Source organism: Haliotis rubra, unplaced genomic scaffold (genome assembly GCF_003918875.1).
Source record: "Haliotis rubra isolate DU_JTF1 unplaced genomic scaffold, ASM391887v1 Scf219, whole genome shotgun sequence".
Classification (NCBI taxonomy): domain Eukaryota; kingdom Metazoa; phylum Mollusca; class Gastropoda; order Lepetellida; family Haliotidae; genus Haliotis; species Haliotis rubra.
In genome coordinates this window covers 46,865-335,054 of record NW_025766214.1, presented here as the reverse complement: position 1 = coordinate 335,054, position 288,190 = coordinate 46,865, and the positions used below count along the sequence as shown (strand labels likewise).

At 41.1% G+C, this 288,190-nt stretch overlaps 6 protein-coding genes and 2 long non-coding RNA genes across 9 annotated transcripts; 6 read left to right on the top strand and 2 right to left on the bottom strand.

Moving 5' to 3' along the window:
* Positions 1-1,439: 1,439 nt before the first annotated feature.
* Positions 1,440-21,862, bottom strand: LOC124277144. The gene is made up of 8 exons (XM_046712799.1): positions 21,730-21,862; positions 18,712-18,787; positions 13,159-13,428; positions 10,737-11,253; positions 10,212-10,530; positions 5,542-5,717; positions 2,903-3,053; positions 1,440-2,359 (listed from the first exon to the last, which is right to left on the bottom strand). Exons 1-8 carry the CDS (start codon positions 21,737-21,739, stop codon positions 2,124-2,126), a joined length of 1,755 nt encoding a protein of 584 aa, XP_046568755.1. The 5' UTR covers positions 21,740-21,862; the 3' UTR covers positions 1,440-2,123.
* A 3,168-nt stretch (positions 21,863-25,030) lies between these two features.
* On the top strand, positions 25,031-43,740 carry LOC124277154 (caspase-7-like). The gene is made up of 7 exons (XM_046712808.1): positions 25,031-25,178; positions 25,515-25,554; positions 27,270-27,318; positions 28,273-28,518; positions 35,643-35,863; positions 37,609-37,753; positions 38,553-43,740. Exons 4-7 carry the CDS (start codon positions 28,482-28,484, stop codon positions 38,810-38,812), a joined length of 663 nt encoding a protein of 220 aa, XP_046568764.1. The 5' UTR covers positions 25,031-25,178; positions 25,515-25,554; positions 27,270-27,318; positions 28,273-28,481; the 3' UTR covers positions 38,813-43,740.
* Positions 43,741-48,892: 5,152 nt separating this feature from the next.
* Positions 48,893-54,351, top strand: LOC124277155 (caspase-7-like). Its single transcript, XM_046712809.1, has 5 exons — positions 48,893-49,881; positions 50,823-51,055; positions 51,690-51,909; positions 53,462-53,609; positions 53,883-54,351. Exons 3-5 carry the CDS (start codon positions 51,850-51,852, stop codon positions 54,128-54,130), a joined length of 456 nt encoding a protein of 151 aa, XP_046568765.1. The 5' UTR covers positions 48,893-49,881; positions 50,823-51,055; positions 51,690-51,849; the 3' UTR covers positions 54,131-54,351.
* Positions 54,352-56,207: 1,856 nt separating this feature from the next.
* On the top strand, positions 56,208-64,480 carry LOC124277152 (caspase-3-like). The gene is made up of 6 exons (XM_046712807.1): positions 56,208-56,768; positions 58,476-58,539; positions 58,890-59,134; positions 60,210-60,430; positions 61,445-61,586; positions 63,226-64,480. The coding sequence occupies exons 1-6, from the start codon at positions 56,741-56,743 to the stop codon at positions 63,480-63,482; spliced, it is 957 nt and encodes a 318-aa protein (XP_046568763.1). The 5' UTR covers positions 56,208-56,740; the 3' UTR covers positions 63,483-64,480.
* A 5,522-nt stretch (positions 64,481-70,002) lies between these two features.
* LOC124277151 (ras association domain-containing protein 2-like) lies at positions 70,003-166,435 on the top strand. Of its 2 annotated transcripts, none has more exons than XM_046712805.1 (9): positions 70,003-70,361; positions 96,308-96,402; positions 132,009-132,280; positions 159,699-159,777; positions 161,094-161,321; positions 162,294-162,476; positions 163,319-163,421; positions 165,762-165,813; positions 166,302-166,435. In XM_046712805.1, exons 1-8 carry the CDS (start codon positions 70,316-70,318, stop codon positions 165,779-165,781), a joined length of 1,026 nt encoding a protein of 341 aa, XP_046568761.1. In that variant the 5' UTR covers positions 70,003-70,315; the 3' UTR covers positions 165,782-165,813; positions 166,302-166,435. The 2 variants fall into 2 exon arrangements, with proteins under 2 accessions (XP_046568761.1, XP_046568762.1); XM_046712806.1 differs by lacking the exon at positions 70,003-70,361 and adding an exon at positions 71,421-71,463.
* Positions 166,436-181,208: 14,773 nt separating this feature from the next.
* On the bottom strand, positions 181,209-198,821 carry LOC124277143. Its single transcript, XM_046712798.1, has 14 exons — positions 198,686-198,821; positions 197,586-197,626; positions 197,328-197,408; positions 196,991-197,036; positions 196,442-196,716; positions 195,774-196,006; positions 194,279-194,606; positions 192,849-193,094; positions 189,606-189,686; positions 188,785-188,830; positions 187,653-187,849; positions 186,650-186,885; positions 186,053-186,338; positions 181,209-183,932 (listed from the first exon to the last, which is right to left on the bottom strand). The coding sequence occupies exons 1-14, from the start codon at positions 198,745-198,747 to the stop codon at positions 183,796-183,798; spliced, it is 2,295 nt and encodes a 764-aa protein (XP_046568754.1). The 5' UTR covers positions 198,748-198,821; the 3' UTR covers positions 181,209-183,795.
* Positions 184,624-185,156, top strand: LOC124277149. Its single transcript, XR_006898754.1, has 4 exons — positions 184,624-184,679; positions 184,812-184,837; positions 184,965-185,048; positions 185,134-185,156. It is a non-coding gene; the product is annotated as an uncharacterized LOC124277149 (long non-coding RNA).
* On the top strand, positions 185,247-185,578 carry LOC124277150. Its single transcript, XR_006898755.1, has 3 exons — positions 185,247-185,259; positions 185,345-185,470; positions 185,514-185,578. It is a non-coding gene; the product is annotated as an uncharacterized LOC124277150 (long non-coding RNA).
* Positions 198,822-288,190: the final 89,369 nt, after the last annotated feature.

Here is a 288,190-nt window from a genome sequence, read left to right as displayed (position 1 = left end):
TAACAAAATATTAATGCTTACATAGAAGGGTGCTCACATTAGGACAATGCTAGCTGTGAAGTCATTATCATCCTCCAACCTTTCAGCCATCTCTGCATTAAGATCATTCTACTTTAAACTTAAGACATTTTACGAGTGTACAATGGACAATGCAGGTCCTATGTCTCTCATCTCTTAACTACATTGATTCATTAATTTTTTTATCAGGTTTCTGATACCAATCTCAGCAAAGTTTCATTTAATTGAAGACTCATGTTGATGTTCAGCCTCGAGGGTTCAGTAGTGCCCCTACTTGTCTCCCTTGGTGCAATGCTATCAGCAACGTTAGGGCAAGTCACGTGATATTCTGGTCACAGTCAAGTGATGTGAAGGGTACAGTCACGTCACTACAGTCATCTGCTTTTAAAGGCCTTTTTATGCTGGTGACAACCATGTAATATGCAAGCTACTGAGTGCAATACTGGTCAAAGTCACATGCTGTGAAAGCTACAATAACGTGCTTATGCTGCCACTAACACATGCTCTACTGGCTACTGTCAGGTGTTAAGCTGGCCAAAGTCATGTGTTATGTCTAACACTGCTATGTGCCCACAAAGGGACAGCACCAAGAGCCACAATGTTCCATGGCAAAAGTGCCACAGTTAGTGCCATGTGTTAAACTTACACCTGTCTCTGTGTAATAAGGATACTGTTTAACTGTTACACTGTTGTATCTACTTCAATGTAACAAATTAAAGAATATTTTTTAATCTGAAAAATATTGTATTATTAGACATACAAAGTGTTTTGGAAGAGTTCAAGCAATCTTGATATGACTGCAAACTAACTCAAAGCTAGCCCTCTCAAGTCTAGACCTCTCTTTAAAAACAAAATGGATTCAAACAGTATTACTTTGGTTATCTTCCATTCCACAACTTGTCATGATGGCTAAAAGGTCCTTCAAGACAAGTGTCCATCATCCTTAGTTTTAAATCAAACCAAAATCTTCCTAGCTTCATGCCATAAACTCGAGGAACTTACAAAGCATCGAGGTCATGGTATGATCGTGAAAACAAAGAAATGCTTTTGACATATATTGAAGTTTATATAAAATATTATAGGAAGTATAGACTTTATATCTACCAATCATAACACAAACAGGCCAGGTCAAACTGTTAGCCTTTAGTCCATTGCTAATAGTGCAATGTGAACAGATGGTAGCCTCTGCTTGGTTCTACAGATGGACTGGTGGTGGTGACTTCAGACTTCAAAGACTACTAACAAAAGAGCTCATCAATGGTGAAAACCTCATTGAACATGTTGACTCATGTCGGGAAAGGGACATGTAAATATGCAATAGACGTAGCAGGATGAGACTGAGGTGTCACTCAACACAGAAGCGAACCTTTCACAATCCTGTTTCTTGTCATGCTTCTCTTAAAAAGAACAAAAATCTTTCATGTTCATGAAATATTTTATTGTCCGACCTGGGACATTACTAGCCTGAATAGTGTCAACACATAGGAATACCCCTGAAATGTTCGCAAGTCCATTGTTCTCTACTCACAATAAAGACACTTTTAACATTAACAAAGTTGGTCTGGGGCAGTGGGCATAATTCCACCATGGCCAACGTGAAATGGGTCGTGAAATACACAAATTATATTTCGCCTTATCACATATTAGGGACCATTCATAATTTATGGCAGGGGAGGGGTGGGTTGATGATGATGATTTATGCAGAAGCATGTACAATATGAATGACCCCCACTAAAATTTCATTACAAAGTGACACCCCCCACCCCCTGCATCTCATGTACAAAATCAATGACCCCACCCGCCCCCTTCCCAAAAGTTTTAAGCATAATTTCTTTATATTTTTATGTACAAAATTGCTGAGCCCCCCGCAGTACATGTGGGCAAAATTGCTGACCCCCCTACCTCCGCAGAATAAAAATGGGTGACCTCCCCTTAAAATCATCATCATCCCCCTCCCCCAACAGTCCCTATGTCAACATGTTCAATGACATCAAAAATATACTTTAACACCTGCAAACGTTTCCTTATTTTCTTTATCCACCATCAGCTTGACAGGCATTGAACTGTTTTGGATTCAATCAGAAAGACAACTTCCATTTCCATATTCAATTACATGGTGGGAAATATAAATCTTTCGTCAACATCGAGGTTATACAAGGTATCTGTTTTTTCCTATTCATGAATTCCTTGCTTGCATTTGACTCGAAGTCATACGCTACAAGTTTGTTCACTCGAGTCATCATTGTCATGACGTCCATTTTTTCCGCATACTTTTCCAGAACAACACACAAGGCCTGGATGAACCAGGAACCCCGGGATGAGTTCCGCCACGAGAAATACCCTGCAAGTGAAATGGAAAAATATATATGTATTTTACAAGAGATATCATTGGTTGGTTTGGGGTGATGCTGGGAATGGGTACTTAACTAAATAGGGGCGTTGGGGTAGCCTAGTGGTTAAAGCATAGGCTCATAATGCTGAAGACCTGGGTTTGATTCCCCACAAGGGTACAATGTGTGTAGTCCATTTCTGGTGTCCACCACTGTGATATTGTTGGATGCTGAACGTGGTGTAAAACCATACTCCCTCACTTAACTAAATAGAATGAGTGAGTGAATATGCTTTTACGCCGCTTTTAGCAATATTCCAGCAATATCACGGCAGGGAACACCAGAAATGGGCTTCACACTCCAGCCCTGAAATGGGCTCCATACATTGTACCCCATAGAAAGGTGATACACTGGAAAATGAAAATTATGAGCCCCAAATACTTCAGTATTTATAATTAGGGTAGGGACTCCTTCGGGATATTGATTAGTTTTGACCAAAGCTGTTTCAGGAGTGTAAGATGTGGTTCAAAGCTGCACCACTACCAGCTACCCACCTGGGACGACAGAGTACGCCATGAGGAAGTCTGCCTCTGTGGGGATCCTGTAGGTGACGGGGGCCATCTCAACATCATCGTCTCCATCTCCCTTTGTTCCTAGAGCATCGCTGACATCAACACCTTCATCTAGGCCTTGTCCTCTACATGCCTGAAATCATGATCAAAGTAGAAGCTGATATCAACACCTTCATCTAGGCCTTGTCCTCTACATGCCTGAAATCATGATCAAAGTTGAAGCTGACATCAACACCTTCATCTAGGCCTTGTCCTCTACATGCCTGAAATCATGATCAAAGTGGAAGCTGACATCAACACCTTCATCTAGGCCTTGTCCTCTACATGAAATCAAATGACATCAACCCCTTCATCTAGGCCTTGTCCTCTACATGCCTGAAATCATGATCAATCAGTGGAAGCTGACATCAACACCTTCAGCTAGGCCTTGTCCTCTACATGCCTGAAATCATGATCAAAGTAGAAGCTGAAATCAAATCACCCCAGGTCAAACTGAAGTTATGTGAACTCGGCTGATATGGAAATTACACCATCCTGTTGAAGCTGAAAATTATGCAAACTCAGCTGAAGAGGAAAACACACCACCACACTTGAAGCTGAATCGATATCACTGCAGCTCAACAGGGCTGCAACAATTCACCCAACACCGATTCGATTCTCGATATTGGACCCTCCATTCGATCATTATATTTTTGATTTTCCATACAAGTAAAAATATCAGATTTCATATAGTCAGTAAATAAACAAGTTTTTTTTTCCGTGAAATCCACCACACGTCAACTTGGCTATGTCTACGAACAACAATTCTCACTGGATAATTAGCCCGGCATCAAATCACGGTTCGCCTTATTTCAACTCGCGAAACTGCTCAGTTTGAGTTGGAATCAAAACTACGTTCTGGCTGTGTGGAAATAATTTAAATAGGTATTCAAATATCGAATCGAAATAGTGATAATGGTTATCGAAAATCAAAACTAAGGTGTCAGATCCGATTTTTGATAAATCAAACCGAATCGTTGCAGCCCTACAGTTCAATAGAAAACAATTTCATCATTTCTGGAGCGGAAGTCTGTTCACTACAGCAGGTAATAACCTTGCTGCACCAGACATAACTAGGCTGCACCAGACATAATGCTTAGGCTGCACCACACATAACTAGGTCTGCACCACACATGAAAACCGCTCGGGCTGCACCAGACATAACTCAAGGCTGCACCACATACAATAATAGGTTGCACCAGCATACGCGGTAGGCTTTGGTTTATTTATTTTCTGATATCTGCTCAACATATGACAGTAAATAAACTGTTTATATACATTTGTCATGCTTAACATACATACTAACATTGATATCAGTTGCGCCGATATCCAGCTCAGCTGCTCAAAGGCGCTTTGTTTTTCCCTCGATCACTGGATGTCAATCTCAACGGCATGTCGTATTATCAATCTCAACTCCCTGGGGATCATACAACTCTTGCAGCCACTAGGCGCACCGAGATAGTGTGGCTTTCCCATCTTTATGAAGTACCCATTAACAGCTGGGTGGACTGGGACACATGGTCTCAGTACTTTGTCCAAGTTTACTGCACGTTGCTGTACCTGCAACTAGGTGTTTGCACGTATTCATGTGGCCACCATCTGGTCATATACCAATGGATTTGTGGGATCTTTTAAGTGCACAGGGTTGTGGACTGTACTGTGACAACACTGAAAGAGTCTGCAAACAAAGTTGATTCCAAGGTTTTTACACCCGGTCACAGGTGGGCTTGATCCTGTCACCTCAAGCTTGCTGGATCACTAGCCTGGCGCTTTAGCCAGTTTGCCCACCACGCTTAAGTTTGGGTGTTGATGATTTAGAATATCATCATAACAATAATATTCTTGGTCTGGTAAGATCATTATATCATATTTCATAACATTTCATTAACAGTAACAGTCATTCAGTCACTGTGTAGTCATCAGAATCACTGCTCCATGCAGTTCCCTTATATGTTTTCAAGCTGAAGTCTGTGTTCTTTGAACAGTATAATATTAACACGCACTGGGTGCAACTTGGTATAAACAAGGGGCTGTATTTTGCAAAAATCGAGCTCTGCTGAGAGATATAGGTCTTCAACAGTTGGCTGAAACCACAAGCGCAGGTATGGTACTGATATTCTAGAAACATTATCAGTCCGAACCAGTATTCAAACTCAAGTAGGGTGGTGGGGTAGCCCAGTGGTTAAAGTGTTTGGTCGCGACGCCAAAGGCCTGGGTTCGATTCCCCACATGGGTACAATGTGTGAAGCCCATTTCTGGATGTACCCCACTGTGATATTGCTTGAATATTGCTAAAAGCGGCATAAACCAAACTCACTCACTCACTCAAACTCAAGCACATGTTGATATCGTGAGTGAGTATGGTTGTACGCTTTTAGCAGTATTTCAGCAATATCATGGCAGGGTAACAAGAAATGGGCTTCACACATTGCACCCACGTCTTCGGCATGACACTTCAACCATCAGGCTTCCCCACCGCCCCCATGTTGATCATGTTACTCTGGCTGACTAGGCTACCTGTGCATGTATCAAATTTGGATTCACTGTAATGCTAAAAATTCATATTGAAATAGTTGATTTACCTGTATGAAGAACAGTTTAGGTTTGCCTGCAAGTGACAGGCATCTATGTCCCTTGAATGGGTCTACAAGGTCCTTGATTTCAATGGGTCCATTTGTACCATAGACAGCCCCCTCCTCTCCATGAGACAGGATGACACAGGCGAAGCAGTCGCTGTTAGAGTAGTCTTGACTGGCGGCTGTCACAGTAAATACACTTTGTTTAACAACACCTGACAGGTTTGATCCCAGGACGATCAGCAGATGAACAGAGCTGTATCTATATTCAGGCTGTACACATTCGATCAGGCGACAAGAAAAATAGTACCACATACAGGACATAAACATGAATACATGACACCTGTTATAGATAACTTCTTTTTATCCTTCATGTTCTCCATAAAAGGTGTCATGTACTTGTGAAGTGAGTGAGTGAGTTTAGTTTTATGCCGCACTCAGCAATATTCCAGCTATATGGCAGCGGTCTGTAAATAATTGAGTCTGAACAAACACTCCTGTGATCAACAGCAAGATCGTCAATCTACGCAATAGGATATGATGACACGTGTCAACCAAGTCAGCAAGTCTGACCACCCAATCCCGTTTGACGCCTCTTACGACAAGCATGGGTTACTGAAGACCAATTTTAACCCAGATCTTCATGGGTTCCAAATACCTTTCAAGAACTCCATAGGACTTTTAACTCACAGGTCTGTCACCCTCATCCAAAGCTGTTTGTTTAGTAAAGATCTGTTTGGCCTAGTAAGTCCAATTAAATTAGTTCAAATATTAACAGAAAACTGTAAATAATGCTTACAAACTACTGTATTTGGGGCTAGGACTCAACATTAATTTGGGCAGACTCAATAATGTAATTTTCTGAATAAAATTGATATTTTATACTTATCCTGACTCATGCTTATTTGCTTGTCTTCTTCCTCTTGTGAACATAGTGGAACACTTGTATCTCCTTATTGAAGCTCCCTTCAATAAAACGTACATAAAATCACTACTCACCAAAGTTATCCCTGTTTCCGGTTTTGACGGGAAAAGTGGCGCCACTGTTTTCCCACACTTCACTCTCTCCTGATAATGAGCCCGACACTTGAATTTGCAGGGAAATCCAAAGTGTCTAGTGGGGAGGTTGGGAGGGCTTACCTCATGAGTCAGGATAAGTATAAAATATCAATTTTATTCAGAAAATTACATATTTTTCCTTATCCTGACTCATGCTTATTTGCTTGTAGAATCCGAAGGATTTGGAGGCGGAAAAAACTTTAGGATTTCGTCGTAGTAGTGATTTACGTCAATATATACCCCTATGGGAACCATTATTGGCACTGTGCTAATCTCTGCTGCTGTTTATGACCCTGTCCTTTCAGCTGCTTTTTGATTGTTAACTTTTGGTCCTTTCTTCTGTTAACATTTTTATGTGGATTTTGCGACTCCATTTCTTGATGCAAGCATCAAGTGTAGAAGCGACCCTTTCCTATACGAGTATTCTTACAAGTACTGGTTCATATCACTTATGCTAGTCGTTAGACGTGCATTTCGACTTAAGCAGAACTCTGCTGAGTGTAGGCTTGGTAAGTCATGTGATAAAAGAGCGAGAGTTCGTCTCAGCGTCTTTGAGGAACTGTCAATTGTTGTGCGACAACCAGTGGGCCGAAATGGTGAATGCCTGAGACGTCCTCGGTGGCGATATCTCTCAAGTAGTGGTTTGCAAACACCATGTCTGATTTCCAGAAGCAGCCCTCCATTATCGTCTGTAACGAGCAATTCCCATGTAGAGCGAGTGTTGACGCCAGAGCTCTAACTTTGTGTGGGTTGGAGGCTCTTGGAGGATCAAGTCCTGCTGCCTTGTAGGCCCAGAGTATGACAGTTCTGATCCAGATTGATATCAGAGTGCGGGAGACCTCCGTCTGTGTCGCTGTCGATATTGGGACGAAAAGTCGCTTGGACTTGCGTCTCCTAGTTCTGGATCGTTGTAGATATATTTTCAATGCTCTCACTGGGCACAAAGATAAGTCATGCGTATCTTGTGGTCCGAGGACGGAGGATAATGCTGGGACGTGGAACTGTCTGTCCGGTTGACTTGGCAGTTGATTCTTTGCGATGAAATCCCATCGTAGTCCCATATGCACTGTGTTTTGATTTTCATCAAAACGTGTTCTCTCGTAGTCTAGAGCATGTATTTCCGACATCCTGGCTGCTGTTGCTAGGGATAGCAGGAACAGTGTCTTTTGTGTCAAGAATTCGAAGGATGTCGTCTCTAATGGTTCGTAGACGTCACTGGTGAGATGTCGTAGAACAACGTTGAGGTCCCACGCCGGAGCTTTGAATCTCTGTTGTTGGTCCTCCAATTTATAAGAGCGTAGTAAGGCCAGTAACTCTGCTACTTTCGTTAGCTTGGCACCTGTCCTCATAGTAATGACTGAGCTCAATGCCGCTAGGTATGTTGAGAGTGTAGACCCTTTTAACCGCTTTGTTTGCCGTAGGTGACAAAGGTAGTCCGCCACTTGAGGTTGTGTTGCTTTTCTGGCTGAAAAACCTTTTCTTGCCGCGTATGTCTCGAAGCTTCGCCACTTGTCGTCGTACAAGTTGCGTGTAGACTTGCGTAAAGCTAGTGTCACTGCTTTCGCTGCTCTGGCGGAGTACCCTCTCTTGTTCAAGCACCCCTTGATACAGTCCACACGTGTAGTTGGAATGTCCCTGGGTTGCCGTGCGCCTGCTTTGTGTGAGGATGTACGAGTAGATTCGACCACTCTGGTAGTCCTAGTTCTTGTATGAGAATGGGGAACCACATTCTCGCTGGCCAGTAGGGCGCGACCAAAATCAGTTGGAGGTTCCTGGTCTGGCTGATTTTCTGCAATACCCTCGGTAGTAGCGCTGGCGGTGGAAACGCGTATGCGTTTAGTCCTTCCCAGGATATGCTGAGAGCGTCCGTTGCCCACGCTCGTGGATCTGGTACTGGAGAGACGAATGTTGTCAGCTGATTGTTGAAACGTGTGGCGAAGAGGTCTATCAGTGGGGCTCCTATCTCCTTGATGATCTGTTTGAAGATCTCGGGATGTAGCATCCATTCCGTCGGACATGGTTGAGTTGGACGGGAGAGTGCGTCTGCTATGACATTCTTGGCTCCTGGAATGTGGCATGCTCTTATGTGGATGTTCAGATCGTCGATTAGGTCGAACAGTTGAAAGCAGAGGTCCAGCAGGTTCAATGATCGTGTTGATCCTTGCTTGTTTATGTAGAACGCCACTGTGGAGTTGTCCGTGTGTACCATGAGATGAGCATTCTGTAGAATGTTGCTCCAATGGAGTATGGCGTTGACGACTGCTTGCATTTCCAGCATGTTGATGTGCAGACTTTTCTCTTCCTTGGTCCATTTCCCGGCTGCCACATCGTTGTCGAGATGTGCTCCCCAACCTTGGAGTGACGCGTCCACATACAGATGAGTCTTGCACTCCGGCTCTGCTAGATAGATGCCTTCGCAGACATTCACTCTCTGGGTCCACCATAGTAGATGAGGTCTGAGGTAGTCCGGGAGACCGAAGGGGTCTGGGTCGTCGAGATGAGCATTGATGAGGACCTGTAGCGGGCGTAGCTGTAATCTCCCTCTGGCTGTCATGTCTTGTGCAGACGTGAGGAGACCCAACAGACTCTGCCACTGTCGTAGTGGCCACGGAGAGAGTAGGGCTTGTGGGATTGTCTGTTGAATCTTGAGCCATCGGTCCTCTGGTACGACGACGCGGTTCTGCGGTTCTGAAATCTGATGCCTAAGAACTGCAGGTCCTGCGTAGGTTCTATGTCCAAATGAGTAGATTCACTAACCACCCCAGCTGTGTAAGCAGTTTGATGGTAAAGTTCAACTGTAGTCTGAGATGCTTGGGATCTTGATGTACTTGAATCCTGTCGTCGAGGTAAAAGGCACTGTGTAGACCTCGATGATGTAGATATATGACTATGGGTTTCATCACCCTTGTAAACAACCAGGGGCCGATGATATTCCAAATGGCAGGACCTTCCATTGGTAATGTAGCCCGTCCAGTGTAAACCTGAGGTACTTCCTCGTGTCTGGATGTACAGGAATATGCAGGTAGGCGTCCTGTAGATCTATGCTGGCCATGTAGTCCATCGGACGGACGAGGTGGATTAGTTGAGGTAGATGTATCATGCGGAACTTGGGAGGTCTGCTCAGATAGTCTCTGTTGAACGTGCTCATATTGTAGATGAGTCGGAACTTTCTTTGGAGTTTTTCTTGGGCACTAAGAAAACTGGGGATTAGAAACCTGGCGTGATGTTGGTTTGATCTACGACATCTATGGCTCGCTTTACTAGTAGAGATGAGACCGCCTCTCGTAACTTCTCTATCTGATGAGTCTTGAAGTCGAACTTGTGAGGGTCGACTGTAAGCGGTGGAGCGGCCTGTAGTTGTATGCGATATCCGTCTCTTAGGATGTTGGATACAAACGGATCTGAAGTATTCCCCAGTTTTCCCAGTGTAGCTGAAGGCATCCACCCACTTGTGAAGGTTGTACAGGAACGGCTGGGGGTGGAAGACTCCAGTCGTTCCGAACCCTTCTTTCATCGTTGATAATCCTTGGCCCCTCTGGGTGCCCTGCCTCGTCCGGACCTTGCTCTGTAGTTGCCGGCTGGGCGACGAAAGGAACTTTTTCCGCCTCTGGAGCTACCCATTTTCTTGTCCCGTGCTCTCTGTATCCCAGGAAACTTGGACTTGCTCGAGTAGCGCTGGGATGTCTGCCTGATGACGCTGGCCAGAGTATCTATGGACTTGATCATTAGGACCTCCCTCGAGTCTTTGGTAACTTCCTTGGCAACCTCGTCGATTCCTCCAGCGAAGATCGAAGGAGTTGACCACGGGGCTGTGTAGAGTGACTTGGTAAAGTGCTCACTCCAACTGCAGGAGGCGAGGAGACCTTGTCGACGTGCCAGTGTCAGCGCTGCGGAGATGGATGAGAGATGGTCTGTCATAAACTGTTGGTCCTTCTTCTGCATAAGGAGGGCAGAATATATCATCCTATCTTCTTCCGCAGTAGAGTCTCAGAATTTAGCGATGAGCGTTTCGTTGACTGTCCTTGATCTGTTGAGGCCGAAGAACATGCGCCTGGTCATAGTTTCAACTTTTTGTCTTCAATGTTGTAAGACTTGGCCTTGGCATCACTGATGACTTTGAAGTTCTCATCGATGTCCTGTGCCTTCAGGAATGGATCCATGTTGTGGAAGGAGAACTTTTTGGCGTTGAACTGTGGTAGATGCGGCGCCTGGGCTTTTGTGGCTGACTTGAAGGCTGCGTCCAGGTTCTCTGGGACCGCTGCGATGGGATCCATCGGAGGGAGAGTGATCGTGTCGACATCATCATCCTGCATGAGATAGGTATGAGCCGGATTATCATCCTTAGATGGTGATGCCAAGTCTAGACCGTTGGCCATCCAGTAGCGTATTTCAGCGTCCGAAAAGATGATCCCACCGTCATCCTCAATGACAGGAGTGTTAAGTAAGGGACGTTGATCCTCCTCCGATGGTGATGGAGGTGGAGTCCTTTGTGACTGTGGTGACCTGTGTGGAGACCTGCGCGGAGACCTGCACGGAGACTTGTGTGGCAACCTTCGTGGAGACTTGCGCGGAGACCTGCGTGGAGATCTGTGTGGCGAGTGGCCCGGCGAACTGCGTCTGTAGGGTGACCTGCGCGGAGACCTGCGCGGAGATGAGCGACTGTGGGTTCGCGAATGTCTCAGCGAATCCCTCGACGATCTGCGTGATGCGGAAGATGTCTTGGATACTGTATCTGAAGCCCTTCACGAATGCCTTCGCGAACGCTGATCATCTGATTCCGCATCTGGGGATAGGCGCTGGTCTGGGGATAACGCTAGCGCTGGCGACTGGTCCTTCGCGAACGCCTTCGCGAATGCTGATCGTCCGAGTCCGCCGCAGGGGATGGTTGAGTCGAACTTCGCGCAGGCTGGTCCTGACGTGTAGATCTGCTGGCAGATGTCACGTTGATGGAGGGCCCCTCATGCACGACGTCTGCGTTGGAGACTTCACGAAGGCTCGGGACCTCTTTGTGGGCTGGCTGTGACTTCTTCTCCAGGCCATAACGCTGCTCCATCATCTCCATGATTTGTTGGGAGAACTGCTGCATAAAGTCCCCCGGGTTGAAGGTCTGCGGTGGTAGTAGCGCTGCCCTTTCTGCGGTGATAGCGACGTGGCCCACAGGACGCTCATCTGTTGTCAGCGTAGATACCTCGGGTTGCGTGGAGATCTGCGCTGAAGTCTCCGTAGCTGAGACTGGTCTTTTCTTGGGATGAACCTCTGGGATAATGATCGGTTGATCATCGTAGAGTCCCTGTTCCGTCAACGGGACAATCTCGGCTGAGAAAGTCCGTGTTGTCTGCGCTGACTTCCCCGTGGTGGTGGACGCGCTCTGAAGTGCGGAGGCTGCGCTGGGTGGTTGACGATTTCGAAGTCTTAGGCTGAGACGGCGGGATGTCGGAGTAGCAGGTCTCTTCTTGGAGGTGGCGGACTTCATCCCACGCCTCTCCTCGAGGGAAACTCCAGCGGAACACCAGGCGGAAGGGGGGTCGCCAGACAGCAGTTGACTGGTGAGGGACTCGCTGATTTATCCATGACTGGACTAACCTGTCTAGACCTATCTGCAGCACATCTAAGGACGCTTAAAGAAGGTATTTATTAAATGCACAAGTAGTTAAATGCTTGCAATTAATGCAGCGGGAGCTGAAAGAACATGGTACCGTGCAGCTAGGGCACAATTGATGAGGGTCAGCAGCAGAGAAAGCGTAATCTACAATTGGAACAGTTTTTCATGAACGTAAACAACTGAACAAACACGGACTAACCCGTGAATAAACAGTGCTAAATGCGATTAAATATGAAACCATATTGTTGAAGGATACTAGCTAAACCTCTATAAAGTATAATAGAGGTGACTAACTTAGTAATAAAAGGATATAGTGCCGTATAGGAGACACAGGCGCTCTCACAACCTGCTCACAGGGCGAAGAAGGAGAGAGTGAAGCGTGGGAAAACAGTGGCACCACTTTTCCCGCCAAAACCGGAAACAGGGATAACTCTGGTGAGTAGTGATTTTATGTACGTTTTATTGAAGGGAGCTTCAATAAGGAGATACAAGTGTTCCACTATGTTCGCAAGAGGAAGAAGACAAGCAAATAAGCATGAGTCAGGATAAGGAAAAATTAAATTTGTAACCTGATAAGGACAAAACTGGTCCACATGCAATTATTTACAGGCTGCCATCCCATAACATTCCTGAGTGTGGAAATAGCAAGATCGATTGATTGACAAATTATTTGATCAATCACTCCAGCACTACCAACTAGTAGTTATCAAGCCTAGATGTCACACTTCATGCGTGGATCCAGAGGGGGGTGCGGGGGTGCGCGCACACCCCCCCTCTCCCCCCCCACACACAAAGAGTGTTCCAAATGTACTACATGTTTTATGCCCAGGGTTCCGAGGATTGGGGTGCACCCCCCCCAAACGAAAATCCTGTATCCGCCCCTGCACTTAAACCAATGAATGATGATGAAATCAACCAGATAGGATAGAAGAGGTGCTAAATAAACATCTGCCAATCACCTTTATCCATAATGGTTTTCATCTCTCCTGTTGTCTTGTTTGTATGCATCTGCACTGTGAAACCGAGAGCTTTGAGGCCGCTGATATATACTTGAGGCATCTACGTCAGTTCCTGTCCTTATTCCCATGCCTGTGTGGCGGTCAAAATCGCGGTTGTTGAGAATAACAGCCAGGCCCCGATTCGCGTGGTTCATCTTGTATTTTTCAGCAAGGAACTCTGCCTCTGTGTAAACAGGTGCTTGTCCACCTGCTTGTCCACCTGCTTGTCCACCTCTGGAAGTCGAAGGAAAATTGTTATGTTGACTATTACAAGGATAACATTAGTGTAAGCCAAAAACCCAGCAAGACATCAGGGCTGGTAACTTAAATATTTAACCAGACCAGACCAGAGAATCCAAAGCAAATTACTCAGATGTATAGAATATACATATAATATATATACTGTAAATTTAGACTGCATGTCAGAAATCTAGCCTGTCTCGGACAGTTGGACAAGCCTTATTTCATACACTGTGATATTCACAAACACTGCAAAGCTTCTGTTGTATGTTGTATTGATCACAATGAGCCTTCCTAATGCATTGTTGTATATATTTAGAGAAGTAGGACTGGTTATAATAGTTTTATTCCACTTCCATTCTAAAATGAATTAATTAAGAACTTATCAGCCTTGCTTTTCATGGTACTCTACCTGGACATTATAGCATGTTTTTAGCCCATCAAATGTCAGCTTTCTAAGACTCTTTAGGGGCAATGGGATGACTTAGAGGTAAAAGTGTTTGACCAAAGACGAAACTTCGATTCCCCACATGGGTACAATATGTCTGCTGTCCCCTGCCATGACATTGCTAAAATATTGCTAAAAGCGGCGTGAAACTAAACTCACTCACTTTAACCCTTCCCTTGTGGTTTTAACTGTGTAACTGTCACTTAATGCTTAACAGAAGATATTTTTAACCCTGGTATGAATTCTTTTATACTATTTCACATATTTCAAACATTTACTTTAATCAAAAGTTGATTCAAAGTAATGATATGAAACAACATAACTCAAATTCCCAGTTGGGCATGACAGGTGAGCAAGTCTATTGATTCTTCCCAGCTGGTGCAGCCAGTACTGACTTGAGCATCATACTGCATAGCATACTGTATGTCAGCTGTATGTACAGTCACAGCGTCATGTGTGTTAGTCATTCAGACATTAGTACCATGGCAGGTTTGTTGTTGAACTTGCCTTGCCAACAAATATTCTAATTTCCTATCTGGCATCTCTAGCTCAAGAGATTGCTGTTACCATGGTTACAGTATAAAATTCTCACAGATTTCCCCTTGCTCATGTTGGCTTGGAATAGAATCATAAGAATGTACTTCTTTTTGGAATATCTGGTACACTTTAAGTATAAACATAAACTTCCAGCTATCAATCTGAACAGTAGGGACATGCTGACTAGAAAATATTTACCAATGATGCTACTGGAATGTTAAACATTGAATCGAGCATCCGCTTGGAGACTGTTATGGCAGAGTTCCGATCTCCAAAAGACGTTCATCAAGTTAATAGATGGTAGTTATTGTTCCCCTGCCTGTCATTAGTGGACATTAAGGACTGATCAGCTCGGAGTCAGTATCCATGTTATACAGCAGTATGGTACCTCAAAAGGCTAGCTCCATAAAACTGGTACTATCCCATACTAATACAAGCAGCCACACACATAGGTGTGGAGGCAGTGGGGTTGCCTAGTTGATAAAGCATTCACTCGTCACGCCAAAGACCCAGGTTTGATTCCCCACATGGGTACAATGTGTGAACCCCATTTCTGGTGTCCCCTGCCTTGATATTGCAGGAATATTGCTAAAACTGTGTAGTAAAAAGCGGCGTCATACTAAATTCACTCACTCACTTAAGTGTGCCTGCTTGGGGCTGTGTAAGGGCAATAATCTTAACTGCGCTTTTAACCACATGATTCTTTGCTTGAAAACAATATACATGAAGTTTATCAGCCTACTTAATCACTTAACTGTACTTTGGACTGTAAGCCACTTGTACTGGGTGGCATTTCATTCGATGTGTTTCAGCCTTGTTATGGTGGGATCACCTCCGTGGTGTAGTGGTTAGAGCATCCGCCCAGAGAGCGGAAAGTCGCGGGTCGATCCCCGACCGCGTCATACCAAAAGACGTTAAAATATGGTACTTGTTGGTCCCTGCCTGGCGTTCGGCATTAATGGGTACAACAAGGACTGGTCAGTTCGGGGTCAGTATAATGTGTCTGAGTGGGGTATTCATGCTTCACTGCGGCATGGTATCTCAGTGGGCTAGCACTATAAAACCAGCTTAAGTCTGCGCTAGTACAAGCAGACGCACATACACATACACACGCATGCACATCGTCATATGAGCGAAATATTCTCAAGCACGACGTTAACCCAATTTCACCTCACCTTGTTATGGTGGTGAGGGTATACCTGGTTTAGAGTATATATCATACATCAGGGACATTGGATACTACAGGACACTGGATAAACTAGTAAGCAAATATCAATGACATGGATGGACATTTTCTGTGTTAAGCATCATCAGGGTAGAGAAACCAAATGGCATTTCTCACACTGCACTGACTGTGGGAACTGAAACCATGCCATCAGCATCAGAGCTCCAGATAAGATTTAGCTCATGTGGGTACTGTACCCACTGTATTTTTTGGAGTGGGTATTATGAATTTTGAGTGGGTATGTCATTTTCCGTTACCCACTGCTTTCAAATATGTGAGTATTTCAGTCATTTTACAAAGCAGGTATGTTCTGCCTTATGTCATACCTAATCAAAACCAACTTAAATATAATGGAAATGATTTCATAAAAAATCACTCATCCTATACTGACAGTACAACACTAGTCCTATATTAACAGACCTCACTAGTCCTATACTAACAGTACAACTTCATAGCAATCGATGTCTTTGTCATTACGCAAGCGATTTTTATAAATATATTCCGTACGCATTTGTTTTAAACTTTTTGCGTATCTAACATTTTAAATGCGTAATTTGTACGCAACAATTATTTTTCAATGCGTAATTGGAAATTTTCTATGCGTATTTTACCCGGATACGCAGCTTATCTGGGCCTCTGCAGCATGACGAGTGAATACTTTAACCACTAAGTTACCTCATTGACCCTAGTTCTGATGAAAGAGTTTGTATGTAACTGTGCATAGTGAATGCTTAAACAATAAAAGTAAAGACTTGGTATGAAACAGGTGTTCTTTTCTTTGTTCAACAGCCAATTCAGATGGCAACTAAGCAGCAATTTGTATAACAGTGAGAGAGTGAGTTACATCGCTTTTAGCAATATTCCACCAATATCACGGCGGGGAACACCAGAAATGAGCTTCACACATTGTACCCATGTGGGGAATCGAACCCGGGTCTTCCCCATGACAAGCGAACACTTTAACCACTTGGCTACCCCACTGCTCCATTTGTATGACATGTACAAGGTAATTAGATCAATCAGAGGCCCAGATAACCTGCGTATCTGGGTAAAATACGGATAGATAATTTCCAATTAGGCTTTGAAAAAATAATTGTTGCGTACCAATTACACATTTAAAATGTTAGATACGCAAAAAGTTTAAAACAAATGCGTACAGAATATATTTATAAAAATCGCTTGCATAATGAAAAAAGACATCAATGCTATGAAGTTGTATTGTTAGTATAGGACAAGTGTTGCACTGTCAGTATAGGATGAGTGACTTTTTATGAAATCATTTCCATTATATTTAAGTTGGTTTTGATTAGGTATGACATGAGGCAGAACATACCTGCTTAGTAAACTTACTCAATGACGTAATACTTAGGTGAGTAAAATGACTGAAATACGCACATATTTGAAAGCAGTGGGTAACGGAAAATGAAATACCCACTCAACATTCATAATACCCACTCCAAAAAAATACAGTGGGTACAGTACCCACATGAGCTAAATCTTATCTGGGGCTCTGTAATTAGATCAAGCATCAGTCATAATGTCTTGTCAAACAGCATGATTCAAATCAGTGTACAAGGTGTTTTCTACAGCCACTGTACTAGTTACCACAGAACCTTAATTGCCACAACTACGGTGTCACCATGATTACCCTGTGGCCATAGAAAGATAAAAACAAGCCAACGAACAAAAAAAAAAAAAGCAACAGGATCCTGACAGTCAAATCAATAAGTCTAAACTTCTGAAAGGTAACACAGCTCTTGTTGAGCCTAGCAACCACTGCCTTCTGTACAGTGTTGTTAGATGGCTGCATGTGAGGTAACACTAGCTTTCATCCCTGAGGTCACGGTAAGGACACTGTGTGTCTAAGGGAAAGTAATTACAAGCCTTGGCCAGTCAGCAGCCACACCTCAGCAGTCTGACCAGTGTGTAATCAGCATGCTGTAATCAGTGTTAATGTTACCATGGTTACAGCATCACATGCTTGTAGCAAATGTGGTATTAAGGGCATCAATACCAACTGTCTGACAAGACTAAAATCATAAAACACTACTTGGAAAATGGTGTTCAGAATGCAGGACAAAAACACCACACACTGGATAAAAATTTATGATAAGGAAAATGATATACTTATTCTTGTCAAACTATCTCAGAGAAAAATAATTTTATTTTTTCCTTGCTTACACAGTACACTACAGTTAAATATATAATGAATTCTAAAGGACCACTAGTTTGTTATACCATAGTTCGTAAATCATATTTTGACCCAAAAATATCCAGGAAGTGGCTGATAATAAGACGATCGCAGTTCATTATAGCTGTCAGTTCTTCAGAAGTGAGTTCATTATACACACAGTTTACTGTAAATCTAGAAATGTTATCTTCATTGTTATGTACCCAATGACCCCTTCTGGCAATGTCCGCAGTGGCTAGAGGTAAGCCTCAGTTACAGATGACCCCTACATATCTGATGCACTATGAACGGCATGAAATGTAAAAAAAAAATGTTCTCTGGTCTGGCAATACTTCCAAACATTTCCTAAATTGTATGACATGAATGACAGTCATGAAAATTCAGTCTTATGGACCACTCAGTCGTTCTTCCGTTCGTTCGTTAGTGAGTGAGTGTTTTGCGCCACTTTTAGCAATTTTTAAACATTGTCCGGCAGGGGTTCACACATTGTACCCATGTGGGGAATCGGACCCAGGTCTTCAGTGTGACGAGTGGACACTTTAACCATTCGGCTACCCCACCTCCCTTTTCAGTCCCGAGGAAAGTACTTTCCACATCACACGATGCAGGATCAGCTATTGTGGCCACACTGTTCCCATACATGAACAGCATTTGTGTGAAAAACTTGTTCATTAACATGTTTAGCAATACTAAAAAATAAGGTGTTTTTTTTAATACTCTGAGGGCCAGTTTTGTGGAATATGGATGTCAGTCTCAAAAACAATTGTTGCCATAATCCAGTATGTGGGATCAGCAATTATCATGATTTCTGTAAGATGTTAGTGGAGTCTGGCCATTCACAATGATATAAGTGAAGGCATCATGCATTTTTCTTACCCTCCTTGTCCTCCTCTTGCATCAACTTCATCTGCCCCAGGAGGTGCTCCCAAAGCATCTACATGGTCATTGTTATCTGGAATACAAAGAACATGTGCACACTGTCATTCAATTAGATTTATTGAAAAGTAGAAATAAACACTGTCATGTATGAATATTGCTTATTACATAGGTTCTCAGTACACCTATATCACATATCTGCCTGTATCATGATACATAAGACATGATGTACATTATGATACTGACGTGATAACAAGGTAACAAAGTTTAACACAGGTATGACAAATGACAGGTCTCCAATAACATACATGTTTAACTAAACATGCTTAAAGAGCATGAAGGTTCGTCTGAAAATCATTCTGATTTGACCATTACCGGCTGATGACCAGTTATCACCAGCAAGAGTGCAGCTTACCATGTTAGCTGTAGCAGCTTGCTGGAGGATTACTGGCTCGACTGCCAACTCAAGTTTTCACTTCACATATCTTGTGTGTTTATTCAATCCTTAGGATTAGTTGTGCTAGGGTTAGGATAGGTTAGACCCAACTCTAACCCTTTCCCTTGGATCCCCGTTCTCATCAAACATCCCTTTATGATCATCAAGGTTAATCATGCCTTTACTCCTTATATTAGTGTATGTTGTTAGGTAAGATGTGTGTCTGTTACCTCTTTTAACAAACAGACAAAATATGAGAACACTGTGTATAGGTCCGTCTCGCATTCTTGCGGGTTTCCCATTCTCACGGTAAACACGTTTTCTGCCGAAATCACCGATGCGCGACACTTATCGGTTGTTTACATCACCGACTGGTAACTAGGAAGTGGCCCAAGTCTGTGAGTGATCAAAATCTTGCAGTGTCACAAATATTGGGGTGTTTATACCAACTTGGACATATCATTACTTTTGCCCGCCCTTTCTGGCAGGATTGCTCTTACATACACTCAATAACGTTAATTCCTGGTAATACCGCGAGAATGGGAGAAGCATCGTTTCGTCAATGGCGGATCGTATTATCACCGGGCTCACGAGTGGTAATTCACCTGATGGATCTAGCAGCTGATAGATGTAGATGTTAGAGGAGAAGGCCCTTCATTTAAAAACAACAAGCATTCATATGATAAGAATTGTCTGTGTTATTTTTTCATCTGATATCCGTAAGTACCGAAAGAATAGGAAATGCCTTCCTACATCTTCACCAAGGTTTGTTAAAGGTCACATGCAACGTAAAACACAACTTTGCAGATTTTGATACCTTTTGGTATGGACTTACCGAAACAAAGCATCAAAAATGCAAATTCAACTTATAAAGTTGAAAAATAACGCGATGAAAAAATACGCACGAAATCGGAGTTCAAACGATTCACTAATTTTCCCCCAGCGCTTGGGGGAAAAGTGGTTTCAACAGCTGGGCTGCACTGCGCTGGGCTGCGCTCATAGCACATGCGCAGTGAAATAGGTCCCCGAAGCTTGGAAGCGGGTTGTCCGGTGTATACTTGGTGAAGGCTTTGGTGTGAGCTATTTTTCTAATGTTTTGTTGCTATTTCACAGGCGAGAGCTTTTTATACGTTATGACAGTAGATTACCGATTTAACTGTTTATATAATTTAATTTGTCTATTTCACCACACGTCCTTCTTACTTTCTCAGTTCGATACTTAAAAGCAATGTTGACAGAATTTCTAACTGTGATATACATATGTTGTTGTCACAGACAAAACTCAATTTCTGTTTTATTGACACCTATGTGTCTGCCTGCCTGTCTGCTAATGACCATATTCAATACACAACTTCGATCACTGACCACATGCAATTTGAACTTAACACCTATCAGGCTATACACCATAAACAAAACGCATTGATTTATGGCCCGAGTTCGGCCTCTGTCACATGATATAATTACACAGACAGGCAGGTGTGGTACTTGTACACAAGACATGTTATGATGTCTGTTGATTGCAAAATGTTATACACAAAAAATTAGCATGTACATACAAAAGCTAACATCTCTATATATACACACACACAATGAGCCGTGAGGGCATCTGCAAATGAACCAGCCGTTATGAAGTGCACACCCATTAGCTCTGACTGAGTTCACATCCCTGCTTCGTTTCTTGGGAAGTAAACCCAAGTACAAAATATTGCACTTTTGTTTTGCGATTGTACGCTTATAATTTTGTTTATATGTTTTTTCATAATCAGCAATGTATATTATATGTCATGAATGAGTGATAATTGTGTTTTAATTATGTTTGATTTTTTGGTTGCAGGTGACCTTTAACAAAATTGCTTTTACGCTGGCTTAGAAAGGTAATCAGCCAGGTGCTGATGACTTACTAAATGAGAAGTAATTACTTATGATAGTGCCTGTGATTACGGGTTAGGTGTTGGCTAATTATATGTATATTCATGCAAGCTGTCAAAATGAGTTCAATCCTCGATACGGCAGTAACTAAAGTGTGAAAAGGTGTGCCTGGTAAAGTGCACTATAGTCCCCCAACGTCATATTACTTCGGCTTATATTTTCATCAGATCATTTTAATGGAGGCATGTATATCCAAATGTGAGCAGTGTCATTATCGAACATGATGAAACATCAACATTATTACCACAAATTTTAAACCTAAATGATAAAACAAAAATGTAACCTATGATTAGAGTACATAAAGTTCTGTGGTTAGGTTGCTTGAACTTGAGGATTATCATGACAATTAGGGAAATTTTAACAACTCATAACACGCTTGTCGAAATCGATACCGACCCATCACAATTATTTCAAGGTTGTCACTCCTATTTTAGTCATAATGATTCATAAAAGAAACCATGGACGTTGATTTGTTGAACATGTTAGGCTGATTTCGGGATACAGGAATTATCTACACTGCCACAGAGTTGGTTAATTACGACATTTTCTGACTTAATGCAATGCCCTCCTGACGGACAACAGGCAGTCATCTTTCCATATTATGATTTAAGAAAATAAACAGAAGCTGTAACACAAAAAAAAGTTCAACTCACTGTCAGTCATAGTTCACGATGACGTAAAGAAACGAATAGGTATGCCCGATACGATTTCCTCTTGGGCACAAACAATCCAAATGTTTGCAAACTCGCCTCTACGGTTCCGTCGACATTCGGCTCTTTCCGTAACGCACCTGCTTGTAGTATTCGTCCACAGAGATTTTCACGACCATTAAAGGAATATGTCAGAGTTCGTACTTTTCTTTGCTATATACATGTATATGACAAATTTTGATTATCGAAGAAGATAAAAAAGGACAATTGACGAATATATAAAAATAATATTGTATGATTTTTCTTTACATGATATTTTCCCTCCCACATTGACCTACTGTATAAATCATTCAGTTTATCTTTATTTTTCACAGCAAGAGCGACTAAGAGACACCAGAGGGTACAATAAAATAAATACAGTATGCCTGGCTTCATTTTTAATTATTTTTATTTATTTATGTTTCACAGATTATGATGAAAATGCAGCAGAGAGGGTACGTTTCGGGCGATCCTGGCACAGTCAGGCTGGTAAGGCTCATCGATCGTGACATCAGGGCCCCGGTCCCCTCTACACGCAGCCCAGACAGCGAATGGGACGTCTCCAGGAAACGCTGCCTAGTCGAACCCACCAAGACCTTTCCGGAGAATATGATGTAGACTCCCCAACACTGCAGCCTTCTGCATTACCCAGAGCGTCAGAAGGGCTGTACGCCCGGTGGAGAACCCGGGCACTCTCCTGATCTGCGCCAAGAGATCAGGAGGTGCCAAACCAAGGGCAAATATTATAGGATTTATTTATATAGCGCACTATCCAGGCAACTAGTGCTTGCTCAAGGAGCTATCCAGGGCGTCATGGAAAATGATGCTTCCAAACTTCTGTGGAATAGGCCCATATACAGCCTCAGAAAAATTTCTGCCAACAAACCTGATCTTGTCCTTTTTGATAAAGCCAATGAATTTATTTATATCATTGAATTTTCTGTCCCTTTTGACACCAATGTGATTGGCAAGATTCAGGAAAAGCATGATAAATATGCGGACCTCGCCTTTGAAATGTCTCGCTTGCATCCCAGGTACACTGTCGTCAGACTCCCATTGTTCTCGGTGCCCTTGGTTTGGTACCTCCTGAACTCTTGGCGCAGATCAGGAGAGTGCCCGGGTTCTCCACCGGGAGTACAGCCCTTCTGACACTCTGGGTAATGTAGAAGGCTACAGTGTTGGGGAGCCTTCATATTCTCCGGAAAGTTCTTGGTGGGTTCGACTAGGCAGTGTTTCCTGGGAGAAGTCCCATTCGCTGTCTGGGCTGCGTGTAGAGGGGGCAAGGGCCCTGAGCTGATGATGAGCCTTACCAGCCTGACTGTGCCAGGATCACCCGAACCCTCTCTGCTGCATACTATCTTTAATCTGTAATCTTTAATCTGAGGTCCATCCATGGTACGACCCTGAACATAATAATAATAATGTTCAGGGTCGTACCATAGATGGACCTCAGAGTCAAAGCCACAGGCATGGGAGAGACGATAGTAAAAAGCAACGAGCCATGCCATCATGTTTGTGCCAAGGAAGGGCGTCCACTGACAAGGTGTTGGACAGTCTCTGTAAATTCATTGCAAAGTCGACATTTCATATTGATATTTTGTTTAAGAATCACATTTTGGCGATTGCGAGTGGGAAGTGACTGGTCCTGAGCAGCAAAAAGGAAGCCCTCAGTTTCACATTTGACACCAGCCGACTTCATCCAGGCGAAGGAGTCGGTGGGATTGCTATTCTGTTCCACACACTGCATGTACACACGATGCAATGGCCTCTCAGAAAGCTTCTCCACAAATGACCGACTCTGGGCAGACTTGGTGAAGGACTTCACCTGGTTTACTCCCATCGCTGAACCGTCCAGTAGTACATCGCCATAAACAAAATCAACCTCAAATTTCAGATTCTGTCCAACAACCTTGGCACGCTTAAAATAGCTGCGGAATTCCTTGCTTTCATCATGAGTCTTGACATGCATCACGAGAGGATCATCCGATAAATAATATGTAAAAAGTACACAATAAATTTTTATCATGAAGAGCCTCCACATTAATCAAACCCCGACGCATTTATCTATTATTATTATTTTATCTATTTTTATTATATATGGGGGTAAAATTTGGTGTGATGTAGCTTCGCTAAATGTGGAGAGACAATATCTTTAGTCAGTGAAAAGTGAAAGTCCATTATAAAAAGTTACAGTAAGTTTGAAATGTGGGAGTATATGTAACTTTTCCCCACAGCACCTAACATGAATTTCGCAAACACTAGATCTATAATATCAAATCAAAACGTTTTATTTTTAGCAATAACCTGTGTATATTTGACTTTAATACTGCATTTGTTTTTATTAGTCAGTCACTGCATTTGCAGTCTGGATAATCTGTCACATATCACTCGTGTACTGCAGGGGATGTAGGTAGTAAAGATGATGCCATCTTGTCAGAGGGATACCCAAAGTACGTGACCTTGACTTTCAATTGTGAGACTTCCAATTTTGTGAAGGCCGGGGTAGTGAGAGGGTTAGATCGCGGACTTAGAGTTTAACCGTTTTTAATGTTGCCATTAACTAATGATGCATTAAGGATTTAATGTATCATTAGGTTTAATGTTGAGATTAGTTAATGAAGAAATGATACAACCGGATCCTGGCGATTAGGAGTCTTACGCCGAGACTGTGGGTTCGAATCCCCGATGGGACTCGGCCCCTAAAAGTAACAGAATCTGTACTTTACTGAGAAAGTGTAATCCCGCATATAGCATATGCTGCATCTGTTAAGTATGGTTTAAATACGTACACGTATGATTGTGAAATCGAAGACATTTCACCAAAGACGCTATTTAAGACATTAGGGTATCAGATGGTCATACATGTGCGCTGTTCCTTGTGTGGTGTAAGGGCCAGGAATGTTATATCTTGCGTGTTTGTAGAATGCTTCCTACTGAGGCCGTTCCGTTTGACTATGTGCATGACTCCCCGATAACACACAGTATATATATACCAATTTGTGATCCCAAGTCTTCGGTGTAGTCTTGTTCGTCTGACAATCATAGAAGTAAAGTACATTTCTCACGACGAGTATCCTCAATCTTCAATTACCAATCTCACTTTACAAAAGAGTGTGAGGTGCGTGAGCACCAGAAATAGTAACGGCATTTGTTTACTAAATAATCGAACGACAGTGACCACCTGACTGCAATCGTCTTTAGCCTATAAAGGCATGTATTATATCTATATCGCATCTGAATAAACGTTCGTTTAGGGCATAGGTATTCTCTTACCGTTGCTTACTCTTCATACCATAGACGATTTGCTTGCAAACAAGGGGATTCCCCTATTGTATTTCCTGTGGTCATGAGACGGATGGTGACTGTTTTGATTTGTAATATACTGACTCCGTCGTCACTGTAGAGAAATGCAGGTTGGGTTATTTAGTCACAAAATACCATAGTAAATGAGTTAAACAACGACACGATTAACCCAGCACACCATAAATGCCTGTTTAGAAGCCCTTGCACAAATATGACAAATTCCTTATAAATCACTACTCTTTCTTACACTTAGCACTGTTACTGTAAACAAGTCACTAAGTCTGTTTGAATGCTGTGTACAAGCAGGGATACTCTACAACATATAGTCTCCCTGGTACAAGCACTCCATGACCCTTGGATTCACCTGAATATTATACAGGTAACAGACCAATAATGAAAATGTGGAGCATTTCACTTCTAAAATGAGATTTTTATTTGTCCAATAGAGGCTGTTGCGAGATATAGCTGTGGGGACCAGTGCTGATGGTGAGTGTATGCATTATTTCGTTATCAATATGTTTGTATAAGGCAGAAGAACAAGTTTTATATATTTACAAGTTCTTTCTTGCAATAGATGTGACATTTTGGTGTAGATGCTAACACTACTATCAATATCAAGTGATACACAACGTGCACAAGGAGAACTTATTCATGAAGGATGATTATTTATACAGCTGAGGAGGTTGATGTACAATATGATTATATTGCTGATAGATGTAGAGTAGTATTGATAACAGGCTATGAACAAGGTCCCTAGGGAAAGGGCTCATTATTGCCTGGCCTTAATCCCATGGTGTAGATACTGGTGGAAGCTGTAGAAATTTCATGAAAATCACTGGAATAGTTTGGAGATATTGACTTTGAGTTGAGCATGGAGTTCTGTCAAAAGGCTAAATGTCTCTGAGAATTAAGTCTTAATTAACCTAATGAAGTCATCGAGAGTGTCCTAATCCCATTCTCTGGAGTAACAAATATGGTTAGAATGACTGTCTCTCTCTCGCTATCGCTATGTGTACAGCTTGTATAGATAAGTAGCTCTCACTCGCTCAACACTAGCGGTGGGCCTCATGGTGTGAAGGTAACAGAGCTGGGTTAACAATACTGAGGTCCCGAGTTTGAAACCTAGAGTCAGTCGAAACTTTTGCGACTTGGATATGATAGTGACAGGAGAATTATAGAAGCCAGACGTTCATACAAGATCGTTTGACACACTTAGATGCCCTAATTCAGACTATATATAGACACCACAGTTCTGATGTTCATACTTTGTGTTTACAGTCACAGGAACATACCATACCACAACTGTGGGCGAGTCGCAGTGTGTGTGTGTGTCTCTCTCTCTGCTCGGCTATTCACCTACAGCTCGCTGAGCTGGCTGGTCAGCTGGCTACGTTATGTTGATGCCCGCAAAACAATTTATTGTGAATCTCCTATGATTTGTTTGGTTTTCGTAATGAAGGCTTGTTGGGCCTGTTGCTTCCCTTGTTCTATGACATTTTTTTTCTCGTCTTCGCTGATGACAGCGTTTTTACGAGACTTGGTCGGAATCTCTTGCTTCATTCTGTGATATTTTGCGATTTCTGATGAAACTCTTCCTCGGAGATTTTAGAGTCAGTGAGGACGCGGTGGAAATATGATCGCCTATCTTGTTTAACCTCGCTTCAGCTAGAATTCTAATTTAAATAGTAAGTGTTTTAATGCTTTACGTTGCAGTCTGCGAGATATGAACTTAAGGGTCAATCCCATCAACCCTATCACATCGGCTGTTATATCGATGCCTAGCAACGATGATGGATAATAACCCGATACCTGCCATGCCTAATCCAATGCTGACTGAAATCCCGTCAATACCGCCCACGGAATTAATCCCATGATATTTTTCTGTAATGTAAACCAGCATCGCTGCGTCACGCGTTCTAGTTGTTGTTTGATCTCCGATATGTGTCGAAAATGCTCACGGTTTAGTCCATTTCTACTTCATGGTACAGTTCCATCCTGTGTGTATATATATATATATTTTTATAACATAATATTTAATTGGTTTTCCATCAATCTTTGATGAATATATTTTAAACTGATGAAATACAAGTGCTCGGATAAAAAATGGTCCGGAGTAAAATGAGAGGCTCCTGAAAACCATCACCCCTCGAGGGTTGTGGTGGGGACTCTTCCTTGTCATGTAGAATGATGTTTGTTTTCAGCTCAGTCCTTTGCTGGGAGAGTGCTGACAAATACCTGGAACAGTGTGAAGTAAGACAAGTTTAAAGTTTGTGAAACAATTACTCATTGTGTGTCCTGAGACTAGGAAGATACTCACATGTAACTGAATCAGAGTTGATAAGGTTTAATACTAATAATAGTACAGTGATTTTATTGTAGCAAAGACATTAAAAATATAAATGAAAACTTTCCCATTAAGCTACAGTAAGTCCATTGTTTTTCTTAAATATTTTAAATTCTACCAAGTACTGATAACATACCTTAGTCATGTAATGACGGTTTTGTTTTAATCTTTTTCATTCTTTTATATGCAAGAAGGCATATTGCCTCAGCATTTAAACTAGACTTTTTTTCCTTTTTAGTTGCAAGTAATAAACTAAATCTGGAAATGTTAAAAAAGAAATTCTAAGTTGGAAACAATTAATTTGACAGGACTGCGACAAGTAATAGGCACAGGACATACTTATTTATTTGCTACTATTATTATGACGCTTGTGCAAGGGCAATATTGCTCTAACCTGTGCATGCTCTGGCTCTAATTAGATCTGGCACTGAACCAGCTGAAACTATAAAACTATGAAAACAGTGAGTGATAGTCTGTAAGACAGAAACAGAGGAATAGGCTTCGTAATATCTGTTACTTATGATAATTTATGTAATGCTGGGCTACAGGTGGGTTTAAGTAATTTCTTCCAGAGAGTTCTTACAATTTCTTCCTGAATAATGTCTTCCAAGGATGCAATTTGGTACATGTACTCACCTGTCATTTGGTTTAATATTAAAAACACAATAAGGGCCAGTAGAATTTCAGGCTGTTTAGCGGAGTCCCAAATATCCTGTGTTCAGAGAAGTTCATGTTTCAGGTACAGTTGTATCCTTGCTCTTCAGTCTCAATCTCTGCAATGTCTGATATGATGTCAGTTGAAAGATGAGGCTTGGGAGGTCCATCACTTGTTGAACACTAATGTCTGTTTTCTACTCCAGGTCTTCATTGTTTGGAGAGCCAGCTGCCCTTGGTGACATGGACCAGTACAAGTTTGACCACAAGCGTCGTGGTGTGGCCCTTATTGTCTGTAATAGTAAGTTCCAGGGTCACCCTTTTCGCAAGGGATCGGGAACATGATGTCAAACATTTCGAAAAGACGTTTCTCAAGTTTGGTTTCAGTCCTCGAGACATCAGAATTCGGTACAACATGAATTCTGGAGACATGTTGGACTGGTTTTTGGGAGGTAAGTTGATAAGTGAGTGAGTATAGTTTTATGCCGCATTTAGCAATATTTCAGCAATATCACTCAAGGGGACCAGAAATGTGCTTCACATGTTGTAACCATTTTTAACAACGAACTCGGCCCTCGATGTCATGAGTGAACACTTCATCTGCTGGGTTACCCCATCATCTTGTAAGATGAAGAACAGTTGAATTTTAGACATTTTTCCTTATCCTGACTCATGCTCTTTTGCTTGTCTTCTTCTTCTTGCGAACATAGTGGAACACTTGTATCTCCCTAATTGAAGCTCCCTTCAATGTAAAATCACTAATTAATACTCACCAAGAGTTGCCTCCCTCTTCCAAATGCGCGCGGGAAAGGAGGCGCCACCTCTTCCCTCATGCTTCACTCTCTCCTTCTTCGCCCAGTGAGCAGGATGTGAGAGCGCCTGTGTCTCCCTACACACTATATCCTTTGATTATTCTTAGTTAGTTACCTCTTGTAGTCATCTATGGAGGTTTAGCTAGTATCCTTCAACAATTATGTATTGATATTTATTCGTATTTCTGCTGTTTATTCGCGGGATGCCGTGATTGTTCAGCAGTTTGCGTTGATGAAAATCTGTACTGTTTGTAGGTTACGTTTTTCTGCTGCTGATCCGCATTTAATAAGCCCTAGCTGTACTGCACCATGTGCATTTTCTTCACGTTGCAGTTACTGTAATAATTTGTCTAACTCTGCATTTAACAAATATTATCTTTGCGTCTTGAGATGCGCAGCAGATAGGCCACGTAAACAGAGCCTAGCCATGGCTGATACTTCGGAACCCCTAGCCAGTCAACTGCTGTCGGACGACCCCCTCCCGTCTGGTGTTCCGCTAGAGTTACCTTCGGAGGAGAGGCGTGGGACGCAGTCCGCCATCTCCAAGAAGCATCCTGCATCCCCAGACATCCCGTCGTCGGGACTAAGAGGGCTTCCACTTCGTCACAACGCAGACTCTGTACCCCCAGGGCAGCGTCTACCTCCAAGGGGAAACCAACGAAGTCTACTAGGACTTTCTCAGCTGAGATTGTTCCTGCCGCAGAACTGGGCCTGTAGACGTCACCCCAGAGGGACCCCTCGTCAACGAAGCGGACACTATCAAGTCATCGCTGGGGAACCCACCTGCGCGAAGGACGTCACAGCCCACCTCTGCGAAGGACCCAGATGTCCAGCCTTCGCGAAGGCCTTCGCGAAGGACAGCTAGATCGTCACCTGCCTCGGACTCCGATGATCAACTCTCCGCGACTGACCCCCCCCAGCCCAGCGAAGGTCAAGTCTTCACTCCCCAGGACCGGACTCAGATGAAGCTTCGCGAAGGGCACCAATTACAGGCTCCAAGTCATCTTCGTCTACAAGGTCATCGAGGGATTCCCCAAGAGCTTCGCGAAGCTATCAACGTTCACCACATAGATCTCCGTGAAGGTCACCATATAGACGCAGCTCACCAGGCCGTTCTCCACGACAATCTCCTCGCCGGTCTCCACGTCGATCACCTAGTCGTTCACCTCGCCGATCTCCTCACAGGTCACCACGTCGATCTCCTCGCAGGTCATCACACCGTTCGCCTCACAAGTCTTCACGGAAGTCCCCAGACAGGTCTCCGTTGACGTCACCCTGCACAGCTGTAGAAGTATACAGGTCTCCACCTCAGTCACCATCGGAAGAGCATCAACCTCTTATTAGCGATCCTGTTACAGAAGATGATGGAGGCATCATATTCTCCGACGCAGAAATACACTACTGGATGGTTAACAACCTGGACCTATCTTCACCTTCCAAGAACGGTAACCCGGCCCACACTTATCTCATGAGGGAGGACGATGCAGACACCATCACCCTACCTCCGATCGACCCGATAGCAACAGTCTCCCAGAATCTGGACACAGCCTTCCATAAAGCCACTAAAGCCCAGGCGCCGCACTTACCACAGTTCAACGCCAAAAAGTTCTCAACCCATAATATGGACCCATTTTTCAAGGCACAAGATATCGACGATAACCTCAAAGTAATCAACGATGCGAAGAATAAGATGTACAAGATAGGCGACCAGTAAGCTGGTTCAGATCGAAACCATGACAAGGAGAATGTTCTTCGGCCATAACAGATCAAGAACGATTAATGAAACTCTCATCACCAGATTTCGAGATTCTACATCAGAAGATGACAGAATGATTTACTCGGACCTCCTTATGCAGAAGAAGGACCAGCAGTTCTTAACGGATCATCTTACATCAGTCTCCGCAGCGCTAACTCTGGCTTGTCGTCAAGGTCTCCTCGCTTCCTGTAGTTGGGGTGAACAGTTTACATCTCCACTCTACACAGCCCCGTGGTCTTCGCCATCTATCTTCGATGGAGGAATAGATAAAGTCTCTAAAGAAGTCACCAAGGATTCAAGGGAAGTCCTTATGATAAAGTCGATGGACACGCTAGCCAGCGTCATCAGGCAGACATCACAGAGATATTCAGGAAGATCAAAGTTTACTGGCTTACAGAAAGCACGGGACAGGAAGATGGCCACCTCAAGAGGAAAAGATTCTTTTAAATTAAGCCCATCGCGGCAACTACAGAGGAGGATCTGGAAGAGGCAGGGCACCCAGAGGTTCCCGCAACTATAAACGATGAAAGGCGGGTTCGGAACGACTGGAGCCTTCCACCCCCAGCCGTTCCAGTACAACCATCACAAGTGGGTGGACGCCTTCAACTGCACTGGGAGAACTGGGGAATTCTACAAGACCCATATGTCTCCAACATCCTACATCACGGATATCGTATCCAACTACAGGCCACGCCTCCGCTTACAGTCAACCCTCACAAGTTTGACTTTCAGGCGCAACAACTACCAAAGTTACGAGAAGCTGTTGCATCTCTACTAACCAAGCAGGCCATAGAAGTACTGGATCAAGTAAACATCGAACCAGGCTTCTACTCCCCAGTTTTCCTAGTGCCCAAGAAAAACTCTAAGGAAAAGTTCCGACTCATCTACAACATGAGCACGTTCAACAGAGATTATCTACGCAAACCGCCAACGTTTCGCATGATACATCTACCGCAACTACGGCACCTAGTTCATCCCATGGACTACATGGCCAGTATAGATCTGCAGGATGCATTATCTACATATCCCGATACATCCCGAATCCAGGAAATACCTACGGTTTACACTAGGCGGGCTGCATTATCAATGGAGAGTACTCCCATTTGGAATATCATCGGCCCCCTGGTTATTCACAAGAGTAACGAAACCCATCGTCACTTACCTACATCGTCTAGGGCTACGCAGTGCGTTCTACCTCGACGACGGGATTCAAGTAGATCAAGATCCACAGCGTCTCAAACTACAGTTAAACTTCATCATCAAGCTACTAACACAGCTAGGATGGTTAGTAAATCTACTCAAGTCGGACCTAGAACCTCACGCAAGATCTGCAATTTCTAGGCATTCGATTTATCCACGACACAGAACCGTATCGTGCGGTACCAGAGGACCGATGGCTCAAGATCCAACAGACCATCCCACAAGCCTTACTCTCTCCGCTACCACTACGACAATGGCAGAGTCTGTTGGGTCTCCCCACGTCAGCCCAAGACATGACAGTCAGAGGCAGACTACAGTTACGTCCGTTACAGGTCCTCATCAACGCTCATCTTGACGACCTACAACCATTCAGTCTACCGAAGCACATCAGACCTCATCTACTATGGTGGACCAAGAGGTCGAATGTCTGCAAAGGCATCTATTTAACAGAGCCGGAATTCAAAACCCATCTCTATGTAGACGCGTCGCTCCAAGGTTGGGGAGCTCATCTCGCCAACCGGACGGCATCAGGGTTATGGAGCCAGCAAGAGAGCAAGCTGCACATAAACATGCTAGAAATGAAAGCAGTAATCAACGCCCTACCTACTACATTGGAGCACCATTCTACAGAATGCGCATCTGATGATTCACACCGACAATTCAACAGTGGCGTTTTATATAAACAAACAAGGCTCAACGAGATCATTGAACCTATTGACTCTATGCTTTCAACTGTTCGATCTAATCGACGATCTCAGCTTACATATCAGATCATGTCACATTCCGGGCGCCAAGAATGTTCTAGCAGACGCACCCTCTCGGCCACATCTACCGGCGCCGACAGAATGGATGCTCCATACAGAAATCTTTGCACAGACCATCAAGGAAATAGGAGCTCCGCTAGTAGACCTATTCGCCACTCGCTTCAACAATCAGCTAACGACATTCGTTTCACCAGTCCCGGATCCACAAGCATGGGCAACGGACGCACTAAGCATATCCTGGGAAGGCCTCAACGCGTACGCGTTTCCGCCGCCAGCGCTAATTCCACAGGTGTTACAGAAAATCAGACAAACTCAGAGCCTCCAACTGATTTTGGTCGTGCCCTACTGGCCAGCGAGAACGTGGTTTCCCATTCTAATTCAAGAAATCGGACAACCAACACTATAACTTCCAAAGCGCTCAAATCTACTAGTACATCCTCACACCAAACAAGCGCACGGAAACCCAGGAGCATTCCAACTTCACGTATGGACTTTATTAAAGTGTGTCTAAACAAGAGAGGTTATTCAGCCAGAGCGGCGAAAGCAGTCACGCTTGGTTTACGCAATTCTACGCGCAACTTGTATGACGACAAGTGGCACAGTTTTGAAACATACACTGCTAAAAAGGGATTTACAGCTAGAAATGCTACACATCCACAAGTGGCTGACTACCTGCGTTACCTAAGACAAACTTAAAGGCTAAAAGGCTCGACATTGTCAACATATCTCGCAGCTCTAAGTTCTGTGATAACTATGAGAACGGGTGTCAAGTTAACGAAAACGCCAGAGTTACTGGCCTTGCTACGTTCATTCCGATTGGAGGATCAGAAACAGAGATTTCGCGCTCCAGCATGGGATCTAAATATAGTGCTCCAACACCTCACAAGTGAGGCCTATGAACCACTGGAATCAACATCCTTTGAATTTCTGTCACAGAAAACATTGTTCCTGTTATCCCTAGCAACGGCAGCCAGGATGTCAGAAATTCACGCACTAGATTATGAGAGAATACGTTTCGACGACAATCAAAACATAGTGCATATGGGACTGCGATGGGACTTTATCGCCAAGAATCAATTGCCAGGTCAACCAGACAGATTATTCCATGTCCCTGCACTTTCCTCAATTCTCGGACCTCAAGATACACTTGACCTATCTTTATGCCCAGTGAGAGCACTCAAAATCTATCTACAACGATCCAAAACGAGGCGACGACAACTCAAGCGGTTATTCAACCCTCTATTGACAGCGACTCAGACCGAAGTCTCTCGTACCACCATATCGATATGGATCAGAACTGTCATACTTCGTGCCTACAAGGCTGCAGAGCCCTCCAAGAGCATCTAATCCCCATGAAATCAGAGCACTGGCTTCCACACTCGCTCTACACGGAAATTGCTCGTTGAATACCATTATGGAGGGCTGCTTTTGGAAATCCAACATGGTGTTTGCTAACCACTAGCTGAGAGATATCACCACCAAGGACGTCTCAGGTATTCACCATTTCGGTCCCATGGTCCTCGCACAGCAGTTGACAGTCCCTCGTAGACGATGAGACATAGTCTCATGAGATTATTATGTATATATCATACCAGTATCATCTAGCTTATAACTCTACGGAGTTTTGTGCTATTATATACATATCTTAAGTCTATATTAGTCTTAAGCCCAGTACTGATGCTATATGTACTTTGGGTCGCTTCTCCACTTTGGAGTCGCTTTTATACCATTATTACTATTATCATAGTATCTATATATTGTAGTACCCCCATCTATGGCAGCTGGTAGAACTTATGTTTTATAGCAGCAGGAATTAGCTTAATTACAGTGCCATTATGAAGTTCCCGTAGGGGGTTATTACTTATACAGAAATCACTAATTATTTAAATCCAAAGTATTCTGTTTCCCACCTCCGTTTCTGTAGGATTCTACAAGCCAAAGAGCATGAGTCAGGATAAGGAAAAATATGTAATTTTCTGAATAAAATTGATATTTTATACTTATCCTGACTCATGAGGTAAGCCCTCCCATCCTCCCCACATAACACTTTGGATTTCCCTGTAAATTCAAGTGTTGGGCTCGCTATATCAGGAGAGAGTGAAGCATGAGGGAAGAGGTGGCGCCTCCTTTCCCGCGCATTTGGAAGAGGGAGGCAACTCTTGGTGAGTACTAATTAGTGATTTTACATTGAAGGGAGCTTCAATTAGGGAGATACAAGTGTTCCACTATGTTCGCAAGAAGGAGAAGACAAGCGAAAGAGCATGAGTCAGGATAAGTATAAAATATCAATTTTATTCAGAAAATTACATATTTGTTCAATTGTAAAACAATGTCAGCTCAGTAGGTGTAATGTTGGAGGAAATATGGAAGTAATGTATTCTTTATATCCTTTACTTCTAAGGGAAGCAACTCTGCACATGGAATTAGTTGGTAAAATTTATAAAAAATGGAGATTTCAAGTCCTGTTTATATTCTTTTGGCATTTTATGAAATGTTGGAATTTACTCCTAGTAACCAACCAAACAAAACTCTTCTTTAATTGCCAGTTGCCTATGAATATTACATATTGTGTCCACTTTTCATGCTTTCAGTAAATATGTTCTTTTGCATTGTTTTGATCAGACAAAGAAACAAAATTGTGATTTTTGTTGGTGTAAATGTCATGTTGTTGTAGGGGTAATTAATAGAAATAGATTAACTAGAGATACTTGGCCTTGATTCCGCAGGTGTCTCATATTGCGGAGGGTCATCCATGGACCCCAAGACCCTCGTTATGGCGAGGGATGTTTGTATATCTTTCATCATTCCAGTTTTTATTATTAGTGGGTCCTGAAAAGTCAATCAAAACAACTCCTCTCATCGGAGGAAGAGAAAGCACTGTATAAAAATTGTCAGTTACAAGTCCATACAAACTTGGGACAAGAACTGATGAAAGTGTTGTTAAATTCAGCATGAAATCAGACATTAACCATGGTTGTAAATGAAAACATACAATGTCTGCTATTTCCCTGTCATGGCTGTTCAGAGTTATCTGCTGCTTCCAGTGTCGATGGAGGACCACAGTGATGCTGACTGCCTCATGGTGGCCATCTCGTCACATGGGGATGAGTACCAGTATGTAGATCCTGAACGATCGAACGTCACCAAGCGGGAAGACCTCATCCTCACGACTGACAAAGCCATATTCACTCGAGACCTGGTGGACATTTTCAGGGATGAACATTGTCATTCACTTAAAGGCAAACCAAAGATATTCTTACTTCAGGTATGCTTTCTAACAGTAGAAATATACAACTCTAACACATTTCATACACTTTCTCAGTAAAGTACAGATTCTAGTACTTTTTATTTGGTTGAGTCCCATCCGGGATTTGAAAACCACACTCTCAGAATCAGGCACATAATTGCCAGCAAGCAAAGTCAGCCGTCTACCCCGCTCAGCTACCTGACTTTGTGTGCTGGCGATGAGGTGTTTGACTCTGAGGGTGTGGGTTCGAATCCTGGATGGGACTCAACCCAACAAAACACACTGGAATCTGTACTTTACTGACAAAGTGTAATCCCAACTATAACATGTGTCACATTTGATCACTTTCTAAACGGCCTGGTGTATTCAAATATACAACTCAAAGGAAAGTTAAAGTTTCCAATGTTTATCCTATGGGAATGAGAGAAGGACAATGATTTTGGTGTATTCAGTCATACAGCCTGAAACTTAATAATGTTTTTGAAGTTGCATAAGTAGGAAACAGATTCTAAGTGTCACTCCCCGATCTGGTAAGTGATTCTGTGGTGGTAGGGATGAAAGGTGAGGTGAGGTGAAATTGGATTAAACATTGTGCTTGAGAATATTTCGCTCATATGACGACGTGCATGTTTATGTGTATGTGCGGCTGCTTGTACTAGCCCAGACTGAAGTTGGTTTTATAGTGCTAGCCCACTGAGATACCATGCCGCAGTGAAGCATGAATACCCCACTCAGACACATTATACTGACTCCGAGCCGACCAGTCCTTGTTGTACCCATTAATGCCGAGCGCCAGGCAGGGACCAACAAGTACCATATTTTAACGTCTTTTGGTATGACGCGGTCGGGGATCGAGCCCGCGACCTTCCGCTCTCCCGACGGACGCTCTAACCACTACACCACGGAGGCGGTCAGGGATGAAAGGCCATTAGGAAGTGATCTGTAGTGTGATGTTCTCAGTGTGGCACCATCAAGAGCTAGGATCCCATTTTACCGAGATTACTTTAACGGTAGTTAGGTCAAGGGGAATTACTGTAAGCTTCTCATGGCTTGCCATTCATTCACTCAGAACAGATGGTCTTGTCATTTCATCAGTGCAGTTTGATCTACTCCCATCAGTAGTGTAATAAAGTAAAGTCTTGCCCTGAACTGTTATAGTTAAAGCATGGTGATTTTGGCTGACTGAAGCAGCTGCAAACCATGCAACGGGCTGCTGACTGAGTTAGTTACACTGTAGGAGACTGTCCAAGGCAATGACTACTGACGTGTATCTTGACGTTGATTACCAAGGGTATGTTTGCTTACAAGAGCGCAGACTAGAATGGTGTAGTGACTTCAGTTCCGTAAATGTGACGTCATGTAAAGAGTGTACTTTATCACCTGATAAGGTACTGTTGGTGTCTTTGAGCTTTCAGCTAAACATCTGAGAATCTTTCACTGTTGTTGAAATTTGATTTGAGGCAATGTAACGATTTACAAATATCAACAGTTGCTCAATACTGGTATGTCCAGCACTTCAACAGGTGACTATCAGGGGAGATAACTCTTAGTGATGACCTGGCTTATAGTGTAGAAACCATGATCATTTTGAGAGTTGGTCAGTTAAGTCTAGAATGCAGATCCATGAAGATTCAGGTTAGAAGTGGTCTTCAGCAATCCATGCTTGTCGTAAGAGGTGACTAACGGGATCGGGTGGTCAGGCTGAATATTGCTGTGTGTGGCGTTAAACAACAACTAACCAATCAAAGTCTGATATTCTGCAGGCATGTCGAGGCACCAAGTTAGACGACGGGGTTGAGATCCTGGAGGAAGATATGGACGTGGTAGATGCATTGGACGAACCAGAGTATACAGTAACACCCCCTCCCTGCTTCAAGGACTTCTGTATTGTGTATGCCACTCCCCCAGGTATGTCAGTATTTCACCTGTATCTCTAACTGAACCCAAGATGATATCTGGATCCATGCTTGGGTATTGAATCTGTTTGTCAAAAGCCAAAATCATCAATAAACTGAAAAGGACAATTTGTCTGGTCAACATTCAACAATGGACAGTTGGATATGACAGCAAGTTTAGAAGTGTGTAGCTCATCTGGCTGAAACATGAGCTTATGTTAGTTATAATCTTGTTTATACATACATTGGTCAGTTAGGTTTATCTCCTTGCCTACGATAGAAAACGCATGACATGCATGAGAAATGAATTATCTTGTCTACAGGTAGGCTCAATGATATTAACATCTTGTATGTATGCAAATATTTCACTATTATCCAATCGAAACCCAATATGCCAGGTTACGGACTTTCGTTTCAAAGACATTCATGTTTGAATAAAATGACACCATATCAACATTATCAAAGCATAGCATTACTGTTCTAATATTCTTTTTTCTTTATCTTATTGGAACTTGATCTGATAGCACCATTTGGTTGCCACAATGTGAAAGCCCACACTCGATAGCTAGGATTCAGTTGGAGCAGGTTTTCCTTTTTCCCCGATAATTCACGCCACGATGATTTTACGGGAGCTTTAATCACTCTCGCTTTCTTGTCGAAGGACAGCAGGCCTGTCACGGTGATTGATTTAATTAGGGTCAAGTGCCTCACTTTGTACCTCAGAGCGCACCCGTCTCACATACAACTCACTCACTCACTCACTCACATAGGTGCTCTATTTTTCTGTTATTGGTAATGTGATTATTTTCCAGGTCATTTTGCATTTCGGCGGCCATCAGAAGGGTCCTGGTTTGTAAAAGCTTTCTGGGATGTTGTGGAAAAAGTGGACCTGTCTCGTGTGGATTTTTTACGTTTGGTGACGCAGGTTATACACCAGGTGGCGTTCTCCTTCCAGTCGTCAGCCGATGATCCAAGAATAGATGCCAAGAAACAGTCAGGGTGTATCTATTCAATGTTGACCAAGGATGTTTACTTCACACCCAAACAAGAAGCTTATGAGTTGATGTTATGAGTGCTGGTGAAAATTCTTCCACTACATCCGGTTATGCAGTTATGTAGTAGACTGTCGGTATTTGACATATGACATCTGTGTCTCTATGAGCTGCCATACACAAATGTGAATCTGTGAACGGCTGATCACAGATATTGGCTCTTACATACGAAATCCCATCAGATTTTAGCTGCCATATTGAAAGCAGCGTATTTTGCCTTTTAATGAGTTATTTGTAACTGTATCATTGTGATATATTTTAGATCACAAACATACATACTTTGTTGGTATGAGCTGCCAAAGTAGTACTGTGTGGGCCATACTTGTTTTCATCAATTGTTGAATTTTGGCTTGATCCCTAAACAGAATATCTTTTATATTTTATAACTGGCTGAGAAAGATCCTTTGACTTTTCAGAATTTGTGCATATGTGATCCAGACAATGGCAGTGTTCATTCAAGCGTTTCTAAAAGTGAGCCCATGGCCCACCAGCCCTCAGTTATGTGGGTATTTTCGAAAATATTGTGGGTCATGTCAAATTGCTGTGACTTTTTAGCCATCCACTACTAGTTAATAGTATGAGTTCACTTCCTTTTATAAACTTTCAGTCCAGGTGAGGTCAACACGAGAAACCAAAGACGCACTTGAGTTTTGCTTGAGTTGCTAAGTGAAAACAAACTTGTGATGTGTTTCAGACATACATTTAAGGATGCGCCGACACGACCTAATCATACCTGTACAGTATGCCAAGTTAAACATTGGTGTACGAATGGCGCACGGGCTCGGTCTAGAATGAACACTGAATGGTGTTCCTAATATGAATTCACAGAATTCTGATCCCACCTCGAACATGACCGCCATGGAATCATGCTGGTCAGAAGCACCAATGTCAGAGTTTGAGAGGTACCATGACAACAAACTGTTAAGTACCTGTAGTTCTGAGACCATCTTTAAGTGGCAGGTGGTCCTAACACTACATGACAAGCCTACAATCAACAGTAGGTCAATTGGAAGTTTACAGGATGTTCATTTGGATGAGTGCCAAATCATATCAGTGACAAATTAGTGCTCATAAGGAAATCAGTGATGTATTTTGAAATGTATCACTGGACTATATTCTAGAAATGAAGTCAACACTGACAGACTACTTTCACATTCCTGAGGAATCCCCTGGGAATTCTCCAGTGTCTATGAATACCAAACCATTGTTAAGTTCTTAACGAGACTTTCATTTCCTTCTCAGGGTTTTGACACATATTAGAAAAAGTCAGTGTTTTGAATACATCCATGACAGAATATCTTTGATATGATCCATACTAGTGGACATGACAATAGAAGCATACTAAAACTGAGAGCCCTCTGTAGTTATCCAAAATCTTATTTCAGCACTTGGAACTTCACCAAAAATGCTATGGAATGCCTTGTTCTTTCATAATACCATAGTTAATTTGTCATAGATTATATATAGTGATATGAAAGAATCGGTGATCCTTCTTTTTGTTTAATAATATGTATTATATTTGTATATAACACAACTTTCTAACCATGCTATTGGTCAATTATCCTGTGAACTCTCATTCAACGAAGGGTCATATGTCAAAGGAATCAAACTGAAACTCTGAAGATCAGTTCTTGTTTTGCTCATATCGTTGTCAGAATTGTCAGATATTTCTCCCTTTTAACTTTTCAAAATGTTTATCAATAAGTCAAAATACACAAATGAGCAGATTTTTATACTTTGCAACAATGATATCAATTCAGGAGAAACAATTCAAGGGAGACAATCCAAACTCTGGTCCCTGAATGGCATTTAGAAGAGATATACATAAAGATGAGAGTTTTATGGATGTCAGCTGCTTTATTCACCTCATGAAGGAGTAAGGATATATTCCGAAATGTTATGTTCCATATAATAAAGAAGTTGACATCCATAAAACTCTCTTCCTTAATCCAAAATCTGATCGCCTTTCTGTTGTGTTGAAGTATTCTGGAATCAGTTTGATCAAAAGTTTTATGGCCATTGTCTGTGTGGACAAAAGTCACATGCCAGTATATATGGAACCCCCGCTTGCCTTAGGTTTGGTGCTCAGTGCTGCTTCTTGTATTTACATAAGTTATTCCAATTACCGTTATGTATTTTTGAAAATACAATAAGATGTTGTTGATAAACATAACTGTGTTTACAGTGTCAAGTTTGGTGCACAGAAATAGATTCTATTACTTATATTTTCTCTGATTTATCATATTCTATGCAACTTTATACTTTTTATGAAGATTTGTGTATGTTTTGTTATTTATTTCATGTGTACTGAAAAGTGTTGCATTTTCACTTGCCAATTCTTATGGGTTTTTTTTCAATCATTCTCAGGCAGCTGAATCATTTGATATTATCATGAAATGCTGTTGTGGAGGGAACATATCCTGGCTAGAAATCTTAACTTTTCTTTCATTTCAAGCTGAATGGTACAGATAGGTAAGTGGTACCTACAGGTTTGGGGCAGATAGGTCCTGTAATTTGTTTCTCAGTGACTTTTTATCCTGTTGCTTGTCTTACCAGACACAAAATACTGTATATCCTATTCTCATAAAAAGTTTGAATGGGTGAGTGAGTGAGTTTAGTTTTACACCGCTTTTAGCAATATTCCAGCAATATCACAGTGGGCGACACCAGAAATGGGCTTCAGACATTGTACCCATGTGAGGAATCGAACATGGGTCTTCAGCGTGACGAGCGAACGCTTTAACCACTTGGCTACCCCACCGCCCCAGTTTGAATGGATGCAAATAATATACAATATAAGTCTCAAAAAGGCCACAAGAATCATATTACTCAAAAGAAGTTAAGGAACACCACATATTTTTCATATGACTGTCATTCCAGATTAACTGTAGCCTTTCAAAAAATATGGTTTCTTTAAATTTGTTTTGGGTGCTATATGTCCTTTTCAGTCATGATAGTGAGTGAGTGGGTTTAGTTTTAAGCCGCTCTTAGCAATATTCCAGCAATATCACAGCAGGGGACACCAGAAATGGGCTTCACTTTGAATCAGAATAAGTACCGGTAATTATAAATTTGATTGATATTATTGTTGACAAAAGGTACAAAGAAAGTTAGTTCATTTCTAATATTTTACAATCAGTCACCAGATGAAGTACACCTTTTAGGTTGTTTCAATAGTCAGCAGTCCAGTCATATGTGCCACTCTTAGCATGAGACCCCAGTTTATGTGCCCAAACTCTCTGAAAATATTTTCAATCTGGAAAATATTTTCCTGGTCAGGTATGGGCACCTTGTCATTTCTGTGATATTTTTCATTTTATTTTAACATATATATACTACTCAAATTTGCTAAGGATAAAAATACCTTTAGTCAAAGGTGTGGTTGTCAGCAAATGATAATTAATATATTATTGTGTAATCCTGTATTGCTGCACTGTCATTAGTTATATTTCAAAGGATATTGTAGGATTCAGTACTATTTCCTAGGTGATACATTCATACTGTCTGCACCATTCCATTTTGTAGGATCAGATTAGAGATTGGGAGATCCGAACCTCCTTTTGAGATTTGAGGTAATCTCACTGCAGAATTCATGCCTCTTCTTTCTGTTTTGGAACCAAACTCTTTAGCATGTATATTGTACGAAAAAGTTTGATATAGGGGTATCCATTGGAAATCATATACCTCATTGTAACCAATCAAAATCTAGTATTCTTCAGAGTCTTGGAAGAATTATCATTATTCAACACATTGTATGTCATAATTCCCCAGGTGACCTTGTCAGTATGGAGCATGTTGTTCGGCCCTGATAAATGATCTGTTTAGTTTGTTTGTTTTCACAGTGCCTCTTTAAACCAGTGATTGTTGATTTGATGTTAGTAGATTGTATGCGTAAATGTTTCACTGAATGAAAAACGTTTGTATGTATTTGGGAGTGAGTATGATTTTATGCCGCTTTTAGCAACTTTTCAGCAATATCACATGGGGAACACCAGAAATGGGCTTCACACATTGTGCCCATGTGGGGAATCAAACCCGGGTCTTCCGCGTGTTGAGCGGGCGCTTTAACCATTAGGCTACCCCACCGCCCGCTGTATTTGGGATGTCATCATATTCTTATGTTTTCTTATACATGTATATATGTATTTATTTTATATATCTGTGGTATAGTTAGGTATTTCTTTGTGGTTCCAGTGAATCTGTATTTGTTTCAGTTGTTTTACTTTTATGTGATTTAGTGCCATTGTTTTCTGTTGAATAACAATATTGAGTTTGTCCCTGTTGATGTATTACTATAGTCATTATAGATACTGGTTGTTATCATGATTATACGGATTACACAAACCCTGTGTACAAATTCATGTATTACAAGGAATGGGAAAAACAAGATTTGTGACAGTTGATTGTGTGGTCCAGACACGATTATTGACAGACTGCCATCATACAGCTGGAATATTGCTGAGTGTGAGTGAGTGAGTATAATTTTACGCCGCTTTTAGCAATATTCCAGCAATATCACGGCCGGAGACACCAGAAATGGGCTTCACACATTGTGCCCATGTGGGGATTCGAACCCGGGTCTAGGCTACCACTAGGCTACCCCACGGCCCCTGCTGAGTGTGGCTTTAAGCAACATACACACAAAACCTTCAAACAATCCAGGCTCACCTTTCACCTTTCAACATTTTAGGCTGTAGTCTCGTCACAGACTTGTGATCAACTCTTCAAAGCCAGATACTTACGCACGTGTCATTTGATTGGACCAAGTTTATTGTGAATTGATATGCTCATATTTGTTATGCAATTTTAAATTATTTAATTTTAGTCACAGCCATGTACATTTACTTTTTTAAAAACACCATTTGTTATTGTTTCTGTGTATGTTGTATCTACTATATGTACTTTTTGTCCTCAATAATCACAAATTAATAAATTATCTATTCTCATATACAACTTGTCTGTTATAATTGAAGTCAGTATGTGACAATGTTTGTTTATTTGTTGTTGAATGCCACATTTGGCAATATTCCATCTGTATGCCAGGAGTATTTACATGCAAAGACTTTTGAGAAGTGAGACAGTATTCCTGTTTCTAACATTACTTCAACCTTAATCTTACTTCCGGGTTGAAATTTGGCCCCAGGGGCCCTATCCACAAAATGTTCATAGCAGTAAGCCATTTGTAAGATGATGATAAAGTATGTCGTAACATTACGAACCCTTTGTGGACCAGGACCCAGGATCCTATGCTGACTGTAAGAGACCACTTTGTGGATTGGATGGTCAGTGCCGGTAACTTGGTTCATTTTGTGTCATTGTTCACATGCAGCTTTAATTGCCTGGCTGCAGTCTTATTCTCATTTGTGTGGGTTCCGTGTTGAAATTAGGCACCAGGACCCTATGCTGACTGTAAGAGATAATATTGTTGATGCTTTTATTGCCTGGGCCTTAATTCTCGAAACGTTCGTAGCCCTAAGAATTCTTAACTTTGATTGTAGCCAATGTGTTAAGAATGGGCTTAAGAAGTTCGTAGGGCTACGGACGTTTGAGTATAGCTAGCTTGGTCTAGACACAATTATTTACAGGCGGCAGAATGCCATTTAGAAAGTGGTCATATGTAACATATGCTATATTGGGGATTACACTTTCCCAGTAAGGCCATCACACAATATCAGCGATCTAACCCACTCAGCCACCACAGTTAGATGGCTGACTTTGTGTACTGGTGATAAGGTCCTGACTGAGAGTGTGGGTTCGAATCTCAACTCAACCTAACAAAAATACTAGAATCTGTACTCTTTACTGAGAAAGTGTAATCCCAAATATAACATGTTGCAGTCTTATAGCTGGAATAATACTAAACATGACATTAAACAACAAACTACAAACATTTTCTGAATATAATTATACATACTGGATTATTTTTGTTTACCTTTAGTCAGTTACCATGAAGAATAATTAAACAAAGTCTCCATGTTATGATTCACGGGGAGAGAAATAACTGTATTACTTGTTCCCATCTGTCTTATGTAGTTTGTTTTTGACAGGTGTTCACACAGATTAGTCTGGTGGCTGAGTGTAATGTCGACACACCAATAAAACAACCTAGGCTTAGATTTGAAACTGAAAATACTCAGATATATACATCAATGGTTTGCAGTTTTAACACCAAATCAAGGAGTTAAAAAGACTTAATTTTGAACATTTATCAAAAGTTTCTAGACAGCTATTCATTCTCAGTATTATCCTTGTGCTATTTCTTGTGGTTGTTACGTCTAAGCTATTATCAGAAGTTCTTTCTTTTAGAATATTCTTGTGACAAATTTGTTTTCATTGAAACACCAAGTTTGTTCCTTTTCATAGCAAGATAACATACTAATGAATGTGTTATTTTATAGAAACATATTTCCTTGCCTACAGTGTAAACTTTAATAGTATTCAGCTGTGTAGAGTGGGCACAATACATGAAGGCAATAAATAGAATGTGTTTTGAGGTTTTCCTCAGACAGTACTACATACATCACTGGAAACTGAATGTCAACCAAACCATACTGCAAATTGTAATGCTATATCTGTGGTTACAAAACATGTTCTTTGTATATCTAGACTATATTAATAATTATGCATGTTTATAAATATATTAATACAAAAATATCTCACCTGTACATCGGTACATTATCTATTTAATGAATTATGCATGTTTATAAATATATTAATACAAAAATATCTCACCTGTACATCGGTACATTATCTATTTAATGAATTATGCATGTTTATAAATATATTAATACAAAAATATCTCACCTGTACATCGGTACATTATCTATTTAATGAATTATGCACGTTTATAAATATATTAATACAAAAATATCTCACCTGTACATCATGTAGCCGTATTACTTTAAGCTGTACGTATCACGGCTTGGTATATCTGCAATATTGTAATCTTGGTAACCAATAAAAAAATATATATATATACAAAAAATATTAATAATTAGTAATAGTAATAGTCCGCTCATATCCAGGCACATTACCTGCTACGTACATTATTTAATTGTATTTAAAGTTTCTTATTATTGTATGTATTAATATAGCACAATCATGATTGGCAGATTGTAAAAAAAGCTTATTTACAGCAGCCACAATCAGATTACGACTATTGATTGGCCTTTCAGGTTGGGTGAGATACGATGATCCCACACACTACATACAGTGGGCTAGGAGAGGCAGGCTGTGTGGTTACAATGAACTCTATATAAGGTCCTTCAACAGTACTTCAGTTGCAAGACAACACTGAACTACTTGGGACCTGGAGAAGAAAATGCAATCACAGGTGTTATACATTACAATATGACCATACCTGACTTCCTACTGGGGTATACTGTACAACACTGTCAGACAAAATGTTTATAAGTACATTTTAGAAGTACATGTCGCAGATTTCCTTCTGGATATTAAAAGATAAAATTGTAGTGTGTTTAAACATTAACATAGTGCCAAGCCAATCAATGTCCAATGAGAGACAGTACATATTTTCTCTACAGGATTAATGCTGGTAATTTACCCAAAGGTTAAGACTAACTATGATATAATATAGTGTAATGTGAAATACAGATCTGTTTATCAACACATGTACTGCTATCACTTATAGACTAATACTTAACACTGTTTTTCAGGGGTATGTAGAAGCTGTAGGTGCCACAGATGATCCAGTTGTCAGAGGCGTTGCTGTGACTGCTGAATCGTATCTCTCAAACACTTGTAATCATGGGTTCAAACCCTGTTATATGTTTCTAGTCTTGTTATCACCTCACCTTTTTCTAGTCTTGGGTCACCTTTGAAGCTGTAGGTGACCCACAGATGTTTCCAGTCTTGTTAGACCTCACCTTGTTTCTAGTCTGTTATGACCTCACCTTATCACCTTATCCTCACCAACACTTGTTAATCATGTTTCTAGTCTTGTTATCACACCTTGTTTCATCACTAGTCTTGTTATCACCTCACCTTGTCTTGTTTCTAGTCTTGTTATCACCTCACCTTGTTTCTAGTCTTGTTATCACCTCACCTTGTTTCTAGTCTTGTTATCACCTCACCTTTCTTGTTATCACCCTCACCTCACTCACCTTGTTTCTAGTCTTGTTATCACCTCACCTTGTTTCTAGTCTTGTTATCACCTCACCTTGTTTCTAGTCTTGTTATCACCCTCACCTTGTTTCTAGTTATCACCTCACCTTGTTTCTAGTCTTGTTATCACCCTCACCTCACCTTGTTTCTAGTCTTGTTATCACCCTCACCTTGTTTCTAGTCTTGTTATCACACCTCACCTTGTTTCTAGTCTTGTTATCACCTCACCTTGTTTCTAGTCTTGTTATCACCTCACCATGTTTTTTCTAGTCTTGTTTCTAGTCTTGTTATCACCTCACCATGTTTCTAGTCTTGTTATCACCTTGTTTCTAGTCTTGTTATCACCCTTTGTTTCCCTTCACCTTGTTTAGTCTTGTTATCACTAAACTCAGTCAGTTCTAGTCATCCTCACCTTGTTTCTAGTCTTGTTCTTGTTATCACCTCACTAGTCTTGTTATCACCTCACCATGTTTCTAGTCTTGTTATCACCTCACCTTGTTTCCTCACCTTGTTTCTAGTCTTGTTATCACCTCACCTTGTTTCTAGTCTTGTTATCACCTCACCTTGTTTCTAGTCTTGTTATCACCTCACCTTGTTTCTAGTCTTGTTATCACCTCACCTTGTTTCTAGTCTTGTCTTGTTTTATCTTGTTATCACCTCACCTTGTTTCTAGTCTTGTTATCACCTCACCTTGTTTCTAGTCTTGTTATCACCTCACCTTGTTTCTAGTCTTGTTATCACCTCACCTTGTTTCTAGTCTTGTTATCACCTCACCATGTTTCTAGTCTTGTATATCACTAGTCTTGTTATCACCTCACCTTGTTTCTAGTCTTGTTATCACCTCACCTTGTTTCTAGTCTTGTTATCACCTCACCTTGTTTCTAGTCTTGTTATCACCTCACCTTGTTTCTAGTCTTGTTTCTAGTCTTGTTATCACCTCACCTTGTTTCTAGTCTTGTTATCACCTCACCTTGTTTCTAGTCTTGTTATCACCTCACCATGTTTCTAGTCTTGTTATCACCTCACCTTGTTTCTAGTCTTGTTATCACCTCACCTTGTTTCTAGTCTTGTTATCACCTCACCATGTTTCTAGTCTTGTTATCACCTCACCTTGTTTCTAGTCTTGTTATCACCTCACCTAGTCTTGTTTCACCTAGTTTCTTGTTATCACCTCACCTTGTTTCTAGTCTTGTTATCACCTCACCTTGTTTCTAGTCTTGTTATCACCTCACCTTGTTTCTAGTCTTGTTATCACCTCACCTTGTTTCTAGTCTTGTTATCACCTCACCTTGTTTCTAGTCTTGTTATCACCTCACCTTGTTTCTAGTCTTGTTATCACCTCACCTTGTTTCTAGTCTTGTTTCATCAGTCTTCAGTCTTGTTATCATTGTTTCCTCACCCTTGTTTTATCACCTCACCTTGTTTCTAGTCTTGTTATCACCTCACCTTGTCTCAAGGGTTCATCAAGTGGTAAACATCTAACATGTTCATTACTTTTGACATTCCTCCAATGTAATTTGACAAGGTGTGTAATGCAGGGGCGGATACAGGATTTTCGTTTGGGGGTGCACCCCAATCCTCGGAACCCTGGGCATAAAACATGTAAAACACCCCCGCACCCCCCCTCTGGATCCGCGCATGTAATGTATCATTAATACTTTTCAGAGCGGTGTAAAACCTCACTCACTCACTCACTTTATCTTCAGAACAGTTGTCACCATACGGCTGAATTATTGCTGATGTGACGTAAACTATTAACTCACTCACTCTTTCAGTATAATGTTTCAGTACAGATGCTTCACTATTTAATAACAGTTGTTCACACAGATTTCATGCAATTATTATGATACGGGTCTTGGGTCCAAGTGATGTATTCTATATTTATATTTTCCTAATATCTGAATCCTAATATATTGCTTGTAGTGGTAATAATGAATAATGAATTTTGTATGAATTATTATTCCATGATACAATCATTGTCTTAATGGCTTCATCTCTAGGCTTCATACTTCATCATCGCTAAGTTGGTTTTCCAATCTGTGTGTACTAGTAAACTTTGATGTAAAACCATTTCCTACATATTTGTTGATCAGTTGCTTGATAAAAATAGCATCTGCAGTGAAAAGACAACATAAATATAAAGAAGATGAAATTCATGTCAACATTACATGAAATACATTAAATGAAGCAATTGGTTATTAAATAAATAATCATCAAACTTTTTCTTCTTGTTTGAAACTTTAATAATGTCAATATAAGGGGAACTGTACAGTAATCAATTAAATTCAGTTGTCACGAGTTGATAGGTTTATAAAAATGCTGTAACTGTAAACTATAAACTACCTACCCTTTGAACCATACCAGTTTGAACATTATCTACTCCTCTAAAGAAATAAATTATGATGTATGGCTTGTCCCTAAAGAAATATATTATTATGAATGGCTTGTCCTCTAAAGAAATATATTATGAGGCCTGTGAATGGCTTGTCTGCATTCAGAACTTTAATTGAAAGGATCTCTGTTTGATAGTTGCTACTATATTCGGTTCTATGTCAAAGATCTTGAACGTCGTCATATGAGCGAAATATTCTCAAGCACGATGTTAAACCCAATTTCACGTCACCTCACCTCAAAGATCTTGACATTTCCATGACTGAAATAGAAATACCCAGTACATTTGTTCAAACTTGTTTGACCCATTAATCATTACCAGGTCCTGGAGTAAGATAAAGGGGTGCTGATTGTAATTCTTATAGAGTTGTTGTGTCCTGGTAGTTTACTGAGTGTTGTTAGATACCTTGTGAAACAACAGGATGTAGACTTGTCTTGCACAACGCTGTTTCACCAGGTGTACATTCCTCCACTGATATCCTGACGCAGGTATACATGTGAGCTATTTCAATCTTGTGAACAGGACCTGGTTTAAAGATGACTGATGATTCGGAAGATGCAAGGTTTTATAGCTGTGAGTAGTATCCTAGGATGTTTATAAAGAAACGTTTATCTTTAACCTAAACCTGAATTGTTGTTATACTGAAATAATGGTCAAAAGTATTTTATTAAACCGTAACTCCAAATATATATATATGTATCTATGTGTGAGGTATTTTATGTGGCTATACATCAGATTCTGGTGGAACGTTGCAGAGGTTTTACAGAGAAGCAGTGTATATGCTCTTGTTGTGAACCTTTACAACACAGGGGAAGTTACAATGGACACAATGGAAGCCATATTTGAAAATATTAATTTTAATTTAGGTAACTGAATTATGAAGGTATCACAGTGTGATCATTATACACCAGAGATGGACTGACTGACTGAGTATGGTTTTAAGCTGCTTTTTGCAATATTCCAGCAATATCACGGTTTGGGACACCAGAAATGGGCTTCACACATTGTACCCATGTGGGGATTCGAACCCGGGCCTTCGGCGTGACGAGCGAACGCTTTAACCATTAGGCTACCCAGGTTTTACAGGGAAAGCAGTACTTATGTTCTTGTTCTCAACCAATACAAGATGGGGGAAGTGTCTTTTGACCTTACTTCTGGCTTACAATAGCATTTAATAGTGTCAAGTATAAACTTTAATATCAGGATCATTGGGTTTTTTTACTTTATTTTCTTGTTTATTTATTTTCTTTGTTGATGTGCATGAGGAAAAATGAATTTATTGTTTTGAACTTTCCCAAAAAAATTGAATTTGCCAAAAAAATAGAAAAAAAATAAATCACAATAAAAAACATAGTGAAGGTAATCACCTTTCAATCTAGCAAATCTTATGAAAATACTTTTTTATGAAATGTTTGGCATGTTCATCCATCAAACAATAAAAACATGAACTGGTGTAAATAATGTTCACAAAAAGTAACCTGTATTGTCTTATTGTCCCCCTATTTTATCAATAGATGAAGAAGAAGAGAAAGAGGTGAAGCCGGAGTCTGACCGGTATGATCTGGGACATCCGGATCGGGCGTGGCTCTGATTGTGTGCAATGAGTCTTTCTCAAACAGCATGCCTCGAGCAGGAGCACATCATGATGTGGAATACTTTAAGAAGATTTTCCAGAAACTTGGCTTCAAGGATATACGTGACAAGTATAATCTGACAGCTGATGATATGCTTGATTGGTTCACTGCAGGTAATTTGAATATGACGTACCGTATTCACTGTAGTTAGCACTCTGGGCACTAGTATAACTGACAAAAGGGGTGCTTAAAACAAAAGTTGTTTTCAGAGATCAAGAGGTAATGAACCCACCTCATGTTTTTATCCAACTTTCAGTATAGGTGCTTACAATGATTTATCATGGTTCGGTCGTTTGGACAGGAGGTGCTGACTGACTGACTGAGTTTGGTTTTACGCCTCTTTTAGCAATATTCCAGCAACATCACGGCGAGGGACACCACAAATGGGCTTCACACAATGTACCCATGTGGGGATTCGAACCCGGGTCTTCGGCGTGATGAGCCAACGCTTTAACCACTAGGCTACCCCACCGCCCCGGACAGGATGTGCTTATTGAGACAAGCCATCTATTCTGCTGAATACGATATATGAGATGGATTTGCTCTGTGTAGTCTTCACCAAGTTGATACTGGTACAGTTGGGCTTATAACAAGAAGTCATTATAAGTGACCTGCCGTGATATGACTAAAGTACTGGTAACAGTGATGTTTTATCTCACATCACACCTACAGATTATTCTGAGATTATCACATGCCACTTTAAAATTGATGAACAGAACTGTAGTGAGAATTAAATATCTGTTACAGTATCTCAAGAAGATCACAGTCAGCGTGACTGTCTGGCTGTTGCTATTACCTCCACGGAGAGAAGTATACTCAAGTTGATCCTAAGAGGTACAATGTCTCCATTGATCGAGATATCATCCTCGGCTCACAGGGGGCAGTTTACACAGAAGAGCTGGTGGACATGTTCTCTGATAGGAATTGTCCCTCCCTGGCCCGCAAACCAAGACTGTTCCTGCTGCAGGTATGTTCTGGAGTGAGAGAAATAATATTGCTTAATGCACTATCATCAGAGTGAGAGAGTGAGTGAATACTGCTAAATGCACTCTTATCTTACCGTATCTTGCAGATATTCTTGGCGAGGTATATCCAAAAGCTGAGAGGTACAAATGAAAACGAATCATCCTAAACTGTCTTTCACAAGAAATACCACTTACCTGGTAGGTGAGAGAGAGATCAAGTGATACTTCCCTGGAGATAGCGCTACAGTGAAATTGCATCACAATACTCTTGAGACCATTATGACATCATCAGTTACCATGACATCAGAATGACATGATGTCACTAGTAACTAATAAGCTGGTTTTCTGTACACTAATTATTTCTGATTACAAGCTGAAAAACTGAGAAGAATGATTTTGGATGATAAATAGAATTGCACCCAAGGGTCAAATATGTCAATATTCATCAAGAGTAGGACTTTTTAACTTTTTTACGACCCTTGTTGTGTATCAAGGGAGGGCACTTGCTAAGCTGTCTCTCAGACCTTAGTTCTTGAATGATTAGCCAGTTCTTGAGCTGAAAATTAACATTGTTCTGAGTTCTATAAGGATTTTATTTTGAAGATATATATTTTTAAAAAAGTAAAATTCTCTATATAACTGTGATAACAAATTGGCAGTCATCCAGGTGTCTAGATGTTCAATGAACTCTAGCCTTCATGTTTGCTTGACTCCATTCATCACAAGACTGAGAGAAAAGCTCGAGAGAAAATTAAACAGGACATATAGACAGTTGCATGATAACATCTTAAAATCACACTGCATCAAGGATTTATATTTTTAAAAGTTAGTTAGTTAAGATAGTGTCACAATGTTTATTGTTTTGACAGGTTGTTATTCTAGCTGTGTTTCGAACCTATACATGCTGTTTACTGAGAATAGATCATTCAGATTGGATGAGAACAGAGTGAGCCTTTGTTCAAGGTTTTAATTGTCATACAAAGTGCAGCATGACGGTAGAATCTATTGCCACACTGACTGACTGACTGACTGAGTTTGTTTTTTACGCCGCTTTTAGCAATATTCCAGCAACATCACGGCGGGGGACACCAGAAATGGGCTTCACACATTGTGCCCATATTGCCACACTGTCAGGTGATACAGACTTCAGCACTATTGGCCACAGCCTCCTTGAGAAGGGTGATAACTATTCATAGCCTCATCGAATGTAATAGTCCAGTGGTTAAAGCCATGGCATATCACACCAACAACTGGGTTTGATTCCCCATATGCTTAGGATATGTAAAGCCTATGTATTCTGTACATGGTGCTTGAAGCAGTAGTGCCGTGGGGTAACCTTGCAGTTAAAGCATTCGCTCATCATGCCTAAGACTCGGGTTCGATTCCCGCATGGGTTTCTGGTGTGCCCTGCTGTACTTATTTATTCTTCATTCTTGAGTAGTGTAAATTATGCTGTAGCTGACACTATAACAGCATTATCTTCATGCATGATTGTCTAACGACATATGTGAAGGAATGGTTGTTTGAAACTGCTTGCACACGGATGTTTTCCAGGCCTGTCGAGGGATAAATCTGGATGATGGTGTTGAATTAATGAGGGACTTTGATGAGGTTGACGCCTTACCAATACTTGTACCTGAATATACAGTGTCCCCAGTGCCATGCTTCAAGGACTTCTGTATTGTGTATGCCACCCCTCCAGGTATGTCAGTATTACACCTGTGTCTCTAACTGAACCCAATGAGTGAGTGAGTGAGTGAGTGAGTGAATGAATGAATGAAACTTTATTTCCTCCACTGTAGGCGAACAATATGCCACTTCTCCAGGTATGTCAGTATTACACCTGTGTCTCTAACTGAACTCATCGAATGAATGAATGAATGAATGAATGAATGAATGAATGAATGAAACTTTTATTTCCTCCACTGTCTATGAAAATTTGTCAGTGTGAATTTTGTTATTTGATTCATTCTAGGATGTTTTGCATTTCGGCGGCCATCAGAAGGGTCCTGGTTTGTAAAAGCTTTCTGGGATGTTGTGGAAAAAGTGGACCTGTCTCGTGTGGATTTTTTACGTTTGGCGACGCAGGTTATACACCAGGTGGCGTTCTCCTTCCAGTCGTCAGCCGATGATCCAAGAATAGATGCCAAGAAACAGTCAGGGTGTATCTATTCAATGTTGACCAAGGATGTTTACTTCACACCCAAACAAGACGCTAATTAGGTAATATTAAATCCTGCTGTTTAATATTTGGAACAGTATCTTTTTGTCTAGAACAACTACCAACTTCCATTTTCCCATTTTTGTTAAGTGTATTAGATTTATGTGAACACTTCTGATATCTTGTCAATTCATATATTTGTCATAGGCTTGGTTTGCTAAATGTTTTTGTGAACAACTCTCACCTTCATCCAAGGAAAGAATAATAAACTTAATTAACTATTTTCTTTTCTCTATTAATTTTCCTGAAAAAGAAGTCAACTTGTCAAGACATTCGTGCTTGTCTTACAGTTTAAGTATTATATTATTGTATTAACTATTCTGTTTGTCAATGTGGAAGTTTTCATTCACAAGGCCTAAGGTGCTGAATTTGATGCATAGAGTTGCATCCCTTAGTCCAGCCAGGTTCTGCTGATCTTGGTTTGAATCCCAGATTTTCACTGATTTAGATCCTTTGTCTGTCGGTACCATGTTGGAGTAAAATGGTAACCATTTCTCCTCCAACATTAAGCTTGCTTGTATTAATATCCCTGAGGTATTGTTAACGTGACACAGGTGATTCAATGTTTTAAGTTTACATTAACTCGGTGCGCCTAGTGGTTGCAAGAGTTGTATGATCCCCAGGGAGTTGAGATTGATAATACGATGTGCCGTTTGAGACTGACATCCAATGATCGAGGGGAAAACAAAGCGCCTTTGAGCAGCTGAGCTGGATATTGGTGCTATACAAATATACATAAATAAATTAGTGTAGACACATCTTGAATGCAAGTAAGGTTTTGTCAGATAGTAGGGAGAAAACATTTCTGTGATGGAACCTAATGGCAGACCCATGTAGATCCAGGTTAGAATCGATCTTCAGTAACCCATGCTTGTCATAAGAGGTGACCAACGAGACCGGGTGGTCAGGCTCACTGACCTGGTTGACATGACAGTGCATCCCAATTGTGTAGACATGCCATGCTGTTGGTGACTGGACTGGTATTTAGTGGAATACTGTGCAGTTTGTTCTAGTTTCAGTGTCAAGTACAGTGCATCAGAGACAGCCATTGTTGACATATTTGTGGTGGTTTGTTCTTTGTGTATTGGGCGGTGGGGTAGCCTAATGGTTAAAGCGTTGGCTCGTCACACCGAAGACCCGGGTTCGAATCCCCACATGGGCACAATTTTTGAAGCCCATTTCTGGTGTCCCCTGCCGTGATGTTGCTGGAATATTGTTAAAAGTGGCGTAAAACCAAACTCAGTCAGCCAGTCTTTGTGTCAAACTGTCTTATTCAATTCTTATTACTGTGTATGCAAACATGCTTATGTAAAATATGGTAGTCTATTCCATGTTAATGGATGTACTTGTTTATTTAAATAAACAGAGCACTAGTGTTTGTTTATCTGTATTTAGCTGTATGTTTGTTTTGGTTATTCTTTATTTCTGCTGAAACCTAAGGTCAAGGGAAGGTCCCTATACACGTATTGTAAACAGTCATAAGAAAGTTGTATATTTTTACAAATATGATTATAAATAGTAATAAAAAACAACAGTTTCTCACTGCATGTTCAGTGTTAAAACCAATCAATAATCAGATGGGTACTGTAAGTAAATTATTGATACTTCACAGTACCGTAGCTACTTCTCGTTCTCTAGGGAAGTATTGGCACAACCATGGGTCACACCTCAATCTGTCTGTAATCTTAGAAGTGGTTGATAACACAGTAGTACATAGCACACCATAAACTGTGCAAGCATTCAAAAGACAAAACCTAGCTTGATAAATAGAATTTTGTAACTGTTTCTCTTCCCTATGGTCAAACAATGACAAACCAAATTAGGAAATTATTTATTGATTTTAAATGTCATCAAAATAAAGCTGAAAGTAGTGTGTAGTCATGACCTGCATAGGCGGATCCAGAAATTTTCACCTTTGCTCTGCCATTGCAAAACATTAACTTCAGTGTGGTCTTTAGTCATTTCATTTTCAAGGGGTGGGGTGGGGTGGGGTGGGGTGGGGTGGGGTTGTTTTGGTGTTTTTTTCCCGAACCCCTGAACACACAAACACCCGCCCAACCCCCAAAACACGCACGCACGCACGCACGCACGCACACACACACACACACACACCTCTCTATCTCTCTCTCTCTGGATCCGCCACTGACCTGTGTAACCTGTGCTGACTTAACCCTGAAGCAACTACTGAATAAGAAGCTATATAAAGCTACCAGAGCAATGGGGATTGACACATATTTCTTTGTAAAGACACAAACATTGTCAGTCGATACTCTTCAGGTACACATTTCTAGGTCAGTCGTCATGGGCATTTCCTAGACGGGCCAAAAATAAATCTGTGTCACTGTTTAGTTTGACAAACTTGTTTTGACTTGCTTTGTTACACTGGTATTTAATTTAAACATTGAATGATGTACCAGATATTTTAGTATCACTTTTGTTATGTCATGACATGTCAATTTTATTGGTGTGTGATATAAAATGTATAATAAAATATGTAATAACAGCAATAATGACCTTTGTTTATGCAACGTTGCACGGTCTGTTTCCACTTCCTTGAAGTTGTAAAGTAGGTGAGGTGGAGAGAGGGTCGTATACCATACCTTGAGTGAAACATGGCTGACGATTCTAGGGATCCTGATGGTAAGTAGCACAGTGAGTGAGTGAGTGAAGGGTACAGTGAGTGAGTCAGTCAGTGTGGGAGGAACTGAAGGAGAGATTGTAAGACGAACTGGCATAATGTCAGCTATGATCACTGTCCTCGGGATCAGACAACCCATGTCTCCCTACCTCAGTTCACACTGCACCATGTTGTTCAGCTCTACCCTACAGAGATTTGTTACATCAAATAGGTGGCTGCTTCGCTTGTCCAGCTGACTCCTATTTCAGTAGTCTGTTTAGAACTAGTTGTCTAATAAACTAGTTGTGCATGTCTGGAGCTGACATTGTCTAAAAGATAAATCAAGAATCGGTGAGTAGTGTACAGTTATCTCAGCCGTGAACAATAGTCTTAACTGCATCACAGTTGAGTAAATATATTCAAAGGCAGCAGTAAGTCAGTATTCTCATTAGTGATATTGAGATTTTTTCCAGGATATTACTCCAACCTAAATGCTGTGACAGGTGTTAGAGACTTCATACCTGATTAACAGCCAATATACTTTGGAAATATTACCTATTGATATTGAAGGTCAAGGTCACTCAGTAGGAAGTAGGCATGTAAATGAATGTGAACAGGATGGGTATTTGTCATTGGAATTTGACAAAACTTACAAACTTGATCTCTTGGGCAGTGTCTTGATTTCATCGATTTGGGGGTAAGGTCAAGACTACTACAGATCACATTATCAGTTTTGTTTACATATTTTAGATAAATTTTCATTGGATTATAATTACTTAATTTATTATATTGATAGTGACATTAATGAGGTTTATTGCTGACAACAACATCTACCAACATTTACACATTATACAGAATACAAAACCCCACTGTTTTTCATTTATCGATAATACAATGTATTACATTTCAATTTCCAGTGTATGTGTAAACACTGATTTGATAACAGTTAGGAGTGACTTGTTACAACATTCTTATCAGTGAAGCTTAAGAGGGATCATCTTGTTTCCAGCCTGTGTTACATCAGACATGTGTGAGATCACCTGATGTCAGAATGGTCCCTGACACATGTTTCTGATGGGCATGGTATTGCCTGGTTCTCAGGAAATGTCTGCTTCAGAATTTTCATTTGATGCAAACAGTTTTCTAGGTACATGTATAAGATATTTATATCCATCTACCTCATTACCAAACACCCCAACTCATATCATCCTATTGTCCCCAAGTACTAACACTGGAGTGTGAAGCCCATTTCTGGTGTTCCCTGTCGTGATGTTGTTGGAATATTGCTATAAAGGCGGCGTAAAACTAAACTCACTCGCTACTAACACAGGAATAACATGTCTGTGTGTTTTTTTTTCCCTTTCATCAGAGGCCATACAAAATTATTTCATGGTCTGTGTTTCTGTACTTGAAATATACCACAAAAACACATAATTGCTTCAGGTATAAAAAAAAATTGTGAATATTTTGTAAAATAAATCAGAAAATGTAAAGTCTTCTGACCTTAAATTGTAAAATAGAATTGAATGTAAATCTAGATATAGTCCACCAACCTTAAACTGTTAAAAAGAATTGGATGCAAATATAAAAGGTTATTATTTTGGCCTGTGGGGTCTTTTCTTTCCTACTGTCACTGATGTGTGAAAAACATGTTATCTGTATATATGTTATACATGAAATGTCATTATTGTCATGAATTTGTAATTATTTATTTATTTATATTTTTTCAGAAAAGGATTTTGGTCTCAGCAGCATTAAAAGAATAAATGAGTTCTTGAAGAGCTGTGTATCAGAGTAAGCATATATTAGTCCATACTTAGAATAGCTCAAGTCACAATTTATTTCAGCATATTTGCTTTAGTTGATGGTACAGATGATGTAAGGGTCATTCATCTCTTGATCCTTTATTTGTTTGTTGTTAAACACCACAACAGCAATGTGCAATGTATGTGAATGTGGTTTTTAAGTAACTTAGTTTGGACCACACAAACCAGTGATTAACATAATAATAAGTATTATTATGTGGGAAATTGAACCTTTGCCTTCAGCGTGCCAAGTGATCACTTTAACCACTGGGCTACCCAATCGCCCCTCTATGTATATGAAGATATAGTTTACACATTGGTTTTGTAACATTTATTCAGCACCTTGACGTCCGGAGTGGAAGATGAGAAGGAAATGGACAGTAGAGACCAGTACAACTTTGGACACTCACAGCGAGGCGTGGCTCTGATTGTGTGCAATGAGAAGTTTCATCATATGCAATCCAGGGCTGGAGCAGATCTCGATGCAGAAAGTTTTTATAAAACCTTTCGGAAACTTGGATTCGAGGACATTCGCACCCGATACAATATGACCGATATGGAAATGAGAGACTGGTTCACTGCAGGTAAGCGTTCTTTCAGAAAACCTACGATCTGTTTTAATGGGTACACCTTTACTCATGTGACACACACAAGAGGTACTGAACTACTGTCTTGTACAACAGCTTACCAACATGGGAGGAAATGGCTTCGACTTGTTTGACATTACATTATCTCACTGCTCATATGAGAGGAACAGCTTATGAAAGAAAAAACACAGATATTTGCAATGGATCATATGTCCATAGCACAGCTATTGTGAAACAAACAGGATGCTATTTATTTTATTGATCCATAATTGTTAATTTTGACCTGTTGTTTTATAATTGTTAATTTGACTTATTGGGTGGTTATTTTTTATTTTTATTTACTGTTTGATAATTATAATCTTTGCTTCATTATTTGGTAACTGTCACTTATGGTAGTTAGATATTTTGTAAACACTGCGTTATTGCTTTCTAATTGTTCATTTGATTTATTGTTTTCTAATTGTTTACTTAGTTTATTGTTTTTTTTATTTTTAAATTGGTTTATTGTTTAGTAATTGTTAATGTTAAAATGCTTTTTGGCAGTTGTTGATAATGTTTGGGTGTCTGGGAGAGACTTTTATCCATTGCTATTAGTTTTGGAAAATACTTTAAGATATACCCGCCACAATACCAATACAAACAAAAATATAATTACAACTAAAATTATTTACAGTAAATATTTAACCAACATGGAATAAGGACACAAATTATGCTGAATGCTAATATTTTCCTTCTTTATATTTATATTGAACACAATACACACACAAATAAATGACCTATTTTCAATCAACTGTATTGTAGTGTTCATCAAGGATCATAGCCAGCAGGTATTGGTACAGAGCATTTATTACCGGTATGTCAAATATGGTACACCAGATTTGATTTGGACTTAAACAACTTGAAATTGGTGCCATTTGGTTTAAGACAAGCTCACATTCAGCTGATGTGATATGTATGTTACACATTCTGGTAAAAGTGCTGCTTAATCCAACATCATACTTGTACATACTTAGAGATTATCACTTGCCAGTTTATGATCAGAATTGCAGTGAGAATTAAATATCTGTTACAGTATCTCAAGAAGATCACAGTCAGCGTGACTGTCTGGCTGTTGCTATTACCTCCCATGGAGAGAAGTACACACAAGTTGATCCCAGGAGGTACAATGTCGCCATTGATCGAGATACCATCCTCGGCTCACAGGGGTCAGTTTACACAGAAGAGCTGGTGGAGAAGTTCTCTGATCGAAACTGTCGATCTTTAAAAGGGAAACCAAGAATATTTCTTTTACAAGTATGCAGTGTTTCTTCTGTGAAATTCAGCAATTCCAGAACCGTATTGTAGCATGAGTTTTAACTCCTCTCTCCTCAGTTTGAAAGTTTAGCTGTTTTGAAACTTAACAAATTTAACAATGTAACAAATGAATTTGATAGCTGATGTATAGGCAATAATATCCGCGGAATTTACAAGCAGATTCAGGGCGGTGGGGTAACCTAGTGGTTAAAGCATGCGCTTGTCACGCAGAAGGCCCGGGTTCAATTCCCCACATGGGTACAGTGTCATACATACAGACAGACATACATACAGACAGACAGACAGACAGACATACAGACAGACAGACATACATACATACATACATACATACATACATACATACATACATACATACATACATACATACATACATACATACATACATACATACATACATACATACACACAGCTGGGTGGACTGGGACTGGGTGGGTGGACTGGGACACATAGTCACAGTCCTTTGTCCAAGTTTACTGCACCCGCAACTAGGTGTTTGCACGTATTCATGTGGCCACCATCTGGTCATATACCAACGGATTCGTGGGTTCTTTAAGTGGGTACTGTACACTAGGGGTTGTGACAACACTGACAGAGAGTCTGCACACAAAGTTGACTCCAAGGTTTTTACACTAGGTCACAGTTGGGCTCGATCCCATCACCTCAAGCTAGCTGGATCACTTAGCCTGGTGCTTTTTAAGACAGTTTGCCCACCGCGCCCCCAAAGGTTGATTCACTGAACACAGGCATCTTAGCTGTCCTGACATGATTTGTTATGAGAATTCATCTGCACATACTTTGAAAACTGGGTTTGTTGTTCATTATTACGTCATCAAAATTTCCTAATATTCAATCACAAAGTGTCCTTCAATGTAAGTGATTTATACAGTCGTGTGATGTTCTGATAATGTACAGGGTAGTTAACACTGTGCAATGCCTGATGATTATGGAATGGTGATTGTCACTGGTATTTATAAAGATGTCTTCCTTGTCTAGGCCTGCAGAGGTGAGATGCTGGACCAAGGTGTAACTGTAACAGAAGACATGGATGTGGTCGATGCATTGACTGAACCAGAGTACACCATCTCCCCCACTCCCTGCTTCAAGGACTTCTGTATTGTGTATGCCACCCCTCCAGGTATGTCAGTAAACAACCAAACCTTTTAACCCTGACCAACACATACAACCCAATGTTTTCAACAACCAAACCTTTTAACCCTGACCAACACATACAGCCCAATGTTTTCAACAACCAAATCATTTAACTCTCCTACACATACAACCCAATGTTTTCAACAACCAAACCATTTAACTCTCCTACACATACAACCCAATGTTTTCAACAACCAAACCATTTAACTCTGAACAACACATACAACCCAATGTTTTCAACAACCAAACCATTTAACTCTCCTACACATACAACCCAATGTTTTCAACAACCAAACCATACAATTTAACAAACCTGACTCTCCAACACATACAACCCAATGTTTTCAACAACCAAACCATTTAACTCTCCTACACATACAACCCAATGTTTTCAACCAAACCATTTAACTCTCCTACACATACAACCCAATGTTTTCAACAACCAAACCATTTAACTCTCCTACACATACAACCCAATGTTTTCAACAACCAAACCATTTAACTCTCCTACACATACAACCCAATGTTTTCAACAACCAAACCATTTAACTCTCCTACACATACAACCCAATGTTTTCAACAACCAAACCATTTAACTCTCCTACACACATACAACCCAATGTTTTCAACAACCAAACCATTTAACTCTCCTACACATACAACCCAATGTTTTCAACAACCAAAACCATTTAACTCTCCTACACATACAACCCAATGTTTTCAACAACCAAACCATTTAACTCTCCTACACATACAACCCAATGTTTTCAACAACCAAACCATTTAACTCTCCTACACATACAACCCAATGTTTTCAACAACCAAACCTTTTAACTCTCCTACACATACAACCCAATGTTTTCAACAACCAAACCTTTTAACTCTCCTACACATACAACCCAATGTTTTCAACAACCAAACCTTTTAACTCTCCTACACATACAACCCAATGTTTTCAACAACCAAACCTTTTAACTCTCCTACACATACAACCCAATGTTTTTCAACAACCAAACCTTTTTAACTCTCCTACACATACAACCCAATGTTTTCAACAACCAAACCATTTAACTCTCCTACACATACAACCCAATGTTTTCAACAACCAAACCATTTAACTCTCCTACACATACAACCCAATGTTTTCAACAACCAAACCATTTAACTCTCCTACACATACAACCCAATGTTTTCAACAACCAAACCATTTAACTCTGCCCTACACATACAACCCAATGTTTTCAACAACCAAACCATTTAACTCTCCTACAGATACAACCCAATGTTTTCAACAACCAAACCTTTTAACTCTGACCAACACATACAACCCAATGTTTTCAACAACCAAACCATTTAACTCTCCTACACATACAACCCAATGTTTTCAACAACCAAACCATTTAACTCTCCTACACATACAACCCAATGTTTTCAACAACCAAACCATTTAACTCTCCTACACATACAACCCAATGTTTTCAACAACCAAACCATTTAACTCTCCTACACATACAACCCAATGTTTTCAACAACCAAACCATTTAACTCTCCTACACATACAACCCAATGTTTTCAACAACCAAACCATTTAACTCTGAACAACACATACAACCTAATGTTTTCAGGTTTCTACGCATTTCGCCGTCCGACCTCAGGTTCCTGGTTTGTGACAGGTTTGCGAGATGTCATTGAGAACTCTGATCTGACAAAATGCAACTTTCTCCAGCTGATGACCAAGGTCATCAACCGGGTGGCTCGAGAGTTTGAATCTCACTCACCACAACAGGCCATTGACGGCAAGAAACAGTCAGGTTGCATCTACTCCATGCTCACAAAAGACGTGTATTTTTCTCCCAAACCTTCAGGAGAGGAGCCGCTGTAGGCAACATGAATCACCACTACCATGGTAACAGCTGTAACAGCTTATATATATAGATATGTGCTACATATCTATTAATGTAATTATTTTAATTAATTTTTCATATTGTTCCCTCCATTGTTATATTGTTTGTTTATTGCTAACATCAACAAACATGCTAATGCTTACTACTGTATTTCAACGTAGTTGAGGCTGGCCAAGGATTAGGGATTCCCTGTAGTGGGTATTCATGACTCAAGCTTGATTTACACCATCCCTTCAAATGGGCGATTATGACAAACTGAACCAAGCATTAAAAGGACACATATTCTACAATAAAAAAATGTAAGATTAAATATACTTTGAATGTTAACATAGGCTTCTCAGGACAGCAATGATTTAACAGTACTTTAACCCCCTTTGAAAATACAACCATGTACAATATCAGTTACTTATTTTAATCTACCAATATTAAAAAATGATAGGTCTATTTACAAAACATATTGATGTAATATTTTTCGAATAAACCATTTCTTTTACAAAATACAATTATGAAGTAATAATTAACATTAATTAAAAGATCCTTCACTGGTTTTACACTGAAATCTTGATCCCTTGTGTTGGGAAAATCAATATCAAGTGGTTAGGTTACATGACTAGGTAGATTGCTTGTGACTGTTCAATGCTCATGATGTCAATCAGTGGATTATCTGGTCAAGACTTGATTATTTACAGATTTATGTAACATAACTGGAATATTGCTGAGAACAACATTAAAAAACAAAACAAACGAGTTAAGAGTGGTAGCAAGATTTATGACTCAGTTGGGACAAAACTGGCCCAGTGGTCTAAGGTGTTGTACTTTGAAACATTGTTGTTTTCATTGATATATTGATATATTATATAATGTATGGGTATTGTTATTGATGCATTTTTGTGAAGCTGCTGCAGCCGATGATATAATATTTTTCAAGATTTTATATTATCATGAGATGGACTATGAATAAATCAGTGTGCGTGTGTATATGTTGTTTGTATTTTGTTTATGTAATACATGTTATATTTGGGATTGCACTTTCTAAGTAAAGAAGAAGAAACACACTTTTTAGGGGTTCAGAACCAACTAGGATTCAAACCAAACTGTCACAGAGAGACCCAAAGTCAAGTATCTAACCCACTCAGACATAGAGGCTTCCGAAGAAGGAAGTCTGACAACCAGTAATCTCGATCAGGTACTGAACTAAGATTTGGTTTGATTTGGTTGTTGTTTAATGCCATGCTCAGCACAACTGCAGATAATAATCCAGTGATCAACAGCATGAGCAGCGATCTCAGCAACTGGGATAGGATGACATGTGTCAACAAAGTGAGACTGGACTAAGAAAGAGTAATCCCAAACATAACTGTAGTTGTCTTTTTCAGTGTATGCTTCAAACTGCAGCATGATTACAGGTATCTGTTGATTACCACAAAAAAACACCATTTACATATTTATATGCATGTGTTCTAGCAATTGATCAAAGCCATCTAATAAGGAGAATAGAAGACTTGTCTAAATTTTCTTTTCTTGAATGGCTCTTACTTTATTTGTCTGAGATGAATGAGTAGACTCTGTATTGGAAGAACAAGTACTATTTGCAAGTACATAATAATTCGTCAATATTTCATTTTCATCAAACCTTATCCTAGGAAGAACTTAATCAGGTATACTCAACTGATCAGCCATTGATTTTGTATTGATGACGTTGGGGGATTTTATGTTACATCACAGAACTTCAACTGTCAACTAGTAGGGGAAGTAACTCTTACATGACTAACATTTCTTCAAAATCGGTTCTTGCACAGGGGCAATTCTGAGTAATAACAGAAGGAATTTGCTTAAATCACAGGTTATCATCATCATCATTATCATTAACATTTAGAACACATAAGATGTTCGTTTGGATTGTATTTAGAAAAGGAGCGAGTACATCACCAATCTTTAGAAAAGTTGGATATTAAGACTCTGTGATTAACTAGTTTTGAAGTGAATAAACAGTACGCAGTTTTCAAATCACTTCTATAAAGAACGAAAATAAATACGAGTTTACAGTCCAAGATATGGCAGTTTTAAACAAGAAACCGCTGAATACTATCCAACGTGTTTCATTCGTATCTCCATGGAAAAACACATTTTTGAGAACCTTAATATAAGTGTGTGAGTGGAGTTTTACGCCGCTTTTAGCAGTATTCCAGCAATATCACGGCGGGGGACACCCGAAATGGGCTTCTCACATTGTGCCCATGTCGGGAATCGAACCCGGATCTTCGGCGTGACGAGCGAACGCTTTAACCACTAGGCTATCCCACTACCCCTTTTCCAGTCTAAGTAAACTTAGGCGGTAAATTCCACACGTGGTTCCATGGTGTAAAGCCTAGTTCTGGCGTCATGCAGGAAGAGAGCTGCGTAAAACCATACTCACTCATACACTCGACCTACACTGGAGATGGGTACCAGGTTGACTTGTGTATTCCAATATAGCTGTGCAGGGGGAATGTTCGGTCAATTTAAACCTATACAACTGTACCTCAATGTAGGGTATGGAAGAGACGTGAGTCAGTGAGTACGCAATACTATTACAGTTATTTGAGCAGGTCTGTCAGTAATTACTGCAATAATGTAAAAAGGAGTGATCCCATCTCAAAGTAAAGTAACAATAATATAAGAAATCAAATAAATATACCTTTGTACCAACTTTGCGGTTTACAATAGGCTTTACCTCCAAATTCTGTGACATCATTAACACCTTTACATCTTACAACCATGTCTCGTCACGCCGAAGGCCCGGGTTCGATTCCCGACATGGGCACAATGTGTTAAGCCCATTTCTGGTGTCCCCCGCCGTGATATTGCTGGAATATTGCTAAAAGCGGCGTTAAACTAAACTCAGTCAGTACAACCATGTCATGTGCCTATAATCCAATTAAACAGTTCAAAGAAATACGTTTACTTTATAGAAAAATACGTCAGGTCTTAGAGACGGAACGAAACAAATACAACACGTTTTTTCAACAAAAAATCAACATACTATCCAAGCAAACGGCACGCTCAGATCGGAGCTTTATTTACAGGTCCACTGCAACCGCTCGCACCACTGACAATTGAATTACCTCTAACCATGCAAGCATTGGTTTTAGTCGCATGCAGAACCCACGTAGTATAATTGCTTGTTCGCGGGTGAGAGATGGGGGCACCTCATCATACAAACACCTCAATGTGATTCTATAGTCCACGTAAAACCGAGGAAGATTCCAGGGATCGATATATATCGAATTTGCACTGTCCCTCGCTGTAGGTAGGGCACCTGTTAACAATACCCCTCGCTATACCACTGTGATCGGTAATTGTTTTCATGTGAAGGAATGTCTGAGAAAGGCGAGTCACTGTCAGGATCCGTTATACACGAGATAAAAGCATTCGCGCAACCCGTGGTGTATATTTGGTTTAGTAAACTAAATCGATGGTCGCATTGCATGGTAAAGTACCTTTAGAGGGTTTCTTGTCTGTTTGAATAAATCGAAATGTGGTACTTAAATATTCAGATTGTGTAAACTCGTCCCATGGGAGTTTCGAAATAATGGATAGTTGTTAACACCTGCAAAAAAATCCATTTTCTTCCAAGAGTAGCTCTGTTACAAATCAAATAGAGCAAACCACCATCAATATACGCAGTGCAGTAAATGTTCTAAAATTCTGGTTGCTATACATGAACAGAAATACTACCAATACTAAACCAGGGGGACGGTAGGGTAGAGTGTCCAGTCATGTCAATTTGCTGAGGCAGAAATTCATCCCCTCAGTATGCCAGGTAACCGTGATCATAGGTTCGAATCCAGGTTTGCCTTCTCAGCGCCATAGGGGCGGTGGGGTAGCCTAGTGGTTAAAGCTTTCGCTCGTCACACCGAGGACCGGGTTCGATTCCCCACATGGGTACAATGTATGAAAACCATTTCTGGTGTCCCCTGTCGTGATATTGCTGAACTATTGCTAAACGCGGTGTAAAACTAAACTCACTCACGCACTTAACAGTGACATTGCTATACCATTCAGCCACAGGATAATTCATGGTATTTGATTCACACTGGCAAATAATTGGCCATTTGTCATGTACCTATACCTACTTGTGTGTTATTATGGCTGCGTGTTGTATTCGTCTTATTATTCACCATAGCGACGGTGGGGTAGCCCAGTGGTTAAAGCGATCACTCGTCACGCAAAAGACCCGGGTTCGATTCTCCACATAGGTACAATGTGTGAAGTCCATTTCTGGTGATATTGCTGGAGTATTGCTAAAAGCGGCGTGAAAACATACTCACTCACTCACTATTCACCATAGAATAACGTGCGTTTTTCTCGTGATTCATGACACTATCAGACTTCGACTATGCAGCCCAACTCCCGTCTAATTGAACTCAGTGCGAACAGTATTGTGTTCCGTGGTATAGAATTGACCTTCATGTTAAAATAGTATTTAATGTTTGTAATAAAAGTGTCAGGAGTTCCATAATTTTATTTCATATGCTGGGTATACATTTCTGTGGCGAAGGCCAAGGTGCATGGCGAGCGTGACTCTGTACATGTGTTCAGCATAAGTCATTGATGTTAATGTACAGGTCCATGGCAGGTTTATAGATCTACGCAGGACTGTAACAGGTTAACACGCGGAGATATTTTCACAGTTGAAGTGACAAGGATTTCAATTTACAAGGATGCGCATCGAGCTACATGTAACCCTTCACATAGAACCTTCTCCCAACATAGTCGTTGCCGATTGCCCACTCCCACCTGTTACAAGTGTAGGTCTATATAGACCGGCGCGATGTCTGTGAGTGAGTGGGTATGGTTTCACGCCGCTTACAGCAATATTTCAGCGGGGACACATATTCACACATTGTACCCATGTGAGGAATCGAACCCGGGCTTTCAGCGTGACGAGCGAACGCTTAGACCACCAGGCTACCCCACCGCCCTCAGCGCAATATCAATTTGCAGACACAGAGGGAAAAAGACGGGCGTTAATATCATGTAACACCTGTTACACATGCAACCACCCAAGACCGTGAACTGAGCATTCCTCGAGAATCAGCGCTGTACTTGAAGAATGTTGTCAAGGGGATTGCCTCAAAGCATGGCCGGGCCGGGCCGGCCGGGCCAAGACGGGCCAACGATTTTGCTGGCTAAATTTAATTACTCCATTGTGGGCATCCCTGTTAAGGCTAACTGAGTGGCACTTTGTCCCAATGGCGCTGTTGTTTGATCATGCTGTCCATCACTGGTTTGTCTGGTCCATACTCGACTGTAATATCTATGTGTTGTAATATTGCTGACTGCGGCATCAAACACGATTAAAATATTAACTCAAATGTGATATCACAAAACAACGGTATACTTAGAAGATTGATAAGATTACACATTCAACTTGATCATGGCCGGTGGGACAACGGTAGCCTATTTTACAAGCGCTCGCTCCCAGAAATATTGCTGGAATATCGCTAAAAGCGGCGTAAAACCATACTCACTCACTCACTCACTCACCAACGCGACCATGACTTATAGTGTTGCGTTTAGTAGCTGCATTCAATGGGTTCTAACACACTCAGATGTAGTGACGAGTCGCTATACTAAACCTGTGTAATACTCATTATACATGTACTAGCAAAACAGTTTCTGTTTCAAAATAGGTTTCAATTAAATGGCAACTGACACTTGTGCTTCCTTGAGGTGTGCATTTCATGTAATAGTCACATGGAGTGAGTGAGTGAGTGGGTTTGGCTTTTAGCAATGTTCCAGCAATATCACTTGGGGGGACAGCACAAATGGGCTTCACACATTGTACCCATGTGGAGAATCGAACCCGGGTCTTCGGCGTGACGAGCGAACGCTTTAACTACTTGGCTACCCACCGCCCCAATGGTCACATGGAAATAATTCATTTAAGTTAGATGCATTCTGGGATGGCAACAGTTACAAATGACACATTTACACGGTAAACAGCTGCTTGGATGGCTGCATCATCTGCATGTTCAATATCGGACAAAAAATACGTATCATTGATATACACGGGGGGATAATTTTCGCATGTGACATTTCATTCATTAAATGGCGATTACGCCTCGAACTCACATTAACCTTTCCTGAAGACCTTTATGGAAGGAAATAAAAGTTCGTGTATTGAGATCTGTCATGTGTTTAACCTGGGAATGTTCACAGTGCGCGAGGCATGTCCTACGGGGGTCACGCCTCCAAATAGCCAGTGTCCAGTTGACGCGCTGGTGACATGTTTACACCGACAAGTCCATACTTGGACAGGAAATTGAGGAATGTGAAAGTGTGCAGAAAATAGCATTTCAAACGCCTGGCTCTCAATCACATATATTGAGCGTTTATCGATCTTGCCTATGTCTGTTCGCAGAAGATTCCTGTAGTGAATGGACTCGTCCGTTGCTGTCCTGTGTGAACTTGCCTTACCTATTGTCTTTTGTAGATGGATCACCCCGATAACCCTATGCCATCGTGGGTTTAGTTTTTCTGTGAGATGACATGGAAATGTAGAGGGTCTACGACTCAGTTTCGTGTGAAAAACGTCAAGGCGTAAATGCATTAATAATTGAACGCATTTTCAGCAGGAATCGCTCAGTGGATGTACGCGGTGTTATAACCTTCGGAAATATGCCGTAGCGGTGTCATGGTCCAAGAGTAACTACACACACCTTCAACGCTTCACTGAATTGCTTGTGGTATATTATCAACCGGGCCGAGTTTCGGCTCGGCTTTAACAGTCAATCTGGGGGCAGGGCGCAGTTCACCAACCCCAGACATGCAAAGCAACGTATGCGGGAATTGCGGGCGACCCGTATACTTTGGTAAGTGTTTTACGTTTGTTTATGTACATATATTTATACCTGTACACATATATGACAGTTAATTATCGTAGAATCGTGGTGTGTGTGTGTGTTTGAAGTGTAATAAACCCAGTTATTGATATACCCGTGTGTCAACTTCTCTACGCGAACGCCGGGTACAGGTTTCGAACAACTGTTGAATGGGCTGTTAGTGTTACTGCTGTCTGTTTTACCCGTGCGAACATCTGTCACACGTGCGTACTCACCTGTAATTAAGATCAATATCTACCTGCGCAGTTAATGTAATGACCGAGTTGAGGTGGTGATGATTATGTGGTGTATGGTATCATGAGGTGTTACATGTTTACTGTCCGAGGTGGTCGTTCCGCATGGTGTGACCAGCTGGTGACCTACGAGCAATAAACACGTGATAAATCAACCATACATAAACAGTTGGCGTTGATCGGTGCAATACCGTGCAATCGACATGCTGTCGTTATTTTCAGTTCATATATTTCTGTCATACCATGATCATCCTGGCAACATATGCTTCGACTCAGAAGTACAGCAGTATATGGGTATATTGTTTCAGATAATGTTTCAGTGGAATCATTACTGCATATTGATTATATGTCAAATCTTCCAGGAATAGCAATGAAATGGGGACGGACATCTTTTACGGGGATGAAAAGAAACTGGTTCTTCGTGTTTGTTTTGTAACTGTGGTAATTGTTGTCATGTGAAATGCTAGGTCTGACCTATATTCAGTAGTCCATAACTGCAAATCCTAAATACCTACTGTAGTACCTGTCACTCAAACTGTTTAAACAAGCTAGTCAATCAAACACATAGCAGTATGCGTCAGCTTATTAACAGTTCATCACAGCTCAGATAGGGAGGGTTTTGTTTCAATGCTATCAGGTCAACTTCGGACTCTTGGTATGTGATAATATATCACAACATAAGTATCACTTTCCAGTGTAAGATAGGACAATATAATATGTTATCACATGTTGTAAATGTCTGCCCAGTACACCCTCATACATCCTGTGTACTTAAGGATGTACTCATGGCTACAAACAGTGTGTTAACCCAATGGGGAGGTCGTTTTCAAAGAGGCAAGGTATGTGTTTGAAAACATGTGTACACAATGCGAGGCTGGTTTCAATGCTAGTCGTGACAGTTGGGTCACCACCCCTGAATAGGTTCCCTTGACATGTTTTCATTCAATATTCCTTGCATCCATATAGGGGCTGCCATTAAAAAAATGAATCGGAAGATCAGCTAACATTAAGAGATTCACGCCTCTTTCCTGCATTGTACTGCATCAAACCTTATGTAAAATTCATGAGATTATTTTTAGTAATGCGCCTCATGGCAATAAATATAAATGCCACTAAAAACAGAAATCATGCTTCCATCCACAGTCACTAGGAGTAGTATTTCCATGGCAGTATTTCCTGTTTAATGACAGCAGTTTACAATTTTTTTATGAGTACCGATATACGGCAATACCTCTGTTTACCCAGCATTGAATGGGTACCTGGTAGGATGAGATGGTCATATGACTGTTAACCCTCTAGCTCCTCACTTTCAGTATGGGTTGTGTATTTCCAAGGTGGCTGAGAATAAAAGCAAGTGCACACTTATCATGGTGATAATTTAGTAGAGCTTTGATCATACCTATGTGTGATGTGGAAATATAACACAATTTGAATGAGTGAGTGGGTGAGAGTGAGTGAATGAGCATGGTTTTTCGCTGCTTTTAGCAATATTCCAGCAATATCACGATGGGAGGACACCAGAAATGGGTTTCACACATTGTACCTATGTGGGGAATCGAACCCAGGCCTTCTGTATGATGAGTGAATGCTTTGACCACTTGGCTATTCCACTGCCCCTAGAGTGAGAGAGTAAATGAACTTGGCCTGGTTGGTGTAGAAATTCTGCCAACTTTATATTTAAAGAGTAAAAACTTCAACTTTTGGCAAAAGAACATTCTCCTACACTGCAGCATCAAAATGGAACATTCTCCTAGAATATCATAAATCTGTTTCCACTCTTTCTTCCTTTAAATCTCAACTTAAGACCCACTTATTCAGACACTACTACCTTTAAAATTATTGCCCGTTTTCTTTTAGCGCAAAGAGCACATTGATGTTGTGAATTTATGTACTCGATAAATGAATGTATTATTATAATTATTATTATTTACTGGGTAGTGAATAGACACAGAAGCAGATTCATTCTTTGCCCCATAGAAATAGTACTTTGTGCAAAGAATAGTTAGTGTTTTAAATTTCTCTCCAAACATGACTTCTGTCACGACTTTGAAGAATATTTCAACAACAGCTGTCTGGCATAGTCAAACATTTTCAGTGGAACCTAACACAGTTAATCATGCAGACTGCAGCACTTGGTTAACATGTGGCAGATGTGTTCCATACACTGCACACTTTATGGCCATTATGTATTTTTGTCATTTGTATGGCTGTGTTACACTCTGTACATGTTCCACAGTTTGGCTGCTCTCTGCCTGTTTTCATTGGTAGACCAGCTGTGCAGACAGAGGAGGAAAGGGGAAAAATTAAGCCAAACATAATATTTTCTTACCGTTGTTGTACATGTCTGATGAGAGATATAAATATCCAGACATTTCACAAAATGAGCACTGTACATCCTAGGCCAGATTTAAATTTGTTAAAATTTTATTAATTTTTTTTCTGCAAAATACATCAAACTGCAACAAATTGAATCTATTGATAAACTATTGATAGTACTGTAATGGTCATACAAACAAGGGCGGTGGGGTAGCCCAGTGGTTAAAGCGTTCGCTCGTCACGTCGAAGACCAGGGTTCGATTCCCCACATGGGTACAATGTGTGAAGCCCATTTACGGTATCCCCTGCCGTGATATTGCTGGAATATTGCTAAAAGCGGCATAAAAGCAAACTCACTCACTCACTCATACAAACAAGGTGCAAGTCTTGAAAAACAAGAAAATAGGTTTATGGTTGATGCTCCAGAGTAGGGTTGTCATGCCAACCAAAAACATGTGTACCATATTTTTTTGGAATCCTTTCAGCCAGATGAAACACCAGCTTAGATTGATAGTTTGTCCTTGAAAGAGGTAGAGACAAGTGTTGAGAATGTGTTTCAGCACAGACAAACTGTAGCGCAAATAGGGCTGCGCAACAGAGACAATGACCAGTCTTTCTATATGTGAGCGAAGAGAGCAAAGGTTGACACCGTGCTTCCCTTGCTTCGGTTCGAAAAATATTTTTCAATGTCAAAATAAAATATCGCCACCATCAAAGGTAGACACCCATTTCCTCACAGGGTTGTGCTCTCAGAATGGGGGAAATGGGTGTCTACCTGATTGTGGTGATATTTTATTTTGATATTAAAAATATTTTTCAAACTGAAGGGGGAGAAGTACGTTGCTAACCTTTGATCGCTTTGCTCGCATATAGGAAGACTGGTCATTTTTACTTTGTTGTGCAACCCTATTTACGCTACAATTTGCCTTGTGGTTTCAGTAATATTAGAGAGAGTCGGATGGCCCAGTGGTTAAAGATTCACTTATCAGGCCTTCAATTTCCATGATGGGTAGAGTGTGTGAAGTCCTTTTCTAGTGTCGCCTAGCATAATGTTACTGCAAAATTACTAAAAGCATTGAAAAATCATACTCACTCACTCTAAAAAATAAAGAAAATAAGTACATTTGAGTTACTTTTTGCCTTTGAATTTCAGTAATTGATAGGCTAATCCCATTTGATCAGTCAGGTTGTCAAAACATTTTCCCCAGTAACACCTGAGACTATCTGTAAGATCTGGTAGTACTGCTTGTTACATGTGACTATCCCTGTCAATACCACCACTGAAGTGGCACAGTGTCAACATAATGATCGATGACCTTTATCTGAGTGAGAGAGTCCCCATCCTTGTCATCACGTCATATCTAGAGGGGTAAAGTCCCAGCCAGAGAGGCTCTATCAGTCAGCAGGTTATCATGGTGGCAGGAAGTGGATGCTTCTCATGACTGTCAGGCTGATGCTGCACGGTAGTTATCTTGCTGATGGGAACATGGTGGACAGTGCAGACATATAATCATGGCAACCAGGCTTGGGTTGGGATAATGTCTTACAGCATTAAGTAGAATGAGTAAGTGAGTTTAGTTTTACGCCGCACTCAGCAATATTCCAGCTATATGACGGTGGTCTGTAAATAATCAAGTCTGGACCATACAATCCAGTGATCAACAGCATGAGCATCGATATACGCAATTGGGAACCGAAGACAGCGAGCCTGACCAACCGATCGCATTAGTCGCCTCTTACGACAAGCATGGGTTACTGAATATCAATATTCTAACCCTGACCTTCACGGGTACATTAAGTAGAAAGTTTTTCTGTGTGAAAACAGTTTTTAAAGGAGTGATGCATTCTTTTGAAGCCGAACTGTCATGTATCATGTATGCTGTTTGAAGAAAATACTCATTAGTCGATCAGGTAGATTGATGCTCATGATGTCAGTCACTGGTTTGTCCAGACTTGATTGTTTACATACAGCCACCATATAGCTGGTGAAACAACAAACAGACAAACAAGTACTCAACTGTCACAAAAGATAATCAGGAAGAAGGCACCGAAATGACTTTCTGTTCTCATGAGATGGTTTGCATGCGGGTTAAGTGATGATGTTTAGGTCAGTACCATGTATCTCATACAGGTAGTGTGTATTCATAAACCTATTGGATATCCTGATAATGTCATTGTAACCCAAATGCATAGATTGATGCTCATAATGTCTATCACTGGATTGTCTGGTTCAGACTCCTTTATCGGGGCAGTGGGGTAGCCTGGTGGTTAAAGCGTTTGCTTGTCACGCCGAAGACCTGGGTTCGATTCCCTACATGGGTACAATGTGTGCAGCCCATTTCTGGTATCCCCCACCGTGACATTGCTGGAATGTTGCTAAAAGCGGGGTAAACCGTACTTGCTGACTCACTTGGACTCCTTTTTCAGCTTAAATATTGCCAGAATAAACTGATCATTGGATTTTCATTCAAATGAATAAGAAATATGAGGCTGAAGACATTAATTTTTTATGTTCTGTGTATGACAATCTCTGCAACATGTCCAGGGCATCTCTGTTCACTGTTGATTTACTTGAATCCTGAATGTGTGCTAGAACAAAAGTGTGTTTCAAAAAGGAAGGAACAAGGCAAAACACACTGATTGTCTTCTTAAGGTGTTAGTTTTGTTAGTTTGTTGTTTAATGCCGCACTCAGCTATATGGCAGCGGTCTGTAAATAATCAAATCTGGACCAGACAATCCAGTGATCAATGCCATAAACATTGATTTCACAATTGGGTTATGAAGACGTGTCAAGTCGGTAAGACTGACCACCCGATCCTGTTAGTTGTTTCTTACAGTAAGCTTGGGTTGCTGAACACCATGAGCTGGACTAAATATTTGAATCAAAATGTTATTATATTGGCTGTTTGACAACTTCACCACATTGTTTCAACGTAAATTTTGCACACTGCATACATGGATTTAATTTTGATAAATGTTTTTTATTTTCTGGAACAGCGGTACACAAGTCAGTATGTCAAAGAAGCTTTTCATATAAAAGGCATTGCTGAACATTTCCCCTAGTAAATAGATTAACATTGTGGAGTTGCTATGGCATGGTCCAAGTTGCTATGCAACATAGAGAACCTTCTATATCTCCAGGTTTGTCTGCTCCATTGACAACCATGGGATACAGGAGGGGGTTATGTTTAGAATTATGGGAGGGAAGGGGATGGGGGTCTTGTACATGGCGTGCAGGGAGATTAAGGGTCGGGACACTTACTTTTGTATATAAATTTCAAGGGGGCTCGTTTTCATTTTACATATTTCTCCATAAAAATCATCATCAACCCCGGGTAGCCATAAATTATGAAGGGTCCCTAAGAAGTTTCCACATAGGTCACGGAATTGACAGGGAATCAATCTAGTTGCAATCAGTTTTCTTTTTGCAAGTGAATTATCTTATAACCAGTGAAGACTGAACTCAATTTATTCTCATTGAATTACTCGTCTTCATCAGTACAGAAATTTGATTTGTTTATTCATCTGACAATATGTATTTAAGCTATCCAACAAACGTTCATTCTGTTGAGAAAGTACAAGTCAACCCGTCAGATTTCACAGACAAACTTTACCGATTAAGAAACACAGCATGCAAAACGGATCAACAGACAATATGCCCAGACATACTCCCTCCTTGTAGACGTCCACTGACGAACTGATTCTACAGCACTAAACATGTACAGGTTAGAGGCATGCCTAGTTATTCAACCCTAGCTGGTAAACAAGAGTAATCTCTAACAAACTAGGGTAGGTCAGCTGTTGTACATACAACATTGTGCATATTGTCAGTTTCCTTTCTGTTGGGAAATTTGGCTGCTTGAGTAGAAAGTAGGGATGTTGTGTCTTTGCTGGAGTGGATTGCTCCATGTTGAATCTTCAGATTGAGGCCCAATAGCTGGTTTTGAGTAATGTGTCGGTGAAATAAAAAGATAATTTGTCTTAGCTTCATTTGGTTGATTTTAACTTTGTTGTTCTTACCTGAAAACAATAGTACTACATAGATTGACTTCTATTGAAAAGTTGACATCATGCAGCCATATTGCTATACATGTCTTAAAATTCTATCATATTATTTATTGATATTTTATATTGATGAAATATACCTAATATGTTAATAATTAATGACACATAATTGTACTTAAATCAGTAAACATGTAAGTTTTAGTAAACCAACACCTTGCTCTCAATTCACACTAAACAGTTACATGGACTTTCAGTGGAAGTTAATATTTAGAACATTTTAGTGTTTACTGAGTTATTGACGTATCCGGGGCTTTGGGGTAGCCTAGTGGTTACAGCGTTTGCTCGTTACGCCGAAGACCCGGGTTCAAAGTGTGAAGCCCATTTCTGGTGTCCTCCTTCATGATATTGCTGGAATATTGCAAAAAGCGACGTAAAACCAAACCTACTCACTATTGACATACCCCAAGAAGACGCTGCAATAGTGAACACCTTGTTATGCAAAACTGATTATTTTTACACACAGCAAAAGCATTCAATGAAACTTGACATTGAAACATTAAAAATTTCAAAAGGAATTTCACCATCCTTCATTTGCATATCTTTCTTTGTGGTGATATGGCTGATGTCGACATCAGCCTGATGAATAACACATAAAATGTTCTTCATGCGGTTGGTGATCTGAGAGAAACTTTTACTGAAGATAAAGGCGAGGCAGGTAGACTGAATGTAAAGACATCACGCGAAACCTATCCTGGAGTGACTTTAATGATGTATGCATCTGGTGCAGTTTTATGATGAAATATATTTCATGGATGAGGGATTTTTTCGGGTGCTCACACAGAATGCTATTGCTGCGATCCTGCCTAGTAGGATTATTAAAATCTTGCTTCACAGTGTTTGTTTGAAGGATCATGTGGTATGAAAATCACACTAGCATACTATGCATACATTAACATTTTAAAGTGAATATAATAACTTGGGAATACAAACAGTACATATGGGACTGTATGATATCAAACACTATGTAGTATATGAATGTTCCTTATAATAACTATGAAAGAATATAACCTGTCACGAGCCACTATTGTCCCTTTGGTTAACTTGTGTGGCAGTTTTTGTGTTTAATCACATCCAGTCTACTCCTTCACACAATTGTAAGTCCCATGAGGAACCAGGTTTGAATTGGTCCTCATCAACACATGCTTGTCTTATGGAAAGGAGAGGTCAGGCTCGCCAACTCAATGGTTGACACGTAATTAGGGGTGGGTATTGCAGAGAATTTCCATATTGCAATATATTGCGATGCGAAAGCATGTATTGCGATATGTATTGCAATATATTGCATGAAGTTTTTTAAACAAAAAACTACTTATAATTGAGTTAATGCTTGGTTTATAGAGCAAAAACACAACAAAACCACTATGCTTGATTAAGCTTTAATAACAACTTTTAATCATGATAAAATAAAAATGTGAATAATATTTGGCACAAATGAAACAAGGACATATCCGAAGATTTCCAAGTGTTACGAAGTTTTCCGAATGCAAGTCAAAATACCGGTTTTCGATCAGCGTATCGTTTTAATGTCTGAACCGGTAAATACCGGTAAACCGGTTATATTGCGCAGCCCTACACGTTATCATATCCAATTTAACATTGATGCTCATTCTGTTGATAATTTGGATTGCCTGGTCCAGATTTGATTATTTACAGACCACAGCCATACAGCTGGAATAGTGCTGAGTGCAGTGTTAAACAACAAACAAACAAACAAACAAAAATCAGAAAATTGTAAAGATTAAAGCAGTCTTACTGTTTCTAGCCAAGTCTATTAGCTATTTTTGATACAGAAATATGTTTCAGTATTGGTCAGGATGGGAACTTACTTACCTTGAACGTTTCATTTCATTTTCTATATTTTTATGATTGATATAACTTCCCAAAAGCATTTTGTTTTTTAAAACTTGTCCATATGGTTTGAGAATCACAATATCTGTAAGTAATTAGAATGAGGGCCTACTGAAAAAATAGAAAGGTGATGGATATTGATTATTAGGACGTATAGATGTATGTATTGACTCATCAGAATGTGAGTAACTTGAGTAAAAGTTCACCTGTGTTACTTAGACCTCCAGGAATTAATAATGACATGTAAGAGCCAAAACATGCATGTACACTCTGTATGCAAGGACTGTCACATTAACACTTTGTGTAGACCTCATCCGACTCGTACATTGCAATTTCAAAGACGAAATCAATACTTTATGGGAAGGGTATTGGGTGTAATGACATAAAATGTACTGACATTGGGTGTGACGCAAGGTGTGACCTTGAAACCTATTGTTAATGTTTATGATATTGTACTTCTGGTTATTACGGATTCATAAAATTCTAAAATTACGAATGTGATATTGTAAATTGGAAAACATTTGACACTTTGAGATTGTTTGATAAGAAATAGGTATTCCCTTTGATCACTTGTGAGTCAGCACTTTGCAGTGCGCAGCTGATCGTTTTCACTCATGTGCAATATATGCTGATATGCATTGATCGCAGTGACACTGTAAATGGACAAATGTTTCGAGGATATGTCACAGCATATCCTGTCAACAGTGAGTGAGTTTAGTTTTACGCCGCTTTTAGCAATATTCCAGCAGTATCATCTCGTGGCACACCAGAAATGAGCTTCACACATTGTGCCCATGTGGGGAATCAAACCTGGATCTTCGGCGTGACAAGCGAAGGCCTTAACCACTAGGCTACCCCACCGCCTCTCCTGTCAACCGAGTATGGTTAGCTCATAATCACGGTTGTTGGTCTTGGCTTCATCACTGATCATTTATGGCTGAATCAGCATCATCCAGCATTATGTGGGGCGGTGGGGTATTCTATTGGTACAAGCTTTCGCTCGTCATGAAGAAGACCCAGGTTCGATTCCCCACATGGGTACAATGTGTGAAGCCCTTTTCTGGTGTCCCTGCCGTGATGTTGCTGGAATATTTCTTCAACCTTCTTGCTCACTCACAAAGATACAAACCCAAGATGCTCCTCACTACCCCACCATCTGCGATGTCCTCCACTATGATAGTTTACGGACACAGTTAGGTTGATTTAATTGATTTGTCGGATTGCATCCATTTTCTATCATTTTTACACATTTTCCAATCATATTTTTGAAAGTTTAGTTTGTTGGTTTGTGGTTAAAATGTCTCGCACAGCAATAAGCCAGATATTTGACAGTCTGGAAATAAAGAAGCTTGGACCTGACAGACCAGTGTTTGACTGGAGAGTAAATTCTTGAGTTAACAGCTCTCTACATCCAATGTATATATCCATTAAGGGACACAATAAATATGGTATCAAATGTTTTGAGCTTTACTAACTTTACTAAGATGACATACAGCATCCAACATCAGTTTATGAATTTGGGAGATAATGTCATATGTCAACAATGTTGGCAAACCTCACCACCCATTCCTGTTAATTGACGTTACAAGAAGCATTGGTTGCTGAAGAGGGAATTCTAATTTGAATCTGAGGGTTTTAGAAGCAACATTACAAGCATTACATATTCCTTTAGCACCTGGGGTAGCTTAGTGGTTAAAGCGTTGGCTCGTCACGCCGAAGACCCGGGTTCGAATCCCCACATGGGTACAATGTGTGAAGCCCTTTTCTGGTGTCCCCCGCCGTGATGTTGCTGGAATATTGCTTAAAGCGGCGTAAAACCAAACTCAGTCAGTCAGTCAGTCCTTAATAGCACCTTGATCCTGAACAGTATGTGTATCCACAGCTCCCTGTACTTCTCTGCAGTGCATCAGAATTATCCATATGATATTGATTATGTGTTCCATTGTTGTCAGCGCAAGGAGCTCTGTATATCGTCAGCAGGTGAGAGAAATGTCAACACCAGCCTTTTAACCTGTCACTGAAACAGGCTAATGCTGATGATTGTGAGAGAGGAAGTAATCTCTGCCACTGTTCAACTCGCTGTGGTGTTGTACATGGGTTAGAGTCCTCCATGTCTCTAGATAGATCTGGAATGAAAGAAAATGTCAAGTAGAAAGATTTAATGTGATTTGGAGCTAAGTGGAGAGTATATGCTATTTCCCTTGGGACATTTGCAGTTCTGTATTAAATGACCGAGTCATGGTGCAGAATTTGCTATTAAAGTACAAGTTTCATTCTTGGTCCTTATGCTGTCTGATCAAAATGAAATTTCCAGACATCGAAATCTCAATAATTCGTGCATATGGAAACGCATGACTGTTATTGACATTGTAAAATACAGTTATTCATTTACTGAAGAAGTCTCGCAGTTGTGAGACAGACGTGATGTTATTAGGAATGGTATGATGTCTGGATACAATGGGGGATTGCGACATGGTCCCATGTTTACTGAATTTGCCTGTGAGCAGATTCTGGGAAAAAACAACTAAATAGAAAATATTCTGATAAATATTGATCCGTTTCCACATTTGATTAACATAGTATCATTTTTACAAAGCTGAAGAGCCCACTTTTTAAATCTGCAATCAAGAAAAATGTTCATGAATAGTCGTGGAGATGTTGAAGGTTTGAATCCCATTTTGTCATGTGTTTTAACCAATAATACTGCAGTACACAGTCACAAATAACTCCAATGTCCCAAAAATAGATCAAATCCATTTGTGTTGGTTATTGATAAGTTGCTGAGAACTAATTGAAGTCCTTTCATCTTGCTGCATAGTAGCTATTGTCATCCGTATATGTGTTCCTTCTATCGACCAATGGTTGACTGATCCAGATTAAAAAAACTTGACAGTTCACTATGGCTGTCTCTTTGTGCCATCCCCTTAGTCACTCACCACTTGGAGGTCTAGAAAATATCAACTAAGTCACAAACCTTTGAAAATGACGTGTGAATGTTATTACAGTCTTGAAAGCAAAATGAGGTAATGTCTTGAACTGCAGCTAGAATGTATACACTTAATACACTGTACTCCTTCTGTATGTTATGTACATCAAGAATTTGTAGGGGTTGTGGGGTAGCCTCGTGGTTAAAGCCTTCGCTTGTCATGCCGGGTTCGATTCCCCACATGGGTACAATGTGTGAAGTTCATTTCTGGTGTCAACCCCCCCCCCCTGTGATATTGCTGGAATATTGCTAAAAGCGGTGTAAATCTAAACTCGCTTGCTCGCTTGCTGCTCACTCACTCACTCACTCACTCACACTCCACTCACTCACTCGCTTGCTCGCTCACTCACTCACTCACTCACTCACTCACTCACTCACTCACTCATGAATTTGTATAGCAATGGTGGGATGCTAGGGTCTCCTGTGTGTATGTGTTACCAGTCTCCTGGCTGTGTGTCATCACACTACAATGTATTTATTGGTGCTCATGCTGTCAATCAGTGGTGATCATGGACTAGACATTGTTTAGAGGCTGCAGTCTATTAACAGGTCTTACCAAGTGACATGCTTAGCAATGTTGTATTTGTGATGGAATGAATTTATGCCTGCAAATATGCTTGATGATGAGTGGTTTGATTGATAGAATAAAATTAGTGGTAAGCAAAAAAACATTGCTACTAGACTAAATAGTGACCAATATTATTTTAGTCCTTAATAACATAGCTAGCCTTGATCGAATTATACTGTCACATACTGTTTATAATTTCTCTGATGATAGGATATTTTACCACATGGTATTAGGTTCAGAAGACGTCTGTTGTGGACATTCAATCTTCAGTTTTCCAAATTCTTGTATCAATTCACTGTTGCATTGGTTACAAGTGAAATATAATCCTTGGCTCAATAATGAACCAGCTTCCGAAATGTGTTTATAAATAGTTCATATTCTTTGAGTTTATTACCACAAATAGAGGTATTTCTTCAGGCCACCCAATGCTTGCTACTCAATGATATTGACATGTCCAGTGGTGACCAGAATGTGCACAAACTGGCAGCCATTGTTGCTGTTGACGAGCCCTTGTGCCTTGAGGCCGCTGCTGTTTGTGAAGAAAGCTGTTATGTTTGTGCTAGGCAGTACACGACAAACTGATTGTGTGATTGTTCAAATTATATGTGATCATGTGACAACATGACGAATACACCTCATGTTTGGCATATTGGAAATGTTCCCATGAGCACATTGTTTAGATAAATATTTAGAAATTAGTGGTTATTGTTTGTAAACATAGTTTTCTGAATGTTCTAATTTTCCACTTTTTTAACGACTTGACATTTTAATAAGACACTTGATGATTACTTTGTTGCTGTTGTGTAGCTATAGCACACAACAGGAAGGAAACAAGAAATATTCCGGATAAATTATGTTAAGGATAGTTCAGTTTGAAATAAGAGTTCTATAACCTTGAAATTGAATGTTTGATCAAAAATGAGATGATTCAGTACTTTCATGAATGATTTGTTTTGGAAAAGTAAATGAATGCTTTAACTTTAATGTTGAAAGTTCATTGAAATAAGGAGGTTGTCTCAACAAATGAAATCAATGATAGATTATTTGCAAGTTAGCATCTAATGACACAAACTCCAATATATTAATTTGTATTATGAAAAGGTAGGCGGGACAAGTTGTTTTATCAGTGCTAATTTGATGGCTGATTTGAGGCTGATGTTGTGGTGCTGATTGCAAGTGAGTGAGTGAGTGAGTGAGTTGGGTTTTACCCAGTTTTTAGCAATATTGCAGCAATATCAAGACAGGGGGCATTGCTGGAATATTGCTAAAAGCGGTGTAAAACCCTACTCTCTCACTTGCAATCAGGGCCCCGTTCCTCAAAGCGATCGTAGCGCTACGACAGTCGTAAGTCTATGTTAAAAGTATGGGAGTTACGATCATCTTAGCGCTACACTCACTTTGTGGAACGGGGCCCAGGACCACAACATTAGCCTGACTGCAAGGGGAAGATTGTTCCACTGTACATGATTTGCTGTTTGTTAGTGTTGTATGATTGGTCCAGTAAGTCAGCAAGGTAGAGTTTGTATGACATCAAACACTGCCCCAATGAAGATCCAGGTTACAATTGATCTTCAGCAACCCATGCCTGTCACAAGAGGTAACTGGTGATCTCAGGTGGCCCGACTCGTTGACATTTGAGTAAATATATGTTCATGATGTCAATCACCGGATTGTCAGCCCGGACTGGATTATTTACAGACTGCCGTCAAACATTGCTGGGTGCACTGTTGCACAAACAAACACCCAAAACATCCATCAGTGGCCTAGATCGCCATTTTGAATGATCCTAGTCTTTTGATTAGGTAAGTGAGTGAGTATGGTTTTGCACTGCTTTTAAGCAATATTCCAGCATTGTCATTGCAGGAGACGCCAGAAAATGGGCTTCACACATTGTACCCATAGGGATTCAAACCTGGGCCTTTGGTGTGACGAGCAAATGCTTTAACAACTATGCTACCCCAGCCCCCCCTTATGATCAGGTCTTGATGTGGAACATTGTATTGATATGTGAAAATACTATAATCATGTTTCATGTTTCATGTAGAAATGTGATCCTACATCATTCTGTGTGAAGCCATCATGGACTGTTTCATGTTTCATGTTTCATGTAGAAATGTGATCCTTCATCATTCTGTATGAAGCCATCATGGACTGTGTCATCGATTGATCTCCATGTTGGAACAAATAATGATCAGGAAATAGAAGAGTTAACACAAATTATTGGTCATGAATATAATATCCCTGAAAATTAGGGTTATAAATCCATGCTATCTCCCATCAATACCTAACTCCGTGCTACAGACGACAGCATGGCAATAGCAATCTAAGTTCAGGCCTGATTGACCAAGTGAATAATTGATACAAAAAATATTGCATGCTGTATTGGAACCAACGCTTGTTTTGTTGCTGTGCAGTCATTAAAGATGGATGCAAGATTGTATCGGTTTGGATTCTCTTGAAGCAGCATCATTGTGGTTTCCTAACAACTATGCATGCATGCTGATTTGTTCAATGTCCTGTTGAACATGATGGAGATAGAATTAGTGCAAAGAAAATATTTTGCTGAACAAGTTGTTTTGAACTCAGTATTATTGAGAGAAGTCTGAGATTTCAGAATCAGAAATGTTAGATAAAATTTGCTTTTATTAAGTTGTTTATTAATAAATGCAACTTTTAGTGTGTCAAAATTCATTTTATGATTTTTTCAAATTTATCCGTAATAATTTTGATGGTCAGTAGGAACCTTTCAGATTTTTACATTATTAAAGCTTTTTTAAAATTTTCAAAATGGTTACAGTCAAATGTAAGTTTCCAGACAGTGAGCAATGTCAGTAAAGATTTAAAAGAAATACATTTCTTATGTTTACTATGCACATGTATACAGATGTGAGGGTTTGAGCAGCAGCTTGTCAGTTCAGTGCCAACAGAGATGGCTTGGCACTGCTGTGTGACCAGTGATGTCTCTCAGGAGATGTGATCTCAAGGCCCCTCCTACATGGTCACTGGTTTAAGACGTTAGGTTATAATTGGTTTTCAGCTCCTACTGTCTGTCATAAGAGGTACTTTGCGGTACGGTGAGGTGGTCATTATAAAGCACACCTAGGGAGAGTTTTACTTGGGAGAGAGGCTTGCTAGAAGATTTTGTACTTGGCCAAGTTGTGATTGTGTGACATCACAGCATGCTCCAATTCAGAGCTGGTTTGTGGACTGCAGCTACCAAGAAAACTTGTAATCATAACTGGCAAGTTCATTTATGTAAATCGCTGTGTACTTGATTCGTAACTTTACATTAGGCATATTACTGAAAATACATTTTACCTCAAATCTCTGTACTTGAGTGAGCTTTTTTTTCTGTTACTACAAATGGGTCTGTTTAGAAATCCTCTGATATAAATATTATTTCAGATGTATGCTAACTCTGAGATATAACTCTGATCCCATATATGCTTACAGGAAAAAAGTGACCGCCTCTGTGGTGTAGTGGTTAGAGCGTCCGCCCGGAGAGTGGAAGGTCGCGGGTTCGATCCCCGACTGCGTCATACCAAAAGACGTTTAAATATGGTACTTGTTGGTCCCTGTCTGGCGCTCGGCATTAATGGGTACAACAAGGACTGGTCGGCTCGGAGTCAGTATAATGTGTCTGAGTGGGGTATTCATGCTTCACTGCGGCATGGTATCTCAGTGGGCTAGCACTATAAAACCAGCTTCAGTCTGGGCTAGTACAAGCAGCCTCACATACACATACACACGCATGCACGTCGTCATATGAGCGAAATATTCTCAAGCACGACGTAAAACCCAATTTCACCTCACCTCACCTTACAGGAAAAACTAACTGTACATCTTAAAATGTTTATCAAACACCAAATCCTTGCCAATGTTTATAGCAATGGACACATTCACTGACAAACCTTCCTGAGTCAATGTTACAAGGTTCATAGTTGCCTCAAGATATACAACTTCTCTTATTCAAAACTTTTGTAGGGTATAATTCATTCCATTTGAATATACGCTTGACATATTATGAGTTTGACATATGAATCAGTTTTGTTTGTCATGGCAAGATAAAGAACATATCACCCCAAGTGGAGTAGTAAGTATTTCAAATGAGATTTATATTCATTTGTACTTCATACATTTAAAAGTTTATACCAAGGAGAAACAATATAATTTTTTTAAACAGTTAAAAGTAGAAGTCCTTCATCTCTAACATACACAATACATGGTTCTACTCACTGAGTTATCAGTTACTGACAATTGTGAAGTTGCATATAGAATATCCAGTACAATGAACCAGTAGACAAAGACAGTTTATTGAGGCTTATCTGGTGTCATCCTGCCTACACTGTGGAATGTATCAATATATAGACTCAATCCCTATATAAACTGTTAGTCCTGACAGGCAAGACCATCTCCCAGTAAGTGGCTGTTATTTCACCACCAAATAATGTATTTCCCTTGTCAACCCATGAAGACCCAGGTTAGAATTGGCCTTCAGTAACCATGCTTGTCGTAAGAGGCAACTAACAGGATAGGGTGGTCAAACTAGCTGACTTGGTTGACACATGTCGTATTCCAATTATATAGATTTATGCTTAAGCTGTTGATCACTGGATTGTCTGGTCCAGACTTGATTACTTACAGAATGCTGCTATGTAGTTGAAATATTGCTGAGTGCGGCATTAAACAACAAACAAACATGTCACATTATATATCAATGCAACAATAAATGTTTACAAGCTCACTCACTCACTCACTCACGCTACATGAAATACTGACTGTGATAGAAAAGGAGTAAAAACTTTCACATTTAGTAACATATATTAGGTTAGTGTACAAATTTGACAAGAGAATCTGTGAAGCATGTAGTGTCAAGGATTCTTTATGAGTATACACTGCGAGGTCACACAAGTCCACAGTGATACTAAAGAATTCTGAGCGTGTGTTGTGCACTTCATGCTTCAATGGTTGACATACTTTGACAAAAGTGAAACATTTCGTGATGCTTCTACACACATAAGTCAATGGTTTTGACAACAGCAATTATGTCAACAGTGAAACATGTTGGCACAGTGTATGGTTCGGATGGGCTGACATATAGTCAGACCACAATAGTCACAGATTATGGCTTAGTGACCTGTTTCTACCTTAATGGTGACATAACAAGGATTTTAGTAATCCTTTACTCTTAAGTATGGCAAGTTTCTACATGTGCTTTGATGAAAACTCTGTGCTCTGTCAAGACAGACTGTGATCAAACAACTGTCACTAATTGACCACAGTATTTTAATTGTATATCTTTAATGGAAATCATGAAGTGGAAGGAATCTTGTTTTATAGCTTGATTTTTTGACATAGTTACTTTGTTGTTTCTGTTTATTACATATATAGCAAGCTCCTGTGGATATTTAATTTTAAGCATTTATATCTTTAAAAACAAACTGTCAAGTGCATCTGAGTACATCAGCGTTTGATGGTTGTGATACAAGTGAAGTGTGGATGTTTGTTGAATGTGCATGTCAGCAGAGTCACACATGAAGGGAATGCCTGATTACAGGACAATGTGCTAGTCAACACAGGAAGACGTAAGGGAATGCATGCATGTGACTTCATCTGTCGCCGCAGTTCAGTGATGTGAGGATAAAGGAGATGGAAATCTAATAACTGATTCCTTGTGATGTAAACTACATTCATCAGCAGATACTACATCTTACTCACCTAGCTGCCAACCCCGAAATGATTCAGTTAATGAGATATTCATTCCCCTAACTTGGGTATTCAGACCCCTTGTCCAGATTATACTGAGGAGGATGTTCTTTTTCGGGGTCCCCTTGTCAAAATGGTTTTAACCTTTCAGATCAGTTTCTGGTGCCCCTTTGTTGGCAAATCTTGATAAATAGACAACCAAGAAGTTAAAGAACAGCTGAGCCTTTGATATTACTTAATATGGCCTGACAGATTAAATAGTAACTGAAAGGAATCAGGAGTTCCTTCACTACTTTTGAGTAGTATAAATATACAAATGAGTGAGCCAAAAGTCAAACAGATATTGTTCTTGCTTGCTCTGTGTAACAAGGAAAAGAATATAATTTCAATATTTCTTAATATGAATGTATTAATTTCCCGTAGAGTGATAGTGTTATTTGTGATGAAACGGCAAGAGTCCGACACAAGATTCATGCGATTCACATCCATGGAAACTGTAGACTGTGACATGAGAACGCTGCAGACCATGATGGAAACGACCATGTCCATGAGTAACGTCAGTGTTGCATTTTCTGATATAAAAAGTGTAAAAAATCCACAAAAGAAGCTGCAGATGAAAGAGTGTTGCAATATATCATCATGAATCTGCAGTAGGTCATTGTCATCACATATATTGCTACAGGGATATTGTTTCCCTAGACTTTAGGCAGATAGTTCCACAGCACTTGTGACAATGATGTGGAATTGTGTGGTGGCTTTGCTTGTCTGCCTATTGCATTGAGTCTCTATTGATCCAGAAGAGGCCTCAGTGTGGATGGCCCTGTATTATGCCGACTGCAGGAATGCTAGATGCTGAATGTGTGCAAGCAAAAAAATGATACACTTGTGGCTTGTTGCTTTGAGATGGATTTCAGTTTAAACATATGTTTGTTACATGGATGGTTGTGTATGTAATGGAAGCAGCTGTAGGAGACTAGTACCAGGCCACTATTGTCCTGACAGTTTTGTTTGTTGTTTCTGTCCTGTTCAACAGTTTTGTCCTGGTATTTTGGTTTAATTGACATTATCCTATGAGGCAGAACAGTGTCTGGTACCCAGTGTGTGTGTTCTTGTAGGGTTTTATTGGCAGAAAGTGCTCTACGTTTGTCACCACAAAGGGTATCTAAGGAAGATTAGACCTTCTGTGCACTCATAATGCTTGTCACCCTTTTGTCATCCAAGGCCAGACAAGGCCCCTACGACTCCATGCTTGTCTCATTGTGATCATTCTGTGAGTGAGTTAGTTTTGTTTTACGCCACACTCAACAATGTTCCAGTTATATGGCAGCGGTTTGTAATTAATCAAGTCTGGACCAGACAGTGCAGTGATCAACAGCATGAGCATCGATCTACGCAATTGGGATACGATGACATGCGTCTACCAAGTCAGCAAGCCTGACCACCCGATCCTGTTATTCGCCTCTTACGACAAGCATGGGTTACTGAAGATCAATTCTAATCCGGATCTTCACGGGTGATCATTCTAAAGCAGAATAGTCCCCCATTATCTTATATATGGCTCCTTGTGAGGTGTTCAAGAAAGAAGTCAAAGAAAAAGTTGTCAGCTGTAGCCATCTTTTAGACCAGACCACACCGATTTTCCTTGTTTTTCAGAAGAGCTTATCTGATATTTTGCACAAGGTAACCGATTTGAAAAAGAAGTGATTCCTGTTGTGTTTGATGATACCAGAGTGTTTCAGAAAGATTAATATGTGTTATAGAAAGCGTCTAATCACCAGCTTATTCATTAAGTGGTTGCTTTCTGTGTCTGTTATGCTGTATCCCATCATCACTCCTGCATCGTCAGATAATACTTACTGGCTACTGGTTTCTGCTATTTCTGATGAAACAACAGATCTTGTATGTTTGGATAAACAACACCATACATGCCTAAAGGCTAGGGAACATGACTCAGATCTCAGATAACAAGCTGTAAATATATACATGTTAATGTTTGATGTGTTGCCTTTTTCAATGTGGCTAAAATACACTAGAAAATTTAGGATTACTCATTATAAAATAAACATTCTCAGTTATATATTTAAAATGTTAGATATGCAAAAAGTTTAAAACAAATGCACGGAATATATTTATAAAAATCGTTTTGTAATGAAAAAGACATGGATTGCTATGAATTGTACTGTTAGTATAGGAAAAGTGTTGTAATGTCAGTATAGGATGAGGGATTTTTTATGAAATCATTTCCATTATATTTAAGTTGGTTTTGATTAGGTATGACTTAGGAGGCAGAACATACCTGCTTAGTAAACTGCGCTATTATCAATGACATAATACTTAGGTGAGTAAAATGACTGAAACATTAAATGAAAGCAGTGGGTAATGGAAAGTAGATACCCACTCAACAGTTAATACCATCACAAAAACTACAGTGCATTTGTACACTGTTCCATCTTATCTGGAGCTCTGTACATGTTAATACAAACATGTGTTTCCTTTTTCAATGTAGATCGTTTGATAAACTCTCTTTAGGATAATAATATAAAATAAACATTCTCAGTTACATATCCTGGCCCCATGTAAGTGTAAATGTAAGTTACTTTTTGCCCAGATCAGAATTAAAGCCTTCCACATTCATGACGATATAGGAAGACATATTGTTATGGCATTGTAGAGACCAAACAACTTGTTAAGGAAGAGTCTATGGCTTAGTAATAGTTTATTATATAAATAAAAGAAAGATTTATTTTTCCAATTTACCTGCCAGGTTCACTTATTTTGGAATGCAAGGTAGTACACCAGCAGGAGGATTTCCCCTATCCTTTGGTCTTCATGATGTATGTGCACCTCCCTTCTCCTGTATTCACCCCAGTAGTATATGTGGCTTGATGCAGAACCCACCTGCTCTCATCCATAGGACACTAACTGTGACACCACACACCACACACAATTGTCTTATCTTACCAAGAAAGGAAGTAATCTGTCATGAAGACAAGACTGTTTTCCGGATGTATGAGCAGAGCCTCAACTTTATCATATGTAGATTCAGATCCTTGCCATTGTCTTTTTAGATATCTGTTTTTAGCAAAATAGGTGATGTAATTTTTGTTTTCTTCAGCTTTCAGCATCTTTTTATTAATGCAGAATAGTATATGTGATACATTTTGTGATTTGTTTTGTTATGTGTAATATAATCAATGTAAGAACGACAAGGAGCGTCCAGTCATGCCGATATGCTGAGCAGAAATTCATCCCTTGAGCATGTCAGAAAACTGTGCTCATGAGTTCGATTCCAGGTTTGGCTTCTCAGTAGTGGTGGTTATTGCAGAAAATTTTCATATTGCGATATATCGCGATGTGAAAGCATATATTGCGATATGTACTACAATATATTGCAAGAAGTATTTTTAAACAAAAAACTTCTTATAATCAAGTTAATACTTGATATATAAGGCAAAAATACAACACCATCAATATGCTTGATTAAGCTTTAATAACAACTTTTAATCATGACAAAATGAAAATGTAAATAATATTTGGCACAAATGAAACAAGGAAATATCCAAAGATTTCCGAGTGTTACAAAGTTTTCCAAATGCAAGTCAAAATACTGGTTTTAGATCAGTGTATGGCAATATGTATCGTTTTCATGTCTGAACCGGTAAACCGGGTATATTGCACAGCCCTACTTCTCAGTGCCATAGGGTACAATGTGTGAAGCCCATTTCTGCTGTCCCGCCACCGTGATATGGCTGAAATATTGCTAAAAGCGATGCAAAACTCACTCACTCTCAGCACCATACCTGTGTGCTTGGTCTTCACCAATGGGGTAAATGTATGGGACCTGTATCATTTCTGGCTTTTCTGCCACAGCTGACTCAGCGATATAACTGGAATACTGTTCAAAGTGGGTCTGAACCCACCTCAGATACTAAAAAAGTTAAAAAACAACCCCTCTTTAATCTTGTTTGAAAGGTGATTGGAAATGGGTTTATGTTGAAGTTTGATCAGCATTCTAGAAGTTGGTGAGTCAATAATAAGGCATATGATTTAAGGATAAAAACTTCTTATTTATTGCATAGAACGACGTTTCGATGTAGATTCTTACACCCTTTTCAAACTAAAAGTGTAAGAAAACAGTGTAAGAATCTACACTGAAACGTTGCTCTATGTAATAAACAAGAAGTTTTTATCCTTAAAGTCATATGCTTTTTTCTTATCTGTGTTGAAGATAATTGTTCCAGTTTACTCATGAGATGATGAAAAAAGATGACATTTTGTTGTAAGTTTTCAAAGTCGTGACCATCAAAGCAGAGCATATAAAGGTCAGATTTAAGAGTTACCTTACCACCTGGATTCAAAGAGATACCAGACATTGTTCATTTAAAAAGAAAACGTGAGCTATCTTAAGACATTGGTCAGCTAACAAGGAAGTTCTTTACCCTGTCCCTCAGCTATACTCACAAGGATGTGTTACGTTTTTTAGCTGATGAGATGCAGAGGAGAAAGTACTTGTACCAAATTCCAGCCCTGCTTATTTAGATTTAGTCACACAAGGATGTGTTGGTTTTCTGTTGATGTGAGAGTCTCCAGTGTGATATCTCAGTCTTTATGGTCAATGCTTCAGTTATAGTTGGTATTAGTTTACATTTCATCACAACAAATGCATGCACTTCTCCTATGATACTGTTTTGCAAGTTTGTCCAATAAGTAGGGCTGCGCAATATAACCGGTTTACTGGTATTTACCGGTTCAGACATGAAAACGATACGTATTGCGATACGCTGATCGAAAACCGGTATTTTGACATGCATTTGGAAAACTTCGTAACACTCGGAAATCTTCAGATATTTCCGTTTTTTAAATTGTTCCTTTCCTTGTTTCATTTGTGCCAAACATTATTTACATTTTTATTTTGTCATGATTAAAAGTTTTTATTAACGCCTAATCAAGCATTGTGATTTTGTTGTATTTTTACTTTATAAATGAAGCATTAACTCGATTATACATATTTTTTGTTAAAGAAAAGAAAATACTTACTTGAAATATATTGCAATACATCCTTGCAATACATGCTTTCCCATCGCACAGTTTTATGACATAATATGAAAATTCTGCTTGCATATTGGCATGATACCCCCCTACCATTATAAGAAGGCATCTGGCTTAAAATATAAATCCTTAAAATATAAACCTACAAAAATTTACATGTACATGTGTTTTTGTTTCACTCACTCAAGTTAATAATAGGTTCTCTACAATCTGTAAACCATTAAATAAAAAAGTGTGACATTACTTCTTCTAACCCTTAAATATATGTGCACTATAAATGAACATTATCAATTATCTTGCTTGCTGGTATATCCATGCCCTTGTTTTGTTTCTCTTAATGCCTTTAAGGGTTATGTTTTTGTCTGGAAGCTTCTGTCACATGGCTCATCATTTTGCTCTGTGGTTGACATCAACCAAAAACGGTTGTGGTAAGCCCCAGCCTGAACCACATAGGAGTGCACAGTGTCAATGGCTGACTCCACCAGAAGCCTGTCTGCTCGCTGCCATGCGGGAAGAGATAATGTCACAATCAATTGTAACACTTAGAGATTGTCATGTCCCATGTGTTTGTTTCTCAAGGAGACCAAGGCCGCCATTGATTACTGACAGGGTTATGAATGGGGAGGTTGCATTGTGGAACAGTTCAATGCTTGTTGGTCAGAGATACTCATTCTGGGAGCAGGATAATAATAACATCCCCTGGCAGGGGGTGTGAAGAGAAGCTGTTACTATAGGTTCAGTATCTGCATGATTTGAAATCAAGTTTTATTGTAGTCAATAAGAAGAAACTATATAAACAAGATACTTAAAAACAAAAATATTATGAAATATTTGAAACCTTGGTGTTAATTTTTATTTTTTTATCTTTTACATGTTTTCCTAATTCAAAATGGTGCAAAAAATTGTTGTTTTGACAATTCCTATTGAGTATATAGAACAGCTTCAGTCTAAGGATGAACAAATTGAGCTAAGTATCTGATTTTGGTAAAATATATTACTTACATCATATACTTATAAGCTTGTAGCTTTTAATGTGCTGCTAATATGTACAATGAAATTTCTTTTTATCCCCTTAATCCACAAACACCATCTTCAGGATGACTACTGCTTTAATGCCCACCCTGGGTACATGTAGTCTGTAACAAGGATTTGTTAACAAGATCCTGTGTCAGTTTTGACAATTTAAGTCTGTTCTACTGTCCTGAACCCAGCGCAGACTCAATAAATCTAGGCTCTAAGATGATCACAACTCTTCAACACTAGCATATGACTGTCAGGGTCGCTTAGTGCAGAAGGGCCTTGCTTGATGGAGTTTTTCGTATGACACAGACATAGCAACTGTCATTGTTCAGGTAGGAGTATATCACTGCTGTGGACATCGTGTCCAGGACCTGCTCAACATGGCTGAATTATGGCTGTAGTCCATATTGTAATCACTGACTGTCAGTATTCCCGTACTTGAACATGCACTTATGATGGTCCTATGGGGAACACCTACCAGGAAACAACACATTGCTTAAACCAAAAACCTGAAACTGAAAGTTTATAGTTTTTCTGCCTAACTTCCTTCAGAGAAAGAGTTATGACAGAGTTTTGGTTTGTATGACTGATGCATAGCAGTATACGGTTTCACATTTTGCAATGCAGAGTTATGTCCCTTTTATCTGTTGCCAGGATTTGCTGATTATGGGTTTGCATTCCTGATGTGCCATAGCATGATCTTTTCACAAGTGATTAACAGATCAGACTTTGGATATCCAATCCACATTAAACAGGTTGTGATATACCCTATTATGTAAAATTTATACTCACTAATGTACGAATGTATAACAAATTGCAGACTCTACTCTGGAGGGACTACTCCTTAGAACTGGTCTCTAGCTTCCTTAGTTACATGTCCTCATCCTGCAACATGGGGATATTGCTCATAACATGAATCACTGGTTTGTCTGACCCAAACTTGAATCTTTACAGGCCGCCATGGTGTCACTTGAATGTTTCTGATCGAGGCATTAAAGTACAAACAAACACACACATAAGTAGCAAGCCACACAGTCACAAGTGGAACCTGATCTTGCTGTCAGTCCAGTTAGTCAACCATGATGGTATATGTGTTACTGGAATGTGACCTCTATAGGTCTAAGCTATGTAGGGCAAATCATGGGATTCCTTTAGTGAAGTGTTCATAATTCAAGCTTGTGATGTAACATGTCACAAGGTGTTCCTTTCTGTGTACAGTAAACACTTAGTCTTGCTTCACAGGCTGTTGGTTTATTTGACAGAACTGTCTGAGTACTTTCCATGCTTTTAAACATAATGATACTGTTTGGTTTAATGTCTTGTTGCTGTTGTTAGGGTTAACCCTACCTGTAACAGGAGTGAAAGGCCACCTAATTTATTATATGACTAGGGAAAGGAAGGGGTATGTTATAGCATTTATTTGGTACTTAAGAAGATGAACTGGGGTTAACAGACTGGGGTCAACAGCAACTGAAAATACATGTAACCATTGTCATATGAGTGTCAGCTGCCATGGCAACCTAGCTGACATTGTGAAATTGATATTCAGAATATGTTTAAGGAATGTGATCATGTTTGTGAAGAAATTAAATTGAAAATGTCATCATCTTCATGTACTCCCCTGGAGCACTTTCATTGTTTACGTTACTGTAACAAAGGCCAAAGGGTCTGTGTGGAAACTCTGGTCAGGGTTTGAGCCTCTACTCCCACTCGACACTGCATATACCCCCATAAGATAAGACTTGCAAGGCGTTAACTTCTTCTTTGTAGATGGGAAGGGGCGATGGGGTAGCTCATCCTCGCCCCTCACGCCGAAGACCTAGGTTCGATTCCCAACAAGGGTACAATGTTTAAAGCCCATTTCTGGTGTCCCCCACCATGATATTGCCAGAATATTGCTCAAATCAGCATGAAACTAAACTCACTCACTCACTTTGTAGGTGGGATGAATGGATTAGAATAAGGCCATCGTCCAAGAGGCCATATTTTCTGTCAACAACATGACAGTACTGTTGTTGTTTCATAATGAGACCAAGCTTTCTGCCAAAATGTTGAAAGTACTTTTTTAAAGTAAGAATCCATGTTTTTCTACCAAAATGCTGACTGTATATTTGTGTGTTTCAGCGGAGCGCAAGACGTCTCTGGGGCGAGACTGGCATCCCAACTGTCTGAGGTGCAAGGAGTGTGGGAAGGTCCTCACCCCTGGACAACATGCAGAGGTAGGTGGTGCACACACACTCCACAAGGTGGGAGGAGGGGCTTGGGGGGCTGAGGTTTCCTCCACTCTAACCATCATTACTGAAATATTTAGGAAATTATGTAAAATTCTACTTATCTAAAATCAACACATGTGAGGTCTCAATCTGAGTTATATATGCAGTGAAGCTCTTTTAACTCAAGACATTGAGAACATGTTGATTTAGACAACTTGCCTGTTGAGTTATGCCAGGTTTTAGATGGGACTATTACATATTCTAAAACCAGATGTTAAGCAAAATGGGTTTGATTTTGAAAGGCCTTACTGCATTCCTTCTTTATTTTATAACAGTTTTATTTAGATAGGCGCTATATAGGGAGTTTAAATCAAGTGGCTATGTGTAGTTTCAAGAGTCACAGTTCTACACAAGTTGCATGAGTTATACAGCTGTGCAATATAATACAAGACAAATATATGAATCACAACTTCTGTATTTGTTTCTCACAACGTTTCCGGGCTAGCTCTTGCCCCTTGTTCAGATGAATAATGTATTACTACACCATCTTCTAAATGCCTTTGAAGAATTTCAACTGTGCAATTAGTGCCCCTTTGATGTTGTAGAGAGTGATGGACCAGTCACTTCAACAAATGTTCAGACAGATAGAACTAATGATGCTTTTACAAAACTGGGTACTTAATAAATCATTTAAATAGCTATATGTTCTTCCAACTGATCTGAGGCGGTGGGGTAGCCCAGTGGTTAGATTGTTCGCTCCTCACGCCGAAGGCCCGGGTTCGATTCCCCTCATGGGTACAATTTGTGAAGCCCATTTCTGGTGTCCCCGCCGTGATATTGCGGGAATATTGCTAAAAATGGCATAAATCCATACTCAGTCAGACAGTCCAACTGATCTAGATAAGTTAGATAGTTAGAGAATTACCTTGAAGGGATAAACTATATTATACCTAATGGAGATAATTTTGAACATGTATTGGTATTGGTGTTGGCATTAGGGGTCGTGAGAAAGAAACCAAACTGGAAGAACAGACACTATTCGATCCTGACAACTAACAATATAGGTTAGAGCCTCGGTGTATTCATCTACCAATACTCCAGCAGCTCTGATATGTTGAAACATCTATGTATGATCAGGAAATGAACTGTTGCAAACTGAAAGCAAAGCACATGCTCCTCAGACGGGGGTGTTAATACATCACTTCCAGACAGGGAGAGTTTCACAGTGCAGTTTCATTTATTCCTGTGAGAAATTAACAGACAGGGTTTGCAAGAGTAGGCTTAATCAATGCACTTCAGACCTGTTATCTTCAACAGCAGGGAGCCTATGGTCAATGAGCCAAAAATAAAAGCCATGTTGTATCTTGAGTGAGGAAGATTTCCCCAATGGGCTTGTGTGCAGAAGGGTTAGTGTTTAGAGGCAATGGTGGTTGGTGTCATTTACACAGCTATTGCACAACTCACATGTTAGGGATTTAGGCCTGCAGGAAATTGTTTTGTTAAGATTGTTTAGATGGCAATCAAGAAGAATCTTGTTTCATCATCCTGGTGTTGCAAGGTAACTTATGCTTAAGATTAACAACCATGTGTAAATGAGGTAGGGTGTTGGTTAGGCTAGGACAAATTGGTTATTAGATTTTCATCCACAGGGGTGGAAATAACTTTAAAATTAATAGTGTACTCCGGTACAGTGGCACATGTAAAATCACTTGCCCTGATAATTTTTCCACTATACTGGCCGTTTTCTTGTTGATTTTTTAAAATATACATCATTAACATTGGAAAGTCAACTGGACACCGGTATAGTGTGATATACAAATTGGCCTGCCCGACAGAAATAAACACTGGACTCGGGCGTCAGGCAATGGGTTATTTCCACCCCTGATCCATTAAATGCTTGATTAATATCATTTTGTGAATGTGGCTTGTCCTAGAATTATATGTGTTCCGTTTGTCTCCTGTTACTAAAGTTCCCCTCAAAAAGTAAGTTTCACTCAGTACAGGTCATTACTGACAGTAACCCAGATAGCATTCAGACGTTGGCCCAACGTTGGCAATGGTTTTGCCAACATTGCCAACGTTGGGCCAACGTCCGAAAGCTATCTGGGAAGGTGACCTCAGACAGCATGGGGTCCTAGATGATATTGGACTCTAAGATGATTTGGGTCACCGCTGACAGGATAATCACATCACTTACTGGGGTCATCCCAGACAGTACCATTCATATCAGACAATACAGATGACTTCAGAATGTAGGGTCACCGCAGACAGGATAATCACATCACTTACTGGGGTCATCCCAGACAGTACCATTCATATCAGACAATACAGATGACTTCAGAATGTAGGGTCACCGCAGACAGGATAATCACATCACTTACTGGGGTCATCCCAGACAGTACCATTCATATCAGACAATACAGATGACTTCAGGAATGTAGGGTCATCCCAGACAGTACCATTCATATCAGACAGGATAATCACATCACTTACTGGGGTCATCCCAGACAGTACCATTCATATCAGACAATACAGATGACTTCAGAATGTAGGGTCACCGCAGACAGGATAATCACATCACTTACTGGGGTCATCCCAGACAGTACCATTCATATCAGACAATACAGATGACTTCAGAATGTAGGGTCACCACAGACCGTAGGTTCATCGCGGAATGTTCTCCTCAGAATACAAGTCACTTCAGACAATATGGGTCACCTTAGACAATACAGTCTAGGTCATTTCAGGAATGGATTACATGACATGATATGGGTCACCTCAGACAAAACATATCTCCTTAGATGAAAAAGGTACCATCAGACTATACAAATCACTTTAGACGTTACAGAACACATCAGTAAGTGGGTCACCTCAGATAGTACTGTGGTCAAATAAGCCTCAGGATCACCTCAGACAATATAGGTCCCCTCAGACAGTCACCTAATCTTTATACCTAAATGCCTGTTAGTTTGTCTTAAAGAGACGACGTTATTCCAAAATAATTACTCAGGCCTTTCTGAGTGTCATCTTGTTTTGCAGACAGCTCAGTCATGCCTCTGAAAAAATATACCAAGTTGCAGTCAGTTTGGTTCAGCAAGTTATTTTGTAGTTCATGTTTCAGCCTCCAATCAGAAAGTTGTGTACTTCATGAATTATTTTACCATAAGAATTTGCAGTAGTATCATATATATCTGATTCTTCTCATGGGGCAATTTCTCCGTCATCAATTGAGAGCATCTCTTTTGAATAAAGAGTGGAACCAGGAGGATGACTTTGTCATTTTGAGATCCGATTCCACTTTCGCATGCTGTAAACGCTCACTGATATTCTGCACGAGATTGGGCAATTGGCGCTGTCGACCAATTCCAAGGCACATGGAATGCCCAAAATAGGTCTGCCCTTCAAGAAGATTGAGTAAATAGATTTGACTAGATCTTCTGTACAGAACAAGATGGCGACAGCCAGCAGATATGTCATTTTCGTTAAGCATTACTCCTTTGCAAGATTTCTGATAATGGATTGGAATATTTTCATTCTGAGTGTAGTGTTGGGAATGGAGGTGATGAGTAGAGGTAGCAGGAAATGTTCATAATTGATGAAACTGGAATCAAGGAATATGAAACATTTATAATTTTTTGGGAATTATCTCCTAAATGTGTAATTAATTTTGTTAATCTCATGTGAGCATATATTTATGGCAAAGGTTTACAGAATTTCTGCCAGTTTCTTTATTGGAACATTACTACTACAAACATATTTAGCATTACTTTATGCATTTCTCATGAATTGTCTCTGAAAGCATGAATACATTGTATCAGTATGTAGTGGTCCTTTAGACCTAACTGTGTCATCACATGTAAGTGGGGTAGCCTAGTGGTTGAAGTGTTTGCTTGTTGCAAGAGTGAGTGAGTGAGTGAGTTTAGTTTTACGCCACACTCAGCAATATTCCAGCTATATGGCAGCGGTCTGTAAATAATCGAGTCTGGACCAGACAGTCCAGTGATCAACAGCATGAACATCGATCTGCGCAATTGGGAATCGATGACATGTGTCAACCAAGCCAGCGAACCTGACCACCCGATCCCGTTAGTTGTCTCTTACGACAAGCATAGTCGCCTTTTGTGGCAAGCATGGGTTACTGAAAACCTATTCTACCCCGGATCTTCACAGGTCGCTTGTTGCAAGAAAGTCCTAGGTTTGATCACTTACATGGATACACCGTGTAAAGCCCATTTCTGGTGTCTCCTGATGTGGTGATGTTTTAATTAAGGTAAAAGTGGCATAATAACATAAATATACGCTTGTTCTTCTTGGTTTTGCTGACATGGTTGAATTGTGAGTTTCTATCACATTGTAGCAGCTGGTTACAGAAATGAGAGTGTGCAGTCATTAGGTGTTACTGATATGGGGCAGTAGTTAAAGTGTTCGCTTGTCATGCCGAAGACTAAGGTTCAATTCCCCACATGGGTACAATGTGTGAAGCCCATTTCTGGTGTGCCCTCGCCATGATATTGCTGGAATATTGTTAAAAGCGGGGTAAAAGCCAACTCACTCACTCACTCTTACTGATATCACAATACTTGATCAATATCGCTGGAGTATATGGAGCATATGTTATTATTTTTGTGATCAAATGTTGTGTTATGCCACGGTCACTAATGTTCCTGTTATTTTAAGCATGGCTATAAGTACCATGTACCACTGACAACACAGACTGGAAGGTTATGAAGACATGATATTAGCGAAGGCAGACAGAGCTTGAATGTCAGATCCCTGATATGTGACAGCATGAGATAGTACCGACCTTCTCTGACCTACAATACATGCAGGAGGATATGTCACTTAATCTGTATGTCATCGTCTTCACAAACAGTAACCAGGATTATTTGGTATTTGCAAATGCATGGTGCACATGCACTTCGTAATTCATAATAAACATCTCACTTCAGCTTTAAAATTTCCAAACAAGAAGGGGCGATGGGCTAGCCTAGTGGTTAAAGCGTTCGCTCATCACGCCGAAGACCCGAGTTTGATTCCCGACATGGGTACAATGTGTGAAGCCCATTTCTGGTGTCCCTACCATGATATTGCTGGAATATTGTTAAAAGCGGCGTAAAACTAAACTCACTCACACCAAACAAGAAATGCTAAGCACTATAGTCCGTTTGGCTCAAAATCGGACCAATGAATTGCAATCTAACTCGAAAACTACTAAACATATAGTAATGCTTATCATAATCAAAACATCAGACCAACTCTGTGACTTTTTTTGTGGAATTTATGTCCTAAAAATAAAAAAGTTGTTTAACAAACTATCATTACAATTTTGACACAGTTCACTATTTGTTACGAGGGAGGGGTGCAAAGAGAGGAACAGCCAGGTGTGAGAGAAAGGATGGAGACAGCACAGTACATGTAAATGATTCAATAACTTTGTCGGCACTTGTGCACGTGCTCCGCATACACCTGGCCGTTCCTCTCTTTGCAGTCCTCCCTCGTAACAAATAGTGAACTTTGTCAAAATTTAAATGATAGTTGTTGAACAACTTATTTTTAGAACATAAATTCTGCAAAAAAAACCCCACAGAGTTGGTCTGATGTTTTGATTATGATCAGTGTTTCATTGAATATTATATGTTTAGTAGTTTTCGAGTTCCGCTTTCGAGCCAAACGGACTATAAATGAAACATTCTTCCCATTCTATTCATCAACCAAGTAGATGTGTGGCATGGATGAAATCTAATACCCAGCATGCTGCCATTTCAACTGAGAACCAAATATTGGTTGTTGTTTTTTTAACTTCATGTCTATAGATTTTGCCTTTGTAGAATTACTCATCTTCAACCATCAGAATCTGTGGGTGAAGCACCATATGGCCAGAAAATGTAGTTTTGAAGTGTCTATCTCATATTACACTTACTATTCAACAGCTATGTCCAAACAAAGGACAGCTCATCTCACTATCAATTTCAAATTTGGAAAAGTTGAGGACCTCTGAATGGAAATTCTCCATATCCCCAAACATTGCAACCGCCATTAAGATCAGAATCAATGGACAGTGTGTGTGGACATAATCTGGTTAAAGTGACAATTGCCAGGAGATTAAACACTCATTCAATAAATTGTTGCTCAAACATTAACCCTCCATGGAATAAAATGATACTGAATTGATGAGGAATTTGACTTTAGATTTATTGGATGGAAATGTATTTTTTTAGTTCAATGAAGTATCGGGAGAGTTTTTTTTCATGAAAATAAATTCTTCCAGAGGAATTAAATAAAAAAAGTCCCATGATGAAGTGTTGGTACAATCGTATTCAGCTTCTGAACACAAATGTGTGTCATGTGTGGGTCAGCAGGCCAGTTTCAGGGGTTAACAGGAGGTGTCCCAGAATGTCCAGCCACTGACTCATCCTATTACTTCACACCAACAGGGGTGACACACTCATCTCCCAGTCTCTCCCTGAAGACACCACATGCATCCTGAACATGTGTTGCCATTTCACAGCCTCCACACCTCTGCGTGGGATGGAGAGATGCAGGCGCTCAGCCTTCCTTCCCTCAGCCCTGTCCCAGTCCTTGTTCTTGGAAACACCAGGGGCCAATCCAGGAAGACTAGGTCCCCGTACTTGTCGTGAAAGCAACACTCAGTCACTCAGTGACATCTTGATGACACCTAAGGGAATTCCAGGAAGATTTATTCCCTGTCTGTTGTAATAGACATCCTGTGAGGAAACCCTCACCCACCCATTCCATTGTGGAAACACCATAATATATCTTAGGAAATAATGGTTCCCATGTTTGTTGTAAGAACCTTTGTATGATAAGATGTTACCTCCCTTATAGTGCGTTGGCTCGTCATGCCGAAGACCCGGGTTCGAATCCCCACATGGGCACAATGTGTGAAGCCAATTTCTGGTGTCCCCCGCCATGATGTTGCTGGAATATTGCTAAAAGCGGCGTAAAACTAAACTCAGTGAGTCCCTTATAGTGTTATGTAGATCTCAGGGTCAATGGATTCACATATTAATACAAGACCATTTGTACTCCGCTGTCCTTGTTATGATCCTGTTCCTAATGCTTCTTCTTCCCTTTTCCTACATTGTTACATTGGTAAAAACTCATACTTCCCTTTGAATACACAATGACTTTTTGAGAAAATATTCATGTGTTTATTGTATTAAATATTCATTGCTTTATTGTGTAACTAGAATTGTCTACGTCTTAATTATTCATCATTATTGTCCCAGAAAACACAATGCATTTAAGAAAGTGGTCAGATGTAACATGTGGGAATAATCTTCCTTTGTAAAGTAAAATTCTAGTACTTTTTTGGTTGAACACCCAGTTGTCAGTACAGAATATGAACTACCAGTTGTCAGATTTCCATTTTCGTAAAAGCCTCAGTGACTGGCGATGTCAATGTGTGCTGAGTTATAAGCTGGTGGTCACGTACATTATGCTGAAAATATGAGTTCCATTCATGAATGGGACTCCACACGAAAAAGTACTAGCATTTGTACTTTACTAAGAGAGTGTAATCTCAAATGTATACATGTTATAATGTTATATAATCATAATAACCTGCCAGTCATCAACATTATAATAGTATTTCACATGCTTGAAGATATCTCACCTGTATCCACCCTCCCACACTTTCATACTCTCCCTTATAGCATATTGTCTTACAAAATCGATATTTTCAGGAAAGCAAATAACTTTAAATTATGCATTAAAACTATTTAACATTCCACTGTTTTGTAATTAATATTTTAGTTATAACTATTGCTTCATTTTCCTCATCTTATATTACGATTAGTGTTCGGGATTGTTTTGTTTTTTCGTATCCATAAAGAATAATTTCTTAAAGGGGACAAGGTTTCATTCTATTTATTCAATCTTTGATTAACATATTTTCAAAAGCTTCATCAAAGCATTTGTTCAAAAGCCAAGTGATCACTCAGACATTGATATTGGTAATTTGCATTGTGACAAATTATCTTTGGGAAAGTTGAATACCAAACATTTTCTGATTGTATGATTTATTGTGAAGTGTGGAAACATGTTTCCCAGCATCATCTGTCATGGAGGGGGTCCATTACCCCTGATAAAGCCAGGAAATTGTCTCCTGCTAGCAGCCTCTAGATTCTACAAGTGGCACCAGTTTTTACCATTTTCTTCCAGGGATCATTTCAAAAGTTCATTTGTTTTTTTTCAAATTTAGACTGTTTCAGTCAACCCTGTATACAGTATAAGGATCATAAATATGGAAAGACATTGAATTGTCAAATGACAGACCTTAAGTAGCGTATTTTGAACGATGCTCCCCTGATGATGAAACGACATATTCCTCGTCTTGGTAGCTGCGAGTTTTTTCATTCTTTTTGCCATCCTTGCCCTTAGGTGGAGCCTCAAAGTTTTGTTTTTCCTTCAAAAGTGTAGATCTTGTCTAAAAAAAACCTTAAATTGTAATGTAAAGGCCATATGATTTGATGACACAAACTTTGTACAAGGCAACATGCAACACTATGAGGGTTCTATTTACTGATATACTATCATTTTATGATCTGAGAAATGATGAAAAAATAAATTGTCTTTATGGTTTATGACACAGTCCCTTGTTAATGACAAATGGCATCTGCAGTCTGGTGGTGCTGGATGAGTCTTCCCTTGTGACAGATCTTTGATGTGATGCGGTCAGCACCATCCTTGCATCCGCAGCCATCCAAGGCTTTGGGAGGAATAATCTGTAATATCAAATCTGAATATCTTGGATAACTGCACCAGAGCTTGTTTCTAATGTGCTAAAGATATTGTTGGGTTGACATTCTGAAGAAAGCTTTTAAAGTGTTTCTGGGATAGTATTTGGCCAATAGGGATTCAGGCCAAATGAACTCCTCACTACACCATGCTAGCCTTAAGAGCTGATTACAGCGAGGATTGGATGGTTAATGCATGTTAATGTGGACTCATGCTATCAGCCCCCTTTTTTCCTGACTCTATTAAATACATAGGCCTGAGTATTGTAGAAGCTTTAGAGAAGATTAGCTCGCCGCATTGCTAGCTATTCCAGGTAGCTTTGCTGGCTTTGTTAATTCTCTATCAAGTGAGCCATTATAAACGTTCCTCTGCCATTTGAGGTAGCAAATATTCTCTTGACCAATGACCAGTTTCTGAAAACAATAATAGCTCTTCATTTTCACAATTTACACGAGTTTGGAAATGTAACTGAAACCTGTTACATATAGATTCAGATTTACTTTCTAACCATGACGGCACTTGAAAAAATATATTCCTTATGATCATATTTCTCCTTGCATTTGGCAGGGTATGAAAGTGGATACTTAAGTTTGAAACTGGCTAGTAGAGAAATTATCTAGGTATTGCTGATGAAAAATTATTTCAGAGGGTCGTCATGAATACTTCTTTTCCTTTAGGCTGATTAATGATTGTGAATGTGAGATTCAAACCAACGGTCTTGGTTCCAGCATAGCTGGAGGATTAAAATGGTATCTTGGACCATTGAACCAGCATAGAACTGAAACATTTGGACAAAATAAGACAGTCTTCAGATTGAACTGAACATGTTTGTGGCGGCAGACATGTTTGTTGGTGAAATGAATGAATGAAAGTACTGTGTAATACATCCGAGGTTGTTAATTGTACACAAGTCTTGGCAGTCATGTTTGGGTTGGCACGCACATTCAATTGGGTGCTCACAGCATGTGCTGATCAACTCTCTCTCTCTCTCTCTCATGTTGTCAGTCAGGTAATCAATATTGACCGCTAACTGTGGATCCAGGACACTTGAGGCCAGCGCTTGACCTGAGCACACCTCGTCAGCTGTGGAGGGACATCAGTCCCCAGGCAGCCAGAAGTTGACAGATGAATTGTGTGATTGTTGTGGCCACATGTTGTCATCTGAACAACAGAGTCTCTTTTTGCTTGTAGAACTGGTGTCCAATCTGTGTAATCCTGAGGGAATTGTACAAGGAGCAACCAGCTAAATTTTAATTACATTTCTATGATTTTCTTGTCTTGTGTTTCAACTAGTGTCTCTATTTACAAAAAAAATAATATTTGAAAAGGGTTATTCTGTTATGAGTTATTCATTTAATTTCTTAAAGGAAATTAGGTTTTAGTTTTGTTCAATAGATTTTTAATCAGTTTTTATAAAAAGACTAAGCCATTTTGAATTAGACAAGTTGCTAGTTGATGGTTTCTCTTCTGGGGAAATCAATATTGGTGAGAAAAAGGCCAACTGTGGAATATTGAAGTGTGGCTGCAGCCATCTGTAGGGCAGAAAGGAGGTGAGGTGAGGAGAGAAGGGTGAGGTGCGGTGAGGCAAGGAGAGAAGGGTGAGGTGAGGTTGGCTGAAGAGGGGTGAGGAGATGTTAAACAGCAGCATGCATCTATGTGTGACTGCTTGTACCAGTGTGGACTACTGATGGTTCTACAGTGCTAGCCTGCTGAGATATGCTGCAGTTTAATATGGATACCCTACTCATAGGTGGATCCAGAGGTGGGGTGCGCACCCCCTCTTTTGTCCTGAAATTTTATTAAATGACCATTTGAAACGTTCGTGAAAATGAAGTGTGCACCCCCTTTCTCAATAGTGTGAACAACCCTTTTTTTTTTCTCTCAAAAGCTGTATTCGCCCCTGCTACTTAAATGTAGTATACTGACTCTAGCCAACCAGTCCTTGTGCTATCCCCTTAATGCTGTGCACCAGGCAGGGTAACAAGTGACATCTATTAAAATATTTTGGTTTGATCTAACCACTGACCTTCAACTCTTGGCACACTATCTGCAAGACCAAGGTGGCTGTCTGTTCTGTCTTTGAGAAGTAACTCATAAACCACTCTGCACTACCTTACTGCCCCCACAATGAGGAGATTAGGCAGAAGCTCGTGGTGCTGAAGACCTTGATGTCTCTATTCTTATTATTTGTCATATTTATTGTAAGGTGACATTAAGTGTACATATTCAGCCTTTGTATTCAGGGCTGTTGAAAAAAGGACACTATCCTGCCTTTATTTTCATGTATTCTGAACTTCCACATACCTGTCGGAAATATCTACTTGTTGCATCAATGATACCACGGACACCTGATGAAAATGTGGTCCAATAATACTGTGTTTCTCCAGATGCAAAGAAGCAAAGAGGCCGCAAATGAAAGGATTCGTCATTATCTATAGCTGTGGGACATTTTTAGAATGTATTTATTTTATATTACAGTCCATCTTTATCACATTCCAGCTGTATCAAACTGGCCTGGACATAATCAGAATCTGGCAAAACAGACCTGACCAGCCCAACCATTTTTGCCTCCTCTTGCTTGAGAAATGTTAAGAGCTGCGAACCTGTATTTACCTCACTAGTTGTATAAAGGCAAATAGGTCCTCCTACTACTATGCTATAAAGTTCCGTATACCATAACCTATAACTGACTACAGCAGGGAGAACAAGAAGTGATCTCTGAAGACAATCGCTATAAGACATTCCTCCATGCAATCCTGGGATATACAAGACACTTTCAATGATGCCATCCAGTTGGTTTTAGTCCTGTGTCTCATCTATCCCCATGAAGCCTGGTTAATGGCACACAAGCTGTGATTACTACGTAGATGAAGGCAGGAATAGCAAGAGGAAGCAGTTCTGTAGGTTTTCTCAAGGACTGATTGTTTTCAAGGGCATGAAGTCCATGATCAATACAGGAAGTCGTCTTGTCCCCCTGGTGTTTCATCTGTGAACTGTCAGGGTATTTTTGGCGGTGGTGTAAGTCTTTAAGTTGTTGACGTACCAAAGTCAGACATCTGTGAATGTATCTTGACATTCCTTTTTGGGTTGTAATGGTTTTCTGTAGATAGATTGATGCCGATAGACGTGATAAGTCTGACCTTTAACTCCAAAGATAGACTCTTAGATAGAGATGTTTTTTGTTCTTGGTCTTTATGTTAAATTGGAAACAGTCACTGTTGAGGCAAAAGTATCAAACCACTTAGTGTCAATTCATTAAATGGTTTTATTTAGTTCTTCATGTTATTTGAATAAATAGAATTATTTTCTGATATTGATAAATAATGTTTAGTTGTCTGTAATGCTTTCTCCCTTTCAACTTCAAATCTCTATTCATTAGAGAGTTTAAACCTTTTATTCATGCTTTTCCTGTAGATTTAAATTTGAATTTGAAAAACAAAGATGGAGTGCTTCGCAATGGAAAGAGTTTGAAAAGCATAAACAAAGAACAATTATTTGCCTTCAGAAATATTCATAGAATATACATTTGAGTTAAGATATTCATGACACAAATGGAGGTATTTAAAAATGATGGCATACAAATAGTTGCTTTCTAGCACAAGAACCATAAACTCCAAGTAACGACCCAGTAAACCAAGGTCATATTATCACACCATCATCTGCCTCAATGCTATCAATTCTCCACTGAGAATGAGATCCGAACAAGGTGTAAAAGACCATTATTCCATTCTACCTAATGCCACAACAGTAACTGGTTCTACAGTTAATTGACTGATTATGGTAATTGATGTCAATCAGCAAACTGAGACTGTGGTTCGGACAATGGCTATTTTATTTACTCAGTGCAGATGCTTGTTATTAAAAGGGTACGCTGAGGAGGACTACAGTGTTTCCTAGGTAACGAAAGGTCTTCAAATGTATAGAGACTGGCGCTGTGTGTAATTGAGGTAGATATCAATAGAGGCAATCATTAACACTCGGAGTGAGTGAGTGAGTTTAGTTTTACGCCACACTCAGCAGTATTCCGGCTAAATGGCTGCGGTCTGTAAATAATCGAGTCTGTACCTGACAATCCATTGATCAACAGCATGAGCATCAATCTATGCAGTTGGGATATGATGATATGTGTCAACCAAGTCAGCAAGCCTGACCACCCGACCCCGTTGGTTGCCTCTTATGACAAACATGGGTTACTGGAGACCAACACTAACCTGGATCTTCACAGGTCTTTATACTCGGAACGTGGATCTTGTTGTCACACATGCTTATGCAGGGGAAGATCATGAAGTAAGGCCAGACCAATTTTATTTCTTGTTTTACAGATTTTTGACCTCAGAAATCCTAAAGGCAGGAGGGAAAAAATTAGAAAAATAAAAATCACCAGTCAAAATAATATTCCTTTTATATACTAAAAGTATTTTATTTTGGGCAATTTAGGAAGTGTATATGGGGCCAAAACAATCCAAAAAAAGTTCTTGTAAGTTTACATTTTTGGCCAATAAAAACATGAGGATTTTATTTTTTGAGCAGGGAAAATTAAATTTTATTTTTTTCTTATTCTTGAAAAAATATGACTTGCGGATCCGTAAAACAAGAAATAAAATTGGTCTGGCCTAATGTTGGCTTTTCGACTGTCTATTTTATCAGGTATCTTTGACATAATGACCAGGTATTGCACTATAAGGGAAAATGGAAGTAAAGCTTAGAGATGGGTGGGTGAGATCATGAATGGGTATGAGTGAGTTAGTGAGTGGATGAGTGTGTGAATGTTTCAGTATGTGTCTGAACAAATACTGGCTGTTTTTCTGCATTATTCTTATGAAATAAATTTTTCTACACTGTATTGATTCTAATTACCATATTTGAAGTGTTCCGCCATGATATAGAATCCCTTCTGAATATATCCTTTAAGTACAAGTATTATACAAGACCATGTTCATTTACCTGATGTCAAAACACAGGATGATAAATTGTTTATCCTGAATTCATTCCCATGACATATGCCAACCATCAAGCAAATGTCACCACCATCCTAATAGTAAATGAATAATTGATTCGTAAAGGAGTTCCATCTGGAATCTGGATCCTGAAGTATATTAGATCCTCATTCCTGCCCAAGGGAAGGTCAGTCAAGGTCATGATGCGGACCCATCACCAGTGTTATTAAGCCATCTTGTCAGCTGACACCAATGGTGAAGATACCGCCAGTGATCAATGGTTATAGCTTGGTCAACACATTAAACACTCTTTTCATCTCAACAGTACTTGGTAGCCTGGAATTAAAGCTTCTGTCGCCTTCTTTTGCCAGGAATTAAAGCTCAGAATGAGGTCCTTTTCTACAGAATTGATATTTCCAGTATGACCAGAAAAAATGCTCACAAAAGCCAGTGTGCGTGAGAGGTTGCCCATAGCCGCTCACTCTAGCCTGGAAATGATGGCAGTGTTTGCTGACTATATCTGATCCTGTGTAATTGGCCTTAGTCATTCAAAGGAGATTCTTTCATCGTGAAGATACCTCCTGGCTTTGAATTAATGACATTGAGCTCTTGGCATGAAAACAAAACAGATTTATGTTTTATGTTTGGGTTTAGGGAAATTATGAGTCATTAAAGACTTTGCCTAAGAGATGAAGATGAGGATGTACACCTTGTGATCATGTTAAGGTTCTTAGGTTGTTTTGAGATGTGAATGTGAAGTTATGTTTATTGGATATCTCTGCAATTGTGTGTACTGGTTTAAATATCATTTAAATGTGTATTTCATTTGATGTTGATAAATCTTCTTATATTACAGTAAATGTATCTTTCATCAGACTTTAAAATTGACCTTATATTATATTATGAGTTTTGTTTTGATTTGGAGGAGATTTCGGCAAACTACATATGTATTGAAATCCTAGTGAGTGAGTGAGTGAGTGAGGAACTTTTAACAATGCAGTCATCAGTATTACAAATATATCACAGCAGCTTGTAAACAATAAGGTGGGGACCATGTAAACCAGTGGCCAATAGCACGAGCAACAATCCATGTCACTGGTACAATATTTTGTATGATGGAAATGCTTTCAGTATCTGGTGTACTTGCTCCAATCCCTGGTTGTACAGGAAGCTTCTCATGATATACCTGTATACCATCGTATTACAGCATGTGATTATCTAGTATACAACAGGTATGTTTAGGTAGCCTTGTGGTTAAAACTCATTTCACTAAAGTCCTGGGTACAGTGTGTGAGACCAATAACTGTTATATCTTGATATTGCTGGAGCTGTAATTCCTCATACTATGGTAAACCATACTTGCTTACTCCTCACTCATTCAGTGGAAACAGATTATGCAATAAATAAGACTAATTAAGGAAATAATGTGTCAATATTATCAATCTTTTTCCATAGTTTCAAAATGTGGAGGGGCAGTTTGGTAGCATAGTGGTTAAAGCATTTGCTTGTCATGCCAAAGACCCGGGTTCGATTCCCCACATGGGTACAATGTGTGGAGAACATTTCTGGTGTCTCCTGACGTAATATTGCTGGAATATTGCTAAAAGCGGCGTAAAACTAAACTCAACAATCAAAGTGTAGTTTTCTAAAATCTATTCATGTGTTTAATGTTCTTGTAAGAAGAAAATGTTAATCTAACTTGCAAAGATGCGAATATTGATCTGGATGATGGTGTATCGTGTTCGTCCAGCATCTATATCACAACCACAACATCAAAGCAAGCTAAGTGCATGATCTAAACTATTTCAGGACTTAAAAGAGAGGACGTACATGATGAGAATCTACAGGACTATAATCCTGAAATAGCTTCCTTTACATCCTGACTTTCCTAGGACAGAGATTTGTACTGTTAAGATTGAGAATTTTAGCATAATGTAATATTATATAATTCTTCCTCATTAGAAATCATTATTTGTGCATTCTAAATTGATTAATGTAATAAATACTCATCAGACTGCTTAGAAATCGTGTTTATTTCAGTATTGAGATTTACAATCATGCTGACAAGTTCACTAAATCACACTATCACTCACAGTTTAGCCTTAAGCAATGAACTTCATGATGAGATATTTAAAGAGACAGCAGTCAGCCAGTGGCTATGAATATGTTGATGGCAGTTGCTGATTATTTCTTGAAAACCTTTGAAGACTTTGATGAATATTTTTCTCAGATAATGAACTAAAGGATGTTTCGTATGTTAACATAGAATGTAATATTTTCCTGTACAGTGTGAAATATGTTTCAATATTTATGGAGCATTGTATTGTTTGTTTTTGGGTCATGTTAGTTATGAAATTACAATACAGTAGTCCAGTTATAGAATGAACCAAGTTCTTGCAGAGAGGGCTTATTTAAGCTTGGATGGGAACATAGTCACAGTGCCCAATCCGTTTCTTAATTGAATAAAATATGTTTCAATCAATCCAACCAAGTTCTTTCAGGAAAATGTGAAGCAAGGAAACAGAGCTTCAATTTAGAATTAAAAGCAGTTACATGTGGAGATACTGTTTACTGTCCATCTCAGGATAAGGAATATTATGGATGACAACATCATTATTATACAAACACAATGCAGGGGTGTGGGGGGTGTGGTGACCCGGTGTGTGTGTGTTTCATTCCCCACATGGGTACACATGCTGAGAGGCCCATTTCTGATGTTCCCTGCCGTGATATTGCTGGAATATTGTTAAAAGCGGCATAAATATAAACTCACTCACTCAATGTTTCATGGCATCTTCTTTCTTTTTCAAGTGAAGAAGGGCAAGAAGTAGCCTTGAAACAGGTATATATGATGAAGACATTGTGATGCATGATATTCCTGTCATGATCATATCAAACTTCTAAACAGCCTAGAAGTCTCTAATTTGTCTATCTCAAGGATTTTAAGTTGATAATCTCAGTGGTCCATCATTTTCTGTTTTTCAAAATATTTGAGGGTTAAGCTTGTTTAATAGAGATATGTCATGTAAGGAAGTCTGTCCATGTCTGAGTGGACAGTACTACTGATTGTACTGTTCACCAACATGTCTGACAGTAGACTTCAATAGATGCCCTCACAGTATTTCATGTACCCAATCTCTGACCTTGTTTCCTATCATGTGTTGATAACTAATAACACATGTAGTTATGAATCAAGTCATCCTTGATTTGAAAGTATGAATTTTACACTTTCATGTTTGGAAATGAACTTTGAGTTGTTGTTTCCTGGTCCAAGGTAGAAATCAGTCTGCGTCATGATGGATACTCGGGCTGTGTTGGTTGGTGTGTCAGTGTCAGCAGACCCATATGGACCTTGTTATGTGTGGATGCACAGTTTGAAACTAATGCAGTAATTAACTGGGTATCAGGCCATAGAAACGCAGTATGAAAACTACAAAAAAAGAACAGTTTAAAACTAAGATATGTATATTCTCATTACCAATTTATACATTTTCTTGACCATTTGTAATTTTTTTCTTCAATGTAAACTTTCAGATCATCTTGTGGGATGATCCATGCCTGTGATTAAAGCCAGTACAAAGTTAAAGTTAATTGCTTCAAAATATTGCCATAATTATAAGATGTAAATTAAAAATATTTGATTATTGCTATCTTGTCTTTTTTTCAATTAATTTTGAAAAGCATTTCTTAGTTATGGCAATCCTTTAATGGTTGAATGCTTACTGTGTAATTTCACCCATCCTGGGTTTTCATAATGAGAAGAACCAGATCAAGCTGACTTTGCCTCTCATGCTGTCTCAATAATAATCTGAAATCATAACATGTTTGATATTAATTATCAAAAAGCAATCTTCCAATGCCATCTTCCTGATAAAAGTTTAAAGGTTGTTGAACATTGTCAATGAGACCCAGCAAGCCATCCTGACTGTAATGATTCATGTGCAGCCTAATACCATGAAATACTTCAATAGTTAATGTTTGATGAGATGCCAATATTGGTGCTGATGAAGTATCCTCTGTTGTAGCTGTCAACCCAGCATGTTGTCCTTCTTGACACCCAACGGAATACTCCCGATTTATGACGTTATTCTAGTACATTATGTGAAGGATACCAGATCATATTGCACTAAATGGCCATATAGGAATATAACTTATGTCACCATTAACCACTTGATAGCAGCCACAGTTCAGCCAGTGTCAACTGAACTACTATATCTACATGGCCTTCATGTAAAGAAGGATTACACTTTGGCTGTGTGGTGATGTGTTAGCTTCACACACTGCAGTTACATTGAAACAATATCCCTGTTTGTTTTTATTTTCACTCACTCACTCACTCACTCACTCACTCACACTCACTCACTCACTCACTCACTCACTCACTCACTCACTCACTCACTCACTCACTCACTCACTCAAATCACCAAATCACAGTGACTCTGTAAAGGAGAAAAGACTGAGCAGACAGAAGGTTCATACAAATAAGTATGAACTCAGTTCTTTATCTACTCATAAATAAATACAAACATCAATCTCTTTGTCTGATATCTAATTACTTAAAGACACTGTACATCTTTCACACAAAGAATTCTAGACCTGTGCACTGGTGGACCCATGACGATCCGGATTAGAATTCGTCTTCTGCAACCCATGCTTGTAAGAGGAAACTAACAGGATCGGGTGGTCAGGCTCGCTGACTTGGTTGACACACCTCATCGTATCCCAATTGCGTAGATCGATGCTCATGCTGTTGATCACTGGATTGTCTTGTCCAGACTCGATTATTTACAGACTGGTGTCATATAGTTGGAATACTGCTGAGTGCGATGTTAAAACAACCAACCAACCAACCTGGGCACTGGTACCTGTCTGTACAGCATAGCCTCTTTAAGAACTTTTCTCTTGACATTTTTCAAGTCAAGACTCATCCAATCCATTCATCATTATCTCCAAGATAACATGTGAATACCTATAAGCAAATCACAGTTCAATGCTTCCCTCACAGGGTTAGGCCAGTAATCTAGCCAAAGAAGTCACCCCAATAGAATAACTTCATTTGTTGCTGTGTAAATCTAGAACTAGATTGAGCATGGTTGGGACATGGCTGTCATTTGTATTCATTCAGTTAAAGCCGTGGAAGTCTCTGAGGTAGGTATGGGACCTGAGCATCTCTACCATATAATAAGGTAAAGTTTGTTATTGATCTGTGTGGCACTGACATTCTTGTACAGGCAGAGCTTGTTAATTGACTTGTGAGAGAGGCTTGACTTGTTGATGGGGATTTCCTATTAACTTGAAATTGGAGTTGGTTTACCTACAATGGAAGTGTTAAGTTGGAAGTTTTGAAGGTCATATGAGAAATCAATGACTACTTTTAGATTGAAAGGTTTCATGAATAATGTATTTATTGGACTCACAGATACAGATGGAATGAAGAAGTGGTCATACTCTTTCAGTGATCATCTACTCATGCTCTCTACAGGAACTGTAGTTGGTCATGTACCTTGTCTATCTATCCATTTCTAGATGGTCATTGACAAAGTTATTATCTCCCCTTATCTGGTGTCTCCATATGTGATGTAACCAACTCCAGATGTGATGATCTGGGGTCTTATCGGTCTTCAACACCAATGCATGTCGTATGAAGACACTAACAGTGTGGTCAGCCTCGCTGACTTCTTTGATGCATATCATTATACACCAGTTGCAAAGCTCGATGCTCATGATGTCAATCACTGGATTATCCTGTCGCTGACTTCTTTGATGCATATCATTCTACACCAGTTGCAAAGCTCGATGCTCATGATGTCAATCACTGGATTATCCTGTCTCTGACTTCTTTGATGCATATCATTATACACACCAGTTGCAAAGCTCGATGCTCATGCTGTCAATCACTGGATTATCCTGTCGCTGACTTCTTTGATGCATATCATTCTACACCAGTTGCAAAGATCGTTGCTCATGATGTCAATCGCTGGATTATCCTGTCGCTGACTTCTTTGATGCATATCATTCTACACCAGTTGCAAAGATCGATGCCTCATGATGTCAATCACCGACTTCTTTGACATATGTCTTGTCGATGCCTCAGATGTTGATTATTGTACAAACTGTTGTTATATAGCTGGAGATTTTCCACATGTCTTGTTAAACAACAAGGGGCGGTGGGGTAGCCTAATGGTTAAAGAGTTGGCTCGTCACGCCGAAGACCCGGGTTCGAATCTCCACATGGGTACAATGTGTGAAGCCCATTTCTGGTGTCCCCCACCGTGATGTTGCTAGAATATTGCTAAAAGCGGCGTAAAACCAAACTCAGTCAGTGTTAAACAACAAACAAAACCAAATGAACCATCTACTCGTATGTTATCTACCCTATTCTTGTGTTTCAGCTCTAAACGAACATCTTCCCATTGGCTATCCAACCTTGTCTATGGGACATTCTACTGATATGCTATTGATCCTCACATGGTGGGCCAAACATTTTTCTTTCCAGATCTTCTGAAGTAAGAAGCTGGAGCTACTGTTGATTATTTGCATCCTGAAATCACCAAGACCTCGTCAGCTTGGGGCACTGTAACCTGATTGCCACATCATGATGACTGGTTTGGAACTGAATTATTTTACTCTGCCGTCATTTGAGTATTGGATCAGTTATGAAATTCTACAAGCATACACTGCTCTAAACCCGCAAAGCAGAGTTGAGATTCAGTCATTTTGTCATCAGGTTACTGAGGCTTGTGTTATGGCATCCAACTCTGTCGAGGACCGCCTCCGTGGTGTAGTGGTTTGAGCGTCCACCCGGAGAGTGGAAGGTCGCGGGTTCGATCCCCGACCGCGTCATACCAAAAGACGTTAAAATTTGGTACTTGTTGGTCCCTGTCTGTCGCTCGGCATTAATGGGTACAATAAGGACTGGTCGGCTTGGAGTCAGTATAATGTGTCTGAGTGGGGTATTCATGCTTCACTGGGGAATGGCATCTCAGTGAGCTAGCTCTATAAAACCAGCTTAAGTCTGGGCTAGTACAGGCAGCCGCACATACACATACACACGCATGCACATTGTCATATCAGCGAAATATTCTCAAGCACGACGTTAAACCAAATTTCACCTCACCTCACCTCCAACTCTGTTGACCTGGCATCCGAGGTAGTAATGAGATGTTAGACTTGCTTGATAACGGTGTTAGAACCTACACTGAAACGTCGCTCTCACAGCAATAAAGAAGTTGTTCATCCATATATTGTTATCCTTCCTTACTGCTCCAACTTCTAAATGACTCTCAAAGAAGAGATGTTAGACATTGTCATTATTATCTTGCCGTGCAATTGAGTATTTTGTTAGAACACTGAATGGTGTGTTGACATGCAGCTGAAGGGGAATGGTTGACTTGTTATTGAGGTGGAGGTTGTGGTTGTGTTTGAAGTATTGTGTTCTCCAGTGAGAGCTGAGGCTTAGTAATCTGTTTGTAGCCTGAATAAAGTACAGAGCTAAGCTGACTTGGAATTACATGACTTGTTTACAATTATAAGCAGACATGAAATTGTTGGATGTATGTTTACCATATACGTCATGGGAAATTCTTTTCCCCAAGCAATGAACTATTATAAAATTCACAATCATCATATTAACATATAAATATAAATAGGATGTGTGACTTAGAGAATAGAAACAGGATAAGAACAGATAAATGCTAGGATGATATAGATGATGGATTGACTGATGCAGATAGACAAAACTAGCTTGCTGTGCAGTATCAGGACTGGAACAGGCCTGGGTGCATCTTTCCTGCTAATGACGTTTGCCGTGGACTTTGTGGAATTGGCCCCAGGTTGTAAATAAGTGTATGTATGTGAAATGTCTTTATTGTACAGTTGAAAGAACTCAGTTATCTGTTGGTAGTCATCTGTTGGAAGACCAGACCAGTGTCAAAACTTGTGGTGTCTACTCTGATGTAGCTGAGGTGTTTGTTTTTTCCACCTCAGGATACACAACAATTGGGTACCCAATATTTGATTTGGATGTAAAAACCTTGTAGCAACTGCACTGTAGTCAGGATGGGTTATATACTCCTCAGGAAGCTGATAATGATGACTGGAATGCACACAAATCCGCTAGATTTGGGACAGTTCAGTTCATATGATATGATGTGATGTGAGGTGAGGTGAGGTGAGGTGAGGTGAGGTGAGGTGAGGTGAGGTGAGGGAGTGAGTGGTTTAATGCCGCTTTTAGTAATATTCCAGCAATATCAAGGTGGGGAACACCAGAAATGTACCCATGTGGGGAATTGAACCAAGGTCTTCGGTGTGACAAGCCAATGCTTTAACCACTAGGCTACCCCACCGGCCTATATGATATGATATGATATGATAATGAATAAAAAATATGATGATAAATCAAACCAGCCAAGGAAGCATGCAGGCAAGCAGACAATATTCCTCATCTTTATTTTACGTCTGTATACCTATTGTGTTTGTATTGCTGTGTATTGTGGGTATTATTTTGCTCTCCTCCCACCACCTCCCATGGTGCTGGGTATCCTGCCTCTGTGTGAGCACTGTGTCACCAGATGAAATGGATTAGACTTCTCCCATGGCAATATCTCTTTTTCCAATTGATTACTGCCTTTGACAACATGACAAGAAACACGTCCAAGAGAACCACAGCAATTGTAATAACAGATGTTGACATATTAGCCATGTTTGTTGTCTTGAATGAATAAACTACAGGGTAATTGCCTGATAAAATATGGATAGTGTTTGTTAAGCACTTCATTAGGGACTCATTTGCTTAAGGGACAGGTCATTTGATTTTTATGAGGAAATTAATTTCTATTACTGAATTAAATCTATTAAACAACCTGTTCAATTAAGTCATTAATTATTTCTTAACAAATCTGACAGTCACCCCATTGTCCTTGAGGCATGATAAATCAATTGGTGTTTTTCCATGATTAAGACTCTTCCCAGCTCATTACCAAACACTCACTTGGGGTGGTGGGGTAGCCCAGTGGTTAAAGCGTTTGCTCGTCATGCTGAAGGCCCGGGTTCGATTCCCCGCATGGGTACAATATGTGAAGCCCATTTCTGATGTCCCCTGGTGTGATATTGCTGGAATATTGCTAAAAGCGGTGTAAAACCAGGGGCGGATACAGCTTTTTGAGAAAGGGGGGTTGCACACTATTGAGAAAAGGGAGGGTGCACATTTCATTTTCACCCGAGTTTCAATGGTCATTTAATAAACCTTCAGGACAAAAGGAGGGGTGCACACCCCCTGCACCCCCCCTCTGGATCCGCCTATGAAAACCCAACTCTCTCATGTTTGTTGTGACACTTTCTACAAAAACAAATAGATACAAACACTAAAATAACTTTCAACTCAAATTTTCATTTTAAAACCTTTCAAGGAAAAATTGAAGTCTAAATATATTTTTTGTGTCATAATGACATTGAAGTTTTTCTTATAATGATAACATAATGAAGCATTCAGAAACTATACCATATTAAAATAAAAAATAAGCAATCTGCACTGAACACAATCCTTTGAAAGTTTAATGGTTTAAGGGTACTAATAAGGATAACTAAAGTAATTTGAACTAATAAATGATTTTCACTTGTAGTTCTCTATTGGTTGCCTCATATGTTTGAGCTGAGAACTAATATTTTTTGAGGCAAGACTTGTTATTTTTATTTTCCTTTAATTGAAATTTCATCCACATGCAGATGGGAAATGAGAAATATTATATTCTCCTGAGGTCTCACACACAAGACTATCATTTTCCAAAATTAACAATATCAGATATTTCAATGCTCATTACATGTAAAACAACATTGGGGATGGTGATGATTTGCTTTGATTCGTCAAGGTATTTTTTGTGTCGACGCATTACGTCCATGAAAAGGAGAATATTATCGAAACTGAATATCAGTTTTTTATATTGATTTCTGGTGCAAATGTAGGAATTATGTTGAAAGAATTCTCATTTTGCTGGAAAATGAATTCCCAGCTTTTGATAATTTGGATAGTTTATGCTTCATCTGTCACATGGAGGCTGCAGTGACATGTTATAATGTCGGTGAGGACTGGGTAATATCCTGTCACACCACTGGTCTGTATGACAGGCAGAGGTCCCATGGGGGAGATAGGATAATGTCAGGGAAATTTTATGTGTAGGAACGATTCTTAAAACTGAAGTTTTATTCACATCAGAGATGTGAGTGGACTGTTGTTTTATGATAATAATAGCTATTCATAAAGCTCCTGTTTACATGCACTTGTGCATGCTCAAAGCGCTAACGCATTATTACCCTGGATAATCCAAGCTGCCTGTGAAGGTTAACAGTCATATGACTTATCCCACCAGGTACCCATTCACTGCTGGCTGAAACAGAGGCAATTCGTGAACAAACTCACTTGCCTAAGGTGAGACCACATGTGTCATGTTATGCTGAAGTCAGCAATATTTCACTTTATAGCACTTTATATTCAGTCAGGAAAACCATTGGTTGATAGCATGAGCAGTGATCTCAAGCATTGGGTCATCGTGACCCACTATCATACTTTACCTCTCTTGCATCTAGAATAGGGGAACTGGATATCTAGTTAGCCCTGGAGTCTTTATGGCACAGGCCCATCCAGGGTTTATGAAGGAATGTGCAGGGCATCAGGGTTTGAATTGTTAAGTTCAATATTTTGAATTCTGAACTTTTCTGTCTATGCAGGACTTGTTTCAGGTTTAAATTTAAAATCAGATATTTAGTATCAGACATTTAGTATCAGATGTGGCAATAAGACTCCAGTATATCCAAATTTATATGCATTTCTTTATTTATACAACTGAAGGTCACACACATTTGTTTGATGTATGGAATTTCTTCAAATCTTCTACAAAACCTCAGGGTAGGCAACTCTTAAGACTAGATAGCCCAGGGCATGCATGAATTGGCACACAGAATTGTTTGTTTCATTTCATGACGTATGATAAACTACAGTTTATCACATGAGAGTCACCAGCAGGGCGGTGGGGTAGCCTAGTGGTTAAAGCGTTAACTAGTCACGCCGAAGACCCAAGTTCGATTCCCCACATGGGTAGAATGTGTGAAGCCCATTTCTAGTGTACCTCGCCGTGATATTGCTGGAATATTGCTAAATGCGGCTTAAAACCAAACTCACTCACTCATGCTAGTACTTGTAATGTCATTGATGCCAGTGTTGCCAGTTGATGCAGGTGAAGAAGATGTTGATCAGGCTCAGGTCACTGCAGAGCTTGACATTTTCATGTAATGTAGGGTCATTTTAGTAGCCTAAAGGCTGATATTGCTGGAATATTGCTAAAAGCGAAAACTAAACTCAGTCATGCACTGCATGCACTATTAAGATGGACGCAGACTAGCCAGTACTACAACATTATTACACTACCTGTTGACATCGTGAGTTTAGGCTTGATTGGTGTGGTAAATCAAACTGGTCAAGTCGTCTGGCTAATCCATAGATAACAGTGTCTTCAGGCCACTTTGACAGGCATGCAAACTGTTTGTCTGTTTCTCACCAGAGATGAAATTAAAAGAGTAGCTTTTTCCATGGGACATTGCCATCCATAAACTTTCAGATTTTTTACATTTTCAAAACCCCAAGGCCTGTGACATTTTATGTGGATGAACCAACCAATCGTGTCTCACATATCTGATCTGATTATATGGCCATTTAATAATATGATTTTTGGTGATTACCGAACATGTACATCCTAAATCTCACTGAAATATGATAGACAGTATTCATATAGCGAAACACATAAGATGTTACAGTTTGTTATGTTTTTGATATTTGGCACTAACCTTGACCTTTGACATTGTGGCTGCCATGTTTAAAATGTAAGTAAGGATCTTCAACAATTACTATTATGTATCCATGGGTAAATCAGTGCACATAAAGTTAGAATACCCATGTAGAAACTTCACAATTTGCATCAGTGAGGTAATGTAGCAAATGTTCTGGAAAATGTAAGGTGAGCTACACATCCCTGTGGATCAACTTCCACTACTAAGTGTTGCAATGCTCTATTGAACCGGGAACAATGTTTCATTGCAATATAAATTTCAACACATGTTGTCATTGTACAGAAATCTTAATCACAAATGTTGGTGCTATTTATGGATGATGACTAAAAGCATACCTGCTCATCCTTATAAATGAGCAATAGCTGTAATCCTGTACCGCCATGAAAGGCTTGCTATGTGTGTAGGGTCAATGTGTACTGACATCTATCTGCTTCCTATCATAAGCTGGAACTTATGTATGATTCAGGTACCCCTACCTCTGACCTATATGACCATGTTGACTTCTAACTCTGTACTGTAGATAGTACTAACACTGACATGACCTAGATAGGGTGTATGTGATCACACCATCTGTTTGTATAGCATGGTTAATGATAGATTTTATGCAAAAATTCTTCAATAGTCCCATACATTTAAAAAACAATTTTATTCATTGTCTAGAATCATGAACGGTATGGACTGATTTCTGAAACTTTAAGTCATTGTTAATATAGCATGGAACAAAGCTTGCTAATTTTGAAAACGTTTTACAGAACTGCCAGTTTGACCTGAAATATTGTATAATAATGATAATTCAATGTATATGCTTTTTGATATAGTAGAGTGTTTTTTATCCTAAGTGAAAGTAGATAATGATCAGGTAATACGAAAGATATCTTGTAAATCAAATGTGTTAGCTCTTCTTAGTAGAATCATCTGAAAATCAAAGTCTCTTTCACATTTTAAATCAATTGGATATGGGAAATCATTTTTTGTGATATAGAGAAAGTAGTCAGATCTTTAGGATAGTTTGCATATAGCTTTAAGTAAATTTAGTTACTTGAGCAATGCAAGTTATTCTAAATATGAAATCCTAAATATACCTTTGCAAAAATATTTGTGACGTAGGGAAGACGTTATGACAATATTCAGGTATTTTTATTCATTCAAGGACACATTTCTCTAATTAGAAATTTGTATTGGCCTCTTAGATGAGAGAAATGACCTTTCATTGCAGAGCTCGGCTCCAATCTGCCTAAAAGCTTGAGGTTCTTTTGACAGGCAAGAGATGCCCACAAGATGGCCATCCTCCTTTAATGTCATAGGCCTCCTCATGGTATTCTAATCAATAAACAAGACTTTTGCATCAATTATCTGTAGTTTACTTGCATGGATGAAAGGTGATGTTAATTTACAGGAGTGGAACGAGTGTGTTCCTTTCAGAAAGATATTTGTGTTGTTTTGAACCTTGGCAAAACAGTCTTTTGTTGTTTGTGTGAAAATGCAAAGTCTGAAATCTACATTTCCAAAGCACTGTCAGGTGTCTGAAAGGGTTATTGTGTATGTTGGTATTGTCCTGGCTTATATGCTAATGAAGGGGTTTATGTGTGTCATGTCTCTGGGGCGATGGGATAGCCTAGTGGTTAAAGCATTTGCTCGTCATGCTGAAGGTCCGAGTTCGATTCTCCCCATGGGTACAATTTCTGGTGTCCCCTGCCGTGAAACATTGCTAAAAGCAGTGTAAAACTATACTCACTCACTCACTCTTAGTTGATCTGGTAACATTGGTTGGCCAGACATCTAAGTTGCTGCAATTCCCTCTGCTGAGTTGCATCTCGGACAAGCTAGGAACCTGTGGTTGTCATTTAGAATACCATTTCACCCTGATTATGTTTTGAGGTATGGCAGCACCATTCAAAAGTGGTTAGCAACTGAGACATCATCACTTTGGGCTTTCCTTCCACGTTAATCTGACACCCTGTGATGTAAAATGAATGCTGTGAAGTGTGCACCCCTCCTTTTCTCAATAGTGTGCACCCCCCTTTCTCAAAAAGCTGTATCCGCACCTGTGCAGGAAGTGTTAATCCAACCTATCTCATTTTGTTAACTTGGTATAGTGACCCATGAAGATCTGGGTTACAGCTGGTCTTCAGCAACCCATTCTTGTCGTAAAAGGCGACTAACATGATCGGTGGTCAGGCTTTCTGACTTGATTGATACATGCCATCGTATCCCAATTGCGCGTAGATCGATGCCCATGTTGTTGATCACTGGATTGTCTGGTCAAGACCTGATTATTTACAGACCGCTGCCATATAGCTGGAATATTGCTGAGTGCGGCATTAAACATTAAACCAGCAAACCAACTGGGTATAGTGGGGGCAGGGGTCAACACATTTACTGTCCTATCAAGTTACATTTACATTCTTCAAACACTTGTTGGTTTGTGTGCTGAATCAAGTTGTAAAACATGAAACAGCAAACCAATACCCAGGAAAATATCATGAAAGTAATCTTGTCTAGCGCTGAAATTTAGCCCAAGGAAGTGGAGCATGGAATCCCCCTTTAACAATGGGGGGATTGTATCTGTTCCATCTGCTGATGAGGATGTGTAAGGTGATTCTAGGGGACCAGCTAGTTGTTGATGAGGTTACTCAAATAGGGATTGGGTAGCAGAAACAGGCACCTAGAGACCTGGGCCCTGTCACAAAGCTCTAGTAAGCCTAAGATCTCGTAACTTTTCTCATAGCATTCGTACCTCCTATACTGTAACATAGGAGGTACGAATGATACGAGAAGAGTTACAAGATCTTAGGCTTACGAGAGTTTTGTGAAACGGGGCCCAGGAGCTCTCCTTAAGGATTGTGGATCAAGTTCCATAGTCAGCCTTGGTTGAGGAGGCAACCATCTGATTTACAGTAGTTAGGGTTGCTGCTAGTATTCTTTCCAAAATAGTGATCAAGTCCTTGTTTTACTAAGCAAAAACTACATTGTAGGAAAACAAGTAATGTGCCTTTTTCTTGAAGACCAGTGTTCTGAGAATACTATTTATTTTACATGTGATATTTATACATTGTCTTTTGTCGACTCATCCTTCAGATGCGTCATTTGGTAAATGTGTTTCTGCCAGTCAGCAATATCCCAGCTGAATCATAGTTGGCTGCAACACAGTCAGGTGTGGACCACGTGAACCGGTGGTAGATAGCATGGGAGATACTGACTCAGTTGATACATATCACTTGGAGATTGTGCTTGTTACATCAATCATGCGCTGGTGCATAAATGCCCTGCAAAGATTTGAACTGACTCGTGCCATTCACACATTGTAACCATTTGGAGCGTCCTTATGATAAACATGGTAAATCAGGGACCTGTTTGACACTTAAAGTAACAATAGGGTCAGCATCACACTTTGTATCCTTCCAAGGCAAAGTTTAGTGTCCCTATGATAAACTTGGTAAATCAGGAACTTGTTCTGACACTAAATCACAATAGGTTCAGCGTCACACATTGTATCCTTCCAAGTTTAGTGTCGACACTAAATCACAGTAGGTTCAGCGTCACACATTGTATCCTTCCAAGGCCAAGTTTAGTGTCCTTATGATAAACTTGGTAAACCAGGAACTTGTTCTGACACTAAATCACTATAGGGTGGGCATCTCACATTGTAACCTTCCAAGGCCAAGTTTAGTGTCCTTATGATAAACTTGGTAAACCAGGAACTTGTTCTGACACTAAATCACTATAGGGTGGGCATCACACATTGTAACCTTCCAAGGCCAAGTTTAGTGTCCTTATGATAAACTTGGTAAACCAGGAACTTGTTCTGACACTAAATCACTATAGGGTGGGCATCTCACATTGTAACCTTCCAAGGCTAAGTTTAGTGTCCTTAAGATATTTATGGTATATCAGGAATTTGTTCTGGCACTAAATCACAGTAGGGTCAGCGTCACACATTGTATCCTTCCAAGGCCAAGTTTAGTGTCCTTAAGATATTTATGGTAAATCAGGGCCTGTTCTGACCCAGAATACCAGTACGTGGGTACAGTGATGATTTTAGTTGTTGTAAAGCGTGTACCACATAGCATGCATGGACATGTCTCCACTCTTCCTCATATCAGTGACTTACTTGATGTTTGCTGGAGTGTAAGATAAACACGGAAGTAATGTTGAGCTATCACTCTTTGAAGTAACAGTTAATCAAATTGCACAAAATATTTTTGAAATACTTCAGATATCGATCTTAGGAATGTTACAGAACTGTCTGATCTAGCCTCCAGTATCTGTTGATTCCCAAATGCAATCAGAAATAATGATGCTGGTGTTTTTTTCAGTCAAAAACGTATTGCTTCCTTTGACAAGTCGTGTGTAGTGTTCCAGACGTTTTGGTGAACGCTGGCAGACGTGTCCGTTTTTTTGTTGGATATGTTCACTTGAAACAACGTTTTATGGACCAGTGCATGATTTATGTACCAGGCACAATATCCCCGGTGATATGTATGAGCAATAAATGCAACAGTTAGGGGGATGATATATGAGCACATTTCAGGTTTGATGATGACAATTACAGTGGGGTGTTTGCATTGAGAGATCCAGGTTATGATGGAGGATTGAGTAACAGTAATTGATTGCATTGAGTCGTTTGGATTGTGGTACTTCAGGTACTTGACGTTTGTGTGTGCGTGCATGTGTGGTTGCGTCTGTGTGTGTGCATGTGGATGTACATATGTATGTGTGTGCGTGTGTGTGTAATGTGCGTGTGTTAGTACATGTACATGAGTGTCCACATGTGCATGCATGTATCTGCCTCTGCATGTGCATGTGTGTGTGCCTGAGTGTGTGTGTTCATGGGTACATGTGTGCAAGCTTGTTCTTGTGCATGGATGCATGCATGTGGGTTTAGTGTGTGTATGTGTGGCAATATAGCATAGATGTGTAGCTCCAGTTAGTGATGGATGCCAACCAGGCCGCCTAATCCACTCGTCTGCAATTCCCCACCACTAATCCCCAGCATGCTTGTACTGCATCTTCAACATCTCCTCCAGGCTGTGGAGGATCCACAGCTATTGAGTTGTTGTGGAAAACACTCTTGTTTCTCATGGCATTTTTTTAGCCTTTCGGGACAGTATGATTTATACTTTTCATAATTTGCTTTCTTTATCATGTTACAGATCTTAAAGTTGATTTTTGATTTTTATGTAACACTCTTGTGGAAACCACCTAAAAAGTAGAATTTGAGTAAATACATTGCTGTATGATGACATATTTAGAATATTAGGATTAGCATTTCAAGGGACTGGTAGGTCATTAGAATCAGGAAGTTTAATGGAACGTGCCTGCCGTCCGATCTTAGGACAGCTTATCCTGTCTACATATATATCAATTAAACTTCTTATGACCCTCTCTGATGGCAAGGCAATCAATTTAGGAAACTTGTTTGGAATTAGGTACATTTCATACAGGAAGTGTTACAGGTGAGTGAGTGTTCATGTAATATTCTATGAGCTAGCATCTTGGATGGTCTATATTTGAAAAAAAATCTCATTTTGTTTTCTGATTGAGTTGTGTTCAACCAGTTACTGACTGTCAGCCATTCAGTCATCCATCCATTGAATCATTCAACCATTCACTCAATGAGTTAAGACCAATATCTACAAACACACTTGCCTAACCAGTTACTGACATTCTTTGACTGAACCATTCAACTAATAGGTCAACGGTCTTCTCGATCAGTCAAACCAGCCACCCAACCATTAAACATTCCACTCAGCCATTCAACCACCATCTACATACACCACCCCGTGAAGGTCTGGGTTAGAATATTGATCTTCAGTACCCCATGCTTGTGGGTCAGGCTCGCTGAATTGGTTGACACATGTCATCGGTTCCCCATTGCGCAGATCGATGCTCATGCTGTTGATCACTGGATTGTCTGGTCCAGACTCAATTATTTACAGACCGCTGCCATATAGCTGGAATATTGCTGAGTGCGGCGTAAAACTAAACTCACTCACTCTACGAAATATACACACTTGCTCAACAAGTTACAGACAGTCATTAACTCAATATCCATTCGATCAGTCAACCATCCACTCACTCACCCAACCCCACTTAGACGTCCGTAGGTGAGACCGATTGACTGCGTCGCTTGAGAGCCGGAAAGTTGCGCGGGTTCGATGCCCGACTCGTCATGCAAAAGGGTAAAACAAGGACTGGTGGTCCCTGCCTGGAGTCAGTATAATGTGTCTGTGTGGGGTATTCATGCTTCACTGCGGCATGGTATCTCAGTGGGCTAGCATTATAAAACCAGCTTGAGTCTGGGCTAGTACAAGCAGCCGCACATACACATACACACACATGCACGTTGTCATATGAGCAAAATATTCTCAAGCACGACGTTAAACGCAATTTCACCTCACCTCACCTCACCCAACCTCCGTTCACAACAAGCTCCAAGTGTGTTCATGTGTCCAAGTCAGTATTTTGTATTTGACAGATGTAGTGTTTATGAAGTCCTTGAAATAATGTGGCAGTTCTTGTAAAGTACTTGAATTTCAAGAAAGGAACTTCCATGTGCAAATCATGTTCAAATCAGCAGAAAAGTTGAACTTTTTGTCAGCTTACAACATGCATTCTGACATTAGAGTAATACTCCATTCTGTGAATGTAGCAGTGTGGAAGTAGGGCTCCTTGAGTGACTGAAGATTGTCGTTTGAAAATAGTTACAAACTGCTTGTTGTTGTTTTTTCTCCCCACTCAACTACCAGGTTTGAAAGATGGAATTTCAACTCAGCATAAAATTAGAAAATATGGATTTTAGCTGCTGTACAAGTGGTTTAAAACCCAAGAAAACATTCTATGGAATGATGATGTCAAGAAAACAGTTTCACCAGTATGAAAACACAGGTATTCAAAAGTGGAAATCTCTAAGGCTTTTCCACCGTCAATCTCATACATCACAATGATTTTAGTTTTTCCTTAAATCAACAGTAAATCTGAATAGCTGCTTAATACGGAAAGCATCCAACAGACGATCCTTGGCTGATCGATGCTTCAGTGCTGCAGGGTCTTCCAGGAATAATTAGTTCACAACCGTTTACATCATGCCTACGACGCATGCCTATCAAGCCTATTAGGACTGTTAGCGACAGCTCCTTGTCAATTGATTGTACAGACCGAAATAGAAGGAATGGAATAAAAATTCTTTTTGATGTTTTGTGACATAACTTTATCTCCTGAAGGTCAATAGTGTTTTGCTTCAAACTTGAATCTAAAAGGGTTCTATTTCTGGTCAGTATATTATTTGGTCCTATTGATGGATCATTTCCTAAGGAGGAATAATCTGTCATTAAGAAAGGTTAATCAGAAGGGTTGCTATTTTATAGCTTAAAGGTGTAGGGCAGCAGGTTGAAGTCTCAGTTTGGACACTGTCGCTCGTAAAAAATTTGAGACCATTAAAATCTCGAATGTGATGAGCTGTTTTCTCCCAGAATGTGGTTATATTACATAAACCACTAGTCTGTATTAGCTATAGATAGGTTAGATGTAACCAAATATTTTCCCCCTGAAAACTGCAGAATCAAGTGATTTTTTTCTTTATGTAGAATGTAGTTTTGGTATGTACTTGTAAATATATAATGTTAAAGCTGAGAATATTGATTATCCAAGAATAGTAAAAGAACTGTTTTATCGAACAATATTACATTATGTATTAATGGATGGTTCATGAAAGGGGAGTTTGATTAGAAAAGACATGTCTGCGCTCTTGAGACTCAGTTAGGAAGGGGCGGTGGGGTAGCGTAATGGTTAAAGCGTCGGCTCGTCACGCTGACAACCTGGGTTCAAATCCCCACATGGGCACAATGTGTGAAGCCCATTTATGGTGTCCCCCGCCGTGATATTGGTGGAATATTGCTAAAAGCGGCGTAAAACACAACTCACTCACTCAATGTTTCATGGCATCTTCTTTCTTTTTCAAGTGAAGAAGAGCAAGAAGTAGCCTTGAAACAGGTATGTTTGATGAAGTTAGGAAGGCTGAAGGAATACGAGACTGTCCACTTGATATTCTGTGTGTGTGTGTGTGTGTGTGTGCATGCGTGCATGTGTGTGTGTGTGACTTTTTAAAAGAAATAATTCATCCCAAACAATTGGAAAATACAGATTTGCTGCAGGTTTGTTTAGGTTTGTTGTTAACAAACATATTTTGTAGTTTACTGGACATGTATGTGAACAAAAAGAGTAATTGATCTTCTTTCAGAGGTTTTTAAATCTCTTCTCTGACACAATCTCAAGGAATAATGACACAGTTCTCTGGTTCTCAGTCTTGACAGTTGAATCTTTTAATGATAATATGGATATGTATGATAAGTGAAGACGTTAGAATGTTTTAGCTGTATATGTTAACTTTGGCTTGACGATAAAGTTACTAATGTGTGGATGTGTTGTTTGATTAAAGTATGTTGGACAAAGTCACTTGCCTCTGACCATCTCACTTGACTTAACCTAAGTGCAAATACATACCGGTAAGCTGCTTGTCAGGTCCTAGGGGTCACTGGAGCAGGCCTGTCTGGTGACAGTCACTGTGATGGATCATAATAATATAAATAAGTCACAGAAATGGCTACCGGGTAGTGTGTTCTGAACAATCACTGAACATACAGTCAGTAACAGTAAATAACAGTAAAGTAGAAAGTTATCAAGGAAGAAATTATATTGCAAAGAATTTAGATGATGCTTCATATAAACGTTTTGGTTGTCTGAGCGTACACTAGGAGCCCATTCCACAAAACAATTGTATTGCTGCGATGTCACAACTCCTATATGTTAACAGCGACAGTTGTCATCCTATGTTTGCTTCATGGAACAAGGCCTGGCACTAGAAATGTGTACAATGTTGATTTCTGAAAAACTGTGTGAAAGATGCCAGGCATGATCTTACAAAATTTAGCTCTTTGTGCTGAAATGGAATTTATAAAGGTCAGCATAAATTACACTTCATTCAGGTCCCTACCTAAGTAGAATGTAAAGTAAATGAGTAGATTTTATGAATGCTTCACCTTTCTAAGGTCCTGTAAGTTGATCAATTAATATATGTAAATATATGTTATCCATGAGTGATTTGAGTTTGATGCTGCTGTGAAAAGTATTTGTTATATGACTGCATGTGGTTAATTATACAAATAGTATTAAGATATCATGATATTAAACAGTTCGCTCGCCACGCTGAAGACCCGAGCTCAATTCCCCAGATGGGACTTTGTGTGAAGCCCATTTCTAGTGCACCCCGCTGTGATATTGCAGGAATATTGCTAAAAGCGGCGTGAAACCACACTAACTCACTCACTCTTAGTTTAATAGGTCCCTGTTTCTTATGCTTGTCATACAAGGCGACTAAATGGATCAGGTTGTCAGACCTATTGACTCGGTTCATTGCATGTCATTATATCCCTGATGTGAGGATCAATGCTCATGATGTCAATCACTGGATTGTCTGGTCCAGACACAAGTATTTACAGACATATTGCTGGAATATTGCTCAGTGTTAAACAACACAGGTTAATGTGAACTGCTGTGAATATATTGTAAGATCACATTTTTTCTCTAAAGGAGTAGCCTGTTTTACTGACAAAAATGTCAAATGCCTCATATGTTAGGGAGAATATTCTTACCCAAGCTAGAATCAAAAGTTTCTCTCGATTAATCCTGTTTTATATATATCTATACTGTTGTTCTGTACTAATCATATTTATTTTTTCTGTACTAGTTGCCAAAACCTGTTAATATCTGGGATGGAATTGGTCTTAAGCAAGCCTGCTTGTCGTAAGAGGCAACTGAGGATTGGGTGGTCCGGCTTGTTGACTGGAATGTAGCTTGAATGTTGCTGCTTGTTGACTTGGTTGACACTTGTCATCATGTCCCAGTTACAATCAATTCTCTTGCTCGTGATCACTGGATTGTCTGTTCTAACTCAGTTATTTACAGACCGCCGCCATGTAGCTGGAATATTGCTGCATGCAGAGTTAAACAACAAACAAACAAACTACTGTTGCCCAAATGATAACAGTAAATGTTTATGGGTACTGTTTTTTGTTTCAGCACAAGGGATTACCCTACTGCCACAACCCGTGTTACAAGGCATTGTTTGGACCTTCTATACTGGGATATGGATCCAATGTGCATTCAGCTGCCAATTACAGGAACAGTAAACCATTTGATGGAATTACAAACTCCAGTAATATGGATGGAATAAGTACTAAAATATTCAGTTTTGCCAAAAGTGTTTTGCCCAAAAATGTACAGAGTGCCATATCTCAGGATAATACCAAAGTCCAGCCACCTCAAGCTCAGATGCTCTACACTCAGGAAGAGTAAGTGAGATGTTTCTCTTGAAGATTTATGTTGCTTTCTTTGTTATTGTTTTAATTTCAGATGATTAATCTCAATTACTCCCTCTTGGGTAATTGATGAAGTGTATAATTCAACAGTTCCACACTTACACATGTTATATTTGGGATAACACTTTCTCAGTAAACCACAGATTCTAGTACTTTTGTTTTCCTCTACAGTGTGTGGGGTCGATATTTGACATTGTGTGCTTGCAATTAGGTGCCGGACACTGAGAGTGTGAGTTCGAATCCAAGATAGGACTCAACTCAACAAATGTACTATGTACCTTTACTGAGAAAGTGTAATCCCAAATATAACATATGTTACATTTGACCACTTTGTAAATGACATTGTGCATTCAGTTCCACAGTTGGAAAGAATAATATACACAACCTTGTTATGATTCTTGGTTAGAATTGGACCCCAGCAATGTATGGTGGTTGTAAGAGGCGACCAGATGGAGAAGGTAGAGTCAGGTGTGGCCGATTGCTGGTCACCGTAGTCCGGCGGCATGGTTTGTTGCTCATGATATCAACTGGTTTGTGTGCTCCAGACTTGATTACTAGCTGGAGCTATAACTGGAATATTGTTGAGTGCGTCATTAAGCTACAAACAAAAGTTGTTGTTTTGCTTTTACCATTACTTCAGCGATATCATGGTTGAAGACACCAGAATGTGGGTCTAGACATTGTACCCATGTGAGGTATTGAACCCAGGGTTTGATGAGTGAACACTTTAACCTTTTAGCCTTAACTAATTGTAGGGGTACTGGGATGTAGGGGTACTGGGATGTAAGGGTAATGGGATACAACCACCACACCTGTTCCAAGCAATATACAAGCAAATTGTTGTTAGGATTTATACTTGGAAAGTCATGTTCAAGTATAAGAATTACAACAGGTAAGTTCATACAGCTATAAATTGAAAGTTTCAAATTACACAGGCAGGTGCTTTAAATATTTTATTGTTTACAAAAAGGGACATAGTTATTTTCTTTTATTTCATGAGAAAATGTGATTTTGTTTATATTCTCAGTCTTATGTATATATTTTTTTATGGAAACAAGGAATTAGTTTTTTGTGAATGTAAGAAGTGGTTGAAACACCATAAAATCTCTTATTTACTACCAGTGTAGCATCATAATTTGGAGTTACCTCCCCTGCTAGATGGCAGCACTTCCTGGAGATGTTTTGGGTCAAATGAGCACTGGATTAGACACATGTTTAACTAAACAATTTAAAATTCATCTCACCAGAAATGAGTGGGTAAGACAATTTTCTATGCTTGTGTGACATTGTGTAGCTTGAAATCTGATCCATTAGAGTGCTAAGTATCACCTCATGATTTCAATGTCAATCAAACACTGTTTGTTACTAATAACATGTGTGTCTAAAGGTGTACACCAAACTTGACACCTTGTAGATATACCGACATTCCAAAGGTGTTGTGATCTGTTTGACCACAGGTAAGTTATGCTGGTGAACAGTGCTAGCAAGAGTAGTTATTTGTATGTGAATTTAATGATTGCAGCATTAGTTGTAGCTCGTTAAGGGATGGGTATGGGCGTAACATTATGTAACTAGATGACAGGTTAGGTGACTTTATTTAATGTCTTGAATTTATTATTGATTTGTGCAACAGACTGACTGAAGCTTTGAATGGGTCTCAATGCTAGTCTGCTGAACCAGTATTCAGAACTGCATGAGTCAGTTGATTGATTGGAATGTGAATTACCTTGTTCCATTCAAGGTGGGTTAAGGGAGCCTGACGTATGAATTCCTTAGCATTTGCAGGTGTTATGAGATCAAATGGAATAAATGCTTACTGGTCACTTGTGTGGTGACATGCATCTGGCAGCTGTGGCCCTTCTCCTCACTCCTCTATCTTTAATAATGTTCAGCAAACTCTCCCATGATCTGTTGGTGTTTTTGAAGACTTCTATAAGTTAGATGTTAGTAAGTGTCTGTGTTTCAGCAAGTTTTGGGCACCTCAGAATATATGTATCTATATGTATGTGTCTGTAAGGATAGGGGTGGTGAAAGGGGCTACTGTGGGACAATGTTTCGAGTTGTGGAATATTGTTTAAGTATTGCAGTTAACTGGTACCATTGTTTTGATTTTGTTGAAACATTGTAGTGAAATGTTTCTATTTGTTGATATCATCAGTCATCATACAGGCTGACATTTGCAACTCTGTTCAACAAAGATTATTGCTAGCATATTGTTGGTTTATAATTATGATATTGCACTGAATATTTTAAGTTATGCAAATATTATTGCAGTATTTAGACAACAAAAATAAGAAGTTATTTGTTGTTAAACCAGATTCTATGACAGTTGTCTGAATTACTAAGCCTCAAGTAAACAAAGTGAGTTAGTTAAAATTTAATGTTAAATTGCATTTCTCCAGCAATTTAGTTATGTGTTTTAAGGATAACAATCATTGCTTCATCATGTTTCTGCGTCTCCTGCATGGCAATCAGTATGTTGTTATCCATCCAGCACATTTCCCTATATTAGGGTATTATTTCTTGGTAAAGCTACAAATAAAGAAAGACTACAAATATGTTTAATACAATCAACAACTTAATGCTCTATACATTCTATTGTAAATCCACCTGCAGTTTATTGTCGTGTAGTCCACATTGTGGTCAGGTGAGGTGAAATGGGGTTTAACGCCGCACTTAAGAATATTTCAGCTCATATGATGACGTGCATGCGTGTGTATGTGTGGCTGCTTGTACTAGCCCAGACTTAGCTGGTTTTATAGTGCTAGCTCACTGAGATACCATGCTGTAGATTAAACAATGTTTTATGAATTTAGCAGTTAGCATTGTAAGCTGTATGTTCAACCTTGCTGAATGATAGACTAGATAGGTCGCCAACCTACATGCAGTAGTTTCCTTGTTTCATGATGTCAGATATTGTGTGGATGTGTGTGTGTACATCTATCTAACCACGGAGTGATAGAAATATGTAGAATTTGTTTTATAATAAATGCAGTTTATATTAACGGTTTCTGATAAGTGAGTGAGTTAGTTTTAGGCCGCACTCAGCAATATTCCAGCTATATGGCGGCGGTCTGTAAATAATCAAGTCTGGACCAGACAATGCAATCATTGTGTTACATTAGTTTCATTTAAACTTTTTATTAATCTCATGGACAATATCTGGCTCTTCTTCTGAAGAAATTCTTTTTGAAACAAGAAATGTTTTATTAGTTGTAGTTTGGGGTGATTTTAACAATACTAGTAATAATAATTCTGTTTACTGAACACCAATTTCCTTCTTCCAAACAGTTGCTTATAGCTCTGCACGATGCAGGAAAGATAACAAGAAATATGGATCAGTGTGCCATGCTATTTTATTGCAATGGTTCTTTTCTCACGTTATCTTCCACAACAATACTTGGCTGTTTTAGGCATTTGCTATTGATCTTTTGGCCTATTTCACTTGTTATTGGCATGGGTAAGACTACTGCACTGTGTAAAGCCTTATTATAAAATACTGGTAATTGTGGTTCATCATGGTATAGTACCCCGGTATATAATATGGTATCTTGTTGTTGTTCATAGTGATAGATAATTCAGTTTGGAAGCGGCTCACTCTGTTGTTTACAGACATATCCTGTCTATTCACATAAGTCACATTTATGGTGTTTACACTGAACATAGCAAATAAGAAATTCACATTTTTTATCATTAATGATATTGACTTTCAACTGCTTTATCAAACTTGTTAGAGAGAATCCCAATAGTATTAGATTCTTAAGAAATTAAATGTTAGGAGGATGGAAACCTATAGATAATATCAGGGATTTATCTGTTACTGTATTACAGAGAGAGGCGACTAATGGGATTGGGTGGTGAGGCTCGCTGGCTTGGTCATCGGCTCCCAATTGCACAGATCGATGCTCATGGTGTTGATCACTGGATTGTCTGGTCCAGACTCGATTATTTACAGACTGCTGCCATATAGCTGGAATATTGCTGAGTGCGGCATAAAACTCCACTCACTCACTCACACACTCCAATTACAGAGAATATGGCAATTTGACATTGACAATCCCTATCCTACTTCCTGAACCCAAAGGGGATGGTGAGGTAGTGTATAGTTGTAAGTGCGGCCTTGTCACTTGAATGTCAGGTTTGATTTTCAATACACAGTAGGTGTGTCCCCACAGTTGATCATGATGAAGTGAACATTACACTGATAAAAGCCATGTAAAACCACGCTCACTTCTCAGACCTCTGCTTCGGCCGACTAGGTAGAGCCCTAGCATGGAGAGGGTTCATGTTTAAATCCCTACATGTATCACACCAGAATATAGTAAAAGATGGTACTTGTTGGTTTACTGGGTATAAAACCCCACACAGACATGCACAGACAGACAGACATGCATACATAGACACATAGACACAGGCACACATGAACAAACACAAACACACTTACACACACACAGACACAGACACAGAGGCACAGCCGAGACACAGAAAGATGCAGAGACACACAGGCACAGACGGGACATAGAAAGACACAGAGACACATGGTCAGACAGACACACACACACACAGAGACAAGCATGTCACACACACACACACACACACACACACACACACACACACACACACACACACACACACACACTACTCAGAGAGAGAAAGAGAGAGAGTGTGTGTGATTCGTAACATATTGAACAATGCACTTTGATTACAACGAAATGTGTCCAAACAAGGAATGAAGTAAGTACATACACTCAACTTACACTCAACATACTATTCCTCTCAGGATGTGACAACTGCCCATAACTGGGCTACATGGGAGGAACTGAATCATCACAGGTTCATTCTGGAATCAACACATTACAGCAACTCTGGTTAATCCCAGTTGTCATCCCCCCACCACTCACCCATACTTTTGACAGTGTTCATATGTGTGTACTCATCTCATTTTGACAGACTGGAGATGGATAAATCTCAACTAATTTGTGTTACCTTTAGGATATTTTGTTAACTTTAAACTCTTTTAGTCACTGTGATATGCACACATTTGATATGGTACTATAACTTAACAGTAATTGACACATTGTAATATTTTGAAACAATTTGTGTTACCTTCAGGATGGGATATAAACTTTTTCCACCCACTCTCCCATGCCTATACTTGAGGATATCTGTAAATGTATTTGAAACAGTAGTCATATTTTCACATTTCATGATTTCAAATCCAAAATACTTAGTGTTACCTTCAGGCTGTGAGAACTATGTTGCTGTTCCATCTGTAAAGTGTGGGATACAGAGCTGAGCAGGCTGTACACAATGCTGTGTTTCACAGTACACCACTATCTAGACGGAAGTAGGACTTAGTGTACAGAGGAAATATAGTTAGGAGTTTCCTGTAGCTCTGATGAATTCATTGTAAACGTTGTCCTTAGGTTGGCTGAAGTGATGACATGGCCTGTTGATAAATACGGACAATAGACGGAAAGTTTGTTTGCAGCATTGCTGTATTCATAGATTGATAAGAATTTTGAAATCCAGTGCACTTAAATACTTGCACTGTGAGTTACATCCTGCATGTCAGATTGTGCAGGCAGGTGACAGATTGTGGAAACGTGGTTTTCTTACAAACTGACCTCAGCTACACAAGTGTAACAGAGTACCTAGAGACAGCTTATAAGGAATAACAATGAGTCGATCTCGAGCTGAGAGAAAGTCTTCGGCCAACATGGCAGCCTCCATTGAAAGATACAGAAAGTCCAAAAGCTTCAGGTTTGTGATCAGCTGTTTGAGTCATATTTGATTTCACTTCTGGCTTGGAGAAGTCTGTATGGTTTTAGGGGAAGGTAAGGTCTGTATGTTTGTTTTAGGGGGACTGAATTTGTGACTTGTGGGTCACAGTAGTCCATGAGAGTGGACAGAACTCTGAGGAGAGTGACTATCTTCGTAGGCAATTCTTAGTAGTGACCATCTTAAAGGCAAATCTTGGTGGTTTCTCTCTTCATATACAGAGCTTAGTGGTGTCAGTCTTCATTCACAGATCTTAGTAGTGACCATATTTGGAGGTAAATCTTAGTGGTGTCAGTCTTCATTCACAGATTTTAGTAGTGACCATATTTGGAGGTAAATCTTAGTGGTGTCAGTCTTCATTCACAGATTTTAGTAGTGACCATATTTGAAGGTAGATCTTAGTGGTGTCAGTCTTCATTCACAGATTTTAGTAGTGACCATATTTGGAGGTAAATCTTAGTGGTGTCAGTCTTCATTCACAGATTTTAGTAGTGACCATATTTGAAGGTAGATCTTAGTGGTGTCAGTCTTCATTCACAGCCTGATGGTTAAAGTGTCCGCTCGTCATGCTGAAGACCTGGGTTCGATTCCCCACATGGGCACAATGGGTGAAGTCCATTTCTGGGGTCCCCCGCCGTGATATTGCTGGAATATTGCTAAAAGCGGCGTAAAATCATACTCACTCACTCACACTCACTCATTCAGTGTTCAAAGTGTTCATAGTTCAGCTCCTGGTTTGCGTCCACCATGCTTAATGGCACTTATGTTCCTTATGTGAACACACACACACACACACACACACACACACACACACACACACACACACACACACACACACACACACACACACACACACACACACACACACACACACACACACACACACACACACACACACACACACACACACACACACACAGAGGTCATCATATGAGCGAAATATTCTCAAGCACAACGTTAAACCCAATTTCACCTCACCTCACCTCACCTCACCTTATGTGAACAATGTGTTACATGTGGTTGGTAAGTTGTTTTTAATCTTACAAATCAGCCAATGGTTTGGCTGCTCCAGGCTTGATATGATAGTTGCTGTTCCACATGGTTTAAGGTGTGAAAAGATGGCACTAACACTCTTACTATGTTCAGAATGAGTGAGTATGGTTTTTACACTGAAATATGCAAACAATTTCTCAGCAAGGGACACGAGAAATCTGCGTTCACGATTGTGCATTTGGTTGGCATCGAACCAGGTCTTTGAGGTGATGCATGAAGACCACCAGACTACCCCACCGCCCCTTCACTATGTAAACAGCTACTGTTGCTGAACTTGTACAAGGAACCAGATTGACAGAGATAAAATGATTTCCCCCTGAGTATCGGATATGAGCATCATGACACAGTAAAATTGTTTCCGGAGAATTTGTATTTTAGGGTCATTTAAAGAAAAACTACTAAAGTTCTCACATGGGCCCATGCAAGTAAAGCATTGTTTGTTCTGTGATGACACTGTGTGTGTTATCATGCTGTATAACGTGTGGTGACAGTGTAGTTAATGTGGTGTAGAACTGCAGCTATTGGTGAGTTTGAATCCCAGATTTACCCTGATCATGTTTTGTTCTGATTACCAATGCTTCTCATGCTGGTCTTATTTAGACTTCTTGTGAAGATCCGGGTTAGAATTGGTCGTTAGCAACCCATGCTTGTCATAAGTGGCGACTAACGGGATCAGGGGATCAGGATCGCTCTCTTGGTTGATGCATGTCATCGTATCCCAATTGCATAGATCGATGCTCATGATGTCAATCACTGGATTGTTTGGTCCAAACTCATTTTTCACAGATCGCCATCATCTGGCTGGAATATTGCTGGGTGTGGTGTTATACTATGAACAAACAAAACTCCTATTCAAAGTATACGTAAATATTGTGTTGAATCAAAAAGAAAAACTAATAGAAAAGGTTAGATTTCTTTTCTGAACACTGCATAATAACTGAACAACTTAAGTATTATTATATGTTAGATCTGCGATGCTAAGTAGAGAAAACAATTTTTCACTTTCTTGGAAAATAAAAATAAAATGCTAGATGAAGATCTAAACTCTGTAATGAACATATTTAATATAATGTTAGGTTATGTTACATAAATGAAATATTGTAATGAGGAGCCATTTTCAGAAAGTTTAGATTAGCCAGCTATTATATACTGGCATGAGCTCTATTGGAAATACCAGTATTTGTTTTAAGGTGCACTTGGTGCAAGATAATATATATTTGAGGTTGCATTTTACAGGTTCAAGTTCAAGTCAAACCCTTGTGTTGTGTAGCATGTTTTCAGGACAAATCAGGTCAACTTTAATATCATGTGAAGGTATAAAGACGTTGGACTGACTGTAGGCCTCAAAACAGGACAGCTGATATCAGTTGCAAGTTATTGATTTTTTTTAGTGGACCTATGCAGAGCTCCAGATAAGATTTAGCTCATGTGGGTACTGTACCCACTGTATTGTTTGGGAGTGGGTATTATGAATGTTGAGTGGGTATTTCATTTTCCGTTACCCACTGCTTTCAAATATGTGCGTATTTCAGTCATTTTACTCACCTAAGTATTATGTCATTGAGTAAGTTTACTAAGCAGGTATGTTCTGCCTCATGTCATACCTAATCAAAACCAACTTAAACATAATGGAAATGATTTCATAAAAAATCACTCATCCTATACTGACAGTACAACACTTGTCCTATATACTAACAGTACAACTTGATAGCAATCGATGTCTTTTTCATTATGCAAGCGATTTTTATAAATATATTCCGTAAGCATTTGTTTTAAAATTTTTGCGTATCTAACATTTTAAATGCGTAATTGGTACGCAACAATTATTTTTCAATGCGTAATTGGAAATTTTATATGCATATTTTACCCGGATACACAGCTTATCTGGGCCTCTGCATATGTCTTAGACTTTCATATTTAGGTGTTTATTTCACTCAATATCATACAAGTGATATAATTTAACTGTCAAATCATATCGAGAACTATGTTTGTAACTTGCTTAGCCCATTTTCAAAACAACAGGATAAAAATCTTAGTGAAATATATGTTGGGTCATTTCTTTTTGAAACAAATATGTAATAAAATATGTAAAAGATGGTGAAGATCAAACAGGTAATCAGCAGTTTGTGTTTTCACAACAGAATAAAAAACTTAGTGAGCTATATGTTTAATAATTTCTTATTAAAACAAATATATCTCATAAAATAAGTAAAACACGATGAGGCTGTTTACACAGGTAATCAGCAGTTTGTGTTTTTCTAAATAAAAATCCAACCAACATGTCCACTTGACTTCTTTTCCCCGAAACATCCAGGTGTGCATGGAGAAGAAATAGCAGCGTTGCGTTGAGGGCGGTTTGCTTGTTGACAGTCAGTTTTGTCGTAATGTTTAGAGTCCTGTGTCTATAAGCCAGGGTTTGCCTATGGCTCTGCACCTCCTTGTTGTTCTCAGAGCCAACGTTCACTGCGCACACACTAATGCTGGGCTGTTTGAACCTTTTTGAGAATTGTTGGACCAGCTAGTTAAGCATATACCTAAGCGCTGACCATGTTGATTCATTGTTTTTTTGCAATCACTTCGAGCTGTGTTAACTTGCAGTGTTGGGCTTGGGAGTTTTAGTTTGCTTTTGTAGGCATTGAAGTTGCAGGGGCTAGTTTGAAGTGATATTTTTGTCTTCCTCACAGGTATGTTGTTCGTTGTTCATGTTTAGAAGTGTAAATCGCAAATAGTCACACTGTCTTTATTTAATGAGGAAAAGAAACTGTTTTGTTTGTAAAGGTATTTAGCTATGTTTTAGGTGCTTTGCCATTACAGTGCTTTTGTTGAAATGTATGGAGATACTTGTTTGATGAAAACAAATGTCTGAGTTTAGTTTTATGGAAGGAATAGAGGGCCCTGTGGTCTATGGAAATGTATTCTGTTGTGTTGTATCGTGTCCTTTACCCATGGCGAGATCCATGGGGTAGTGTGGTGGCCCTGTTGTTAGTGTATTAGCTTGCCTCACCGAAGGTCCATGTTTGATTCACCAAAGGGGAAGCTCATTTATGGTATCCCCTGCCATGGTGTTGCTGAAAGTGGCAGATAACTATACCTCATGGAAACCAATATGGGAACACATGACAGTACAAGTGTTCCTTTATTCTTTCCCAGCCTTCTTCACAAGGTATGTATTGCACTGTGAGTGAAATTCTGGAAATAAATAAAGGAATGTTTGTACTTTCATGTGTTCCCTTATTCGTTTCTGTGAGTATACTTCCGTGAAGATCCGGGATAGAATAGGTCTTCAGCAACCCATTCTTGTCATAAAAGGCCACTATGCTTGTTGTAAAAGGGATCGGGTGGTCAGGCTCGCTGACTTGGTTGACACATGTCATTGATTCCCAGTTGCGCAGATCAATGCTCATGCTGTTGATCACTGGATTGTCTGGTCCAGACTCGATTATTTACAGACCGCCACCATATAGCTGGAATATTGCTGAGTGCAGCGAAAAAATAAACTCACTCACTCACTCTATGAGTAAACATTCACTCTCTATTGACAGGATCTCACTTTGTGAGTTTGAATCCCAGATTTATCCCGCTTATGATCTTGATCTGTCATTTACCATGGCAACCTGTGCTTCACAACTATACATCACTTTGGGCTTTCTTAACATCTACTGCTGTTAGATAGCAAATACTTTTCAGAGCAGCATGAAATTAGCTATCACACAGACTTGGTTTGAGCTTGTTGCATTCATAATATATATTCTTTATTTATCTCATGTCAGCCTGAAATTACACTTGTTGCTAAGTAGGTGGTAAGCCGCCAAACCCCATAAGCTTCATGATCAATAAAATAAATGTATTTTCTGCATGTGGTTGTCATGGTAATTTGAAAAGATCAGCATGTATTGAAACAGCCCAGTGTTACTCCCTTGACATTCTAGGTAGCAGTGGAGAGGTCTGGAGTCTGGCCTCTGTACTAAGTGGATATATTGTAGCGAATACGTGATATAACTTTGTGATGTTGTATTAAATCCTGTTCAATAGAAATGAAGGACCTTGCACTCTCTTCTTTTTTGATATAACTACAGTTAATCTTTCATGGCATGACAAATTGACTGTAGTAGAAAAAATTGGGGCTCCTTTACTATTTTTGAGTAGTATGTATCCTTTTATCATGGACATAATTTTTTTTGTTAATTTATCATTTACATGAAAAACAACATTTATGTTTTTGCAAGGTTCAAGATACCTTTATTTTGTTTACATTAAGAGAGGTAGTGCAACAAGTTTCAAAGTGCACACCCTCACTGATAGTTTTATGAATGTTCATCTATCTTTGCACTGAGGCGTGATATTGGCCATGTTTTGTGAGTTTCCCTGATAACCCATGTGTAAAGTCATGTGTTAGTGGGATACTTAAGTGTGGTAAGACCATCAGTGGGCTAGAGGTATATCTAGTGATAACACCCTCCAGGGAATATAGGCCTGGTATTTACATAGCTGCTGTTCTAGAACAGGCTTGTGGCTCCGGGTCCGGATTTCTGCACTTCACAGCATGATGAAGGTGTACACTCAACTTTGTCAGTCAGTTGTTTATTCAATTTTAACATTTAAAACTCTTGTGGGAATACAGATCTGTTATAGATATTAGCATTGTTAGCTGCTTGCACAAATTCATAAGTTGCTATTGACATTTTAAGTAGATAGCTTTACTTTTGCCAGATACAGCTGTGCATGTTTCATGGAATGGTTTTATCTTGTTCTTTGCTCTATTTTTAAGATTTGACCCTATTTGTTTGAGACGAAAAGCTATATCTTTTTAAATACTAATTGTAGGTTTGCTTATGGCAAGTCGTAATATTTCACTGTGGTATTCCATAATAAACATATTCAATAAAATAACGGCTGCTTTTTTAGGTTAAGGTTATGTAGTTCAGCACTAGCATTAAAGGGGTGGTTAGGTAGCTAACTGGTTTAAGCTTTTGCTTATCATGCCGAAGATAAGGGTTTGACTCCCAATAATGTTTTCATCTATTTTTGTATCCCAATCTGTATCCTGAACCTAAGATTTGAGACAAGTTACTGGTACTAGTTTGTAAAAAAAATCGAAAGAATGCTTTTGGAAGAAGAACATTTTGTTTGTGGTTTTCTGCCAGAATAAGATCACAGCTAGTTGAGGGGTGTTCAGCAAATACCACAGACTTAGACTTAGAGATATGAACAGAAAAAGCTCACAGTAGACACTCTTTTAGTGCACTGGGCTTAATAGATTTAAATGATTCACATGTATGGTTGATGATGCAATAATGTTCTGAAATGTTTTCCATGGAACCAGAGATAGATATACGTAAGTAATTCAAGATAACTTGGAAAGTTTTTGTGAACTGCCAAATCGTTAAAGCTATTTTTAGTGTGTATACGGTTTCAGTAATATGTATAAAAACAAAATTCACGAAAACAATTATTTAAACACATGTTGAAATATTTCCTGTATTGTATGCATACTTACTGTTAGGTATTGACAATTAGATTATGTGGATGTGTTTTGAATATTGAAGTTCTGGTATAATTATGTGATGCTTGTGGTAATGCTGACAGTTCCTTGTTAGAAGGATGTGTGATGTGGTCTGGGTGAAGGCTGTTATGATGTATGGATGCAGTCGTGTTTCCTGTAACAACATGCCATGCTAACAAGACAGCAGGAGAGATAGCTGGTGCAGTGGGTCCTAGGTGGAAGAGGGGAATCATTGTTATGGGATAGGCTGAAGGGTGCTGGGTGTGAGATAGGTGTGAGGTGGGTGTGACGTGGGTCTGACGTGTGTGTGACATGTGTGACATGTGTTCAAGATGTGTTGGGGATTTGGTCAAAATGTGTGTGAGATAGGTGTGGGTGTGAGTGTTCAAGATGTGTGGGGATTTGAGATAGGTGTGAGTGTGTGACATGTGTGACATGTGTTCAAGATGTGTGGGGGATTTGGTCAAAATGTGTGTGAGATAGGTGTGAGGTGTGTCTGACGCGTGTGTGACATGTGTGTGACATGTGTTCAAGATGTGTGGGGGATTTGGTCAAAATGTGTGTGAGTGTGGGTGAGGCATGTGTGTGACATGTGTCAAGGTGTGTTGGAGGGTGAGAAATGTGTGTGTGAGTGTGATGGTGTGTGATGTGTGTGCTAGATGTGTGTGTGAGATACATGCGAGATGTGTTCAAGATGTGTGAGAGATTTGTGTGAGATGTGTGTAAGATATGTGTGTCAAGATGTGTGTGAAGATGTGATCAAGATGTGTGACATGTGTGAATGATGTGTGAAGTGTTCATGACTTGTGTGTGCAAGATGTGAGAGAGATGTGTTTGAGGTGGGTGTGAATGATGTGTCCAAGTGAGATGTGGGAGAAATGTGTCCAAGAGATGAGGTGCAAGATGTGGGAGAAATGTGTGAGGTGTGTGTTATGTGAAGGTGCAAGATGTGTGAGAAATGTGTGCAAGAGGTGTGTGTTATGTGCAGGTGCAAGATGTGGGGGAAATGTGTGCAAGAGGTGTGTGTTATGTGAAGGTGCAAGATGTGGGAGAAATGTGTGCAAGAGGTGTGTGTTATGTGCAGGTGCAAGATGTGGGGGAAATGTGACTTATGTGAAAGATGTTTGTGAAATGATTTAGAAATAAAGTTTGTGTGAGATTTGTGAGAAGCAGATGTGACGTGGGAAAGAGATATGCAAGATAGTTTAGAAATAAGATATGAGTGTGGGATATGAGTGAGTTGTGTGCATGAGATACAAATGGAATGTGAGATGCACGTAACATGAAGTGTGCAACACACATGCAGAATCTGCGAGGGTTGTGAGGTGCCTGAAAAATGAGCGCAGGATGTGCAAGATGTGTACAAGATGTGTGCAAGATGTACAAGATGGATGTGACATATTAGATGCATGCAAAATGAACACATGATGTCTGTGTGCAAGATGTGTGCAATGTGTGTGTGTCATGCGTATTGGATGCATGTGAGACAGATATTGATATGAATAAAAATGGTAATGAAGACTGGTAGGATTTTGGTACAGCCACCTAGGAGGCCACATTATCTTCATGGTGCCATATCCTGACAGCAGGTTTCTCTGATAGACTCCGAGGCAGATGTGTACAAGGACATATGTTTATCACAGCCGATGTTAACAGGAGCTCATACATGTAGATGAGAGCAGGAAATAGCTGGACTAGGGAAGACTAGCATATGCTGAGGACAGGACGAGGAGGGAAACAGCTGTCTGATCAGGGTTAGATCAACCAGGACATACAGTGGCTGTATCACATAGAGGTGTGCCAGGATACTTGTCAACAATGTGTAGTTAACATAGGACCTGACATACGAGGAATGATGTGAGATAGGCAAGACATATCGTTTCATTGATTATTGGGAATTATGGATCGGATATTTCATTACTTTTTTGGAAGTGAGAAAAAGTCTACTCCAGCTGTTAGGAATGACAGTGCTGTGGACCCTAAACAGTAAGTATCTCCTGTTGGTCTGTCAGTCACACTTGTGAAAATGTGAGGGTGGATTGTAGTGCCGATGAGTATCTGATTCCCGGAGGGAGTGTTGTGGTTGTGGTGGTGGCATGAACAGCGAGAAAAAGGGAGGGAGGTGAGTTAGTGTCAGGGTCAGTCTGAATGATTATCAAGGTCAGCAGGGTATTAGGGATCAGCCTGAATCAGTATCAGGGCAGCAAGTACAAGGGGTCAGCCTGCGTGATTATCAGGGTAATTAGCCTGAATGAGTATCGAGGGGCAGCCTGAATGAGTATCAGGGTCAACAAGTATTAGGGGTCAGCCTGCATGATTATCAGGGTATTAATTAGCCTGAATGAGTATCGAGGGGCAGCCTGAATGAATATCAGGGCAAGGGTCAGGGCATTAATATCAGGGAGGTGCAGCCTGAATGAGTATCAGGGCAGTAAGTCCTAAGCCCAGGGCATTAATTAGCCTGAATGAGTATCGAGGGGCAGCCTGAATGAGTATCAGGGTCAACAAGTATTAGGGGTCAGCCTGCGTGAGTATCAGGGTATTAATTAGCCTGAATGAGTATCGAGGGGCAGCCTGAATGAGTATCAGGGTCAACAAGTATTAGGGGTCAGCCTGCGTGATTATCAGGGTATTAATTAGCCTGAATGAGTATCGAGGGCAGCCTGAATGAGTATCAGGGTCAACAAGGGGCAGGGTATTAATTAGCCTGAATGAGTATCGATGCAGCCTGAATGGTCAGTATTAGGGGTCAGCCTGCGTGAGTATCAGGGTATTAATTAGCCTGAATGAGTATCGAGGTCAGCCTGAATGAATATCAGGGTCAACAAGTATTAGGGGTGATTATCAGGGTATTAATTAGCCTGAATGAGTATCGAGGGCAGCCTGAATGAGTATCAGGGTCAACAAGTATAGGGGTCAGCCTGCGTGAGTATCAGGGTATTAATTAGCCTGAATGAGTATCGAGGGGCAGCCTGAATGAGTATCAGGGTCAACAAGTATTAGGGGTCAGCCTGCGTGAGTATCAGGGTATTAATTAGCCTGAATGAGTATCGAGGGGCAGCCTGAATGAGTATCAGGGTCAACAAGTATTAGGGGTAAGCCTGCGTGAGTATCAATTAGGGCAGCCTGAATGAGTATCAACAAGTGATTTTTAAGGGGTCACTGCGTGAGTATCAGGGTAGTAATTAGCCTGAATGAGTATCGAGGGGCAGCCTGAATGAGTATCAGGGTCAACAAGTATTAGGGGTAAGCCTGCGTGAGTATCAGGATATTAGGGGTTAACCTAAATGAGCACAAAGGATCAGCATCAATTCTAAGCACTGGGCTAAGGTTTGTTTAAATCAGGGTTAGGGCTACACAGACCAGGGTTGGAAGTGAAGAACAGGACTTGAGAGGTCACATACTGATCATGACTGTCATAGTTTCTTGTAACAACATATCAGCATATCTGTAACATCTGTCCCTACACCTGTTTGGGATTACAACCGGATCAGCTGCCTGGCTGCCATATCTCATGGCTGGATTGAGTTGTACTGGCACTTGTGTGGAAGAGGGGGAGGTGTGCTTACTACTGTATCAGCTGAGTCTCTGCAGTGTATGTGTAGAGGAGCTGAGGGGCTGTAGAGATACTTCTTGGTGAAAGGTGTACAGGCTTCCAAAGTGGTACAATTCTCGCTGTGGCCATTGGCAATGATCTTTACTCTTGTGAGGTGGGACTTACTGGCTGGAAGGAAGTACATATACCGACTGACTGAGAGGTTATGACATTGATGAGGTAGACTTCATGTTGTGGACATGGGCAACGATCTCTACACAACAGGAAGGTAGGCATGTCTACAGGATATACTGACACCATGGACACTGACAATGTTTTGATGTGTTACATTGTGTTCCTTGTGTCTTAGGATTGTGTGATACTGTTAACTTGTGTTGGAGGTTCATGTGTAGATACACTATAAGAACGCTTCTGCTAGGGTGTTAATATGCTCTCTCTACTCCATCAACTTAATCATAAGTGCAAAAGTTAGGAGGGTCCTGAATGATGAGCTGTCTGGATATATGGGACAATTCATGGGCCATCTAGTCTCTGTCTAATGTATCTGTGTGCAAACTGCAACATGGCCAACTCAGTAACCTTGAATAATAACACTGGCATTTGTCCTGACAGACAAACACACAGACACACAGACAAGATGAACACACAGACATACAGGCAGGCAGGCAGACAGACACACACAGACAGACACACAGACATACACACAGACAGACAGGCACACAAACAGACATACACACACACAGACAGACAGACAGGCAGGCCTACCCCATGGTTAAACCTTGTTTGTTCTTACCTACATGAGGACAGCATTCCATTTCTGCTATAGTGCTAAGGCCGGATATAACTAGTGTTGTTATTTTGATTTCAAAATTGGGTAGGGTCTTACAACTTAAATACAAACTGCAACTGTGTTGGAAAACTACTCTAAAGCTGTTTGTTAAATTACCTGGATGCATTTGTTTTGTCACACTGAATAGCTCAGGAAAACAAGATACTTTGTTACCTTGCCTTAGGGTTAGTCCTATAACCAGAACCGGACTACTTTTTGTTGAGGCCTAATTCCTCATAAACAGACAGTTCCCTGGCCACTCCAAGCATACAGTTTATCTGACATTATTTCAGCTGGCAGTGCAGTGGATAGGAAAATGGTAACCTTGTACTCTGTCAGAGCTGTACAACTTCCAGACATTTGTAACCATGGTAAATAATGCAATTTGAGCACTGTAATCCTTACATAATAACTGCTGAAAATAGACAGGGCATTGAATAATAGGGAGGCCACATTGCAGCCTGTAATGTGTATATCTACTTCAGCTCCACAATGTTGTTGCATGACTCTCTAACAGTGGAATAATGCTGCTCCATGTGGAACTGTGGATGTTGCCAGGTGTCAGTCACTGTGGTATAACGGTTATATCCCACCTTGCCCTGTTTCCTAGCAGTCAAAACAATCTATCCTACACTGATGACTTTCATGTTCTAGTCAAGCAGGAACAGCATTGATTCTAAACATTGTGGAACATTTATCAGAGAATAATGTTCTGTTACATACCACTTTTAGCAATATGGAAGGGAGGAGTCGCTGTTCTTACCAAGAAAGATCGATTATTATAAATATTGCTATCGATGTGATCAACCAGTCAGATAAAGTTGGTATCTTGGTCAAATAGAGGTGATAATAAGTCTTCAAACAGCACCTTTCAATCTCCTCACATGGATTGAATGTCTGTTATCTTGTTGACTGTTAACTAACATTCCGAAGTTGTTAAATACAGGTTGTTGACTGTGATTATGTAGACAAACATGGTTACAATTGAAATAGGTAACATTGTACTGTTGAATAGGGGCACATTTATTCTAATTACATGGAAGTCTTTGATAAAGTACAAAAATATATTTGTAATGACTGTGGGAACTTTGAATTCAGTTACGCAACCTCATAGTCTGTTTGCCTTAACTGCCAGGATAGGCTGAATCGGTGTTTGAAGCAGATTGGGGACACAAGGATGTAGAATTTGTCAAAATTTCAGTAGTAAGCTTTTAGCTAGCTACGCCTCAGAGAGATAATAAATGTATTCAAATAATGTAATTCTTGATTTTAATAAAATAAAGCCTGGAAGCATCTGTTATGCTGGGCTAAAATCATGATGATTTTTCTGTTTATTTGGTCATGTTGGTAACAAAGTTTCTTCTGTAACTTAAGCATGCATGATGAAAGTGAGATGAACAGATGGCCTCTTTTGTCACATGTTCAATTGAGTAATATTTACATTGCTCAAGGTATTTTCTTCTAATATTTTTCCCAATTGACTGAAAAATTGTATGAAGGCAGACAAACACAAAGAGTCTTCTGTGGATGCAAGTATTCCAGCATCAGCATCAGTGTTTCTGGACCAGGCCGCTGCCTTGTTTAAACATTATCTGTTTCATTGAGAAGAATAGAATTCAAGCACATATGCAGCTTTCTGTAAAAGGGGGATTTCATTGATCATAACACGAGATGGATGAAAGAAAATATTTTGTGGAATGATTTCTGATTGGTTTAGTTATGTTTTTGAAATAGATTTACATGTTTCATAGTCTTCAAAAAGGGGATATTTTCTCAGAATATATATTTAGCAAAACATTCACCTCTATTTCACTCACATCCTTCACAGCTCTTACACCTATACTTGCCTGTTCTCAGTGGGAGGGGCAGTGGGGTAGCCTAGTGGTTAAATCGTTCGCTTGTCAGGCCAGGTTCGATTCCCCACATGGGTACAATGTGTGAAGACCATTTCTGGTGTTCCTCGCTGGAATATAAAACTTAAACTTAACTCACTCTCTCACTCACCTGTTCTCAGTGAGACACTTGATGGTTCCTTAATGGAACTATTCTTTAACCTATAGCTAACTTTACTTCAGGGACTGTATGTTAATCCAAGGGGTAATATGCAACCCTATATATGGCGTTGGGCAGTTTCAAAAGGTACACAACAATTGTTGACAGATAGTGTGTTAAGGAGGTAACTAGAACACACCTGCCTTGTTGGCTGTCATTTTTCTTCCTGCTTGGGCTGTGTCAAATGTGGGGCAATGAGGGGTAGTCTTACCCTGTACTTGACTGAAACAAGCTATATGCAGCTGGGCCACTCATGTTGTCAGTATAAATTTATCTGAGCAGATTTTCATTAAGCTGTTTTGCACCGCATGAGGTAAGCTTGTTTGTTTTGGTAATAAGTGGGTTCAGTTGATCCTAATAGACTGATCCTAATAGACTGATCCTAATAGAATGATCCTAAATTTTATGCTGCCTCCCAAGACAATATATCAAAATTAAATGTTCAAAGTCTTCGCCAGACTGCCACCTTGTTTGTGTTTAAAAAGTTTCAAAATATGGTTATGTATTAAGCTGGCTTTTTATTGTCACTAAAGATGTGGATTATTTTCATATTGGGTATATAGTGTCCAAGGATGGTTAATACTGAGTATGGGTTGACGTCACTTTTAGCAATATTCCTGCAATATCATGATGGGGGACACCAGAAATGGGCTTCACACATTGTACCCATGTGGGGAATCAACCCCGGACTAAGTTTCATGTGACGAGTGGATGCTTTAGCTAGGTTACCCCACTGCCCGATGTTTAATGATGAAAGATTTCTGTGTGCTGTTGTTGGGAGTATGCTTGTATGTTTTAAAAGATAGATCAAACAGGTTTCATAATGAACTGCATGGATAGAAGTAATTAAATGGAGGGTAGACTGGATACAGATGCAAGACTGATCAGTGTCGATAATAGGGCTTAACTGGCATGATGTAGATTGGAAATGGCTTGTGATGGTATGCAGACGAGATACAAATACTTTGGGTAATTCCTACTAGTACCTGAAGTCTGAATTCCTCTGTTGCTGTGTATAGGTGCAGTCATTAACAATGAAAAGCAATGCCGCTGAGTGATTAGAAATGCAACAAAATGTTTCTTCTTTTATTATTGTGAGCATCCATCTCACTCACTCACTCTCACTCACTCACTCACTCACTCACTCACTCACTCACTCACTCACTCACTCACTCACTCACTCACTCACTACTCACTCACTCACTCACTCACTCATATAATTATATGATTGTTTTATGTGTTGTTTATGTTAGAAATATTTTTGTTTTAACTGTATTCTTAGCTTTGGTCTCTGACATGAGTTTAAAGTGTGTGCATAGCCCCTCTTCAGGCAACATTAAGTGGCCCCATATACAAAAATAATACAGCAATGTTTTTATACACTCGGTTATGACATCACAGTACTTATTGTGATGCAAAAGATTGAAGTCACAGCTGGATATAGAAAAGCACAAAATTTATCTCTCTTCCTAAATTTTAAAAGTATGAACATTTGCAATTTTTTACCTGTCTTTGTTTCAAAATGCCTACTCACCATGACTTAGGAAGAAAAGTACTTTTCAAATCAGCTGTTTACAGGGAAATGGTTATTTTCATTTGAAACCCCTGACTGACCAGTCAGAATTGAATAATTTCCAAATTCATGGAACAGTACTCAACTAAAGCTGAGAAAGTGGTGATTACAATGGGATTCTTACAGGAAGGTGTGTATCATGCTGATTTAACAAGTCTTGTTTCAAACTTCATGGAAATCCTTGATCTGGGTCAGGAAATCCTGAAATGTTGAGAAATTATGATTAATCACACTTGCAAACATTATAACCTGTGTACATCATCACTCATGTAAAGGATCATGTTTGCAGCAGCGTGTACAGCTGTTGGCTATATTTACTTTGTACGTGATCACTTCAGTAAGGTGTTGATGTCATTTCTGTGATGCTTTAGGGGGTTTAATTTAATTGCTCTCAAGCTTTATTATTTGGGTAGTTACCATGGAAACGCACAAAATCTGGTTTGTGTGAGGATGTGCTTGAAGTTTTGATGGCGTTGTGCTGTTAACTTATTACAGTGAGTGAGTGGATGTAGATCAACACTGCATCTACGTTCGCTCTTCACGCCGCAGACCCATGTTCGATTCTCCACATGGACACAATGTGTGAAGTGCCTTCCTGGTGTCCCCGTGGTGATATTGCTGATATTGCTGGAATATTGCTAAACTCACTCGGCATCACTCACTCACTCAACTCAACTCACTCACTCACTCACTCACTCGCTCACTCACTCACTCACTCACTCACTCACTCACTCACTCACTCACTGAACATATGGGATTTTGATAATACCAAAAAGAACCCGTTTCAGTTGAAAAGGACCCCCAGTCAGATGGGAAATCCTGAACCGGAGGAAATCTAGACTTGCTTCATTTAGGTCTTTAGCATTTCATGGAGGACTAGGCAGTAGGGGAAATAATGTGGACCAGGGACTGAGACAGACTAATCGAGTCAATAATCCATGCTATCGGGGCATGCTGACACACAGACAGGGTTGTGAGTCTGATTACGTGATGCAAGGTTGTCTCTTCCTAAAACAAACATGGGATCACATGGATCCCAATATCCTATATTGAAGGGTTTTAGTTAGCTTTGTAGGTAATTAGTGTGGGCGTGACAGTTTCTGAAGAACACACTGTGTAGAGATTGTCTAGATCACTCAGACATGTGGTATTGTGTAGGTGGTCTAATTCTGACAAGGTAAACGTAAGCCTTTGTGCCACTCTCCAACATTCTTGGCAGACCATTCTGTTTACAGCTTTCAGTCCTAAATATAGCATTATTATGTTGGTTACTGTATCAGCTTTTTGGCATCTAATGATCTCACTCTGATAATTAGGTAGTTTCAAATGAGCTATGGCATTCTTAGTACTGTTTGTGAACTGTGTTGTTCTTCACTGTGGTAAAACCCTACCAACATACCCTTTCCTAAAACACAACCTCATAAGCTGAATATTGGAATTCATGATGTGAGCACCATTAAATCATAAATTAATCAAATTTACAACCTTATAGGGCAGGTTAAAGACCACATACTGATACATGGTCTCTTGAATTTTTGATGTTTCAATGACAGGTAGTTCCATTCTTAAGTTACACCTTTTGTCCTCTCCGCCCACATACTCCATGTTGAGGAGACGCAAGCAGCTATGTTTTCTGAGGCTCTGCAATTTTGTTGTGTATAGTCACATACCGTATCGGTCCCGACATAAACACAACTTTTCATCATAGCTATGTTTATTTACTATAGAGGATCTGTCAGTCACCACTCCCAGCCTATGTGTACTAAAACTACCTTGCAGGACATGTTCACTAGGATGAAACAGTATTCCGCGGTATTAGTAGAGCCACTGTATTTTGCCTTCAGTTTGGTATACAGTAATGCATTCCAAAAATTCGGTATTATCGGTTTTCGTGCTGTCATTTTCTTAACCTTTTTAAACCTTTTCCAAAATATCTAGAAATAGCATCATTTAGTCAAAATCTATGCCATTCTGTATAGTTGTGTATAGTTATATACCTCTGTTATGGCAGAAACTTGTGATTGTGGGCTCATGTCTGTAGACTATGATTGTGTGATTGTAAACACTATACCCATGCTAGTGGGTAAACTTCCGAGGGGTGCATCTCAGGATTCCTTCCTGTATGGTGGTGACTTGCTGATCTGTAACTGGAACACTGTTAACCTAATTGGCTGACTCTTACTCCTTTGGGGGGGGTGGGGTAGCCTGGTGGGTAAAGCGTTCGCTCGTCATGCCGAAGGCCCGGGTTCGATTCCCTACATGGGTACAATGTGTGAGGCCATTTCTGGTGTCCCTCACTTGATATTTGCTGGATTATAGGTAATAGCGGCATAAAAACATGATTACTCACTCACTCACTTTTGAAAACCGGCAGTCGTACATTCTCCACTTCGTTGTATGATAATTGGTAATTTGGTTTGGTATGAATGAGTGATAGAAATCAAGAACTTTTGACCAACCTGCCCATATTGTTCTTTTGTTTATATGATTATAACCCACTTATGTATATTAAGCTCAACCCTATAGTATTTGCTATACTTAGCATTCATTATGTATTGAAGTCTACAGTTTATGATCAAGCGAGTGAGTGAGTGAGTGAGTGAGTGAGTGAGTGAGTGAGTTTAGCTTTATGCCGCTTACGGCTATATTCCAGTAATATCACAGCGGGGGACACCAGGAATGGGCTTCACACATTGTACCCATGTGGGGAATTAAACCTGGGTCTTCGGTGTGACAAGTGAACGCTTTAACCACTAGGCTACCCCCACCGCCCCTCAACAGTTTATATACACAGGCAGTTCATTTAGATAACTGGAATAGTAAATATAAAACACCTTTGTCTCACAATAAAAATTAATGTAAATACAATAATAAATTCATTGTGTCCTTTGGGGCAAGCAAGGAGGTGGTATGGGGTAACAAGAGCCTACCAGTTGTTAGAAACCTCAAGCTATGGCTGTAAATACTTTAAAGACTGTATCACTGCTGGATATGAAGTTAGCTGTGAAGCTATAGAATGTTGAGGCTAGAGAGTGAGTCTTCCACACCTTTCATCTTCAGTAATTTCCATCCTCGTCTTAAAATAGATTGTAATACATTGTGCCCATAGTGGATATGGCTGCTTTATGATACCAGTTGATTTGTCCATCTTCTAGGTAATCTGGATATTTGATATGATATAGAGGTCCGCTTTGAAAAGAAGCCAGTAGGTGGTGTGTTTGTGTATACCAACTTCCGTATCGGTCCCAACATAAACACCACCTTTTCATCATAGCTAGTTTATTTACTATAGAGGATCTGTCTGTCACCACTCTCAGCCTACTAAAACTACCTACCAGGCCAGGTGTTGCAGGACATATTCACAAGGGGGTTAACGGTATACCGAGGTATTAGTAGTATTTAGCCTTTGGTTCGGTATACTGTGATGCAATCCAAAAATTCTGTATTTTCAGTTTTCGTACAGTCGTTTTATTAACCTTTTTAAACCTTTTCTAAATTATCTAGAAATCGCATCATTTAGTCAAAATCTATGCATTTCTGTAAGGTTTGACTCTTTAAATTTTAGTTTATTATCATATCTCATGATTCCCCACATGGGCACAATGTGTTAAGCCCAAATGGACTGGAATATTGCTAAAAAGCGAAAACTAAACTCAGTCGGTCAGTCATGAACCGAAATGAACTGAACCGAACGCTTTGTACTGTAATATGTACCGTACTGTGGTAAGAGCTTACCGTTTCAAACCTACTAATTCACCCACAAAACTGTCATGTGCTAGTGGACATTGTGAGCAGAAGCAGTCAGCAGTATAGGAGAATAACATTCTGGATCAGACAAACAAGTGATTGATACCGTGATCAGCCTCCAATGCTCTCAGAATGCAATGAGGAAATGCACCTATTGTATTTTGAAAAAATAAATATGAGGTTGCCTAGCTCAGATTGTTATGCCTTAAAAAAAAATTTAATTTGAAATATTAGCACTAAAGCATGGGTCTCGGGTGCGATACAATTTTTTCAGCCCATATCTAATGTCCCACCATGATTTTGCTGGAATATTACTGAACTAAACTCACTGATTCACAGGTGCCAGAATCACACACAGCCATTGGGGTATGATAACAAGCAATCATTCAAGTCACTGAGTCTCAGCCTTTCAGTTCAGTCAGTACTTACAACAAGCATGGGTTCCCCATTGTTCAGGAGGCAGAAATGGGGGCACCACTACTGATGGGTACTTTTTAGGTTCTGATAGTCACTGGAGAAGATTTACATTAGTGTATGTACCCATGAAGGTCCGGGTTAGAATATTCATCTTCAGTAACCCATGCTTGTCGTAAGAGGCGACTTACGGGATCGGGTGGTCAGGCTCACTGACTTGGTTGACACATGTCATCGGTTCCCAATTGCGCAGATTGCTGCTCATGCTGTTGATCACTGAATTGTATGGTCCAGCCTCGATTATTTACAGACTGCCGCCACAAAGCTGGAATATTGCTGAGTGTGGCATAAAACTATACTCACTCACTCACTCATTAGTGTATGACTCTAGAACAGTGTCCACGAACAACATGATGCATAGCTCACTCATGTCAAGATGACTTCATTGATTGTGCATCACTTGGGGCTTTCTTTCCCCATTAAGCTGGACACTCTGGGATATAACTGGAATTCTGTTAAAAGCAGCAGTCATTGATCATGTTGGCGAGCCGCTCGGTTAAAAACCTTTCTTGTATTGAACCTTTGCATTCACTGAAAGAGAGGTGCAGTTTGTCATGCTAGTGGCTCACAAGCCTGTATATATTGGTTCAGTGGCATCTGTGCGTGTGTGTGTCTCGCATTATCAGAGTGATTGATTGAGTTGGTAGGGTTTTACAATGCTTTATAGCAGTTTTCTTGCAATTTTACATTGAGGGACTCAAGAAATTGGTTTCACACATTGTACACATGGGGACTTAAACTAGGTGTTTAACAGGATGAGCGGACACCTTAACCACACAGCTATCACCTCGCTATATCCTGAAAAGCAGGTGTAAGGGCACTTATTAGATGTAATAAGGTAGTTAGCTTGAAATGGATCACCTGGTTGAGATCGACTGACCATCAAGGTATGAGTATATGTGAGCAACATCTCTAGCTTGAGCTCAGAGTCTTAACAGGAATAGTACAGTAACATTGAGAGAGAGATACCTACCAGCTGGGGTGAAGGCTTAGTGTAGTTGGTCTGATCATGCATGGGCAGGGGAGGTAGGTACTGGAGGCATCATGCATCAGTAGGGTTAAATCAAGGATTTTGTATGGTATTTTTTGGAAAATGGATGGAAAATGTGTTGTATGCTTCAAATTATGTTAGTTTATGTTGATTAAGTAATGAATGCAAATACAAATGTTTAGGGGGATAATATGAATGTTAAGTTGATATGGTTTTCAAGGATTGTGTAATGGTATGCTGTCTGTTTTCTTCTGAAATATTTGGTTAAAATGCATTGTTCAGAAACTAATAACAGGTCCTAGTCACAATTTATTTTCATAATGTAGTATCCCTGGTCTTTTCAGTTTGCAGGTTTGTTAACATATGACGATCCCTTCCACATATTTGGATCAAGGGCTGATATTCCTAATAGTATATGAGTGCTTGAAAACAATATTCTAAGTAGTTCATAATGTTTGAATTTTAAGACATTGCAACCAGGAACGAAGATCCCTCTGTAAAAAGTTGAAATCACTGCTTCAGAGAAGAATTTGAAGCCTGTCTCTTTGTAATGTATTTTTTCAGACGGGGAAAGTGTATGAAATCTGATCATGCATTAAGCCATGCTTTGTTATGTCATACAAACCAGGAAGTGAAAATGTAAAATATTTCTGATAACCTGTGTGTTCTCTTTAATCATTGATTATTTGTGTTTGAAAGATCTTCCTCAGTTGGTAACAGACATTGGTGTGGCTGTTGACGCTCTGTAGTGTCAGTTTTACACAGGTATCTACGTTGGTTCCTCTGTTCACGTAGGTACATATGATAGGGGTGTTGTTCAAGGTGCTGGAGTGAGTGAGTATAGTTTTACACCACTTTCATCAATCTTCCATCAATATCATGGCGGGGGACACCAGAAATTGGCTTCACACATTGTACCCATTATGGAGAATTGAACCTTTGTTGCGATGAGGGAATCTGTTGTCATAGAATAACTATTGGCATGAATCCTGGATAGAGCCTGTTCAGAGTGTTACAGGGTGGTGGGGTAGCCTAGTGGTTAAAGCATTCGCTCGTCACGCCGAAGACCCGGGTTCGATTTCCCACATGGGCACAATGTGTGAAGCCCATTTCTGGTGTCCCTCACCGTGATATTGCTGGAATATTGCTAAAAGTTACGTAAAACCTAACTCACTCACTCACTCATAGTGTTACAGTCAGTCGTTTGATCCCTTGCCACACCATCTGAAAACATGTAAAGGATAGTAGTGGTTGCTCTGGTTGGTGTTTGGCATGAAAAGGTTAAAACAAGGACAGGGTTGATAAACTGTGTCTGAGTAAGGTAGCCATGTTAACCTGCTAAATGATATCACAGTGGGCTATCATGTGGAAACCTGCATTAGTCTGGTATAGTACAACCTGTCACAACCGCATGTGCATGCACGTTGCTGTGTAAGTGCCATAATCTGAACGAGATGTTAAGTCTCATTTCCTTTCACTTGTCAGCAGTATACCTGAGTAAACAAGCCTAACTGGGGCTTTCTCCGTAATGGCTGTGACGACTGTGATGACTGGGACGACTGGTACAGCCGACAAACTGTTCAAGGAACCTGTAGAACAATCACTGACTCTTTCCTTTGCAGTTCATTTAATAATTTGTTTGGCATTAATGGAGGTGTCAGTATAGAAACTGGTGGCCAATACTGTGTGTCAGTATGACAATTCACCTCAGCAGATGTAAAATTATGGAATGATTGTTGTTAATGTGAAAAAATTTGATTGGTTATCCAATCAAATGCTATGTAATCATTTGCAATATACATACATTTTACATTCCTTTTGTATCTTTTCAGACAGGAGATGCTGAAGAAGGTCCAGTCTTATAATGCGTATTACGAAGGGAAGGTGCGACACCAGATTACAACAGAGAAGGTAACCGGAGATTATCAGTGCTATCACTCCAAGGAACACATCTCTCATGCTGGCCATGTTTTGTCATAAACACATGAACGCATGATAAACACATGATTTGTCATTGCATGGTGACATCACTGGATTGTCTGGTCCAGACTCAATTTGTTTTCAAACAACATTGTACAGCTGTAGTACTGCTGAAGCAAATATATACTCATGATATAGTCACAGTTGTACAATCGCCTGCTTTTAGCAGAGATTTCTTATGAATGTGGAAAGGGTTTTGTCACTTCTATTGTCATAAAGTCTTTTGAAATGACTTTTTTAAGTGGCATCTAGAAGCTGGCATGATTAAGAGAACACTTTTTATGGATAGACAACTTCTTTATTGCAATGGATGCGATATTTCAGTGTAGATCCTAACACTGTTAGGAGTTCTTACCATTTCTGTAATGGTGTTAATTACCATTTCTTTGATAATGGTGTTAATTACCATTTCTTTGATAATGGTGTTAAGATCTACACAGAAACGTCGCATCTATTGCAATAAAGAAGTTGTCTATCCATAAAAAGTGTTCCTCATCTTTTGAAATGAATCAAGAAACAGAATCTTTTTACATTGAAGTGTATATTCAGGAAAAAAGATCATGATTATTTGTTGGTTCAAAATGAGTTTAGCCAAAAGTATCAAATGTACAGATTGTATTGGTATGGTGACATTTGTTTTGATTATGTGCCAATTGTAGGGGTGGGTATTGCAGGGAATTTTCATATTGCGATATATTGCGATACGAAAGCATGTATTGCGATATGTATTGCAATATATTGCAAAAAGTTTTTTTTAACAAAAAACTACTTATAGTCGAGTTAATGCTTGATTTTTAAGCAAAAACACAACAAAATCACAATGCTTGATTAGGCTTTAATGAAAACTTTTAATCATGACAAAATAAAAATGTAAATAATGTTTGGCACAAATGAAACAAGGAAAGGAACAATTCAAATACGGAAATATCTGAAGATTTCCGAGTGTTACGAAGTTTTCCGATTGCATGTCAAAATACTGGTTTTCGATCAGCGTATCGCAATATGTATCGTTTTCATGTCTGAACTGGTAAATACCGGTAAACCGGTTATATTGCGCAGCCCTAGCAAATTGTATTGGTTAATTGTATTTGTACAGGTTACATGCCAGTTGTATTAGTTAACTGTGACTGTATTGGTTAGGTTTCAAGTATTGGTTTGAGTACTGTATTGAGTAAAACATGACATGACATCTTTACCATCTAACTTTGCAATTGAATGACATGTTTTTCATCCAACTTTTTTGACAGAATGAAAATGGTGACTTTGTCATAGAAGGTCCTCTGAGAATATACTGGGGCGTGACACGACCGATCCAGTTAGAACATTGTGATAACATAAAACCATCGCCATTGTCCACATGGCGACATAGCCTCTACCCCAGTCGTGTAAACAGACAGAGACCTCTAACAGTCATAGAGGGAGGTGCTTCAGCGTCACGGTCCAACGGCGTCAAGTTTGCTGAAGATATTGCTGAGGTGGGGATTGACAATATTTTTTAGATATAGTCAGAAATGAAATATGTGAAATATCCTCGAACATATGTGAATCTTGTGTTTGCATGAAACAAGAAAATTAAACATTGAGGAAAATAATATATGGAAGATCATATGACCGTTCCCTGTACATCAACAGAGCTCAGCAGTTGTCAAGTTTGCCATCTGGCTTTTCATGTACATCTATATGTTATGCCATTGGTATATTCATGTTTACACAAAGAATTTGTTTACTTTATTGACATCACTTGTTAAAAGCATTTGTTGCAAGGTGCACAAATGTAATCAAGCGGATTAATCATTGAATCGTCATACAATAGGTCTGGGCATGATTCCCAGATGCATAATATGTAGGAAACCCATTCTTGGTGCTCCCGGTATAGTGCTAACAACATTGTAAAACATATATTTATTCATTCATGATGGTTTGTGCAGCTAAGCCAATAGACAAACATACTTATATACAACTTATACATAGCTTTTTAAATAACTGCCTCTGTGGTGTAGTGTCCACCCCGAGACCGGAAGGTTGCGGGTTCGATCCCTGGCTGCGTCATACCATTACATTATGGTACTTGTTGGTCCCTGTCTGGCGCTCGGCATGAATGGGTACAACAAGGTCTGGTCGACTTGGAGTCAGTATACTGTGTCTGAGTGGGATATTCATGCTTAACTGCGACATGGTATCTCAGTGAGCTAGCACTATAAAACCAGTTAAAGTCTGGGCTACTACAAGCAGCCACACATACACATGCATACACGTCGTCAAATGAGCGAAATATTCTAAGTACGACGTTAAACTCAATTTCACCTCACCGCTTTGATAAATCAAATGTTAAGCAATCAGTCAAATATACATACTGAAAGATGTGGTGAGTGAATTTATACTGTAACAGCTATTTGTTTGTTCCTTGGTTATATTTATCATGAGCTGTCCCCTTTCTCCTTTACCAGCTCACAACCCCACCAGCATCACCAAAGAAGTCCTATGGGTTCGATGACAGCATTGTGGCATCCCAAACAGATGGAGTTGTTCGGCGGAAAAACATTCGCAAGTTTAACACGGTAGCATATCGAGGCGATGCACCAAACAAGTGGAAGAGGGCATCGATAAATGGTCACATATATAACTACGACGTGAGTAATGCTGACAGTTGAGTGGCAAGTCAGACTTCAGTACTTCTATGGGGATTCCAGTTAATATAGGCACTGAGTAGCCTCTGCTGATTAGAGGACTACTCGGGAGTCAGTAACATGGATCTGGAGATTAGACTTTGTGTCTACTTTAATTGCAGGTCATTGTACCCATTGGCTTTGTTTTGAACAATGTCAAACACTGACTTGTATTGTCAAGACTTGATTATTTACAGACTGACATATTGCTGAATCAGCACTAAACAACAAACAAACCATCTTCAGTACAATGTGGGTGTTTGCTGAACTGCTGAAAGTGGGTCGTCTCTATGGGTAATGGTGGTACTTGTCTGGATGATCATCTAGGAAGACCTAGGCTCGTACTATGCTCATACTATTGGGTTGGCCTGGTCAAGGGGTGACATAACCAGAATCTGAAGAAATTAATTTGGCTGATAAGGCAGATTGGTCCCACTTGACAATGTGATCAGAGACATGATTTAGTTTTCATGTGCTTGATTGTCAGTAAATGGTGATAAGTAAGTTGTAGTTTATTTGTGGTATGAAACAAAGACAGCCTCGTCTTGACCTGAGGCAATGCATAATATAATTATTATGTTGTTTTGTTCAGAGGATATTAACAAATTGTTTTAAAATAAATAAATACTGACACAAATACCGTTGAAAGACTGTCACGTTTTATGACTTTAGGTATTATTGTGTTGAACAATTATCCAACTCATCAGAACATTGAAACAGTAAATGCAGTTTGTATAATATTAACATTATATTCTTTGTAACAGCTGTGCACATGTATGTTAAAATGCTGACATGTTTTGTTTCAGACAAGTGTGTTCACCCCAGTTCTGGGCAGCAGTACAAGTGTAATTGTCTCCAGTACCATGAATACTTCACAAGTTATCAAAAACTCTCATGGAGAAATTCAAAGTAAGACTACATCAGTACATAACCAGTACTTCGATCCCCGTCCCTAGTGGTTAAAGCGTTGGCTCGTCACGCCAAAGACCCGGTTTCGAATCCCCACATGGGCACAATGTGTGAAGCCCATTTCTGGTGTCCCCCGCCGTAATATTGCTGGAATATTGCTAAAAGCGGCGTAAAACCAAACTCAGTCAGTCAGTCGATCCCCGGCCGCGTCATACCAAAAGACGTTAAAATATGGTACTTGTTGATCCCTGTCTGGCGCTCAGCATTAATGGGTACAACAAGGACTAGTCGGCTCAGAGTCAGTATAATGTATCTGTGTGGGGTATTCATGCTTAACTGCAGCATGGTATCTCAGTGGGCTAGCACTATAGAACCAGCTTAAGTCTGGCCAGGGCTAGTACAAGCAGCAATACATGCATGTCGTCATATGAGCGAAATGATCTTACATGCCGAAGTAAAACCCCATTTCACCTCAACTGTTTATCTGGTCCATACGCTGGATGCCATGAACTGTTCATGTGGCCCATACGCTGGATGCCATGAACTGTTCATGTGGCCCATATGCTGGATGCCATGAACTGTTTATCTGGTCCATATGCTGGATGCCATGAACTGTTCATCTGGTCCATAAGCTGGATGCCATGAACTGTTTATCTGGCCCATACGCTGGATGCCATGAACTGTTTATCTGGCCCATACGCTGGATGCCATGAACTGTTTATCTGGTCCATATGCTGGATGCCATGAACTGTTCATCTGGACCATATGCTGGATGCCATGAACTGTTTATCTGGCCCATACGCTGGATGCCGTGAACTGTTTATCTGGTCCATATGCTGGATGCCATGAACTGTTTATCTGGCCCATATGCTGGATGCCATGAACTGTTTATCTGGTCCATACGCTGGATGCCATGAACTGTTTATCTGGTCCATATGCTGGATGCCATGAACTGTTTAGCTGACCCATATGCTGGATGCCATGAACTGTTCATCTGGCCCATATGCTGGATGCCATGAACTGTTTATCTGGCCCATATGCTGGATGCCATGAACTGTTTATCTGGCCCATACGCTGGATGCCATGAACGTTTTATCTGGCCCATACGCTGGATGCCATGAACTGTTTATCTGGCCCATAGGCTGGATGCCATGAACTGTTTATCTGGCCCATATGCTGGATGCCATGAACTGTTTATCTGGCCCATACGCTGGATGCCATGAACTGTTTATCTGGCCCATACGCTGGATGCCATGAACTGTTTATCTGGCCCATATGCTGGATGCCATGAACTGTTTATCTGGCCCATACGCTGGATGCCTTGAACTGTTTATCTGGCCCATACGCTGGATGCCATGAACTGTTTATCTGGCCCATACACTGGATGCCATGAACTGTTTATCTGGTCCATACGCTGGATGCCATGAACTGTTTATCTGGCCCATATGCTGGATGCCATGAACTGTTTATCTGGTCCATACGCTGGATGCCATGAACTGTTTATCTGGCCCATATGCTGGATGCCATGAACTGTTTATCTGGTCCATACACTGGATGCCATGAACTGTTTATCTGGCCCATATGCTGGATGCCTTGAACTGTTTATCTGGCCCATACGCTGGATGCCATGAACTGTTTATCTGGTCCATACGCTGGATGCCATGAACTGTTTATCTGGCCCATACGCTGGATGCCATGAACTGTTCATCTGGCCCATACGCTGGATGCCATGAACTGTTCATCTGGTCCATACGCTGGATGCCATGAACTGTTTATCTGGCCCATACGCTGGATGCCATGAACTGTTTATCTGGTCCATATGCTGGATGCCATGAACTGTTTATCTGGTCCATACGCTGGATGCAGTGAACTGTTCATCTGGCCCATACAATGGGTGCCAATATTTCTTCTTTTCGTGCAAAGAATGTAAAATCCACACAATATTAAGGCCTAAGCTTCGGCACCCATGATCATGCATTCTATGTTAAAATAACATTTAAGTTGCTTGCACCAGCAGTGTAGACTAATATGACTCCAGGGCTGGGTGCCAAGATAAACTTACTGGTGGGCCAGATTTCTAGAAGTGGGGGTGGCACCCTGATGGATTGTGTTCAGTAGCCATATATTACAGAAGAGGGACATGTCCCTATAACATGTAAACTACACTTTATAGGTTAACTGGAAGACTCATTTCAAAGTGATGTTTAATCCGAACTTTGGAGTATACCTTAGAAGGATTTCTTGTTGATTTTGTCGGTCAAGAATGGCCTAGTCATTGTGCTGCAAGTCGTCTTCCTTAGGTTCACTGATAGTCTGATATCATGTACTTGCTACTTCCAGGTTGTGAATCATCCAGATGAGTACCATCTGTATCTGATCACAGACGATGAAGGTTGGTAATATCATTTTACACACTCACTCCTAATGGTTAAAGCGTTGGCTTGTCACGCCGAAGGCCCGGGTTGGAATCCCCACATGGGTACAATGTGTGAAGCCCATTTCTGGTGTACCCCGCCGTGATGTTGCTGGAATATTGCTAAAAGCGGTGTAACACCAAACTCAGTCAGTCAGTCAGTCTAATCACTGACATGCATTAATTAACAAGGATTACTAAAACCTAAGTTAGTTGACCTGGGAAAGGGAGAAATATGTCCAACATTGATATTGTCTACGATACTTCATTTTTGTATGATAGTTATCATGTTTATGTAGTATTAAATATGGTTTAATACTATTGTAATATTGCATTAGTTAAAAGCTATTGCATTGATGTTGCATAGCGCTGTTGCAATAGTGTAGTGTACTATTCACAATATAATAGTGAAGATAGTCCCAATAGTCACCCCAGTCCAGTAATGAAACTGTTTGGTTTCTTTTCAGAGAGGCTTCTTTCAGAAAAGCAAATTCCACTGGCTTTGAGGTTAGATTTTGGACCTGATGAAGCAAAGGCCAGGTTCTTTATCAAAGAGAAAATAGTAGAACAGCCCAAGACTCCTGTAATATCAATGCCCATTGAAGAAGCTGAGGAAACACGAGAGGAACATCTACCTGATGAGGTGAGTCTTCTGCCCAGAACTGCTAGTATCTGCAGAATGTGGTAGCTAGCCAAGGTCAAGAATGTGGGTGCAGTGCAGGAGAAGGAAAGGAACTCACTGAGGGTTATTTAGTTCATGTGTTTTGTAGGGGCGATGGAATACCCTAATGGTTAAAGGAGAATACAAACGAAAACAAAACTTTTGATATTTTGTAAAGGATGTTCTAAAAGTCACTTTCCGTGATTAAAACTTGGCAAAAAGTTTGTAAAATAGCAATAAAAACACAAAAAACGTACTCGTATTTCCGCCTATTACGGAAACACCTGACAGTTAATGAGCAGAGGGGTATCACGTGACATGACGTCCTCTTTGCTTTTACCTCACAACTTAACAGTGTCCATAGATTCTGAAGCAGTAAAAGATGTTCAAGATGTCATTTCTGAAATGGATGTTAGACCGTATCAATACGATCCAATTTTACATCTTGCAAGGCAATCTTCCAGTGAATATGAAGAAGAAGAATCAAGCAAAACGGAGGCACCGCTTGAGGTCAAAATACATTTAAAAATAGACCATATCACTTAACAAGAATACCATTTGTCAGCAAAATGTGTTACAGTTCCAACCAGCAAACCCACCCTTATAAATATATGACCAGTCCCTAAGAATTATGTTCTTAAATATGTGATTGCAGTTCCTTTTGTGTCCAATGGGTGACTGTAGGGTGTCGGGGATTTAAAAACAAATTTTTAATTATGCTTCAGACAGGGGAAAATAGAAATTATCTCATACAAAAATTACTCTGGAATTATTTTGTTGAAAAAAATTAGGATCCTAGTTCTCATTAATAACGTATCAAGTCCCCATACAAGATCCCAGCCTGGTCGAGCAGAGATAATATTCGCGATGCAGATAAGTTATTCCCCGAAAAGATGTGAATTATGAAATACTAGTCAGGACAATGTACAGTCAAATCCCGATGAGTTGAATCTCTGGGGACCAAGTAATAAATTCAACTTATCGATGTATTCGAGACATAGGTATGTCTATGAGGGTAGAAAAAAAGATGATCCAGTTCAAATTCCTTTGCCTAAGCATTTGTTTATCTAATGATTTCCCTATCACTAATAGGGGCACCTTATCAGTTCCAGTCTGATTAGCACAGACAGTGATTTCCGTAAAATCACTAATCTGCCTTTTGAACTCACCCGTCAAAGGCGGAAAGGTGTGAGCCGCGCTGGTGTGTTAATTGGATCAGTTTGCTACACCAATCAACTTCTCATTGACTGACTTCGGCTTATGTATACAAGATTGCTGTTGTTTGAATCTCATGGGACCAAATTTTCTTCTCAAGTCATCGTGTGTATTTATGAGACGAATTCGTGTAACTGGTATTCAAATGATGACAACTATAACAGGGAATGGTCGGGACCGACAGGTACTTCGAGTTATGCATAATATTCGAGACACCGGCATTCGACTCATCGGGATTTGACTGTATGTTTCCCAAGTGTTTGGTTATGGAAATAGTTATGGTACTCGGTCATAGCCTTAGAATGACATCTTGTCAGCCAATGAGAATACAAAACAATTTTCACAGCACACGCTAATGACGAATAGCCAGTCTGATGCCGACATAATTGGACAAAATCGAAAACAATGAAAGCAACAAGTACTTCATGCTTTGCTGTTGTATTCAGCAATGTTTCAGGTAGACTGCAGCATTTAGGGCTCCAAACTGAAAAGAACATTATAGCAAAACATTTTCAAGCTCATGTGAAATCTCTTACTGATTTTGATAATATCTCATGGGTACCAGTCGAACTGCCGCAGCTACAAAATGCCCCAGCAAATTTGATCACTCTTTTTAATTTGGTCAAATTTATTTAAAATTATTACATATATGCCCTATATGAATAGTTTTTGTCAACTTTGATATCATGGCCTTCATATAAAAGTTATTAGGAAGTAATATTTCTGATGAATGTTCCATTAGTAAACTCATAACTATGAACATAACATCAAAGTTGACAAAACTATGCATTTATGGCTTATATTTAATCATGTTAAATATTTAATTGGGGCATTTTGACTTCCCCCTGGGGCAATTTGACCAAAACTTTGGGGCACTTTGACTAAATTTGCTGGGGCAATTTGTAGCGTGGGCAATTTCGACTGGCAATTGGACTTTAATCTAATTTATGTTAAAAATACCACTGACAGTAAGTTGTAACACGGAATGATGGAGTATAAATGAATCTCGTGGGTACTTCCTTCTTCAGCCTAGCTTTGGGATTTTCATACCCTATGTGTGCATGTCTCTTTCACATGCGTCCGACTTGGAATGATCGGAGCATTTCTCCTGCCTAAATCTGTCTCTTAACTTGGAAAACGGAAGAAATGGTGGCTCTTTCCATTGTTTGATGATTCTGTGCATCCCCAGGCAACGGAATACATCATCGTACCATGTACAAAATGACAGAAACAACTCGATTTGTATTACTGTAGCACTTGTTCTTTGGCAATATGGCTGACGCTTGTCACATATGACGTTAGGAGCGGAAAGGTCACGTGAGTTCCAGCGGAATATGCATAATGGCCGAAGTTCAGATAACAGAAACTGTTTTCGCGATAAAAAACATAATAAACCACATTTTTTAAATAGAAATTGGGGTACATGTTTCTGATGACTTTATCTTTCACCCAGCAAATTATTGCAATTGTCTAGTATTTAAAGCTTTAAAGCCGCTTGTCATGCCGAAGACCCGGGTTTGATTCCCTTCTTGGGTACAGTGTGTGAAGCCTATTTCTGGTGTCCCCTGCCATGATATTGCTGTCAAAACCACACTCACTCACTCAAGTATTTTATGAATTGTTTGAAAGCTGAAACAGTTTGATGTTTGGCAATAGTTTTGTTGTGATGTTATGTAACTGCTGAATTTGCATGTATCAAGTGGACCATGTGTGAGAGATGGTTGAATGTATGCTTTTGACTCGAGACCTACTGAAAGAGAAGGTTGAATGTATGCTTTTGACTCGAGACCTACTGAAAGAGAAGGTTGAATGTATGCTTTTGACCCAAGACCTACTGAAAGAGAAGGTTGAATGTATGCTTTTGACTCGAGACCTACTGAAAGAGAAGGTTGAATGTATGCTTTTGACTCGAGACCTACTGAAAGAGAAGGTTGAATGTATGCTTTTGACTCGAGACCTACTGAAAGAGAAGGTTGAATGTATGCTTTTGACTCGAGACCTACTGAAAGAGAAGGTATAATGTATGCTTTTGACTCGAGACCTACTGAAAGAGAAGGTTGAATGTATGCTTTTGACTCAAGACCTACTGAAAGAAAAGGTTGAATATATGCTTTTGACCCAAGACCTACTGAAAGAGAAGGTTGAATGTATGCTTTTGACTCAAGACCTACTGAAAGAGAAGGTTGAATGTATGCAGTTGACTTTAGACCTACTGAAAGGGAAGGTTGAATGTATGCAGTTGACTTGAGACCTACTGAAAGAGAAGACTGAATGTATGCAGTTGACTCAAGACCTACTGAAAGGGAAGGTTGAATGTATGCAGTTGACTTGAGACCTACTGAAAGAAAAGGTTGAATGTATGCTTTTGACTCGAGACCTACTGAAAGAGAAGGTTGAATGTATGCTTTTGACTCGAGACCTACTGAAAGAGAAGGTTGAATGTATGCTTTTGACCCAAGACCTACTGAAAGAGAAGGTTGAATGTATGCTTTTGACTCGAGACCTACTGAAAGAGAAGGTTGAATGTATGCTTTTGACTCGAGACCTACTGAAAGAGAAGGTTGAATGTATGCTTTTGACAAGACCTAAGACCTACTGAAACTCGAACCTAGAAGGTTGAATGTATGCTTTTGACTCGAGACCTACTGAAAGAGAAGGTTGAATGTATGCTTTTGACTCGAGACCTACTGAAAGAGAAGGTTGAATGTATGCTTTTGACTCAAGACCTACTGAAAGAGAAGGCTGAATGTATGCAGTTGACTTTAGACCTACTGAAAGGGAAGGTTGAATGTATGCAGTTGACTTGAGACCTACTGAAAGGGAAGGTTGAATGTATGCAGTTGACTCGAGACCTACTGAAAGAGAAGGTTGAATGTATGCTTTTGACTCAGAGACCTACTGAAAGAGAAGGTTGAATGTATGCTTTTGACTACTGAAAGAGACCTACTGAAAGAGAAGGTTGAATGTATGCTTTTGACTCAAGACCTACTGAAAGAGAAGGTTGAATGTATGCTTTTGACTCGAGACCTACTGAAAGAGAAGGTTGAATGTATGCTTTTGACTCGAGACCTACTGAAAGAGAAGGTTGAATGTATGCTTTTGACTTGAGACCTACTGAAAGAGAAGGTTGAATGTATGCTTTTGACTCAAGACCTACTGAAAGAGAAGGCTGAATGTATGCAGTTGACTTTAGACCTACTGAAAGGGAAGGTTGAATGTATGCAGTTGACTTGAGACCTACTGAAAGAGAAGGTTGAATGTATGCTTTTGACTCGAGACCTACTGAAAGGGAAGGTTGAATGTATGCAGTTGACTCGAGACCTACTGAAAGAGAAGGTTGAATGTATGCTTTTGACCCAAGACCTACTGAAAGAGAAGGTTGAATGTATGCAGGTGACTCGAGACCTACTGAAAGAGAAGGTTGAATGTATGCTTTTGACTCGAGACCTACTGAAAGAGAAGGTTGAATGTATGCAGTTGACACGAGACCTACTGAAAGAGAAGGTTGAATGTATGCAGTTGACTCGAGACCTACTGAAAGAGAAGGTTGAATGTATGCAGGTGACTCGAGACCTACTGAAAGAGAAGGTTGAATGTATGCTTTTGACTCGAGACCTACTGAAAGAAGGTTGAATGTATGCTTTTGACTCGAGACCTACTGAAAGAGAAGGTTGAATGTATGCTTTTGACTCAAGACCTACTGAAGGAGAAGGCTGAATGTATGCAGTTGACTTTAGACCTACTGAAAGGGAAGGTTGAATGTATGCAGTTGACTTGAGACCTACTGAAAAGAAGGTTTAATGTATGCAGTTGACTCGAGACCTACTGAAAGGGAAGGTTGAATGTATGCAGTTGACTTGAGACCTACTGAAAGAGAAGGTTGAATGTATGCAGTTGACTCCAGACCTACTGAAAGGGAAGGTTGAATGTATGAAGTTTACTCGAGACCTACTGAAAGAGAAGGTTGAATGTATGCTTTTGACCCAAGACCTACTGAAAGAGAAGGTTGAATGTATGCAGGTGACTCGATACCTACTGAAAGAGAAGGTTGAATGTATGCAGTTGACTCGAGACCTACTGAAAGAGAAGGTTGAATGTATGCAGTTGACACGAGACCTACTGAAAGAGAAGGTTGAATGTATGCAGTTGACTCTAGACCTACTGAAAGAGAAGGCTGAATGTATGCAGGTGACTTGAGACCTACTGAAAGAGAAGGCTGAATGTATGCTTTTGACTCGAGACCTACTGAAAGAGAAGGTTGAATGTATGCAGTTGACTCGAGACCTACTGAAAGAGAAGGCTGAATGTATGCAGGTGACTCGAGACCTACTGAAAGAGAAGGTTGAATGTATGCAGTTGACTCGAGACCTACTGAAAGAGAAGGTTGAATGTATGCAGTTGACTCGAGACCTACTGAAAGAGAAGGTTGAAAGTATACAGTTGACTGGAGACCTACTGAAAGAGAAGGCTGAATGTATGCAGGTGGCTGGAGACCTACTGCATAAGAACTATCAATGTATGCTTGTGACTTGAGACCTGTTAGAGATGGTTGAATGTATGCTTGTGACTTGAGACCTGTTAGAGATGGTTGAATGTATGCTTGTGACTTGAGATCTATGAGAGATGGTTGAATGGTGGTTGTTGGTTGTTGCAGGTTGAGACTCTGCTGGTGCTGCCTGTGGCTGTTCTGGAGGGAGTTCTCATCAAGTACAAGGAAGATGAAGAGAAGGATACCCGTGTGATCAAGATAAGGTGAGCATGTTGTCATTCAGGCTCTGTTCTTTGTACCCTGATGCAATGGAGCCCAAAATACTGTCTGTATATTTGCCATGGTATGGTACATGAATATGTGTCAAGATCAAGGATGCCAGCTGGACTTTCCCTATGTTTCACATCTTGGACCTCGGGATCAGGTGGTCAGGCTCACTGATTTGGTTGACACATGTCAACGTATCCCAATTACGTAGATCAATGTTCATGCTGTTGATCACTGGATTGTCTGGTTCAGACTCGATTATTTACAGACCACCGCCACATAACTGGAATATTGTTGAGTGCGGCTTTGAACAACAAACCAACCAACCATCTTGGACCTGGGACATTTAGTTGTCAGATAATCCCATACCCCTGACATGTGAAAAATGGAGGAGTGATAGCAATTGACTGTAGAGCTTCAGTTCCCTGTGTAGAGTGTTGTCATACAATAAATTAGTGATTATGGTTTGATTCCCAGATTTTAATCAAAGTTAAACATCTTTGGGGTTTTGGGTTTTTCTTTCTATGTCATCCTAACATGCTTTGATAAAATGGAAATACTGTCACGAGCTAGCAAGTTGAATTTTGTTGGCTTGGTGGTAAACACTTTTGAGTAAATTAAGCGTTGACTGTATTCAGTTAGAGAGTTTAATAATGATTAGGATATATACTAGACAGTGAGCTTCCTGTATGATCATCAATTCATATCTTTACAGATATGAACAAATTCGACAGAGGATGAAGAAAAGGCTACAGGAGATGAAGAGTACACAATCACCATAAAAACTACAGATCATTCGACAGAGTTGGAGGTTCTAATTGGGGGGAGTGGGCAAGAACTGTGGATTGTGAACTTGTTATGGAAAGATTCATAGGTCCTTTGAAGCATTCATGTCATCTTGATCACAAGAAATCACCGGAGACATCCCTTGCCCTTGACAGCCAGTGATTCAGAAGCTGTGGTCTTCAGGGTTACTATTGCATCATATCATGATGTTTGGAGACGGACTAAAGGTGCCATTTTCAGGATGCCTGAAGTTTTGTCCTTCTGTCTTAAACCAAAGTCTAATCAGAGTCTAATTCAGTAGCAACCAGCATAGTTAATACTCTGAGCAGTACTTTAGCTCAGTTGGAGGAGCCATGGCCCACATGGTAACTGTGGCTTAGTGTTCGTTGATGTAGGTCATGGATTTTTACGCAGACCAAATGCTGCTGATGATGGATCATTCTAATAAGGAATAAGATTCAACTAGACGTCTTCTTCAGCAACGAAGCAGAGGGTTGTCTTTGTTGAACCACTCACTTGTCATAATGAAGTCTTGCCTTTGATTCACACATTGGTACAATTTGCATAGTCCATACCGGATGTCACCTACCTGATTTGTCAGGTATATTGACAATAACGTTACTAACACTACCTGCTACTCATGACATTAGAGGTAGAAGCTGTTAAGTAACTCAAGTTATTAAGAATTGGCAGTCAAGGTAATGGGTTGTCACAACCTAAGTTCAGGAACATCTTTGCCCAAAATCATTTACAACTTCAGTCAGTCATTATAGCATCTCTCAGCAGGTAGTTGGTCTTACGAAGACAGTTATTTACTGTGAAATTGCTTCTCACTAGGTGTTCACCATCACATCATATCACACTGGATTTACTTAGTGAAGGTATAGATACACAATACGATCTAAATATTCTTGGTAGTTCTGTCACTTTCCCTATCACTTTAGATGTAAATAATTAGGAAAAGGTTGGGTTATGAAAGCTCCGCATTCAGCTATGAATGAAGTTATCAATTTCTTAGCATCTGTATGTGGTTATCTTTTTAACATTTCCTCAAGCTAATGATGAGATCTACTTTATTCCTCTTCGATTAGACTAGCGGAAAGATGTTGTCATCTACAGTCTGAACTTTTGTCTTCAGATCTATACAAATATGTATCAACAATTACTGTAGTATTGTAGGTATATAGATCTATAGAAACTGGCATGACATGATGGCTGTACTGTTTTCACATAGTGCTTATCAGGTTCAGTTCATTGCTGTGGCCAGCATCAGACTTGATAATGGAAATGTCTAACATACTTATGCCAGATTGAGAAATAGTTCCAGAAAATAGAATTTAAGGCCATAATGAATTAGTTGATAGATTTTCAACCTCATTACTGTCTACAAGCACTACAGATGAAAGTCTGTGTGCCTCAATTCTATATTTGATAATTTTATCAGTGTATTGTCAGGTTCTAGAAGAACAATACTAAACAAGTTTGGGAACAGAATTTGACATTCTAAAGTCCTGTCCATTAGCAGACATTACAAATGTAATTCACATCAAATGACAGTTCAAATTTAAAAGTTAATTTAAATTTTTTTTAAATGGCTCCTGCCTTGTTTTTAGAGAAAACAGTCTAGCATTGATTTAAGGTGGTCTTAATAATCTTTGCAAGGAAGTGTTCATGTTGATGAAAATTTGCTGGTAAATTGATTCTATTTCCTGAAGTGTTCGAATCGCCATCAGTAGTCCTTTGGTGTTTATTTGTCATGAATATGTCATGCAGTTATTGTCAGTGACATGTCCGCCTACAAGAATTGCTTGCAAACATTGGTGTTACTGCCACAGTGCTTACTGTTGTGGTTGCCGTGGTTACCTGAATATGGGGACAATCTGTGATACCAGTCTGTTGGTTAAGTTTTGCATATATTTACTCAGTAGTGAAGCAAAATAAGTAACAATCCATGGTTGTGAATGGCCTCAAGTTTTTGCCACAATGTTTGTGTCCTTATATTTTTGCATAATTGTAACATAGCAGTCGCGTTTAGTACTCCACTTCCTCAGGATACGAGCAGCAGGAAGTACTGACATTAATGCTGTATTCTACCCTTTGGTGAAGCTGCTCAAAAGAGCTATGAGGAGATATACCACGCTGGGTGGCCATTGTTCTTTACTTGTTGGATAAGGAATCCACTGATTATATCATCATAAGAAATGGACCTCCTAATCATCAATTATATACTTTTATTTTTTGACAAATGTAAAGATATTTTGGCAATGTTTTTGAAAACAATTCATCAAAAGGACTAAAGCAATGATGATTTTGACATTGATGTTTTAGCAAATACAGAAGTCTTAGCTGATTCTTTGCCTGATCGAATCAAGAGTTTTTCACTCTCTTTGAGTCACAGATGAGTAGAAAGGCATCTTCTGTGAGGACTGAACATTTTATAAATTCATAGAGTGTGACATACTTTAAATAGCTGAGGCATATATAAGTTTTTCCTTCCACCACAATCTGTGATCCAACAAATAAAGACATAAAGGCCCAGCTAGGTTCAAGTTAGCCATCTGAAGCCATTATTTGTCGTCCAATGCTGGCTTCTGTGGTAGATGTGCTGCAGCGATATTGCATCACAGTGCATTGTGATGTCATTGGTTACCCTGGTTACCTCACAAACAAATGACATCACTATATTCTGCCATAGGCTAGCCGTACCTTTTTATAACGTGGTTCCTGGCTCCCTTTGCACACACTAACTTGCGATATGCGAGACGGGGCCCAGCTTATACTTTTTACATTGAAGACACATTTTATTACTGTTTTCAAACAGAAACCATTATAAGAATGATTTTGGATGATAAATGTAATCTTACCCTTGTTTCTTCTGATATAAATGTTTACACACTTGTTGATAGGTTTTAAACTGCTTCGGCTTCTTTGAACGTATTTTAACTTGTGTTGATATATTTGATATCAGAAGACAATCGGGTGATATACTAAATTTAATCACTTTTTGTGTTGGGTTTGCACTTTGAAGTATGATCGACAGAAAGTTTAAAGGAATATGACACCAGTAAAACATTAAAAACCATGCGTTATATGTAATCAGTTTGTTAACTGATATTACCTACATGAATTATTTTGCTGAAACATTAAGTATTTTTGTGTTTATACAGAGATCATATACAGGATGGTCACTGCTTCATGATAGCCATTGATGTTCTTTGTGAGGCTATGACTTTGTGTCGGCTAGGGACTATCCGTGCATAGCCATTCGGTGGCGATGTATATAAGGGCTTGGAACTGTTGTTTTCTGAATGAAGCTCCACCACTTTGCATCGAATACCATTGTTTCATCTGTCCTGGGTAGGCTGAACCTTGACTCAATATTTGTACATAGCTGTGCAGACTCAATTTTAGCTGCATATAATGGTTGTATGACCTGCACAGGATACAACATTATTTATATCACACTGAAGACGATAACCCAGATATAAACAAATAGACAGAAATTATCAAAATCTTTGGAAATATCTGATACTTATACACATATCATGAAGTGTAAATAGAATGTACCTTGCAGTGCATTAAACGTATCCTGCAGTGAATGGAAAAACTTTGCTAGTGCATTGAACATACGTTGCCAACAAAAAGAATATACTTGTCACTGCGTGGAACGTATCTTGCCAGTGTGAGGAAACATAGTGCTATATCTACTTACTGTTATATAATTCTTGTTAATCATTACAGACATTATTCAGAAATTTAGGGTGATTGGAAATATTTGAAATGAATAATAATCAATATTATTGATACTGATGATGTCAGACTGGCTTCATTGTGAATCCCTGCATGTCTGTATTTTATGAATGCTTCTATCAGAATTAACCTCTCTTTGGAACACATAAGTTTAATTATACGATTTCATCAGTTTCCAATTATACATTTCCTCAAGTATAGAGAGTTATTGTTGTCTTACACATTGGAGTTTGGTTGTAAACAAATGTGTTTCTGATGATTTTTTTTATTAAATTTGAATAACTGATTTGTTGAAAATATTAAGAATGTGACCTAACTGAAATTGACTTGGAATGCAGTGTTCCTGTGCTACGGATGTGAATGTGATGTTAAGTACTGATCTGTTTGTAGTTTTGCTATGACCACCTTGGAGTGAAGACAACATACACTGGTATTGACCATACTGACTCTGGCTATATTGTATATTGAACAGCTCTAAGGTGTGCCAATACAGAGATTGTATTATGTTACTGACAATCAGGCATTGTGTCAAACTGATTTCTGATCTTTTCATTTGTACAAACCATTGTATAGTTTTTGTTTCATTTTTGGTGTAAGATACAAGTCCAAGGTCGCAACAAATAAATTATTAGGTTTTCATCTTACACTCCTCGTTATCAAACACCCCAAATTTTTGTTCTCTTCTCCTAACTGAAGATGAGGAATATAACTTCATGTTTTCGGTTTGAAATAAACAATATTTATTTTCGTGCCATGCAGTCAGCTATTGAAGCATACATATAGACAGGTAATGTAGAGATGTGAACAGATTGTTGAAATATGATGCAGTAAAAAATATTTCTTCTCCCCTGACAATGTTGAAAAATGGATGAAAATCTAATAACATATTTAAGCTGGCCTAACCTGGGTATGAAGTATTTAATAGAGGGTGTGACATAAAGTATTTAACAATTTAGTTGTAATGAGGTGTTCACTTGTTTCTACATTCCATTTTCCACCATGTAGGCTCCTCTATTGAGGACAGAACATTGCTGGTTGTATTATTTATGATGGATGAGAATACACACAGACAACAGACATAAGACTCGGAACAGACAATCCACTTGAAAAGCGCTCAGATGTTGGTATATTTGTAATCATTGTAATAAATTGCTGAAAGTGTAATCCCAAATAAAACATGTTTGTCACAAGATTTGTATAGTATTTGAGATTTATTTGAAAACAGCATAAAAGCCAACTCACTCACTCACCCGCTCACTCTCAACATTGGGCTTTGTTTTACTAGTTTGGGTGGAAGTTTTCTAAATTTCCACCACAGGGACTTTGATATTGATGGGACAGATATTTTCAGTTTAAGGGGATACGATTTATTTCGTTTCTGTCGGATGTCTGTTGTCTGTAAGTCATTAACTTATAACCTTTCAATGCAGATTTGATGACACACAGGATAATTCACGACCACATATTCATTGTATTGAGTTGTATCTCTGATTTACATGACATATGTTGTCATTTTTCATGATCAAGTGTCCTTCACATAAGCTGTAGGTAGGGTTGACTGTTTTCACAGTAGTGGTTATATTGAGTTTGTCAGGAAACAATAGGTTGATACCTTGGATTTTTGCTTCTGTTTGTATTTTGTATTCAAATGTGCAGATTGAAAATTAATTTGTGTATTTCTTTTACTATATTTGTTTTAGGGCTTCCCTATGTAATACAACTGTTATATTGGACTAAACTTATGTTTAAGTGATAAATATTTAATAAAATACTAACCTCTTTTTAAGTTTTGACTTGCCACAAATACTTGCAAAATTATTAATACAACATGAGACAAAAATCCCTGTTCTATACACATTTTTCAGATGTTTCATTTGTGTTGATAATTTTAATCAAACTTGCAGGAATGTCTTTGTATATTTCCTCTTAATTAATTCATGCTGCGTAAATGACATATATTGTCCAATATATGATCTGTTTGAATGTATGAATCTGTAAAAGCCAAATTTGTCTTTGTTTATAATGTTGTTATTCTCACATCTACAACACCTGAGAATTTTCTTTGCAAACTTTTGCTTTTGTTTGAGATTTGACATATAGAAAGCCAAATTATGTGCAACATAATCTTGTGTGCCAAAAGTGCAACAAAGCCAAGTTTGGGATATCAGGGATAATAATGATATACACTTTGACAGTTCAATGGCATAGCTTGTTACTTGAACACCAAGTCTTATACCATTTCTGGTGACAATTGATGGTTGATCACTAATAATATTATGCTCTTCAATGTCTTTTTTAATAAGCATCTGTGCAATTTAACAAAGAAGTTGATTTCTACAAAAATCAGAGGTGGCACTTCTGTTTCACGGTAAGTGAAATATTGATGAAAGCCAAATGTTTTATGACAGTCTAGTAAGTGCTGCGATTACATTTAGGTAAGTTTCCTTGAATATTTATCATTGTAAACTTGGCCAAATACTTATTCATTCTTGTTCATGATCACTAGGTTTATCATTACAGAAATACGTCGGGATGGAACCGTATAGTATTGGCCTCAATAGTGTATAACAAATTTGGAATTATGGGTATATTGTAAGCAAAATGTTTTCAGCATTAGCTCAAAATTAAAGTCCCATGATATGTATAAAGTTCATCTTATACAGTCAAATATCCCTTTTTTATTTAGTTAGTATGCTCAATGTATCTTAGTTATTTAAACATTCAGATTTTTCTGTCATTGTAATCAGTTGCCAGGAAGCAGTATTTTAGTCAGTATTAGCCTTTTTTGAAGTTACTAACTCGCATAATTTCCCACATATACTGGTATATATGTATCTTATCATTTACACTTCCATTGAGATTATCCTGGATATAAAACCATAAGCTCACTTAGTAATGGTGGGACAGCAGTATAATGTATCAAAGATAGAAATATATATGTTTGGATAATGTCAACATTTTGTATCCAAGGCAGCCAGCTTTTTATAAAAAAAGGCATCATTGGCCATGTTATACTCATGGGATTTCATCTTGCAGGGCATATGTAGACATAATCAATGGTCAAGAAATACTATTGTCTTGACGACAGATTTCCATAGTCATCATTCAGTTGTTATACTTTCACTCAGATTGAAGAAATGCACCATGTAGAATCATGTTTTGGTAGAGTAGTGTTCATCGACCAAATTCTACAATGTGTTTGTTAATTTCGACTTTGTATGTACGTGTGTGCGTGTGCAAGTTATTGGTACAGGATATTGTGCCATGTGTTAATATTGGAGTGTTGATACAAATTTCAGCAATTTGTATGTTTGGGATGGGACACAGTTTGAACATTTCTCTTTCTTGGGTGAAATTGTCATTTGTGATGTACTGATGACAATAAATTATATTGAAGTATGATGGTATTTGTTGATTTTGTGAGAATAGACCATGTCATGTTTGAACTCCTAATTTTGTTTTTTCAAACAACTTCACTTTAAGAATACTAACAAGTTGTTTTCTTTAATTAATGTCACTTCTCGCAAAACGTGAAATGCAGCCTGCTACACAAAGGTCTGTAAAAGTGGAGCTGTGATATGGCAGAGTGGTTTGTGTGTTTGCTCACTACACAGCTTGTCCAGGTTTGATTCTTAAGTCACTGTGGCTCTCCTCTTTTGATATAGCTGCTATTGTTGGGGTTGAAGCACTTGCTGTGACTATTGTCCTACGATATAGCTGCTAGATTTGGGGTTGAACCACCTTGTGTGACTATTGTCCTACGATATAGCTGCTGTACTAGGGGATGATGTGAAATGGGGTTTAACGTCGCACTAAAGAATATTTCGCTCATATGACGACGTGCAAAGCATGTATATATGTGGCTGCTTGTACTAGCCCAGACTTAAGCTGGTTTTATAGTGCTAGCTCACCGAGAAACCATGCTGCAGTTAAGCCTGAATACCCCACTCAGACACATTATACTGACTCCAAGCCAACCAGTCCTTGTTGTACCCATTGATGCCGAGCGCCAGGCAGGAACCAACAAGTACCTTATTTTAACATCTTGTGGTATCACGTGTCCGGGGATCAAAACCACATCCTTCCTCTCTCGGGGCAGACGCTCTAACCACTGCACCACGGAGGCGATCCTGTAGTAGGGGATGAACTGAATCTGCCTTAATGGAGGTAAAGATCGGAAAGCCTTCAATGAAAACAAGAACAACATTAACAAAATATGCTTTATTCTGCAAACCATTTTGTACATGAACAGAATGTTTATGAGCATGACAGGTATTCTCCAGTACACCATTACAGATGAAATTAATACCAATCAATTGTGTTATCAATCCATTCACACCAGCATGTTTGTCTGTTCATACACCACAAGACCCTATCATATGGGAGCAAAGGTGATTACTTCCTGATTATTAGTCAATGCATGGAGAAGTGACAGACTCAGGATGCCAGTGCCAGCCTCGGCTATAACTGTGCTGCAGTTGTCATTTAATCACAGTTCCGGCACTATCTACCCCTTCTTAACATCAGAACCTCATCCAATTATGGTTCAATTATGGTGCAGGTTGCATTGTTATACATTGTTATACATATTGTTGGTAATCGAGGACACCAATATCCTAACTGTCAAAGATGCTGCAGTTTGCTAAGCAGATCAGAAAACCAATCATGACGGTTTCAAATCCAGTGTTCATTCAAGCGTTTCTAGAAAGTGAGCCCATGGCCCACCAGCCCTCAGTTATGTGGGTATTTTCAAAAATATTGTGGGTCATGTCAAATTGCTGTTACATTTTAGTCATACACTACTAGTATGAGTTCACTTCCTTTTATAAACTTTCAATCCAGGCGAGGTCAACAAGAGAAACCAAAGATATATTTGAGTTTTGCTTGAGTTGTTAAGTGAAAACAAACTTGTGATGTGTTTCAGATATACATTTAAGGATGCGCCGACACGACCTGCACGTACCTGTACAGTGCCCCATCTTAAATATTAGTTGGCGAATGGCACAAGGGACATGGCCTAGAATGAACACTGCAAATCCCAATTTGGTTGTATTGTTTCTAGGTTCATCAGCTTCATACTTCTACTCATGGCTTGGTGACTGTCTCAGATGGCAACCATCTCAAGCCTGCATCCCACATCCCACCACCATCTCAAGCCTGCATCCCACATCCCACAACCATCTCAAGCCTGCATCCCACATCCCACAACCATCTCAAGCCTGCATCACTTTGAGTTTTCCTCCCAAATCAAGCAGACCCACCTTAATATGATGAAAAACTGTTCCAAGTGGCATTGGGGCAGTGGGGTAGCCTGGTGGTTAAAGCATTCAGTTGTCACGCCAAAGACCCAGGTTTGATTCCCCACATGGCTTGCAATGTGTGAAGTCCATTTCTGGTGTCCCCTGCCGTGATATTACTTGAATAATTGCTTAAAGTGGCATAAAACCATACTCACTCAAGCCAAGGGGCATTAAACATGACATCACAGTTTCTCTCTCATTATTTCAAAAGTAATCATTTGAAATGGCTATGTGCAGTACTGATTACCTCCCTTGCCATCAGTCTTTGAAATTAGCCTGACTGTCAGTCTGAATGCCTGGAAAGTACTTGGTCAAGATAGACACTTCAACTATACGGTTAGGATAGTGCTTGGGCCAGCCTTCCGTTCAGCAATACTGTTTGGATAGCTCTTGATCAATATAGGCTGGTCAAAATGCTGTTTTGGCTGTGCTTTGTCCAGACAGACTGTTCAACAATACTGCTTGGCTGGCTTGATGTCAGCAGAGATTGTTAAAAATACTGTTTGGTCCCAGATCCTGTCTCAATTCAGAAGTCTTTACCACAATACTGCATTGATAGTGCTTAGTCCAAACAGACTGATCAATATACTACTGTCATGGGCGGATCCAGGAATTTCGGGGTGTGGGGTGTGTGTGTTTCAGTGGGGTTTCGAACCCCCTGAACCCCCCATTGGCTCCGCAAACGCAAAAAGTCTTCAATGTGGTCTTAAGTCATTTCAGGGGGGGTGGGGGTGTTTTTTTTTGTCGAACCCCCTGACCCTCCCCTCTGGATCCGCCAATGACTGATATAGTTCTTGGTCCAGATAGACTGTTGACCAATACTGCTTGGTTACTGCCTGGTTGTGGCACACTGTTCCACAGTGTAGAGAGTGTATTCCAAATTGCACTGATATTGTCCAATGTACATACCTTAGCTGTATCTGTGTAAAGGGACACCTTGCATACCAGGCCACAAAACACTACATCAATTCATGTCTGTGTTATCTTGTAAGTGCTTGTTTTATTTGGAACTAATTCAATATTTATGAGCAAGAAATCATTTTGAATTTATCAATATATATATATAGATCTTACAAAAGAGTATCAACAATTTATCAACTATATGAAAACCTCACTAGAAAGGGTTGACAGAGATCACAGTGAGTTACATTATATAAATACTTACATGGAATGACATTTTGCCTTTAATAAAACCATACAAGTGATTTTGCCCACATCTAGCTCGAAAATGCATATAAGCTAATTCCAAGGGCAAAATGTTCATCATAGATCATGTCAGGCTACCTTGAATGTCCTGATCTCCAAGGTTTTATGTCCGGGACATATTGTAGATTGAAGGTATTATTGACATTGTTCTATATGAACACCTGTAGACAATATCAACTTGACTTAACGTGGTGACGTTTTGGATGTAAAGTATACATCCTTAGTGAGCATTGACATAACACAGGGAACTGCCTTCTTTCTATTCATATTGCCTTTTGCCCGTGACATCATACTTGACACTCCCCACTGACTCGTGTGAGAAGGCTCATAAGTGGTACATCAGCAATACCTTCCTTCTGTAGAACCGATGTCAGGTGCTGTATCATCCAAGCTCCATCTGTTTGGTTTCGCCATGCATAGTACCCTGAAGAAGAGAAATAAATACCATTTATTTTTATCATATTTTGTTTATCAGTTTTCTGGCTATTTTGAGTGAATATTATGGTGTGCCACATTTCCACTACACCGTCTCTTGGAAATATGCAAAGTGTGGTACGGTTTTTGTAGGTCTGGGGTTATCAAGGTCCAAGCAGGTACATTGATATAGAAGTGTGGGGTTATCTAGGTACAAGCTGGTACATTGATCTGTAGGTCTGTGGTTTATCTTGGTGTGTGGTCCTGTGCGTAGAGCTCAGGTCACAATCAGTTGAAGCTAAGCAACATTGGTCGCGGACAGTCCTCGGATGGGTGACAGTGTTTGGCAGCTTGACTCCTGAAAGTTTCTAGGACTTCAGTCCTGCCCCACAACGAAGCACTTGTGACGCATGTAGTCAGAGTGGTCTCACCTTAGGCAAGTGACTTTGTTCAAACTTGCCTCTGTCCACCCAGCAGTAAAATTGGGTACCTGGTATGATACGATGGTAGTCTGAATTTGAACCTTGAGCACCTGACAGGCGACCGGTTGTATTCTCCACAGGGAGTGTACTGTACTCGTTGACCTGGGATATATGTCAGCGCTTTGAGCATGTAATGTGCATGGATAAACGCGCAAAATAAATGGACTATTATTATTATTATTATTATTTAGGTCCAAGCTGGTACATTGATCTGTAGGTCTGTGGTCATCAAGGTCCCAGCTGGTACATTGATCTTGAAGTGTGGGGTTATCTAGGTCCAAGCTGGTACACTGATCTGTAGGTCTGTGGTTATCTAGGTCGAAGCAGGTACATGTACATTGATATAGAGGTCTGTGGTTTTCAAGGTCCAAGCTGGTACACTGATCTGTCGGTCTGGGGTTATCTAGGTCCAAGCTGGTACATTGATCTAGAGGTCTGTGGTTATCAAGGTCCCAGGTGGTACATTGATCTAGAGGTCTGTGGTTATCATTGTCCCAGCTGGTACATTGATCTAGTAGTGTTAGGGTCATCAAGGTTCCAGCTGGTACACTGATCTGTAGGTCTGGGGTTATCTAGGTCCAAGCTGGTACATTGATCTAGAGGTCTGTGGTTATCAAGGTCCCAGGTGGTACATTGATCTAGAGGTCTGTGGTTATCATTGTCCCAGCTGGTACATTGATCTAGTAGTGTTAGGGTCATCAAGGTTCCAGCTGGTACACTGATCTGTAGGTCTGGGGTTATCTAGGTCCAAGATGGTACATTGATCTAGAGGTCTGTGGTTATCAAGGTCCCAGGTGGTACATTGATCTAGAGGTCTGTGGTTATCAAGGTCCCAGGTGGTACATTGATCTAGAAGTCTGTGGTTATCAAGGTCCCAGGTGGTACATTGATCTAGAAGTGTTAGGATCATCAAGGTCCAAGCTGGTACACTGATCTGTAGGTCTGGGGTTATCTAGGTCCAAGCTGGTACATTGATCTAGAGGTCTGTGGTTATCAAGGTCCCAGGTGGTACATTGATCTAGAAGTCTGTGGTTATCAAGGTCCCAGGTGGTACATTGATCTAGAAGTGTTAGGATCATCAAGGTCCAAGCTGGTACACTGATCTGTAGGTCTGGGGTTATCTAGGTCCAAGCTGGTACATTGATCTAGAGGTCTGTGGTTATCAAGGTCCCAGGTGGTACATTGATCTAGAGGTCTGTGGTTATCATTGTCCCAGCTGGTACATTGATCTAGTAGTGTTAGGGTCATAAAGGTTCCAGTTGGTACACTGATCTGTCGGTCTGGGGTTATCTAGGTACAAGCTTGTACATTGATCTAGAGGTCCATGGTTATCAAGGTCCCAGGTGGTACATTGATCTAGAGGTCTGTGATTATCATTGTCCCAGCTGGTACATTGATCTATGAGTCTGGTGTTATAAAGGTCCAAGCTGGTACATTTATCTAGAGGTCTGTGATTATCAAGGTTCCAGCTGGTACATTGATCTAGAGGTCTAGAGTCACTAGCTTGCAAAATCAGATCAGTTACCAGAAAATAATATTGATCATATGATCAGCATTATGCTAGTTCTTATCTGTGGATTGTCTTATCATGATCTGTTTAAGTTAATCCTTATAGATGGATGAAGCTGCTGAGTCTACCAGATCTTACCTGGTGGGGAGGCATACATAAGGAGGAAGTCCTTGTAGATGGGTGATGGAGAGATGGTGTAGACATATTGAGGAGCTGTTTGTCTTGATTCGCCTCTATGTTTGGACTGGGCCAGCCCTTCCCCTTCTTCTGACTTTCCTTCATCAATATGTAAAGTCTCCAGCTGTTCCTCGGGACGTGCATCACTTGTGTCTATACCTGAACCAGCACCTAGAGTCTTTACTGGAACCTTTGGCCTCAGAACAGTAACATCCATCCCATCATCTAAGTCTCGACCCCTGCATGCCTGAAAAAGATTAAGGTCTGATCATCAACATAATGTGCTGTTTGTTCGATTGAAGCTGCAACAGTATGGTATTGCACAACTATGTTAATCCCTGTTTTGTGAAAAATATGGTTATTTAAACAGCACCTTACTTTAAAGCCCTGCTATTATTTCATGATCATGATACCAGCAATATTATTACCCCTACTGTCATAGAGTAGGCATTAACTCATTAGCTACAACCTCCAGATCTACACTGAAAATAGGCAAACAACATTCTGACCAAACTGGTTGTGAATCCATGTCAAGGACAATGTCCCAGTGTTCAGCACCTGTATGAAGAAGAGTCTTGGTTTGTCTTCAAGTTCGGGGCAGCAATCGTCGGTGAAGATGCCAAGGAGGAAACTTGTGGGGACTATCGTTCCGTCCACGCCATAGAGGAGGTCGTGTCGCAGCAAAGCATCACATGGTGGACTTGTGGGCGGAAACGTTTCATTATCACCATGCGACAGGATAGCACAGGCAAAGCAGTCTGCCTGGGTGTGGTCGTATTCGTTGTTGCTGGCGACTGGAGAGGAGATTTAAGAATGCTAAAAAAGTCCAGCAGTTGTACAAATGATTTCAGGACATTGCACGTCTCCAGTATCCAAAGCATTTTCTTAAAGTCAACCAAAATGAGGATTGTTTGGTCAGTATGTCTGCTGAATATCCATGTTAACGTGACCAACACAAACTGATCTTGCAACCCCAAGCACATGTGACTACTCGGGAATGGTTAATTTTCGTTGTTGATGAATGAGAATGTGAAGTTTAATGTACCAATACTCACCGAGGAGAAAAGATTGACATACTCAAGCAATCCCTATCTCTTAGCTATAGCTCATGAGCAGAATTGACTGAACTCGACCTTTAAGAATCCACTCATATATTACAGGGATGGGAGATCAGACATTTCTGATGTCTTGAAGTTTTTTAAGCCTTCTCTTATGCTTGTCATATTTTTAGATGGCCCTCCCCACCTCCCTATGCACTCTTTTCTAAACCCTCACAGATTAACTATAGGAATATGAAAAAATAATTATTCTTGACTTCCTTTAAGAAATAAATATACTGTGTGTTCGTAAAAAGACTCTTATGAACCATTCAAGATCATGGGGAGAGACGATCTGTTGATCAAGTGATATTACTTATTTTGTAGTTCACAGAGTAACTCATGTATAATTTATGAAGAATAAGCAAATATACAGCACGAACTCACCTTTCTGGAGAAGGAGAACCATTTGGTCTCCAGTTTGGTTGTCGCGACGCATGATGTCGAATCCCAGGCTTTCGAACATCTTCTGAAGGTTTTCAGCATCCTTGGTCGATCCATTTCTTTTCCAAACTTAGTTTTGGGGTCAAACACCTCATTATTGATAATGACTGCAAGTCCCCTTTTGGCGTAGGTGAAGTCATATCTGTTGTTATCGCTCTCGGGTGAAGCCGTCTCTTTTCTTACAAGCTTCTTGGCTCGTGTGTGCGGTTTAAATGTTCTGCAGAACAAATGTTACTACATATTTATGACTTATTTAAAGCACGACTTTGCTGAAGTCTGTGCACAGAGGACTATTTATTTGTATTGGGCCTTGAATATTGTTTGAAACATGGTTCACAGAAATATGTAACGCTGAGGTTATAGAACTCAAGAACAAGTATCAACTGGTCCACTGAATTGTGTAATATTAAACTTGTAGTACTTAAAACAAGTATCAACTGGTCCACTGAATTGTGTAATATTAAACTTGTAGTACTTAAAACAAGTATCAACTGGTCCACTGAATTGTGTAATATTAAACTTGTAGTACTTAAGACAAGTATCAACTGGTCCACTGAATTGTGTAATATTAAACTTGTAATACTTAAAACAAGTATCAACTGGTCCACTAAATTGTGTAATATTAAACGTGTAGTACTTAAAACAAGTATCAACTGGTCCACTGAATTGTGTAATATTAAACTTGTAGAACTTAAAACAAGTATCAACTGGTCCACTGAATTGTGTAATATTAAACTTGTAGTACTTAAAACAAGTATCAACTGGTCCAATGAGTTATGTAATATCAAAGTTATATAATTCAAAACATATATCCACTTGAATTGTGTAATATTCATATTCAAGTTGTAGAACTTAAAACAACTATAAACTGGTCCACTGAATTACGTAACATTACAATTATAAAAGTGAAAACAAGTATCAACTGGTCCCCTGAATTGTGTAACATAATATGACAGGGTAGGGTCATACAAGTAATAGACACATTAGGGGATGGTCATCATAAAATCTGAACACAAGTGCATCCTAAATACCCTGTAACAGAGGACCGTCTCTTACAGGTTACAGGGCTATATAAATGTACGTAACTGTGTAAATGACACCTGACGTAAAGGTTACAGAATTATGTAAACGTATATAGATACATTAACTTACTCTTTAACTTTGTCGTAATACTTTTCAAACGATGGTACACCACGGGCTGAAACAGCAAGGAACACATATTTTGTAATACGAATTTTTTGGGCATAACTATTTTACTATGCTTCATGGCAGTGGTTATCAAGCAATATTCCAGTAAATCCATACCATACGTTGTTATGTAAATATATCAGTATTATGAACCTACGGTAGTATTAACCTAAAGTGCATCTGCCCAGTGAGGATATGTATCAGACAAAAAGAAAATATATTCAGTACAAGGCAACTGGCCCTAAATAAATATAAAGAAACTTTACCTACACAAGTATATATATATATTTAAAACATATATCACCATTTCGTATTTTGTAACACTGTACAAATTACATACTGATATAAAGAACCGTTTGTAAATTCTGATTTCCTCAAGTTTATAAAATCGTGATATATTATTGGTTAAATTATGCAGCTACTCAAGAATGAATATTTTACTGGGTATAGGCCTCCCCAACAAACAATCACCATACTGTAATTACGAGCGCACAGAGTATGATGCATTCCCATACATCTAGTTAACAATCTGTCATCGATCGTCGATCTGTAGGGCGGTGGGGTAGCTATAGCTTCATGAGTAAAGCGTTCGCCTGTCCCGTCGATGGCGGGGTTCTATTCCCGACATGGATACAATATATGGAGCCTAGCTGTGGTGTGATAAAAGCAGCGTTAAAATAAAACTCCCTCACTGAGTAATTAGTCTCGGTAAGCCACGCCATTCCCCTACCCTCACTCACAATAGAAATCACGTGGTTACACCTTTCTCAATTGCAAATTCTTACCGTCTTTTGAGTCGGCGAGCGAAACCCATTTATCTAGAGCCTCGACTTTCGACCCCTCTGGAGCCTCGTCTCTTGAATCCGCTGTCCAAAGGAAACAGTTTTCACTTACAACTCTCAACTTAGGTGGTGTTAGGAGCACAAGGCAACAGTCATGTCGCTGTACAATAACGTGCTTACACCCTATATACATTAGCACACCCTTGAACAGACCAAGATACAGCGTCCAAGGGAACACGATTACAGTAGATAAAGCGTTGTTTATACATTTTGAGTCATCTGTTCTTACCGGAATATATTTTTTCTACAAACATCTGGTAGCTAAACACAACCAATAAGGACTGTTATGGGATAATTACATTTGTCTTAGGTTAACCAAATTCAAATGCTCCAATACACTGTAAGATTTAGTTTCATTAACGCAAGTATCCAACTTGTGTCGTAAGCAACACTCACCAGGCGAGTCCATACCGGCCTACCACCGAATGTTGTAACTTGATATCGGACTTCTGAAACAAATGTATACTTTGTACAGACCACATACATGACTAGACACACGGCAAGTAAAGCATTATTATTGGCTTAAATACATGACATTACATGCACAGTGCTTACCTACCTTTACAATGATGTGCAGTTCATGCACCAACCGGCCCGTCCTTGAATCTGTTGACTGATTATTGTTGGACGACTAAACGCTTCCGCTTTGCCCAGTACAAACGAAAGGCCTGTCAACCGGATTTATGAAGTGGTGATATAAAACGTTTGACACCTACATACAAGACACCGTATCAGTGTTTCAAAATTGTCATACATTCCCAAGAAAGGCATGGTGCTCGTACCATAACTTCGAGTCTAGACATGGTTACATGTACATGTATATCTGTCTCGTCATAGTGAATGAAAACTAGGTCACACATGCCTGTAAATAGTGCTGACTGTCAAACCTTCCTCGTACACCACGTCATTGATATCTTATATCAGTGTTGTGTCGTTTTAGAGCGTTAAATGACTATTAATAGATATCAACAAACTAGTCGACTAAATAACACTGAGTGACTCACATACTTGGTAATGCGTCTAAACTGACACGGATATCCTACAAGCTCCGGGCATATGTCGAATGTCACCCTAGATATACAAGTATTCTCACCTTTTCTTTTTAGGAACCTGAGATTGTCTTCACCTGGTAATTCTGTAACGAAAAGGGTAGCCAATTGGTAATTCCGTTAAATAGTCCGAGTGGAAAGTTCGAGTTCGAGTTCGATTCCCTACAGCTGATGCCTATTGTGTCTGTGTGTGCGTGCGTGCGCGGTCGTGTTTGTGTCCTGCTTCAATATGATATTTGCCAAATAAGGTGTATTGTGCAATTCTCACAAAATCAACCTAACACATAGCAACGTTAGTACGGAAGTATCATCTATATTCTGTCATTGTAAACTCTAGTTTCCTTTGAGCTCACGTGATCGACTTAACTTGAGATAAAGATCGACTTGTAGTTAACTTACTTAACTGTGAGGGGTACATACTATCGACATGTACTCACAGCAGCTTGTATACAAAAATACTGTACCAGATTTACATGGCTTGTATCCAAGATTTGTCACCCTATAGCCTTGCACATTGACGACATTCGCTACTTTGCGTCGACGTATACAAATATAACTGCAGTAGTGCAGCTGATAAAGACCCTGTCAATCAAACGCCGGTAAATGACTGCACCCATTACTTTGACCTTAGTTTTCTATACCGGATAACGCAGTGGACAAAACACGGTCTCATCGGGCGATACCAAAAGACGGCAGTGTATGGCTGTGTCAGTTGTGTATGGCTTTTATTTGTTTGTTTGTTGTTTAACGACGCACTCTAAGGGCTTTCAAAAGAGTGACGTTAAATCATAGCCCGGAAATGGGCGTAAGGGTGCCTGCAGTGGGGTAGGCAGCGCTTGGAAACAACGTTCGATTGCTACCTACCTCTTAACACAGCTAACAACTCTTGTCCCGAGCTACTAAGGTGAACATTTGTTTAATTAAACTGATAGGCTGTTTGACAGGAATATTGTCAAATGATGCACCAGAGTGACTACTGCATAAGATATAGCTGGAACCCGTTAAAAGTCTCCTAAACAAAGGAGACTGGCGGGTGATTTGCTTTATTCATGTCAACATATCCCAATTGCGAGGGTCATGATGTCGTCACTTGATTGTTAGGACCAGATTTATATATCATAATAAGCAAAGTTTGATTCCGCGAAGAAACAAATCCGATCATATCATATTATCCAAACTAATTAGTGATTTCCTTCTATCAAGTGCAAGAACCTCTACACATCTCCGAATACAGTCCCCATGTTGTGCATGCATGACGGGGGCTGTGTTGAAACGATCAACATATCCCTCTTGTCACACGGTTTTGTGGACAGTTTGTTGTTACTCGGAATCCTGATGCATAAACAAGAACCAATCGTGTTTTCCTCGTCTTTTTCATTGCTAGGTCAGGCGGGTAAATCAGGGTAAGATTGGAATTTGAACATGACCAGATGATCAATTCATACTCATGCCCCACTTCACAGATTGGTATTGACTGTCAGTAAAAACCATGAAAGACAGCGCAGAACACAATGTCTGGTAATCAAATTTAATCATTCAATTTCACAGCAGGGTGACATAAATTGCTTTTTTTTTAAAAAGTCCCCAACTGGATAAAAAAGGACATAAAAAGGTAAACATTTAATATACTACCACAGCACAATGCTCCAGTAACAGAACATTGTTTCAATGTTTTAATTTGACACATACAAGAAAACATTAATAAGCAACTTCTCCATCTGGATGAATTAATTGCATGTAATTTATGTAGACTGTAATTGTTTTACATTTTAGTAATGTGATGAGGGAACATCAAACAATCCTTATTCCACCAGGAAATGTCAAAAGTATAAAAATATCACAAAAGAATGAAAAAATGAGGACTATTGTTTGACTTTCTGACACCATGGGGTTGGAAAGTTAAGTCTGAACGTATTGATATATCACATTCCGGATCAGTTGTATAACAATCATATCATAATGGGTACAGAGGCATGACGGAGTACTTTTCGCTCAGTTATGCTGAAACTTTTTAACCTTCTAACATGCTTGATAACGTCGTTAGCATCTTCCCCGAAACGTCGCATTCAATCCATAAAAATCGTTCCTGTTCACCATACAGCTTCTAAATGACTCTCAAAGAAGACATTGCGCACCTACTTTAATGGGGGTGAACGTTTGCCTCTAAAGTAAACATCCTTAGTGAGCATTGACATAATACAAGGAACTGCCTTCTTTTTATCAAAGGGTTCATCAGCATGGGATTCGCACCTCGTCACTCCCTGGCTGACTGTTAGAAGCAGCGTCATGAGTGGTACCTCAGCGACACCTTCCTCTCTCAGCACAGATGTCAGGCTCTGGACCATCCATGCCCCGGAGTGTATGTTCCGCCATGCAAAGCACCCTGCAAAAGTGTAATTGTCAGTTTGTTAATTGCGTTCTTGACCAGTCGTGGTAGGCATGTTAGAGGATACGTCCAAACTTAACGCATCAGTGACCAAAATATAGTCCTGTGCAATTCCCTATTTGGACTTGTGCTGTGTGTTACGAGTTTTATGTTTCTAGTTCAGAAGGTTAAATAAGCGGGTAGGATGTTTTCCTCAAGATCCGATCCCAAGACTCCTTCAAGAACGATTTGACAATCCTCAATACGCTCCACAAAGACAATAGGAGTAAATCCCATCACAGAGATCCCTGTTCCAGGCCAGGCGTTTCTCAGTTATAAATGGGGCGGTGGAGTGGCCCAGTGGTTAAAGCGTTCGCTCCTCACGCCGAAGACCCAGATTCTATTCCCCACATGAGTACAATGTGTGAAGCCCATTTCTGGTGTCCCCAACAGTGATATTTCAAGAATATTGCTAAAAGCGGTTCAAACTAAACTCACTCAGTTATAAGAGGTATTGTGGATGTAACTGATATCCCGTTCGAGCCACTGTATTTCAGAGTTCTAGTAATTTTCCTGATTTTGTTGCAAAACTACCAGATCTTGACTTAATTTCTAAACCAATTTGTTTAGCACATCACACTATTGGGAGAGTGACAGTACTTTCTGCAGCGTGTCATCTTCATAAATGACATAAATGGACCGATGGTCTGATCCAAGCTCACTAGATGCATCACTGTGAAAGTAGTAGAACTTCAAACATCCTTAGATTATTGTACAGAGATAGAGAGAAATGTCGGCCATGTAATGCAATCGCATACATTATAGAGACGACAGAGGCTGTTTTGTAAAATTTAGACTTGCTCAAGGATCTCAGAAGATGTCTGCTCGTGTGCCCTAACAAGGCGGATGACTCTTCAAACGGTCAGTTGAAGCCATACAAATATATATGGGTGAAAAGTGTGTTACACCAGTATATGGATTTTTGGAAAATATATAAATATTTCAGATTTTTAAACAATGCTATATAGTGCTCATTCTTGATGCCCCCGCCAAGGTATGTCAAGGATATTACTTACGTTGGTGCCTGTAGACCAGTGTTCGTGAGATAGAAGCCTCCACTTCTGATATAAATCAGCTTTACCCATTCTAACTTGGATGTAAGGGGAATGCGAAGGATAAATGACCTACTGCCAAGGACCTACCCGGAGGAGAAGCATACATAAGGAGGAAGTCCTTGTAGATGGGTGCTGGAGAGATGGTTGTGAGGTATTGAGATTGAGGAACCGTTCGTCCAGAGTGTCCTTTATCTTCACCATGGACCTCGTCTCCCTTTTCCTCAAAATGTACTTTTTCTTCCTCAAGTGCGGACATTTGGGCTTGTCTTGGCTGTAGACCCGTCTCTCCAACCTGAAGAGTATCTTCCGGAACAGCATCGCTTGGGATTTCATGTGAACTAGCAAGTTCTGATTGATTCTTTCGCTGGAGAACCGTTATATCTGTTCCATCATCTAAGGCCCTTCCCCGACATGCCTGAAAACGATGAGTTTGTTTTAGGACATATTTGACTGCACCAGAGATGAACGTTTACTTACTTTGACCAGTTTCTTACCTTTATTGCATGCTACTCTGAAGACGGGGATGTGCAACTACTCTGAAGACGGGGATATGGCAGTCCCATCTAGAATCATGCCATATATAATAGAATTGTTACAGAAACAAATATTTACATACAAACAACAGAGACTGTAGCTATAAGTACATTAGCTTAAGGGGGCGGTGGGGTAGCCTAGTGGTTTAAAGCGTTCCCTACATGGATACAATGTGTAAAGCCCATTTAAAGTGTCCCCCGCCGTGATATTGCTGGAATATTGCTAAAAGCGGCGTAAAACTAAACTCACTCACATTAGCTTAAGGTCCACTCCTAAGAGAGTTGGCTAGACATAAATTCGACAAAGGTATAGCAAGGGATGATAAAATGTATTTCTTCTTGTGTATTGCAAAGGGGTGGCATACAACTCTATACCCCCTTATCTGTGTACACGTTAGCGTCAACCATTTGATACTGGAATAGGTTGGGGTGGGTGAATTGGGATGATTTCGAAAAATAATGGTTCCTTAAAAAATAAAGTGATTGTTTCTAAACATGCTTGGGTTGATTAAACATCGCGGAGAAATCGTTTCATTGTTTATTAAGTTGTTTGCTGCTGTAATGAAGACATGGTACTGCGTTGCCGTGTGTTGATACCTGGCATAAGCATTTCCTTGTCCACAAGTTGCGGTTCTACATCCGCCGACTTGACGTCCATTCACTTAACATCAGAGACATGTCCTTGTTAGGCAAACCCCTCTCTCAGTAATACCAACTTCAATCTTGTTGTATAAACAATAACACAGTTAAATTCTTTGTTCTGCATCTGAACTAAGAGGACTCTTCAAATAATGGACATCGCTGATTTTACAACAGTATGGACGAAAACCAATAGATGAAACTTAAGGAGACAAAACCCAAATTTCACAATTTCTACTAAAAGCAGGGTTGATTAGATCATAAGCACAGCATAGAGAGGAATGTGTTCATTAATATCAATCAAAAAGGTAATGTCAACATATTTAATAAGCTTAAAGCATACACTGAAAACGAGCGTGTCTGACCAAATTGCGTGTCGGTTTTATAAGAATCATTCCACTGTTCAGCACCTGTATGAAGAAGAGCCTTGGCTTCCCTTCAAGTTCTGGACAGCACTCGTCGTTGAAGATGCTGAGGAGAAATCGTGTTGGGACTATCATGCCGTCCACGCCGTAGACGAAGTCGTGTCGCAGCATAGCATCATTTGTTTTTTGGGGCGGAAAGTCGGTATTATCACCATGGGACAGGATAGCGCATGCAAAGCAGTCTGCCGGGGCGTGGTCGTATTCCTTGTTGCTGGCGACTGAAGGTGATTGGTGAAGGCTATGATCAGTATAATCTAATTATTGGGATAGTTTATTTATCAAAACCTTTGCAACAGATTATTTTTTTTTACGGATTTTAGGTGAAATGTAAAGTTCCGTTGATCGAAAGACAACTAAAATTCAATGTTTTTTATTTTGTTTTCAAAAAAATATTCAGTAGGTAATAGAAAAGACAATGTCATAAAGAAACCTTTACAAAACTTATGGATGCCAAGAATATATAAAAATACAGCAGAAATGGTGCTTCCCTTTTCAAGGAGTACAATGTATGCATATTACGAAAGAATTAAGAAAAGAGTGGACCAAACAACTAGGAACTACTATTGGCAATTATTGCTAGTGCATACAGTTCCTATTTACTATACATTATCCCAAATGAATATTGAGAAGAGTTTATATCTCTTAATATCTACCTTTCTGGAGAGTGTGAACCATTTCTTCTCCCTTCAGATTTTTGTGAAGAATGACCTTAAATCCCAGACGATGGAACATGCCCTTAAGATTTGAAGCATCAACGCCCGATCCCTTTCTATCTGATAACTTAGATTCAGGATCGAAATTCTCATTATTAATAATGACCGCCAGTCCTCTATTAGGGTAGCTGAAGTCGTACTCGTCGCTGTCATCCTGGGGTTTACCAGCCTTCACTTCCGGTAGTTTCTCTGCTCGTCTTCTTGGTTTAAATACCCTGTCAAAGAGACGTGATTTGTCATTTCTACAAACAGGTTTCGCTGTCTGCGCAAATAGGGGTACTTTGTATCAGCCAGCAATCGCTCGATGGCAAACAGGGATGGCTATGGATTTCATTCACTAAGAAAGAGAGTGAGTGTGTTTAGTTTTACGCCGCTTTTAATAATAATGACAGCACATTTACTACAGAGGAAATAGTGTATACTGAATGAACTACAGTTATGTGCCGACTCTTATCATGGGACGATCGTTCAATTGTTCGAGAAACTTACTGTCTAAATTTTCTCATGTATTTTGTAAAGGATGGTGCGTCTGTTTCTGAAAATGATAAAGTGTCACAGTATTAAAAAGTCATTGTACCACAGATGACAAAATGTACAGGAATGATTCGATACAACAACAACAACCAACCACAGACGAGCATTTATAAATGTAACGTAATTGTTAAGAAGAAATATTGCCTATCAAACAATATACTTACAGCTGGACTGCCGGCACAATGATGTTTGACTGTGTAAGGGTATTGTACCATGGTAACGTGTAACTTGAAACAGTGTTTACCTCACAATCACATGCCAGCACCTCCGTACCACTCGAAACAATACTAACCGTCCCTTGAGTCGGCGAGAGAAACCCATTCATCGAGAGCCTCACGAGTGGAGACCACAGGACATCCTGTTCTTGGAAACGCTGTCAAAAGGAAAGTACGCTTTCACAGTATTGTTATGTGATCTCTAAAAGACATCGGTTTCCGGAAAATTCCTGTGGTTACTGTACACTGAAAAAATGAATGAACGATACCAGACAAACTGAAAATTTCCGGGACATCAACACATAACATAGCTGTATATTTTATAACACACCCACCTGCTGATTCCATTGTCCTATCTGGTAATTGACGGATATTCCTGAAACAAATTCGTTCGTATATAAATGGATTAACTTAGTTACTCCAGTATATTTTACGTGTAGTTTCCCTTGCACTTTAGGTACGTATCTGCCACAAGTTGTTGTTATTATCTCCCTTTGCTACAAGGGGGCGCTTTCATGGTTGCCCATAGGCCGTAGTCGGATGGAAGTTATTGAAATGTTCAGCTGTTTGTACCAACGTCTTGTCTTAACTAGTAGTTCTGTACTATTTAAAATTTAATTAACTTGAACAGTCTGGAAGAGACAGGGCCTCTGAATTTTGTATATGCGCATACCTACCAAACCTGCATTCAACAGTCGATCGATCGCTTTGAATATGCTATGTGAGTCCGGCAATAGACGCACTTGTTATTACCGTGCGGTATTATTTAATAATCACACTGTATAAAGTAACTCAACAAAACAACATTCTTCAAGTACAGGGCTGATTCTCCGGGAATGCTCAGTTCACGGTCCCGGGTGGCTGGGTGTATAATACATGTCACATGATATTAACACCCGACTCTACCCTCTTTGTAAATTAATATCGCTACGGTCTGTGTTGTAACTGGCAATAAGCACATGACGACTTCCAAAAAACCGGGCAGTGGGTAATACTACAAATAGGCTGCAGAATATTAAAACGAAAAAGAAAACTATGACTACATACCAAGAGCCCATAGAAGCTGAATTGCCACTGTCTTGAAGCTATGTGTTTTCTTTGATATGTCTATGTGAGAAGGTTACTGTCCTTATCTTTTGACGCGAGACGTCCTGGCCCACTTGCACAAACGAGTGTATCTCTACAATAGTTGTAACTCTGATTGTAAGGTAATTGTAGGTCACCCGCCTCTTGCACAAAGCGATCGTAAGCCTACAAAAGTTGTAAGTTACAGTTGAAACCTACAATAGCCCACTACCTATTGTAAGTGCCTACAATCGATGGTAAAAATGGCGTCGTGTACGTACATGGCTGCCGAGGAAGTCTCAGAAAAAATGAAACGTATTTTTAGAGATAGAACATCACATTTGGAGTTATTGACGGAATGTGAACTCATTCAAGGTATAGGTTGCCTCGGCATGCCACAGTCTCACTTTTGGAGAACGTTCGGCCACACATCGAACATGGAACCAAGCGTTCACATGCTATTTCCCCTGAAACTCAGTTGCTGGTTACACTTCGTTACTTGAGTAAAGGAGTTTTTTTTAATGGAAATAGGTGATCTACATGGCGTTCGCGAGTCCTCTGTGTCTCGCTCCGTCCATCGGACAATCCGTGCCATAAACAACGTTTTGGACATCAAGTTCAATCCTGTCGCAAATAATGTTAGAATGCAAGACTTCTACAAAATAGCTGAATTCCCGCGTTATTGGGGCAATTGATGGTACACGTATTCCCATTAAACGACAACCTGCAGACGAAGAAGTGGCCTACGTTTGTCGGAAAGGCTTCCACGCTATAAATGTTCAATCCGTATGTGACGCTAACTTCAGGTTAACTTTAATTTCAGAGCAGCTTCCCTTGTATCTGTAAGGATTTCGATTTCTTGCGAAGAATAATAACTTTTTCTGACTTTTTACTCGGAGGCGACGACATTGTTATGATCAAGCGGTCGTCTGCCCTATGCAGTCAAGGGACGTAACTCTAAATTGTTGTTTATGTTGCTATGGATAATCTTATCTTCAGCAACGAAGATTACGATTGTAACTTACGATCGCAATTGTAAAATGAGATGAGTTACAACTGTGCAAGCGTTTTAAGAGTTACGATCGCGATTGTAATTTCAATTGCATATGCCTACAATTGATTGTAGCTACGATCCTTTTATGCAAATGGGCAGGAAGTGTCAGTTTGCTGAGTTCTTCATTTCCCAAAGTAACCTATTGGGGCTCCTGAACTAACCCTGATCGATTCAATCTGAAGCAGCACAGGATGTTTATTATACATGTAATTGGAAGTGGATACTGGCGAATGTCAATGGGACTGACATGACATGTTTAAATATAGGTTATAGCTCTAGAGTACTGCTATTTGTTCGCAAATACAAATACATGTGTGTGTGTGTGTGTGTGTGTGTGTGTGTGTGTGTGTGTGCAGGGGTGCGCACCCCCTTTTGTGCTGAAAGTTTGTTAAATGACCATTGACACTCGGATAAAATGAAGTGTGCACCCCTCCTTTTTCTCAATAGTGCGCACCCCCACCCCCACCCCTTTCTAAAAAGCTGTATCCGCCCCTGAGACACAATACCGTATAAACGGTGTAATTCGTACAGGACTGTCCCAGACCGAAGTGTTCGAGGCGACTGGGCCCGAGCTGTCAAAATTAACGCGAACCTCACAGATGCCTCATCAAATGTGTTTAGATCTGAGGCATAGAATTATAACTACTCACTCACCTCTTTATTGCGCGACTTTTCACAAACGTATCTGTTAAAGCGAAGCTCCTATATTGTATATGATTAAACCCAATGCGTGTTGCACTTTTTGGCTGCTTAAATTATAGTAACAAATGAGTTTGAATCCACGAATAAACATAACATGTACATCTTCCTTGATAATACTGTATCAAGCCTGTCAAAACGTAGTAATCAAAGCAAAACGAAGCCCTTTTTATCTATTCTGAAGTTGTTTCAAAATCACAAGTGTTCTGTGCGAGTTGTCCTGGGCTGTCAAAAGCACCTTAAACGTTACAAAAGTATCTTGGATTGTGTAAAGATCTATAGAATATTGTTATATCTCCCTAAATAGTAAATACCTCTTTATAGTTTCTAAAGGTGGTATATGAAGCAAACACGTTGCACAAAGTGAAGCCCTCTCTCCTATATTCTGAACTCAAAGTCACGGGCCGACTTGGTCCGGACTGTCAAGAGCAACTTGAGCATTTATCTTGAATTGTGTTTATATGGTTTAAACATATTTCTATTTCCACAAGAAGCACGGGTTTGTAAACAAGCAAAACTGATTACATCAATACCGCTCCGGTAACAATAAACGAAGAGAAGACTGAACATGTTGCCAAACTTAAATAATGTAATAACAAAGGTCAACAAAGTAAGACGTGTGAGTTAGTGGAGCCAACATGAAACAGATTTGCAGACTGGGATTAATTTTATGTTCAGCGATAACAAAAAGCATAAATATAATCTTTGAAATCTTTTGCTTTTAATGATAAACTCGTGTACAGATTGACGAGTGTCCATCTTGGTTGAGTTACTCATCGAAATACTTCCGTATTTAACTGTATTTATGTTATACTGTGTAAAAAGACACGTTTACTTTAATATCGTGATATTTTCAACATGTCAATATAAGACGTATGGCGTCTTCACAGTGATAACCACATAGAAGTCAGATGTTTCGGAAATGTGTTCAGATCACTGCAGTCTTGAAAGAGGAGACAGTGAGTAACCTGACTGAATCTATGATATTTTATGGATATAAGCTTCTTTATTCTTTCCCACACAACGTTTGGGGATCATTACAGATCCCTTCATCAGGTAATGATCCCGAATAGTTTTCATTCTGAAGTAGAAATTAATGTAATACATTCTTTATTGAGTTAACGTTAGTGAGTTCTTGGATCAAGGAGTTCGATAAGATAATTGTTCTTGGAAGACATGGGTTTGCATACCTCTGGATTCTATAGTTGATATGTTTTGTAGATATGATCGGTTTCTCAGACTATAACTACTTATCTCAGCAACTCTACCTAGTACAAGTTCAGTTAGATCAGGTGCAATACGGTTGTTCATTTATCAAAAAAAGGTTCTTTGGGCTTTTCTTACAGATGATATCCCCTTGTTTCTTTATGTGTTAACAATTACCTCAGTCTGAAGATAATTTCGAATGCTTGCAGATTTATAAATTCGGTTTCGTTTTCAAATCAAAGAACACGTTTAATTATTTATCCATAAAGGGTCCTTAGTTCGTATAGAGATAATCTTGATAGGTATCTCTCTATTAAAACTATCTACTGAGTTAAAAACTATCTACACTCGTCAGATCTTCAGGTTTTATTTACGTTTCCTGAAGAAAAGAGAACATCATTGCAGGAAGAGTGGGCGACTTCGTCGACTTATCCAGTGTGTGCCGAGTCGGTTCCGAGGAGTAATTGCTGCCAATGGTGGCCATACAAAGTACTGACTTTGACGCCATCTTGTGGACTCAAGTTAACAGAAACACAACAATTAAGGCTGATGTTGTGGTGGCGAACTCTTTGTCTATAGACGTGTGAAGTTTCACCTTTTACCATTGAAATTACATGAAATAATTGCTCGTAAACTAACGCAATAAATTCTTGTAAAAATGGCATATGTCTTTCATTATTTGAAGAGTGTATTTAGTCAAGAGTGGGATTTTTCCTGTTAAGAAATAATAAAGGCAGGTGAACAAAATATGGTAAATACATGGAAACTGTCCTTTATGTGATCGAAGTATAAGAAACGAATATCATTTTCCGTGAATATGCTATCTATGATTAAACTAGAATTAAATGTAATATACATACATTTAGAAATGATATTTGCTGAACGGAAAAGAACATTAAAAAACTATTTATTTACCCTGTCTGTGACTCTATGTAGAATGTATTTGTGAAACAAAGTTTAAAATTATGCCACTACCATATATGCACCTTTTATATGTATATTGGCTCACGGTTTCTAAGCTGAATAAAGTATTGATTAAATGAATGGTTGATCAAAGATGAATTGCTGAATTCGAAATCTTTGACAAAACTTAGGCTTTCGCTAAATATTATGAAAATACCTTCAAATGGCCCATAAGAAGAATGATCTTGTCCTTGTATGCTCTTTTGGTAACTTAGTTTGACGGAAATAATATAGTGTGAAGAATATTTAGCCATGCAACATTATATTTTGGAGTTCACTTCACAGTAATATACAAATTCTCTGACCTTCTGTGATCAAATACGGGTCACTTTCAGAGTAAGACGTACACAAGTGTTAAAAATGAATTGTTTGTATTGTAATTACCCATCAATATTCCTACCCTCCCGTGCTGGCTCACTGAGGTTGGAGATGATCTGTGAGGCCGTCCATATTTCATTGTGTATTAGGGAATGTGTTTGGATCGAAGAAATTGTGTTATAGGTGCCCATTCATCATTTAATATAGATATTACCTATAATGCACATACCTAAATAATTCATTGTGATCATTCATCGTATTTTACACTTCCTGGAAATTTTGATACGTGTTTGGTCCGACTTGTCTTAATCAGCCTAAGACCACAGCTATATCATCAAATGTAATTCCAGTGTAAAAGATCATGGTAATTAAAAGTCAATGTGAATTCTCTCTTCCTATACGTTAAACGGTCAGAATTGTTTCGAGGGAGGGCAGTGAGGAAAAGATAATTTTCACAAAAAGAGAGTTCACTTAAAATAAAAGGATTTCTGACACTGTAATATAGTAGTCATTTAACGGCATTTAGGAGCGATACACATGAAGGCGAGAATTTAAGGAACACGGCGGATTATATTCACACTCCTCCTTCAGGTTAACGGAGTGAACTCCGAAACGTGGTGTTCCTCAAATGAAGGAGTTGATCTCTATACTACCCATCAAAAGTTTAGACTCACTTAAAGCACTCACTATGGGTTATGTTATATATGTATGGTTACATCGAAGATGAATTTCTCCACTAACTTGGGGGAACCAACTGCAAACATTATGCAGATGAATTGCACGAGGATCATGCATCACATTGCTGTAAAGCATGTGCAAATATCATGCATGTGAACAGCTGCATTTTGGTGTAAAGTTTGTTACGAATTCGTCAATTTTCACCGAGTTTCATCATTTATTTAACTCATGACAATAATCTTTTCAACGCTACAGATGTGTTTTACAAGACATCAGTTCATGTGTAAACAGTGCCTTTAAACAGTATGGAAAGTTTTGCAAAATATATTTTAGAACAGTTGACGTAAGTAAATGGCTACATTTACACTAGTGAGTCTAAACTTTTGATGGGGAGTATATACATTCTTGCCTTTATGAAAAGTAGTACATTGCTATTGTGCACATGTAGTTAGAATTGATGACATATGTGACGTTTGACTTGACTTTGTATTGAACAGTGTATTAAAGGATTCTACACACGAGGATGTAACAGCAATTATAACTGTTCGTTATAAAACGTATATGGTGTCCAGAGGAAGTTGTTCCATATACCAAGGGAAACATGCGTCCTTCGAACGCAGTTCAGCGTGGATCAGTGGAAATGTCCCGTCCCTGGACAGTCTATCAGGGATGGGATACATAGCATGCTACTCATTACTATTTCGAAAGCTCACCATATGAAAGGTATTCAGTATTTTTTACATTTTTTTCTGAAACGAGCGCTTTATCTGTCCACATTCCCTTTCCGCATGGACAAAGGAATTGCTTTATGGCCGAGATGATACGTCGTTTTGTTGATGTATTCTTGTGTGAATGTGGGTCGTGTCTCATTTGGGCAAATCAGCTGGAGGGAACTGTCTTGTTGATGATTTTTATCATCGGTATATGTGCTCATTATTTCCTCTGTATAAATAGTTGCTTATTAAAAAGTTACAATATTACAACAAAAGTAGGACGTTGTGGTGTGTTGGCAGAGCTGGGCAAAATAGAAAAAACCTGCCACTTACACCAGAATGCCCATTATAAACAACAAAAATACAAGTACAATCGGACCAGCTGTGCGGTACACAGCCTTTTTATTGTCACTATACCAAACATGACACAGTACCAAAATCTCTATTTGCACGAACAAAACAACACACATTGCTAAAAAACACCGGCTTCACGTCGGTAACCATATAATATATATGTATATTTTAGACGTACATTTGAAAACGGTCGAAGGTAGCTGAAGCCCGACACGTCAAACCAGAGATAAAACCTTTTAAAGAGAAAAAGCTCTGGAACCGTGTTCCCTCAACGTATGCAGCACTACCTAATCTACTGGAGGGTTTACAGTAGCAGACACACGTAACACATTGTCACAAAATATATCAACAATTACAAGTACACAACGCAGCCAATGAAAATACGTGTATAAGTATTATAACGGCTCTGCAGCCAAACAAATTCCAAAGAGGAGTATTATACACCAAGACACCATCCGAGTTCCGAAGATGAAAAACAGTGTTCCATTGAACGGCAAGTTGTAATTGAAGGTTAGCTAGCCCAAAAGTGAGGGTGCATACATGTTCAGCCTGGATCGAGGCTTTGTCTTCCTTTCATGGGACAGTTCAATGTCTGCGTCCTCCCAGGAGCACCTTGCATCCGTTTGTCGAGACGGCGGAGGGAGGTGAGCAGCAGCAACTTCAGACCACAGGGTTCACGTGTCTGAAAGAAAAGAGTCATGGATAATCATCATAAATCAGACAAACAGACAGACAGATTTATTTCAGTATAAGGCCACTGGCCATAAATACATTTATACACACGAAGAGATATACAGCATGCTTTAAGTGTTATTTTTTGTAATAAGGCGTGTAACTTTAGACGAAAATAACACAAATTCTGCAAAGTAGTTTTCCCAGTTGATTGTAGCAGAGCTTTTAGTATGTTCATAGTTGGATTCTGTAAATAGAATGGTTTTAGATATGTCTTCCTCAGTTCACTGTAAGAGAGGCACTTTAATAGCACATGAAGCTCGTCTTCGATGATATCAATGTTATTTTTCTTGCATTTCTTGCATAATCTTTCTTCCCTCGGAATATTGTTATGTCGGCCTAGTTCGATTTCCATTTTAAAGTCGGAACATCGGAATTTAGCTAATATTGTCCGTAGTGGATCATAAATCACACATGTGTTGAGGTGTTACAGTGAGGGAGTATGCCGCTTTCAGCACCTCTCCAGCATTATTATTCCTGCTTTGTTTCCCATCATGTCATTATAAAATGAGGACATTAAAATGTTTGAATTCTTCGTAAAAATATGCCAGAAATAGGCATGATTTTTACACACATTATCTTACAGATCCTTCTGTCAGCCGAAACACGTATAATAACCCAAGTGAATTTAGCATCATTATTCTGTAATAACTGGTATTTGTTTTGAGGCAAGAACGCGGTAATCTGATCGTTGTTGCTGTAAATACTGATGAATTGGTGCGAACTGCCAATTCTCAATTCTAAGTAATTTCATTACAAATATAAGAACGTAAGGTATAAATATACAATGAACAACTCTTTGTCAGCATCTAGTATAACATCAAGACTAACTACCTTGCTACCCCCTACACCCAACCATCTCTACATGGCTGTATACTTTGGGGGGACTTCAAGGTCAACTTCCACCTCCAGGACAATGGTGTCCCGGGTTTTTAAAGTAAAGAATATTTCACGTCATTGACATAGGCGGATCCAGAGGTGTGTGTGTGTGTGTGCGTGCGCGCGCGTGTGTGTGTGCAGGGGGGCGCACCCCCTTTCGTGCTAATAGTTTGTTAAATGACCATTGAATATCGGGTAAAAATGAAGTGTGCACCCCTCCTTTTCTCAATAGTGTGCACCTTTCCCCCTTTCTCAAAAAGCTGTATCCGCCCCTGATTGATACTTACTACACAGATTATGAATTCGAAAAACATATGCTTGGTGGAGAAAAACAAGATATCGAACTGAAATATTGCAATACTTTACCAACATGTTGTCCCAATCGGTCAGTACACTGCCCTCCAAAAAAGGCCAGCCGGGATTCACTCTGTCTGGGAACTACCTACTGAAGGGGATGAAGGAATAAATGGTGGGTAAACACTAAGTTATGCCATCTCTATGACAGCGTCATGCAGGGCATGCATGAGGGGGCCCTATCTATCCTAACACCTAAAATCTACCAGTCAAGTGCAGTCAGCATTTGGCCTACTGGGGAATGCTGAGAAAGACTGGGAGCCACAGAGTGTAGCGACCCTAACTAGCTCGGCTGTTGCTGCGACACCATCCTGACGCTACCCGTCAGGCCCTAGCACCGAACCTCCTCCAAAGTACAGTCGGCGGGGACCTAAGTGGGAGCCGAGAGACTTTGGAGGCACCATTAAACAAAACTCATCCCGTCGGCGTCCTGGAGAAGCAGTGTACGGAAGTCCGTGTAGAAGGCGGACGGAGGGACGCAACGGCCAAATCCAGATTGTACGAGGGTTCCTGCACCTGAAAGAAATCAGTCACGGATAAGCATTATGAATCACAGTTCTCACTTCTGTAGTTTAGATACTGGAGTAAGTATGGTTGCATGCTGCTTTTATCAACATTGTTCACGTCTCATGGCGGGGTATATCAGAAATGGGCGTCACATATGATACCCGTGTGGGGAATTGAACCCGGGTCCTTGACATGACGAGCAACACTTTAAGCACTACACTACGGTCCCGTTTATATGTAAGAAAATATTGCCGCCATAGACTTGAAGAGGTAATGCTAAATAAGACATTAAACAACAAATAAACATATAATTCTGACATCCTTTGCCAATGTATTGATATATTACGCCGTGTATTGTATATATTGCATCGTACACAATTTGAGAAGAATAAAGAGCACAGAACATCACACATGTTCTTCAAGATCTTCCTGTCATTCAGCAAAAGCATGTATAATAACTGAAGTGATTTTAGCGTGATGACTATAACTTAACAAACTACATTTCACGTAAGGAACAACAGTTGTGACTTTTAAAGAGTCAAAGTGCGGGAATATGATTATGTGTACCTTCTGACGTAACCTACATTGAAGTTACATATACTGAACCGCAAAAGAAACGCGATTTTCGAAACCAAATGCAAAATATTGTTCTTACAAAGTGGTGTTTTTTTTGTGATTGTACCGTTTTGTTAACATGTTTTTCAATCCAAATTGACAGTTATTACCAATATCAGTGTGTTTTATGATAGGAAAGCATATCGACAAAACGTACCTAAAAAGAGAGACGTGGTAAAAAAAGGTACGTGGTGACATTCGTGAAAATGAAAATGCACGTGTAGATCGTGACAACCCTACCAATGAAAGCGAGTCCCAAACTCGCCTTAAATCATTCTTGTGTTGACGCAATCGCCATACCACGACTTACGAGAGATGAGAGGAACCAAGACTTGGGACGATTGCAAGCTTGCCAGGCTGCACGGACGGTAGCCAATCATTTTAATGTTCATGTTAGGACAGGAATGGTATCAGGCCACTAACAGCATCCCAGACCGTCCACTCAATGGACGACCAGCAGTAACATCACAACGTCAAGACCGACAGATTGTGCGCAATCACCTGCAGGATCGCTTCACCAGAGCCACGGAGAAAGCTCACCAGCCCACTGGGACTCACAAGAGACCCATTAGTGTCGATACATTGCGACGGCGTTTGCGAGAAAGAAACCTCTGCTGTCATAGGCCATGTGGTTAACCTGTCCTCACCGCTCGTTACCGTCCAAGCCGACTGCAATGGGCAACTCAGCATCGAAATTGACGTTATCGAGAATGGAGAACTGTGCTTTTTCTGATGAAAGCCGATATTGTGTTTCCACAACCGATGGCAGAATGAGAGTATGGCGAAGGCATGGGGAACGGTTTTCCAATGCGTGTTTTGTTGAAAGAGACTCGTGGGGTGCATCATAGTGTGGGGTGCAATAGATCTGAACCAGAGAGTTGGCCCCGTGTTGTTCCACGGTCCAGGACGGTCCAGGACGAAGAAATGGCGTGACAGCTGCTCGCTATACTGACCAAGACCCCACGTTGTACCACATTTTGAACGTCGCAGAAATCACATCTTCTTGCGAGACAACGCTCGTGCCCACACTGCCAGAGCAACACTGGACTTCCTGAGACAACATGGCATCCAATCCCTTCAATGGCCTGCACTCAGTCCAGATTTATGTCCAATAGAACACCTTTGAGACGAGATTCGAAGAAGACTGAATGACCTTCAACCAAGGTCAACAACTCCGGCTGAACTCGATCAGGCATTAAGCAGATTACGGACCCAAGTGGCTTTGGCCTTCAACAACCGACTCATTCATTCCTATACAGACCACGCAACGCCGTCATCGATGCCCATGGAGGCCAAAACGATACTGACTTAGGTATCTTAGTGGGACCATTTTTGGTGAATTTGTTTGTGTGAACACTATATGATTCCCGAACACGTGTTAACCATAATTGTCAAGTTTCAACGCAAACCTCCGTTTTGATTGTAAATTAGAGCGAATTAAAGTGTGTGGTTTAGGAAACCTCTATCGTCTAGCGTTTCTTTTGCAGTTCAGAAGTAACCTGATCGTGGTTGCTGTAAATACCGATGAATTGGTTCAATCTGCCATATAATTCACACAAGATGTTAAAAGAAATAATATCAAATTCATAAAATTTCATTACAAAAATAAGAAGCTTAGGTCAAAATATACAATGAATGCCTTTGTCAGCAACTAGTTTAATAACAGTCATTATTTCACGATCCCCTACGCCCATCCATCTCTACTTGGCTGTATACATTGGAGAAAAAAGCGTGCACAAGACACAAAACACCATAATGACCAAGCATACGTTCAATGTTTTCTTCCAAAGAATGTTTGAAAAACTTACCTGTCTCGCACTCTGTGGTCTTCCTGGCAGTCGTCCTGCTTTCAGAAAATACTTGGTCCACTTCTGCCCATGGGATGTTTTCTTGGCAGTCTTGCCTTTAGGGGACTGCAAACCAGGAGGTCTTCTGAGTCCAGAGGTTCTCGTGGCAGTCGTTCTCGCTCCATCGGAGGTCTTTCTGGCATCCAGTTCTGCCCCTGAGTCCAGTTGTTTTCCTGGCAGTCATCCTGCTTCCGTGGGAGGTTTTTTGTTCTGGGAGGTTTTCTTCTGTATAATGGATCCTTTTCTTCTGAAGAGTACTTGGTCCAGATCTGCCTATGGGATATCTTCTGGGCAGTAGTCCTGACTCTGAGGGATTTGAATGTCCACGTCTGTCCCCTGGACGTCTTCTTAGTAGTAAAATGCCACTCTGTTTACGAGATGTCTTCTTGGCAGTCGGAAAGCCTCCAGAAGAGTACTTGGCCCAGATCTGCCTGTGAAATATTTTCTTGGTAGTCGTCCTGCCCCTGAGGGATTTGAATGTCCACGTCTGTCCCCTGGACGTCTTCTTAGTAGTGAAGTGCCACTCTGTTTACGAGATGTCTTCTTGGCAGTCGGAAAGCCTCAGAAGAGTACTTGGCCCAGATCTGCCTGTGAAATATTTTCTTGGTAGTCGTCCTGGCTTTGAAGGATTTGAATGTCCACGTCTGTCCCCTGGACGTCCTCTTAGTGGTAAAATGCCACTGTTTACGAGATGTCTTCTTGGCAGTCGGAAAGCCTCCAGAAGAGTACTTGGCCCAGATCTGCCTGTGAAATATTTTCTTGAGTGATTTGCATGTCCACGATTGTCCCCTGGACGTCTTCTTAGTAGTAAAATGCCACTCTGTTTACGAGATGTCTTCTTGGCAGTCGGAAAGTCTCCAGAAGAGTACTTGGCCCAGATCTGCCTGTGAAATATTTTCTTGGTAGTCGCCCTGCCTCTGAGGGAGTTGAATGTTCACGTCTGTCCACTGGACGTCTTCTTAGTAGTGAAGTGCCACTCTGTTTACGAAGGTGAGGCGCCTGTAGACATACCAACTCAGACTGATGCGCCTATAGACATACAAGAACAGAGTGATGCGCCTATTCATATACCAGTACAGAGTGATGCACCTATAGACATACCAGTACAGACTGATGCGCCTATAGTCATACCAGCAAAGTGTGATGCGCCTGTAGACATACCAGAACAGAGTGATGCACCTATAGACATACGAGTACAGTCTGATGCACCTGTAGACATATCGGTACAGACTGATGCGCCTAGACATATCAGTACTGAGTGATGCGCCTGTAGACATACCAGTACAGAGTGATGCGCATGTAGACATACAAGTACAGCCTGACGCGCATATAGACATACCAGCGCAGTGTGATGCGACTGTAGACATACCAGTACAGAGTGATGCGCCTGTAGACATACAAGAACAGTCTGATGCGCCTATAGACATACCAGCAGAGTGTGATGCGCCTGTAGACATACCAGAACAGACTGATGATCCTACAGACACACTAGTACAGAGAGATGCACCTATAGACATACCAGTACAGTCTGATGTGTCTGTAGACATACAAGTACAGACTGACGCGCCTATAGACATATCAGTAAGACTGAAGCGCCTGTAGACATACCAGAACAGAATGCTGCACCTATAGACATACCAGTACAGAGTGACGCGCCTGTAGACATACCAGTACAGAGTGACGCGCCTGTAGACATACCAGTAATAACTGATGCGCCTATAGACATACCAGCGTAGAGTGATCAGGCTATAGACATACCAGTACAGACTGATGCGCCTTCAGACTTACCAACACAGATTGATGCGCCTGTAGACATAACAGCACAGAGTAATGCACCTATATACATACCAGAACAGAGTGATGCGGCTGTAGACATACCGGTACAGACTGATGCGCCTATAGACATACCAGTACAAACTGATGCTTGTAAACATACAAGTACCGTCTGAAGCGCCTTTAGACAGACCAGCAAAGTGTGATGCGCCTGTAGACATACCAGAACAGAGTGATGCACCTATAGACATACAAGTACAGTCTGATACACCTGTAGACATACCAGTACAGTCTGATGCGCCTGTAGATATACCAGAACAGAGTGATGATCCTACAGACACACTAGTACAGAGTGATGAGCCTGTAGACATACCAGTACAAACTGATGCGCCTATAGACATACCAGTAATAACGGATGCGCCTATAGACATACCAGCATAGAGTGATGCGCCTGTAGACATACCAGTACAGACTGATGCGCCTGTAGAGATACCAGTACAGACCGATGCGCCTATACACATACAAGTACCGTCTGATGAGCCTATAGACATACCAGCACAGTGTGATGCGCCTGTAGACATACCAGAACAGAGTGATGATCCTACGGACACACTAGTACAGAGTGATGCACCTATAGACATACCAGTACAGTATGATGTGCCTGTAGACATACCAGTACAGACTGATGTGCCTATAGACATACCAGTACAGAGTGATGCGCCTGTAGACATACCAGTACAAACTGATGCGCCTATAGACATACTAGCATAGAGTGATGCGCCTGTAGACATACCACCACAGAGTGCTGAACCTATAGACATACCACCACAGAGTGATGCGCCTGTAGACATAACAGTACAGTCTGATGCGCCTATAGACAAACAAGTACAGTCTGATGCGCCTATAGACATACAAGTACAGACCGATGCGCCAATAGACATACAACCACATATTGTTGCGCCAGTAGACATAACAGTACAGACTGGTGCGCCTGTAGACATACCAGAACAGAGTGATGCGCCTGTAGACATAACAGTGGAGACTGGTGCGCCTATAGACATACCAGCACAGAGTGATGCGCCTGTAGACATACCAGAACAGAGTGATGCTCCTGTAGACTTAACAGTACAGACTGGTGCGCCTGTAGACATACCAGAACAGAGTGATGCGCCTGTAGACATAACAGTGGAGACTGGTGCGCCTATAGACATACCAGCACAGAGTGATGCGCCTGTAGACATACCAGAACAGTGTGATGCACCTATAGACATACATGTACAGTCTGATGCACCTGTACACATACCAGTACAGACCGATGCGCCTGTAGACATACCAGTACAGACTGATGCGCCTATAGACATACCAGTACAGAGTGATGCGCCTGTAGACATACAAGGACAGTCTGATGCGCCTATAGACATACCAGCACAGTATGATGCGCCTATAGACATACCAGCACAGAGTGATGCGCCTATAGACATACCAGTACAGAGTGATTCGGCTGTGCGACATACATAAGTACAGTCTGATGCGCATATAGACATACCAGCACAGTGTGATGCGCCTGTAGACATACAAGAACAGAGTGATGATCCTACAGACACACTAGTACAGAGTGATGCACCTATAGACATACCAGTACAGTCTGATGTTACTGTAGACATACCAGCACAGAGTGATGCGCCTATAGACATACCAGTACAGAGTGATGTGCCTATAGACATACCAAATACAGAGTGATGCGGCTGTAGACATACCAGTACAAACTGATGCGCCTATAGACATACTAGCATAGAGTGATGCGCCTGTAGACATACCACCACAGAGTGATGCGCCTGTAGACATAACAGTACAGAGTGATGCGCCTATAGACATACCAGAACAAAGTGATGCGCCTATAGATATAACAGTGCAGACTGGTGCGCCTATAGACATACCAGGACAGATTGATGCGCCTATAGACATACCAGCACAGAGTGATGCGCCTGTAGACATAACAGTCCAGACTGATAGATATACCAGAACAGAGTGATGCGCCTGTAGACATACCAGTACAGACTGATGCGGCTATAGTCTTACGAACAAAGAGTAATGCGCCTGTAGACATACCAGAACAGAGTGATGCACTTATAGACATACAAGTACAGTCTGATGCACCTGTAGACAAACCAGTACAGACTGATGCGCCTGTAGACATACCAGTACAGACCGATGCGCCTATACACATACAAGTACAGTCCGATGAGCCTATAGACATACCAGCACAGTGTGATGCGCCTGTAGACATATCAGAACAGAGTGATGATCCTACGGACACACTAGTACAGAGTGATGCACCTATAGACATACCAGTACAGTATGATGTGCCTGTAGACATACCAGTACAGACTGATGTGCCTATAGACATACCAGTACAGAGTGATGCGCCTGTAGACATACCAGTACAAACTGATGCGCCTATAGACATACTAGCATAGAGTGATGCGCCTATAGACATACCACCACAGAGTGCTGAACCTATAGACATACCACCACAGAGTGATGCGCCTGTAGACGTAACAGTACAGTCTGATGCGCCTATAGACATACAAGTACAGTCTGATGCGCCTATAGACATACAAGTACAGACCGATGCGCCAATAGACATACAACCACATAGTGTTGCGCCTGTAGACATACCAGTACAGACTGGTGCGCCTGTAGACATACCAGAACAGAGTGATGCGCCTGTAGACATAACAGTGGAGACTGGTGCGCCTATAGACATACCAGGACAGAGTGATGCGCCTGTAGACATACCAGAACAGAGTGATGCGCCTGTAGACTTAACAGTACAGACTGGTGCGCCTGTAGACATACCAGAACAGAGTGATGCGCCTGTAGACATACCAGTACAGAGTGATGTGCCTATAGACATACCAATACAGAGTGATGATCATACAGACACACTAGTACAGAGTGATGCACCTATAGACATACCACCACAGAGTGATGCGCCTGTATACATAACAGTACAGTCTGATGCGCCTATTGACATACAAGTACAGTCTGATGCGGCTGTAGACATACCAGTACAGACCGGTGCGCCTGTAGACATACCAATACAGACTGATGTGCCTATAGACATACTAGTACAGAGTGATGCGCCTGTAGACATACAAGTACAATATGATGCGCATATAGACATACCAGCACAGTGTGATGATCCTACAGACACACTAGTACAGAGTGATGCACCTATAGACATACCAGTACAGTCTGATGTGCCTGTAGACATACCAGCACAGAGTGATGCGCCTACAGACATACCAGTAGAGAGTGATGTGCCTATAGACATACCAATACAGAGTGATGCGGCTGTAGACATACCAGTAGAAACTGATGCGCCTATAGACATACTAGCATAGAGATATGCGCCTTTAGACATACCACCACAGAGTGATGCGCCTATAGACATACCAGAACAAAGTGAAGCGCCTATAGATATAACAGTGCAGACTGGTGCGCCTATAGACATACAAGTACAGACCGATGCGCCAATAGACATACAACCACATAGTGTTGCGCCTGTAGACATAACAGTACAGACTGGTGCGCCTGTAGACATACCAGAACAGATCTCTAGAGTGATGCGCCTGTAGACATAACAGTGGAGACTGGTGCGCCTATTGACATACCAGCACAGAGTGATGCGCCTGTAGACATACCAGAACAGAGTGATGCGCCTGTAGACTTAACAGTACAGACTGGTGCTCCTGTAGACATACCAGAACAGAGTCATGCGCCTGTAGACATACCAGTACAGAGTGATGCGCCTGTAGACTTAACAGTACAGACTGGTGCGCCTATAGACATACCAGAACAGAGTGATGCGCCTGTAGACATACCAGTACAAACTGATGCGACTATAGACATAGCAGCAAAGTGTGATGCGAATGTAGACATACCAGAACAGAGTGATGCACTTATAGCCATAGAAGTACAGTCTGATGCACCTGTTGACAAACCAGTACAGAGTACAGACTGATGCGCCTGTAGAGATACCAGTACAGACCGATGCGCCTATACACATACAAGTACAGAGTGATGCGCCTGTAGACATACCAGTACAAACTGATGCGCCTATAGACATACTAGCATAGAGTGATGCGCCTATAGACATACCACCACAGAGTGCTGAACCTATAGACATACCACCACAGAGTGATGCGCCTATAGACATACAAGTACAGACCGGTGCGCCTGTAGACATACCAGTACAGACTGATGTGCCTATAGACATACTAGTACAGAGTGATGCGCCTGTAGACATACAAGTACAGTCTGATGCGCATATAGACATACCAGCACAGTGTGATGCGCCTGTAGACATACCAGAACAGAGTGATGATCCTACAGACACACTAGTACAGAGTGATGCACCTATAAACATACCAGTACAGTCTGATGTGCCTGTAGACATACCAGCACAGAGTGATGCGCCTATAGACATACCAGTAGAGAGTGATGTGCCTATAGACATACCAATACAGAGTGATGCGGCTGTAGACATACCAGTAGAAACTGATGCGCCTATAGACATACTAGCATAGAGTGATGCGCCTATAGACATACCACCACAGAGTGATGCGCCTATAGACATAACAGAACAAAGTGATGCGCCTATAGATATAACAGTGCAGACTGGTTCGCCTATAGACATACCAGCACAGATTGATGCGCCTATAGATATACCAGCACAGAGTGATTAGCCTATAGACAAACAAGTACAGTCTGATGCGGCTGTAGACATACCAGCACAGAGTGATGTGCCTATAGACATACCAGAACAGAGTGATGCTCCTGTAGACATACCAGTACAGACTGGTGCGCCTATAGACATACCAGCACAGAATGATGCGCCTGTAGACATACCAGAACAGAGTGATGCTCCTGTAGACTTAACAGTACAGACTGGTGCGCCTATAGACATACTAGCATAGAGAGATGCGCCTGTAGACATACCACCACAGAGTGATGCGCCTATAGACATACCAGAACAAAGTGATGCGCCTATAGATATAACAGTGCAGACTGGTGCGCCTATAGACATACAAGTACAGACCGATGCGCCAATAGACATACAACCACATAGTGTTGCGCCTGTAGACATAACAGTACAGACTGGTGCGCCTGTAGACATACCAGAACAGAGTGATGCGCCTGTAGACATAACAGTGGAGACTGGTGCGCCTATAGACATACCAGCACAGAGTGATGCGCCTGTAGACATACCAGAACAGAGTGATGCGCCTGTAGACTTAACAGTACAGACTGGTGCTCCTGTAGACATACCAGAACAGAGTCATGCGCCTGTAGACATACCAGTACAGAGTGATGCGCCTGTAGACTTAACAGTACAGACTGGTGCGCCTATAGACATACCAGAACAGAGTGATGCGCCTGTAGACATACCAGTACAAACTGATGCGACTATAGACATAGCAGCAAAGTGTGATGCGAATGTAGACATACCAGAACAGAGTGATGCACTTATAGCCATAGAAGTACAGTCTGATGCACCTGTTGACAAACCAGTACAGAGTACAGACTGATGCGCCTGTAGAGATACCAGTACAGACCGATGCGCCTATACACATACAAGTACAGTCCGATGAGCCTATAGACATACCAGCACAGTGTGATGCGCCTGTAGACATACCAGAACAGAGTGATGATCCTACGGACACACTAGTACAGAGTGATGCACCTATAGGCATACCAGTACAGTATGATGTGCCTGTAGACATACCAGTACAGACTGATGTGCCTATAGACATACCAGTACAGAGTGATGCGCCTGTAGACATACCAGTACAAACTGATGCGCCTATAGACATACTAGCATAGAGTGATGCGCCTATAGACATACCACCACAGAGTGCTGAACCTATAGACATACCACCACAGAGTGATGCGCCTTTAGACATACAAGTACAGACCGGTGCGCCTGTAGACATACCAGTACAGACTGATGTGCCTATAGACATACTAGTACAGAGTGATGCGCCTGTAGACATACAAGTACAGTCTGATGCGCATATAGACATACCAGCACAGTGTGATTCGCCTGTAGACATACCAGAACAGAGTGATGATCCTACAGACACACTAGTACAGAGTGATGCACCTATAAACATACCAGTACAGTCTGATGTGCCTGTAGACATACCAGCACAGAGTGATGCGCCTATAGACATACCAGTAGAGAGTGATGTGCCTATAGACATACCAATACAGAGTGATGCGGCTGTAGACATACCAGTAGAAACTGATGCGCCTATAGACATACTAGCATAGAGTGATGCGCCTATAGACATACCACCACAGAGTGATGCGCCTATAGACATAACAGAACAAAGTGATGCGCCTATAGATATAACAGTGGAGACTGGTGCGCCTATAGACATACCAGCACAGATTGATGCGCCTATAGATATACCAGCACAGAGTGATGAGCCTATAGACATACAAGTACAGTCTGATGCGGCTGTAGACATACCAGCACAGAGTGATGCGCCTATAGACATACCAGAACAGAGTGATGCTCCTGTAGACATAGCAGTACAGACTGGTGCGCCTATAGACATACCAGCACAGAGTGATGCGCCTGTAGACATACCAGAACAGAGTGATGCTCCTGTAGACTTAACAGTACAGACTGGTGCGCCTGTAGACATACCAGAACAGAGTGATGCGCCTGTAGACATAACAGTGCAGACTGGTGCGCCTATAGACATACCAGCACAGAGTGATGCGCCTATAGACATACCAGAACAGAGTGATGCGCCTGTAGACTTAACAGTACAGACTGGTGCGCCTGTAGACATACCAGTACAGAGTGATGCACCTATAGACATACCAGTACAGAGTGATGCGCCTGTAGACATAGCAGTAGAGAGTGATGCGCCTATAGACATACCAGTACAGAGTGATGCGCCTATAGACATACAAGTACAGAGTGATGCACCTATAGACATACCAGAACAGTCTGATGCGCCTATACACATAGCAGCAAAGTGTGATGCGCCTGTAGACATACCAGAACAGTGTGATGCACATATAGACATACATGTACAGTCTGATGCACCTGTACACATACCAGTACAGACCGATGCGCCTGTAGACATACCAGTACAGACTGGTGCTCCTATAGACATACCAGCAGAGAGTGATGCGCCTGTAGACCTACCAGAACAGTCTGATGCGCCTATACACATAGCAGCAAAGTGTTATGCGCCTGTAGACATACCAGAACAGTGTGATGCACCTATAGACATACATGTACAGTCTGATGCACCTGTACACATACCAGTACAGACCGATGCGCCTGTAGACATACCAGTACAGACTGATGCGCCTATAGACATACCAGTACAGAGTGATGCGCCTGTAGACATACAAGGACAGTCTGATGCGCATATAGACATACCAGCACAGTATGATGCGCCTATAGACATACCAGTACAGAGTGATTCGGCTGTAGACATACAAGTACAGTCTGATGCGCATATAGACATACCAGCACAGTGTGATGCGCCTGTAGACATACAAGAACAGAGTGATGATCCTACAGACACACTAGTACAGAGTGATGCACCTATAGACATACCAGTACAGTCTGATGTTACTGTAGACATACCAGCACAGAGTGATGCGCCTATAGACATACCAGTACAGAGTGATGTGCCTATAGACATACCAATACAGAGTGATGCGGCTGTAGACATACCAGTACAAACTGATGCGCCTATAGACATACTAGCATAGAGTGATGCGCCTGTAGACATACCACCACAGAGTGATGCGCCTGTAGACATAACAGTACAGAGTGATGCGCCTATAGACATACCAGAACAAAGTGATGCGCCTATAGATATAACAGTGCAGACTGGTGCGCCTATAGACATACCAGGACAGATTGATGCGCCTATAGACATACCAGCACAGAGTGATGCGCCTGTAGACATAACAGTCCAGACTGGTGCGCCTATAGATATACCAGAACAGAGTGATGCGCCTGTAGACATACCAGTACAGACTGATGCGGCTATAGTCTTACGAACAAAGAGTAATGCGCCTGTAGACATACCAGAACAGAGTGATGCACTTATAGACATACAATTACAGTCTGATGCACCTGTAGACAAACCAGTACAGACTGATGCGCCTGTAGAGATACCAGTACAGACCGATGCGCCTATACACATACAAGTACAGTCCGATGAGCCTATAGACATACCAGCACAGTGTGATGCGCCTGTAGACATATCAGAACAGAGTGATGATCCTACGGACACACTAGTACAGAGTGATGCACCTATAGACATACCAGTACAGTATGATGTGCCTGTAGAGATACCAGTACAGACTGATGTGCCTATAGACATACCAGTACAGAGTGATGCGCCTGTAGACATACCAGTACAAACTGATGCGCCTATAGACATACTAGCATAGAGTGATGCGCCTATAGACATACCACCACAGAGTGCTGAACCTATAGACATACCACCACAGAGTGATGCGCCTGTAGACATAACAGTACAGTCTGATGCGCCTATAGACATACAAGTACAGTCTGATGCGCCTATAGACATACAAGTACAGACCGATGCGCCAATAGACATACAACCACATAGTGATGCGCCTGTAGACATACCAGTACAGACTGGTGCGCCTGTAGACATACCAGAACAGAGTGATGCGCCTGTAGACATAACAGTGGAGACTGGTGCGCCTATAGACATACCAGCACAGAGTGATGCGCCTGTAGACATACCAGAACAGAGTGATGCGCCTGTAACAGAGACTGATGCGCCTGTAGACATACCAGAACAGAGTGATGCGCCTGTAGACATACCAGTACAGAGTGATGTGCCTATAGACATACCAATACAGAGTGATGATCATACAGACACACTAGTACAGAGTGATGCACCTATAGACATACCACCACAGAGTGATGCGCCTGTATACATAACAGTACAGTCTGATGCGCCTATTGACATACAAGTACAGTCTGATGCGGCTGTAGACATACCAGTACAGACTGATGCGCCTATAGACATACCAGAACAGAGTGATGCACCTGTAGACATAAGAGTACAGTCTGATGCGCCTATAGACATACAAGTACAGACCGGTGCGCCTGTAGACATACCAGTACAGACTGATGTGCCTATAGACATACTAGTACAGAGTGATGCGCCTGTAGACATACAAGTACAATCTGATGCGCATATAGACATACCAGCACAGTGTGATGCGCCTGTAGACATACCAGAACAGAGTGATGATCCTACAGACACACTAGTACAGAGTGATGCACCTATAGACATACCAGTACAGTCTGATGTGCCTGTAGACATACCAATACAGAGTGATGCGGCTGTAGACATACCAGTAGAAACTGATGCGCCTATAGACATACTAGCATAGAGAGATGCGCCTGTAGACATACCACCACAGAGTGATGCGCCTATAGACATACCAGAACAAAGTGATGCGCCTATAGATATAACAGTGCAGACTGGTGCGCCTATAGACATACAAGTACAGACCGATGCGCCAAAAGACATACAACCACATAGTGTCGCGCCTGTAGATATAACAGTACAGACTGATGTGCCTATAGACATACCAGTACAGAGTGATGCGCCTGTAGACATACCAGTACAAACTGATGCGCCTATAGACATACTAGCATAGAGTGATGCGCCTATAGACATACCAGCACAGTGTGATGCGCCTGTAGACATACCAGAACAGAGTGATGATCCTACGGACACACTAGTACAGAGTGATGCACCTATAGGCATACCAGTACAGTATGATGTGCCTGTAGACATACCAGTACAGACTGATGTGCCTATAGACATACTAGTACAGAGTGATGCGCCTGTAGACATACAAGTACAGTCTGATGCGCATATAGACATACCAGCACAGTGTGATGCGCCTGTAGACATACCAGAACAGAGTGATGATCCTACAGACACACTAGTACAGAGTGATGCACCTATAAACATACCAGTACAGTCTGATGTGCCTGTAGACATACCAGCACAGAGTGATGCGCCTATAGACATTCCAGTAGAGAGTGATGTGCCTATAGACATACCAATACAGAGTAATGCGGCTGTAGACATACCAGTAGAAACTGATGCGCCTATAGACATACTAGCATAGAGTGATGCGCCTATAGACATACCACCACAGAGTGATGCGCCTATAGACATACCAGAACAAAGTGATGCGCCTATAGATATAACAGTGCAGACTGGTGCGCCTATAGAGACACCAGCACAGATTGATGCGCCTATAGATATACCAGCACAGAGTGATGAGCCTATAGACATACAAGTACAGTCTGATGCGGCTGTAGACATACCAGCACAGAGTGATGCGCCAATAGACATACGAGAACAGAGTGATGCGCCTGTAGACATACCAGTACAGACTGATGCGACTATAGTCTTACGAACACAGAGTAATGCGCCTGTAGACATACCAGTACAGAGTGATGCGCCTGTAGACATACAAGTACTGTCTGATGCGCCTATAGACATGGCAGCAAAGTGTGATGCGAATGTAGACATACCAGAACAGAGTGATGCACTTACAGAAATACAAGTACAGTCTGATGGACCTGTAGACAAACCAGTACATACTGATGCGCCTGTAGAGATACCAGTACAGACTGATGCGCGGATATACATACAAGTACAGTCTGATGAGCCTATAGACATACCAGCACAGTGTGATGCGCCTATAGACATACATGTACAGTCTGATGCACCTGTACACATACCAGTACAGACCGATACGCCTATAGACATACCAGTACAGAGTGATGCGCCTGTAGACATACAAGGACAGTCTGATGCGCATATAGACATACCAGCACAGTGTGATGCGCCTATAGACATACCAGAACAAAGTGATGCGCCTATAGATATAACAGTGCAGACTGGTGCGCCTATAGACATACCAGCACAGATTGATGCGCCTATAGACATACCAGCACAGTGTGATGAGCCTATAGACATACAAGTACAGTCTGATGCGGCTGTAGACATACCAGCACAGAGTGATGCGCCTGTAGACATAACAGTACAGACTGGTGCGCCTATAGACATACCAGAACAGAGTGATGCGCCTGTAGACATACCAGTACAGACTGATGCGACTATAGTCTTACGAACACAGAGTAATGCGCCTGTAGACAAACCAGTACAGACTGATGCGCCTGTAGAGATACCAGTACAGACTGATGCGCGGATACACATACAAGTACAGTCTGATGAGCCTATAGACATACCAGCACAGTGTGATGCGCCTGTAGACATACATGTACAGTCTGATGAGCCTATAGACATACCAGCACAGTGTGATGCGCTTATAGACATACATGTACAGTCTGATGAGCCTATAGACATACCAGCACAGTGTGATGCGCCTATAGACATACATGTACACTCTGATGAGCCTATAGACATACCAGCACAGTGTGATGCGCTTATAGACATACATGTACAGTCTGATGCACCTGTACACATACCAGTACAGACCGATGCGCCTGTAGACATACCAGTACAGACTGATGCGCCTGTAGAGATACCAGTACAGACCGATGCGCCTATACACATACAAGTACAGTCCGATGAGCCTATAGACATGCCAGCACAGTGTGATGCGCCTGTAGACATACCAGAACAGAGTGATGATCCTACGGACACACTAGTGCAGAGTGATGCATCTATAGACATACCAGTACAGTATGATGTGCCTGTAGAGATACCAGTACAGACTGATGTGCCTATAGACATACCAGTACAGAGTGATGCGCCTATAGACATACTAGCATAGAGTGATGCGCCTATAGACATACCACCACAGAGTGCTGAACCTATAGACATACCACCACAGAGTGATGCGCCTGTAGACATAACAGTACAGTCTGATGCGCCTATAGACATACAAGTACAGTCTGATGCGCCTATAGACATACAAGTACAGACCGATGCGCCAATAGACATACAACCACATAGTGTTGCGCCTGTAGACATAACAGTACAGACTGGTGCGCCTGTAGACATACCAGAACAGAGTGATGCGCCTGTAGACATAACAGTGGAGACTGGTGCGCCTATGGACATACCAGCACAGAGTGATGCGCCTGTAGACATACCAGAACAGAGTGATGCGCCTGTAGACTTAACAGTACAGACTGGTGCTCCTATAGACATACCAGAACAGAGTGATGCGCCGGTAGACATACCAGTACAGAGTGATGTGCCTATAGACATACCAATACAGAGTGATGATCATACAGACACACTAGTACAGAGTGATGCACCTATAGACATACCACCACAGAGTGATGCGCCTGTATACATAACAGTACAGTCTGATGCGCCTATTGACATAGAAGTAAAGTCTGATGCGGCTGTAGACATACCAGTAGAGACTGATGCGCCTATAGACATACCACCACAGAGTGATGCACCTGTAGACATAAGAGTACAGTCTGATGCGTCTATAGACATACCAGTACAGACTGATGCGACTATAGACATACTAGTACAGAGTGATGCGCTTGTAGACATACAAGTACAGTCTGATGCGCATATAGACATACCAGCACAGTGTGATGCGCCTGTAGACATACCATAACGAGAGTGATGATCCTACAGACACACTAGTACAGAGTGATGCACCTATAGACATACCAGTACAGTCTGATGTGCCTGTAGACATACCAGCACAGTGTGATGTGCCTATAGACATACCAATACAGAGTGATGCGGCTGTAGACATACCAGTAGAAACTGATGCGCCTATAGACATACTAGCATAGAGTGATGCGCCTATAGACATACCAGCACAGTGATGCGCCTATAGACATACCAGAACAAAGTGATGCGCCTATAGATATAACAGTGCAGACTGGTGCGCCTATAGACATACCAGCACAGATTAATGCGCCTATAGACATACCAGCACAGAGTGATGAGCCTATAGACATACAAGTACAGTCTGATGCGGCTGTAGACATACCAGCACAGAGTGATGCGCCTGTAGACATAACAGTACAGACTGGTGCGCCTATAGACATACCAGAACAGAGTGATGCGCCTGTAGACATACCAGTACAGACTGATGCGACTATAGTCTTACGAACACAGAGTAATGCGCCTGTAGACATACCAGTACAGAGTGATGCGCCTGTAGACATACAAGTACTGTCTGATGCGCCTATAGACATAGCAGCAAAGTGTGATGCGAATGTAGACATACCAGAACAGAGTGATGCACTTACAGACATACAAGTACAGTCTGATGCACCTGTAGACAAACCAGTACAGACTGATGCGCCTGTAGAGATACCAGTACAGACTGATGCGCGGATACACATACAAGTACAGTCTGATGAGCCTATAGACATACCAGCACAGTGTGATGCGCCTATAGACATACATGTACAGTCTGATGCACCTGTACACATACCAGTACAGACCGATACGCCTGTAGACATACAAGGACAGTCTGATGCGCATATAGAAATACCAGCACAGTGTGATGCGCCTATAGACATACCAGTACAGAGTGATTTGCCTGTAGACATACAAGTAAAGTCTGATGCGCATATAGACATACCAGCACAGTGTGATGCGCCTGTAGACATACAAGAACTGTCGGATGCGCCTATAGACATAGCAGCAAAGTGTGATGCGAATGGAGACATACCAGAACAGAGTGATGCACTTACAGACATACAAGTACAGTCTGATGGACCTGTAGACAAACCAGTACAGACTGATGCGCCTGTAGAGATACCAGTACAGACTAATGCGCGGATACACATACAAGTACAGTCTGATGAGCCTATAGACATACCAGCACAGTGTGATGCGCCTATAGACATACCAGCACAGAGTGATGATCCTACGGACACACTAGTACAGAGTGATGCACCCATAGACAAACCAGTACAGTCTGATGCGTCTATAGACATACCAGTACAGAGTGATGCGCCTATAGACATACCAGTACAAAGTGATGCGCCTATAGACATACTAGCATAGAGTGATGCGCCTGTAGACATACCAGAACAGAGTGCTGAACATATAGACATACCACCACAGAGTGATGCGCCTGAAGACATAACAGTACAGTCTGATGCGCCTTTAGACATACAAGTACAGTCTGATGCGCCTATAGACATACAAGTACAGACCGATGCGCCAATAGACATACAACCACATAGTGTTGCGCCTGAAGACATAACAGTACAGTCTGATGCGCCTTTAGACATACAAGTACAGTCTGATGCGGCTGTAGACATACCAGCACAGAGTGATGCGCCTGTAGACATAACAGTACAGACTGGTGCGCCTATAGACATACCAGAACAGAGTGATGCGCCTGTAGACATACCAGTACAGACTGATGCGACTATAGTCTTACGAACACAGAGTAATGCGCCTGTAGACATACCAGTACAGAGTGATGCGCCTGTAGACATACAAGTACTGTCTGATGCGCCTATAGACATAGCAGCAAAGTGTGATGCGAATGTAGACATACCAGAACAGAGTGATGCACTTACAGACATACAAGTACAGTCTGATGCACCTGTAGACAAACCAGTACAGACTGATGCGCCTGTAGAGATACCAGTACAGACTGATGCGCGGATACACATACAAGTACAGTCTGATGAGCCTATAGACATACCAGCACAGTGTGATGCGCCTATAGACATACATGTACAGTCTGATGCACCTGTACACATACCAGTACAGACCGATACGCCTGTAGACATACAAGGACAGTCTGATGCGCATATAGAAATACCAGCACAGTGTGATGCGCCTATAGACATACCAGTACAGAGTGATTTGCCTGTAGACATACAAGTAAAGTCTGATGCGCATATAGACATACCAGCACAGTGTGATGCGCCTGTAGACATACAAGAACTGTCGGATGCGCCTATAGACATAGCAGCAAAGTGTGATGCGAATGGAGACATACCAGAACAGAGTGATGCACTTAGAGACATACAAGTACAGTCTGATGGACCTGTAGACAAACCAGTACAGACTGATGCGCCTGTAGAGATACCAGTACAGACTAATGCGCGGATACACATACAAGTACAGTCTGATGAGCCTATAGACATACCAGCACAGTGTGATGCGCCTATAGACATACCAGCACAGAGTGATGATCCTACAGACACACTAGTACAGAGTGATGCACCCATAGACAAACCAGTACAGTCTGATGCGTCTATAGACATACCAGTACAGAGTGATGCGCCTATAGACATACCAGTACAAAGTGATGCGCCTATAGACATACTAGCATAGAGTGATGCGCCTGTAGACATACCAGAACAGAGTGCTGAACATATAGACATACCACCACAGAGTGATGCGCCTGAAGACATAACAGTACAGTCTGATGCGCCTTTAGACATACAAGTACAGTCTGATGCGCCTATAGACATACAAGTACAGACCGATGCGCCAATAGACATACAACCACATAGTGTTGCGCCTGAAGACATAACAGTACAGTCTGATGCGCCTTTAGACATACAAGTACAGTCTGATGCGCCTATAGACATACAAGTACAGACCGATGCGCCAATAGACATACAACCACATAGTGTTGCGCCTGTAGACATAACAGTACAGACTGATGCGCCTGTAGACATACAAGTACAGTCTGATGCGCCTATAGACATACAAGTACAGACCAATGCGCCAATAGACATAGAACCACATAGTGTTGCGCCTGTAGACATAACAGTACTGTCTGATGCGCCTATAGACATACAAGTACAGACCGGTGCGCCTGTAGACATACCAGTACAGACTGATGCGCCTATAGACATACCAGTACAGAGTGATGCGCCTGTAGACATAACAGTGGAGACTGGTGCGCCTATAGACATACCAGCACAGAGTGATGCGCCTGTAGACATACCAGAACAGAGTGATGCGCCTGTAGACTTAACAGTACAGACTGGTGCGCCTATAGACATAGCAGTAGAGACTGATGCGCCTGTAGACATACCAGTACAGACTGATGCGCCTATAGACATACCAGTACAGAGTGATGCGCCTGCAGACATACAAGTACAGCCTCATGCGCCTATAGACATACCATCAAAGTGTGATGCACCTGTACACATAAAAGAACAGACTGATGTTCCTACAGACACACTAGTACAGAGTGATGCACCTATAGCCATACCAGTAGAGACTGATGCGCCGTTAGACATACCAGAACAGAGTGATGCGCCTGTAGACATAACAGTACAGACTGGTGCGCCTATAGACATACCAGCACAGAGTGATGAGCCTGTAGATCTACCAGAACAGAGTGATGCACCTATAGACATACCCGTACAGTCTGATGCGCCTGTAGACATACACGTACTGTCTGATGCGCATATAGACATACCGTCACAGAGTGATGCGCCTGTAGAGATAAGAGTACAGACTCGTGAGCCTATAGACATACCAGAAGAGAGAGATGCGCCTATAGACATACCAGTACAGACTGATGCGCATATAGACATTCCAACACAGAGTGATGCGCCTGTAGACATACCAGCACAGAATGAGGCACCTATAGACATACCAGGACAGAGTGATGCGCCTGTAGACATACAAGTTCAGTCTGATGCGCATATAGACATAGCAGTAGAGACTGATGCGCCTGTAGACATACCAGTACAGACTGATGCGCTTATAGACATACCAGTAGAGAGTGATGCTACTGCAGACATACAAGTACAGTCTCATGCGCTTATAGACATACCAGCACTGTGTGATGCGCCTGTAGACATACCAGAACAGACTGATGATCCTACAGACACACTAGTAAAGTGTGATGCACCTATAGACATTCCAGTAGAGACTGATGCGCCTTTACACATAACAGTACAGAGTGATGCGCCAATAGACATACCAGTACAAACTGATGCACCTATAGACATACCACAAAAGAGGGATACGCCTATGGACATAACAGTACAGATTGGTGCTCTTATAGACATACCAGAACAGAGTGATGCGCCTGTAGACATAACAGTGCAGACTGGTGCGCCTATAGACATACCAGCACAGAGTGATGAGCCTATAGACATAACAGTACAGTCTGATGCGCCTGTAGACCTACAAGTACAGTCTGATGCGCCTATACACATAGCAGCAAAGTGTGTTGCGCCTGTAGACATACCACCTCAGAGTGATGCGCCTGTAGACATAACAGTGGAGACTGGTGCGCCTGTAGACATACCACAAAAGAGGGATACGCCTATGGACATAACAGTACAGATTGGTGCTCTTATAGACATACCAGAACAGAGTGATGCGCCTGTAGACATAACAGTGCAGACTGGTGCGCCTATAGACATACCAGCACAGAGTGATGAGCCTATAGACATAACAGTACAGTCTGATGCGCCTGTAGACCTACAAGTACAGTCTGATGCGCCTATACACATAGCAGCAAAGTGTGTTGCGCCTGTAGACATACCAGAACAGGGTGATGCACCTATAGACATACAAGTACAGTCTGACGCACATATAGACATACCAGTAGAGACTGATGCGCCTATATACATACCAGAACAGAGTGATGCGCCTGTAGACATAACAGTGCATACTGGTGCGCCTATAGACATACCAGAACAGACTGATGCGCCTGTAGACATACCAGAACAGAGTGATGCGCCTGTAGGCATAACAGTACAGACTGGTGCGCCTATAGACATACCAGCACAGAGTGATGAGCCTATAGATATACCAGAACAGAATGATGCACCTATATACATAACAGTCGAGTCTGATGCGCCTGTAGACATAGAAGTACAGTCTGACGCACATATAGACATACCAGTAGAGACTGATGAGCCTATAGACATACCAGAACAGACTGATGCGCCTATAGACATACCAGAACAGACTGATGCGCCTATAGACATACCAGCACAGTGTGATGCGCCTGAAGACATAACAGTACAGACTGGTGCGCCTATAGACGTACCAGAACAGATTGATGCGCCTGTAGACATACCACAACAGAGTGATGCGCCTGTAGACATAACAGTACAGAGTGATGCACCTATAGACATACCCGTACAGTCTGATGCGCCTGTAGACATACAAGTACAGTCTGATGCGCCTATACACATAGCAGCAAAGTGAGTGAGTGAGTGAGTTGAGTTTTACGCCGCACTCAGCAATATTCCAGCTATATGGCGGCGGTCTGTAACTAATCGAGTCTGGACCAGACAATCCAGTGATCAACAGCATCAGCATCGATATGCGCAATGGGGAACCGATGACATGTGTCAACCAAGTCAGCGAGCCTGACCACCCGATCCCGTTAGTCGCCTTTTACGACAAGCATAGTCGCCTTTTATAGCAAGCATGGGTTGCTGAAGGGCTATTCTAATAGACCCGGACCTTCACGGGTCCATAGCAGCAAAGTGTGTTGCGCCTGTAGGCATACCAGAACAGGGTGATGCACCTATAGACATACCCATACAGTCTGATGCGCCTATAGACATACAAGTACAGACTGATACGTGAATAGACATACCACCACATAGTGGTGCGCCTGTAGATATAACAGTACAGACTGGTGAGCCTATAGACATACCAGAACAGAGTGATGCGCCTGTAGACATAACAGTGCAGACTGGTGCGCCTATAGACATACCAGAACAGACTGATGCGCCTGTAGACATAACAGTACAGACTGGTGCGCCTATAGACATACCAGCACAGTGTGATGAGCTTATAGATATACCAGAACAGAGTGATGCACCTATAGACATAACAGTACAGTCTGATGCGCCTGTAGACCTACAAGTACAGTCTGATGCGCCTATACACATAGCAGCAAAGTGTGTTGCGCCTGTAGACATACCAGAACAGGGTGATGCACCTATAGACATACAAGTACAGTCTGACGCACATATAGACATACCAGTAGAGACTGATGCGCCTATAGACATACCAGAACAGACTGATGCGCCTGAAGCCATACCAGAACAGACTGATGCGCCTATAGACATACCAGCACAGTGTGATGCGCCTGAACACATAACAGTACAGGCTGGTGCGCCTATAGACATACCAGAACAGATTGATGCGCCTGTAGACATACCAGAACAGGGTGATGCACCTATAGACATACCCATACAGTCTGATGCGCCTGTAGACATACAAGTACAGTCTGATGCGCCTATAGACATAGCAGTACAGACTGATGCGCCTGTAGACATAACAGTACAAACTGGTGAGCCTATAGACATACCAGAAAAGAAAGATGCGCCTATAGACATACCAGTACAGACTGATGGGCCTATAGACATTCCAACACAGAGTGATGCGCCTGTAGACATACCAGCACAGTGTGATGCGCCTATAGACATACCAGTAGAGAGTGATGCGCCTGCAGACATACAAGTACAGTCTGATGTGCCTGTAGACATACCAGTACAGACTGATGCGCCTATAGACATACCAGAACAGACTGATGCGCCTGAAGAAATACCAGAACAGACTGATGCGCCTATAGACATACCAGCACAGTGTGATGCGCCTGAACACATAACAGTACAGGCTGGTGCGCCTATAGACATACCAGAACAGATTGATGCGCCTGTACACATACCAGAACAGAGTGATTCGCCTGTAGACATATCAGAACAGAGTGATGCGCCCATTGACATACCAGAACAGAGTGATGCGCCTGTACACATACCAGAACAGAGTGATTCGCCTGTAGACATATCAGAACAGAGTGATGCGCCTATTGACATACCAGAACAGAGTGATGCGCCTGTACACATAACAGTCGGAAAGCCTCCAGAAGAGTACTTGGCACAGATCTCCTTGTGAAATATTTTCTTGGTAGTCGTCCTCCCTCTGAGGGATTTGAATGTCAACGTCTGTCCCTTGGACGTCTTTTTAGTAGTATATTGCCACTCTGTTTACGAGATGTCTTCTTGGCAGTCGGAAAGACTCCAGAAGAGTACTTGGCTCAGATCTGCCTGTGAGACACTTTCTTGGTAGTCATCCTGCCTCTGAGGGATTTGAATGTCCGCATCTGACCCCTGGACGTGTTCTTAGTGGTAAAGTGCAACTCTGTTTACGAGATGTCTTCTAGGCAGTCGGAAAGCCTCCAGAAGAGTACTTGGCCCAGATCTGCCTATGAAATATTTTCTTGGTAGTCGTCCTCCCTCTGAGGGATTTGAATGTCCGCGTCTGTCCCTTGGACGTCTTCTTATTAGTATATTGCCACGCTGTTTACGAGTTGTCTTCTTGGCAGTTGGAAAACCTCCAGAAGAGTACTTGGCCCAGATCTGCCTGTGAAATATTTTCTTGGTAGTCGTCCTGGATCTGAAGGAATTGAATGTCCACGTCTGTTCCCTGTACGTCTTCTTAGTAGTGAAGTGCCACTCTGTTTACGAGATGTCTTCTTGGCAGTCGGAAAGCCTCCAGAAGAGTACTTGGCCCAGATCTGCCTGTGAAATATTTTCTTGGTAGTCGTCCTGGCTCTGAAGGAATTGAATGTCCACGTCTGTCCCCTGGACGTCTTCTTAGTAGTGAAGTGCCACTCTGTTTACGAGATGTTTTCTTGGCAGTCGGAAAGCCTCCAGAAGAGTACTTGGGCCAGATCTGCCTGTGAAATATTTTATTTGCAGTCGTCATGCCCCTCAGGCACTTGAATGTCCACGTCTGTCCCCTGGACGTCTTCTTAGTAGTGAAGTGCCACTCTGTTTACGAGATGTCTTCTTGGCAGTCGGAAAGCCTCCAGAAGAGTACTTGGCCCAGATCTGCCTGTGAAATATTTTCTTGGTAGTCGTCCTGCCTCTGAGGGATTTGAATGTCCGTGTCTGTCCCCTGGACGTCTTCTTAGTAGTGAAGTGCCACTCTGTTTACGAGATGTCTTCTTGGCAGTCGGAAAGCCTCCAGAAGAGTACTTGGCCCAGATCTGCCTGTGAAATATTTTCTTGATAGTCGTCCTGCCTCTGAGGGATTTGAATGTCCGTGTCTGTCCCCTGGACGTCTTCTTAGTAGTGAAGTGCCACTCTGTTTACGAGATGTCTTCTTGGCAGTCGGAAAGCCTCCAGAAGAGTACTTGGCCCAGATCTGCCTGTGAAATATTTTCTTGGTAGTCGTCCTGCCTCTGAGGGAATTTGAATGTCCACGTCTGTCCCTTCTGGACGTCTTCTTAGTAGTGAAGTGCCACTCTGTTTACGAGATGTCTTCTTGGCAGTCGGAAAGCCTCCAGAAGAGTACTTGGCCCAGATCTGCCTGTGAAATATTTTCTTGGTAGTCGTCCTGCCCCTGAGGGATTTGAATGTCCGTGTCTGTCCCCTGGACGTCTTCTTAGTAGTGAAGTGCCACTCTGTTTACGAGATGTCTTCTTGGCAGTCGGAAAGCCTCCAGAAGAGTACTTGGCCCAGATCTGCCTGTGAAATATTTTCTTGGTAGTCGTCCTCCCTCTGAGGGATTTGAATGTCAACGTCTGTCCCTTGGACGTCTTCTTAGTAGTATATTGCCACGCTGTTTACGAGATGTCTTCTTGGCAGTCGGAAAGCCTCCAGAAGAGTACTTGGCCCAGATCTGCCTGTGAAATACTTTCTTGATAGTCGTCCTGCCTCTGAGGGATTTGAATGTCCGCGTCTGTCCCCTGGACGTCTTCTTAGTAGTGAAGTGCCACTCTGTTTACGAGATGTCTTCTTGGCAGTCGGAAAGCCTCCAGAAGAGTACTTGGCCCAGATCTGCCTGTGAAATATTTTCTTGGTAGTCGTCCTGCCTCTGAGGGATTTGAATGTCCACGTCTGTCCCTTGGACGTCTTCTTAGTAGTGAAGTGCCACTCTGTTTACGAGATGTCTTCTTGGCAGTCGGAAAGCCTCCAGAAGAGTACTTGGCCCAGATCTGCCTGTGAAATATTTTCTTGATAGTCGTCCTGCCCCTGAGGGATTTGAATGTCAGCGTCTGACCCTTGGACGTCTTCTTAGTAGTGAAGTGCAGCTCTGTTTACGAGATGTCTTCTTGGCAGTCGGAAAGCCTCCAGAAGAGTACTTGGCCCAGATCTGCCTGTGAAATATTTTCTTGGTAGTCGTCCTGCCTCTGAGGGATTTGAATGTCCGTGTCTGTCCCCTGGACGTCTTCTTAGTAGTGAAGTGCCACTCTGTTTACGAGATGTCTTCTTGGCAGTCGGAAAGCCTCCAGAAGAGTACTTGGGCCAGATCTGCCTGTGAAATAATTTAATTGGAGTCGTCCTGCCTCTGAGGGATTTGAATGTCCGTGTCTGTCCCTTGGACGTCTTCTTAGTAGTGAAGTGCCACTCTGTTTACGAGATGTCTTCTTGGCAGTCGGAAAGCCTCCAGAAGAGTACTTGGCCCAGATCTGCCTGTGAAATATTTTCTTGGTAGTCGTCCTGGCTCTGAAGGAATTGAATGTCCACGTCTGTTCCCTGTACGTCTTCTTAGTAGTGAAGTGCCACTCTGTTTACGAGATGTTTTCTTGGCAGTCGGAAAGCCTCCAGAAGAGTACTTGGGCCAGATCTGCCTGTGAAATAATTTCTTTGGTAGTCGTCATGCCCCTCAGGCACTTGAATGTCCACGTCTGTCCCCTGGACGTCTTCTTAGTAGTGAAGTGCCACTCTGTTTACGAGATGTCTTCTTGGCAGTCGGAAAGCCTCCAGAAGAGTACTTGGCCCAGATCTGCCTGTGAAATATTTTCTTGGTAGTCGTCCTGCCTCTGAGGGAATTGAATGTCCACGTCTGTCCCCTGGACGTCTTCTTAGTAGTGAAGTGCCACTCTGTTTACGAGATGTCTTCTTGGCAGTCGGAAAGCCTCCAGAAGAGTACTTGGCCCAGATCTGCCTGTGAAATATTTTCTTTGCAGTCGTCATGCCCCTGAGGGATTTGAATGTCAACGTCTGTCCCTTGGACGTCTTCTTAGTAGTGAAGTGCCACTCTGTTTACGAGATGTCTTCTTGGCAGTCGGAAAGCCTCCAGAAGAGTACTTGGCCCAGATCTGCCTGTGAAATATTTTCTTGGTAGTCGTCCTGCCTCTGAGGGATTTGAATGTCCGTGTCTGTCCCCTGGACGTCTTCTTAGTAGTGAAGTGCCACTCTGTTTACGAGATGTCTTCTTGGCAGTCGGAAAGCCTCCAGAAGAGTACTTGGGCCAGATCTGCCTGTGAAATAATTTATTTGCAGTCGTCATGCCCCTCAGGCACTTGAATGTCGACGTCTGTCCCCTGGACGTCTTCTTAGTAGTGAAGTGCCACTCTGTTTACGAGATGTCTTCTTGGCAGTCGGAAAGCCTCCAGAAGAGTACTTGGCCCAGATCTGCCTGTGAAATATTTTCTTGGTAGTCGTCCTGCCTCTGAGGGATTTGAATGTCAACGTCTGTCCCTTGGACGTCTTCTTAGTAGTATATTGCCACGCTGTTTACGAGATGTCTTCTTGGCAGTCAGAAAGCCTCCAGAAGAGTACTTGGCCCAGATCTGCCTGTGAAATACTTTCTTGATAGTCGTCCTGCCTCTGAGGGATTTGAATGTCCGCGTCTGACCCCTCGACGTCTTCTTAGTAGTGAAGTGCCACTCTGTTTACGAGATGTCTTCTTGGCAGTCGGAAAGCCTCCAGAAGAGTACTTGGCCCAGATCTGCCTGTGAAATACTTTCTTTGCAGTCGTCATGCCCCTCAGGGACTTGAATGTCCACGTCTGTCCCTTGGACGTCTTCTTAGTAGTGAAGTGCCACTCTGTTTACGAGATGTCTTCTTGGCAGTCGGAAAGCCTCCAGAAGAGTACTTGGCCCAGATCTGCCTGTGAAATATTTTCTTGGTAGTCGTCCTGCCTCTGAGGGATTTGAATGTCCAACGTCTGTCCCTTGGACGTCTTCTTAGTAGTGAAGTGCCACTCTGTTTACGAGATGTCTTCTTGGCAGTCGGAAAGCCTCCAGAAGAGTACTTGGCCCAGATCTGCCTGTGAAATACTTTCTTGATAGTCGTCCTGCCTCTGAGGGATTTGAATGTCCGCGTCTGACCCTTGGACGTCTTCTTAGTAGTGAAGTGCACCTCTGTTTACGAGATGTCTTCTTGGCAGTCGGAAAGCCTCCAGAAGAGTACTTGGCCCAGATCTGCCTGTGAAATATTTTCTTGGTAGTCGTCCTGCCTCTGAGGGATTTGAATGTCCGTGTCTGTCCCCTGGACGTCTTCTTAGTAGTGAAGTGCCACTCTGTTTACGAGATGTCTTCTTGGCAGTCGGAAAGCCTCCAGAAGAGTACTTGGCCCAGATCTGCCTGTGAAATATTTTCTTGGTAGTCGTCCTGCCTCTGAGGGATTTGAATGTCCGTGTCTGTCCCCTGGACGTCTTCTTAGTAGTGAAGTGCCACTCTGTTTACGAGATGTCTTCTTGGCAGTCGGAAAGCCTCCAGAAGAGTACTTGGCCCAGATCTGCCTGTGAAATATTTTCTTTGTAGTCGTCCTGCCTCTGAGGGATTTGAATGTCCGTGTCTGTCCCTTGGACGTCTTCTTAGTAGTGAAGTGCCACTCTGTTTACGAGATGTCTTCTTGGCAGTCGGAAAGCCTCCAGAAGAGTACTTGGCCCAGATCTGCCTGTGAAATATTTTCTTGGTAGTCGTCCTGCCCCTGAGGGATTTGAATGTCCACGTCTGTCCCTGGACGTCTTCTTAGTAGTGAAGTGCCACTCTGTTTACGAGATGTCTTCTTGGCAGTCGGAAAGCCTCCAGAAGAGTACTTGGCCCAGATCTGCCTGTGAAATATTTTCTTTGCAGTCGTCATGCCCCTGAGGGATTTGAATGTCCACGTCTGTCCCTTGGACGTCTTCTTAGTAGTGAAGTGCCACTCTGTTTACGAGATGTCTTCTTGGCAGTCGGAAAGCCTCCAGAAGAGTACTTGGCCCAGATCTGCCTGTGAAATATTTTCTTGGTAGTCGTCCTGCCTCTGAGGGATTTGAATGTCCACGTCTGTCCCCTGGACGTCTTCTTAGTAGTGAAGTGCCACTCTGTTTACGAGATGTCTTCTTGGCAGTCGGAAAGCCTCCAGAAGAGTACTTGGCCCAGATCTGCCTGTGAAATATTTTCTTTGTAGTCGTCCTGCCCCTGAGGGATTTGAATGTCAGCGTCTGTCCCTTGGACGTCTTCTTAGTAGTGAAGTGCCACTCTGTTTACGAGATGTCTTCTTGGCAGTCGGAAAGCCTCCAGAAGAGTACTTGGCCCAGATCTGCCTGTGAAATACTTTCTTAGCAGTCGTCCTGCCCCTGAGGGATTTGAATGTCCACGTCTGTCCCTTGGACGTCTTCTTAGTAGTGAAGTGCCACTCTGTTTACGAGATGTCTTCTTGGCAGTCGGAAAGCCTCCAGAAGAGTACTTGGCCCAGATCTGCCTGTGAAATATTTTTCTTGGTAGTCGTCCTGCCCTGAGGGATTTGAATGTCCGTGTCTGTCCCCTGGACGTCTTCTTAGTAGTGAAGTGCCACTCTGTTTACGAGATGTCTTCTTGGCAGTCGGAAAGCCTCCAGAAGAGTACTTGGCCCAGATCTGCCTGTGAAATATTTTCTTGGTAGTCGTCCTGCCTCTGAGGGATTTGAATGTCAACGTCTGTCCCTTGGACGTCTTCTTAGTAGTGAAGTGCAACTCTGTTTACGAGATGTCTTCTTGGCAGTCGGAAAGCCTCCAGAAGAGTACTTGGCCAAGATCTACCTGTGAAATATTTCCTTGGTAGTCGTCCTGCCCCTGAGGGATTTGAATGTCCGTGTCTGTCCCCTGGACGTCGTCTTAGTAGTGAAGTGCCACTCTGTTTACGAGATGTCTTCTTGGCAGTCGGAAAGCCTCCAGAAGAGTACTTGGGCCAGATCTGCCTGTGAAATAATTTCTTTGCAGTCGTCATGCCCCTCAGGGACTTGAATGTCCACGTCTGTCCCATGGACGTCTTCTTAGTAGTGAAGTGCCACTCTGTTTACGAGATGTTTTCTTGGCAGTCGGAAAGCCTCCAGAAGAGTACTTGGCCCAGATCTGCCTGTGAAATATTTTCTTTGCAGTCGTCATGCCCCTCAGGCAGTTGAATGTCCACGTCTGTCCCCTGGACGTCTTCTTAGTAGTGAAGTGCCACTCTGTTTACGAGATGTCTTCTTGGCAGTCGGAAAGCCTCCAGAAGAGTACTTGGCCCAGATCTGCCTGTGAAATACTTTCTTGGTAGTCGTCCTGCCCCTGAGGGATTTGAATGTCAGCGTCTGACCCTTGGACGTCTTCTTAGTAGTGAAGTGCAGCTCTGTTTACGAGATGTCTTCTTGGCAGTCGGAAAGCCTCCAGAAGAGTACTTGGCCCAGATCTGCCTGTGAAATATTTTCTTGGTAGTCGTCCTGCCTCTGAGGGATTTGAATGTCCGCGTCTGACCCTTGGACGTCTTCTTAGTAGTGAAGTGCAGCTCTGTTTACGAGATGTCTTCTTGGCAGTCGGAAAGCCTCCAGAAGAGTACTTGGCCCAGATCTACCTGTGAAATATTTCCTTGGTAGTCGTCCTGCCCCTGAGGGATTTGAATGTCCGTGTCTGTCCCCTGGACGTCGTCTTAGTAGTGAAGTGCCACTCTGTTTACGAGATGTCTTCTTGGCAGTCGGAAAGCCTCCAGAAGAGTACTTGGCCCAGATCTGCCTGTGAAATATTTTCTTGGTAGTCGTCCTGCCTCTGAGGGATTTGAATGTCAACGTCTGTCCCTTGGACGTCTTCTTAGTAGTGAAGTGCCACTCTGTTTACGAGATGTCTTCTTGGCAGTCGGAAAGCCTCCAGAAGAGTACTTGGCCCAGATCTGCCTGTGAAATATTTCCTTGGTAGTCGTCCTGCCCCTGAGGGATTTGAATGTCCGTGTCTGTCCCCTGGACGTCGTCTTAGTAGTGAAGTGCCACTCTGTTTACGAGATGTCTTCTTGGCAGTCGGAAAGCCTCCAGAAGAGTACTTGGGCCAGATCTGCCTGTGAAATAATTTCTTTGCAGTCGTCATGCCCCTCAGGGACTTGAATGTCCACGTCTGTCCCCTGGACGTCTTCTTAGTAGTGAAGTGCCACTCTGTTTACGAGATGTCTTCTTGGCAGTCGGAAAGCCTCCAGAAGAGTACTTGGCCCAGATCTGCCTGTGAAATATTTTCTTGGTAGTCGTCCTGCCTCTGAGGGATTTGAATGTCAACGTCTGTCCCTTGGACGTCTTCTTAGTAGTATATTGCCACGCTGTTTACGAGATGTCTTCTTGGCAGTCGGAAAGCCTCCAGAAGAGTACTTGGCCCAGATCTGCCTGTGAAATATTTTCTTGATAGTCGTCCTGCCTCTGAGGGATTTGAATGTCCGCGTCTGACCCTTGGACGTCTTCTTAGTAGTGAAGTGCAACTCTGTTTACGAGATGTCTTCTTGGCAGTCGGAAAGCCTCCAGAAGAGTACTTGGCCCAGATCTGCCTGTGAAATATTTTCTTGGTAGTCGTCCTGCCCCTGAGGGATTTGAATGTCCACGTCTGTCCCCTGGACGTCTTCTTAGTAGTGAAGTGCCACTCTGTTTACGAGAGATGTCTTCTTGGCAGTCGGAAAGCCTCCAGAAGAGTACTTGGCCCAGATCTGCCTATGAATTTTTTTCTTGGTAGTCGTCCTGCCTCTGAGGGATTTGAATGTCCGTGTCTGTCCCCTGGACGTCTTCTTAGTAGTGAAGTGCCACTCTGTTTACGAGATGTCTTCTTGGCAGTCGGAAAGCCTCCAGAAGAGTACTTGGCCCAGATCTGCCTGTGAAATATTTTCTTGGTAGTCGTCCTGCCTCTGAGGGATTTGAATGTCCGTGTCTGTCCCCTGGACGTCTTCTTAGTAGTGAAGTGCAACTCTGTTTACGAGATGTCTTCTTGGCAGTTGGAAAACCTCCAGAAGAGTACTTGGCCCAGATCTGCCTGTGAAATACTTTCTTGATAGTCGTCCTGCCTCTGAGGGATTTGAATGTCCGTGTCTGTGCCCTGGACGTCTTCTTAGTAGTGAAGTGCCACTCTGTTTACGAGATGTCTTCTTGGCAGTCGGAAAGCCTCCAGAAGAGTACTTGGCCCAGATCTGCATGTGAAATATTTTCTTAGTAGTCGTCCTGCCTCTGAAGGAATTGAATGTCCGTGTCTGTGCCTTGGACGTCTTCTTAGTAGTGAAGTGCCTCTGTTTACGAGATGTCTTCTTGGCAGTCGGAAAGCCTCCAGAAGAGTACTTGGCCCAGAACTGCCTGTGAAATACTTTCTTTGCAGTCGTCATGCCCCTCAGGGACTTGAATGTCCATGCCTGTCCTATGAACACTTAGTAGTGAAGTGCCACTCTGTTTACGAGATGTCTTCTTGGCAGTCAGAAAGCCTCCAGAAGAGTACTTGGCCCAGATCTGCCTATGAATTTTTTTCTTGGTAGTCGTCCTGCCTCTGAGGGATTTGAATGTCCGTGTCTGTCCCCTGGACGTCTTCTTAGTAGTGAAGTGCCACTCTGTTTACGAGATGTCTTCTTGGCAGTCGGAAAGCCTCCAGAAGAGTACTTGGCCCAGATCTGCATGTGAAATACTTTCTTGGTAGTCGTCCTCCCTCTGAGGGATTTGAATGTCCGCGTCTGTCCCTTGGACGTCTTCTTAGTAGTGAAGTGCCACTCTGTTTACGAGATGTCTTCTTGGCAGTCGGAAAGCCTCCAGAAGAGTACTTGGCCCAGATCTGCCTGTGAAATATTTTCTTGGTAGTCGTCCTCCCTCTGAGGGATTTGAATGTCAACGTCTGTCCCTTGGACGTCTTCTTAGTAGTGAAGTGCCACTCTGTTTACGAGATGTCTTCTTGGCAGTCGGAAAGCCTCCAGAAGAGTACTTGGCCCAGATCTGCCTGTGAAATATTTTTCTTGGTAGTCGTCCTGCCTCTGAGGGATTTGAATGTCCGTGTCTGTCCCCTGGACGTCTTCTTAGTAGTGAAGTGCACCTCTGTTTACGAGATGTCTTCTTGGCAGTCGGAAAGCCTCCAGAAGAGTACTTGGCCCAGATCTGCCTGTGAAATATTTTCTTGGTAGTCGTCCTGGCTCTGAAGGAATTGAATGTCCACGTCTGTTCCCTGTACGTCTTCTTAGTAGTGAAGTGCCACTCTGTTTACGAGATGTTTTCTTGGCAGTCGGAAAGCCTCCAGAAGAGTACTTGGGCCAGATCTGCCTGTGAAATATTTTCTTGGTAGTCGTCATGCCCCTCAGGCACTTGAATGTCCACGTCTGTCCTATGGACGTCTTCTTAGTAGTGAAGTGCCACTCTGTTTACGAGATGTCTTCTTGGCAGTCGGAAAGCCTCCAGAAGAGTACTTGGCCCAGATCTGCCTGTGAAATATTTTCTTGGTAGTCGTCCTGCCCTGAGGGATTTGAATGTCCGTGTCTGTCCCCTGGACGTCTTCTTAGTAGTGAAGTGCCACTCTGTTTACGAGATGTCTTCTTGGCAGTCGGAAAGCCTCCAGAAGAGTACTTGGGCCCAGATCTGCCTGTGAAATATTTTCTTGGTAGTCGTCCTGCCTCTGAGGGATTTGAATGTCCGTGTCTGTCCCTTGGACGTCTTCTTAGTAGTGAAGTGCCACTCTGTTTACGAGATGTCTTCTTGGCAGTCGGAAAGCCTCCAGAAGAGTACTTGGCCCAGATCTGCCTGTGAAATATTTTCTTGGTAGTCGTCCTGCCTCTGAGGGATTTGAATGTCAACGTCTGTCCCTTGGACGTCTTCTTAGTAGTATATTGCCACGCTGTTTACGAGATGTCTTCTTGGCAGTCGGAAAGCCTCCAGAAGAGTACTTGGCCCAGATCTGCCTGTGAAATATTTTCTTGGTAGTCGTCCTCCTCTGAGGGATTTGAATGTCAACGTCTGTCCCCTGGACGTATTCTTAGTAGTATATTGCCACGCTGTTTACGAGATGTCTTCTTGGCAGTCGGAAAGCCTCCAGAAGAGTACTTGGCCCAGATCTGCCTGTGAAATATTTTCTTGGTAGTCGTCCTGCCTCTGAGGGATTTGAATGTCCGTGTCTGTCCCCTGGACGTCTTCTTAGTAGTGAAGTGCCACTCTGTTTACGAGATGTCTTCTTGGCAGTCGGAAAGCTTCCAGAAGAGTACTTGGCCCAGATGTGCATGTGAAATATTTTCTTGGTAGTCGTCCTGCCTCTGTAGGATTTAAATGTCCGTGTCTGTCCCCTGGACGTCGTCTTAGTAGTGAAGTGCCACTCTGTTCACGAGAAAGCCTCCAGAAGAGTACTTGGCCAAGATCTGCCTTGGTAGTCTTGGTAGTCGTCCTGCCTCTGTAGGATTTGAATGTCCGCGTCTGTCCCTTGAACGTCTTCCTAGTAGGAACATGCCACTCTGTTTACGAGATGTCTTCTTGGCAGTCGGAAAGCCTCCAGAAGGGTACTTGGCCCAGACCTGCCTGTGAAATACTTTCTTGGTAGTCGTCCTGCCCCTGAGGGATTTGAATGTCAACGTGTGTCCCCAGGACGTCTTCTTAGTAGTGAAGTGCCACTCTGTTTACGAGATGTCTTTTTGGCTTTCGGAAAGCCTCCAGAAGAGTACTTGGTCCAGATCTGCCTATGGGATATCTTCTTGGCAGTCGTCCTGCTTCTGAGGGATTTGAATGTCCATGTCCACGTGGTTCACTTCTGCCCCTATAACGATGGCGTCCCGGGTCCTAAAAGTAAAAGTACAGGAGATTTGAAATCAGTGATTTCAAATCACTTACTATACAGATCATGAATGCGAAAAGCATGTGCCGGGTTTATAAATATAACAAAAGAAGTTGCAATCTGAATATGGAACTAAAAGACTTTACCTAAATGTGTTCCCAATCGGCCAGTACACTGCCCTCCAAAGGACCAGGCGGGATTCGCTCTGTCTGGGAACTACCTACTGAATGGGGTGAAGGAATAAATGGTGGGTAAACACTAAGTTATGCCGTCTCTATGACAGTGTCATGCAGGGCATGCATGAGGGGGCCCTATCTATCCTAACACCTAAAATCTATCAGTCAAGTGCAGTCAGCATTTGGCCTACTGGGGAATGCTGAGAAAGACTGGGAGCCACAGAGTGTAGCGACCCTAACTAGCTCGGCTGTTGCTGCAACACCATCCTGACGCTACCCGTCAGGCCCTAGCACCGAACCTCCTCCAAAGTACAGTCGGCGGGGACCAAAGCGGGAGCCGAGAGACTTTGGAGGCACCATTAGACAAAGCTCATCCCGTCGGCGTCCTGGAAAAGCAGTGTACTGAAGTCCGTGTAGAAGGGGGACGGAGGGACGCAACACCCAAATCCAGATTGTACGAGTTTTCCTGCATCTGAAAGAAATCAGTCATGAAATCAGTAATGAATCAGAATTTTCACTTGCGTAGTGTTGTTTAAATACATTAGTAAGTATGGTTTATGGCACTTTTAGTACTATTGTATCATGGCCGAGAATATACAAAAATGGGCGTCACACATAGTACAAAATGTAGGAATCGACCCGGGCCCTCGGCGTGACAAGCCAACACTTGACGAGAACGAGTATGCTATACCAATATATGCTACATTGAGGAAAATAGTGCCGCCATACGACAGGAGACAATAGTGCTGAATGAGGCATCAAAAAGGGACACATATGTTTAACAGTTTAAAAACACTGTGCTCACAAACAATTATTTGTACAGTGTGCAAATGTATGAACCTTAAGTCAAAATTACAATGAAGACATTTGTCAGCAGCTACATTTAGTATAACAAGAGGCCTAACTCGTGATCACCCAGACACATCAATCTCTCCATGCCTGGGTCCTAAGGTAAAGGTAAATGAAATATCAAATCACCGATACTTACTGCACAGATCGTGAATGCAAAATGCATATATTGGGTTGAGAAATGAGTTTTGAGCAATCAAGTATAGAATTATGATTATGTGAACATTCTGTGCCAACATGTGTTTGTTTTGAGGCAAGATAGTAGTAATCTGATAAAGGTTGCTGAAAATACTGATGAATTGGTACGATCTGTCAGATAATGCACACAAGATTTCGATAGAATTAAAGTAAATTTCGTAAAATTTTATTTCAAATGTTCGAACCGTATGTCAAAAGTACAATGAACACACTTATGAGCAGGTAGTGTAAGGAGATTTGAAAACAATAGTACTTGCTACACAGATCATGAATGCAAAATGCATATGCTGGGTTGAGAAATGAATTAATACGTCAAAGTATGCAATTATCATCATGTATACATTCTTTGCAGACATGTGTTTTCTTTGAGGCAAGATAGTAGTTATCTGATCGAGGTTGCTGAAAATACTGATGAATTAGTGCGATTTGACAGATAATGCACACATGACTTTGATAAAAATTATGTCAATTTCCAAGAATTTCATAACAAATGTTAGAATCTTAGGTCAAAATTACAATGAACGTGTATATGAGTAGGTAGTGTAATAAGAGGACTAACTCGTTATCCCCTACACTCATCACTCTCTACATGCTTTGGGGAAAAGGTGTGCATTATACACAAGACATTCTGGAGAACAAGCCCATTTTCGATGTTTTCTGCAAAAGATTGTTTGAAAAGCTTGCCTGTCCGGTCCTCTGTGGTCTTCGTGGCATTCGTCCTGCCTCTGGCGGACTACAAGGTCCACTTCTGCCCCATAAGGATGGCGTCCTGGGTCCTATAGGTAGAGGTAAAGGAGATTTCAAAACAATTGATACTTGCTACACAGATCATGAATGCAAAATGCATATGCTGGGTTGAGAAATGAATTAATACGTCAAAGTATGGAATTATCATTATGTATACATTCTGTGCAGACATGTGTTATCTTGGAGGCAAGATAGTAGCTATCTGATTGAGGTTGCTGAAAATACTGATGAATTGGTGCGATTTGACAGATAATGCACACAAGATTTCGATAGAAATGATGTCAATTTCGACGAATTTCATAACAAATGTTAGAACTTTAGGTGAAAATTACAATGAACACATATATGAGTAGGTAGTGTAATAAGAGGACTAACTCGTGATCCCCTACACTCATCACTCTCTACATGCTTTGGGGAAAAGGTGTGCACTATGCACAAGACATTCTGGAGAACAAGCCCATTTTCGATGTTTTCTGCAAAAGATTGTTTGAAAAGCTTGCCTGTCCGGTCCTCTGTGGTCTTCGTGGCATTCGTCCTGCCTCTGGCGGACTACAAGGTCCACTTCTGCCCCCATAAGGATGGCGTCCTGGGTCCCTATAGGTAGAGGTAAAGGAGATTTCAAAACATTGATACCATTTACACAGATCATGAATGCAAAATGCATATGCTGGGTTGAGAAATGACTCCAAAAGTTCAAAGTATGGAATTATCATCATGTATACATTCTGTGCAGACATGTGTTATCTTGGAGGCAAGATAGTAGTTATCTGATTGAGGTTGCTGAAAATACTGATGAATTGGTGCGATTTGACAGATAATGCACACAAGATTTCGATAGAATTAAAGTAAATTTCGTAAAATTTTATTTCAAATGTTCGAACCGTATGTCAAAAGTACAATGAACACACTTATGAGCAGGTAGTGTAAGGAGATTTGAAAACAATAGTACTTGCTACACAGATCATGAATGCAAAATGCATATGCTGGGTTGAGAAATGAATTAATACGTCAAAGTATGCAATTATCATCATGTATACATTCTTTGCAGACATGTGTTTTCTTGGAGCCAAGATAGTAGTTATCTGATCGAGGTTGCTGAAAATACTGATGAATTAGTGCGATTTGACAGATAATGCACACATGACTTTGATAAAAATTATGTCAATTTCCAAGAATTTCATAACAAATGTTAGAATCTTAGGTCAAAATTACAATGAACGTGTATATGAGTAGGTAGTGTAATAAGAGGACTAACTCGTTATCCCCTACACTCATGACTCTCTACATGCTTTGGGGAAAAGGTGTGCATCATACACAAGACATTCTGGAGAACAAGCCTATTTTCGATGTTTTCTGCAAAAGATTGTTTGAAAAGCTTGCCTGTCCGGTCCTCTGTGGTCTTCGTGGCATTCGTCCTGCCTCTGGCGGACTACAAGGTCCACTTCTGCCCCCATAAGGATGGCGTCCTGGGTCCTATAGGTAGAGGTAAAGGAGATTTCAAAACATTGATACTTGCTACACAGATCATGAATGCAAAATGCATATGCTGGGTTAAGAAATGACTTAATACGTCAAAGTATGGAATTATCATTATGTATACATTCTGTGCAGACATGTGTTATCTTGGAGGCAAGATAGTAGTTATCTGATTGAGGTTGCTGAAAATACTGATGAATTGGTGCGATTTGACAGATAATGCACACAAGATTTCGATAGAAATGATGTCAATTTCGACGATTTTCATAACAAATGTTAGAATCTTAGGTCAAAATTACAATGAACACATATGAGTAGGTAGTGTAATAAGAGGACTAACTCGTGATCCCCTACACTCATCACTCTCTACATGCTTTGGGGAAAAGGTGTGCACTATGCACAAGACATTCTGGAGAACAAGCCCATTTTCGATGTTTTCTGCAAAAGATTGTTTGAAAAGCTTGCCTGTCCGGTCCTCTGTGGTCTTCGTGGCATTCGTCCTGCCTCTGGCGGACTACAAGGTCCACTTCTGCCCCCATAAGGATGGCGTCCTGGGTCCTATAGGTAGAGGTAAAGGAGATTTCAAAACATTGATACCATTTACACAGATCATGAATGCAAAATGCATATGCTGGGTTGAGAAATGACTCCAAAAGTTCAAAGTATGGAATTATCATCATGTATACATTCTGTGCAGACATGTGTTATCTTGGAGGCAAGATAGTTGTTATCTGATTGAGGTTGCTGAAAATACTGATGAATTGGTGCGATTTGACAGATAATGCACACAAGATTTCGATAGAATTATAGTAAATTTCGTAAAATTTTATTTCAAATGTTCGAACCGTATGTCAAAAGTACAATGAACACTTATGAGCAGGTAGTGTAAGGAGGTTTGAAAACAATAGTACTTGCTACACAGATCATGAATTCAAAATGCATATGCTGGGTTGAGAAATGAATTAATACGTCAAAGTATGCAATTATCATCATGTATACATTCTTTGCAGACATGTGTTTTCTTGGAGGCAAGATAGTAGTTATCTGATCGAGGTTGCTGAAAATACTGATGAATTAGTGCGATTTGACAGATAATGCACACATGACTTTGATAAAAATTATGTCAATTTCCAAGAATTTCATAACAAATGTTAGAATCTTAGGTGAAAATTACAATGAACACAGATATGAGTAGGTAGTGTAACAAGAGGACTAACTCGTGATCCCCTACACTCATCACTCTCTACATGCTTTGGGGAAAAGGTGTGCACTATGCACAAGACATTCTGGAGAACAAGCCCATTTTCCATGTTTTCTGCAAAAGATTGTTTGAAAAGCTTGCCTGTCCGGTCCTCTGTGGTCTTCGTGGCATTCGTCCTGCCTCTGGCGGACTACAAGGTCCACTTCTGCCCCCATAAGGATGGCGTCCTGGGTCCTATAGGTAGAGGTAAAGGAGATTTCAAAACATTGATACCATTTACACAGATCATGAATGCAAAATGCATATGCTGGGTTGAGAAATGACTCCAAAAGTTCAAAGTATGGAATTATCATCATGTATACATTCTGTGCAGACATGTGTTATCTTGGAGGCAAGATAGTAGTTATCTGATTGAGGTTGCTGAAAATACTGATGAATTGGTGCGATTTGAAAGATAATGCACACAAGATTTCGATAGAATTAAAGTAAATTTCGTAAAATTTTATTTCAAATGTTCGAACCGTCTTGTCAAAAGTACAATGAACACATACTTATGAGCAGGTAGTGTAAGGAGATTTGAAAACAATAGTACTCTGCTACACAGATCATGAATGCAAAATGCATATGCTGGGTTGAGAAATGAATTAATACGTCAAAGTATGCAATTATCATCATGTATACATTCTTTGCAGACATGTGTTTTCTTGGAGCCAAGATAGTAGTTATCTGATTGAGGTTGCTGAAAATACTGATGAATTAGGTGCGATTTGACAGATAATGCACACATGACTTTGATAAAATTATGTCAATTTCCAAGAATTTCATAACAAATGTTAGAATCTTAGGTCAAAATTACAATGAACGTGTATATGAGTGGTAGTGTAATAAGAGGACTAACTCGTGTATCCCCTCTCACTCATCACTCTCTACATGCTTTGGGGAAAAGGTGTGCACTATACACAAGACATTCTGGAGAACAAGCCCATTTTCGATGTTTTCTGCAAAAGATTGTTTGAAAAGCTTGCCTGTCCGGTCCTCTGTGGTCTTCGTGGCATTCGTCCTGCCTCTGGCGGACTACTAAGGTCCACTTCTGCCCCCATAAGGATGGCGTCCTGTTTCCTATAGGTAGAGGTAAAGGAGATTTCAAAACATTGATACCATTTACACAGATCATGAATGCAAAATGCATATGCTGGGTTAAGGAATGACTTAATACGTCAAAGTATGGAATTATCATTATGTATACATTCTGTGCAGACATGTGTTATCTTGGAGGCAAGATAGTAGTTATCTGATTGAGGTTGCTGAAAATACTGATGAATTGGTGCGATTTGACAGATAATGCACACAAGATTTCGATAGAAATGATGTCAATTTCGACGAATTTCATAACAAATGTTAGAATCTTAGGTCAAAATTACAATGAACACATATATGAGTAGGTAGTGTAATAAGAGGACTACCTCGTGATCCCCTACACTCATCACTCTCTACATGCTTTGGGGAAAAGGTGTGCACTATGCACAAGACATTCTGGAGAACAAGCCTATTTTCGATGTTTTCTGCAAAAGATTGTTTGAAAAGCTTGCCTGTCCGGTCCTCTGTGGTCTTCGTGGCATTCGTCCTGCCTCTGGCGGACTACAAGGTCCACTTCTGCCCCCATAAGGATGGCGTCCTGGGTCCTATAGGTAGAGGTAAAGGAGATTTCAAAACATTGATACCATTTACACAGATCATGAATGCAAAATGCATATGCTGGGTTGAGAAATGACTCCAAAAGTTCAAAGTATGGAATTATCATCATGTATACATTCTGTGCAGACATGTGTTATCTTGGAGGCAAGATAGTTGTTATCTGATTGAGGTTGCTGAAAATACTGATGAATTGGTGCGATTTGACAGATAATGCACACAAGATTTCGATAGAATTAAAGTAAATTTCGTAAAATTTTATTTCAAATGTTCGAACCGTATGTCAAAAGTACAATGAGCGCACTTTTATGAGCAGGTAGTGTAAGGAGGTTTGAAAACAATAGTACTTGCTACACAGATCATGGAATGCAAAATGCATATGCTGGGTTGAGAAATGAATTAATACGTCAAAGCATGCAATTATCATCATGTATACATTCTTTGCAGACATGTGTTTTTCTTTGAGGCAAGATAGTAGTTATCTGATCGAGGTTGCTGAAAATACTGATGAATTAGTGCGATTTGACAGATAATGCACACATGACTTTGATAAAAATTATGTCAATTTCCAAAAATTTCATAACAAATGTTAGAATCTTAGGTCAAAATTACAATGAACGTGTATATGAGTAGGTAGTGTAATAAGAGGACTACCTCGTGATCCCCTACACTCATCACTCTCTACATGCTTTGGGGAAAAGGTGTGCACTATGCACAAGACATTCTGGAGAACAAGCCCATTTTCCATGTTTTCTGCAAAAGATTGTTTGAAAAGCTTGCCTGTCCGGTCCTCTGTGGTCTTCGTGGCATTCGTCCTGCCTCTGGCGGACTACAAGGTCCACTTCTGCCCCCATAAGGATGGCGTCCTGGGTCCTATAGGTAGAGGTAAAGGAGATTTCAAAACATTGATACCATTTACACAGATCATGAATGCAAAATGCATATGCTGGGTTGAGAAATGACTCCAAAAGTTCAAAGTATGGAATTATCGTCATGTATACATTCTGTGCAGACATGTGTTATCTTGGAGGCAAGATAGTAGTTACCTGATTGAGGTTGCTGAAAATACTGATGAATTGGTGCGATTTGAAAGATAATGCACACAAGATTTCGATAGAATTAAAGTAAATTTCGTAAAATTTTATTTCAAATGTTCGAACCGTATGTCAAAAGTACAATGAACACACTTATGAGCAGGTAGTGTAAGGAGATTTGAAAACAATAGTACTTGCTACACAGATCATGAATGCAAAATGCATATGCTGGGTTGAGAAATGAATTAATACGTCAAAGTATGCAATTATCATCATGTATACATTCTTTGCAGACATGTGTTTTCTTGGAGCCAAGATAGTAGTTATCTGATTGAGGTTGCTGAAAATACTGATGAATTAGTGCGATTTGACAGATAATGCACACATGACTTTGATAAAAATTATGTCAATTTCCAAGAATTTCATAACAAATGTTAGAATCTTAGGTCAAAATTACAATGAACGTGTATATGAGTAGGTAGTGTAATAAGAGGACTAACTCGTTATCCCCTACACTCATCACTCTCTACATGCTTTGGGGAAAAGGTGTGCATTATACACAAGACATTCTGGAGAACAAGCCCATTTTCGATGTTTTCTGCAAAAGATTGTTTGAAAAGCTTGCCTGTCCGGTCCTCTGTGGTCTTCGTGGCATTCGTCCTGCCTCTGGCGGACTACAAGGTCCACTTCTGCCCCCATAAGGATGGCGTCCTGGGTCCTATAGGTAGAGGTAAAGGAGATTTCAAAACATTGATACCATTTACACAGATCATGAATGCAAAATGCATATGCTGGGTTAAGAAATGACTCCAAAAGTTCAAAGTATGGAATTATCATCATGTATACATTCTGTGCAGACATGTGTTATCTTGGAGGCAAGATAGTAGTTATCTGATTGAGGTTGCTGAAAATACTGATGAATTGGTGCGATTTGACAGATAATGCACACAAGATTTCGATAGAAATGATGTCAATTTCGACGAATTTCATAACAAATGTTAGAATCTTAGGTCAAAATTACAATGAACACATATATGAGTAGGTAGTGTAATAAGAGGACTACCTCGTGATCCCCTACACTCATCACTCTCTACATGCTTTGGGGAAAAGGTGTGCACTATGCACAAGACATTCTGGAGAACAAGCCCATTTTCGATGTTTTCTGCAAAAGATTGTTTGAAAAGCTTGCCTGTCCGGTCCTCTGTGGTCTTCGTGGCATTCGTCCTGCCTCTGGCGGACTACAAGGTCCACTTCTGCCCCCATAAGGATGGCGTCCTGGGTCCTATAGGTAGAGGTAAAGGAGATTTCAAAACATTGATACCATTTACACAGATCATGAATGCAAAATGCATATGCTGGGTTGAGAAATGACTCCAAAAGTTCAAAGTATGGAATTATCATCATGTATACATTCTGTGCAGACATGTGTTATCTTGGAGGCAAGATAGTTGTTATCTGATTGAGGTTGCTGAAAATACTGATGAATTGGTGCGATTTGACAGATAATGCACACAAGATTTCGATAGAATTAAAGTAAATTTCGTAAAATTTTATTTCAAATGTTCGAACCGTATGTCAAAAGTACAATGAGCGCACTTTATGAGCAGGTAGTGTAAGGAGGTTTGAAAACAATAGTACTTTGCTACACAGATCATGAATGCAAAATGCATATGCTGGGTTGAGAAATGAATTAATACGTCAAAGTATGCAATTATCATCATGTATACATTCTTTGCAGACATGTGTTTTCTTTGAGGCAAGATAGTAGTTATCTGATCGAGGTTGCTGAAAATACTGATGAATTAGTGCGATTTGACAGATAATGCACACATGACTTTGATAAAAATTATGTCAATTTCCAAAAATTTCATAACAAATGTTAGAATCTTAGGTCAAAATTACAATGAACGTGTATATGAGTAGGTAGTGTAATAAGAGGACTACCTCGTGATCCCCTACACTCATCACTCTCTACATGCTTTGGGGAAAAGGTGTGCACTGTGCACAAGACATCCTGGAAAACAAGCCTATTTTCGATGTTTTCTGCAAAAGATTGTTTGAAAAGCTTGCCTGTCCGGTCCTCTGTGGTCTTCGTGGCATTCGTCCTGCCTCTGGCGGACTACAAGGTCCACTTCTGCCCCCATAAGGATGGCGTCCTGGGTCCTATAGGTAGAGGTAAAGGAGATTTCAAAACATTGATACCATTTACACAGATCATGAATGCAAAATGCATATGCTGGGTTAAGAAATGACTCCAAAAGTTCAAAGTATGGAATTATCATCATGTATACATTCTGTGCAGACATGTGTTATCTTGGAGGCAAGATAGTAGTTATCTGATTGAGGTTGCTGAAAATACTGATGAATTGGTGCGATTTGACAGATAATGCACACAAGATTTCGATAGAAATGATGTCAATTTCGACGAATTTCATAACAAATGTTAGAATCTTAGGTCAAAATTACAATGAACACATATATGAGTAGGTAGTGTAATAAGAGGACTACCTCGTGATCCCCTACACTCATCACTCTCTACATGCTTTGGGGAAAAGGTGTGCACTATGCACAAGACATTCTGGAGAACAAGCCCATTTTCGATGTTTTCTGCAAAAGATTGTTTGAAAAGCTTGCCTGTCCGGTCCTCTGTGGTCTTCGTGGCATTCGTCCTGCCTCTGGCGGACTACAAGGTCCACTTCTGCCCCCATAAGGATGGCGTCCTGGGTCCTATAGGTAGAGGTAAAGGAGATTTCAAAACATTGATACCATTTACACAGATCATGAATGCAAAATGCATATGCTGGGTTGAGAAATGACTCCAAAAGTTCAAAGTATGGAATTATCATCATGTATACATTCTGTGCAGACATGTGTTATCTTGGAGGCAAGATAGTTGTTATCTGATTGAGGTTGCTGAAAATACTGATGAATTGGTGCGATTTGACAGATAATGCACACAAGATTTCGATAGAATTAAAGTAAATTTCGTAAAATTTTATTTCAAATGTTCGAACCGTATGTCAAAAGTACAATGAGCGCACTTATGAGCAGGTAGTGTAAGGAGGTTTGAAAACAATAGTACTTGCTACACAGATCATGAATGCAAAATGCATATGCTGGGTTGAGAAATGAATTAATACGTCAAAGTATGCAATTATCATCATGTATACATTCTTTGCAGACATGTGTTTTCTTTGAGGCAAGATAGTAGTTATCTGATCGAGGTTGCTGAAAATACTGATGAATTAGTGCGATTTGACAGATAATGCACACATGACTTTGATAAAAATTATGTCAATTTCCAAAAATTTCATAACAAATGTTAGAATCTTAGGTCAAAATTACAATGAACGTGTATATGAGTAGGTAGTGTAATAAGAGGACTACCTCGTGATCCCCTACACTCATCACTCTCTACATGCTTTGGGGAAAAGGTGTGCACTGTGCACAAGACATCCTGGAAAACAAGCCTATTTTCGATGTTTTCTGCAAAAGATTGTTTGAAAAGCTTGCCTGTCCGGTCCTCTGTGGTCTTCGTGGCATTCGTCCTGCCTCTGGCGGACTACAAGGTCCACTTCTGCCCCCATAAGGATGGCGTCCTGGGTCCTATAGGTAGAGGTAAAGGAGATTTCAAAACTTTGATACCATTTACACAGATCATGAATGCAAAATGCATATGCTGGGTTAAGAAATGACTCCAAAAGTTCAAAGTATGGAATTATCATCATGTATACATTCTGTGCAGACATGTGTTATCTTGGAGGCAAGATAGTAGTTATCTGATTGAGGTTGCTGAAAATACTGATGAATTGGTGCGATTTGACAGATAATGCACACAAGATTTCGATAGAAAAGATGTCAATTTCGACGAATTTCATAACAAATGTTAGAATCTTAGGTCAAAATTACAATGAACACATATATGAGTAGGTAGTGTAATAAGAGGACTACCTCGTGATCCCCTACACTCATCACTCTCTACATGCTTTGGGGAAAAGGTGTGCACTATGCACAAGACATTCTGGAGAACAAGCCTATTTCATAAGAAATAGGACAAATTCGTGATTTCCTACACTTATCAATCTCTACATGCCTGTATAATTTGGGGAAACGGTGTGCACTATACACATGACATCCTGGAGAACGAGCCTATTTTCGATGTTTTCTGCAAAAGATTGTTTGAAAAGCTTACCTGTCCAGTCCTCTGTGGTCTTCGTGGCATTCGTCCTGCCTCTGGCGGACTACAAGGTCCACTCCCGCCCCCATAAGGATGACGTCCTGGGTCCTAAAAGTAGAGGTCAAGGATATTTCAAAACATTGATACTCGCTACACAGATCATGAATGCAAAATGCATATGCTGGGTTAAGGAATGACTTAATACGTCAAAGTATGGAATTATCATTATGTATACATTCTGTGCAGACATTTGTTATCTTGGAGGCAAGATAGAAGTTATCTGATCGAGGATAAATTTTTACAAACCTGAGAGGTTATGAATTTTTGAAGAAAAGTCCTCCTTGGGGTACATATAAGCATTAAAATGTCCATTTTAAAAGCCTACGACAGTTGTAAATAATATTTCAATAAAATATTTTACCAAACAAAAAACTCGTTATGTGTGGTGAGACCACCCCTACAGGGCCCCGTAGAGGGCCCCCTACAGCCAAGAGCAGGTAACTCTGGCTGTGTACCTCGTGCCTCGTACCTCACTTTTCATGCTGAACGTGTCAGACAGAATGAGGGGAGGTGGGCGTCAGAGAACCCTCAAGGAGGACTTTTCTTCAAAGAATTCATAACCTCTCCAGGTTTGTAAAATTCTTTTTCAGAAGAAGTCCTCCTTGGGGTACATATAAGCATAAGACAGACTCCCAACGATGTTGAGTCGGGAGTGGTATTCTGTCTGCCTAACATACCCCCTAGTTCAGTCGAAGGCACAGCCGGCCGCCGCGAGAGAGAGAAAGTACACTCACCTAGTCACCTGACCGCTGATGTCAATCAGGCGGGGGCGTGGCAAGGCGGGGGAAAAGGAGCCTAGCCGATAGGCTATTGGTGGAATTTATAAAGGCGGACGCAAGTCCCACCCCCCAACCATCAAAATGGGAGGGAAAGTATGGGCGAGTCCAATATATATCCCTCAGCAACCCAAACCAGCGAAGCGTGGTGCAGGGATGAACACAGTGACTGTAGCGAGTGATAATCGCTACATACAGTAAAAACCACCACCAATGTGATACCACCACCGATAAAAATTGAGGAATTTATTAACACCTACACCATGAGAAAAGCAAACGTGATTTCTAAGGCTCATTCGGCTAGAGAATCACGACACTGCCCACTGGTGAGAACTGTCTGGCCAAACCGAGCACGCTCCCGTGAGTGTTTGTCCAGCTGATAGTGGCGGATGAACGTACTCGGTCGGCTCCAGATAGCCGCTGAGCAGATCTCTTCAATGGGCAGTGCCGCGGCGTATGCTTTTGATGTCGCCACTGCCCTAATAGAATGAGCCTTTAAACCCTGAGGGATGGTTAATCCTTTGTAAGAGTAACTCGAACAAATGGCAGAGACAAGCCACCTAGATATGGTCTGCTTGTTCGCCGGAAGACCAGCCTTGCCACCGCCATAACAACAGAACAGCTGCTTATCTTTCCTGATAGCAGCCGTTCGTTTGATATAAGCCTTGAGAGTCTTACGGACATCTAAGACGTGAGCACGCCGAAGAGAGGTACCGGACGATGGAGGCTGAGTGAAAGCTGGCAGTTCGATAGGCGCCGTTATATGAAAGGCGCCTGCGACCTTAGGACGGTAGGAGTCTGGCAACCGAATACTGACTCTGTCTTTGTGAAAGACAGTCAGAGCAGGATCCGCTGACATCGCATGGATATCACCTACCCGCCTGCCAGACGTTACCGCCACAAGAAAGGCAGCCTTCCAACTTAACAGCTGGAGGAAAGAGACGACAGATCGTGAAAGAGAGGACCGACATCCAATCAAGAACGATTGACAAGTCCCACGGGGACTAATCCGCCGGACAGTCGGACGGATTCTGTCCACGCCTGCTAAAAGCGCTGTACGAGAGGGTGCTGCCCCAAGAGAGCACCGCCGGCAGGGATATGGAAGGCAGAGATTGCCGCGGAGTAGCCCCGATAGTAGACGCCGCTAAACCGGGCTTCTAACCGAGACTGCAAGAACTCCAGTACTTCAATTACAGTTGAAGAAAAGGGATCAAGAATCCTCTGCCGACACACCAGCGCCATAATAACAGGCCCATCTATCCTCATACTGAACGCTTGTCGAATCCCTCCGCCGGCCAGAATTGTGTCTGCAACTGGTGCAGGAATTCCGCCGCGGGAGGCGATTCCGACAGAGGCCAGGCCACCCACTGAATCCTGGGATTCGGTGCGGCGCCCCGCTCTGGGATAGTAAGTCCGGTCGAAGGGTAATAGTACAGGAGGCTGAGCCAGAAACCTGAGTAGTACCGAAAACCAGCTTTGAGCCGACCAAAGGGCAAGGAGCACAAGAAGTCGAGCTGGTTGGGTGGCAAGCTGCAAGAGGACTTTGGGAATCAGGGTAGTGGCGGAACGCCCACAGAACCCTGTCCGTCCCAATCGAGCTGGAAAGCGCCTTAGCGATGGCTCGGATCCGCATCCGAGAGCAAAACACCGAATCTGGTTCGTCCCCCAGATGCAAACAGATCCACCTGGAACGACCCTCGGAACAACTGGGAGATAGCCCCGAATATCCCCCGATGGAGCATCCACTCGTGGGGGCCAGGATACGACGAGAGTGCATCTGCTCGAACGCTTGTCCGCCCCTGGGAGATAAACAGGCATTACCCGTATGTCGAACTGGTCGCACCAGAGCAGAAACTGCCATGCCTCCTGCAGAAGAGACGGGGAAACCGTACCGCCCTGCTTCAGGATGTAGGTCATTGCCGTCTGGTTGTCCATCTCGAGACGGACCACACGGCCTTGAACCTGCTCCCGAAGTCGTTTGAACACCAACCTGACTGCTCTCACCCTAGCACATTGATGTGCAGTTGCGCCTCGCTCTGTGACCACAGGCCTGAGACCGACAGGGCGCCCAGCACGCCCCCCCACCCTGTGAGGGAAGCGTCCGTCTGAATTGAGAGATCTGGCGATGGGATGTCCAAAGGGAGCCCCTTGGATAAATTCCCTGCCAGTGTCCACCACCGTAAATGAGGAATTAGCCACCCTGGAGTGTGGAGAATCAACTCGTAACCCTGGGTGTGGACCCACATTCGAGCTAGAGCCTGCTGAATGGGTCGCATCCTCAACCGCGCTCGCCAAACGATGTCCACCGCTGCCGCCATGTTGCCTAACAACTGGAGCCAAGTCCGAGCTGAGGCCCTGGGGAACTCGAGAAATTGTAACACAACTCTCTGACTTTGGTGACGCTGTCCGAGACAGGGAGACTATCCTCGCTGCTGTCTCGAACCCTCGCCCCAAGAACACCAGATCCTGGGTGGGAACCAGTTCTGATTTCTTGAGGTTGATAATCCAGCCCAACTTGGTGAGAATACTCATCACAGCAAGTGTCGCAACTCGACTCAAGTGAGTGGCAGCGCATCGAAGGAGCCAATCGTCTAGGTACGGGTGACAGCACCTGCCCTGTGACCTGGCTACCTGAGCTGGAATTAGCATGAGTTTGGTGAACACCCTTGGCGCTGTGGAAATGCCGAAGGGGAGTACCGAAACTGATAGCACCTCCCGTCGAAGGAAAACCTTAGGTATTTCCGAACTCGGGTGCATAGGGACATGGAAGTATCGCTGTTTTGAGGTCGATTGACGTGAGCCAATCTCCTTCTCCACAGACTAAATCACCGAACGCAGTGTTTCCATCTTGAATGACGGTACTTCTAACATGTCGCTCAGACCTTTGAGGTTTAGAATAGGTCTGAACCTCCGTCCTTTTGGTGACAAGGAAATAAGTTGAGTAAAACCCAACATTTCTTGTCCCACAGGAACCATCTCTATGGCTGCCTTGTCCAGCAACGACTGGACCTCGGCACGGAGCACTTCCGCCTTCTCTAGGGCAGCCGGCACTGGAGTGCAACGGATCCCGGAGAAGGGGGGTGGGTCTCGCTTCCACTGTGGCAAGTGGCCTTCCCTGAGTGTGGACAGGACCCAGGGATTGACGCGACTTTTCCCATTCCGACAGGAAGAGGGAAAGTCGACCACCCACAGGGATATGTGGCAGGAGACATTGAATACCGGACTTTGGCAGTACTCTGACTGCTTGGTCTGGTACCAACAAGGGCTCCGGAGGAATTATAGCTGGGAAGCCGGGGCTGACTTCCCCTTCCTCTGAAAAGGCTGGTGGGGCGCCGCGGCTCTTGCCCTTGCCCCTGCCTCTCTGCCCTTACCCTCCTCACACTGCAAGGGCTGAGCCCATTTAACAGATTCCTTCGCCGCAGAAGGATATGGAGGAGACAACCGGGGCCGCGCGAGCGAGACGCAGGAGGCTGTTCCAGCAAGGGCTTAGAGTCCTTGAAGGTTGAGACAGCCTCCGCCTCCTCCCCGACTACTGTAGCTGCCCCGGGAACAGGGTAGAACCCATCCGAATGGCAGCCCAGCAGAGCCTGTTGCGGGCAGGCTTAATACCTCGCCACGAAAAGCCACAGGCTTACGGAGGCCCATCACCGCCGACATCATTTGGCAAGCCGACGACCTGATAGAATCGCTACCAGATGTGACTGTACCTCCGCAATTGCTTAGCCAAGGTGGAGGGAGACGAATCTTCCTCCACCCCACCCACATCCAGTAGTTGCCTCTGCAACACCGAGATGTAGGCGGAATGGATCGTCACTTTGAGGCATTGAACCGCATTGCGGTATTGCTCTTCAAAGGATCGATAGGCGGATTTAAGCCGCCAGCGCTAGTCGTGAACGGGCGGAAGCCGGCGACCTTGCTTGGCTGAAGCCATAGAATTACCTCGACGAACCCCCAGGGCGACGGATGCGTAAACACAATCGTCAACCACTGGGGGATTGTAGAGGCAAGCCTCCCCCATGAGGTACCGACGGTCAAGTTCTGGCAAATCGAACCTGGACCTGGTACCACAGAGGAGGGGGTTGATTACTTCAGACAAGACTGAGGGTAATATACGCAGCCTTGTGTCCCCCACCTTGGTGGGAGCAAAAGCCTCCCCTGGGAGGCTAAAACTCCTGAGGGTCGGGTGCGCCAGTACTGACCACTACCTGGGCAGGACAGAAGCAATACGCCCCGCATCTGCCTCAGGGACGACCGAGCTTAAACCAAAGGCGCATCTAACTCCTCCCCGACCCTCATCCTCCTCCATAGCCTCCTCGAATCGATCCTCAATGAGTGAGGTCTCTGTTTCCAGAGAGAGCTCTGAGGGATCATCCGAGGGGTCTACAGAGAGGGACAAAGGCTCGAGCAGAGCCGGGTTGCCCGGCACACCCGACCCAAGACTCGAGACTGAGTCGCGGTGCCGTGATGAGGAAGAGCCCGTGCTGGGATTCCTCAATGGTAGACAAAATGATCCAGACACCGAATGGCCCGCTGCCGGGCGCAAGCGGTGGGACCAATTGCGAAGTAGCGGCAACTACAGGGACTGCCAAACTACTAACTACTGGACCAGACCCCGAGCCAAGGCTCGGGCCGGTAGTAGTTACTACAGCGAAGGGGTGGCCAGCAACCGAGACGAAACTCGGAGCCGACGCACCCCCGACAGAAACCCCCACACCAGAGCCTAAGCTGAGGTTGGGAGCACTGCCCGCCATAGACCCGACACACACACCCGTACCTGGTCGGACACCAATCTCCTGTCGGAGGCCAGCCATCGCGTCAGCCACGAGAGTGTGGACCGAATCCATCTGCTTCTGCAATATATCAGAAAGTAAATCAATTGTTAGCTGGTTAGAAACAGGGACAGGAGGGGGGGAAGGTGCCTGTGATGTTGAGGGGATGGCAGGTGAAGGAGCCGGAGGCCCCGCACCCTTCGCCCGTTTAGGAGCATCCCCCGAAAGAGAGGAAGCCGAAGCCTTCTTTTTCTTTGTTTTTTTATCTTTGTCTTTAGGCGGCTCCTGACCCCAAATGTCCCCCCCCGCCTGAAGTAAGGACGTGTAGAACATGTAATCAGCACGTCTGGACTTGATGGTGCGGGGGGAGAAAGCCTGACACATAGAACAACCTTGTTCGTCATGGGCTTCCTCCGCTAAACAACGTAAGCAAACCAGGTGGCGATCCTGAGGCGACAAACTGCCGCTACAGGTGACACACCCCTTGGGCTGCAAAAAACAGAACCACGCTATGATAATAGCAAGGACTGTACGATATACATAATATAATATGCACACAACAAAACAGAACAAAATACAACGCCCGGGCGATATTTTAACTGCTACAGCAAAGCTATTAATTACTAGCGTAAAGCCATAATAGCGAAGCGTAATTGCGTACATAGGTGACAAAGAGCAACATGTGTGAGCGACACGTAAACGCGTCACGAAAACACTCAAGCAAAACTTACCTAAAGCCTGAAAAAAGAGGAATTTAGGCAAGTATAATCTACAAAATGAAATATCAGCCCTTTCACAACCCGACTACAAGGCTTTTTCTAAAGCCAGGAGAAGGAAAGCAAACGGAACCCCGCGGTCCGCCATCTTGCCTGCCACGTGGCTGGAGACAGCGAACACGCCGGTAAAGTTACAACAAATCATGAATGAAAAAAGTCATACAAAGATTCCAGCTAGCGCCCGAGCGAAAAAAAGGAACCATACATACAGGATTTGACTCTATCTCACTCATCCTTATTCGTATCTTGGACCATGCAAACGACCTACACGGCCGACGACAGCATGAAAAGTGAGGTACGAGGTACACAGCCAGAGTTACCTGCTCTTGGCTGTAGGGGGCCCTCTACGGGGCCCTGTAGGGGTGGTCTCACCACACATAACGAGTTTTTTGTTTGGTAAAATATTTTATTGAAATATTGTTACAACTGTCGTAGGCTTTTAAAATGGACATTTTAATGCTTATATGTACCCCAAGGAGGACTTCTTCTGAAAAAGAATTGATGTCAATTTCCAAAACTTTCATAACAAATGTTAGAATCTTAGGTCAAAATTACAATGAACGTGTATATGAGTAGGTAGTGTAATAAGAGGACTAACTCGTGATCCCCTACACTCATCACTCTCTACATGCTTTGGGGAAAAGGTGTGCACTGTGCACAAGACATCCTGGAAAACAAGCCTATTTTCGATGTTTTCTGCAAAAGATTGTTTGAAAAGCTTGCCTGTCCGGTCCTCTGTGGTCTTCGTGGCATTCGTCCTGCCTCTGGCGGACTACAAGGTCCACTTCTGCCCCAATAAGGATGGCGTCCTGGGTCCTATAGGTAGAGGTAAAGGAGATTTCAAAACAATTGATACTTGCTACACAGATCATGAATGCAAAATGCATATGCTGGGTTAAGAAATGACTTAATACGTCAAAGTATGGAATTATCATTATGTATACATTCTGTGCAGACATGTGTTATCTTGGAGGCAAGATAGTAGTTATCTGATTGAGGTTGCTGAAAATACTGATGAATTGGTGCGATTTGACAGATAATGCACACAAGATTTCGATAGAAATGATGTCAATTTCGACGAATTTCATAACAAATGTTAGAATCTTAGGTCAAAATTACAATGAACACATATATGAGTAGGTAGTGTAATAAGAGGACTACCTCGTGATCCCCTACACTCATCACTCTCTACATGCTTTGGGGAAAAGGTGTGCACTATGCACAAGACATTCTGGTTAACAAGCCTATTTCATAAGAAATAGGACAAATTCGTGATTCCCTACACTTATCAATCTCTACATGCCTGTATAATTTGGGGAAACAGTGTGCACTATACACATGACATCCTGGAGAACAAGCCTATTTTCGATGTTTTCTGCAAAAGATTGTTTGAAAAGCTTACCTGTCCAGTCCTCTGTGGTCTTCGTGGCATTCGTCCTGCCTCTGGCGGACTACAAGGTCCACTCCCGCCCCCATAAGGATGACGTCCTGGGTCCTAAAAGTAGAGGTCAAGGATATTTCAAAACATTGATACTTGCTACACAGATCATGAATGCAAAATGCATATGCTGGGTTAAGGAATGACTTAATACGTCAAAGTATGGAATTATCATTATGTATACATTCTGTGCAGACATGTGTTATCTTGGAGGCAAGATAGAAGTTATCTGATCGAGGATGCTGAAAATACTGATGAATTGGTGCGATTTGACAGATAATGCACACAAGATTTCGATAGAAATGGTGTCAATTTCGGAGATTTTCATAACAAATGTTAGAACCTTAGGTCAAAATTACAATGAACACATATATGAGTAGGTAGTGTAATAAGAGGACTAACTCGTGATCCCCTACACTCATCACTCTCTACATGCTTTGGGGAAAAGGTGTGCACTATGCACAAGACATTCTGGAGAACAAGCCCATTTTCGATGTTTTCTGCAAAAGATTGTTTGAAAAGCTTGCCTGTCCGGTCCTCTGTGGTCTTCGTGGCATTCGTCCTGCCTCTGGCGGACTACAAGGTCCACTTCTGCCCCCATAAGGATGGCGTCCTGGGTCCTATAGGTAGAGGTAAAGGAGATTTCAAAACATTGATACCATTTACACAGATCATGAATGCAAAATGCATATGCTGGGTTGAGAAATGACTCCAAAAGTTCAAAGTATGGAATTATCATCATGTATACATTCTGTGCAGACATGTGTTATCTTGGAGGCAAGATAGTAGTTATCTGATCGAGGTTGCTGAAAATACTGATGAATTGGTGCGATTTGACAGATAATGCACACAAGATTTCGATAGAAATGATGTCAATTTCGACGAATTTCATAACAAATGTTAGAATCTTAGGTCAAAATTACAATGAACACATATATGAGTAGGTAGTGTAATAAGAGGACTACCTCGTGATCCCCTACACTCATCACTCTCTACATGCTTTGGGGAAAAGGTGTGCACTATGCACAAGACATTCTGGTTAACAAGCCTATTTCATAAGAAATAGGACAAATTCGTGATTCCCTACACTTATCAATCTCTACATGCCTGTATAATTTGGGGAAACGGTGTGCACTATACACATGACATCCTGGAGAACAAGCCTATTTTCGATGTTTTCTGCAAAAGATTGTTTGAAAAGCTTACCTGTCCAGTCCTCTGTGGTCTTCGTGGCATTCGTCCTGCCTCTGGCGGACTCCAAGGTCCACTCCCGCCCCCATAAGGATGACGTCCTGGGTCCTAAAAGTAGAGGTCAAGGATATTTCAAAACATTGATACTCGCTACACAGATCATGAATGCAAAATGCATATGCTGAGTTAAGGAATGACTTAATACGTCAAAGTATGGAATTATCATTATGTATACATTCTGTGCAGACATGTGTTATCTTGGAGGCAAGATAGAAGTTATCTGATCGAGGATGCTGAAAATACTGATGAATTGGTGCGATTTGACAGATAATGCACACAAGATTTCGATAGAAATGATGTCAATTTCGACGAATTTCATAACAAATGTTAGAATCTTAGGTCAAAATTACAATGAACACAGATATGAGTAGGTAGTGTAATAAGAGGACTAACTCGTGATCCCCTACACTCATCACTCTCTACATGCTTTGGGGAAAAGGTGTGCACTATGCACAAGACATTCTGGAGAACAAGCCCATTTTCGATGTTTTCTGCAAAAGATTGTTTGAAAAGCTTGCCTGTCCGGTCCTCTGTGGTCCTCTGTGGTCTTCGTGGCATTCGTCCTGCCTCTGGCGGACTACAAGGTCCACTTCTGCCCCCATAAGGATGGCGTCCTGGGTCCTATAGGTAGAGGTAAAGGAGATTTCAAAACAATTGATACTTGCTACACAGATCATGAATGCAAAATGCATATGCTGGGTTAAGAAATGACTTAATACGTCAAAGTATGGAATTATCATTATGTATACATTCTGTGCAGACATGTGTTATCTTGGAGGCAAGATAGTAGTTATCTGATTGAGGTTGCTGAAAATACTGATGAATTGGTGCGATTTGACAGATAATGCACACAAGATTTCGATAGAAATGGTGTCAATTTCGGAGATTTTCATAACAAATGTTAGAACCTTAGGTCAAAATTACAATGAACACATATATGAGTAGGTAGTGTAATAAGAGGACTAACTCGTGATCCCCTACACTCATCACTCTCTACATGCTTTGGGGAAAATGTGTGCACTATGCACAAGACATTCTGGAGAACAAGCCCATTTTCCATGTTTTCTGCAAAAGATTGTTTGAAAAGCTTGCCTGTCCGGTCCTCTGTGGTCTTCGTGGCATTCGTCCTGCCTCTGGCGGACTACAAGGTCCACTTCTGCCCCCATAAGGATGGCGTCCTGGGTCCTATAGGTAGAGGTAAAGGAGATTTCAAAACATTGATACCATTTACACAGATCATGAATGCAAAATGCATATGCTGGGTTAAGAAATGACTCCAAAAGTTCAAAGTATGGAATTATCATCATGTATACATTCTGTGCAGACATGTGTTATCTTGGAGGCAAGATAGTAGTTATCTGATTGAGGTTGCTGAAAATACTGATGAATTGGTGCGATTTGACAGATAATGCACACAAGATTTCGATAGAAATGATGTCAATTTCGACGAATTTCATAACAAATGTTAGAATCTTAGGTCAAAATTACAATGAACACATATATGAGTAGGTAGTGTAATAAGAGGACTACCTCGTGATCCCCTACACTCATCACTCTCTACATGCTTTGGGGAAAAGGTGTGCACTATGCACAAGACATTCTGGAGAACAAGCCTATTTCATAAGAAATAGGACAAATTCGTGATTTCCTACACTTATCAATCTCTACATGCCTGTATAATTTGGGGAAACGGTGTGCACTATACACATGACATCCTGGAGAACAAGCCTATTTTCGATGTTTTCTGCAAAAGATTGTTTGAAAAGCTTACCTGTCCAGTCCTCTGTGGTCTTCGTGGCATTCGTCCTGCCTCTGGCGGACTCCAAGGTCCACTCCCGCCCCCATAAGGATGATGACGTCCTGGGTCCTAAAAGTAGAGGTCAAGGATATTTCAAAACATTGATACTCGCTACACAGATCATGAATGCAAAATGCATATGCTGGGTTAAGGAATGACTTAATACGTCAAAGTATGGAATTATCATTATGTATACATTCTGTGCAGACATGTGTTATCTTGGAGGCAAGATAGAAGTTATCTGATCGAGGATGCTGAAAATACTGATGAATTGGTGCGATTTGACAGATAATGCACACAAGATTTCGATAGAAATGATGTCAATTTCGACGAATTTCATAACAAATGTTAGAATCTTAGGTCAAAATTACAATGAACACAGATATGAGTAGGTAGTGTAATAAGAGGACTAACTCGTGATCCCCTACACTCATCACTCTCTACATGCTTTGGGGAAACGGTGTGGACTATACACATGACATTCTGGAAAACAAGCCCATTTTCCATGTTTTCTGCAAAAGATTGTTTGAAAAGCTTACCTGTCCAGTCCTCTGTGGTCTTCGTGGCATTCGTCCTGCCTCTGGCGGACTACAAGGTCCACTTCTGCCCCCATAAAGATGGCGTCCTGGGTCCTAAAAGTAGAGGTAAAGGAGATTACAAAACATTGATACCATTTACACAGATCATGAATGCAAAATGCATATGCTGGGTTAAGAAATGACTTAATACGTCAAAGTATGGAATTATCATTATGTATACATTCTGTGCAGACATGTGTTATCTTGGAGGCAAGATAGAAGTTATCTGATCGAGGATGCTGAAACTACTGATGAATTGGTGCGATTTGACAGATAATGCACACAAGATTTCGATAGAAATGGTGTCAATTTCGGAGATTTTCATAACAAATGTTAGAATCTTAGGTCAAAATTACAATGAACACAGATATGAGTAGGTAGTGTAATAAGAGGACTAACTCGTGATCCCCTACACTCATCACTCTCTACATGCTTTGGGGAAAAGGTGTGCACTATGCACAAGACATTCTGGAGAACAAGCCCATTTTCCATGTTTTCTGCAAAAGATTGTTTGAAAAGCTTGCCTGTCCAGTCCTCTGTGTTCTTCGTGGCATTCGTCCTGCTTCTGACGGACTACAAGGTCCACTTCTGCCCCCATAAGGATGGCGTCCTGGGTCCTATAGGTAGAGGTAAAGGAGATTTCAAAACATTGATACTTGCTACACAGATCATGAATGCAAAATGCATATACTGGGTTGAGAAATGACTCCAATAGGTAAAAGTATCGCATTATCATCATGTATACATTCTGTGCAGGGATGTGTTATCTTGGAGGCAAGATATGTAATTTTCTGAATAAAATTGATATTTTATACTTATCCTGACTCATGCTCTTTTGCTTGTCTCCTTCTTCTTTCGAACCTAGTGGAACACTTGTATCTCCCTAATTGAAGCTCCCTTCAATGTAAAATCACTAATTAGTACTCACCAAGAGTTGGCTCCCTCTTCCAAATGCGCGGGAAAGGAGGCGCCACCTCTTCCCTCATGCTTCACTCTCTCCTGATATATCGAGCCCAACACTTGAATTTGCAGGGAAATCCAAAGTGTTATGTGGGGAGGATGGGAGGGCTTACCTCATGAGTCAGGATAAGTATAAAATATCAATTTTATTCAGAAAATTACATATTTTTCCTTATCCTGACTGATGCTTTTTTGCTTGTAGAATCCTACGGAAACGGAGGTGGGAAACAGAATACTTTGGATTTAAATAATTAGTGATTTCTGTATAAGTAATAACCCCCTACGGGAGCTTCGTAATGGCACTGTAATTAAGCTAATTCCTGCTGCTATAAAACATAAGTTCTACCAGCTGCCATAGATGGGGGTACTACAAAATATAGATACTATGATAATAGTAATAAAGGTATAAAAGCGACTCAAAAGTGGAGAAGCAACCCAAAGTACATATAGCATCAGTACTGGGCTTAAGACTAATATAGACTTAAGATATGTATATAATAGCACAAAACTCCGTAGAGTTATAAGCTAGATGATACTGGTATGATATATACATAATAATCTCGTGAGACTAATCATCGTCTACGAGGGACTGTCAACTGCTGTGCGAGGACCATGGGACCGAAATGGTGAATACCTGAGACGTCCTCGGTGGTGATATCTCTCAGATAGTGGTTAGCAAACACCATGTCGGATTTCCAAAAGCAGCCCTCCATAATGGTATTCAACGAGCAATTTCCGTGTAGAGCGAGTGTGGAAGCCAGTGCTCTGATTTCATGTGGATTAGATGCTCTTAGAGGGTCGAGTCAAGCAGCCTTGTAGGCACGAAGTATGACAGTTCTTATCCATATCAATATGGTGGTATGAGAGACTTCGGTCTGAGTCGCTGTCGATAGAGGGATGAATAACCGCTTGAGTTGTCGGCGCCTCTTTTTGGATCGTTGTAGATAGATTTTGAGTGCTCTGACTGGGCATAAAGATAGGTCAAGTGTATCTTGAGGTCCGAGAAGTGAGGAAAGTGCAGGGACATGGAATAATCTGTCTGGTTGACCTGGCAATTGATTCTTGGCGATAAAGTCCCATCGCAGTCCCATATGCACTATGTTTTGATTGTCGTCGAAACGTATAATCTAGTGCGTGAATTTCTGACATCCTGGCTGCCGTTGCTAGGGATAACAGGAACAGTGTTTTCTGTGACAGAAATTCAAAGGTTGTTGATTCCAGTGGTTCATAGGCCTCACTTGTGAGGTGTTGGAGCACTATATTTAGATCCCATGCTGGAGCGCGAAATCTCTGTTTCTGATCCTCCAATCGGAATGAACGTAGCAAGGCCAGTAACTCTAGCGTTTTCGTTAACTTGACACCCGTTCTCATAGTTATCACAGAACTTAGAGCTGCGAGATAAGTTGACAATGTCGAGCCTTTTAGACGTTTAGTTTGTCGTAGGTAACACAGGTAGTCAGCCACTTGTGGATGTGTAGCATTTCTAGCTGTAAATCCCTTTTTAGCAGCGTATGTTTCAAAACTGTGCCAATTGTCGTCATACAAGTTGCGCCTAGAATTGCGTAAAGCAAGCGTGACTGCTTTCGCCTCTCTGGCTGAATAACCTCTCTAGACACACTTTAATACAGTCCATACGTGAAGTTGGAATGCTTCTGGGTTTCCGTGCGCTTGTTTGGTGTGAGGATGTACTAGTAGATTCGAGCGCTTTGGAAGTTGTAGTGTTGGTTGTCCGATTTCTTGAATTAGAATGGGAAACCACGTTCTTGCTGGCCAGTAGGGCGCGACCAAAATCAGTTGGAGGCTCTGAGTTTGTCTGATTTTTCTCCTATTTTCTTGACAATCTGTGCAAAGATTTCTGTATGGAGCATCCATTCTGTCGGCGACGGTAGATGTGGCCGAGAGAGTGCGTCTGCTAGAACATTCTTAGCTCCCGGAATGTGACATGCTCTGACATGTAAGCTGAGATCGTCGATTAGATCGAACAGTTGAAAGCATAGAGTCAATAGGTTCAATGATCTCGTTGAGCCTTGTTTGTTTATATAAAACGCCACTGTTGAGTTGTCGGTGTGAATCATCAGATGCGCATTCTGTAGAATGGTGCTCCAATGTAGTAGGGCGTTGATTACTGCTTTCATTTCTAGCATGTTTATGTGCAGCTTGCTCTCTTGCTGGTTCCATAACCCTGATGCCGTCCGGTTGGCGAGATGAGCTCCCCAACCTTGGAGCGACGCGTCTACATAGAGATGGGTTTTGAATTCCTGCTCTGTTAAATAGATGCCTTCGCAGACATTCGACCTCCTGGTCCACCATAGTAGATGAGGTCTGATGTGCTTCGGTAGACTGAATGGTTGTAGGTCGTCGAGATGAGCGTTGATGAGGACCTGTAATGGACGTAACTGTAGTCTGCCTCTGACTGTCATGTCTTGGGCTGACGTGAGGAGACCCAACAGACTCTGCCATTGTCGTAGTGGTAGCGGAGAGAGTAAAGCTTGTGGGATAGTCTGTTGGATCTTGAGCCATCGGTCCTCTGGTACGACGATAAGGTTCTGTGTCGTGATAAATCGAATGCCTAGAAATTGCAGATCTTGCGTAGGTTCTAGGTCCGACTTGAGTAGATTTACTAACCATCCTAGCTGTGTTAGTAGCTTGATGATGAAGTTTAACTGTAGTTTGAGACGCTGTGGATCTTGATCTACTTGAATCCCGTCGTCGAGGTAGAACGCACTGCGTAGCCCTAGACGATGTAGGTAAGTGTCGATGGGTTTCGTTACTCTTGTGAATAACCAGGGGGCCGATGATATTCCAAATGGGAGTACTCTCCATTGATAATGCAGCCCGTCTAGTGTAAACCGTAGGTATTTCCTGGATTCGGGATGTATCGGGATATGTAGATACGCATCCTGCAGATCTATACTGGCCATGTAGTCCATGGGACGAACTAGGTGCCGTAGTTGCGGTAGATGTATCATGCGAAACGTTGGCGGTTTGCGTAGATAATCTCTGTTGAACGTGCTCATGTTGTAGATGAGTCTGAACTTTTCCTTGGAGTTTTTCTTGGGCACTAGGAAAACTGGGGAGTAGAAGCCTGGTTCGATGTTAACTTGATCCAGTACTTCTATGGCCTGCTTGGTTAGTAGAGATGCAACAGCTTCTCGTAACTTTGGTAGTTGTTGCGCCTGAAAGTCGAACTTGTGAGGGTTGACCGTCAGCGGAGGCGTGGCCTGTAGTTGGATTCGATATCCATGATGTAGGATGTTGGAGACATATGGGTCTTGTAGAATTCCCCAGTTCTCCCAGTGCAGTTGAAGGCGTCCACCCACTTGTGATGGTTGTACTGGAACGGCTGGGGGTGGAAGGCTCCAGTCGTTCCAAACCCGCCTTTCATCGTTTATAGTTGCGGGAACCTCTGGGTGCCCTGCCTCTTCCAGATCCTCCTCTGTAGTTGCCGTATGGGCGACGAAAAGAATCTTTTCCTCTTGAGGTGGCCATTTTCCTGTCCCGTGCTTTCTGTAAGCCTGTAAACTTAGATCTTCCTGAATATCTCTGTGATGTCTGCCTGATGACGCTGGCTAGCGTGTCCATCGACTTTATCATAAGGACTTCCCTTGAATCCTTGGTGACTTCTTTAGAGACTTTATCTATTCCTCCATCGAAGATAGATGGCGAAGACCTGGGAGTGTGTAGAGTGGAGATGTAAACTGTTCACCCCAACTACAGGAAGCGAGGAGACCTTGACGACGAGCCAGAGTTAGCGCAGCGGAGACTGATGTTAGATGATCCGTTAAGAACTGCTGGTCCTTCTTCTGCATGAGGGCCGAGTAAATCATTCTGTCATCTTCTGATGTAGAATCTCGAAATCTGGTGATGAGAGTTTCATTAATCGTTCTTAATCTGTTAAGGCCGAAGAACATTCTCCTTGTCATAGTTTCTATCTGAACCAGCTTGCGGTCGTCTATCTTGTAGGTCTTATTCTTGGCATCGTTGATTACTTTGAAGTTATCGTGGATATCTTGTGCCTTGAAAAATGGGTCCATATTATGGGTTGAGAACTTTTTGGCGTTGAACTGTGGTAAGTGCGGCGCCTGGGCTTTAGTGGCTTTATGGAAGGCTGTGTCCAGATTCTGGGAGACCGTTGCTATTGGGTCGATCGGAGGTAGGGTGATGGTGTCTGCATCGTCCTTACTCATGAGATAAGTGTGGGCCGGGTTACCGTTCTTGGAAGGTGAAGATAAGTCCAGGTTGTTAACCATCCAATAGCGCATTTCTGCGTCGGAGAATATGATGCCTCCATCATCTTCTGTAACAGGATCGCTAATAAGAGGTTGATGCTCTTCCGATGGTGGCTGAGGTGGAGACCTGTATACTTCTACAGCTGTGCAGGTTGACATCAACGGAGACCTGTCTGGGGACTTCCGTGAAGACTTGTGAGGCGAACGGTGTGATGACCTGTGAGGAGATCGACGTGGTGACCTGTGAGGCGATTGACGAGGTGAACGACGAGGTGATCGACGTGGAGACTGGCAAGGAGATCGTCGTGGTGAACGGCCAGGTGAGCTGCGTCTATATGGTGACCTTCGCGGAGATCTATGTGGTGAACGTTGATAGCTTCGTGAAGCTCTTGGGGAATCCCTCGATGACCTTGTAGACGAAGATGACTTGGAGCCTGTAACTGGTGCCCTTCGCGAAGACCTTCGCAAAGCTTCATCTGAGTCCGGTCCTGGGGAGTGACGACTTGACCTTCGAGAAGGATCTTCCTTCGAGAACCTCTTTGTGAGTGTTGATCATCGGAGTCCGAGGCAGGTGACGATCTAGCTGTCCTTCGTGAAGGCCTTTGCGAAGGCTGGACATCTTGGTCCTTCGCAGAGGTGGGCTGTGGCGTCCTTCGTGCAGGTGAGTTCCCCAGTGATGACTTGATAGCGGCTGCTTCGTTGATGGGGGGGTCCCTCTGGGGTGACGTCTACGTTGGAGCCTTGGCGAAGGCTCGGCCTCTAGGCTGGTTGTCTCTCCAGTCCGTAGCGGTCTTCCATCATCTTCATAATGTGTAGAACCAGGTCGTCTGGGACGGTCTGCGAAGATGTAGTTGGTGCCCTATCTGCGTTGGTAGCGACGGGACCCTCAGGAAGATCGTCAGACATCAGCGTTGGTACATCAGGCTGCGTGTAGATCTGCGCTGACGTCACTGTTGCCGACACCGGTCGTTTCTTGTGGCATACATCGGGTATGATGATCAGCTGATCATCATACAGGCCCAGTTCTGTGGCGGGAACAATCTCGGCTGAGAAAGTCCTAGTAGACTTCGTTGGTTTCCCCTTGGAGGTAGACGCTGCCCTGGGGGTACGGAGTCTGCGTTGTGACGAAGTGGAAGCCCTCTTAGTCTTTGGCTGTGACGACGGGATGTCTGGGGATGCAGGATGCTTCTTGGAGATGGCGGACTGCGTCCCACGCCTCTCCTCCGAGGGTAACTCTAGCGGAACACCAGACGGGAGGGGGTCGTCCGACAGCAGTTGACTGGCGAGGGGTTCCGAAGTATCAGCCATGGCTAGGCTCTGTTTACGTGACCCATCTGCTGCGCGTCTCAAGACGCAAAGATAATATTTGTTAAATGCAGAGTTAGACAGATTAATACAGAAACTGCAACGTGAAGAAAACGCACATGGCGTAGTACAGGTAGGGCATATTAAATGCGGATCAGCAGCAGAAAAAACGTAATCTACAAATAGTACAGATTTTCATCAACGTAAACTTGATACACCTCTATAGAAGATTATAAGAGGTAACTAACTAAGAATAATCAAAGGATATAGTGTGTAGGGAGACACAGGCGCTCTCACATCCTGCTCACTGGGCGAAGGAGAGAGTGAAGCATGAGGCCAGAGGGTGGCGCCTCCTTTCCCGCGCAAATGGAAGAGGGAGGCAACTCGTGGTGAGTACTAATTAGTGATTTTACATTGAAGGGAGCTTCAATTAGGGAGATACAAGTGTTCCACTATGTTCGCAAGAAGAAGCAGACAAGCAAAAGAGCATGAGTCAGGATCAGGAAAATTTGTTAGAATATGAACACATATATGAGTAGGTAGTGTAATAAGAACACTAACTCGTGATCCCCTACACTCATCACTCTCTACATGCTTTGGGGAAAAGGTGTGCACTATGCACAAGACATTCTGGAGAACAAGCCCATTTTCCATGTTTTCTGCAAAAAGATTGTTTGAAAAGCTTGCCTGTCCGGTCCTCTGTGGTCTTCGTGGCATTCGTCCTGCCTCTGGCGGACTACAAGGTCCACTTCTGCCCCCATAAGGATGGCGTCCTGGGTCCTATAGGTAGAGGTAAAGGAGATTTCAAAACATTGATACTTGCTACACAGATCATGAATGCAAAATGCATATGCTGGGTTGAGAAATGACTCCAAAAGGTCAAAGTATGGAATTATCATCATGTATACATTCTGTGCAGACATGTGTTATCTTGGAGGCAAGATAGTAGTTATCTGATCGAGGTTGCTGAAAATACTCATGAATTGGTGCGATTTGACAGATTGCACACAAGATTTCGATAGAAATGATGTCAATTTCGAGAATCTCATAAGAAATGTTAGAATCTTAGGTCAAAATTACAATGAACACATATATGAGTAGGTAGTGTAATAAGAGGACTAACTCGTGATCCCCTACACTTATCACTCTCTACATGCTTTGGGGAAAAGGTGTGCACTATGCACAAGACATTCTGGAGAACAAGCCCATTTTCCATGTTTTCTGCAAAAGATTGTTTGAAAAGCTTGCCTGTCCGGTCCTCATTGGTCTTCGTGGCATTCGTCCTGCCTCTGGGGGACTTCCGGGTCCACTTCTGCCCCCATAAGGATGGCGTCCTGGTCCTAAAGTTAGAGATAAAGGAAATTTCAAAACAATTGATACCTGGTACACAGATCATGAATGCAAATGCATATGCTGGGTTGAGAAATGACTTAATAAATGAAAGTATGGAATTATCATCATGTAGACTTTCTGTGCAGACGTGTGTTTTCATTGAAGCAAGATAGTAGTTATCTGATCGAGGTTGCTGAAAATACTGATGAATTGGTGCGATTTGACAGATAATGCACACAAGATTTCGATAGAAATGATGTCAATTTTGAAGAATTTCATAACAAATGTTAGAATCTTAGGTAAAAATTACAATGAACACATATATGAGTAGGTAGTGTAATAAGAGCACTAACTCGTGATCCCCTACACTTATCACTCTCTACATGCTTTGGGGAAAAGGTGTGCACTATGCACAAGACATTCTGGAGAACAAGCCTATTTTCCATTTTTTCTGCAAAAGATTGTTTGAAAAGCTTGCCTGTCCGGTCCTCTTTGGTCTTCGTGGCATTCGTCCTGCCTCTGGGGGACTTCCGGGTCCACTTCTGCCCCCATAAGGATGGCGTCCTGGTCCTAAAGTTAGAGATAAAGGAGATTTCAAAACAATTGATACCTGGTACACAGATCATGAATGCAAAATGCATATGCTGGGTTAAGAAATGACTTAATACGTCAAAGTATGGAATTATCATTATGTATACATTCTGTGCAGACATGTGTTATCTTGGAGGCCAGATAGTAGTTATCTGATCGAGGTTGCTGAAAATACTGATGAATTGGTGCGATTTGACAGATAATGCACACAAGATTTCGATAGAAATGATGTCAATTTCTAAGAATTTCATAACAAATGTTAGAATCTTAGGTCAAAATTACAATGAACACATATATGAGTAGGTAGTGTAATAAGAGGACTAACTCGTGATCCCCTACACTCATCACTCTCTACATGCTTTGGGGAAAAGGTGTGCACTATGCACAAGACATTCTGGAGAACAAGCCTATTTTCCATTTTTTCTGCAAAAGATTGTTTGAAAAGCTTGCCTGTCCAGTCCTCTGTGGTCTTCGTGGCATTCGTCCAGCCTCTGGGGGACTTCCAAGGTCCACTTCTGCCCCCATAAGGATGGCGTCCTGGTCCTAAAGGTAGAGGTAAAGGAGATTTCAAAACAATGATACTTGCTACACAGATCATGAATGCAAAATGCATATGCTGGGTTGAAGAATGACTCCAAAAGTTCAAAGTATGGAATTATCATCATGTATACATTCTGTGCAGACATGTGTTTTCATTGAGGCAAGATAGTAGTTATCTGATTGAGGCTGCTGTCAATACTGATGAATTGGTGCGATTTGACAGATAATGCACACAAGATTTCGATAGAAATGATGTTAATTTTGAGGAATTTCATAAGAAATGTTAGAACCTTAGGTCAATGTTACAATTAACACGTATTTGAGCAGGTAGTGTAATAAGAGGACTAACTCGTGATTCCCTACACTCATCAATCTCTACATGCTTTGGGGAAAAGGTGTTTACTATGCACAAGACATTCTGGAGAACAAGCCCATTTTCGATGTTTTCTGCAAAAGATTGTTTGAAAAGCTTGCCTGTCCGGTCCTCTGTGGTCTTCGTGGCATTCGTCCTGCCTCTGGGGGACTTCAAGGTCCCACTTCTGCCCCCATAAGGATGGCGTCCTGGGTCCTAAAAGGTAGAGGTAAAGGAGATTTCAAAACATTGATACTTGCTACACAGATCATGAATGCAAAATGCATATGCTGGGCTATGAAATGACGTAATACGTCAAAGTATGGAATTATCATTATGTATACATTCTGTGCAGACATGTGTTTCCATTGAGACAAGATAGTAGTTATCTGATCGAGGTTGCTGATAATACTGTTGAATTGGTGGAATGTGACAGATAATGCACACAAGATTTCGATAGAAATGATGTCAATTTTGAAGAACTTCATTACAAAATGTAAGAACCTTAGGTCAAAATTACAATGAACACAAACAAGTTGTAACCCTGAATATGGAATGAAATTATTGCAATAGTTTACCAAAATGTGGTCCCACTCGTCCAATACACTGCTCTCCATAGGAACAGACGGGATTCACTCTGTCTGGCAACTACCTACTGAAGGAATAAATGGTGGGTAAACACTAAGTTTCTGACATCGTCATGCATGAGGGGGCCCTATCTATCCTAACACCTAAAATCTATCAGTCAAGTGCAGTCAGCATTTGGCCTACTGGGGAATGCTGAGAAAGACTGGGAGCCACAGAGTGTAGCGACCCTAACTAGCTCGGCTGTTGCTGCAACACCATCCTGACGCTACCCGTCAGGCCCTAGCACCGAACCTCCTCCAAAGTACAGTCGGCGGGGACCTAAGTGGGAGCCGAGAGACTTTGGAGGCACCATTAGACAAAGCTCATCCCGGCGGCGTCCTGGAAAAGCAGTGTAAGGAAGTCCTTGTAGAGGGGGGCGGAGGGACGCAAGAGCGAAATCCGGAATGTACCAGGGTTCCTGTATCTGAAAGAAACCAGTCATGGCTAAGCATAGTGAATCAGAATTCACACTTGTGTAGAGTTGTGTAAATACAGGAGTAAGTATGCTTTTATGTCGCTTTTAGTAATATTGTAGCAGTAACATGGTAGGGGGATATACACAATGGCGTCACACATAGTACAAATGTAGGAATCGATCCCGGACCTCGGCATGACGAGGCGTCACTTCACGAAAACGACTATACTATACCACCTTATGCTACATGTAGGAAAATAGGATACCCATACAATGGGAGAGGCTTTTGCTGAATGAGGCATACAAATGTGAAACGACTTTCTACCTGTAGAATCTTATGACAAGGTATTGATATATTACGCTGTTTCATGTACATGTACCTTCAAATCTACCCACGGTTTGAGAGGAAAAACAATGTTGCACACTATAAAAACACGTTTGCATTGAGGCAACATGCTAGTAATCTGATAGACGTTCTTGCAAATACTGATGAATTGTAGCGATCTGACAGATAATGCACACAAGATTTCGATAGAAATTATGTTAATTTCGAAGAGTTTCATTACAAATGTTAGAACCCTCGGTCAAAATTACCATAAACACATTTATGAGCAGGTAGTGTAATATGGGGACTGACTCGTGATCCCCTACACTCATCAATCTCTACATGCCTGTATACTTTGGCGAAAAGGTGTGCACTATACACAAGACATCCTGGAGTACAAGCCTATTTTCCATGATTTCTGCAAAAGATTGTTTGAAAAGCTTGCCTGGCCGGTCCTCTGTGGTCTTCTTGGCATTCGTCCTGCCTCTGGGGACTTCCAGGTCCACTTCCGGCCCCACAAAGATGGCGTCCTGGTCCTTAAGGTAGAGGCAAAGGAGATTTCCAAACATTGATACTCGCTACACAGATCATGAATGCAAAATGCATATGCTGGTTGAAAAATGACTTAATACGTCAAAGTTTAGAATTATCATTATGTATACATTCTGTGCAGACATGTGCGTTTTTTCAGTCAAGATAGTAGTTATCTGATCAGGGGTCCTGTCAATACTGATGAATTGGTGTGATCTGATATGTAATGCACACAACATTTCGACAGAAATGATGTCAATTTCGAAGAATTTCATTACAAATGTTAGAACCTTTGGACAAAAATACAATCAACACATTTATGAACAAGGAGTGTAATAAGAGGACTAAGTCGTGATCCCCTACGCACATCAATCTCTACATGCCTGTATACATTGGGGAAAAGGTGTGCACTATACACAAAACATCCTGAAGCCTATTGTAAGTCTTTTCTGCAAAAGAGTATTTGGAAAGCTTGCCTGGCCGGTCCTCTGTGGTCTTCGTGGCATTCGTTCTGCCTCTGGGGGACTTCCAGGTCCACTTCTGGCCCCCATAAGGATGGCGTCCAGATTCTAAAAGTAGAGGTAAAGGAGATTTCAAAACAATGATACTTGCTACACAGATCATGAATGCAAAATGATATGCGCGGTTGAAACATAACTAAATACGTCAAAGAATAGAATTATCATCATGTATACATTCTGTGTAGACATGTGTTTTTTTTTGAGGCAAGATAGTAGTTATCTGATCAAGGTAGCTGTCAATACTGATGAATTGGTGCGATTTGACAGATAATCCACACAAGATTTCGATAGGAATGATGTCAATTTCGAAGAATTTCATTACAAATGTTAGAACCTTATTTCCAAAATACAATGAACACATTGATGAAGTAGTAGAATAATAAGAGGACTAACTCGTGATTCCCTACACTCATCACTGTCTACATGCTTACATACATAAGGGAAAAGGTGTGCACTATACACAAGACATCCTGGAGAACAAGCCTATTGTAAATCTTTTCTGCAAAAGATTGTTTGAAAGGCTTGCCTGGCCGGTCCTCTTTCGTCTTCTTGTCATACGTCCTGCCTCTGGGGGACTTCCAGGTCCACATCTGTCCCCAACAAGGATGGCGTCCTGGTCGTAAAGGTAGAGGTAAAGGAGATTTCAAAACATTGATACTTGCTACAAAGATCATGAATGCAAAATGCATATGCTCGGTTGAAAAATGACTTAATACGACAAAGCCTGGGATTGTGATTATATAAACATTCTGTGCACACATGTGGTTTCTTTGAGGCAAGATAGTAGTTATCTGATTAAGGTTGCTGTCAATACTGATGAGTTGGTGCGATGTGACAGATAATGCACACAAGATTTCGATGGAAACGATGTCAGTTTCGAAGAATTTCATTACAAATGTTAGAACCTTATTTCAAAATTACCATAAACACATTTATGAGCAGGTAGTGTTATATTGGGACTGACTTGTGATCCCCTACACTCATCAATCTCTACATGCCTACATACATAAGGGAAAAGGTGTGCACTATACACAAGACATCCTGGAGTACAAGCCTATTTTCCACGATTTCTGCAAAAGATTGTTTGAAAAGCTTGCCTGGCCGGTCCTCTGTGGTTTTCTTGGCATTCGCCCTGCCTCTGGGGGACTTCCAGGTCCACTTCTGTCCCCATAAGGATGGCGTCCTGGTCCTAAAGTTAGAACAAAGGAGATTTCAAAACATTGATACTTGCTACACAGATCATGAATGCAAAATGCATATGCTGGGTTGAGAAATGACTTAATACGTCAAAGTATAGAATTATCATTATGTATACATTCTGTGCAGACATGTGCGTTTTTTCAGTCAAGATAGTAGTTATCTGATCAGGGGTCCTGTCAATACTGATGAATTGGTGTGATCTGATATGTAATGCACACAACATTTCGACAGAAATGATGATTGTCAATTTCGAAGAATTTCATTACAAATGTTAGAACCTTTGGACAAAAATACAATCAACACATTTATGAACAAGGAGTGTAATAAGATGACTAAGTCGTGATCCCCTACGCACATCAATCTCTACATGCCTGTATACATTGGGGAAAAGGTGTGCACTATACACAAAACATCCTGGAGAACAAGCCTATTGTAAATCTTTTCTGCAAAAGAGTATTTGAAAAGCTTGCCTGGCCGGTCCTCTGTGGTCTTCGTGGCATTCGTCCTGCCTCTGGGGGACTTCCAGGTCCACTTCTGCCCCCCATAAGGATGGCGTCCTGATTCTAAAAGTAGAGGTAAAGGAGATTTCAAAACAATGATACTTGCTACACAGATCATGAATGCAAAATGATATGCGCGGTTGAAACATAACTAAATACGTCAAAGAATAGAATTATCATCATGTATACATTCTGTGTAGACATGTGGTTTCTTTGAGGCAAGATAGTAGTCATCTAATCAAGGTTCCTGTCAATGCCGAAGAATTGGTGCGATCAGACAGATAACGCACAAAATATTTCGATGGAAGTGATGCCAATTTCGAAGAATTTCATTACAAATGTTCAAAGCTTAGGTCAAAAATACAATGAACACATATATGAACAGGTAGAGTAATAATAGGACTAACTCGTAATCCCCTACACTCATCACTTTCTACATGCCTGCATACATTGGGGGAAAGGTGTGCACTATACACAAGACATCCTGGAGAACAAGCCTATTTTCCATGATTTCTGCAAAAGAATGTTTGAAAAGCTTGCATGTCCAGTCCTCTGTGGTCTTCGTGGCTTTCGTCCTGCCTCTGGCGGACTACAAGGTCCACTTCTCCCCCCATAAGGATGGCGTTCTGGTCCTAAAGGTAGAGGTAAAGGACATTTCAAAACATTGATACTTGCTACACAGATCATGAATGCAAAATGCATATGGTGGGTTGAGAAATGACTTAATACGTCAAAAGTATGGAATTATCAGTATCTACACATTCTGTCATGACATGTGTTTTCATTGAGATAAGATAGTAGTTATCTGATCCAGGATGCTGAAAATACTGATGAATTGGTGCAATTTGAAAGATAATGCATTCAAAATTTAGATAGAAATGATGTCATTTTCGAAGAATTTCATTACAAATGTTAGAATCTTAGGTCAAAATTTCAATCAACACTTATATGAGTAGGTAGTGTAATAAGAGGACTAACTCGTGATCCCCTACACTAATCAATCGCTACATGCCTGTATTATTTGGGGAAAAGGTGTTTACTATGCACAAGACATCCTGGAGAACAAGCCTATTTTCCATGTTTTCTGCAAAAGATTGTTTGAAAAGCTTGCCTGGCCGGTCCTCTGTGGTCTTCTTGGCATTTGTCCTGCCTCTGGGGGACTTCCAGGTCCACTTCTGCCCCAACAAGGATGGCGTCCTGAGTGCTAAAGGTAGAGGTCAAGGAGATTTCAAAACATTGATACTTGCTACACAGATCATGAATGCAAAATGCATATGCTGGGTTAAGAAATGTCTTAATACTGTCAAAGTATGGAATTATCATTATGTATACATTCTGTGCAGACATGTGTTTTCTTTGAGGCAAGATAGTAGTTATCTGACTGAGGTAGCTGTCAATACTGATGAATTGGTGCGATCTGACAGATAATCCACACAAGATTTCGATAGAAATGATGTCAATTTTGAAGAATTTCACTACAAATGTTCGAACCTTATTTCAAAAACACAATGAACACATTTATGAACAAGTAGAATAATAAGAGGACTAACTCGTGATCCCCAACACCCATCACTGTCTACATGCCTGCATACATAAGGGAAAAGATGTGCACTATACACAAGACATCCTGGAGAACAAGCCTATTGTAAATCTTTTCTGCAAAAGATTGTTTGAAAAGCTTGCCTGGCCGGTCCTCTTTCGTCTTCTTGACATACGTCCTGCCTCTGGGGAACTTCCAGGTCCACTTCTGTCCCCCATAAGGATGGCGTCCTGATTCCCAAAAGTAGAGGTAAAGAAGATTTCAAAACAATGATACTTGCTGCTTCAAAATTACCATAAACACATTTATGAGAAGGTAGTGTAATACGGGGACTGACTCGTGATCCCCTACACTCATCAATCTCTACATGCCTGTATACTTTGGGGAAAAGGTGTGCACTATACACAAAACATCCTGGAGTACAAGCCTATTTTCCATGATTTCTGCAAAAGATTGTTTGAAAAGCTTGCCTGGCCGGTCCTCTGTGGTCTTCTTGGCATTCGTCCAGCCTCTGGGGGACTTCCAGGTCCACTTCTGTCCCCATAAGGATGGCGTCCTGGTCCTAAAGGTAGAGGTAAAGGGGATTTCAAAACAATGATACTTGCTACAAAGATCATGAATGCAAAATGCATATGCTGGGTTGAGAAATGACTTAATACGTCAAAGCATGGGATTATGATTATATATACATTCTGTTCAGACAAGTGGTTTCTTTGAGGCAAGATAGTAGTTATCTGATTAATGTTGCTGTCAAAACTGATGAGTTTGTGCGATGTGACAGATAATGCACACAAGGTTTCGATGGAAATGATGTTAATTTCGAAGAGTTTCATTACAAATGTTCGAACCCTAGTTCAAAATTACCATAAACACAATGATGAGCAGGAAGTGTAATATCGGAACTTCCTCGTGATCCCCTACACTCATCAATCTCTACATGCCTGTATACTTTGGGGGAAAAGGTGTGCACTATACACAAGACATTCTGGAGAACAAGCCTATTTTCCATGATTTCTGCAAAAGATTGTTTGAAAAGCTTGCCTGGCCGGTCCTCTGTGGTCTTCTTGGCACTCGTCCAGCCTCTGGGGGACTTCAAGGTCCACTTCTGTCCACATACGGATGGCGTCCTGGTCCTAAAGGTAGAGGTAAAGGAGATTTCAAAACATTGATACTTGCTACACAGATCATGAAAGCAAAATGCATATGCTGGGTTAAGAAATGACTTAATACGTCAAAGCCTGGGATTATGATTATATATACATTCTGTGCAGACATGTGGTTTGTTTTAGGCAAGATAGTAGTTATCTGATTAAGGTTGCTGTCAATACTGATGAGTTGGTGCGATGTGACAGATAATGCACACAAGATTTCGATGGAAATGATGTCAGTTTCGAAGAATTTCATTACAAATGTTCGAACCTTATTTCAAAATTACCAAAAACACATTTATGAGCAGGTAGTGTAATATGGGGACTGACTCGTGATCCCCTACACTCATCAATCTCTACATGCCTGTATACTTTGGGGAAAAGGTGTGGTCTATTCTCAAGACATCCTTGAGAACAAGCCTATTTTCCTTGTTTTCTGCAAAAGATTGTTTGAAAAGCTTGCCTGGCCGGTCTTCTGTGGTCTTCTTGGAATTCTTCCTGCCTCTGGGGGACTTCCAGGTCCACTTCTGCCCCAACAAGGATGGCGTCCTGGTCCTAAAGGTAGAGGTAAATGAGATTTCAAAACATTGATACTTGCTACACAGATCATGAATGCAAAATGCATATGCTCGGTTGAAAAATGACTTAATACGTCAAAGTATAGAATTATCATTATGTATACATTCTGTGCAGACATGTGGTTTCTTTTAGGCAAGATAGTAGTTATCTGATTAAGGTTGCTGTCAATACTGATGAGTTGGTGCGAGGTGACAGATAATGCACACAAGATTTCGATGGAAATGATGTTAATTTCGAAGAATTTCACTACAAATGTTCGAACCTTATTTCAAAAACACAATGAACACATTTATGAACAAGTAGAATAATAAGAGGACTAACTCGTGATCCCCAACACCCATCACTGTCTACATGCCTGCATACATAAGGGAAAAGATGTGCACTATACACAAGACATCCTGGAGAACAAGCCTATTGTAAATCTTTTCTGCAAAAGATTGTTTGAAAAGCTTGCCTGGCCGGTCCTCTTTCGTCTTCTTGACATACGTCCTGCCTCTGGGGAACTTCCAGGTCCACTTCTGTCCCCCATAAGGATGGCGTCCTGATTCCCAAAAGTAGAGGTAAAGAAGATTTCAAAACAATGATACTTGCTACACAGATCATGAATGCAAAATGCATATGCTCGGTTGAAAAATGACTTAATACGTCAAAGTATAGAATTATCATTATGTATACATTCTGTGCAGACATGTGGTTTCTTTTAGGCAAGATAGTAGTTATCTGATTAAGGTTGCTGTCAATACTGATGAGTTGGTGCGAGGTGACAGATAATGCACACAAGATTTCGATGGAAATGATGTTAATTTCGAAGAATTTCACTACAAATGTTCGAACCTTATTTCAAAATTACCATAAACACATTTATGAGAAGGTAGTGTAATACGGGGACTGACTCGTGATCCCCTACACTCATCAATCTCTACATGCCTGTATACTTTGGGGAAAAGGTGTGCACTATACACAAAACATCCTTGAGTACAAGCCTATTTTCCATGATTTCTGCAAAAGATTGTTTGAAAAGCTTGCCTGGCCGGTCCTCTGTGGTCTTCTTGGCATTCGTCCAGCCTCTGGGGGACTTCCAGGTCCACTTCTGTCCCCATAAGGATGGCGTCCTGGTCCTAAAGGTAGAGGTAAAGGGGATTTCAAAACAATGATACTTGCTACAAAGATCATGAATGCAAAATGCATATGCTGGGTTGAGAAATGACTTAATACGTCAAAGCCTGGGATTATGATTATATATACATTCTGTTCAGACAAGTGGTTTCTTTGAGGCAAGATAGTAGTTATCTGATTAATGTTGCTGTCAAAACTGATGAGTTTGTGCGATGTGACAGATAATGCACACAAGGTTTCGATGGAAATGATGTTAATTTCGAAGAGTTTCATTACAAATGTTCGAACCCTAGTTCAAAATTACCATAAACACAATGATGAGCAGGAAGTGTAATATCGGAACTTCCTCGTGATCCCCTACACTCATCAATCTCTACATGCCTGTATACTTTGGGGGAAAAGGTGTGCACTATACACAAGACATTCGGAGAACAAGCCTATTTTCCATGATTTCTGCAAAAGATTGTTTGAAAAGCTTGCCTGGCCGGTCCTCTGTGGTCTTCTTGGCACTCGTCCAGCCTCTGGGGGACTTCAAGGTCCACTTCTGTCCATATACGGATGGCGTCCTGGTCCTAAAGGTAGAGGTAAAGGAGATTTCAAAACATTGATACTTGCTACACAGATCATGAAAGCAAAATGCATATGCTGGGTTAAGAAATGACTTAATACGTCAAAGCCTGGGATTATGATTATATATACATTCTGTGCAGACATGTGGTTTGTTTTAGGCAAGATAGTAGTTATCTGATTAAGGTTGCTGTCAATACTGATGAGTTGGTGCGATGTGACAGATAATGCACACAAGATTTCGATGGAAATGATGTCAGTTTCGAAGAATTTCATTACAAATGTTCGAACCTTATTTCAAAATTACCAAAAACACATTTATGAGCAGGTAGTGTAATATGGGGACTGACTCGTGATCCCCTACACTCATCAATCTCTATATACCTGTATACTTTGGCGAAAAGGTGTGCACTATACACAAGACATCCTGGAGTACAAGCCTATTTTCCATGATTTCTGCAAAAGATTGTTTGAAAAGCTTGCCTCGCCGGTCCTCTGTGGTCTTCTTTGCATTCGTCCTGCCTCTGGGGACTTCCAGGTCCACTTCCGGCCCCATAAAGATGGCGTCCTGGTCCTAAAGGTAGAGGTAAAGGAGATTTCAAAACATTGATACTTGCTACACAGATCATGAATGCAAAATGCATATGCTAGGTTGAAAAATGACTTAATACGTCAAAGTATGGAATTATCATTATGTATACATTCTGTGCAGACATGTGCGTTTTTTCAGTCAATATAGTAATTATCTGATCAGAGGTCCTGTCAATACTGATGAATTGGTGTGATCTGATATGTAATGCACACAACATTTCGACAGAAATGATGTCAATTTCGAAGAATTTCATTACAAATGTTAGAACCTTTGGACAAAATTACAATCAACACATTTATGAACAAGTAGTGTAATAAGATGACTAAGTCGTGATCCCCTACGCACATCAATCTCTACATGCCTGTATACATTGGGGAAAAGGTGTGCACTATACACAAAACATCCTGGAGAACAAGCCTATTGTAAATCTTTTCTGCAAAAGAGTATTTGAAAAGCTTGCCTGGCCGGTCCTCTGTGGTCTTCTTGGCATGCGTCCTGCCTCTGGGGTACTTCCAGGTCCACTTCTGCCCCCCATAAGGATGGCGTCCTGATTTCTAAAAGTAGAGGTAAAGGAGATTTCAAAACATTGATACTTGCTACACAGATCATGAATGCAAAATGATATGCGCGGTTGAAACATAACTAAATACGTCAAAGAATAGAATTATCAATATGTATACATTCTGTGCAGACATGTGCGTTTTTTCAGGCAAGATAGTAGTTATCTGATCAGGGGTCCTGTCAATACTGATGAATTGGTGTGATCTGGCATGTAATGCACACAACATTTCGACAGAAATGATGTCAATTTTGAAGAATTTCATTATAAATGTTAGAACCTTTGGACAAAATTACAATCAACACATTTATGAACAGGTAGAGTAAGAATAGGACTATCTCGTAATCCCCTACACTCATCACTTTCTACATGCCTGCATACATTGGGGGAAAGGTGTGCACTATACACAAGACATCCTGGAGAACAAGCCTATTTTCTATGTTTTCTGCAAAAGATTGTTTGAAAAGCTTGCCTGGCCGGTCTTCTGTGGTCTTCTTGGAATTCTTCCTGCCTCTGGGGGACTTCCAGGTCCACTTCTGCCCCAACAAAGATGGCGTCCTGGGTCCTTAAAGTAGAGGTAAAGGAGATTTCAAAGCAATGATACTTGCTACAAAGATCATGAATGCAAAATGCATATGCTGGGTTGAGAAATGACTTAATACGTCAAAGCCTGGGATTATGATTATATATACAATCTGTTCAGACATGTGGTTTCTTTGAGGCAAGATAGTAGTTATCTGATCAAGGTTGCTGTCAATACTGATGAATTGGTGCGATCAGACAGATAATGCACACAAGATTTCGATGGAAATGATGTTAATTTCGAAGAATTTCATAACAAATGTTCGAACCTTAGGTGAAAATTACCATAAACACATTTATGAGCAGGTAGTGTTATATGAGAACTAACTCGTGATCCCCTTCACCCATCAATCTCTACATGCCTGTATACTTTGGGGAAAAGGTGTGGTCTATTCTCAAGACATCCTTGAGAACAAGCCTATTTTCCTTGTTTTCTGCAAAAGATTGTTTGAAAAGCTTGCCTGGCCGGTCTTCTGTGGTCTTCTTGGAATTCTTCCTGCCTCTGGGGGACTTCCAGGTCCACTTCTGCCCCAACAAGGATGGCGTCCTGGTCCTAAAGGTAGAGGTAAATGAGATTTCAAAACATTGATACTTGCTACACAGATCATGAATGCAAAATGCATATGCTGGGTTGAGAAACGACTTAATACGTCAAAGGCTGGGGTTATGATTATATATACATTCTGTGCAGACAAGTGGTTTCTTTTAGTCAAGATAGTAGTTATCTGATCAAGGTTGCTGTCAAAACTGATGAATTTGTGCGATCAGACAGATAATGCACACAAGATTTCGATGGAAATGATGTTAATTTCGAAGAATTTCATTACAAATGTTCGAACCTTAGGTCAAAATTACCATAAACAAAATGATGAGCAGGTAGTGTAATATGAGAACTAACTCGTGATCCCCTTCACTCATCAATCTCTACATGCCTGTATACTTTGGCGAAAAGGTGTGCACTATACTCAAGACATCCTGGAGAGCAAGCTTATTTTCCATGTTTTCTGCAAAAGATTGTTTGAAAAGCTTGCCTGACCGGTCCTCTGTGGTCTTCTTGGCATTCGTCCTGCCTCTGGGGGACTTCCAGGTCCACTTCTGTCCACATACGGATGGTGTCCTGGTCCTAAAGGTAGAGGTAAAGGAGATTTCAAAACATTGATACCTGCTACACAGATCATGAATGCAAAATGCATATGCTGGGTTGAGAAATGACTTAATACGTCAAAGTATGCAATTATCATTTTGTATACATTTAAAGCCTGGGATTATGATTATGTATACATTCTGGGAGACAAGTGGTTTCTTTTAGGCAAGACAGTAGTTATCTGATTAAGGTTCCTGTCAATACTGATGAATTGGTGCGATCAGACAGATAATGCACACAAGATTTCGATGGAAGTGATTTCAATTTCGAAGAATTTCATAACAAATGTTTAAACCTTAGGTCAAAAATACAATGAACACATTTATGAACAGGTAGAGTAATAAGAGGACTAACTCGTAATCCCGTACACTCATCACTTTCTACATGCCTGCATACATTGGGGAAAAGGCGTGCACTATATACAAGACACCCTTGAGAACAAGCCTATTTTCCACGATTTCTGCAAAAGATTGTTTGAAAAGCTTGCCTGGCCGGTCCTCTGTGGTCTTCTTGGCATTCGTCCTGCCTCTGGGGGACTTCCAGGTCCACTTCTGTCTACATACGGATGGCGTCCTGGTCCTAAAGGTAGAGGTAAAGGAGATTTCACAACATTGATACTTGCTACACAGATCATGAATGCAAAATCAATATGCTGGGTTGAGAAATGACTTAATACGTCAAAGCCTGGGATCATGATGATGCATACTTTCTGTGCAGACATGTTGTTTGTTTTAGGCAAGATAGTAGTTATCTGATTAAAGTTGCTGTCAATACTGATGAATTTGTGCGATATGACAGATAATGCACACAAGATTTCGATGGAAATGATGTTAATTTCGAAGAGTTTCATTACAAATGTTAGAACCCTAGGTCAAAATTACCATAAACACATTTATGAGCAGGTAGTGTAATATCAGGACTTCCTCGTGATCCCCTACACCCATCAATCTCTACATGCCTGTATACTTTGGGGAAAAGGTGTGCACTATACACAAGACATCCTGGAGAACAAGCCTATTTTCCATGATTTCTGCAAAAGATTGTTTGAAAAGCTTGCCTGGTCGGTCCTCTGTGGTCTTCTTGGCATTCGTCCTGCCTCTGGGGGACTTCCAGGTCCACTTCTGCCCCAACAAGGATGGCGTCCTGGTCCTAAAGGTAGAGGTAAAGGAGATTTCAAAACATTGATACTTGCTACACAGATCATGAAAGCAAAATCAATATGCTGGGTTGAGAAACGACTTAATACGTCAAAGCATGGGATTATGATTATATATACATTCTGTGCAGACATGTGGTTTCTTTTAGGCAAGATAGTAGTTATCTGATTAAGGTTGCTGTCAAAACTGATGAGTTGGTGCGGTGTGACAGATAATGCACACAAGATTTCGATGGATATGATGTTAATTTCGAAGAATTTCATTACAAATGTTCGAACCTTATTTCAAAATTACCATAAACACGTTATGAGCAGGTAGTGTAGTATGGGGACTACCTCGTGATCCCCTACACTCATCAATCTCTACATGCCTGTATACTTTGGGGAAAAGGTGTGCACTATACACAAGACATCCTGGAGAACAAGCCTATTTTCCATTTTTTCTGCAAAAGATTGTTTGAAAAGCTTGCCTGGCCGGTCCTCTGTGGTCTTCTTGGCATTCGTCCTGCCACTGGGGGACTTCCAGGTCCACTTCTGTCTACATACGGATGGCGTCCTGGTCCTAAAGGTAGAGGTAAAGGAGATTTCAAAACATTGATACTTGCTACAAAGATCATGAATGCAAAATGCATATGCTGGGTTGAGAAATGACTTAATACGTCAAAGTATGCAATTATCACGTTTCTATACATTCTGTGCAGACATGTGGTTTGTTTTAGGCAAGATAGTAGTTATCTGATTAAGGTTGCTGTCAAAACTGATGAATTGGTGCGATCAGACAGATAATGCACACAAGATTTCGATGGAAGTGATGTCAATTTCGAAGAATTGCATTACAAATGTTCAAACCTTAGGTCAAAAATACAATGAACACATTTATGAACAGGTAGAGTAATAATAGGACTAACTCGTAATCCCCTACACTCATCACTTTCTACATGCCTGCATACTTTGGGGGAAAGGTGTGCACTATACACAAGACATCCTGGAG

Bases quoted from the DNA above. Each gene is read 5' to 3' on its own strand.
- LOC124277151 (XM_046712805.1), top strand. From the start codon at position 70,316: ATGCAAAGCAACGTATGCGGGAATTGCGGGCGACCCGTATACTTTG. The intron at 70,362-96,307 runs GTAAGTGTTTTA...TGTGTGTTTCAG, and splicing joins CGGGCGACCCGTATACTTTG to CGGAGCGCAAGACGTCTCTG. The intron at 162,477-163,318 runs GTGAGTAATGCT...GTTTTGTTTCAG, and splicing joins GTCACATATATAACTACGAC to ACAAGTGTGTTCACCCCAGT.
- LOC124277144 (XM_046712799.1), bottom strand. The intron at 10,531-10,736 runs GCACAGGACATC...CTCCTTATGCAG, and splicing joins ACATGGATCCATTCCTGAAG to AAGAAGGACCAACAGTTTAT. The intron at 2,360-2,902 runs GTGGGTAGCTGG...TTTCACTTGCAG, and splicing joins GGCGTACTCTGTCGTCCCAG to GGTATTTCTCGTGGCGGAAC.
- LOC124277155 (XM_046712809.1), top strand. From the start codon at position 51,850: ATGTTCTCTGATAGGAATTGTCCCTCCCTGGCCCGCAAACCAAGACTG. The intron at 51,910-53,461 runs GTATGTTCTGGA...GATGTTTTCCAG, and splicing joins CAAGACTGTTCCTGCTGCAG to GCCTGTCGAGGGATAAATCT. The intron at 53,610-53,882 runs GTATGTCAGTAT...GATTCATTCTAG, and splicing joins TGTGTATGCCACCCCTCCAG to GATGTTTTGCATTTCGGCGG.
- LOC124277152 (XM_046712807.1), top strand. From the start codon at position 56,741: ATGGCTGACGATTCTAGGGATCCTGATG. The intron at 58,540-58,889 runs GTAAGCATATAT...ACATTTATTCAG, and splicing joins TTGAAGAGCTGTGTATCAGA to CACCTTGACGTCCGGAGTGG. The intron at 60,431-61,444 runs GTATGCAGTGTT...TTCCTTGTCTAG, and splicing joins CAAGAATATTTCTTTTACAA to GCCTGCAGAGGTGAGATGCT.
- LOC124277154 (XM_046712808.1), top strand. From the start codon at position 28,482: ATGAATTCTGGAGACATGTTGGACTGGTTTTTGGGAG. The intron at 28,519-35,642 runs GTAAGTTGATAA...TGCTGCTTCCAG, and splicing joins GTTGGACTGGTTTTTGGGAG to TGTCGATGGAGGACCACAGT. The intron at 35,864-37,608 runs GTATGCTTTCTA...GATATTCTGCAG, and splicing joins CAAAGATATTCTTACTTCAG to GCATGTCGAGGCACCAAGTT.
- LOC124277143 (XM_046712798.1), bottom strand. From the start codon at position 198,747: ATGTGTGGCCGAACGTTCTCCAAAAGTGAGACTGTGGCATGCCGAGGC. The intron at 197,037-197,327 runs GTTAGTATTGTT...TATCATTTTCAG, and splicing joins TCTCGCCGACTCAAGGGACG to AAACAGACGCACCATCCTTT. The intron at 194,607-195,773 runs GTGCTGAACAGT...CATCGTTTTCAG, and splicing joins CAAGGCTCTTCTTCATACAG to GCATGTCGGGGAAGGGCCTT.